Source organism: Phascolarctos cinereus, unplaced genomic scaffold (assembly GCF_003287225.1).
Source record: "Phascolarctos cinereus isolate Bilbo 61053 unplaced genomic scaffold, phaCin_HiC Scaffold_726;HRSCAF=1367, whole genome shotgun sequence".
Classification (NCBI taxonomy): domain Eukaryota; kingdom Metazoa; phylum Chordata; class Mammalia; order Diprotodontia; family Phascolarctidae; genus Phascolarctos; species Phascolarctos cinereus.
In genome coordinates this window covers 255564454-255808246 of record NW_027556098.1, presented here as the reverse complement: position 1 = coordinate 255808246, position 243793 = coordinate 255564454, and the positions used below count along the sequence as shown (strand labels likewise).

The 243793-nt window shown below is 37.3% G+C and overlaps 1 protein-coding gene and 1 pseudogene across 6 annotated transcripts; one reads left to right on the top strand and one right to left on the bottom strand.

Moving 5' to 3' along the window:
* The first annotated feature begins 3498 nt into the window (after positions 1–3498).
* Positions 3499–144303, top strand: CDK8 (cyclin dependent kinase 8). 6 transcript variants are annotated; one of them, XM_020997190.2, is made up of 13 exons: positions 3499–4357; positions 68997–69072; positions 92409–92519; positions 96563–96703; positions 125106–125163; positions 127495–127626; positions 130242–130385; positions 133636–133705; positions 134997–135069; positions 138632–138729; positions 139765–139843; positions 139968–140123; positions 143015–144303. In XM_020997190.2, the coding sequence occupies exons 1-13, from the start codon at positions 4230–4232 to the stop codon at positions 143138–143140; spliced, it is 1392 nt and encodes a 463-aa protein (XP_020852849.1). In that variant the 5' UTR covers positions 3499–4229; the 3' UTR covers positions 143141–144303. The 6 variants fall into 6 exon arrangements, with proteins under 6 accessions (XP_020852849.1, XP_078003196.1, XP_020852852.1 ...); XM_078147070.1 differs by having other exon boundaries at positions 3500–4357; positions 130257–130385; positions 139965–140123; XM_020997189.2 differs by having other exon boundaries at positions 3503–4357; positions 139965–140123.
* On the bottom strand, positions 22717–23095 carry LOC110215549 (large ribosomal subunit protein uL29 pseudogene; annotated as a pseudogene).
* Positions 144304–243793: the final 99490 nt, after the last annotated feature.

Sequence of the window (243793 nt, the reverse complement as noted above, 5' to 3'; positions counted from 1 at the left end):
TTACTGGTTCCCTTCTAACCTTCACCAAAAGTGTCCTTGATGCATTTGTAAATGCATTATTTTCATAAACATTTTATAGAGATGGAAAGTAGGCATATTAGTCAGGAGTTGTTGAAGATCCCTTTCATCTCTGAATCTATAATTTTTTGATCCTACATTCTCTTAGTCGTTGGGTTTTTGTTTTGTTTTTCGGTAATAAGTGATTTTTTTTCTATGCCTTTGGTATCTTCTCCTTCTTTGGATTTAACCCCTCCATGAACTAAAAAGACATCCTGCTTCCAGCATGGTCCTCTGTATATACCTGCTCATGCTGGTTGTCTTCTGAGTGTTGTTCTCCACTTTTGGAAAAAGCACATCCTTGGCTGGGATGTTTGCATCACATTCGGTGGCTCTAGTGTCCTTGATGGTGAAAAGAGTTTGTTACAAACATCTTTGCAGATATTTTATATTATCCTAGAAACAGGCTGAGGGTTTTACCTTTTGGTTTTTTCTTTTCTTTTCTTGGTACAGGAAATAGAATCTTTAATGGGGGGGGGGTCTCGGGGAGATGAGGAGGGAAGACTCCAAGGCCCTTCTCCTGACAGCTGAGTTCTCTCACAGGAGTCACCTTGATCCCTCAGATATAAATGCTGGAATCCTTAGCTGGTGCTGAGTCTGGCCATTTGAAAAATGCTAATAGTTCTCATTATACAATCAATGAAAAAAAAAAGCCTTCTTCAAACCAGAGGGTAGGCCAAGGCAGAACATCTACACATGTTTCAATCTTTATGAAACACATCAATCTTTATGAAACACAACCCAGACTTTCTCCATGTTGAGAGATGCCATCTTAGCAAATTGATGTTATCTGCACATGTGCCAGAACCCCATTAAACATCTTTCATCTGCTTGACGTTCACCTTTTAGTCTCATTGCTAAATAGACTTGGGATGACTTTATTTTGGTTTGGTTTCTCACCCATTTTTATTTAAACTGGTTTTTTCCTTCTTTTTAAAGAGAAATAGCTTTTTGCTATTTCATGAGGTGATACTGTTCATAATCTCCCACTATCCTTTTCTGTAAGTTTTTACAAACAAGTTTATATCCTAACCTGGTTCTGCCATTGGCTGACATATCTCTACTTGTCAAATAGATCAAGTGTTTGGTGCCTGAGGTGATTTTTCAGCTCCACTGGTTTCATCATTATGCCAATTGACATATCAATTGTGCTTTGGTGTGAGATTGTGGTCATTGTATGTCTTTTCCTGTATTCATTTTCTTATTTCAAGTTGGAGCTGTTTTTTAAAATTGCATATTCTTTTTCTAATTTTTATTCTTTCATCTAGTTTTACATTAATTTTGATCTTTGCTCTAAGATGTTAGCTGATTTAGGAATGGCTCCCATATCAATAACAAGTTGTTACTTACTTGTTAAAATATAATCATTTAAATTTTTTGGTGATGTTATCTGGTGCTCACTATGCCCAATGAGTGCTTTCCAAATCTTTTCTCTAAGAAAATATTCATGGTGTATATGTACGGGATTTCTACATAGCATATAATTCTTCGTCCTTCTGCATCTCCTATTCCTGACACATATTTTATCTATCCTTGCACAGTTATTCCATGCTTATGTTTGTGTTGATGTCACCACGTATGAAAGTAGATGATGATTTAATTTGGAAGGTCTTTTCTAATTTGCAAAATTTCTTTACTTCTCAATTCTCTGCAACAATATTGATGTTTAAACTGCAATAATTTTCATGGTGGCATTTTAACATAAATTTATCTTGAGCACTGCCATGTGAGATAATCAAATGTCCGGTGATATTTCTTGTACATCTTTGGATGCAGAATAAAACCCGGGAGGCCAGTTCCTTTAAGTGCCTTTCCAAGGTGAATCTGTGATCCATCCTTCCATTTAGCTACAACGTCCTATGTCTTCTGGTTCCATCAATAGTGACAAGTCAAAATTGCTATGATCCAGCTTCTTTAGTAATTGGCCATTGGCTCAGGATCTAATATTCAGAGTCCTAACAGTTAAATTAATGTTTATAGCTGAGTGATTCATAGAACCATTTAACCCCTCCCCCCCAGCACAGCTCTGTCACCCTCACAGCAGAAGCAGAAGGGGGCAGCACAGGACTGAGTAATGTTTTGTCTTTTTTTTTTTTTTTTGGTTCATAGGTTTCCATGGCTGAAAAATTCATCAACAAGAAGTGCGTTTGTTAGTACTGAGCCTCCCTATATATAGCTATGATGGTCTTTAAAAAGGATAAAGTCTATTGTCCTTGCCATGTTGGAAGTCTTTCCATGATGATAGAAACTGCCAGATATTGTGCTCCACTGGCTTAGACTTTATGAAGACAGGGTCACATCACATTATGAAGTATCGTAGAATGACACCATGGAGCTTCATTTTTTTTAACTATAAAAAAGGCAAATAATATTTGCACTATCAACCTTGCCAGGCTGGTTTTTAGGAATGTCCTTGGTAAACTATGATATGGGTAAAACTGTAATAACTATAATAGCTTGGTAAGCTATAATAACTATAATAATAGACTATGAGCTTTTATTATATTTTGATTCATAGGATTGTAGATTTAGAACTAGAAGAGAACACTGAGGCCAGTCTCTATTTTTTACAAAAGAGAAAAGTGAAGCACAGAGGTGTGACTTACCCAGGGTCGCATAGCCAGGAAGTATCTGGGACAGGGTTTGACTCTACTTTGGGCAAGACAGTGGACCTTACTTTCATCATCTGTGAAATGAGACTGTTGAACTAGGTGGTCTCTAACGTCTGGAGTAACAGTAAGCTAGAGTAGATAAAGCATTTGGTCTGGAGGCAGCAAGACCTGAGTTCAAATTCAACCGCAGAGAATTACTAGCTATGTGACTTTGGGCAAGTACCTTAACATCAGTCTGCCTCAATTTCATCAATTGTAAAATGGAGATAATAATAGCAACAGCTTATAGTGCTTCCTATGTGCCAGGCACTGTGCTAAGCTTTAACAATATCTCGTAGGCACTATGCTAAACTTTACAAATACTGTAAATTGATCCTCAGTTGATCCTCACGATCATTCTCTGGGAAGAAGGTGCTATTATGATCCCCATTTTGTTGTGAGGATTAAATAAGATAGTATTTGTAAAGCGCTTGGCACATAGTACTAAATAAATGCTTATTTCCTCACTTCCTTCTAAGGTTCTTTCCTGCTCTATACAGGCACATAATCCTTGCGACGACTACAAATCCCAGGATGCAACAAAAACTTCCCTTCTGGGGCGGAGTCATGAAAGGGGGTGGGAGCCGGAGGGGAGGGAGGAGCCTGCTGCTTTCTGGGAGTCGTAGTCCCTGCGCCTCGGACCAGTCCACGTGGTCGGTCCGGCAGCAGCTGGGGTTTGCCGGCTACCTCATACTCTCACCCCACCGGCTCCGTGAAGCCCGGGTGTCGCCGCGAGGGGCAGCGAGCTCTGAGGCCGAGAGCAGTCGGGGAGGGGGAGGAGGAGGAGGAGGAGGAGGAGGAAGAGAAGGAGGAGAAGGGAACCTGAGGATTTGCGACGTTTTTTTGCGACAGCCGCGGCCGCGTTCAGTGATTTCCCCCTCCCCTCCGGTCTCGCTCTCCTCTCTCTCCCTCTCTCTCCCTCTGTGTGTTTGTGTGTGTGTGTGTGTGTGTGTGTGTGTGTGTGTGTGTGTGTGTGTGTGTGCGCGTGTGCGCGCGTGTGTGTGTATGTATGTGTGTGTGTGTATGTGTGTAGATACCGGCTGTTGTGTTGTGCCGCTGCCTCTCTGGGTGAGTGTGCTTGCGTGTGTGAGTGGGTGAGTGTGTGTGTGTGAGTGGGTGAGAGAGGGAGTGAGTGTGTGAGGGAGAGGAGGAGGAGGAGGAGGAGGAAGGAGAGACAGCAGCTGCAGCCGCCGCCGCCCCAGCCAGCCCGGGGACGAGGACTGAGAGCGGCTCCGGCTGCGGGCCGCGGCCCCTTCCCCTTCGCTCCCCTTCGCGGGCGGGAGCGGCTCCGGCTCCGTCTCTCGCCTGTCTCTCGCCCCTCCGCTGGATGTCCCCGGCTCCGGCGCGGGGCCTCCTCCTCCTCCTCTTCCTGCATCAGCCGGGGTGGTGCCGCCGGTGGCGGGCGTGAAGCGGGCGGGATCCCGGGGGCCGCGGCTGCCTCTGCTCCCCCCCGGACCCCGACCCCGGCCCTGACCCCGGTCCCGGAGCCTCCCCCCGCCTGCCCGCCCGGAGGCTGTGACAATGGACTATGACTTCAAAGTGAAGCTCAGCAGCGAGCGGGAGCGGGTCGAGGACCTGTTTGAATACGAGGGCTGCAAAGTTGGCCGCGGCACTTACGGTCACGTCTACAAAGCCAAGAGGAAAGATGGGTGAGTGCGCCGTGCGTGTGCCAGGGTGCGTGCCCGCCCGGGTGCACTCCAGCAGGCCGGAGGGAGGGCGGCCGGGGCAGGGGCTCGGGCGTGGGGGGGCGGCCGTGTCACCCCGCCGGCCTCTGCCGGCTCCCCCTCTCCCACTTTCTGCCCATTCTTCCTTGTCCCCATTAGCCGGGTCTGTGGGGAGAGGGGTGGTTGAATGAGGAATCTGAAATATCCAGAAATCCCAGGTGCTGCTTGTGTTTATTTCCACTGGGGTAGGGGGATGGTGGTGGTGGCAAATAAGGAGAGGGGAGTCTCTACCCCTTCAGGATGCTTTGCTTTTTGAAAAAGGGTTTCAGCCGAAGAGCTTCTATTCAAAGGGCGGCGAAATGGATTTTATAAGTTGCATTATTATGCCGGTGGTTACCATTCTGGGGACTTTACCATCCCCCTCCCGAGTGACATCCATCAGTCTGGAGAGTGGTGCAGTTTAAGGGCAGCTGAGATCCTTTCTTTCTCTCTCTCTCTCTCTCTCTCTCTCTCTCTCTCTCTCTCTCTCTCTCTCTCTCTCTCTTCTCTTTCTCTTTCTCTCTCTCTCTCTCTCTGTCTGTCTCCCCCTCCCTCCCCCTCCCTCCCTTTCTCCCTCTCTCCCCCTCTCCCCCTCTTCCCCCCCCCCAGCCAGTTTGTAATCTTTTTTACCTTTAAATTCGGGTTTTATTTCTTGGAAGGCAGCAAGTAAATGTTGACAGCGGGAGTTGATTACTATGATCATCTCCTATGTGTATGTGGCACTTGCCATTTAGATTTCATTAGCCCATAGAGAAGCAGTGAGTTTTTACATAGAACAATGGGGGTTTGGTGCAGGTTGGGTGGTGGGGATAGACTAGTGACAAATAGGAACTATGTTGTATGCCTAGCCATTCCCCCTCTCCGCAAATTTAGGAGCTGGAAGTGAACTTTAAATAGTTCATTTACTTGAAAAAAAATCTTTCTTGTACATAACTTAATTAAATCTATGACTAGTAATCCTCTCAATATAGCTACTCGAACTGACAAGTGAAATACTCCCTTTTCTCTTTGTCAGTAGAAAAAATATTTTATAACATCGACGAAAGAGAAGGCAGTTGTCAGTTGGGGTGAAAAATGTATTTGATTAGCTCCCTATTTTCTTTTACCTAAGTAAATATCTTCCTAGCCTGCGTTCCACTTGGAATTGTTGGGAAGAGACTATTCATGTCCTGTTATATAAGTTTTGGAATTTTATTAAAAGTCAACATAGGAATACTTGCATATCCCCATCATTTTTGGCTGTTTACTACTTAATATTAAAAATTGGGCAACTTGATTCTTTTCTTTATTTTTGGAAAGCAGGATGTGATGGATCAATCAGGAATGTCAGCACAGAAATAGGAAGCATTTGACAAAGCTGAAATAAGTCATCTTAGAATATTTTAACAAAAACAATTTGAGTATTATGGATATTGAAGAGAAAGTGCTTATTCAACATTTTTCTTACCTTTATTGAAATTCCTTTCAAAAAGAATGTGAAATAGAAAGCCCATGAGGAAAAATGCCATAGTTTCTGATTTGTATATGTACTTCAGCAATTTTTTGTAGCAGTAAAGCCTTTTTTGTATCTGCAGTCAGTCTGGAGGGATTTAAAAACTTGATACTGTTTATTGAATATATTTAACCCCCCCTTTTAAAAACAGAATAGTCAGTCCAGTGACATTTAAGAAATTAGTTTCTGGATATGTTTCTTATTCTGTTGTCTAACTAGATTTTTCATTAAAATATGACCAGAAGAGTATATGCATTTTACAAATCATACTTGATTAATTTTCCACAGACATTTTTCCAAAAACTCCTCTCCCCAACAGTATATAAGTTCAGAGAAATTCATAAAATTTTGAACCCCAGGAAATTAGAAAATGAGGTTGTTTTGATCGAATTGTCACTCATTTCTTAAAATTCTAGTGACTGTAATCTTTTATTTCTTAAGAGGAACCAGCTACATTTTCAGAAATTGCTAATGTATGCTAATATAAATATGCAAATTTGTTGCTTTAACTATGATTACACATTTTATTAAACCAATTGTATTACTGTATGTTTGAAGGAGATACTTTTCAACATGTTTTTATGTCTTATTGTTGTTTTGATTTAAGCTATTTTTAAAAAAATTACCATAATTTAAAAAGTTTTTTAAAAACGCCTTGTATAAATTGTTAAAAAAAATTTTTTCTTGTAACAAAAGGAATACTGTTTTTAAAGGGAAATTTTTATTTAAAATTCTTTGAGATTCCTTTTTTTTTAATATGATGAGCTTTTAAAAATGTATTGAATATCAGATTTTAACCTAAGATTGTTTCATTTTTCCAGAGGTCTGTTTTTCTCTTTTGGCTTGTTCTGGTAGAATGTAGTATTGTCTCTGAAGTTATTCTTTTATTTCACTTCTATTTAATGTAATGTATGTAATTTACCCTTGATTTTAGTGATGCAAATTCTACAGCCATTAAATTATTTTAATAAAATAAAGATGATTAACTAATTTTTGTTTATTAATATTGATTCACTTAGTGCATATTCATGATCAAGGAACTTAGCAAGGAACTCAACATGATGAAGGAGCTCAGCAAGATAGGCACAAATTTGAAAAAGTAGATATTGCTGTGAAACTTTATCTTTACTGTGTACAGTAAAATAAAATTAGTTTTGTTTAGATATTTTAACACCTGTTAAAATGCGATTAGAATTAAATCATAACTATTATATCAGATTATTCTTATGAAATACAGATGATTGGTGTACCTATCTGCACTAAAGCAAATCAGCAAGGATTTCCTTCAATAATCACACTTTTTTGGAATGAAATATATTATGCCTTTTTTTAAAATTTGTGTCACCATTCTGCCATGTGGCAAGTTGTATAAGTTAAACAATCTGCCAAGCTTAGATTTTGGGGACTAATAGTGAAGCAAACAATAGAAAATTCTTTTGGAGTATTAATATGTATTTTAGGGGAAAGAACTCCTTATAATTGAGTTAGTTTTAGATAAGCCCAGAAAGAGTTCAAAATTAAGTGTTACATAAATGCACAGTAAACCTTGAAATAATTTGTGCCCATTGTCAATATAAATAAAGTAGTGTTCTTTCTGTCTGGGTACCAACTCTGTGGGTGGCTTCTTTTTCAGGGCAGTTGCATGTACTGTGTACAAAGTTTAGGCAACTAAATCTAGTTTGTTTTCAAAATATGGGAATATGTGCAGCAGCAGACATGCTGGATTTGTGGGTTTAAAAGTCTGAATTCAGTTTAGGACCAGATCATTTATAGGATTTGAAATGTTCTTTTATGATAAGATTTTCATCTCTTACCATATTTCTTTTAGTAGATTGCCTTAATATTATGGGTTTCCTGAGAAAGTAAATATCACATAATTCAAAAATTGTTTTTGAATAGTCAAATGTTAAGAAAAAATTTTCAAGGTATTTTTGAAGATTAGTATGGCTACTTATGAATTAATGTAATAGCATTAATATAAATATTCATAGTTAAAATTGTTCTTGGAAGATTCAGTATTCTTTATGTGTAGTGGAAAATATATGTATGTATGTGTGTATATGTGTGTGTGTATGTGTACATACACATGTGTATTTCCTAACAGAATTAATTTTATGCTTTCTCTTAGCTTGTGTAGTTAGATTTAGTAAACTGGTATATGTTCTTAAGTGTTCTTGAACTCTTGGAATCTTTATGCTTAGGACCATAATGCTAATTACTTATAGCACTCTTCTATCAAAAACAGTTTTGGTGAAGATAATTAGTTGAAGACTGAAAGTTATACATTCTAATGGAAAAAGAAAACTTCTGGAGATTAAAAAAAGCATAAAACTCAGTGTGTACAAGAGAAAACATTTTTTGCAAACTGAGCTAAAATTCAACAGCTGTTAAATTTGGAATTTTATGAGGCATCCAGTAGACAGTCTTGCATAACTGTCTTCTATTTTATATCCATGGTGACTTTAGTCTCATATTGGGACATAGGCTATTGCTGACTCCAAAGGGGATACCTGTTAACTAACTGTTAGCAATTTGCTTCATACCATTTCTGAAATCTGGAATTGATGTTCTTTGGCTCTCATGGGAAATAGATGCTGCCTTGCTGCTGCCATTGAGTTTTTTTAGAGGCTACCCTGGGATCCTTTCAATTCAGGACTTGCTAACTAACTGCCTTTTGTTCTACTCAGTGATTTATTTGCTCAAGACTCTTGCTTCATGGGATGATCAAATGGAAAGGTGTCAGCATCTAGGTATATCCTTTTAAAAAGTCTGCCAAATCTCAGCCCCTTAGTTAAGCAGTCTAATTTTATGCTGGACCCTTGAGTCCCTTGCCTCATTAGTGTAGGATCATAGGTCACATATCTTATGTGTTCCTTGAGGGCAGGGATTGTCTTTTGCTTCTTTTTGTTTCACCAGCACTTAGCACAGTGCCTGGCATATAGTAGGTGCTTAATAAATGTTTACTAATCGAATGATTGATAGATCTAGAGCTGGAAGAGACCTCAGGGTCTAACCGTCTCATTTTACAGATGAAGTCTAGAGAAGTTAAATAGCTTATCCAAGTGTCAGCAATAGGATTTGAATCCATAGCTTATGACTCCGCAGTCAATGCATTGTACTCTTACTTATTCCTTTCCAGATCCCAAGCTACCATCTGCTTTCTCTTTTCCTATTCAGTGCAGTTAGAGGAAATCACAACTGTAATAGATTGGGTCTGTTACATATTTAGGTTTTTCATTCTCAACTGGGCCCTAACTGCTGCACTATAATCTTTTTACTCTTCTTGATTTACTCTCTGTCATGTTTCCCACAGTGGCTATTCCATATCATTGCTTCTTAAGCCATCTACACTGCCACATCTTCTCCCTGTCATCAGATGACTTTGTTTTGTATTTTACTGAAGAAATTGAGGCCATCTGTCCTGAGCTTCTTCTCCTCTTTTGCTCTCTTTTCAGAAAATGAGATGGCCCTTTTAGCCAATAGTTGTTGCTGTGGTCCTTTCCATTTCTGTTTTCTCAGGGAGTCTTCCCCTTAAGATTATCTCCCTCTCTAATTTTCAACTTGTCTTTATATATTGGATTAAATTTTCTTTCTTTTTTTTTTTTTTTTTAACTATGTTATGATGTGACCATGGCTTTCCAAGGCTTTGACAGTGGAATACAATCTCTTAGAGGACGTACCATTTTGGAAGATCTTTGGATAGGATCCCAATGACAGATTTTATATCTGTTCAAGGACTGGCCTAGATAAGTTTGGAGACGATCATCATCAGATTGGCTGCAGAGTGGTGCATTCTTTGGCACAGCAGTTCATGCAGAGGAAGTATAGAAAGGTTGTAATTTATATTGGGGGAGGAAGCACCACCACTGATTACATTATAGGTCCTTGAAATATTGAAGTAAGCTTATAATTCATAAGAGCTGGAGGGGACCTTACATATCATAGTTTAGCCCCCTCATTTTATAAATGAGGAAACTGAGGTCCAGAGGGAAAGTGGCTTGTTTAGGGTTATATAATAAAGACAAGTGACAGAGCCAGAACTAGATCCCAGCTTTTTTGCTTCCCATACAAGTTCTCTTTCCATTTACTTCCTGTTGAATCTCCTCAGTTTAGAGTTTTGTTCTCCTATGACCAATAACTTCCTTAACTATTTGGAGTTAAACTTTATTTGACCTTGCTATCCTCTCAAGATTTTGTCCTCTCTCTTTTTTCTTTCACTGCCCATCTAATAGAAAAGGGCTATCATCTTCCTGTGTGCAAATCTGGCCTCAGACACTTAACTAGTTGTGTGATGCTGGACAAGTCACTTAATACTGCCTGCCCACGCGCACTGCCCCCCCCCCCATTTACTTCAGTTTCCTCATCTGTGAAATGAGCTGGAGAAGGAAATGGCAAATCATTCCAGCATCTTTGCCAAGAAATCCCCAAATGGGGTCACAAAGAGTTGGACACAACTGAAAAATGACTGAACAGCAACAAAATCTATATTCATTCTACATTTGTTGCTTGTACTTACTAATTTTCTACTCAGTTCTGGTTTCTGACTTTTCCACTTGATTGAAACAGCTTTCACTAAGGTAACTAACAATCCTAATTGATAGATCCAATGGCCCTTTCTTTTAGTCCTTGTTTTTTTTTTAAACTTCTCCACAGTGTTTTTGATACTGTTGAGTATTTCTTGTTTTTAGATAGGTTCTCTTTCCTGTATTTTCATGACACTGCTTTCTCCTGGTTCTCTTCTTGACAGGCTAACCACAACTTTTTTAGTATTCTTTTCTGGATTTTCATTTATGGCCTCCATACATTAAAGCTCTGTCCTAAGCTTTTCCCCCTTCTCCCTTTTATTTTTTTCTTTCTCTCTGTGATCTTACCATGTTTCATTTTATCAGTTATCACTATGTAGATGACCCCTAGACCTACCTATCCAGCCCTAAACTCTTGAACTTCTAATCCCATCCCTTCAGACATCTCCACTTAGCTGTTATATAGGCATCTCAAACTCAACAAGATCAAAACAGAGCCCCTTATCTTTCCCCTTAAACTCAACTTTCTTTTTAACTTTATTTCTGTTAAGGGAAACACTATTCTCCTAGTCACCTAGGTTCTCAAGATTGATGTCATCCTTGATGTTCTGTTCTTTCTCACTCCTTATATCCGATCAGTTGATAAGTCTTATTCTGTCTCTACAATATATCTGACATCTGTCCTCTTCTCTCCACTCATAGCCATCATCACCCAGGCCTTCTTCACCTCTTATTTGAACTATTGCAGAAGTTGTCTATTTTGTCTTCCTGGCTTCAGTCTTCTTTTCAATCTATACTCCACATGGCTTCCAAATTAACATTTCTAACTCCTAGAGTCTCACCATGCTACTCCCTTAATGTAAGAAGCTTCAGTGGCTCCCTGTTGCTTCTATATTGTTTGACATCAAAGCTCTTTGCAGACATATTTTACATTATTTCCTCTCCAGCCAAATGGATATACTTTTTATGCCTGTTACATGCCTTTGTACCGCCTGTCCCCCGTTCATGAAATACTCTCCTTCCTTACCTTCATTTTCTTGGAATTCTTAGTTCCCTTGAAGGCTAAATTCAAGTCGCAACTCCTTGAAGAGACCTTTCTGCCTCCATTATTAGTATTTGCCCCCAAATTACTTTATAATTGGACAGATGTATTGATAAACTGGAGCTCATCTGCTCTTGGTTAATCTGGATTTTGAGGGGAATTGAAAGAGTGCCATATTAAGATTGGTTGGAGGAGCTGGGGATGTTTAATCTACAGAAGAGAAGACTCTGGAGTGGATGGAAATGACTGTTGCTGGTGTTTGAAGTATTGTCATATAGTAGAAGTAGGCTTTGCTTTAGTGGGTAGAATTAGGTATGATAGGTGAAAGCTTCAGGGAAGCTTGAAGAAAAACTTCCTAATAATTAAAGCTGTACAAAAAAATGTGGTGGGCTGGATCAGAAGGTAGTGAATATCTCTGTAGAAATATAGAAGTTGAAGATGACCACTAGTAGGGAATATTTTAGAATACATTTGTTCTAAAGGACTAGGTTTCTGAGAGTGGGATTCTATGATTCTAAGATTTCCTCAACCATCTTAACTTTTTACAATTGAGAACATTTTATGTTCTTTGTGCTACTACTGAGGGTTTTGCTTTGTGGTTACTGCTTTTTTTTTCTTTTCTTTTTTCTTTCTTTTTTTGAAGCAAAGGAGATTGGCAAATTAAATTATAGTAAATTAACTCTTACATATGTGGGTCATGGTTTGTTTTTTCCCCCCAGAGCAATTTCTGCTATTCAGAAGATAGCATTTTTTTGGGGGGGCGAGACAATGGAGTGAAGTGACTTGCCCAGGGTCACACAGCTAGTAAGTGTCAAGTGTCTGAGGCCAAATTTGAACTCAGGTCTTTCTGAATCCAGGGCTGGTGCTCTATCCGCTGTGCCATCTAGCTGCCCCGAAGATAGCATTTCTTAAAGCCCTCCCTCAGAACAGCTTCTTTCTTACAGAGGTTTTTAAAAAAAAATTTTTTTTACTGATATCTTATGTTTCACCTTTGTGTCCCAATATATTTCTTACTCCTCCACCCAAAGAACTACCCATTACAACAAAGAAAAAAGAACACAGATAGGTGGTGCAGTGGATAAGAGTACAGGGCATGGAGAATGGAAGACCTGGGTTCAAATCAGGCCTCAGACAAGTACTAGCTGTGTCTCCCTGGGCAAATCACTCATCCTCTGTTTCAGTTTCCTCAACTATAAAATGGGGATGATAATAGAACCTACCTCCTAGGATTCTTGTGAGGATAAAATAAGATATTTGTAAGTGTTTAGAACAGTGCCTGGCACACAATAGGTATTAGCAGTAGCTATTATAATTAGATTAATAAGAGTAATAAAAACAATCAGTTTAGGAAAACTAACCAATACATCAAAGAGATGTAATAGTGTATTCTATGTTCTCCTTCCACAGTTTGCCAGCTATGCAGGGATGGGCAGGAGGTGCATTCTCATATCTTTTGGAGGACAGAATTCAGTTTTGATTTTTATGTTTCCATTCACATTGTCATGGTCACAGACACACACACACACACACACACACCACACACACACACACACAACACATATATATATATATATATATATATACACACACACATATATATAGTATATGTATATGTGTATGTGTATCTGTGTATCTATCCCCAATCATGTTTTCTTCATTTTTTGTCAGTCTTCCCATGCCCCCTTGTATGCTTCATTTTTGTCATTTTTTATGTTACAGTAGTATTAGTCAGTAAATTTTAGTCATTTGAACAAACTTTAAGGACTTAGTTCATGCAAGGTATTCTCAGTCCTTGATCTCTGTCCCTGGGAGTTTGTCCCTTAGATTAAAAGTAAGGCTCTCTTGCCTTCATTTTCTGCCAAGGCCCTTTTTTGTTTATATGCAATTAAGGTGTCTGTGAGTATAGTAGGTTTCTATCACAGGGTCACAGGCAGTCTCCAAGATATAAGTATCCCGTTTAAGGATAGTAAGTTAGGTGGAAGGCAGTTCTTTTTGATACTCTGGAAGTAGAAGGGTGACTTGAGACTATACTGGGATGGGGAAGAGAAATATTTTCTTCCATGGAATTTGGGTACATGTAGTAGGATATTATTTTAATGAGTAGGGCTATAACAGTGTCTTCTGGGCACCCCAGATTCCTACTTGGGAATTGAGGTGATTTTCCTGTTAGACTAATAAAAGCTGTAGCACTATTACTGTTCTGGAACTATGAGTTAAATAAGCTGAGGACTTGGTGGGAACTTAACCACTATGTATTAACATTGTTTCTATGCGTTACAAAGGAATAATTACAAATAAACTTTTGTAACATTTGTAAGACTGGGGATTGCTTACATCAAAGCATTTTTGATTACTTGTGTTTTCTTTTTCTTTCCTTTTCTGTATTTCCTTCCTCATTCCTCCCCCCTCAACCTTCCCTTTTAAAAAAAGATTTAGTTTTATCTGTCAAATTCAGTCCTTTTGGGAGTTTGAGGTTACTTTGGCTATATTTTATATTATTTAAGTATGTCCAGTGTGTTTCTGCAGAGACAATGTAAGCTCTTTTAAGGCAGTGACTTGAGTTTTTAATCTTTGTATCCTTAACACCTAACCCAGTGCCTAGCATCTAGTAGTTGATTCTTTGGATTCTTCCCTCCTTTTTGCTGGTGTTAAGGTATTAAAACTACTTCTTCCTCCCACTCCATTCCTACCCTTTTCAGAGTAGCACTTGATCCTTTTTTCATTATTACATGTTTTTAGTCTAGGTAAATACTTTTCATTTTTGTGTTTCCCTGGAGTAATGCCAGTCTCCTTTTCATTAGACTCAACTTTTAGTACTATTCTCTACTGCCAAGGCACTTCTTAATATTGTTGGAATTTGCCAGAAGTTTGTCACCTGTAGTTTTGAACATATGTCCTGTCTGGGGAATATTTTTTTTTTTGCCAAGATTCTTTCCCTCTGTTTGAAGCTGATTTATCTGATTGCCCCGTTCTCATGTCCTCTACTTTTTGCTTTTGTCTGTCATATTTATTCATTCCTTTGACAGATTATTATACCTTTTCCTTTGAGCTATATCTCAGGCTATAACTTATTTGAAGAATACCTTTCCCTTTCAGTCTGATGAACCAGATCATTAGATTCAGATTCTACCAGTTTTTCAAAGCCTTCCCTATCTCATTGGAAAAAGAGTTTGAGAAAGGCCTGCCTCCCTCTTCCCGCAGTAGAACTTTTTTCATTCCCTTTTCAATGATTACCATGTAAAACTACTTTTCATGAGTTGAAAGTTTTCATGATGTAGTGGAAAGAGTATGGAATTTGGGTTTTGAGGATCTGAGTTTAAATACCATAGTTGTTACTTAATATCTGTGTAACCTTAGGTATCTCACTTATCTCTGAGCCTCAGTTTCTTCATTAAAATTTAGGAAATTAGCTTAAGATAATAAAAAAAGTTGAGCACTCTTATCTCATAGAGGAAAAAAGTTTGATATGCCACTTTGATGCCAAGGGTTAAATGACCTAGATTGTGAAACAAAAACTGTTAACAACTCTAAAAAAAAAAAAACAAAACCAAACCCAAACAAACTAGAATAAAGGATTTTTTAAAAAATGCCTAGTAAACTAGTTTAAATTGAGATCATATATATTTTTTCTAAAAGTTAAGCTATAATTTTCCTTTTGAATAAATAGATAACAATACTCAAATATGACAGGTGAAATAAACTTAAAATCCATACATATATACAGTTAATATTTGTTTTTATGGGATAAGGAAGAAAACAAAAATGTGGTGGTTGTTGCTCCATTGTTTCAGTGGTGTCCAACTCTCAGTGACTCTATTTGAGGTGTTCTCAGCAAAGATACTGGAGTAGTTTGCCATTTCCTTCTCTAGCTCATTTTACAGATGAGGAACTGAGGCAAACAGGGTTAAGTGACTTGCACAGGGTCACACAGCTAGTAAGTGTCTGAGATTAAATTTGAATTTAGCTCCTCCTGAGTCCAGGACTGGGTACTCTCTCCACTGTTCCACCTAGCTGCCCATACAAAAATAATACTCTTAACAAAAACAAAGAATAATCATGGGGCAGCCAGATGGAGCAGTGGATAAAGCACGAGCCCTGGAGTCAGGAGGACCTGAGTTCAAATCCGGCCTCAGACATATGACACTCACTAGCTGTGTGACTCTGGGCAAGTCATTTAACCTCAATTGCCTCACAGGAGAAGAAGAATCACAACATCAATGTTTTCTGAACCAAACTTGATCCAAACTGATATTTAATTTGATTCAAGTTCCTTCTTGATATTGGATATAAAAGAACATTGCTTAAGATTCACTCAAGTTCATTTTCCTGTGAGGGGATGTAAAACAGTCTTTAATTACTCATCTTCTATTCAGTTAAGGCCTTTAAACTCAGTCAAAGGCCATAGACTCTCAGTCTGAATTCTACAAGGGAGCAATCCAAGGTGAGAATTGTCTCATGACTTAGGCTTTTAAATATATTTATCCTTCTCTGAAGTCACTGTTTGTGTATGAAATTAAAAAGAAATGGATTTTGTTGTTTTTGTTGATATAAAAATATTTGACATTACTATTCAAAATTATTCAGGATATTATGGTATTTATGAAGTTATGTATTGAAATGTTTATTTTAAGGAAACCAAATAGTGCATATAAAATTTTGATCCCACGGAACAGGTAAATTAAGTGGTATAAATCTTTACAAAAGAATACTTTTAATTAATGAGCAACCTTTTTCATTTAAAATACTATTTAAATTATAGAAATCCAGTTTACATGCAATTTTAATGTTATTAAATTTTTATTCTCATTTTTATTGATACTTTTTTGATTTAAAGATTAAGATACAAGTTTTTAATGGAACATTTCATAGCCAAATACACATGTGCTCAGTTACTCTATTAAAATTTTTTTTTATGGATGTCTTTGTTTTTATATAAACTTCATTTCCAAATATACCTCATTCATTCTCTCTAGAGAGCCATTCCTTATAACAAGAAAGGATAGAGGGGTTTAAAAAACAAAAAAGGCAGTTCAACACAACTAATCAATGAACACATAAATGGAATCTGACAGTATATGTACCATACCATATCCAATAGTGCCCCCTCTTCTGCACAAAAGGGAGGGAGGTATATTTTCTCCTCTTTTCAGGGCCAAACTTAGTCATTATAATTTACACAGCGTTAAATTTCTTTTTTTGTGGTTCTTTGAGTTCGTACCAGTCTTCCTGTGGGTCTCTGTATTATAGTCACTTGTTATGGAGAAGTAATATTTTGGTACATTAACATACCGTAATTGTTTTAGCTATTCCCCAATTCATAGGTATTATCTTGTTTCCAATTCTTTGCTACTACAAGTGGTTTTGATTTAAATATTTATGTGTATTTGAGTCTTTCTTTTACCTCCTCTTACTACTACTTTGGATCAAAAGGTATGGATGTTTTAGTCTTTCATAGAATAATACCAAATTGCTTTTCAGAGGGGTTGTGCCATTTCATATTTTCAACCAGCAGTGTATTAGAATACCTCTCTTTCCACAAGCCCTTCAACATTGCCTCTCCTTTTTTTGTTATCTTTGAACAATGAAGTTTTATATCATATGAGAAATTTATTAAATTTTTTTCCCCTTTCAACCACTTCCCTTCTTATCCTAGGTACATCAATTTTGACTATACAAAAACTTTTCAGTTTCATGTAATCAGTTATCTATCTTTTGTAGTTGCCTTTATCCCTGATTGTTTGAAATTATATCTCCTATGCATAGTGGTAAAAAACAAAAGACATCAATAAAAAATACATGTATATTACCATGCTTTCCCCCTGCATCCTCCCTCTTCTCCTCTGAGCCATCCCATATAATAAATAATACTATTTTATTTTAAATATTTTATTTTTTTCCCAATTGCATATAAAAACTTTTTAACACTTTAAGAAAATTTTGAGCTCTAAATTCTCCTCCACCTCCTTCCCTGAGAAGGTAAGCAATGTGATATGTTATACATGTGTAATTATGTGAAACATTTAAATACTAGTCATATAAAAGAAAACACAGACCAAAAACAAACAAACCACCATGAGAAAAAATAAGAAAGTGAAAAATAGTATGCTTCGATTTGCATTCAGACTCCATTAGTTCTTTCTCTGGCAGTGGATAACATTTTTTGATAATTTGGAATTGTCTTATATCATTGTATTGCTGAGACTAGTTAGATCATTCACAGTTGATCATCACACAGTATTGCTGTTATTATGTACAGTGTTCTAATTCTCTTCACTTTGCATCAGTTCATGAAAAGTTTTCCCAGGTTTTTCTGAAATCATCCTGCTCTTCATTTCTTTCTTTTCTTTTTCTTTTCTTTGTGAGGCAATTGGGGTTAAGTGACTTGCCCAGAGTCACAAGCTAGTGAGTATTATGTGTCTGAGGCCAGATTTGAACTCATATCCTCCTGACTTCAGGGCCAGTGTTGTATCCACTGTGCCACCTACCTGCCCCTGATTGTTATTTCTTAGAGCACATTAGTATTCCATTGCATTCATAAATCACAACTTGTTTGGCCATTCCCCAATTGATGGATACCTTCTCGATTTCTAATTTTTTGCCACCATGAAAAGAGCCACCATAAATATTTTTTGTATAAATAGGTCCTTTTCTCTTTTTAAAAATTCTCTTTGGGATACAGACCTAGTAGTCGTATTGCTAGATCAAAGAATATACAGAGTTTTATAGTGCTTTGGGCATAGTTCCAAATTGCTCTACTGAACAGTTGCATCAGTTCACAACATTAGTGTTCCAATTTTCCCATATCCCCTCCAACATTTATCATTTTCCTTTTCTGTCATATTAGTCAGTCTGATAGGTGTGAAGTAGACCTGAGAGTTGTTTTAATTTGTATTTCTCTAATCAATAGTGATTTAGAACATTTTTTTCATATGACTATCGAAAAGCTTTGATTTCTTCATCTGAAAACTGCCTGTACATGTCTTTTGCCCATTTATCAATAAGGGAATGACTTGTATTTTTACAAATTTGACATCATTCTCTATATATTTGAGAAATGAGGTCTTTATCAGAGAAACTTAGTGTAAAATTCCCCTCCCCCCAGCTTTCTTCTTTTCTTCTAATCTTGGTTTCATTTGTATAAAACCTTTTTAACTTAATAAAATCAAAACTATCCTCTCTATATCTCATAATGCTCTCTCTTGTTTGGTCTTAAATTCTTCTCATCCATAGATCTGATAGGTAAACTATCCTATGCTCTCCTAGTTTGCGTATGATATTACTCTTTATGTTTAAATCGTGTACCCATTTTGACCTTATCTTGGTATGCAATATGAGATGTTGGTCTATACTAGTTTCTGCCATATTATTTTCTGGTTTTCCCATTGGTTTTTGTGAAATAGTGAGTTCTTGTCCCGAAAGCTGGGGTCTTTGGGTTTATCAAATACAAGATTACTATGGCCATTTACTACTGGGTATTGTGTACCTAATCTATTCCATTGATCTTAGCCAGTACCAGATAGTTTTGATGGTACTGCTTCATAATACAGTTTGAGATCTGGCACAGCTAAACCACTTTCCTTCACATTTCCCCCCCCCCCATTAATTCCCTTGATATTCTTGACCTTTTCTTCCAGATGAATTTTGTTGTTTTTTTCTGGTTCTATAAAATAATTTTTTGACAATTTGGTTGTTATGGTATTGAATAAGTAAATTAATTTAGGTAGAATTGTCATTTTTATTATATTGACTCTGCCAAGAGCGATTACTATTTCTCCAGTTGTTTAGATCTGACTTTTATTTGCGTGAAGTGTTTTGTAATTGTGTTCATATAGTTCCTGAGTTTGTCTTGGCAAGTAGACTCCCAAGTATTTTGTAGTGTCTACACTTATTTTAAATGGAATTTCTCTTTCTGTCTCTTGTGTCTGGACTGTGTTGGCAATATATAGAAGTGCTGATGGTAATATATAGAAATGCTGATGACTTATGTGGGTTTATTTTATGTCCTGCAACTGCTAAAGTTGTTGATCATTTCAACTAGTTTTTTTTAGTTGATTCTCTAAGTATATTATCATACCATCTGCAAAGAGTGGTAGTTTTGTTTCCTCATTGCCTATTCTGATTCCTTCAATTTTTTTCCCCTCTTATTGCTATAGCTAACATTTCAGTACAATATTAAAGAATAGTCCTGATAATGGGCATCCTTGCTTCACCCCTGATCTTTTTGGGAAGACTTCTGGTTTATCCTCATTACAGATAATGTTTGCTGATGGTTGTAAGATAGATACTACTTATCCTTTTAAAGAAAGCTCCATTTATTCCTATGCTCTCTAGTTTTTTTAAATAGGAATAGGTGTTACATTTTGTCAAAAACCTTTTTAGCATCTATTGAGATAATCATACAATTTCTGCTGATTTTGTTTTTGGCATAGTCAGTTAAGCTGATAGTTTTCCTACTATTGAACCAGCCCTGTATCCCTGGTATAAATCCCACCTGGTAAGAGTGTATGATCCTTGTGATATATTACTGCAGTCTCCTTGCTAGTATTTTATTTAAAATTTTTTGCATCAATATTCATTAGAAAAATTGGTCTAGAGTTTTCTTTCTCTGTTTTGGCTCTTCTTGGTTTAGATATCAGCACCATATTTGTGTTATAAAAGGAATTTAGTAGGATTCTCTTTCCTATTTTTCAAATAGTTTATATAGTATTGGAATTAATCGTTTTTCAATGTTTGGTAGAATTCACTTGTGAATCCATTTGACTCTGGAGATTTTTTCTTAGGGAGTTCATTGATGGTTTGTTCAATTTCTTTTTCTAAGATGGGATTATTTTTCTATTTCCTCTTCTGTTAATCTAGACGATTTATATCTTTTGTAAATATTCATCGATTTAACTTAGATTGTCGGATTTATTGGCATATAATTGGGCAAAATAGCTCCCAATAATTGTTTTAATTTCCTCTTCATTGGTGGTAAATTTACCCTTTTCATTTTTGATACTGGTAATTTGATTTTCTTCTTTTTTTTAAAAATTAAATTAACCAATGGTTTATCTATTTTATTGTTTCCCCTCCATAAAACCAGTTCCTAGTTTTATTTATTAGTTCAGTGGTTTTCCTACTTTCAGTTTTTAAAATCTCTCCTTTGATTTTTCAGAATTTCCAGTTTGGTGTTTTAATTGGGGATTTTTAGTCTGTTCTTTTTCTTAATTTTTTAGTTGTATGTATTCATTAATCTGATCTTTCTCAATTTTAACGATGTGTTAAGAGATATAACTTTTCCCTTTGGCTGCATCCCATAAATTTTGGTATGTTGTCACATTAGTTGTTATTCTCTTTAATGAAATTATTGATTGTTTCTATGATTTGTTCTTTGATCCATTCATTCTTTCAGATTAGCTTCTTTAGCTTCCAGTTAATTTTTAATCTGTCTTTCCATGACCCCTTATTTAATGTCATTTTTATTACATTATTATCTGAAAAGGATGTATTTAATATATCTGCTTTTTGCATTTAATTGTGAGGTTTTTATGCTATAATATATGCCCAATTTTTGTGTAGGTGCCAAGTATAATCATGCAGGAATATAAATAATTTAATCTTATTGAATCCCTTATGTTTTATCTTTCCTGTTTATCTTTTTATACTTTTGAGTCTTGTATTTGAAAATCAGATTTTTCTCTTGAGCTCTGGTTTTTTCCTCAGGAATGCTTGAAAGGCCCCTATGTCATTGCAGTTCCATTTTTCCTCTGAAAGATTATACTCAATTTCACTGGGTAGGTGATTCTTTGGTGTAATCCTAGCTCCTTTGCCATCTAGAATATCATATTCCAAACCTTCCAATCACAAGCTGCTGAATCCTATGTAATCCTGACTGTGGTTCCAAGATATTTGAATTATTTCTTTTTGACTGCTTGCAGTATTTTCTCCTTGAACTGGGAGCTCTGGAATTTGGCTGTAATATTTCTGGAGTTTTAATTTTACAATCTCTGAATCTTCTGAAATTGATTTTTGAATCCAAGTTCAAAAGTGAAATAAGATTTTTTTTAAACCAGTTCTTTGATTTCATTGGTGTAAGGAACTCTTAATAAGGAGGCTCCCTCTTATCAGTACAAATTGGTACCTGCTCTGCAATTTATGGTCTTATGGAGCTGAGGACCACTGAGAGCTTAGAGGACTTGCTCAGGGTCTCATATTTAGACCCCACATTTATCCCTATTCTGTTTCATCATAGATACAGACAGATATTCTAGCCTGTTAAGATATTTTTTGATCCTGACTATCTTCTAGTATGTTAGCTATCTCTCTTGCTGTCTGTCATCTGCAAATGTGAGAAGCATGTCTTTGTCCAAATCAATAATAAAATGTTAAACAGCACAGTGTGAAACAGATCCCTGGTGTGTTTCACAGGAAGCATTCTTCCAAGTTTATATGGAAGTAGTAATCACTCTGGATCTGGCCATTTAACCAGTTGAAAGTTCATCTTGTCCTATTGTTTATCTCATGCCTTTGCATTGTGTTGCATTCCCCCCCCCCCGCAAGAATAGCATGATCTGCTTTCTCAAATGTCTTTCCAAAATCTAGGTAAACTGTATTTATAGATTCCTGTTAATCTATCAGTTAGTAGCCCTGTCAAAAAAGGAATAAAGTTAGCTTAGTATGATCTACTTACTCATCATGAAATCATTCTAGCTTTGTGATCATCACTTTTTTTTTTTCAGGCATCTCTTTACTAATTCATTTTAGAACTTTTCCAGGAGTCAAAGTTAGGTCACTGGCTTATAGTTTTCAGACTCTATTCTTTTTCCTTCAGAAAAAAAATCAGGACAACATTTGGTTTTCCTCTCCCCTTCTCCACCATTTTTCAGGTATTGTATAGTTGCTCAAGTTGCGCTAGTTCTTTCAGTGCTCAAAGATATAGTTCATATAGGCCAAATAACTTGAATTTAATGCTCATTATCTCTTTATATTGGATTTCAACTTCTTATTAGCCATATTTGTTCTCTCCTTTCTAGTTTAATAAAAGTTATTCTTCTTGGCAGAGAAGAAAGAAGCAACTGAGCCACTCTCCCTTATCTTTGTTGTTAGTCTTCATGTTTTCTTTTACTTTGACCAGTTGTTTTATCCCTTCAGTCCTCCTCTTCCCCCAATTAGCTACTTTTATTCCTCTTATTGTTTCTTTATCAGTCCTCTGAGAATAATCTTTTTTTTTTAAATAATGATTTGTCTTTTTATTGAGCATCTTAACAAATTATACCCTAACAGCAAATTTCCAAAGGGGATGGATACAGGCGTTCCTTCCTCTGCTGTTTTTTGGTCTTCAGGCTTTCCTCAGGCTTATTGTGCCTGCAGTGTGTGGCATGGGTCTTCTTAGGCCGAAGGTCCAGGGGCTTGTATTTCTTGCCCTTATAGAATTTCCTGAGGTTCTCTTTCTGTGTCTGGTTGATGACAAAACTCTGGCAATAGATTTTTGGACAACTTGGATCTTAGAAAGCTTGAATGCAGCTCCTCCAGTGACTTTGGCCACTCTCAATTGGGAAAGTTCCACCTTTAAGTCATCTAACTGTTTGAGTAGCTCCTCCTTCTTCCCACGAAGATCCCTGGCCTTGATTTTTGCCATGATCCCAGAACAGCCATACCACCCCCGGCTCTGAGGGGAAAGTAGAGCCTCTGAGAATAATCTTAAAGGACCATTCCTTGCTTTTGTTTTAATCCTCTGATATCTGTTCTTGCTTCTTGCATCTTCTATGCAGATAATCTAATGAGTCTGTGATCTCATTGGTAAGGGAGTTTCCTCCAGTTACGCATATTGCAATCCACCCATTCCTGTCCATTCTGTGTGATTCTTCATGTCCTTCATTAAGTTCTAAATGGAGGGTTCACTCAACATGCTGGAGGCCTCCTTCATTTCTTCCTGATATTGTAAGGGTTATAATGGAGCAGTCTTCCTGTCACTTTTGCTATATGACCAGCCTGTCTTCTCTTCCTAGCATGCATTTCTTTGATGACTTCTTTTACTTTTGTCTTTTAAGTTTTTTGTTGGTTATAAGCAGTAACCTTTTCATACCTATTCTGCTCCTCCCTATTGCTCTCTGTTATTCATTTTTAATTCTTCAGACACTGTTTCTGTGGCTTGTTGCCATATGGTTGTTGTCCTTATAGCTCAGAGAGGACCAAAATGACATCACTATGTTGAGGTCAGAGTAGTACATGGCTGACTATGGCTGATCAGACCAATATAAGCTCAGAAGGCTCTAACAGAGGTCAGGCACAGATAGTCCAAATGAACATTTGGAATGGAGGTATCTCTAAATTTGTGCATCTCACATTTCTTTTGAGGTGCTGCAATTCTGCTTCGGGTATAAAGCACAGCACCTTCTTTGATGCAGACATATCATGCTAGGTGGTCCTGTGCTAGTGTCTCCCAAGTCTCACTATCGATTCCAAAGTTGTTCAGAGAGACCTTCATAGTGTGCTTATATGGCTCTTCTGACCTAATTGTGAATGCTTGCCTGGTGTGAATTCTTCATAAGACAGTCTTTTAGGAAAAGATACTTTTGGCATTTGAACAAGGTGGCCAGCCCATTGGATTTGTGCTCTCTGCAGTAGAGTTTGGATATGTGGCAGTTCAGCTTGAGAGAGGACCTCAGTGTCCTGATACCTCTGTTTCCTAGCATGGTACTGTTATATGTAGGTTTCATGAGCATACAACAATGAGGTCAGCACAATGGCTCTATAGATTTTCAGTTTGGTAGGCATCTAATACTGCTTCTCTCCCACACGTTGCTTTGGAGCCTCCCAAACACTAAGCTAGCCCTGGCATTGTATGCATCAACCTCATCATCTGTGTATACATCACTGAAAAGTACACTGCCAAAGTAAGTGAATTCATCCACAGCATTCAGAATTCCTTCATTTGCTGGAACTAATGTTTCCACATATGGATGGTGTGGTTCTGACTAGTAGAGAACATCTGTTTTCTTGATGTTAATTGTCAGGCCAAATTTAGCACAAGAGGGAGAATTGATCCATACTCTTTCATTTCAGCCTCAGAGGCTGCAGTGAGTGCATAGTCATCTGTGAACTAAAAGTTGTACACCAACTCTCCCTCCACTTTAGTCTTGGCTTGTAGCCTTTTCAAGTTAAATAATTTATCATCACTGTGGTAGCTGACCTTGATGCCATTGTTATCCTTGTTGAAGACATCTGACAACATTGCTGTGAAAACATCATGCTAAAAGCATTGGAGAAAGCATACAGTCCTGCTTAACTCCACTGATGACTGGGAAAGCGCAAGAATATCATCCATTATCCAGAACCCATGCAAGCATGCTGTTGTGGGACTAGTGTACAGTACTGATGGACTTTTCTGGGCATCCAGATTTTGCCATGGTCTTCCATAAGCCCTCATGATCAACAGTTTTAAAAGTCTTGATCAGATCAACGAAGGTTGCATGCAGACCTCTGTTCTTCTCCTGGCATTTCTCTTGGAGTATCAGGCAGCAAATACATATCAACCATTCCTTGGCCGTTTCTGAAGCCACACTGGCTCTTGGGTAGATGACTATCTTCCAGGTGAAAGATCAGCCTGTTAAGGAGTATTCTGGCAAAAATTTTGCCAGCAATGACTAAGAAAGAGACCACCTTTTGATTGTCACAGGACAGATTATTTCCTTTTCCTTTATGGAGATGGACAGTGGAGGCATTCTTGAACTCCTGGGGGATAACTCCTCTTGCAATATAACCAGGAAGATTTCTGTCAACTTTTATATGAGCAGTGGACCCCCTGCCTTGTAAATCTGAGCTGGAACAGAATCAACACTAGATGCTTTGCCATATAAGAGGAGCCTGATGGCATTGAAAACTTCCTCTTCAACTGGAAGTTCTACTAGAGAGGAATTAACTTCAACTTGAGGTATATGATCAATGGCTTCAGCATTGATTGATGATAATCTCTTGAGAACACTGTGGAAGTGTTCAACCTGTCTTTCTAGGATCATGTTTATCACTAATCAATGTGGCTCCCTCAGCACTAAGTAGCTGAGATGTACCATAGGTCTTAAGTAACCTCCAGGAGATCATGAAAGCACTTTAGATTGTTGTTATCAGTGTAAAACTGGATTTCATCTTCCATCTTAATGAGCTAAGAATTCTACATCTCTCTAAGCTTCACTTGTACTTAACTTTTGATGGCATTAAATGCTGCCTTCTTAGAGACAGACAAATTAAATTATCCTGCTGGTAAACCTTGTGGTGCTCTTGCTTTTTGTTTTCCAGCTTCTGTATTTTCCTTTAATTTTCATCAAACCAATCTTGATGTTTGTGAGTGCTCTGGCCCAGATGAGTAAATGTGGTGCTGTACACCAGATCTCTGAAAGCTGCCCACTCCTTTTCTGCTCCACTATTGCCAACTGTGTGTTAGCTCAGCTTTCCCTCTAAGTGAGCAAAAAACTGTTCACATGTGGAGAAATGCTCTAATCTGTGGTTATTAAGTCTTCTGGTTGTTGTATTGTCTTGGGGCTGCTACTTTTGTTGATTGTGAATGGTTACCTTGGAGAGAAGAAATCTGTGATTGGTTCAGCACTCTGAACCATAAGTCACCTTTGTCATTCTCACATCCCCCTCTGTCTCTTCTCTTTACGATGATGTAGTCTATTAAATACCAGTGCTCGCTGTGAAAGTGTATCCATGAAGTTTTATTGCGTTTATGTAAATGGAAGAGTGTTGGTGACAAATAAATTGGATGTTTGCTGATACTTTGTGGGATCTTTGAATCTTCTTGTGCCAATATTTATATTGACTAAATTTTATCAATTTATTATAATCAATTTAGATGTAATTTCTGATGTCCCTTTCCCATCTTTTATTGCTAGCTAATTGTTTAAATAGTTCAGGATTGAGTTGTTCCCATTGTATGCCTTAGTTTTTTCTTTCTTTTTAAAAAAGATTTTTACTAATTTTGATCTTTGTCCTGACAAATTGTTATACATAGTTCATACAGAGATAACTCCTATATAAATAACAAAGTTTTGTTCTTTTACAACATAATGTATTTCTTTTTTATGTTATTATTTAGGGCATACTGTGTCCAATACTTCTAATTCTTTTCTCAAAGAAATTGTTCATGATATAAAGGAGTGAGGCTTTGTGTAGCCTGTACATCTTTGTTCTTTCTCATTCATTTCTCCTGAACTCTACTTGCCCATATATTTCTCACCATCCTCACTTTTTCCCATCTTTCCTTTTGAGACATCTAGTCAGATTATGTGTTTATTTAATTTGTACATATCTTTAAAAAACTATACTGGTTGGTAAATCTTGTATGCATCCATAGTGATTTCTTCAGAAATTCTTTTCACTTATTGAAATAGTTTCTCTTTGCATCTTCAGAATTTTATTCTTCAAGTCAACCTATCCTTTCTGGTCTGATTTCACCTCTCTTATCCAATGTAGTTATTTTGGGTGTAAATTATCCAGTTGATTAGTTGTCTTCAGTGCTTCTGTACTTTGTATATTCTGTTTGAAACTTAATTAAAATTATGAGAGTCCATGTCCCTTTGCCTTGTCCACATTTAAACAAGTAATGGTGGCCTTCAAATCAAGATCATGTAGTACTGTGTTTTTCTCTCATGAAATATATTTCCAACTTCCTGTAAGACATTTTCACCTGGATATCCTACTTTTCTCTAAACTTAACATTTCTAATACTCAATTCATCTTCACTGTCTCCTACCAATTTCCTTGTTACTTTTCATGGCACTACCATCTTCCTAGTCATCCAGGCTTGAAATTTGAGTGTCATCTGACTTCTTTATTTGCTTCATTCCTTACCTTAGTTCCTGTGGCATCTCCCTTCCATTTTGTCTTTTGTATCTGTCTCTTCTTCTCATTCAGTATCATAACCATCCTTATTCAGGCCATCATTAGCTCTTATATGGGTTATAACCTAGCAGTTGCTCTCACTGACCTGTTTTGTACTTCTCCTGGTCATTCTTAACATCATTCTCCAGGTCATCTTTCTCATGTCCAGTTCTGACTGCTTTAGTCCTCTGCGCAAGAACCTTCAGCAGCATCTCATTGTCTAGCAGTGCTTCTTAAACTGTGGGTTGCAACTGCAAAAAATCTGGCAACAGTAAAACGTTTCTGAACTCGCATTGACCAAAACTTAATTAAAAATCAAACATGTGGGAAGCTAGGTGATTCAGTGGAGAGAGCTATGGCCTTGGAGTCAGGAGGACCTGAGATCAAATCCAGTTTCAGACACATGACACTTATTAACTGTGTGACCCTGGGCAAGTCACTTAACCCGGATTGCCTCACCAAAAAGCAAAAAAAAACCAAAACCCCAACATGTAATGAATCTAAGGTGTTTCTGTCAGTGCTTGCCCATGGTGCATCGTGCAACTTCACTGCAGCCTTGGTTCTGAACACAAAGCACGCCCAGTTTTCGATGCACATGCCCTCAGGCCATGCAATGCCAACTAATACTGTTGAAAGCACCTTTTTACAGTTTCTCTTATTTGTGTACCCAGCTCTGTGTGTGTATATGTTTGATCAGTTCAGATGAGAGTGAAGTTCTAAGTGTTAGCCATTCCTCATCCCACCCTTTTCTTCCTTCTTTGTATAGATTTCTACTTGTACACCCTGATTATGTGAGATAACTTTCCCCAACTATTCTTTCCCGTCTCTTGCTTGTGTATTCCTCCTCCCCTCTCTTTCCATTCTTTGAATATCATCTGAACATAACAGAACACAGTCGTTCTATCTAATTAGACTCTCTCTATGGATCCTGATAAGGATAGAGTTCAGACAAGAAGTGTCTGTCATCTTCCCATATTAAAATGTAAGCATTTGTTCATATTTACTTTTTTTGCTTCTCTTAATTACTTGTGTTTGCATGTCACCATTTCTATGAGGTTCTGGAATTTTCAGAAGGAATGCTTGGAACTCCTCTGTTTGATTAAAAGTCCATTTTTTTTTTCCTGTGGGATTTTTTGCTGGGTCAGCTTATAATCTTTGCCTTCAGGAATTACATATTCTAAGCTCTCTTCTCCTATATGTGTGTGCTAAATCATGTGTGATACTGATTGTTGTTTCTTGATACTTGAATTCTTTCTTTCCAGTTGCTTGCAGTATTTTTGTTTTGAACTGGACGCTCTGGGTTGACTACAGTATTCCTGGGAGTTTACATTTTGAGGTTTCTTTTTGGAGGTAATGGGTAAATTCTATTTCCACTTTGCTCTCTGGTTCTGAGAGATATGGGTAGTTTTCTTTTATGATTTCTTGAAATATGATGTCTAGAATTTTTTTTTTATCATGACTTTTAGGTGGTCTCGTTATTCTTAAATCATCTCTCCAAGATCTGTTTTCCAGGTCAGTTGTTTTTGCTATGAAATACCTTATATTTTCTTTTATCTTTTTCAGTGTTTTGACTTAATTTTAATATTTTGTGATTGCTCATTAAATCATCAGCTTCTGTTTGTTCCATTCTTAATTTTCAGGGAGATTGTTACTTGGGCAAGGTTTTGTACTTTTTGTGCTAAGCCCTTCTGTTTCTAATTTTTTCTTCCTTAGCTCTCATTTCTTTTACCATTTTCCCCTTCCAATCTCATTTGCTTTTTGAAAAATCATTGTTAACTCTTTTTTTTTTAAATCTCCTGCTTCGTTTTCCCCCCAGGAATTTCTTTGAAGCTTTGCTTATGGAGGTTGTGGAGTCCTTCTCTTCTTTTGGCTTTGTGTCTTGAGCTTCCCTGTCTCCATTTTTTATGATGAATTTTTTTTTTTTTTGCTTATTCTTCCAGTCTACTTTATGGTAGTCTCAGGTTCTGCACATTTTTGGAAGAGAATAATATGATTGAACTTTTGTCCTCTTTAGTCCTTCTGCTGCTTTATTGGGGTATTGAGTATTTGTTTTGTTTTTCCAAGCTCCCAGGAATAGCTTAGGCTAGGGACCTACAAGCTTTCAGTGCTCCTAGAGTGACACAATCTGGGTTAAACTCTGCTCATTGCTGCTCTAATCTGAGTCCTACAAGTTTTTGACTTGAGGTTTGGGTCTGTCAGCTTGTCCCTGGTTGGAAGTTCTGATGAAGGTTCTGTCATCAACTGTACTCAACCACTATTAAAGAATGGGAAGTTTGGCAGGTTTAGAGTGATTGAATTGCAGTTGGTCTAGTATTCCTTCCCTGGTTATTCTACTATAAACTTCATCCCAGAATATCAGCTAAAACTAAGTCCCTTCTCAGCTCCTTGGTTCAGAGCCACATAGTTCCTGTTTGCTTCTGAACTTGTTCCTCTCTTAGGACACAGCAAGGGCTGGTGACCAGGACCAGTCCTTTTTGTTACTCCCTACTCCCATTTTGTTCTTCCAGTACTGCCTCACATTTCTGATGTTAAGGTGGTCTAGTAACCACCCTAAAGCCGTTTAAATGCTGTAAAATCATCTGGAAGACTTTAAGGGATAGAGTGTGATAGGATCAATATTGAGGGGGATCCTATCTCCACCTTTACCTTGTAGGTTAGGCTAGTTCTTTCCCTAAAAGATAAGGAAGCTGTCCCTAAGTCTTGATTGGCTTAGTGGGGCTAAGGCTTCAGGCCACACAGATATCCTTCCTGGTCTCCCAAGGCCATAAAAAGGCCCATTCACTGGGAGTTTAGGCCTTTCAGACCTGGGGGGATATCTCAAGTCATCATACCCTGCCCTGCTAACCCCACTCATTTCCATAAGGAGGTGAAAGGGGCTCTCACAGACATTTTATCCATGTTAAGGAGCCTTTCAGCATGCCAACTGAATAAACCTTCTTTTGTTAACTATTAAATGACCTAGGAGTATTTAATTTCATTATAATATTGGACTTAAAGTTCTAGGGGATTGGCCTGACTACTACACCTTCCCAGCAGAAACTAATAGTCTGCTTTTCAAATGCCTGGCTGTCATATGTGAGTTTTTTCCTCATCTTGCCTGAACCAGGTCTCCATGCTATTTCCTGGCCTTCTCCATCCCATGCTTCCTGTCCTCTAGCCATCATGCTTATCCCTCTCATTCACTCACTCAGTCAATAAACATTTATATAGGAACTTTGTGTTCTGCCTCTGGGATCTTGGGCTTCAATGGGTAAGTGCTCACCTCGTCTTCCCAGGAACCAGGTCTTCCTGTCACTTCTTGATTATCTCTATACGATGCCTCCATAAGCATTCTTGTCCCTTTGCCTTTTCAGTTCTCCTTATGTGTTGTTTTTCTCCTTTAGAATATAAGCTACTTGAGGGCATGGACCATCTGTCTAGTTTATATTTGTATCTCCAGTACTTAGCATAGTTTTTTGCATATATTAAAATGTTTAACAAATGCATAGGCATGTATTCTCTCTGTCATTGTTCATACATTTTTGGCAATGAGATATTTTTATAAAATTATATTATTTATGATCTATTAATCAATGGAAAGATATAAATAGTAAATGTTGCAGCCAAGATGATTTTAGAGGACTGACTACTTATAGAGAGCCTTACAGTGTCCACCATTTTGATCAGTGACTTTGGATAAAGGCACAGATGTCCAGATCTGATGATGACACAAAGTTAGGAATGCTTGCTAACACATTGGACAATAGAATTTTGAAGATATCAATAGACTAGTATTTGAACAGCTATAATATGGAATAGAAATTGAACTTTCTGATTGATACCAGAGGGTACATCTAGGAACAGTGAGTGGAATGAGTGGAAATTGCTGAAAGATAGGTTTTATTGGAAAAACTTCCTGTTAATTAGCTGTCTCCAAAAGTAGAATGTGTTGCTTCAAAAAGTAGTCACTTTCTCTTCCCTGGTGGTTCTTAAGTGAAAGCTGGATGTCCAGGAATGTCAAGGATTTCATTTAGGCATGGGTTAGACTAGACAACCTCTGAAATTCTGTAGGTGTCTACACCTTGGTTAGGTCAGCTTAGATCTAGGATTTGATTCTCAGCTTAGGCAGGTCAGAAATTTGATTTTCTCTTCTTTATCCAGGGATTTGTGTCTCTTGGGAATTGTCAAATTCACCATATTCAACAATAAACTGACTTATAAATCAGAATATTAATTTACAGTGGGAGATGTTTTGGGTAAGATAATTGGTACTGGTTATTTGTACAAGATACTCCAGTTGATTGGGTTCACTCAAGAGACCAGATTAGAATGGAACTTTTTGAATATATAATAAAGCAAGGAGAATAAGATATCTTTAAGTAATATTTCCATCAAGCTCTGATAGCCTGATGAATTGCCTTTCTCTAGGGATATATAGATATCTTAACAACAGCAACCACAGTGGACATCTATACAGTACTTTAAAGCTTACAACATTTGCTGAGGTGTATATTCTATATTACTACAGCCCTATGGGGTATATTTTACAGTTCTTGTTATTTTCATTTTACAAATGATGAATCTGTGGCTGAGAGACACACACAACTAGTGTTTGAGGTGGAATTTAAAGCTAAGTTTTTCAGACTTCAAGTCAAATAAGCCATCTACCACTACTGCTTCTACCTAATATTACACACACACACACACACACACACACACACACACACAAAACTGGTCATTAAGGCAGTGTGGTGCAGTGGAAAATGCGCTGATTGATAAGTTAAATAACCTGTGTTCCTTAGGCTAGTCACAACTTTGTAAAATGAGAAGATTGGACTAGATCATCTCAGAGGTCCACTGTACCACTTACAGAGGTATAATCCTATCCTAAGATTTTTCTGTTTCTGGATGCTGAAGGTTGTGGAAACTGTTCTAGGGGTTAGGGAGGATATGAGATCTGTCTAGAGTTACTTGAAATATTGTCATGAAGAGGAGATTGAACATGTGCTTGATGTTAGAGAGAAGAACTATGGAAGTTATAGGAAAGTCTATTTGAGCTCAACATCTCTCAGCTCTGGGCATTCTCTCTGGTTGTCCCCAAAGTCTGGAGCACTCCCTCCTCTGTTCCAACTACTGATGTCCCTGGCTTCGTGTAAGTCTCAGCTACAAACTTACTTTATACAGAAGGCATTCCCTAGGCTCTCTTAATTCCAGTGCTTTTCTCTGTTAATTATTTCCTATTTATTCTGTTTATAGCTTGCTTTGTATATTTTTGTTTGTATGTTATCTCCTCCTTAATAGGATTTTATGCTCCTTGAAGGCAGGGACTGCCTTTTACCTCTTTTTGTATTGCCAGCACTTAGCACAGTGCCTGGCATATAGTAGATGCTTAATAAATGTTTATTGATTAGTTGATTATTGATTGATAAGCAATAATTTCCTAATATAAGTGGTCAAAAACTGAAGTGAAAGCCTTAAACGATGGTGACTTCCTTTTCACTGGAGGTGTTAAGTGGGAGCTTGATGACCACTAGTAAGGGATATTGTTTATGAGATAACTGCTCAACTGGGTATTTTAAAAAACTAGATCAGTTGATAATAATCAGCAAACATTTATTAAATGCACTGTATTTGGTACTGGGGATACAGATTCTGGGGCAGCCAGGTGATGCAGTGAGGTGGGCCTGGAGTCAGGAAGATCCGTGTTCAAATCTAGCTTCAGATACTTACCAGCTGTATGACTTTGGGCAAGTCACTTAACCTCTGCCTGCCTCAGTTTCCTCATCTGTCAAATGAAGATACAGCTGCCAAGTTGACATTCCTAAAGCATAGGTCTGAACCTGTCGTTCCTCTTCTCAAGAAGTATCCTTTCTCCTCTCTCCCTCCCCATTAGGAAAAATCTTCTGTTTAACATTTAAAGAAGTCATTTGCAGCCCATCCCTGGCTTATTTTTTCAGGCTGATCACATATTATTCACCCTCATATTCTGTCCTACAGTCAGGCTGACTTGCTTGCTGTTCCTCATATACAACATTACCTGTCCTATGTTGGCAAGTTTTTACAGGCTGTACCCCATGTACGACACACTCTCCTTCTTTACCTCCAACTCTTAGAATCTCTAGCTTCCTTCAAAGTTCAGCCTCTGTAGGAGGCCTTGCCTGCTTTCCCTCCCTCCAATCACTGTGTGTCTATATTGATATCTATATGATCTATATCCAAATCTGTGTCTATGAATATGGAGAGATATATATTCTCTATGTATTTATTTGTGAATATATGTTCTCCTAGTAGAATAAAAACTCCTTGAAGATAGGGGTTATCTAACTTGTTGTGTTTGTATCTCCAGTGCCTAGCACAGTGCCTGGTGTAGAAAGTAGAAGCTTAATAAGTGCTTAGTGACAAGCTCAGCTGAGCTTTGAAGAGAGTAAGGGATTCTAAGAGGTAGAGATGAGGAAGGAAGCATGGAATACAATCTGGACAAAGTCAGATAGGCAGGAGATGGGATGTTGTGTACAGAAAACAGCAGCATGGCCAGGGGAGTGTGCAATAGGAAATCGGGCTAGAAACAAATTTTGCCTAAAAGAGGAGTTGACTACTCTAAAGGCAGTGGGGAGATGCTGAAACTTCTTGAGCAGAGTGCTGTCACAGTCAGACCTGCACTTTAGCGATATCAATTTGACAACTGTGTGGAGGGAGGCTTGTAGAGGAGAGGGTTTGGATGTGGGGATCCCTGCCAGTAATGTATTATGTGTGTGTGTGTGTGTGTGCCTCCCAACATACCTCAGGGATATATTGCAGTATATTGCAATAGTGTGGGTGAAAAATAATGAGGGCTTGAACTAGTGTGGTTGAGGTGTGAATCAAAAGAAAGGGGCAGCTAGGAGAAATAATAAGGAAGTGGATTAACAAGACTTTACAACTAATTAGTGAGGGAGAACGAAGAATCAAGGATGACTCTTAGGTTACGAACCTACCTGTGGGTGAGCCAGGTGGAAATATCCAAAGGGCAGTAGGCGATTCAAGACGAGTTAAAGAGAGAGATAAGAGCTGTATACCTGCATGTAGATTTGGGAGTTATTTGTGTAGATTTGGTGGTTGAATCCTGGGAGCTGATAAAATTAGTGAGAACAGAGAAAGAGAGAGAGGCCTGGAACAATCTTGAGGTATACCTTTGTGTAGGGGGCAGAATGTGAGTGATGAAAAGGATTGAAAATTATTGATTGGACAGATAGGTAGGTAACTATAACAGAAGAGTCGCAGAAACTAAGGGAGAAGAAAGTATCTTGAGGGAGGAGTAATAAATGTTAAGCACTAATGAGAAGTCAAGCATGAGAACTTGAAGAAGCCATTGAATTTTGCAGTAAAGAAGTGACTGATAACCTTGTAGTTTTCAATAGCCTGGACAAGGACAGAAAGCAGATAGCAAGAAGTTCAAGAGTGTGGGAGGTAAAGAAATAGGGGAAATTTATGTAGATACTTTTTTTTCTTTTAAATTAAAGGAGTTTGATTGAAAGGGAGGACAATAGCATTAGGGAGTGACATTTGAGGATATCAAATGTTTTTGCAGTGGAGTGTCCAAGTGATCCTGCTTTCCTGGGTGACTAGTGAAAGGGCATTTAATACCCCAAACTATTCGATGTTTGTCCATCCTTTCCCATATGTCCTTTGGAACTCTCATTCTATTTGGACCATTTCTCTTTATCTATTTCTTGAATGTTCATCCTGATTTGTTTAAGAAAAAAAAAAACCTGGCTTTCAATTCCATTCAAGAAACATTTCCCCTAGGATACCACATCCTGAGCCACCTTCTCCAATGGAGCTTGTTCCTTATTGGGCAAGAAAAGGTATTGATATATTCCTTGTTGGTTATTGGTATATTACTGCTTCTTCCGTAGAGTTTATATGCCACTTTCTAATAATCACTTTTTTATTTCTTCAAAGTTCACGCAGTCCGCTTTTGCTACCCTAACCTCTTGCTATGCTACTGAATTGATTTGCTTCTATATGTTGGGTTCTGCATCTGTTCTTCTCTTTAATTTTTCTATTTTTTTTAAACCAGTACCAAATTATTTTCTGGTATTACTAGGCCCCTTTCTCACTTTTTTTCATTATTTTCCATGAGATTCTTGTATTTTTGTTCCTCCAGATAAATGTCATTCTCTCCCCCCCACCCCCGCCCCACCAGTTCTATGAAGAAATTCTTTGGCAGTTTGATTAGTATATCATTGAATGAGTAAATTAATTTAAGTAGTATTGTTGGAATTTATCTTTTTCTGTTGGGTTTTTGTCAGTAGAATGAAATGCTATTTTATGTGGATTTATTTTATTTTCTACAATTTTATCAAATTTGTTAATTGTTTCAGTTAAATTTTTTAAACATTTAGTATTCTTTAAGTGACTATCATGTTTGCAAAAAGTAATAAATATTTTTCTTTTTTGCCTGTGCTTATTTCCTCAATTTCTTTTTCTTATTGCTTAGAGCTAGGATTTCTAGCATGGTATTAAATAGTATTGGTAATAATGAGCATTTCTGTTTTACTTCAGATCTTATTGGAAAAAATCTGTTAATTTTTTTCTATTACAAATTATGTTTGCTCTTGGTTTTAGATTTTATTTCACTATAGTAAGGAAGTGTTCATTTATTCCTATGCTTTCTACTTCTATACCTTTCTAGGTGTTTTTAACAAAAATGGTTATTGGATTTTGTCAAAACCCTTTAATGCATTGATTGATATAGTGTGGTTTTAATTATTTTTCTCATTATGGTCTATATGTTTTTAGTTTTCGTTATATTGAACCCTAAATTTCTGGTATCCTAATCTGATTAGAGTGTATAATCTTTTGATATGTTGTTGTATCTTATTTGCTAGTATTTCATTTAATATTTCTGTTTCATTTTTCTTTAGGGATATTGATCTATATGCTCTTAATCTTGAATCTATGAATTTGTCTTTTAAAAATATTTTGATGACTGTTTCAACATAATTTACTTTCCTTTGTAATCCTGTATTTTCATTTTATGCATTTAAAAATATTTTTTCTTAGAAGGGGTCTATAAACTTCTCCAGACTGCCAAAGGGGTCCAAACACACCATACATTTTAAGTACCCTTGGCCTGTAGTTTTCTTTGTCTAATTTTGTAATTAGTTTGAATGTATTTCCTCTTTTTATAATTTCTTCCTGGTTTTTGTTAGTATTGTATGGAATTATTTATGAACATTGTCATAATGAGGAGCCCGAAATTTGAATTAGTCATCAGATAAAAACTACTTACCAGAAAGAATGATAGGGCAGAGAGAAACAAGGATATACACTTGCTTGTAAAATCTTATAGTCGGGGCAGCTAGGAGGCACAGTGGATACAGCACAGGCCCTGAAGTCAGCAGGATCTGAGTTCAAATCCAGCCTCAGACCAAACACTTGACACTTACTATCTGTGTGATCCTGGGCAAGTCACTTAACCCCAATTACCTAAAAAAAGACAAAAACAAAAAATCTTATCGTTAGGGTAGTGAAAGATTATGAACAATAGCACTGTACGAGAGTTGAGAAATCAATTTAAAGAAAACTTAGTCTGACACTTAACTAACCAAAGTTATATAGAGGTCATTTAAGGATAAAATTGGAAGGATTAGGAGTACAGAAAAACAGATATAAAGTGGAAAAGATCTGCAAAAATTTCACCAACAAATTTTTCACCATTCAGGAAAGAGGAGCCTTAGTCTTTAGTAACAGTGGAAAGTTTTTATTGGCAATTATTATTTCTTAATAATTTGGAATCTCCATTCAAATCCTTTTTTTTTTGTCTCAACAATAGCTCCATAGACACTGCCACACCTAGTACTTCTTTAGCTTCACCAGCCTGCTATCTGTTTTACCATTCACTAATTCACTTTATGAATTTGTACCCTGAACAGATTTTCTTTAAAGACTTTCTTCTTCTACTTCTTTGTTATCTTTCTATTAACAATTCCACACCAGTGATCTGAAACAATAGTCTGTAAAAATGTATAAGAATAGACTATTTTAGGTTAAAAAAAATTCCATGGGGCTCTTTGTATGAAATCTCATGTGATCTTTTTAATCCATGTTATAATAGTTTTCTAAAATGTTTTCAACAGAGATTCTACTAGGTCATGAGGTACACTACTAGAGTGGGCCTTCTTACAGTAATAAGGAATTAGTGAATTAAATGGCATTTATTAAGAACTTACCATGTACCCAGCACTGTGCTAAGCTCTGGCAATTCAAATATAAAAATGAAGACAGCCTGAGTTCTCAGAGTATACATTCAGTTGGAGGAGACTGCTAATGAGAAGTGGTAGTCAGGGAGGGATATTTTGGTTTGCAAAATAACAAAAATAGTGAGTAGAACCGTAGGGAAGTAGAACATAAAACCATAAGATTATAGATTTGTAGATGGGGGGGGACAGACCCTAGAGACCATTTTTCCCCTTTCACTTTATAGATGAAGAACTGAGGCCAAAGTAGACTAAGTGACTTACATACAAGTCACCCAACTGGTGAGTGTCTTGTTGAAAGATTTAAATCTAGGTCTTCCTAACTCCAGGCCAAGAATTCTGTCTCTCGTAGCATAACTGAAGTTTACCCTTTTGAAGAGCAAAGATAGAGAGTTGGTTTGATTAAAGACTCAGAACTGGAAAAAAAAAAAAGGAAGCAGGGTAGAAAGGTATACCAGCTTCAGCATGAGGACCCACTAGAAACTGGACTGGAAGTGTGGAGAAGCACCTAGATGTAATGGGTAGCTGCTACTAGATATAGTAGGCAACTACCAGTCAGATCAGTGCATGGATAAATATTGGATACTAATTTGGTCATTTCAGTCTTTCAAGTTTATAATTTAATTCTATTCTTACTTTTATAGTTTAAAAAAGAAGCCTCTTTCTTACTACAATTTTAAGAAGTTTCTTATTAAAGTCTCATTCATGGAATTCTTTTAATTGCAAAGTTCACTTGACTTTATGTGCTTTTTGTTTATGGAATGTTCTGCTTCTTCATCTGTTTTTTTAAAGTGCCTAATTTGGTACAGAAAAAGAAAAAAACCTCAGGTTTCATTTTTCTATGTATTATCCAACAAACAACACTGTTTTTGCATGATTTTGTTGAATCTTAGGTGCCATGCCCCCAGTAATAACATTTTGACCATTTTTAATAGTTTTGTGTTTATTTTTTTCTTCCATTGAAGTGTCTCAGATCTAGACTTTTAGGTTTGTTTTATGATGTCTGTGTGTACTGGTTGTTGGGTACAAGAAACAATATATACTTCTATACCTTTGATAGTAGTATCTACGTTTCAGAAAAAGACTTTCCAAATTTTGACTTCTTAAGTGTATTCTAGTACTCAGAATAGAATGACACATATAAAGAGCTAGACAAAGAATTGAATGCGATTTAAAACAAAGTTTGGTGATTTGTTGAGTGTGTTTGTTCTTAAGAACAACTCTATCTGATTAAGCATATCTTTGATTCAGATACTTTAGCAGAATTTTGAAAGAAGAGATTATGTTGAATTTGGGGCAAAGTATGGATTATATATAGTACAAATAAATGAGAAATTAAAGAAGTGCAGTGGCGGCCTTTTATTGAGAATGACTGCTTACATTTGGAAAATTTCAGTTTCCAAATCGTTGTTTCAGTCAGTCAGTAAGCCTTTATTAAGCACCTTTTATGTGCCAGGTATAAGCACTGTTGATACAGAGAAAGGCAAAAGACAATCTCCACTCTCAGGGAGTTCACAAATTAGTGGTGGAGATGAAATGAGAGCATCTTTGTACAAATGAGATATGTTCAGGATAAATTGGAGATAATCAGTAGAAGGTAGGCACTAGTATTAAGGGGGCTCAGGAAAGATTTTCCCTGGAACTTGAAGGAACTCAGGGAAGCTAGGAGGTAGAGATGAGGAAGGAAACCATTCCAGGTATGAGCAACAGCCAGTGAAAATGCCTGGAGTCAGGAGATGGGGTGTCTTGGTCATGGAACAGCAAGAGCAAGGCAGCCAGTGTCACTGGATCACAGAGTATGTGGAGGAGAGTAAGGTGTGACAAGACTGAAAAGGTAGTAGGCAGACAGGTTGTAAGGTTTTTGAGTACAAAACACAGGATTTTATATTTGATCCTGGAGGTAATAGGAGAACACTGAAATTTATTGACTGGAGGTGGGAGTGACATGGTCAGATTTGCCGTTTAGGAATATTAATTTGACAATGAACGATGGACTGGAACAGGGAGGGACTTGAGGCAAGGAGATCAACCTGAAGGCTGTTGGAATAGTCCAGGCATGAAATGATGACCGCCTACGCTAAAATGGTGTCAGTGCCAGAGGAGAGAAGGGACATATTTAAGAGACGTTATGAAGGTAAAATTGAAAGGCCTTGGCAACAGATTGGATATTGGGGAAGAAAGAATGAAGTGTCAAGGATGAAACCTAGGTCGTGAACCTGGATGACTGGGAGTATAGCGGTACCCTTGATAGGGAAGATTGGAAGGGGGAAAGTCTTTTTTTAGAAAGATAAAGAATTCTGTTTTGGATATGTCGAGTTTATCATATCTGGGAGATACACAGTTTGAGACATGTAACAGAAGATGCAAGTCTAGAAGTCAGAGGTTAGGGCTAGATAAGTAGATCTGAGAATAGAGCATAGAGACAATCGAAACCTTGGGAGCTGATGAAATAAACAAGTATTAGTATTCTCTTTAGTTAAGAGGAGAGGGCCAAGGCTTTTAGTGGGTGGGACCTGGGCTAAGATTGAGGGTATCTAGTAGAAGGGGGTGACAGACTGTGTCATAGGCTGCAGAGAGGTCAAGAAGGATCAGGATTGAAAAAAGGCCATTAGATATGGCAATTTTAAATCATAGGTAACTTTGCAGCCTTGCCAGTAGCAAGAATTATAGGATTGGAACACTGAACCTGGCCCTCAAGAATTTTTCTTTGTTCCATATCGTGATTGCCATATAACCCTACAGCTTATACTTATTTTCTCCACATAGACAAACATTGCCACATATTACTGCTATTTCTTCTTATATCCCTGCGTAAATTGTTGATAAAGAGAAATGTCATGTTTGAGAAAAGGAAATAAGAGGTTTTCATAGGCACCTGGTCTGGTTTGCTGACATTTCTCCATTTTAGAAACTTTTTTTTCCTTGATCACAGTGCTAAATAAATCTATTGGAAGATGGGATTTAAGCAAGGGGCCAGATTTTGGGGTATGTGAAACTTTACAAATTGGAGGAAAACTGTGTAATTCTTTACTTCTTTTCACAAAGATGTTAAAGCTGGAAACAACTCCCAGATCAACTATTCTGGGACTCTACCATCGGTTAGGTAAGATACTAAATATATTTTACAGATGAGATAAATGAGACACAGGGAGGTTGTGATGTGCCATGGTCAAACTGAGTTAATTGCTTGGTGGGGGATTAGGTGGGGCAGGGAGATGTTAGAACTCAGTTTGCTTTCATTTAGTATTGATTTGCTCTCAGTACAGAACATAGTTCTTGCTTAGAAGACATCAGGAAAATATCAGTGTTCTATCTTTTGGTTGGTGGATTAGATTTCTGTTTTCAGTTCAGTTCACTGAAAACTTATTAGGTTGTGTTGAAAGTAGCAGAAAAGGAAAGACTAATGGGGTGAGTAAGAGAATATAGGATCCAAGAATACATACATGTCAGGGAATAAGATGTAAGTAGAAAGGTAGGAGTGGGGCTGGATTTTGAAGGGCTTTGAATGCCAAACAAAGCATTTTGTATTTGGTCCTGGAAGCAATAGGAAGTTTATTGAGTGGGGGATGGTGGTGGGCAGCAGTGGTGGTGACCTGATCAGATCTATGCTTTAGGAAAATTACCTTAATGGCTGAATGGAAGATGTATTGGAGTGGATAGAGACTTGAGGCAGGCAGACCCACCAGCAGGCTGTTGCAGTGATCAAGGTGTAAAGTGATGAAGGCAATGTTGGAGGAAAGAAGAGGGGGTATTTAAAAGATGTTGTAAAAATGAAATTGGCAGGCCTTGGCATCAACATGGATATTGGAGTGGTGACAGATAGTGAAGAATCTAGATGACTCGTAGGTTAGAAGCCTGAAGGACCGGGAGGATGGTGTTGTTGCCCTCTACAGTAATAAGGAAGGTAAGAGTTGGGAGGAAAAATAATGAGTTGTGTTTTGGACATACTCAGTTTAAGGTGTCTACTGGACATCCTGTTCAAGATAGGTGATTGAAAGGTAATTGGCGATGTGAAATTGGAAATAAGCTGAGAGACTGAGGTAAGAAAGGTTGATTTGAGAATCATTGCATAGAGACAGTAAATAAATCCATGGGAGCTGATGAGGTTACCAACTGAAGTAGGATAGAGGGAGAAGAGAAATGGACACAGGACAGAATGCTGAGGGACACCTACAGTAAGAAGGCATGATCTGGAAGAGGATCCAGCAAAGGGACAGACAAAGAGCAGATAGGTAGATAGTTAGAAGGAAAACCAGGAGAGAGTGGTATCCTGCCAACCTCATTCATTTGTTGTTTGTCTTTTGTTCCTGAAGAGGACCATAACATCAGGAAAGTGGTGTCATGACTTGCAGGTGAATTAGATTTAACTGAAGGAGAGGTGTGCAAAGTCACTAGCCTCACTCTTTCCTCCAGAGCCATCTGGGGTCTAGTGGCAAGACATAGATCAGGATGACTGGCAATGGACCTGATGCAGGGAGACGGTGGCCTTTTGAAGCTAAGATCTTTCTCTGGTCTCAGTTTGTCTTAGACAATGCCCATTCAGTGATTAAGGCTAGATAAAAAATGAGGCAAAGAATGGCCTCTTTTACCTAGAGAGAATATCAAAGAGGAGACAGTGATCAACAGTGTCAGAGGCTGCGGAGAAGTCTAGGGGAATAAGGATTTAGAAAAGGCATTGGATTATAATTGTCTTTTGTGGGGAATGGCAGTTGACCTGAGAGGTTTTCCAAGAGGTGGAGGTGAGGAGGGAATTCCAGACAAAGGATATAGAAAAGCTTGTAGCAACCAAATTTCTCAAAATGTTTTCAGTGAACTTTGAGGTGACTTATTATGGTTCCTTGTCAATATAAAGCATTGAAGTGGTTCCCAAACAGTTGCTGAAACATGGACATTTCCATATACAAAGAACAGTAAAAAGAGATTGCATATGAAACTATGATTCTCAGCTTTAAAAAAATTATTTTAATAAAACAAACATTTCTACAACATAGTACAATAAAAAGATGATTGTACATAAAATTTACATATACCCCTCCAAAGTTCCTCGCTTATCTTCTCCTAAATCTTAATCTACACGTCCTTCTAAAAGTCTCTCCCTGACCTTGTCGCTCAGTTTTCTCACCTCTCTACAAGTTCAGAAGACTTCTGCAAGCTTCTGGATGTACATGTTATTTCCTCTTCAGTTCAGATGAGAGTGAGTTTCCAGCAATACCAGCCCTCCACCCTCACTTGCTTCTTCTGTATTAGTTCTTCCTTTCCCGCCCTATTTTAATGACATAATTGCCCCTTTTTACCTTTTCCTACCTAATTTTGTTTTTTTGAATCACCCCATCATATACAACTTAGCCCCAACCTTTCTTTCAAACTACCTTAGTAATGATGATAATTTTAAGAATACTGATAACATTTTCATATACATAATAAGTAAACAGTTTGACCTTAATGAGTGCCTTATAATGTCTTTAATGCTTTCCTTATAATTTCTTCTGAATCTTTTATGTAGAATTTTCCATTGAGTTCTGGTCATTTTGTTAAATATACCTCAGTTTTTTTTGAGTATATAATTCATTTGGTACTTTAATTTCAAAGCTGTCTGGTTTGTGTTGTTCTCTGATCCTCCTTCTGATCTCTCATGTACATTTAAAAAAATGCTTTATTGGTATCCTTTTCTTTTGTACCACTATTACTAGCCCATTTATCCCACCCTTGTCCCCTTCCTACCCTTGTAACAAGTTAACAAAATAAATCCATTCACATCCTAAAATATATGTGTCTTTCTTCACCTCTAATCCGTTACCTCTCTGTCAAGAAGTAGAAAGTATTCTTCCTCATTGGTCTCTGGAGTTGTGTTGTGATCAATGCAATTGATCAGACTTCTTAAGTCTTTCAAAGTTATTTTCTTTACAGTATTGTAGTCATTGCATTCATTCTTCTTCTAGTTTTAACAACCTCACTCTGTATCATTTCATGCATGTCTTCACAGGTGTCTCTGAATCTGTCCCTTTGATAATTTTTTATGGTGCAATAATATTTGATTATATTTATATATCATAATTTGATCAACCATTCTCTAGTTGATGGGTTTGCCTGATTTGTTAGAGTTCTATATATACTTTTATCGAATTATCTCCAATGTCCATCATCTGATGGAAAATTTAACATGATTTTTTTTTCTGGTAGCTACAACTAAAAGTTTAGATGTCTTCTGTATTGTAAGTATACGTCTAAGTTCATGGAGAGTTGATTGTATTTTTTTATTTTTTGCCTTTTCCTCATACTGTTTTCACAGTAAAATTGTAGCTCTGATCATTGGAACCTAGGTCCTCCCTCTACAATATGCCTTTTCCCTCTATAGTTAATATTCAATGAAATGCTTGTTGAATGAATTGTGGTTTTTTTATTTTTATTTTTTTCACTTGAATGGGAATCTTTATAAAATGCATTGTACATTTACCTGCCTAGTAAAGAGAGTAGACAGAACATAAATTAAACTTTTCTTAAAGACTTTTGGTCAACATTTGGAAGATAAGTTATTGATTGTACTATGCTGTGATAAGATGATTCCTACTGGTATTTTGTACACATGAATGATTCAGGACTGTTTGCTTCTATACTAGATTTGTGTGCTTGCATGTGCATGCAAATGTGCTCCATTTCTGTCAGCTGTCACTAATTGCTGATATGAAGGTTTTCTTGAGAAAACTCTGCTTTTGTTCTGTGGAGCTATAAACTAGATTCTCAGTGGATACAGTTAACTAAATCTTAACTCAGGTGATGATCACTTCTTTTATCTATACTATTGCAATAACCTCCTAGCTGATTTCCCAACTTTTAATTTCTTTCCTCTGTAATCTATCCTCAATGCATCTGGCAAATTGATCTTCCGAAAAATGGATCATCCATGTTATACCCTAGCTCAAAATCTTAAGTGGCTTTCTATTCCCTGAAGAATAAAATACAAAATTCTCCCCGTACATGGAGTATGTGGCTCCCACATAACTTTAAAAGTAGACTGTTTAATAGATTTTCTTTTATATTTTTTGTTTTTATGTTATCTAGATTACACTTATTTCCTTGTTCTGCCTCCTTTTCAGAAAGCTGTCGCTTAACGAAAGCAATTTTTTTTAAAGAGGAAGAAGAGAAAAAAAAAACCCCACAAGATTTATCATAATACATAGGAAAAAAATCTGTGCAGTATCACACACATCTGAATCCCTCTCTTCTGCAAAGGAGTGGAGGGAGATGTCTTCTGATCTCTTCCTTGGGGCCAAGCTATCCTTAATAATTTTGCAATATTTGTTTTTGATTGTTTTGTAGTCAAGTCAACACATTTATTAAGCACTTTCTTTGTGTCATGAATTCTATTAAGTGCTAGAAATATAAATGTAAACTACAACAAAGTGAGTTCCTCAAGGAGCTTACATTCTAATGTGGGAAGACAACATATAAAAAGAGATTTGGAAAGAGAGTGAAGGAGTGGAGGTACCCTTGATGAGGCATAGTGGTAGAGTCTATAGAATGAGGGATATCTGGTCTGGGCCTTCCTTAAATTTGAGGCTCTGGGAAGAATTTTAAAATGAGTGGTGTGAAGAGGAAGCTGAGGCATGGTGTCATAGTCTGTCAGAAACCCCAAAATAAGGGTAGTTATTCTTTCCATTTGCATTGTTATAGTCATTGTGTGTATTGTTTTCCTTGCTCTCTTTTTCTTTTCTTTCCTTTTTTTTCTTTTTTGGTGAGGCAGTTGGAGTTAAGTGACTTGCCCAGAGTCACAAAACTAGTGATATTATTACTATTTTAGTATTGATAATGAATATAGAATTTTTTTTTTTTTGCTTTTAGGCAATTGGGGTTAAGTGACTTGCCCAGGGTCACACAGCTAGTAAGTGTTATGTGTGTGAGGCCGGATTTGAACTCAGGTCCTCCTGACTCCAGGGCCAGTGCTCTATCTACTGAGCCACCTAGCTGCCCCCTTGCTCTCTTTACTTCACTTTGTATTACTGTAAGTCTTTTCACATTTCTCTCTATTCATCATGTTTGTTATTTCTTATAGCACAATAATATTTCACTACATTTATACATTATAATTTATTTAGCCACTTCCAATTTCATAGGCATCAACTTTGTTTCCGATCAGGACAGAAAGTGCTGCTATAAATATTTTAGTGTATAGAATACCTTTCTTTTTATTTATAACTTACTTTGGGCATATGCATAGTAATGGTATCTTTGCATCAAAGATTGTGAGCATTTTAACTACTTTATTTGCATAATTCCAAATTAATTTCCGAAATGGTTAGGCTAATTCCCAGCAATACCAACAATATATTGTGTGCCTTCTTATCACCAACACTGACTATTAGGATCTTTTATCATCTTTGACACTTTGCTTGGATGTGAGGTAAAACATTAGTGTTGTTTTGACCTTCATTTCTTTCTTTCTTTCCCTTTCTTCCTTTCTTCCCTCCTTCCTTCCTTTCCTTTCCTTTCCTTTCCTTTCCTTTCCTTTCCTTTCCTTTCCTTTCCTTTCCTTTCCTTTCCTTTCCTTTCCTTTCCTTTCCTTTCCTTTCCTTTCCTTTCCTTTCCTTTCCTTTCCTTTCCTTTCCTTTCCTTTCCTTTCCTTTCTTTGTTTCTCATTTATTAAACACCTACTTTGTGCCAGGCACCGTGCTAAATGCTGGGTATACAAGTAAGAAAAAAAAATTATTCCTACCCTCTAGGAGCTTACCATCTAATGGAAAGAAACAGTAAAGAAAAGGAAACTTGGAGGGAGGGTGAGGCAAGCTACCTAGCTACAGAGAGATACCAAGCCCTTTGCAATGGCTGGCCTGGGAGCCCTCTTTAAACAGAGGCTTTGGAAGAAGGTTTTTGCTCTGCCCTCCAGCTCTCCAGTTAGAGGGGCAGAGTGGTGTCAATGCTGGTGTAATCTCTGGGAGGATGAGCTTTTTTTCTGATATTATTAATGATTTGGAGCATTTTTTTCCAAACGATTATTAATGTTTGCATTTTCCTTTTGAGAACTGTTTGTTCATAGCCTTTGGCACCTTATTTGTTAGGGAATAGTTTTTGTCCCATATACTTTTTTTTTAAGGCAATTAGGTTTAAGTGACTTGCCGAGGGTGAGGGTCACACAGCTAGTAAGTGTCAAGTGTTTGGTTTGGGGCCGGATTTGAACTCAGGTCCTCCTGACTTCAGGGCCAGTGCTCTATCCACTTCACTGCTTAGCTTCCTCCTCACCATATACTTTTACAATCTTATTTCATGTTACTTCTTATCACGTAGTCTCTGTTTGAGTCCATTTGTCTTTTAGCTGTATGGTCAGGGGACACTTCCTGTAAAAGGTTTTTTCTCCTTCTCACCCCACAATAACTAATGCTCTTCTCTCTTTGAAATTACTTTGTATTTACTTATCTGTTTATACTTCTTGTCCCCTCAATAAAATGTAAGCTCTCAGAGGGCTGGGACTGTTTTTTTTACCTTTTTCTTTGTATTCCTAGTGAATGCTACCTTGCTCATAGCCCCCAGATCAGAATTAGCTTGACGATTTAGACAGGGTTAGTCTCTGGCCTATTTCGATTCTGTATATTCAAATTAGCAACTGCTGTCTTCTCATTTCCTCTCTTAGTATGCAGTTAAATATATATACATTACACACATATATACATCATATAATTAAAATCAATCTTATCTTTATTTAAAGAATGCCAGTTGTGCTAATTAAAATAGAAAATGTAAACATAACCTTAAAGCTCAGAAAACATTGGGACAGGAAACTCACTGTGGAGGTGAGGAAGAGGGAAGGGGAATGGGAAGGAAATGGAGAGAAGAGAGAGTAGAAGAAATCATTAATGGCCATCTTAGCTGAGTCAGGAAACCATATTATCTAGCCCCATGGTATCACCATGGCTTAACAAAAATAAATCAATTTATACTGAGAGGAGAAATAACATGTATATATAAAATGAATACTTCCTACTAAGTAGTGGAGTTGGAGACACTAACATCTGTGGGGGGTCAGGAAAGGAGGTGGCATTTGAGCTGAGCTCTGAAGGGAGCCTCTACTGCATTACAGGCTTATATAAAAGGCAAAAGATGGAATATATGGTGTCAGGAATAGTGAGTACACTTGCATTCTGTAATTCACTAAAGTGCATAAAGAGGAATAATGTACAATAAGTCTGAAAAGCTGGGCAGGAGCCAGTTTTTGAAGGACTTTAAATGCTAAAGAGAGAAGTTTATATTTAATCATAAAGCCAATAGGGAGGGAACTTTTGGATTTTATTCATTGGGGGAGTGTCTTGATTATACCTATGCTTTTGGAATATCACTCATAGCTGTTTGGAGAATGGATTAGAGTGGGGGGAGGGATTGGAGGTATAGAGGCCTTAGGAATTAAAGATCTGTTACAATAGTCTAAGGAAGAGGTGATAAGGGCAAGAACCAGGGTCCTTTCTATCTGAGTAGAGATAAGGGAATGGAATGTAAGAGATGTTTTGAAGGTGAAATGGATGAGACTTGTCAGCTAATTCTTTTTGGAAGATGAGGCAGAGTGGAGAATTGAGGATGACTGTAGGTTACCAGCCTGGTGGAAGGATGATGTACCTGACAGAAAAAAGGAAATTAGGAAAGGGGATGTGGTTGAGGAGAAATTAATGAGGTCTCTTTTGGACAGGTTCAGTTTAAGATACTGTTTGACTCCTAGCTGGAGATATCTATAGACAGTTGGTGATGCTGGACTGGAATTCAGGTTGGATCCCTATATTTTTCTTCTAGAAAAGGTTATAGTTGAACCCATCAGGCCAGATGAGGTTACCCAAATAGTATTTTGAGCCTGGGAGCTCTTGGCAAACAGGGTCCACAGCTACTGAGGGGCTGAGGTTCGTTCCTCCTGGTGTTGCTGTTGCATCCTGAGCTAAATATCTATATGGGAGCTGTTTAATTCTAACAAAATCACCATGTAATTATCTTTACATAGGATGCATATATTCATAAAGTGAGGGATACCCTGATCTTAAAAGGAATATGATGAAGAGATTATTAAATTTCCTGCAAATATTACTATTTTGAACATTTTGTTGTTGAATTAGTATATCCTAAAAGAATTGGACACTGAAATGTAACCTAGCTTTGTGGGAATGACTAAGAGCAGATTTTGAAGAACTAGATGAATTGCGACATAGATCATAGTTCTTCAAGGATCTTTTCTCCTAGATCACTGCTTAAATTTAGAAAGATGAATTAGCATAGTTAGCATTTATAAAAGCTGTCTGGTTCTTATAAACCAGATGTTTTTTTGTTTTTGTTTTTAGTTTGTTTTTTTTTTACTTCTGGATGATTTCAGAGACACAGAAGAATAAGGATTGCTACTACCCTTAGAGCCCCAGAGCTAATACTAATAATAAAAGTCAAGGTAGAGAGACCTTAGCATGCTTTGTGAGAAAATTGACAGTAACAGAGTCCATGTTGCACCTGCTTGACAGCTGTATAAAGATCCTCAGTTTTTGATGTCTTCATTTAGGCCATTCACTGCCCATTTGCAATAATTTTTCTCTTAAGTTTAAAACTGTTTTAAAGTGAAATATATTACATGAGTTTACATGATCTATGATATAGAATACATTTTATAACTTGAATGACAAGACATTTCCTTTTTCTTTTTTATAAGACAGTGGCAGTTTTGTAGAGCTAATGCAGTAATAACATAATAAAAGGGAAATCAACTGACTAGAGGTATTGGGATCCTTAATGATGAAAGATTAATTTAAAAGTACTGGTTGAGATCACTTAGAATTTGATTTTTAAAATATACTTGGGAATATGACAATACTAAGTAGAGAAATAACTTATTTTGTTTCTATCCCTTATTTTTGTTCAGGGATTGGAAAATTGTGGTACAAATTCCAAGGTAATTTTTTCCCACTGAATGCTACATTTTGTGGTTATTCTGGTTCTGATATTCAGTGACATTTTTCCCAGCAGTGCTGCAGACTGTTATACATTTCCTTATGGCATGAAGCCAGTCTGTTGGTAGTGAACAATTTGCATAGTAGAATTTTGTTGTTATTGAAAAAAAAAGCTTTCATCTCTTGTTCATGTTCTTAGTAGTAATATAGAATGTACACCTCAGCAAATGTTGCCAATAGTATGAAGGAAGGAAGGAAGGAAGGAGGGGAGAGGAAGGAAGAAAAGGACCTGCTTTGTGTCAGGTACGATGGTAAGCACTTTAGAAATATCGTCTCACTTTTTTCTCACAGCAATCCTGAGAGGTCAGTGTTTTTATTATTCCCATTTTATTGTTGAGAAAACTGATGCAGATGAAGATTAAGTGATGTGTCCAGGTCACACAGTTAATAAGTTTCTGAGGCAGGATTTAAATTCAAGTCTTCCTGGATCAAGGACCAGTGTTCTGTCCACTGTTCAGGAATTGTCACTTAATGTACCATGACTTTAGGTAAATCATCTGACCCCTCTGGGCCTCAGTTTCCATATCTGTACAATAAGAGTCAGATTAGGACAGTGATTCCTAAGGTCCATATGAGCTCTAAAAATTCTGTGAGCCTCTTTAGTAGACTGTCTGACCTGGTTACAGGGGCTGGGTATGTTTCTAAGCTACCTTCAGGTCAACAAACTCAACAAATATTTATTGAGCACCTGTGTGTAAAATATTGTACTTGTCACCAATATTTATTGTACCCACTTAAAGTAGGGCTTTTTGTCAAACACTTTTTTCCTCTATATTTACAAAATTTTCTTCCAAAATAATTTCCCCCCACCTCCCACATCCTGACACTTTGTGTAGGGGAAGGAACAATGAGGGATTTGGGTATTTTGTAATTGTATTTAATTTAATTCAGCTTTCTGTAAAATGAAGAATTAGATCAGATTCTGTGGTACCTTCCATGTGTCAGGTGTTACAATTTTTGATATAAAATACATGAGGATTATAGAGTAATATTGACTTGTTTTAAAGGACATTAGAAATGATGAAAGTAGAAAGAGTATAAAAACTAAAGGAAGGGATTATATAACTTATTTCAGTCAGGAAAATTTGAAACCAGATTATTTTATATTTATAGTTCAGATATACCTGAAGCCTGTGAAAAAAAAGTTCTTACCAATATAAACAGAACTGCAGTTTTAAGTGGCATAATAAAACTTTATTTCCACATGAGAGGCTAAATTATGAAAACCAATTTTCTCTTCCTTTTTATCCTTTCATGATCAAGCATTCATTTTGTCATTTTCAACCACTATATTCATTTGACTTATGGTAGAATCGAGTGCTAGTAATATTGATATGGTGATAAGTAAATTGGATCTGGTTACTTTTTTAAATTGGTAGAATAAAAAGGAAGATGGAATAATGAGAAAAAAGCATAAGGACTTTTGCAAAGGATGTGCTTAATTAACAAGTTGTGATTACTTATGGAGTGTAGTATAGTTTAAGAAAATATCTGCAATTGAAGATGATAAATTAGTTATATATGAAAACAGTTTAATAATTCTTGGTTTCATTCTAGGATAAAAGACTTACTCTTGTGAAATTATTAATGCATATTAATTTTTATTTAAAGTTCTACCTTTTACTCTTTTTAGCTGACTTTTCTTAAGTCCTACTTTTATTCTTTGGAGTTAAAGGCTATGTCAGTACAGCAGCACAAGTAGATTTTACTAAGTTGGGAAGGCTTTGAATGTGGTGTCAGTAATACATCATGTTGGCTGATCTGGCTTAGTTTATCAAAAGTTGGTCATAAGACAATCTGTTTGGCCATAGCAAATTATTAAAATCACTTACTAAGGTTTTAGAGGGATTATATGATCTGTGTTAGTGACATGAGAACTGATTAAAAAAAAGGATTTTTGATTTTTTGAAGTTGTTGTTGTTCATCTTGTGTTTCAAAGAGGACCAATGATATCACAAGGGTGATGTCTTGACTTGTAAGTGAATTGGATTTAAGTGAGGCAGAATTTTGAAAAGTGATAGCCTTACTCTCTCTTCTAGAGTCATGGAAGCCCAGTGGCAAGATAAAAACCAAGATGACTGGCAATGGTCTGGGATACAATGGATGACATTGGCATCTGACCAAGCTCTAAGCACTCCACAGTGCATGCTATAGCGGTCTTCATGGCCGTTGGAACAAATTGTTCTCGTCTGCCCATTCTGCTGGGGAAGTCTTCATGTGCTTGGGGTAGACATCCCTCTAACTCACTGACAGATTTGAGGCCTGTTGGTTGCCCTCAACCTGGGATAGCCTGTCTGCTGAGAAGGTGTGTGGCCACTGTGCATATTGACAGTTGGGGGACAGGTGGACACTGAAAGTGGATGATATATTGAAGTAAATTGAGAAGAAGTCCTCCAAAATATTACATTGAGTCAATTAGCAGCTGGGGAGGGAATAAGTCCATTTAGGAAATTATAGAAGTCTTTGAAAACTTTAATTGGGAGGAAAGCTCTGAAATTGCTGGACCAAGCAAAACAAATCTCTTCTCTTCTCTATAACAGTTCTTCAGATACAGTTCTTGAAGAAAACTATCAGATCATGCTTAATTCTTTTCTTCTCTAAGCTAAATACTCCCAGTTCTTTCAACAGCTATTTGTAGTTTCAAGTCTTCTTAAATCTGATTTGTCTTCCTCTGGACATAGAATCATAATTTCAGAAATTTAAGAGCTTGAAAGAACCTTAAAAGCCATTGAGTTCAACTCCCTTATTTTAGAGGTGAAGAAATTGGGGCATCCAGGGATTAAGTGACTTGTCCAGGGTCACAGAGCTAAGTGTCTAATGCAGTATTTGAATCTAGGTTTTCCTGACTTCATTTCTTGTGCCCTATATAACATGTCATGCCCAGAACTGATAATTATATGCTAGATGTTTTCTGACTAGGGCAGAGTATTTCCAGACTTTCCTCGTTTTCAGTATTATGTCTCTGTTGATGTAGCCTGCAATGACTTGGCTCTTTTGTCTGTCATGCCAATACTAATGACTTGTATTGAGTATACATTACACTAACATCTCTAGCTCTTTATCACATGAATTGTTTTCTAGCTATTTCTCCCCCATACTGTACTTTTACTGTTGATTTTTTTTTAACTAAGTGCAAGGTTTTGCATTAATCCTTAGTAGAATTCATATCGTTAAAGTCAATCTATCATCCTCCTATGAAAATCCAGTAGTTCTCCCAGGTAACTTTTGCTAGCTGCAAATTTGATAAGAACATAATGCTGTCTCTGCTTTGCAAATCTTAAAGTGCTTTATAAATGTTAGTATTATCAACTGTTTCATCCAAATCATTGATAATAAATAATGTTGACCAGTACAAGCATAAGCCTCTGGAAACTCCCCTAGAAGACCTTTATTTATTTATTGCTAATCTTTGGCTTTTTTCATTCCATTAGTTTTAAATCTGCTTACCTACACTATCCACATTTCTCTATATTTTCCACGAGAACATCTTAAGAGACTTTGTCAAGTGTTTTGCTAGAATCCAGGCATTCTCCAGATCTGCCTGTCTAGCAACCCTGCCAAAAAAGGAAAAGAACAAGAGCTATTTTCTGGCCTCCGAGGCGGACGGTCTTTTCAGCCTTGCAGCTGTCTCTCTAGCAAGGTAAAAATGAATCAGAAACACAAAAGCTAACGGCTCAGCCATAAAGCTGCCCATCTGGGAAAACCATTTGTGAATCAGGTTTGAATTCCAAGTGAGAATTTCGGTGAGGCCTTCATTGCTAGGACTTATTACATTGGAAAATTTTAGTTATGAAGAACCTCCCAAGATTTATCATCCTTAGACCATTCACAACAGACTTTCTCTATTCTGTCACATAAATTCCTTTAGAATATTTTCAGAAGTTGCTTGTGGCTTTAAATCTTTCATACCTTTCAACAAGTAAGAAGAGAAATGCTACTGATCATTATGCTCATATTGTCAAAGGTGATCAGATATGGCCTAAAACTCCTTCATAAGATTTTTTGCATACCTGTGCTGATAGTCAAGGAATAATAGGAATCTGAAGGCATGCCTTGGCTTAGTATTTTAACTACCAAAAGGAAAAATGTTAATAATAAGCAGCCTCATTTTTTTAAAGGGAAATACTATAAATCCCACATGATTTTAGAATTTATAATTTACTTGATAGAAAAAGAAAACTCTCAAAAACTAGAATTCTAAACTTTTTTTAATTTTTCTAAGAAAATTTGCATAGAAATATGCTTGCCAAAAAAATTAGCTTGTATCTTCATTTATTGATAGGCTCAAATGGGATAATGTCTTAAGTGTTTTGCAAAATTGAAAGAGCTCTGTGTCACTTACTATGGGCAACTATGTCATTTTCTGAATTTTTCCATCGTTGCAGTTGTTAAGGTGGCCAGAGACATGTTAAATTTTAAGAAAAAGTACAGTATGAACTAATAGTGAGAGAATTTTTTAGGATTTATTCTAATACTTAAATATATCTTTGATCTCTTTTAAGTGGGTACTATTTCCAGCAGTACAAACCATGGCCCATCCATGGCACTTATCCTGTGCAACTTTGTCTCTGTCTTCTCATATAGGCTCTGCCTGAGGTCCACCCAATGAATTGGGGTGGGGTACTTCCTTTTTATTTCTTAACATTAAATGTGTACCTGTGAAGACACAGGCTGTCCATCTTTCATCCCTTGCTTTTGTTAGGTGACTGGTCATCTCCTTTTCAAGTCACATATCTTCCTGATGATATCTTTTATGTTAGTTTTAGTGTAATCTCTTAGTTGATAATATTCCCCAATACCATCCATTTTTTCCATTGCCCTTTGAATGACTGACAACATTAATTCTTTTGAGATTGGTAATCTTTGTATTGCAGCTGTTTAGAATCTCAAGAATAATAATGTTAACAAGATGGGTTTTTGTACTCGGAAATGTTTGAATAATTATGAATACTAGCACTATTTTCCATGTGCAATCCAGCCTGTTTTTCTCCCTCTATTCAATTCTAGGACCAGTTCATTGTCTATCTGCAGTGTGTGTGCGCGCGTGTGTGTGTGTTGTGTGTGTGTGTGTGTGTGTGTATGAGATCATCAATTTCATATATGTAATACATATACATGTATACCTTTATATACATATACCATACACATACAAACGGATGGACAAGTTCTATGGATTATGAATCCAACTGCTTGTCATAAGCATTTATTAAGGGACTATGTGCTAGGCACTATGCTAAGTACTTTACAAATGTTATCTCATTTGATCTTTACAACAACCAATTTTTCCATTTTAGGTGAGGAAATTGAGGCAATCAAGTTAAGCAACTTGCTCAGGGTCCCACAGTTAATAAGTATCTGAGACTGGATTTGAACTCAGATCTTCTTAACTCCAGGTCCCAATAATCTATCCACTGGGCCATCTAGTTGCTTATCATAGAACAATAGGCATTTTACAAACACCCGATTTTCACATAATTTTCTTTTCATTTTTTGGTCCAGGCCTATGATTTTGTTGGTGAAGGGAATTTTGGTGAAGAAACTCCTATCAATGGATATAATGCATCGTTATTGTTAAGACTGATAGTTGTCTAAGGTCACTGTAAGGTTAAATGACTTGTTCAGGCTTATACAGCCATGCATATTGATATACAATATGTATTCTATAACAACACAATGCTTTCAATCTGTCTTCCTGAGAAACTCACTATTTGTCTTCAACCCTAAGTTGAAGACTTACAACAAGCTTTTGCAATAGTCATGATCTACAACGGGGTGGTGAAAATATCAGAAAAAAGAAGGTAACAGACATGAGAAAGCTGTTGAGAGGTAGAAACAAAAGACTTAACAATTGATTGGATACGGGGGTAGGGGAGGCTGAGAGAGTGAGGAAGCTCTGCTGTATTCAAGGATTTGAAATCCATGAAGTATCCCCTAAGGCTTTGCTGGGGGCTCTCTTCACTTCTCCCTCTGGACTGTTGTGTTTGGTGATCTCTGCAGTTCCTATGGGTTCAATTCTCTCTATACAGATGATGTGTTCAGCCCTAACCTGTCTCTTGATGTCCAGTCTTAAAGTCTCCACTGCCTCTTGGACATCTTAAACTGAATGTCCCAAATTTATCTTAAATTCATTATACCTCAAATAGAACTCCTTATCTTTCCCCACTAATTCTCCTCTCTCCCATAATTCCCTATTACTTTCTAGGATACCACCATCTTCCCAGTTACCTATGCTTGAAATCTGGCTGTTTTTCTTGACATCTCACTCTCTCAGTGTCCCCTACCCCCGTGTCCAATCAATTGTTAAGTCTTTTTGTTTCTACCTCTCAACAGCTTTCTCATGTCTGTCACCTTCTTTTTTCTGATATTTTCACCACCCTGTTGTAGATCATGACTGTTGCAATAGCTTGTTGTTAGGTCTCCTTGACTCAAGTCACATCCCACTCCAGTTCATCCTCTACCTATCAAAGCGATCTTTCTAAAGCATACATCATATTATGTCAAACTCCTCCAGCCCCCTCAAGCCCCATTCAGTAAACTTCACTGGTTCTATATTGGTTACCTTTAGGATCAAATATAAACTCATTTTGGCTTTTAAAGCCTTTTATAACTTAGCCAATTCCTCCTGCCTTTCCAGTGGTATACCTTATTCACCTCTATATACTTTGTAATCCAGTGACATTGGCCTTCTTGCCCTTTCTAGCACAAGACACTCTTATCTCCCGACTGTGCATTTTCTCTGGTTGTCCCCCATGCCTGGAATTCTCTCCTTCCTCATGTCTCCCTCCTGACTTCCTTGTCTTCCCTCGTATCTCAGCTAAAGTTCCACCTTCCCCAAGAAGATTTTCCTAGCCCTCCTTAATTTTAATTCTTTCCCTGTGAAACTATCCTCAATTATCCTCTTTTTATCTTTTTTTGTGCATAGTTGTTTGTATGTTGTCTTCCCTGACTGAGCTCTTTGAAAGTAGGGGCTTGTTTTGTTTTTACCTTACATTGTATCCCTACTGCTTAAAAGAATGCCTGGCACATAGTAGGTGCTTAATAAATGGTTATTGGCTGACTGAAATCAGCGCTGTGTCTTCTGCGAACAGGAACATTACAGTATTTGAACTTCCATTTGGACTCTGTACTGAACATGCTCCAGTATAGAGAATAATAGATGTAGTTAATAGATTATAGAGTGTCTGCTACAGAGTTGAAAGAGACCTAGGAGAGTTTTTAGTTCAACTTCCTTACTTTATTGATAAGGAAACTGAGATAAAGGGAAGTTAAGGGACTTGTTCAAGGTTTCATAGGTAGTGACAGAGCCAGGAAATCCCATGCTCTTCCCACTACAACATAATGCGTCTTTGTCACAGATATATTTAGTAAATATATGTCTCTTTGATATTAATTATGAGTGGGTCATGGTAGCAAAGCTTCAAGAGGGAGAGACAGAAATGCCTTTCCACGTGCCAGGCCTGTGCTAGATAAGTCAAACCACTACCCGTCCTGTTTCCGGTACAGTCCTGGGAGCCATCCTTCAGGGAAGCAGTTTCTCTGGAGCAGGGCTAATCATCCCCACCAATTGATAAGCAACTGCTAAGACAGGACAGGCAAACCAACCTAGCTAAGGGAAGAAATAAGTAGCATGTGCCAGGCAAGTCAAACCACCACCATCCCTTGGCCACCATCTCACATTCCTCAAACCCTGATGGAGACAGCCTAGGACCCCGAACACAAGAGACTTAGTAATAACAGTGTTTGAGCCTAGTGCCTATAGCCATCATCCTGGGAAGCAACCTCTGGAGATGCAGCCTGGCAACTGCTCCTGCACATGCTACAGCCACAGCTACTGAAGACCTAGAAAAGAAAGTTCTTTTGTCATTAAAATCCTTGGAACTATCAGATGACTCAACACCAAAAGTTGACATGATTTTTGTCAATGGAAACGACATTTAAAAAGAGGCATTACCACCTGCTGTACCCTAAGATCATGGGACCTTTCCATTTGACTTGCAGCCAAAACCTGCTACATCTGCTTTCTCTCCCATTAGAATGTGAGCTCCTAGAGAGCAGGGGCTGTCAGACTTTTTGTATCCCCAGCATTTAGCACAACTAACTATGTGCTTTGCGAACAGTAAGCACTTAATAAGTGCTTCATTCATTGAACAAAGTTAATTCTGTTGCATTTCTCAGGATATTATTTTATGTGACTTTAACATGCATGAAAGATAGCTTATTGGAGGAAACCCTTTAAAAATGAATTTTGTTCTACTGAATGAAATGCCTTTTTACTGTCAACAAATGGTAAGCAATTTGATTCAATAAATGTCAAGCAACTGCCATGTACAATGCTGAGTGTTGGGAATAAAACTACAAAAACTAAAATGGTACCTCTTCTCACAGAGCTTGCAGTAGTATCTTTTATTCTCTGTACTTTTTAATCAGTTATGTGGCTATAAAGATGTAGTCTGCTATAGAATTCTCTTTGTTAAGTTTCTCCTTCACATGTACTTGACACTACCTAGCTGCTCTTTCATGTTCATGTTCCCTCCGGTATCCTAACCCATCTTCTATATGTGCTTATTTCCCATGCTAGTCTTCTCTTATAGTACACATAATGATGGCTATATCCTGGATCTTGCCATTACCCACAAGTAATACCATTCTCATGTTCAAGGACTCCAAAATGTCTTTATCCAATTTTTTTTTCATTCCATTGTTTCTTATACCTCACTCCTTCTAAACCTATTGTTTATCCTCACTATGACCTCCAATCTCTCTGCCTCTCCATATTTTCTCAGACCAGTGAGTCAGTCGATAATTAGTAAGAATTTCTTAAGCACTTACAATGTATCAAGCACTGTGTTAAAAAACAAACAAACAAACACTAGAATAAAAAAGAAATGGGGAAGAGTAAAACAGTTCATGCTCTCAAGGAGTTTATATTCGAATGGGGAGATAAATTCAAGATAGATACAAAGTAGATGCAAGGTACTTTGAAAGGGGAAGGAAGGCATTCCAGACAAAGTGGACTTTGAGTTGAGCCATGAAGAAAACTAAGAGGTGAAAGCAAGGGTCCAGATTATTTTAGGCATGAGGAACAGCCAATACAAAGGCACAGAGATGGAAAATGGAGTATTATCTATTGATAATAGAACAGAGTAGGTAGATTCTAGAGTTTGTCAGGGGGAGTAAAGCATAATGAAACTGGAAAGGTAGGCAGGCGCCTGGGCTAGGAAGAATTTTAAATGCTGAGCATTTGATACTGGAGGTAATAAAGATCCATTTGAGCTCATTGAGCTGGTGGGGTTTGGCATGTAGGGGTAGGGGGAGGAGAGGGAGAGAGAGAGAACTACAAAAATAACCTTGGCAGCTGAGTTGGAGGATGGATGGAGAGGGAGAGACTTGAGAGACTGGTTAGGTTATTCCAGTACTCCAGGTCAAAGGTGATGAGGGCCTGAAGTAGGGTTATGGCTATGTGAATGAAGAAAACGGAGGAATATATATGAGAGATATTGTGAATGTAGAAACAACAAGATTTCAAAACAGCTTGGATATATGAGGTGAGAGTGAAGAACTGAGGATGGTGCTGAGATTATGGGCCTAAGTGACTGGGAAGACGTTGATACCTTGACAGTAACAGTAAAAGTTTAGAAGAAGGGAGAGTTTTGTGAGAAGATAATTAGTTCTGTTTTGTACATGTTGAGATGTCCAAAAGGCAGTTGGAAGTTCATGATTGTAACTTGGGGGCTGGATATATAGAGCTAGGCATTATCCACATGGAGATGATAATTTAACCCATGGGATAATTTAACCTAATGACATCACCAAGAAAAATAGTATAGCATGAGTTAGAAGTCATGAAATGGATGACAACTAGTAAAGAAGAGCAAGGAGAACCAGGAGAAAATTTTTTGGTGTTGGTCAGTTGTTCAGTTGTGTCCAACTCCTCTTGACCCTGTTTGGGGTTTTCTTGGCAAAGATACTGGCGCGGTTTGCTATTTCCTTCTCTGGCTCATTTTACAGATGAGGAAACTGAGGCAAACAGGGTTAAGTGACTTGCTGAGGGTCACACACAGCTAGTAAGTGTCTGAGGCTTGATTTGAACTCAGGTCTTCCTGACTCCAGGCCCAGCGTTCTATCCACTGTGCCGCCAGGTATTATGAAAATCTAAAAAAGAGAGAACATCAGGAGAGGATTATCAGTAACGTTGAATGTTGTGGAGAGATAAAGGAGGTTGCAAAAATTTTTAGCCATTAAGAGATCATTGGTAACTTCACAGAAGGCAATTTGAGTTGAATGATGAGATTGAAAGCCAGATTGCATAAAACTTAGGAGACAAAAGAATGTGGGGGTACTACTACTCATTTGAATGGTTTTCTCAAGGCATGTGGCCAAGAAGGAGAGGAAAGATACAAGATATTGTAGAGATGGTTGGATCCAGTTATTGTTTGTTTTTCAAAGAATGTGTGTGTGTGTGTGTGTGTGTGTGTGTGTGTGTGTGTGAATAGGACATTCCCCTTGTGATTGTAGGCAGTCCAGAACAAGCCAGTAGATAGAGAGAAATTGGATGTAAGAGGGAAATGGAGATGATAGTGGGAATAATTTGGTGTATGATTCAGGAGAGGATAGGACAAAAGATACATGTAGAGGGATTTGCCTTGGCAAGAAGAAGGACTACATCTTTAGCTGAGACTGGTGTGAAAGAAGAGATAGTGAAAGAATATAATGATATGGCATGAGGTGGAGAAGAAAAGGTGGAACTTTAGGCAAATGGGTTCAATACTTTTTGTCAAGTGTGAGGTGAGGTCCTAAGCTGGGAGAGTGGGTCCTGTGGGAGATCTGAGGAGAGAGATTTAGAATAGCCACTGAGGAGAGTGTGATAGTGAATCATTTACAGTGGAGTAGAATGTTTGCCTTGGTGCAGTTCAGATTAGATAACATAGAATGGAATGAAATAAGTATTTATATAATTCCTACTATGTGCCAGACACAAAATTTGATCCTCACAACCCTGTGAGGTAAGTGCATTTATTATCTCCATTTTAGAGTTGAAGAAACTGAGGCAAACAGGATTAAGTGTCTTGCCCAGGGTCACCTAGCTAGTAAGTCTAAAGCTGGTTGAACTCAGATCTTCCTGACTCCAGGCCCCTGAGCTTTATCAAACACTGTGCCACATGTTGCTTCTAAATTTAGAGTAGGCCTTTAGCATTTTTTCATATTTAGCAGTAGGTAAATAGGAGTGAATGGGACAGAAGGAGGAATAATGCCATGGTTGAGTCTTGGCATAGTGTGATCAGCAGTAGGGCAAGGGGGCAAGAAAATCGAGGTTGGAGGATAGTGGAGAATTCAGTTGTTTCACTAGGGGAAAAGAGTGTAGCCTGGGTAAAAATAATAGCCTGGGAAGAAAACAGAGGATAGAGGGAATGGAGGTCCCAGTGAGGATACAGAACAGGTTTAGGAATTGTAGGGGTAAGAAAGGTGGAATGATAAAAGATTATAATCAGATAAAGGAACATCAGAGCATGTGAACATAGAAGTGGAATATTTGAGGGTGATGGCAAGATTGGGATTTGACCATCTTGTTCTGTAGTTGGGGTAGAATTGAGGAAATAGGTTATAGGATTTGAACATATTGTGGGACAGGGAGAGTAGGATATTTAAGGTGATAACAATATTAAGTTGAAATCCCCTACTATGAGGACAGGAGATGGGAAGTGAGAAAGACTGAGCCAGGCACTGAACTCATTGCAGAATGGAGAATATCAGAGACCACTAAATAGCCACCAGGAACTGGATTGGTGATATATTTAGATAACCTGGATCTCAAATGATGATGGTTGCTTAGTAAAGATGGTTGAAAGAGGGCCTGGATGTGACAAAGAGGAGCAAATCTGACTCCCTTTCTGTGACCAGTGATTCACCATCACCCCTTAACTGACTGCACATACTTCTCCCTTCCCAATCTTGAAGTCTTGGTAAACTAGTACCCAGGCTACACTCTATTTCTGAATCCCTTGCTCACTTGTTCTATTGCTAATCATACCTTGCAAAATCCCAACCACACTATCAGCTTCCTTTGTTCCTACTCACTGAGATGGAGGAAGTCAAGAAACCATTCTGATTGGCTCTATTTTAAATATATTATCTAATGTCAGCTGTGTCCTCACTCCAGCAAGGCAATCCTTGTGCCCTTTCCTAAAGGGTTCTCTATATCATTTACCACAGCAGTTTTTTAAAAAAAAATTTCTTTTCTCTCCTCAAACCTCTCATGACAACCATCCTTCCACATTCAGCTGAGCAACTTATCTCATGCTTCAATGAAAAAATTGAAGCCATTCACTGTGAGCTCCTTTTTTCCCCTCCTCATTTTTCCCTATGACATTATCTCTCATCATTTTCTCCTTTACTCCAATCTCTGATGAAGAGATGACTCTTTTTGTCAAGGCCAATCTTTGATCCTACCTCTTGCTATTTTCTGTAGCATATTTCCTCCACCATTATTCCCCTTCGATCTGATCTTCAGTCTCATTTTTCCTGATGCCTATAAACATGCCCTAGTCTGTCCAGTCATTTAACAATCCCCACTAGATCCTTCCTATATATCATCCTATGATTCTCCATCTCTCAGCTAAACTTGGGGAAAAAAATTGTGCCTCCATTTCCTTTTACTCTTTGATGAACCCTTTGTAATTTGCTTTGCCAACCTCATCCCTTAACTGTTCCCTCCAGTTACTAATAATCTCTTAATCACCAAATAATGGTGTCTTCTCAATCTCATTCCTTCTTAACCTCTGCAGTATTTGATACTGTTGACTACCCTTTTCTCCTCCATACTCTCTCTCTCTAGGTTTTAGTGATATTTTTTTCTCAGAGTTCTTCTTCTATCTATTTAACCATTCTTCAGTCTCTTTTCTAAATCTTATTAAACTCTCTAATTTTCTTAGGATTTGACCTTTTATATGTGCATCTATTTGGAGCTTACTGGTTTAAACCTACTTTTTTCAAACCATTTTCTAGTTTTTCAAGCAGTTTGTGTAAAATAGGGAGTTCTTCTTCCATAACTTGTGTTTTTGGGGTAATAAAACATTGTGCTGTTTTCGCTACCTTCCGATTCTTGCCTACCAAGTCTGACCCACTAATCTACCTTTCTGTTTTTCGATTGATACCAATGGTTTTGTTCATAACTTCTTTATGGTTTAATTTACATTCTGATAATTCTCTATGACTCCTACCTTTGGACTTTTTTTTTCCTATTATTTTCTTTGAGAAGCCTATACCTTTTATTTCCTCAAATGATTTCTCCCCCCCCCAGTTCTATTAAGTATCTCTTTCTTCTGGGTATTATAAAACACCCAGATTTAATTTGGTATTAAATCTATAAATAGGTTCAAGTAGTATTGTCATTTTTGTTATATTAACACAGCACAACCATGAGCACTAAATTATTTTTGTCTAATTTAATTTAAGTAAAAAAGTGTTTTTATAGTTGTATTTTGATAAATGCCTTGCTCTCTTAAGTTCCAGCTATTTTTAATATTTTTGGAGTTAAAAATTAAATTGCTATTATTTCCATATGGTTTTCTGTTAGCAATATGCAGAACTGCTATTTTTTGAAATTTATTTTTTATAACTTTGAGCAAGTCACTTAACATCTTGAGCTTCAATTTCTTCAGCTATTAAATGAAGAGTTTGATACTGGGTATTCTCCGAGGGATCCTTCCAGCTTTATGAACCTATTAATTGTTTCATTTAGTTTCTTGACTGATCATTAGGAGTTTTCTAAATAAATTATCGTGTTTTCTGCAAACCATTATGTCATCATTTGAAAAAGTGATAATTTTGTTTCTTCTTTGCCTATGTTTTATTCCTTTAATTTCAAGCTTTTTGCTATAGCTGACCTTATAAGAATTGTCAAACATTAGTACATAGATGGGTAGCCCCCTACCTCCCCCCTTTTAAAAAATTCCTGTCTATCCTGGAAAGCTTGTAATATTATTCTGTTGTAAATAATGCTAGATCTTGGTTTTAGATAAATGCTTTTTATGGATTTTAACATGAAAGTGCTATATTTTGTCTAAGACTTTTGTACTTCTATTGATATAGTTGCATGCTTTTTATGCTCATAGATTTGATGTTGTAAGGGGCTCTCAGGCTACATAGTCCAACCCCTCAATTTTGCAAATGAGGTTCTGAAAGGTTAAGTTACTTGGAAGAGGCTACACAACTAGTAAGTTGCAGAACCAGGATTCAGATTCAGATCTTGGAACTCTCAAGTTCAGCCTACATTCCATTATCTCCCATATTAATTGTGCTCATTGTTTTCCTAATGTTGAACCATCTTAACATCTTTGTTATGAATCCATTTGAATCATAGTTAATTGATTTTTAGCTATATTGTTGTTCTTTCTCTGCTAGGATTTTCATTTCATTTTATTTTATTGTTTTTTGGTTAGTCACTTTTTTTTGCATATAACTCTTAGAACTTTTCTTTCTTAAAAAAAATTTCAGTTCCAAATTTTCTCTCTCCCTCCACTTCTTCCATATCCAGTTGAAAAGGCAAGAAATATGATACCCATTATATAAATGAAATCATGCAAAACATATTTCCTATAGCTATATTCCAGAATGGGGGTAGGAAGGAAGCAAGGAAAATAAAGAAAGGAAAAAAATAAAAATAAAAAAATGTTTCAATCTTCACTTTTGAATCCTTCAGTTGTCCATCTAAAGGTGGATAGCATTTTTCTTCATGAGTCCCCTAGCTAGAATTGTTGCCGATTTTTACATTGATCAGAGTTGCTGTCTTTCACAATTGATTATCTTCACAGTATTGCTATTACTGTGTACATTGTTTTCCTGGTTCTGCTCACTTCACTTTGCATCAGTTCCCATAAATGTTCCCAGGTTTTCTGAAACCATTCTCTTCATCATTTCTTACAGTATTCTATCACAATTGTATACGGAAAGTCGTTCAGCCATTCCTCAATTGATAGGCATCCTCTTAGTTTCCAATCCTTTGCCACCAAAAAAAGAGCTGCTATAAATATTTTTGTACATATGGATCCTTTTCCTTTTTGTTTAATCTCTTTTGGGTATAGACCTAGTAGCAGTGTTGCTGGGTCAGAGGGTATGCATAGTTTTAGAGCCCTTTGGGTATAGTTCCAAATTGTTCTCCAGAATGGTTGTGCTAGTTCACAGCTCCACCAAATAGCATATTAGTGTACTTATTTTCCCACATTTTACTTAAAAAAATTCCTAATATTCATTAGGGATATTTCTTATAGCTAACTTTTCTAAAATTCTATTCATCTCAACTCCATTCTTATTTATTTCATAGTTAGATTTAGGTAGGTCTGAGAGGGGTAAATTGAAGACACTCACTAATGTAGTTTTATTGTCTGTTTCCTCCTGTAACTCATTTAAGTTTTCCTTCAAGAATTTGGATGCTATGCCATTTGGTGTGTATATGTTCAGTATTGATATTAATTCATTGTTTGTAGTACTTTTTAGCAACATATAAATTGCCCTGATTATCTCTTTTAATCAGGTCTAGTTTTGCTTTTCTTTTTAATCTAAGATTATAACTGCTACCCCTGCCTTTTTTCTTTTACTTCAGATGAAGCATAATAGATTCTGCTCTAGCATCTTATTTTTCTCTAGACATCTTTCTGTTTCAGATGCATGTCTTGTAAACAATATATTTGTTGGATTTTGGTTTCTTGGCCATTCTGCTATCCTCTTCTGTTTTATGGATGAGTTAATTCACAGTTGTAATTTCTAAGTATGTAGTTTTCCTCTATTCTCTTTTACCCTTCTTATTTTCACCGCCTCCCTTCCTCATGAGTCTGTTTTGCTTCTAACTTGCCTCTCTTAATCTACCCTCCCTCTGATCACCCTGTCCCCACTTTCTCTTTATCCTTTCCCCTTCTACTTCCCTGTTGAGTAAAATTAGTTTCTTTTTTGTTTTTTGAATTTTAGTATTTTATTTTCTCCCAGTTCCATATATAAACAATTTTTAGCGTTCATTTTTAAAACTTTGAGATCCAGATTCTCTCCTGTTCTCCTTCCTCATCCCCTCATTGAGAAGGCAAGAAATTCAATATAGGTTATACATGTGTACTCATGCAAAACATTTCCATATTAGTCATGTTGTGAAAGAAAACATAGACCAAAAAACCAGTCCTCAAGAAAAATAAAGTAAAAAAAAATACTTCAATCTATATTCAGATACCATTAGTTCTTTCTCTGAGGATAGATAACATTTTCATCATAAGTCCTTCATAGTTGTCTTAGAGTAAGATGGATTTCTGTACTGAACTGTGTGTGTATGTACATTCTTTCCTCCTTGAAATAGTTCATATGAGAGTGAGGTTCAGGTGTTGCCCTCTCCCTTCCCCCATTTCCTCCTCCATTGTATAAGCTTTTCTTTGTATGCTTCTTTTATGTGAGATATTTTTCTCTATTCTTCATCTCCCTTCTTCTCTATGTGCATCTTTCTTTCTCCCCTTCCCATGCTTCTTTTGAGATCATCTCAACATAATAGACTCATGCTTTTTGTCTAAGTAGGCTCCTTTTTGCTGCCTTAATGATAATATTATTCTTAGGAGTTACATGCATTTTCTTTGTATTTAGGAATGTGAACAGTTTAACCTTGTTTAGTCCCTTATTATTTCTCATTCATAAACCCCTTTTTATATTCTTAATTCTTGTGTTTGAATGTCAAAATTTCTATTCAACTCTGTTTTTTGTTTTGTTTTTTTTGTCAGGAATGCTTGAAAATTCTCTGTTTAATTAAATGTCCATTTTTTTCCTTTGGAGGATTTTTTTGGGTAAGCTATTCTTGATTGTAATTCTAGGTCCTTTGTCTTCTGGAGTATCACCAAGCCTTCTGTGGTAGCTGCTAAAGTTCATGTGATTCTGACTGTGGCTCCAGGATATTTGAATTATTTCTGGCTACTTTTGTAGTATTTTTTTCCTTGACCTGGGAGCTCTGGAATTTGGCTATAATATTCCTGGGAATTTTCATTTTGGGATTTCTTTCAGGAGGTGACTAGTAGATTCTTTCAGTTTCTACTTTGTCCTCTGGTTCTGAGATATCTGGCCAATTTTTCTTTATTGTTTCTTGAAATATGATATCTAGGCTCTTTTTTTATTTGTGGTTTTCAAGTAGACCAATAATTCTTAAATGTTTCTCCTTCCTCTGTTTTCTAGGTCATTTGTTTTTCCTATGAGATATTCCATATTTTCTTCTTTCCCCCTACCCCCAGTCTTTGGATTTTGTTTTATTGTTTCATGATGTCTCATGAAGTTATTGGCTTTCACTTGCCTAATTCTAATTTTTAAGCAGTTATTTTCTTCAGTATTTTTGTCCCCTTTTATAAAGCTGTTGATTCTTTTCATAATTTTCTTATGTTGTTATTGTTTCACTTCCCAGTTTTTCCTCTGTTGCTATTTCATTCAATTTTTTGTCATTTTTTAAAAATCTCTTTCTTTAGCTTTTCTAGGAATTCTTGTTGAGCTTCTGTCCAATCTGAATTTTTTCTTTGGAGGCTTTGCTTATGGATGTTTTCAAGTCATTGTCTTCTTCTGGGTTGTGTCTTGAGCTTCTCTGTCACCAGGTTCTTGTTGTTTTTGTTTGCTTTTTTTCCCAGCCTATTTCTTCACTTTGGACTTTGTTAGAGTTGGGCTCTGCTGGCCTCTGGAGGGGGAAGACTGGCTTGAACTTCAGGCTTTTATGTCTTTCTGCTTTCCCAATTCAGTTTGGGGTTGTGTAAGTTTGGTGTTTCCAACATGTTGTAATTTGTGGAGAAGTTTGGTCATTGACCTCTTAGTCTGTGCTGCAGTCCTTACCTAGGGCCCTCTTGACCATCACCTCTCTTCCCCACCCTGGGACTGCAACCCAGAACTGGATAATAGGCAACAGAGCTACCAAGTGGCACTTAATCCTGCGCCCAGTGCTAGTACAAGGGTCCCCTGGGATCTTTTTCTAACCAGCTGTTCATTCCCCTTACCAGCACTGGGCACTGCTTTCCTTAGCTGCTGCCCCCCCCCCCCAGCCTACAGACGATGGGAAATGACACTATCCTCTCCACCAGTCTCCACCCCAGTGTTTTTTATGCTGCTTTCTGTATTTCTAAGCTGCCCTGGACTGGAAAAATTACTCACTGTGACTTGTTCTTGGCTTTCACTCTCAGAATTCAGTTTGATGTTTTCTGTGGTTATCTTATAGAATAGGTTTTAGGGGATGTTTGGCAGTTGTGACCTTTCAGTTCACCATTTTGACTGCTTGTCAGAATTTTATTTAGAATTTTTATGTCAATGAATATAGAGATTTGTGTCAGGGCTATTAAGCACCTACTTACTATATGTAAAGCATTGTGCTAAGCACAGGAAATATAAAATCAAAAGTGAAGCTTACATTTTAACAGGAGGAGACTGTGTGTGTGTGTGTGTATTCAGGCAATGTACAAAATATATACAAAGTAGTTTTTAGAAGGAGTGCATGAGCAGCTGTCAGCAAAATCTTCATGGAGAAGATGGTACCTGAATTAAATCTTGAAAGAAGTCAGAGATCTAAGAGGTAGAGATGAGGAAGGAATATATTCCAGGTATAGGAGACAGTTATTGCAAAGGCATGGAAATGGGAAATCAAGTTTAGCAGGACTAGAGAGTGCGATTGAAAAGGGACAGGTTGTAAAGATTATTAAATGCCATGCAGAGTAGTTCATATATGATCCTAGAGGTATGAGGCTACCACTGGAGTTTCTTTATTAGGGGAATGACCTGATCAAACCTATTCTTTAGGAAAATCACTTTCGCATCTATGAGGAAGAGGGATTGGAGTGGAGAGAAACTTGAATCAAGGAGTACCAATAGGAATTTATCATACTAGTTCAAGTGAGAGAGGGGTGATGGCAGTGGTTGTGTGAAAAGAGAAAACAAATATATGAAAGAGGTTGTGGAGATAGAAATAACAAAATTTGGCAATTGATTGGATGTGTGGCATGAATGAGACTAAAGAATTGAGGATGCCACCAGAGATGTGAACTTGGGTGATTGGGAAAGGGTAGTGGTACCCTTGGCAGTAATATGGAAGTTCAGAAGATGGATGAGTTTTTGAGGAAAGACAATGAGTTCTGTTTTGGATTTGAGTTTGAGATACTTACAGGACATTTAATATGAGATGTCTAATAGATAATAATGTTTTTGTTTCTAAACTCTTTGTATTTAGATTGATAAATATCTTCTATAGTTTTGAAGTGATTATTTTGCTGATCTATACAAAAATCAGAAAGCTACCAAAACCATTTAGTTTCATTTCTAATAGAATGTATTGGTTAGTGTTTTCATTATGTGGATACACACACACACATACATATATATACATATATATATATATATATATATATATATATATATATATATACATACATACATTTTATTTTCTGCATAATGAATCTAATTCTGGATTCAATGTTTATTTTAAATTTTTTTTTATGTTTTTATAGGAAAGATGATAAAGATTATGCTTTAAAACAAATAGAAGGAACTGGGATTTCTATGTCAGCATGCAGAGAAATAGCAGTAAGTAAAGATCTTTTCGTTATTGTTGTTGCTGTTGCCATTATCGTCAACAAACATTGAGTGTCTATTATATACCAGTCACTTGTATTGCAATTCAATTTTCTTGGCACTAAAATTCTTTCTAGTGAATAATGTAGTAGATTGTGAAAACTAAAAATTTTGTTTAAAACAATTCTCACCATATATAAGATATGTTCATTTTATTGTAAATATGATCTTTGGCTCCAGGAATAACTTATCTTTTCACTTATCTGGGAATAACTCTTTCTGATATGAATACTTGTGTCTTAGCTGTACTGTATATTTAATTGCACAAGAAAATGAGTTTGTGGAAGGTAGCGGAAAGAGCACCACACTTGATGTTAGTAGAGAGCTAAGGGTTTCCTATTCCTGCCTTGAATAATTGTGTGTGACTGTGGGCAAGTTAACTAAACTTCCCTGAACTTCATTTTCCTCATATGTAAAATAGGATTAAGAATATTTGTTGTGCCTACCTCACAGGCTTGTTGTAAGGATAAACAAATGTAATACATCTGTAAAGTGCCTTGAAAACCTTGAGGTCAAGTTAACAAGAATTTATTAAGCCCCTATGTGCAGACCCTATGCTAAGCTAGGGATACAAAAAAGGCAAAAACACTCTCTGCGCTCCTGGAGCTCACTCTGTCAGCTGTTTCTGTCAGTAGTGGTATGTTAGTTTATTGAAGTAATAGAAAAATATTTATTATGGTGGGATTCATGGATTATTAAAATTATATGAACGCAATTATTTCAGTACCTTGTTTTCATAGCTGCTACTTGTTTAAAATCATGTGTGCAAAGCAAAATAAATATATTTTGGATCATATAGTTTTGAATGACATTTTTCTTTGTAGTGGAATATTTATTTGGAATTTTTATAAGCACTTTATATAACAACTTGTTCATCCATTTATTGCCAATCAATTGATTTTTTATTTTTTTTGTTCTTATTTTAAAGATATTTTTCCAAATTTGTTTATTTAGATTTTTGAAGTATTTAAGGATGTGAATTAGAATCTGTACTTTTATTTACTTACCCTATCTTACTGAAAAAAAATTATTAAAAGTAACATGAGTTTTAGGAATTTTACCCTTTTCACAGACTTGTAACAAACAACCAATATCGTCCAGTTGCACAATCTTAAGTTTTGAGAGGTATTTCAGATGCTGTCTAGTTCATGTTGCTGTATGAGGAACTTTTCCACAAAATCACTAACAAATGATGTCATCTGATGTTACTATCTTGGGTTTGAAATTTTTTCATGTATTATTAACTATGAAGAGCCCTAGAAAATTGTTACTTTTCAGGTATATGCCATAGTGTGCTCTGTATGTAACATAATTCTAAGAATTAAATTTATAGAGGCAGTTTGGGTAGAATTTTGGGCTTAGAGTCAGGAAGACCTAAATTTGATTCCTTCATAAGTTATATATTAGCTGTGTGATACTGGACAAGTTTCTTAACTTTATGTGCCTAAGGCAACTCCTTAAGACTTATCTATTAAGTCACAGGAAGTGGCACAGATGACAGAAGGAAAGAAATTCCTTTGTAGTGAAGAAGTCACAGATTCTTCTCATATTGACATAGTACTTGTGATATTGAAAGCTCTAAATTAGGAATTTTTGGACAACTTTTTTCATGTTTCTTCATCAGAGATCAATTAGAAAATGAATTGCTGATTTAATTTTCATTTCTTAAATATGTTTTTCAGGTTGAATATTTGAGTATTGAGAGGTCCTTTAATCATGTAGATGTGGTTTTGAATAGAATGGTACTTAAACCAAAACTGTTTGACCAGCAATTTCACAGTTTCTGAAGGCAGTTTCTGACAGTTTGTCTCCTTGCTACCTTTTGTCAAATCCTTTACCACATTGTCAACTTTTTTGTATGTCATCTTGGGCCTAGCACAGTCTGTCTCATCATTCAGCCAAACCTCAACATTCATCCAAAACTGTTCTTTCCAAAGTTACCAGTGACTTTTAACAGGCAAATCCAATGGCCTTTTCAGCTTGCACTACACTTTCTTTTTTCTTACTCTCTTCTTAGCCCATTATAATATAGTTTCTGACCTTGTCATTCCACTGAAACTATTCTCCCTAAAGTTTCCAATGTGATCTCTTACTTGCCAAACCAAATGACCTTTTATCAATCCTGACTCTCCCTGACCTCTCTGTAGCCTTTGACACTGTTGATCACCCTCTTCTTGTTATCCTCTTCTCTCGATGTTTTTGGGATACTGTTCTCCCTGGTTCTCTTCCTACTTATCTGACCACTCCTTCTCTGTCATCTTTGCTGAATCAGTCTATTGCCAAGGTCTGCTGATTTCACTTTTGCAACATCTTTTGAATATAACTCCTATTCTCCTCTGACACAGCCATAACTCTGATGCAGATCCTTATTACCTCATGCCTGGACTATTGCAATAGCCCTCAAGCCACTAAGTGATTATTTTCTAACGCTCAAGTCTAACCATGTAAACCAACCCCTCTTCCCCGCCTCCTCCAACTCCACTGGCTTCTTATTGCCTCCAGGATCAGATACAAAATATTCTGGTGTTCAAAACCCTCATAAATTAACCCCCTCCTACCTTTCTAGTCTTATTATACCTTACTATCTATCATGTATTCTTCAGTCCTGTGATAGTGGCCTCCTTCCTGTTCTGTGAATTAGACACTCCATTTCTTATCTTTTACCATTTTCTCTGCCTGTCCCCCATGCTTGGAATACTTTCCTTCCTCATCTCTGCCTTCCAGTTTCCCTGGCTTCTTTTAAGTGCCAGCTAAAATCCCGTCTTTACAGGAAGGCTTTCACATTCTCTCTTAATTTTGCTGCCTTCTTTCTGTTGATTAGTTTGATTTATCTTGTATATGGCTTATTTGTACATATATGTTTGCTTGTTGTCTCCCTCATTAGATTGTGAGCCCCTTGAGGGCAGGGGCAGTCTTTTGCCTCTTTTTGTGTGCCCAGCACTTAGCACAGTGCCTGACCCAGAGGAGGTGCTTAATATATGACTAACAATAACTATTAATTGAATTGTATTAAATGATGATGTCAAATAGCTAGACATCGACACATTCTTTATTAGCATCAATGCCTCACACAAATAACAAATAAAATTATCAGATTGGTATCAAATGGATAAGATTGTCTGAAAGGGGAATATTTTAATCTTCAAGACAGGAAGATAGTTCTATTAAATGATACATCTCTAGCTGACATTTATTATGTTGACAAATTAGCTGAAACCCTAGGTATGGAGAGGTTTTACAAAACAATTTTATTTGGTATCCAAAACAATATAAATAATTTATCATTATTTCATTGTCAGTTATGTGTAATCTCCTTTAGATTGGTAACATTAAGTAAAGGTTACTTATTTAAGAAAGTGAGTATTTTGGAGTAGTATTATTTAAGAATCATTGTAATTTAATGTTTCATTGTGGGATGAAGGCCATCCTGGGTTCCTGAAGCCTGTGCTTTTCAGAGATTATTATATCCTTCCTAAGTAGAGAGGCCCAAGATTTTCAATGAAGGACATTTGTGTGAGCCATCAGTCTAAGTCAGATATTCTGTGTGTGTCTGTGATAGATAGAGAGATGGATTTCTTTGGCAGTCTATTGAAGCTTATGGATCCCTTCTCAGAATATTGTTATAACAACTCATAATTGAAGGAAATGATAAAATTTCAGTTGAAAGTTAATGAAAATGACAATGTAACTTTTTTAATCTATGTTCATGGACCCCTAAAATCTGTCCAAGGGGGACCATTGTAACCCAAGTTGAAAAATCATAATCTAAGTAGAAGCTCATCACCATAACATTATAACAACCATGTAATGAAATCTTTTGGCCACATCAGCCCGTGAAACAGTCACTCAAGGCAAGGAAAGAAAAAATTCTAAACCAGATTAAAATATAATTTGTAAATATTTAACACAATAAATAAAAATACAGTGCAGTATAGATAATGTTCATTTGTGGTTTTCTAAGTCAATACGTGACTGCAGGGATTTGTTTTTCTTTGACTTTGATACCACTGGTCTTCAGTGGAAGGAGCATCCACATTCTCATAGTCCTGTTTTGGAACAATGTTTGAAGACTTTCCACTGTGATATAGGACTAGCCAGAGTTTGTGTTCTACTGGTATAATCTTCAAACCCCAGGCCTGCAGAGATAGAAAGGAGGGCAGATTAGGGCAAGGGGTATTCAGAAAAAAAAAACAAAACCCAGGCCTATTACTGTGCTATTATGAGAGATTGGAATAGGACTCATTGAACAGATATCTAAAATATTATATTTTTTTAAAATGGTAAACATATTTTATGGTATATCCAATAAAGGAAATAAGGTCAGCAGAAATTATAATTTCATTTTTACACCAGAGTGAAAGCCTTTCCTAGTGTAAAAACTTCATGGAGGAATTGAGTTTTTGGAAGTGTTTTGAGTGAAGGAAGATAATTATATGAGATGGTAGAGGTGGAAAATGGGTTCTATTTTTGTGGTTTAGAATGTGGAATCACAGGGGCAGCTAGGTGGCACAGTGGATAGAGCACCAGCGTTGGATTCAGGAGGACCTGAGTTCAAATCTGACCTCAGACACGTATCACTTACTAGCTGTGTGACCCTGGGCAAGTCACTTTACCCCATTGCCTAGCCAAAAAAAAATCTTAAAAAAAAAAAGAATGTGGAATCACAATTGCACAAAGCTAGCACTGATTAATTTTGCATATGAAGATTTAAGGAAATAGATTGGTGAGGAAGAAGGAAGAAAAAAAGAAAGGAGAAAAATGCATGAAACTTAGTAGTTAAGAGATGGTAAAATTGGAGAGAGAACTTTCATGTCAGGATCAGAAACAATTAAGAGTTGAGAAGTGAATAGGTGGTGAGGAATTAGAGGCAATAAATATGGGTAACTGTAGGAGCTTTTCAACGAAAGGAAGGTATGAGAACCATAGGACAATAACTTGAAGAAATGGTAGGCTCACATGGAGATATTTTTAAAAAGGGAGAAGGTTGAGCCATAGTATATTTATAGATGACAGGGAGTTGCCAGTAAATAGTAGAGACAATTACTACTAGTAGCACTATTGTTACTGCTGCTATTAGTACTACTGCACTACTAATCTGCTGCCGCTGTTACTGCTGCTGCTGCTACTACTATTACAAGTCATAATAACTCAAAGCCCAATTCATCATCCTTGCCATCAGAGAGTGGGACAATGACAGAGTAAAGGAATGGCAGCCAGTAGTGTGCAGAGTGTGTGCTGTGGTAGTTGTGAAGGCCTGGGAGAAGCCTTCAAATACTGAAAACGTGAAATACATGAAACACATGAGAATAACGACACTGATACTGAAATGATTTTGAAAAAGAGACAATGCTTAGTCATATTTAGACTGGAATTCTAAAAAGGTCTTTTTGAGTCTAGAGGTGTGACCCCAACTAGCAGAGGAATTATATAAAAACAGAGTAACTAAAAAAAACCCTGGTATTATAAATGGACCCATTCTCCTGAATTTGACAGAAGGTCAAAACTGTTTCAGAACCTGTACACAACAATTTTTGTGTCAGCTCTTGCCAAAAGTAAGAACGGTAAGAAGAGAGGTGCAGCTATAAAGAAAAATCACTAAGGATTCAAATGCCACTGTGATTTGAGAGATCTAAGATTTCATTAGTACTTAATTGGTACATGCAGTAGAAAACTTGAATGCTCTATTTCCAACTTAAAGGAAACAAACAACAAAAAAATATGGAAAGGAATCCAAAAAACAACAGCACATCAGAAATTCTGTTTTCTCTTAATCAGCAACTGAAAGCTAGAACTTATGCATGACAAACTCACTGTCTTTCATGTACTGACAAGCAGCAACTTTAAAATGTCCTGAAGAATTTAACCAAAGAAATTGTGCTTTAAGTGCATCATTATCACAATCCTGCAATCAATCACCTAGACATTACACTGATCCATAAAAACTTAAAAACAATGGTTTTTTAAAAAATTAGATATTGCTATACCAAATCCTCATACTATCCAAGCTACATGGTTGCTAACTGATAACTGATATTATGATATGAAAATATGATAATAATAAAATTTTTTTTTCAAAATATAACACTGTAGTAGAAGAGGCCAAAATAATTTAGGAAAATAATTTTAGGAAAAGTGTGAAGTGCATATCATCCCTGGTGTCCTCTATAACTATAGTTATACTAAGGATCCTTTCAGTGAATTTAATGAGGATGATATTCTGTCCTAATACTTTTATTCAGCTATGAAAATTGCTGAGCTGTGTTACCTTCTTGAACAATAATCCATAATCCATGAAATGTAAAAGAATGATGACAAGATAACAACTTTTCTTGGAATCATTTCTATCTACATTTTATTGTCAGAGATGAGAAGAATGAGATGATGATGGTGAGGATGATGATGATGATGATATTTGGTCTCAAGAACTCCAACACACCAAAAACATAACTTGGATCAAATGAGAAACAGAAAACTTGTATAACATAGATATAATGAACAATAGTATAGTTAGGTCAATAAAGGTAAGTGACTGAAATTCAAACTTCTGTACAAAACTGGAAATCAGTGGGGCCAGGTAAAATCTATAATTATTGGGTCACATGTTTTATACTGCTGAATAAATTACTAGCAGGGATTTTTATTAGCTTCCTCTGAGATTTAAAACTCATCCTACTTTTCTTGACAGAAGGCATCACATATCTATAAACAAAAGATGAGAGCATCAGTGACCTCTCCAAATATAGATATACTGTATACATATTAAGCTTGCATCTCAAAAAAAAGAAAACAATCTATAATAGAAAAGATTATGCCAAAAAATCTCAGCTATATATTGTCAGTTTGATTATTATTGAACAAATTGCTTGAAAGCACAGTAATGTAGTCTTCTGTTGATTATCACAGAGTCTTTGACACTTTTCCACACTCATGGTTATTCATATACTGAAAATACATAAAATAGATCCAAAGTGTTTGATGTTCACAGGGAGAATTGTTTACTCTTTTAAACATTCTACCAACTCAATAATGTTAAGAATATTTAATATAAAACATAGCATCTTCAAGGAAGTAAGTTTAGGTCTTCTATTGTTTTTCCAAGCCTTGAACTCTGATTTTTACTTCCAAGTCAGAGAGGAGGAAGTAGTACCAAAACATCCTGTTAGTCGCTTGATGTGTGTGGACTCCACTGAAAAGCTCACTAAACAACTATTTCATAACATGGAAACTTTCTCCAACAGTATCTGAATGTCATTTAGACTTAGTAAGTATAAAATTTTTTAATGTGTGCCAACAAAGAATAGACACTCAAAGCTTTGATCTTGAATCTTAAAGTCAAACAGAACCTAAAGAAAAAGAAGATACATAGTTTGGTCATCTTCAGGCAAGATGCATTGAACATAAGGCTATCAGAGAAAAATGAGGCTAGATATCTTAAGAGAATGGCTGGTACCCATGTGTTAATGGTAAGAGTATATTTAGTGTAATTAACACCTACATAATGTCAGTTTGTTTTCAGTTAGTTTTGTGATAGTAAAATTGGCCACAATGGAGGCTGTCCAATCAGAACCTTGTACAATGGCTCATTACTCTCAGGCAATATTCTGTAGATACTGAGTATGTTTTCAATGAGCCTCCAGAGAATGAACATATATCCTAACAATTTTTTTCAACTATAAGTAACTGTCATTTTATTCACCTCTTCAATAGTCCATATAATGTTGTATTTAATTGTACAGTAGCAGGATAACAAATTTCTCTAGGACCATTTAAGGACAAAAAAATGGCTAAGTAAAGTAGAATTGTTTATTGAAACAGGGTTCTAAATAGGTGTATAGAATTAGTTGCTACTAGAAACAGAAAGGTCATTCTTAATGAACTTGGACTTACTTACAGTGCCACCTTTGCAAAGATACAGTAGAAACTGTGCAGTATATAATATAGGTTGCAGAAACTTAGCACTCACCTAATAACTATGAAAACATTATAAAATGGCCAAAATTATAGACTTTCTAGTCTTTGTAAACTAACAATCTCCATAGTACCTTAAACTATTCTTGAGAAAAACTGTTGAAACATTGTCACAGAGAATATTATTGCCCATAATCACCTGAAAATAACATCAATCCACAAAGATTTAAGAACATTTTAAACAGCTGTTGCATATTGATAACTCATGTGCTCCAAACTATGTGTAATAATAATAAAAATTCTACGAGGAGCCTAAGGAAGAAATTTTTTTTAAATGTAGTAACAGGAAGAATTACCTATTGTCCTGTTCATCTTTTCTGCTCCTAGAGTTGTCTCAATATCACTAGAGGAAATTGGCCTGCATCTCATTACTTTTATTCAGTTACAAAAATCACTTTATCTACCTGAATAATAGTAAACCAAATACTAAAGCTTAAAAAATGATGGCAAGATACCAACTTTTCCCCATAACTATCTAAACAGTTTATCAGAGCTGCATCAAACATAAAAGATGCAAAGAATAAATAAGAACCATAATTATATATATATATATATACATATATATATATATATATATATATATATATGTATTTCTTTAATGTTTGCTTTACATACATGATTGCATTTGATCCTTACAACAAATTGTAGGGTATTATTACCTGTATGATAGTAAATGAGTAAGCAAGCTGAGACAGGATAAATGACTTGCTAGAGATACATTGCCAGTAAGTGTTGGAGGTAGGATTTGAACCATTCTTCTTGATGTGTTATACCTAACCCTCTATCAAATGTTATGCTGGGACTATTTCCTAGTGTAAAAAACAAAGTGAGAAGTCTCTCTGGGCAAAGAAACCAACCTTTATTAAGAGAAACAAAGGTGGGGTCTACAGTCTGTCCAGTACAGTTTGAGACTCCCCCTTTGTTCTCCAAATAAAGATTGGTTTCTTTGCCCAGAGAGGCTTCCCACTTTCTTTTTTACAGATTGGCACCTGCAGACAGGATGGACTAAATCACGAATTGGACTCTGGCTCCTAGGACCCTCCAGTGAACGTTCCAGGGACTGCAGATCTGGCTCCTTTTCTGGAGGACACTGGACCTAGACTACTCTTTTCACTGATCCCTTTCTCTCCGGGCTCAGGCAAGCCTCCAACCTTAGGAGGATCTTGCTTTTCTTGCTGAATATTTCATCTTGATCTCTCTCTGGTTTCCACTTAAAGAGAAGGTTATATGTGTGGGGAGAAAGATTTTGCAGCATCAGAAACCAAACAACTGTAATTTTTGTAACTTTTCTTTTTTTTCAGAAATTAAGAATAGGACATGTCTGTTCTCCTTAAAGGGCCTGCTTGTGTAAGTGTTTGTTTGTACTGCATTTATTTTTGCTTGATGAACTAAAAAAAAAAAAACAGGCTATAAAAAATAAAATTTCAAAAAAAGTCTTCATAGAAGATGAGTTTCTCTTTTCTTTCTCTATTTCCAATGTTTGCCACATTGGAGGTTGCAGAGATAAAAGACAGGTAATAAATAATTTGAGATAAAAATTGTGATCAGGGATTCTAAAACTGTGATTTAAAAAGTCGGTGAACGTTTTGGTTTATAATGTACTTATGCCGTTTCTTTTGGCTTTCAGAAGGGAAAAGAAAATCTTAAAAGACAGAAATTAAGATAGAAAATTATTTAGAAACTAAATTTGCAAAAAAGGAAAATAATTGAATATTTCACTCTTTGTTCTGTTTGTCTCTGCTTTATTTGACTGGTGCCAGGTTTTAGATTTTTAGATTTTAGATGAGAATTTATATTAGGATTCCTGAGTAAGCCCTGATGGGAAAGAGATCTGACTGATCTATATAAGAGACAGACATAGGGAAGTTAGCTTGAGTTTGTGTGAAGTACACTGCACAAACATAGGTGGTGAAGACAGGTTAGTCTCTAACCCAAGAAACAAACTGCTAGGGCCCATACTTACAGGGTAACTATAAGCTGCCTGGTCTTACCTCTGGTTATCAACTGGTTAGGTCAGTTAGTGTCTTGTCACTGCAGGCAGTAGGATTTAGAATAGGGATTTAGTTAGGACTCTCTTTGTTATAGGTGAGAGGTGTAGCAAGGAGATAGGTTTAGCAGCCAGACAGATACTAAGCTACAGGAGTAGCCAGTAACTTCGTGGCTTCAAGGGCAGTTGCAATTCTAAATAATGGAGGAGATCCAAAGGAGTAAGGAGCATTATAGAATTGCTTGGAGGCACTGCAGGTAGTGTAGATGTAGGGACTCACTCAGTTCAGGTAGACAACAACTTAGGTTTTATTTAATAGTTTTTTTCCTTAAAAAAAAAGACAACAAAATGGGATCCACCCTTGTTAATTGCTCTGTGTGACAAATTCAGGCAGCCACAAGCTCAAGAACAAGCCACAGCTGACCTGACAAAGGATTGCTTAAGCAGCTAGGAAAATCTCACATAGGTCCCAACAGGTCCTTGTTTAATTGCTTATACTATATACATAGATATTGTCTTAATGTGTTGTTCTGATCAGAATTCTTGTTAATATGTCTATTTTTATTCTTTAACCAGTTACTCAAATCATAAATCAGTTAAAAGGAATAACTGGTGAACTTATTTTTTTCTTCTCAATTCTTTGTGATCACACTTTGTACATTAAGGAACTTTTTAGGTTAGTTGTTTAAACCATAAATACATTAGAAATAGTTGTTTTTTTCTGCTTAGAAACACTTAGGTTAGTTACTTAAGGTATAACTTTTTTTTTTTTGGTGGGGCAGTCAGTGTTAAGCAACTTGCCCAGGGTCACACAGCTAATAAGCGAGGCCTCATTTGAACTTAGGTCCTCCTGACTCCAGGGACGGTGCTCAATCAGCTATACTACCTACCTATCCCCGCTATAAGCTTTAAAAAAATAATTGTTAACTCTTTTCTTCCCTTCTCAGGTGCTTTGTGGTCACAGTAGGCAGCTCTGTTCTGTTGTGATTGTAGGATGTGTGAGGAAACTGAACCTATTATCTCTTTCTTTTGCATGTTAGAGAACCGTTTGACTAGCTACCCAAGCCATAGGTTTATTTGAATCAATTAGTAATTTTTCTTCTCAAGTAGTAAGTGAACTTTTACTCAAGGCATTGATTATTGATCTTTTTCCTTTCAATTTGACCATGGGTATCCTGGTGATGACCCTTTTCCTGACTACCCAGGTCTTCATCTTCTTACTAATCCTCATGATCCAGCATCTCTTGCCTTTTCTTCCCTCAACTCATCCTTGAACACCTGAGCTGCAAGTCACCCATTCAGAGCCACCTGAGCTATAAGCCACCCATCTATTGTTCCAGAGGAAAACTTTCTGTAATTTTGCGCCTTGGTGAGGGATTGCCCCCTCTGGTTTTGTGTCACCTATGGAGTATTGCCTTCTATAGAACTAAATGATATGCTTACCCTGTAATTGATCCAATTCTGAATAAATTGAGAAAATGATTGAAGGGGATAATTGAAAGGATAAAGACCAATCAACAATGCCTTAAATGCTTTGCTCTGTGTTGCCTTGCTATTCTTTTATCAGCTATAGTCATTAGCATAAGAAATAACTGTGATTTATAGTAAAAACATTGTCCTGGGTAAAAAACCTGTGTATAACCAAACTATGATGTAGTCACAGGGAAATTCCTGTATTAGTTAACTTTAGAAATGTAACTAGATCATTCTAAAGTGTGTATCTGAAGTATGTGACCATAATAATCATACCTATATATTACTCTTCATATTAAAATGATAAAGTAAAAAAGTACTGTGAAGGGTTAATTGAGACATCAAAGGGCTAATTGAGACATCATGGAAAGTATAAAATTAGGATGCCATGAAGTTAGGAAATAGTAACCTGCAAAATGCAATCTTGCAAGAATCAACTTCTAGAGGACTTTGTTGCACTATACGTGAATCAAGAGACCTATAAATAACTGTGAATTCTGTATCTCAGGGTCTCAGTCTGTACTTGGCAAACTGTAGACCTCACCTTTGTTTTTCTTAATAAAGGTTGGTTTCTTTGCCCAGAAAGACTTCCCAGTTTCTTTTTTACACTAGAATAGTTGAGAAGGGATAATGTCAAGGGCAAAAGTAGAAAATAGTTTTGCCCTGGAATAGGGCTGCCTCTTCCTCAGAGACTGGAGCAAAGGAAGATAGGATGTGTAAAGGTGTAGGCATTCTAAGGTATGGAGTGGGGGAGAAAAAGACACCCATAATGAATGGCCTTGATTTCCTCACTAAAATGAGAACTGAAGTTTTCAGCCAAGAGAGACTTGAGGAAAAGATTTGGCTTATCAGATGGGAGATGGAAGGAAGTAGTGAAAGAGGCACAGAGCAAGTCTTTGACTAGGTTTTCTATTTTGTGCCCCACTGATTAAGGAATGGGGACCTCAGTGAAAAGTAGCTTGAGTTCTTACCTGAAAATAGATATTTAGGGAGAGACTATTAGCTAAGAGTGAGTAAAATGAGCAGAAGCAAGAGAACATTGTATACCAAAACAGCAATATTGTTTTAAGAGCAACTTTTTACGAGTAAGTCATTTTGACTATCATAGATACTCAAATTAACTACAGAGGACGTATGGAGGAAGATGCTGTCTGCATCCAGAGAAATAACTGATAAATAGGAGGATGTATGGAATGATTTTACATAAATATACATATTTGTTTCTAATGTAGCCTTCTCTAAGGTGGAAGAGGGGAGGGAAAAAACAAAATTTATATAACTTTATTATTTGAAAGGAATTGCAAGTTATACAAACTGGATTTGCAGTTTTGTATGCAATCATCTTTTCTTATTATACTGTGTAATGAAGTAAATGAAATTTTTTTAAAAGGTAAAAAGAAAAAGCTACTGCTGCTGCCATTTGACTCTTTATAGAGAGTTGTACGTCTTGAGTCAGAAAATGAGTGCCAATTCTAGCTTTATCAGTTGCTAACTTTGACCATAGGTAAATCACTTTACTTTCTGTGTCTTTACTTCCCTCATCTGTTAATATGAGGTATTTGACCTGTATGATCTCTAAACAGTTCTTTTTATGCCTAACATGACCCTATGGTCACTGTGACATCAGTTAACAGTCATTGCAGGTGGGAGGAATCTGTGCTGAAGAACTGCTTTTAATGGCAAAACTACAGAGAGAAAATCATGAGTCCCGGGGTCTTTTGGACTGTAGCTTTTTCATCATCCATTCTTCCTCCTTTTCTCTTGCCAGAGAGATATCCCTTAGAGCAAATACTTTAAAAGGAAGAAGGAGGAGAAGGAGAAAGAGAAGAAGAAAAAAGAAATAATCAGTAAAACCAGTCAATACATTGGGGGAAAAATTGTTATTAAATTGAATTTTCTTTACCCACAACTCCCCAATCTTTGTAGAACAGAAGAAAGGATCTTCTCATATCTCTTCTGGTTATTTTATATCTATTGAATTATATCTATAAATATACATATAAAATGTAGATTGATAGATGTAAAATATCTATATCTATATAGACATGTCTACAGATATAGATATCCCAATCCCACCCCACCCCCATCTCTGTATATTTCACTTTAATTCATGAAAGTCTTTCTGTGTTTTATATTCTTCATTTTTGTTGTATCTTACTATTAATCTGTTCTCTAGGTGTGAATCATTGGGATGAGATTAAAAAAAAAACAAAAAAAATTTTCCCTTGAACATACCTTTTGTATTAAAAAAAAATCAAGATCGTATTTAAAAAATACATTTTATTACCTACCACAAAGACATATAAACATCAGCTATGTGGGCAACTAAGTGCTGTGGTGTGTAGAGTGCTGGACTTGGAATTAGGAAGACTGAGTTCAAATCCAGCCTCAGACACTTGCTAGCTCTATAACTCTGGGCAAGTCACTTAACCTCTTTCTGCCTCAGTTTCCTCCTTTGTAAAATGGGAATAATAATAGTACCTGTGTCCTAGGATTGTTGCAAGGATAAAATGATATAATAGTTGTAAAGTACTTTGTAGACCATAAAGCACTATATAATTGACAAATGCTATAATCCTTGTAAAGTCCTTATCATAGTGCCTGGCACTTTGTAGGTGTTTAATGCTTCTCCTCCATCACAGTGACAGTTCTATCATATATTCATCTTATATTCCATCATGTACATATATTTCATATATACATCATATATTCCATCATATTTGTATAGTCTTTCCCTAAATAATGTGCATCTACTTCATTTCCTGATGCTTTCTTTACCATTCTTTGATCAGTCTGTGTTGATATTTCTTTAAATCTTTCCTCTACAGATATTCTTTTTGTTCCCTATTGTTGTTGTTACTTCTCTTGTTTAGTAAAGATTTCTACCTCTAGCCGTAGATGAGAAAGAGAGCACCTTCTCTTATCTTCTCATTGTTTAACGATGTATAACCATTTATACCTTTCTGAGGTAAATGATTTAAGATGTTGATATGAAACTAATTTCTATCAGACTGTTCTTCAGCTTTCCCTGCATTTTTTGTCATGTTTTTAATGAAGACGGATAAGCAACTGTAGTTTTATTTTCCTATAAATGCTCAATTGAAGGGGCCAATATTGACATTAGAATAAAAGTAATTTGTGATATTTAAGAAATTTAATTGCTTATTTCTTGTAAGAAGAAGCCACTCAAACTCTTTGTTGAATCTTCCAAGTGGCTTTCCAGTGTTCTAAATAATAGCACACTACAACACCATATTGTTGACTTAAAATTTGGGCCATATTGGTGGAACATTGATCTAAAAAGGTAATAAAGTCTGAAGTCTCATCCTATTACCATAACTTGTTTATCACTTGGTCAGCAGATAGGGTTTGGAACAGGAAGGGATGTTCTTTAGCACCTTTTTAGTTTAGTTCCACCTCCCCCCTCCCCACCCCCTTTTCCAGATAATAATCTGAGACCCAAAGAGGTAGCTTGGAGTATAATTAGAAATACTTTTTATTTTCCCATAGTCATTTAAAATGATTGAGTAGTGGGGAGTGGTCATATGACCAACAAAATGGGAGGCTAGACATTTTCTCTGGTCCCTGCCAACTCTAAAACAAAACAAAACAAAAACCCAGAGTGGCATTATTCACTAGAGGGAGAGCAATTACAGCTGTAGGACAAGAAAGCAAGAAATCTGCCAAGACAACAGCCTTATGAATTATCTCTGGAATGGAAAATGTGATCATTACCTTATCATCAGTACCTTAGTACCTCTCCCCTGCCAGCCTTTTTGTTCCAGCGGGGTGCTCAAACTGACCTATGGGCTTTTTCTAGAGAGACTCTTCTGGTATTTACCATGCCCTTCCTATCCCTTACCCTACTACAACATGCAATAGGCATTGACTCTATCCAAACATATGAGGAAGAAAATGAGACAAATGGGCATTGAGCTTCCTTCCGCTAAGGATACCCAAAAATCACACTTAAGATTCCACAATAACACCCCCCCCTCCAGTCTTTCAAAAAGTGGCAGTTGATTCAGTCCAACCAGAGAAGGAAGGATTAAGAATCAGAACAAGTTATACTAGTGGTGGAAATCTCAGCCCATGGGAAGGGTGAGGGAGGGGAAGGTTTCACTGAAGAGTATATGATTGTAATGGGAAATGGGAACTTTATCATGGATCTAATCTGGGGAGAGTTGGGGCTTAGGGAGGCTGTTTTCTCTGAGGGAGTGTTGGGACATGGGTAACATCTTGTTTAAAAAGAAGAGAAATTGGAGGTCCTAAGGGCAACATGGCTTAGTCATAAGCAATGATTATTTCTTTAGCTATTTAAAATTGTTTTTTATTACTTCAAGGAGCATTTTGTAATTGAATTTATACAGTTGGAGTGAACAGAAAAATGGGAGGACATAGAGATGAGATCTAATGCAGATGGGAAGGAGAATGATTGTAGGGCAGGGCATAAATCCCACTATTTGGGACACAGGATAAATTTTTTTTAATGACTTATTGATATATTTTGTTTTATATATCACCAAAATTTCCACTTTAATATTCTTTGACTACTCTAATTCTAGTGCCTTCCCTCTGTTAATTATTTCCTATTTATCTTGTATATAGCTTATTTGTACATATTTATTTGTCTGTTGACTCCTCAGAACTCCTTGAGGGCAGAGACATATCTTTTGCCTTTCTTTGTTTTTGCATTATGTAGCCCAGGACATGCTGTTGTTCAGTCATTCATTTGTGTCTAACTCTTTGTGACCCCATGGATCATACTATCCATGGAATTTGGTTGGCAAAGATACTGGAATGGTTTATCATTTCCTTCTCCAGTGGATTAAGGTAAATAGAGGTTAAGTGACCTGCTCAGAGTCACACAGCTAATAAGTGTCTGAGTCCATTTGAACTGGCATCTTTCTGGCTCCAGGCCCAGTGCTTTTATCTACTGAGTCACCTTTCTGCCTACTAAGCAAAGACAGATTTACTGACTTGCCCAAGGTCACAGAGCTAGTAAGTGTTTGAGACCTGAGTTGAACTTATGGCTTTCTGACTCCAGACCTGGCACTTTATCCACTGAGCCATCTAACTTCCCTAGCGTAGTACATAGTAAGTGCTTAATAAATGCTTATTGACTGGGGAATGACTTTTTGTTTTGTATTTGTCTTATATCTTATTGTTAGCTATTTATATTTTAGATACCAAACCCTCATCTGAGAAATCTTCATTTCATAGAAGATTTTCCCCCCATTTGATTCCTTCCCCTATCCTTTTCAATTTAACGTAAGACAGATTATCTATTTTTATATTTTTAAATTGCTTTTATCCCTTGTTTGGCGAAGAATTCATCTTCTATCCAAAGCTATGAAAGATTTAAGATCTGCTTCTCTTCTAATTTTGTTATGGTATGATCTTTAATATTCAGGTCATGTATCCATTTTGAATTTACTGTGGAATAAGGAGTAAGATGTTGATTTAAGCCTAATTTATGGCAGACTGCTTTTCATTTTTCCCCCCATCACATTTTATAAAATAAAAGATTTATTTCCTAGGTAATTTATGTTTTCAGGTTTATCAAACACTGAATTGAATTCCATTATTTCTGACTCTTCTCTAATCTGTTCCATTAATCTAACTTTTGTTTTTTCTATTTTAATATTTTACTTATTTATTTTTAAAAACATTTTTATTTAAAGTTTTGAGTTCCATCAGTTCTTTCTCTGGAGGTGGATAGTATGCTTCTTCATTAGTCCTTTAAAGTTGTCTTGGATCATTGTATTGCTGAGAATAGCTAAGTCATTCACAGTTCTTCATCAAAGAATACTGTTGTTACTGTGTACAATGTTTTCCTGGTTTTGTTCACTTCACTGTGCATCAGTTCATATAAATCTTTCCAGGTTTCTGTGAAATCCTGCTTGTGATTTTTTATAGCACAATAATATTCCATTACAATCATATACCACAGCTTGTTTAGCCATTCCCCAGCTGACTTGGATTTCCAATTCTTAGCCACCACATAAAGAGCTGCTGTGAATATTTTTGTACAAATAGGTCCTTTTCCTTTTTTTTTGGATGTCTTTGGGATATAGACATAGTATCAAAGGGTATATGCACAGTTTTATGCTCCTTTGGGCATAGTTCCAAATTGCTCTCCAGAATGATTGGATGAGTTCACAACTCCACTAACAGTGCATTAGTGTCCCAGTTTTGCCACATTCCCTCCGACATTCAACATTTCCCTTTTTTTCATGTTAGCCACTCTAATAGGCGTGAGGTAGTACCTCAGACTTATTTTACATTTCTCTATCAATAGTGATTTAAAGCATTTTTTCATATGACTCTAGCTAGCTTTGATTTCATTGTCTGAAAACTATCTGTTCATATCCTTTGACCATGACATGTATTTTTATACTCAGTTCTCTATATATTTGAGAAATGAGCCCTTTATCTAAGATACTTGTTGAAAAATTTCCCCCCAGTTTTCTGCTTGCCTTATAATTTTCCTTATAATTTTGGTTGCATTGGTTTTGTTTGTGCAAAAACTTTTTATATAATAAAAATTATCTACTTTACATTTTGTGATGCTCTCTATATCTTCTTTGTTCCTAATTTCTTCTCTTATCCATAAATCTGACAGATAAACTATTCCATGCTCTTTTAATTTACTTATGGTGTCATCTTTTATGTGTAAATCATATACCCATTTAAACCTCTTGTTATACAGTATGAGATGTTGGTGTATACCTAGTTTTGGCCATACTGTTTTCCAGTTTTCCCAGCACTTTTTGTCAAATAATGAGTTTTTGTTCCAAAAGCTTGGATCTTTGGGTTTATCATATACTAGGTTACTGTGGTCATTTACTACAGTGTAATTTGTACCTAATCTGTTCCACTGATCCAGCACTCTATTTCTTAGCAAGTATCAGATTGATTTCATAATTACCCCTTTATAATACAGTTAGATGTTCAGTTAAAATGTTCTCCATAATAGTTGGACTAGTTCACAGTTCCACCTATAGTACATTAGTATACCTATTTTCTCACATCGCTTCCAAAATTTGCCATTTTCCTTTTCTGTCGCCTTAGCCGATCTGATGGGTGTAACATAGTATCTTATAGTTGTTTTAATGTGAATTTCTCTAATTATTTGTGATTTAGAGTATTTTTTAAAAAAAATTTTTGTTTTGTAGGCAATTGGGGTTAAGTGACTTGCCCAGGGTCACACATCTAGTAATATGACCAAATGTTTGGATTGAACCCAGGTCCTCCTGACTTTAGGGCCGGTACTCTATCCGCTGCGCCTAGAGAATTTTTTCCCATACAACTTGATTCCTTGGATTTCTTCCTCTGAAAACTGCCTGTTCCTAACCTTTGACCATTTATTATTTGGGAAGTGGCTCATATTCTTATAATTTTGACTCAGTAAGTTACATATTTTAAAAAATAAGACCTTTATCAGAGAAATTTGCTGCAAAGATTACCCCCCCACTCCCATTTCCTATTTCCCTTCTAATTTTAGCTGTATTGGCTTTGTTTGTAAAAACAAAACAAAACAAAAACTTCCTAATTTTTTGTCATCAAAATTGGTCATTTTATGCACCATACTCTTAGATCTAGAGATTTCACTGCTAAGTGTATACCCCAAGGAGGTAATTGACAAAAACCAAGGCATCAAAATAGTGATAATAGCACTTTTTGTGATAGTAAAGAACCAGAAACGAAAGTAGATTTCTCATCTATTGGTGAATGGTTAAACAAATTGTAGTACTTGAATGTACTGTACTATAAAAAATGATAAATATGATAAATATAGAAAAACACAGAAAGATTTATATGAACTGATCCATTGTAAAGTAAACAGCTAAAAAAGCAATATACACAATGACAGAAACAGAATGGAAAGAATTGCCGCAAAATAATCAAAATTCAATTCTGTACAATTATAAAGACCAAGATTGGCCTCAAAGAACAGATACAAGGAAACATCTTCCCCACTGCTTTACAGAAATTAAATTTGATGGATGTGGAACATTACATATAACATCAGATTTTTTTAATACATGTTGATTGGTTTTGGTGATTTTTTTTTCTGTTTCCCTTTTAAAAAAATTCTTTGTTATAAATAATGGCTTTCTAGGGAAGAAATGTAAGGGAAACAGCATGGAAAATGAAGGTGATATAAAAACAATATATTAGTTAAAATCTATTTTAAAATGATTGGGTGGTGCGGAGCCAAGATGGCAGAGTAAAAGCAATGACTTGCTTGAGCTGTCCCCCAAACCCTTCCAAATACATATAAAAATGGCTCTAAACAAATTCTAAAGCAGCAGAACACACAGAAAGACAGAGTGAAGCAAATTTCCAGCCCAAGACAAACTGGATGGTTGATCAGAAACGTATGTTGCTTAGAGCTGGGCGAGGAACGCAGTTTGGGTGTGGGCGTGCAAGGCCTCAGCGAATCTGGAGCAGGCCTCAGAGGACTAAATTGCTGGCAGCTGTGGCGATTCCAGACTTCTCAACCCATGAACACTAAAGACGACTTGGAAAGTCAGTAGGAAAAGTCTGTGTTTGCAGTGGAGAGAGAAGCGCAGGGTCCCAGCTCCATTCCCCGAGCGCCGCCTTGGGGCGGGGGCTGCCTCCTGAACTTCTGGCCCACACACTGAAGGGGAATCAAGTAGCTGATCAGAGGGGGATTGCAGGGATCTCTCTGCTGGTGTAGTATTCTCTTGCTTTGCCCATGCTTGGATCTGGGTCAGAGTTCTGGGTGGCAGTTCTGGGGCAAGGAGGAGCACTGGTGTGGTGGAGCTTGTAGTGGTGGAGAAGAGAAAACCCTCCTCACAGTTCCAAGACAGAAAACACTGCTTGTGGTCACTCATACACCAGAGCACAGGCCAGGAAACACCTCACCCTTGATCATAGCACCTTGGAAGAACTGAAAATTTTCAGGCCCCTAGAAGTATCTCTGAAAACAGCTGCAGAAAACCCCTGAAGCTTGGGACAGTACATTCTCCACACTGGAAGTGGACTCCTACCTTAACAATGAGTTTATAACTCAAGTAATTGGCTGGAATCATGAGCAAGCAGTGCAAAAAGAATCAGACCATAGAATCTTTGTTTGGTAACAAAGAAGATCAAAACATACAACCAGAAGAAGACAACACAGTCAAAGCTCCTACATCCAAAGCCTCCAAGAAAAATGTGAATGGAAGAGCTCAAAAAGGATTTTGAGAAGCAAGTAAGAGAAGTACAGAAAAAACTGAGAATGATGTAAGAAAATCATGAAAAACAAGTCAACAGCTTGCTAAAGGAGACCCAAAAAAATACTGAAGAAAATAACACCTTAAAAAAATAGCCTAACCCAAATGGCAAAAGAGGTTCAGAAAGCCAATGAGGAGAAGAATGCCTTAAAAAGCAAAATTAGCCAAATGGAAAAGGAAGTCCAAAAGCTTACTGAAGAAAATACTTCCTTAAAAATTAGAATGGAGCAATGGAAGCTGGTGACTTTATGAGAAATCAAGACGTTGTAAAGCAAATCCAAAAGAATGAAAAAATAGAAAACAATGTGAAATATCTCACTGGGAAAAGAACTGACCTGGAAAATAGATCCAGGAGAGATAATTTAAAAATTATTAGACTATCTGAAAGCCATGATCAAAAAAAGAGCCTAGACACCATCTTTCAAGAAATTATCAAGTAATACTGCCCTGATAGTTTAGAACCAGAGGGCAAAATAGAAATGGAAAGAGCCCACTGATCACTTCCTGAAAGAGATCCCCAAAGGAAAACTCCTAGGAATATTGTAGCCAAATTCCAGAGTTCCCAGGTCAAGGAGAAAATATTGCAAGCAGCCAGAAAGAAACAATTCAAGTATCGTGGAAACACAATCAAGATAATACAGGACTTAGCAGCTTTTACATTAAGGGACCAGAGGGCTTAGAATATGATGGTCTGGAAGGCAAAGGAGATAGGATTACAGCCAAGAATCACCTACCCAGCAAAACTGAGTATAATCCTTCAGGGGAAAAAAATGGACATTCAGTGAAATAGAGGACTTTCAAGTATTCTTGATGAAAAGACCAGAGCTAAACAGAAATTTTGACTGTCAGATGCAAGATTCCAGAGAAACATGAAGAGGTAAACAGGAAAGAGAAATCATAAGAGACTTATTAAGGTTGAACTATTTACATTCTGCATGGAAAGATGATATTTATAACTCACGAGTCCTTTGTCAGCATTAGAGTAGTTGGAGGGAAAAAAGTATGTGTATCTATGTATGTATAGATAGATAGATAGATAGATAGATAGATAGATAGATAGATAGAGGGCACAGAGTGAGTTGAAGATGAAGGGGTGATATCTGGAGAATAAAATTAAGGGGTGAGAGAGAATTGTACTGGGAGAAGGAGGAAGAGAGAGGTAGAATGGGGTAAATTGTCTCACATAAAACAGACAAGAAAAGGTTTTTACAGTGGAGGGGAAGTAGGGGAAGGTGAGAGGGAATGAGTGAATCTTTTTCTCATTGGGTTTGGCTTAAGGAGAAAATAAAATATACACTCAATTAGGTATGGAAATCTATCTTACCCTACAGAAAATGAGGGGGGGGGAAGGGGACAGGAGAGCAGGAGGATGATAGAGGGGAGGGCAGATTGGGGAGGAGGTAATCAGAAGCAAACACTTCTAGGGAGGGACAGGGTCAAAAGAGAGAATAGAATAAATGGGGGGCAGAATAGGATGAAGGTAAATATAATTAGTTTTTCACAACATGACTACTATGGAAGTGTTTTACATTACTACACATGTATAACCTGTATAGAGTGAGTTGCTTGCCTTCTCAGTGAAGGTGGGTGGGGAGGGAGGAAGGGAGAAAATTTGGAACCCAAAAGTTTTAAAACGAAAGATAAAAAAAGTTTGTTTTCACATTCAACTGGGAAATAAGATATACAGGAAATGGGGTATAGAAATCTATCCTGCCCTACAGGAAAATTGAAGGGGAAGGGATAAGAGAAAGTGGGAAGAGATAGAAGGAGGGCAGATTAGGGGTATTCAGAATGCATGCCATTTTGGGGTAGGGGGAGGGATGAGATGGGGAGAAAATTTGGAACTCAAAATCTTGTGGAAGTGAATGTTGAAAACTAAAAATATATTAATTTTTTTAAAAAAAAGAGAGATGGGTGGTCTTGGTCCCACATGTGTGTAAGCCCACTTTCCTTAATGCAACCAGTCATGATATTTACCCCCATGATGCTGCCAACCCTATAACCAATTATATTAATTCCTCACCTCCCCTTCGGTTCTTTGTTCTATGCTTATAAAAAGAAGCTACATATTTATTTTGGGGTCTTTGACTCACTGAGGCTGGCATTAGACCAATTTTATTAATAAATCCATGCCTTGCTAATAAACTATTATCTTGCTTGGGAAAAAAAAACGATTGGGTGGTGTTAACATTGGAGTTTGTTGGGGGAGGAGGAGGTTAATGACCTTTTGGGGGTACTAGTTCATTTTGCACTATATATGTCCATGTAGATTTAAATTAAGTAGGGATGAAATGTTGACATGAAAAACGACAAGTAAGATAATCTGTGAAAGTGTGAAATATGTTCTCATCTCTGTAAAAATTTTTGTATTTGATAATCTTGTGAGAAAAAACATGCAAAATTTTAAGTAAAAAATTTAGTCATTTGTTTCTTCATCATACTTTTCTCTCATATACTTTGAAGCCCAAATTAATAGTTTCAGGTTTTATTTAGTGGATTAAATATCTAGGATAGAAAGCAGAGGACTTGTGCCAAGTTAAAGTCAAAAAAGATATTCTTGACTGTTCTTTTTTGTGTGTGTTAGACTTCTTTAATGGTTTTCCTTTGCTTTGCAGCTACTACGAGAGCTTAAACATCCAAATGTCATCTCTCTTCAAAAGGTGTTTTTGTCTCATGCTGACAGGAAAGTGTGGCTTCTGTTTGACTATGCTGAGCATGACCTCTGGGTAAAGCATATTACATTTATATTTATTTGACAATAGGTTTTACTCAATAACTCTAAGGGAATTGCAAATGATATATAGGCTTTGATCTCTACATATTAAGTAGAAATTAACTAATAGGGTGTGGATTTACATGTTCTCTTTAATAATGTTTTTGATTTGCATAGTTCCTTGTGCCACTATCATTTGTCCTTTGTGTAAAGAGAAATAGAATAAGGTATTATAGAAAAAGGATTCAATGTATGTGCAAGTGCATACATGAATTATTTTATGGATATTCACTATCTTATATATTTATGATAAAAATACTGTTCTAGAATGATTAGTCATCTATTGCATCCTTAAAGTATGATCTCTTTGGAAGAATATATATTTAGCTCAATACTGAAAAATAATTGCACAAAATAACATATTAAAATATGTATGTGTATATATCTATGCATATGCACATATATGTATGCATACATACACATACACATTTATTTTTGGAGTTGGGCAGAAGATTAGGAGCAGGGAAGATTTCATGCCTTGTCTAGAGCTAACCATGATTTGGGTAGAGGAAATGTAAAACAAAGTGGTAGGTACCAATTACAAATTCTTCATCCAACTCTGGCCTTTTAGTACAAGAGACTAGAGGCAGAAAGAGGAAAAGCTAGTCAAAGTGGTTTTGTTTAATCCAAATTTGGAGGAAAAGAGTGATTTATATTAGGGTCATTTCATAAGAACTTAAATAAAGTCTCCTCCATATGGTCATGCATTGGTTGACTATGTGACTTAGTTATTGAATATATGTGACTTTTCCGACACAATTATGTCATTCATTAAAAAATCTTATTTAATATTATGCTTTCTGAAATTATGCATACTTTCCATGAACAAATATCCTTGTAGAAAGTTCTATATTGCAAAATGAAATCAATGTGAAAGTATTTACATATAAAATTTAATATATCATGTCTTTCTGACCTATGAACAAAATTAACAGGAGTATAAATCTGTAGATGCATGCCTTTTTATATTGTTTTTACAAGTTTAATTTTTTTCTTAGAGCTGACCTTCTTTTTCATATTTAAAATTTGTTTTGAGAGAGATGACCAGCATTTTTAGTTGAGCAAATACAGTAAATGTCAAATGTTAATAATAGAAAATGAAAATAAAATGAGAATTCTGGATGTTTCAAAAATAGAAAAGCAATAGTCCTTTAAATAATTACAGTACAACCAAGGTTTTTGAATGAATTTAACTAGCCTAATCACACAACCAACTCCGAATCACTTAGCATCTAAGAAATAATTGACTTCCTAGCTAAGGAGCCTAAGGACTTAATTTTAGTAGCATTTAGACCATGGGAAAATTTAGGTGAATCAAAATTAACCCCCCCAAAATCCTATTTGTACAGCCAACCATAGCCAGCATAGCAGTTAGAGAAGCCTAAAATGGCTACACAAAGGGAACATTAATGGTGTATCCAGCTTTTTATAAGTCTAATTTCATTATTATCTTTGATGTCAGCTCCCTACTAATTACCATTAGATTGGTGAGGCAAAGACATATGTGGGGTCAAAAACAACTGATATGTCTGGAATAATTAAACAATATGATTCTGTGGACCATATAAGAAAGGGGATAACTTTTCCATGGTCCACCCTTGATTTAGTTTTATTTTGATTTCTGTTTCTGTAAAACTCATTAGTGCTGATTTTGTAGTTATATGTCTATATACTGCACATATCCTAGAAAAGTAAACTTATTTTGTAGGTGTTAGGAAGAGGCCAAAAGGATTCATTTGATTCCTTACTGCCTGAATACTTGTTTCTTTCATTCAATCTTATCTTAAAAAAAAAAGGCTTAAAGTTTGTTAAACCAAAGTAGCATAGCTACAGGAATTAAAGCTAAATTATGTTGTTGTTGTTTTAAATAAAATTTTAAACCCAGCAACATGGCATTGACAGTTATGCGTTAGAGTTGATGGCAAAGCATTCTAGGTTAGTGAGGTGTTTGATATAATTTTGCATTGTCATGTGCTTTGGAAAATGAGAGAGAAGAAAATAGAATAGCATGTTACCATAAAAGTTAATCACATCAGATATATACTCTCACCTTTTCCACCATGTATTTATACTTTTTCCTTATTAATGAAATCATACTTTATTTTTGCTAATAGGTATTTCTTTTATGACCAAATTGCTTCTTCTGGTAGACATGTCTTTTCCTTTTGCCTTATTTGTTATTTCATTCCCATGATCCCAATACACTGATAGAGGAATAAGATGTCAAGATTTTAATTTTTTATAGGAGATTTCTTTCCGTTCTGATTTTTTTAATGAACTATATGAACCTGATCAATCTAACACTTCCTATGCCTGACTTGTATATTTTTCTAAAGATAAAGCAGAGATAACTACGAAGTGAGCTTGAAGCCTTGGGCTTTTTTTTTTTTTTTGGCCAATTCATTTTCATAGATACTTTCCATTTGCAAGGCACTGAACTAGGAGGTGGGTTACAGCAGTGAAAGTGGTGTAATCCTTGGCACAATTTAGCAGGAAAATATATATTTGAGGTTAGAATGAAAGAAGAAAAGAAGTTAGAATGTGATCAGTATATAGAAGTGGTCAGTCAAAGAGAAAGGGAAGTTTGGGAAGAGGGAAGAATAATTTTTCCATTAGGAAAGAAAGGTATCAAACTGAAGCAGTCACTTTTGACTACTGAGTAAAGTTCGTATATCCTTGCCTAATATTCATGCCTTCCACATTCTGGCACCGCTCTATCTTTTTGTCTTCTCCCCTCAGTACTCTGTGTTCCATCCAAATTGAACTCTTCTTTGCCCCCCAGTAGGCCTGCCCTGTCAGTCCTCTGAGCTTAACCCTCACCCTTCACCCCCAGGCTGCCAAATTCTTTTCCACCCTTGAAAGCCAACTCAGATGCTATTTCTTTGTAAAGCAATTTGTTCTGCTCCTCTCTCGTGCACTTGTGGATTATTTTATATTATGATTACAGGCGTTTGTGTCATTCTTATTTTAGACTGTAAATTCCAAACTTGTATGTCCTTAGCTTAGTGATTTCTTTTTTTTTTCCCTGTACAGTGTAATTGTTAATTAGCTTGCATGACCATTTCTGTGGTCTTTTTTGTTTGTATATCTTTCTTTATTATGCATTTTGCCTTAGGTATATAAGACTTGCCTATTTTAAGTTTAAGTTAACTTCAACTTGTCTCTAGCATAGCAGTTCATTTTCATTCAGTTCAGTACATTAAGCTTTTCTTAAGCCCCTGCTATATGCCAGGGAGGGGAGACAACAGTATTATTTATATAAAGGTGACACTTTATAAACACTTTTTAATGAATGGTTTTTAAAATAAGATTTGATTGTAGAATAAAATTTTAGCAAGGCCCAAGAAGGAATATCAGACCTTCAAAGTTCTGCTTGTTGAATAAAGAAAAGACAGCCTTTTTGCCTCTCCTTGAATTATTAACCCAACTCTTCAATTTTTTTCTATAAATTTCTTATGTGAACATAGTCATTATTGCTGATCATTTGTTTCTTATATCCACTTGTTTGTTACAAAATAGAAGAAGAGTATGCCTGGCTTAAGTTATCTTCAATTATTACCGATGTGTTATAAATGTACAGTATTATTATAATAGCCAAAAATACTTATAATTTATTGGAAGACATTGTAAATTTTCTTTTTTGAAATTGTTCTGGTTTTTCATTAGACAAATTAGAATGGAATGTTCTCCGAAGAAATGATTATATTTTAGTTGTATTTTTAAATGAAATTATGAAATCTACATCTCCTGTTATTTCCATTTATTTTCTGGGATGTTGTCCATCTTTTGTAGTGTTTTTATTGTGCATAGGAAACTATTTGGACCCTAAGCACAATTGTTTGGAAATTTTGAAGTTACTTGAATTATTTAGAAGAGGATGGAATGATATTGGCAAGCATCATGAGGAATCTCTGGAGGCTTTCTTTTTCAGTAAAGTGTTAGACATCAATGTATCTTTCTTCCTTTTTCTGATTCTGTTGATATTTTTTCTTTTAGCACATAATCAAGTTTCACAGAGCTTCTAAAGCAAACAAGAAGCCAGTTCAGTTACCTCGGGGAATGGTCAAGTCACTATTATATCAGATCCTAGATGGTATTCACTACCTGCATGCTAACTGGGTGTTGCACAGGGATTTGGTAAGTTGATCTGCGCGGACTGGTAAGGAGCATTTACTAGTTGCTTTACTAGTTGCCTTTAGATCTTAAAAACTTTAATGAGCCAAGGCTCTAGGCCAGCTAACTTTTTAGGGGTAAAGGATGTGTGGGGACTTAAAGATATTACCCAGCCTTATGTAAAGCTTCCTATTCTTTGATGTGTATTGGTTATTTTTGTTAATAGTGGTAAAGGTCAGGTTTATTTTTCTGCACTTTTGTTTCTTCTTGATTCTAGAAATAAAGCATTGGTTTATTTTAGTTGGGTCAATCAAATAGCATTTATTAAGTGTCTGTTATATGCCAGGATAACACTGGAAATGAATAAATTTATGTATAACTTTACACAAATCTGGAGAACAACTGTGATGTAATAGGAAATAGAGAAGGAATATGTCATTAAAACTTACCAATTATATAGAAGTCTTGACTAGCAAGCTTTCATTCATCATTTGTAAAGAATGCTATTGAGTCCTCTCTTTTCAAAAAAGATAGATTTTTTTAAAAAAATCTTGGTTAAAAAAAATAAATGGCATCTAAAGTTTGATAAATTGTCCTCTATAAATTCTTTAAAAATTTTTTTCTATGGAAATACCATATGTGTACCTGTTATTTTCTGCCTACTATATTATTTCATCCTGAATCTTAATAGAGTTAAATTATCTAAATCTCAAATTATCCTTTCTTATTGAACATACTTCAAAATTATGTGGGGCTTTTATTCTTATTTTAAAAGCAAATGAGGTTTTTAATAGTTCATTCATTTCAAACAATTCTGAGCACAATACTGTAAATGATAATTGTGGTTCTCTAATCATAGATATTTTAGTAATGCACTGGAAAAGTCCATATAGAATCTGAGGTAGGGCTGATCTGACCTCTCAAGTAGGTAACTGTTTCCAAACTTCTCTATATTTAATACATTAAATCTCTGGTCTTCAAATTAGCTATTCTAGTATCATATCTTCTAGCTCTTTCATCTTGCTTCAGTATCCCCTTGAAAAATGTTTAATGATGGTTATTTTACCTCCTGTTCTTGTACCACAGCAAATGTTTAAAATAGATGCTGCAAAAAATGGATAAGAGAGCTTTATCCTATATTTAAAGTATATTTTTCGTAGGATTAGAACATTTTTATGGCAGTAAAGAATTATACAACACAGTTTATTACACATTTTTAAAAAATATTTTAAATTTATTTTAAAATATAAAAGGTTGTGAGAAAGTAGGTAATCAGGGAGAGGGGATGATATATTAGGAGACATGATTAATTTTAATCCATGTCTGTTTTCTATGATATCAAAAGAACAAAATATAAAAACTTATTGGGGACATGCTTTCTGCTAGCACCCTTCCTCCCTTTCTAATTAAGTACATTTTAGAGAAATGCAAAAGCATTGTATTATGTCTTATTTCTTGGTGATCTTTTTCTTATTTAACTTTTTATCTCTCTATTTGTGTATATATGTATGTGTTTAGTCATTTATCAAGTGTATACCATGAATCTAATTTTTCTCTTTGTTATTTTGATTCATGTGTAAAATTATACATAATATACTTGAGTTGATAATGCTGTTGTCTATAGAGTCAATTTAGTGCAGGTAGACTAATTCTATTTAAATAATGATAGTAAAATCCATTTTTTATGTCAAGGCTGTTCATTTTTTGGTAGACAGATCTTCACTAATATGGCTAAAACATTCTGTTTGAAGTAGAAACAACTATAGAATGTGTACTATCCTGTGTCTCATTTATTTGTTGGTATATTTAGTCAAAATTTTTCCTTGATTTGGTATTTTATACAGTTTGGGTATTGTTGCCTCTATCACACATCTCTTTTGTACCATATGAAATGCCATGTATCCTAGCTCAATTATTGCCTTTATATCCTTCTTGTGTATCTTAGAGATAAATACTTAATATCTACTGAACTGTTAGCTTAAAATTTTTGATCAGTGCCAATTTTTTAAAAAATTTTTAAATTTTTTTGCTTTTTGGTGAGGTGATTGGGGATAAGTGACTTACCCAGGGTAACACAGCTAATAAGTGTCACGTATTTGAGGCTGGATTTGAACTCAGGTCCTCCTGATTCCAAGGCTCTATGGATCTCTATCCACTGCACCACCTAGCTGCCCCACAATGCCAGTTTTTGTCCCTTGCCCCTAGAGGCAGGTACCACTAGGGTTTCCTCAAAGATGGGACTTCCACACCCTTCAGTTCTAGTAGGAAACACTCTTTATCATGCACATACAAATCACCAACCCAGAAATTTTAACATTTATTATTATGTAGGTATTTAAATGTAGTTACAGATAGTAATTGCATGCATAGCAAAAATTCTTTCAGGAGACTACTTCTTTAGGACCTGCACAAACATCTTCTTGCCTTGCTCTGGCTCACTTACCTGCCACCCACCCACCCCCAACACTGAGTTAGTTCTTGTTTTTAAGTAATACGTATGAAACATATGATTTATGTCAAGAAATTAAAAATGAACATGATAGTTTAACACTGTGCTTTTATTTTAATTAGTTTAATATACTTTATGTGAGTTGGAAGTAGTCAGTAGTTAAATGGGGTTTAACGTATAAGAAGCTTTGTCTCTAATCAGTGAAGTTTGACTATTTGCTTGCCAAAAGGAAGGGCTTATAAGATGGTCTTATTGCTGTCTAAGAATGATGTTACAGTGAAGCTCCATTGTAGTGTAAGCACTTGTGACATGTAGAATCAACTGTAGTATGAACACTGTAATTCTTTTAAGAACCAAAAGAAAACACTTGTATGAGCTAGAAGGTTTAGGAGGTATATTAATTTGACATTTATGAGGGATTTGTAACTTTTTAACTTTTAATTATAAATATGATCGCATTCTGTCTAAAAGTTACCATTGTTATGTATTGCCAAGTTTTTAGCTGAGGTCAAAGTTTCTTATACCATATTTTGTGGTGTTGTCACCTTGGACAGAAATAGGATGCTGGGAAATAAATATATAAACTTTATAGAAATATTTTAAGCAATTATTTGGGAAGGAGATACAGAAAATTGAAAGATCTAGTTATTTTGTTTCAGAATAGAAAAATGTGTTCTATTAATTTTACTCATACAGTTATAATACTTGGCATATTTAGAGATGTGAAAGAATGGATGGTGGATGGAGAACCAAAACTTTAGAATAAAAAATGAGTTTGTTAATTTTAATTCTGATTTTTTTTTGGGGGGGAGGGGGGACAGCCCTGGTGGGAAGGGGTATTCCTATCCATCACCTTGCATTCTCCTTTCTTTTTTTTCCTGAGTCAGCCTTTTAAGTGGGAAAGTATCCTGGTGATATAGGAAAAAGGAAGCTGGGGAAAGAATAGTGATTGTAGTTTCAAATTTGGTCAAGAAGCTCACAATAAGGAGTTTGAAATTCAGTATTGTAGAGGAAATGAGTTTGGTGGGGTTTTCATCTATTCAGCTCCAAATATGAAAATCTCTATAGTGGAACTAACCATTTTGTATTTGCTTGTACTTTGCAGAGTGACTGAAAATTGATTTTTGCATCATTCTCTGAATTCTTCTCTCACCCTGAAAAGCTAGTCCTTTAGAATAGGGCTCATTAGCACATAGCACATTGTTGAGAAATGAACTGATTTGGAGATAACCCTAGAGAACTTCAGTCTATGTAACTGTCCATCTAGTACTTTTCACGAGTACTAGCATTAAATGAAATGAGCAAAAAGCTAGGAAGAACATAACTTTCTTTGAGGATAGATTTCTTATATAACTTATTTTTTTGTTCTGGTAGGTTTTCTTATTGTTGTTGTTTTTTGTTAATTTTCAAAGCCAGTGGCATTTTCTTTTAGTTAGTGAAATTTCTGATTGTGCTGGGAGAGAGAACTTTGCTTGGACATCTAGTTAAAGTAATAGATATGGCCAGGCACTTCAGGAAAAACAGTTCTCTATTTAGATTGCCAAGGTGGATCATCAGACATGAAAAATCAGTTGAATTCCAAAATATTTGTTAAGTTCTTATGTGTTTTCTGAGGCAGGCTGATAACTTCCATGAATCAGGGGAACAAGTGCTAGGAACAAGTGCTTAACCATTCATTGGGGTCCCATAATCAATGCCATTGTCCTAGGCGTGCTTCCCTTTCCCTGCCCCCCACTCCCTCATTCAGCTCCTTCAGCTTTCAACAAGCTATTTCCCATGGTTCTGCTGTGTGGATGGCCTACCAAATGTCCAATGACTATGGTTCTTTTAGTAGAAAATGGTCCTTCCAGGAAGGTTAGTGAGATGCTTGTATTGAAAAAGCCTTTAGAGGTAATTAGTAAGGCCCTAAGAATGAGGAGATTTCATCATCAGGAGATTTAGATGGATGGGCTTTTGGACATGCTTATTCTAAGGCTTACCGGCTACAGTTAGCTAATATAGATTCTTTACATTTCTCATCTTGAGGGAAAGAGCAGCAGTTGCTCTTCTTACCCAGAAATTTTGAGAGTAAAGGAATCACTTGTGGGTCCACTGAGATCTTATCATTGCAATGAAATTTTTGAAAACACTATAAAAATAGCTAGCATTTTTAATACACTTTAAGGTTTATAAAGTGCTGTACCAATATTATCTCATTTTATCCTTATAACAATACTGGGAGATAGATGCTATTATTAGGCCCGTTTTATAGATGAGGAAACTGAGGCAGAGTGAAGTTATTTGCCCAGGATCATTGTATTTCATAAATGGCTTATGCTATGAAATATCATACTTTGGAATGTTTGGGTAGCTATTTCTCAGGCTCCCTTAAGGTAAGAGTCTGAAATAAAATACCCAAATCTGTGGTTTTTCCTCAGAGATATATTTGATTTCCCAGGCTGACTCTGGTATTATGGAGAAGCCATCAGGAGTCTCGGTCTAATCTGTGCCCTAATTATTGGGTTGGGGTGGGTGTGAACGTCAAAGCAGCATCAGAATTAAATCCAGGCTCTGGAGGGCCTTGTGACTAAGCCAAGATTTTCTAAGGATATTTTAAAGACTATTCAGAACACTATTATGTGTCATGTCATTGACTGTGTAATCAACTGTAGGGCCATGTTGGTTCTAGAATTTGTCAGAATGGAAAAGTTTCTCCATTATCCAGTAGTAGTAAGAATGCCTCACATTATACTTAAAAATGTTTTTTGTCTCATTTCATCTAAACAACAACCTATAAATTAAAATTGGTATTATCCCCATTTGACAGATGAGAAAACTGAAATATTGAGAGTTTGCATGACTTATCCAAAAACCAGAACTGCAATTCAATATTTTTTTCTTGACATCCAAACTAGTAATATTCCCATTATGCCAAACAACCTTTGATCTCTTATAAGTAACAATTTGTTAGACTGTAGGTGGTTGTTCAGAACTCTAAGGATTCAGTGGTATTAGCTGAGGGTCTGCCTGTTTGAAAGAGAAGAGAAATAACAGGATTGTCAATTCTGGGGTTCAGAGGCTTTACTCACACATCATGAAACATTATGACAATTTAAAATGTTGAATGAAGAGCATGTCTATCTGATGTTACTTTTGCATGATTAAGAACACAGGATTAAAGTTTCAAGAGAAGAATGACAAATCTTTAAATCATCTTAGATTCTAAGCTGTTTCAAGGTAGAGCTCCTCTATACAATGTCCTAACTTAACATTATAAACAGTTGAATGTTTTACATATGCTTCTTGACAGTAATGAAATCCTTTTGAGCAGAGACAATCTTAAGGTAATTTCGGAATTGTATAATTACCAAGGAAAACATATATTCAAAATTTCATTGATGTATTTCATATTCATTTTACTTGGAACACCTTTAATCAAGACATAATTTACAACAGCATATTTCTTTGGGCTTATGTTGGTAATAGTATGTGCATCCATGTGTCTCTGTGTCTCTCTTTAAAGAAAGAGCCATAATCTTTTCTTTATAGCTCAAAGAAAATCACCATTCACACTCACACAAACAAAGGGGATCCCATGATGACTTTTTGCAGAATTGGAGGCAGCATTACCTATAGTGATGGTTGGAAAAATTAAGGAGTTAAGAAACCTATCTTCTCATCTCTGTTTTGTTCTAGTTATGTGCTTCTGATTATTCACTACTTTCTCTGTGCTTCATTTTCAGTAACTTGCAATGAGCTAGCACAATAATACCATAAACCCTTATCCACTTATCTCCAAAGTATTAGGAATTTAATGACAGTAAAATGCTTCTTAACTGTCAAGTTTAATTGTTATTTGTGATTGAGTAATTCTTTTGTTAATAAGGAAATATTAGGCTTTTAAAGAATGCTATTTTGATGAGCGTATTTCCTGGCTTCTTGAATTGCATATTCAAAAGAGGAAAATATGATTGTTTCCATAAACCTTGGAATGTGGGCAAGGGGAATGGAATATGTCATGAAAGAGCTGATTAAGAAAAATTGAAAGCTTGAGACTCTTAAGAGTTTCATCAGAATGAAAGGATTTTAGCGCTGACAAACTTGATTTCCAACCCTTTTACTTCATGGCTGTGGAAAATGAAGAAGAGAAAAGGTAAATGACTTGATTATGACCACATAGGTTGTAAGTAGAATTGGTATTCAAACCAGACCTTTGGACTCCAAATCTTTTGTTCTTTACAGTGTACCACAGTAATGGTAACAGAAATATTAGGTTATATTTATATTTTTTTTATGGATTACAAAGCACTTTATTTGATTCTCACAAATAGATATTGCATGTAATATTTAAGGGACTAGGAGGTTAATATATAGAGGTGAAGTAACTTGCTGGAAGTCACACAATGAATTAGTGAAAGAGTTTTTGGAAAAGGTAGAAATACTGCAGTTATTATAATCATATATATATGAAAAATAAAATCATTATGGAAGTTATAGTCAGTTAAACTCCCATCAGTCAAAATGGTCCCTCCAAACAGTGTCTTCCATCCATAATATTTCCTTAAGATATAGGTTAATAGGCCTAGCAATTGACTAGAAAAGAAATATAGGTAACTTGAGTTCTATTTCTAGATCTACTACTCAATTTCCCTTTTTGTTAATACTCTTCATTGTTTCCTATATGGGAGATGAAAATGTTTGGCAGTAATTTTGTTTTTATCTTTCAGGTTATACTTTTTTTGGAGATGGAATGTTTTATTTATTTTTAATTTATGGAATAAAACAAGCATTTCCATAAAATAGTATAATAAAAAAGATGATTGCATATGAAACTGCAAATCTGTTATGTACAACTTGCTATTCCTTTTAAATATATAATAAAGTTATCATGTAAATTTCTTTTTTCTCCTTTTTTTCTTCCCTCCCTCCCCTGCCCTAGAGATGACAAACATTAGACGTAAATGTGTGTGTGTGTGTGTGTGTGTGTGTGTGTGTGTGTGTGTGTGTGTGTGTGTGAAATCATTCTGTATATCTACTTATCAGTTCTTTCTCTGGATGCAGATAGCATCTTCGTATATCCTTTGTAGTTAGTTTGGACATTTATAATACTCAAAGAGGCTTATTTGCTCAAAGTTGTTTTTTAAAACAATATTGCTATTATTTTATACAATATTCTCTTGTTTCTGCTCATTTTGCTCTGCATTATTTTGTACAAGTCTTTCCATGTTTTTCTAAAATCATTGAGCTCATCATTTCTTACAGCATGGTATTATTCCACTGCAATCATATACCACAACTTGTTCAGCCATTCCTCAATTGATGGACATCCTTGCAGTTTCCAGTTCTTTACCACCACAAAGAGAGTTGCTATAAACGTTTTAGAACAAAACAAGAACTAGGGGAAAATTTTTATAGCAAGTTTCTCTTTTTTCTCAAATATGTAAGGAATGGAATCAAATTTATAAAAATAAGGCATTCCCCGTTTGATAAATGGTCAAAGAATATGAATAGGCAGTTTTCAGAAGAAGAAATGAAAGTTATCAATAGCTATGTGAAAAACTGCTCTAAATCACTACTGATTAGATGCAAATTAAAACAACTCTGATATACCACTTCATACCTATCAGTTTAGCTAAGATGACAGAAAAGGGAAATGACAAATGCTGGAGAAGATGTGGAAAAATTGAGATACTAATGTACTGTTGTTGGGGTTGTGCACCAGTTCAACCATTCTGGGGAACAATTTGGAACTATGCCTGTAGCTATAAAACTGTACATACCCTTTGACCCAGCAATACCACTCCTAGGTCTGTGTCCCAAAGAGATTAAAGAAAAAGGAAAAGAACCTATTTGCATAAAAATATTTGTTGCAGCTCCTTTTATGGGGGCAAAAAATTGGAAATCAAGGGAATGTCCATCAGTAGGGGAATGGCTGAACAAGTTGTGGTATATAATTGTGATGGAATGCTATTGTGCTATGAGAAATGACAAGCAGGATAATTTCAGAAAAACCTGGGAAGCAGTATAGCAATCAGTATTGTAAGGATGATCAACTGGTCAACGACTTGGCTATTCTGATCAAGACAATAATCCTAGATAATTTTGATGGACCCATAATGAAAAATGCTAACTACCTCTAGAGAGAGAATTGACGAACTCTGAGTACAGATTGAGGGCATACCTTAAAAAAAACCTTTTATTATTTTATTTTGTTTGTGTTTTCTTTTGCAACATAGCTATTATGGAAATTTGTTTTGTATGACTTCATATATATAGTTGATATAAAATCGCTTGCCTTCTCAGGGAGGGCTCAGAATTTTAAAAAGTGATTGTTAATTTTTTACATGTAATTGGGAAATATTTAATGAAATAAACAAAATAATTATGAAAAAAGAGAATGTGAATTTGTTCCAGCATGATTGATATATAGAGGCAGCTAGATAGTGTGTTAGGCCTAGAGTCAGGAAGACCTGAGTTCAAGTCCAGTTTCAGGCACTTACTACTTACTAGCTATGTGAACTTGGGCAAGTCACTTAGCCGCTGTTTGCCTCAGTTTCCTCAACTGTAAAATGGGAATAATAATAACACCTAACGTGCAGGGTTATTGTGAGGACAAAATGAGGTTATTTTGAGAATAAATATTTGTAAAACACGTAGCAGTTTCTGGCATATAGGAGCTGCTATATAAATGATAGCTGTTATTATCATTATTGTTATTTTTATTGAAAAGTTTGAGCATATTGCATATTTCGAGTTTGTTTATGCAAACTTTCACCTCTGAGAACTCAGAAAACTGCACCACTTCACAATAACTCACAAATTGTAACCCTTGTAGTTCCCACTTCCACAAACAAAGCTCTGGTCTTTTTCAAAATAGAGTGCCAATTTTATCATGTATCTTCTGCTACAGTAGAGCTGTGGGTGGAAGAAGGCTGGTACACACACAGGCACTACACCCTCCCTCCCCACTCCATACAAGCCCTATTTTCCTCTATGACCCCTCACTTCCTGGAGTATTGGCCACTACCAGTAGCCCTTCACTTTGCCCATTTGGTCCCAGTGGGAACCAGGGTATAGCCTGAGATGGTACCACTATTTATTATAATATTTTTGCATTTCTTAATCATTTAACATGTATAAAACGGTGCCTCCATTTTTATTAGGTTCCTATCCCTTTTTTTATGTGTTACTGATAATGTTTTGAGTATTGTGCCCCTAATCCTATTTTCCCAATAAGCCTTATGACTTTTATTGTGTGATTTTGCACAGTGTGGTGATTTTTAGGAAGTTATATGTCTTATACCAAGTTTAGAAATTGACTTATTTTACTACTGTGATAAGGTATATAAAAATTAATGTTTTGATCTTGTTCTCAAGAATGCAGTCTAGCCTTACAGTATTTTATTATTTTCCAGTCTTCAGAAGATTTGTAAAAAGTAATTTAATTTTTAAAGATGGAATACATTAGATTAGATACTCAGCTAAAATTCTGAAATAAACCAATTATAAGTCTGGTGGTCACAGCTGCATAAATCTTTCATTAAGGCTTTGTCAGTTTGATAACCTTATTTCTCTTCTTGATGTGTGCAAATGAGAAATGATTAAATGAGAGGGTGAAATTAAGTGTTTCTTTTAGAAAGCTTGGCCTGTCATCTTTCATAGGCAACTTGTCACAAAAGGTCACAGTCTTGAGCAATTTAGTGACCTTTTTTATGGTGTGTTGGATTGTGCTACTTTTTTTCTCCTAGCTCATTGTTATTTTTTTAATAGCTATTTCCATCTGTGATTTTAAAATGTATTATACTTAGCCATCACTTTTGCACCTTACCACAAGCATACGTGTCTTCCATCTAGAAGTCTATCGTCCAAGTGTGTAACCAGGTAACCAGATGTCTCTTTAACATTAATCAAAACAGATTAACTGCTGTCATTGAAAACACACACACACACACACACACACACACACACGTCACTTTTGTAAAGATACATAAATACTTGTGTATTAGTTGAAATCAAAATGGATTTTTGCATTTTTGATTTCATAGAATTATTGAATCTTGGAGTTGGGGTCCTCAAGGGTCATCTATCTCAACCTTCCTCTTTGTACAACGTCTGTGATGGAGAGCTTATCAATTCATGGGATCATTTGTTGTTAGATGGATCCGATGATAAGAAAATTCTCATGTTGGAAAAAACATGTACCTAATTACATTAGCCTTCCAATTTCCAATGTCCAACAGGGCATATTTTCTGTCCCCATAGGAAGGTAACAATAAACCATTAGTTTTGCCCAGGAATCAAAAACCTCTGTGGCTCATAGTGTTACTTGCTGAGAGAAATATTGCTCGGCTTTCTCTTTTTTTTCCCTAAATTTTAAAAAATTGATTTTACTTTATACTTTTTCAACTAACAAGCATTTATTTTCTTTCCTCACCCTACAAAACTCTTTTTAACATATATATCATCATTGGTGCTCTGAAGTTATGGTTGATCATTGCATTGATTGAAGTTCTTATGTCTTCCAAAACTATTTATATTTATGATGTTGCTATTATTATAAAATTGTACTTCTAGTTCTGCTCACCCACTCTTCCTTTAGTAAACAGAAGTCTTCCTAGGTTTCTCTGGACTTGTCTCTTTCACCGTTTCTTATAGCACAATAGTATTCTCTTACATTTATATGTCATAATTTGCTCACCCATTTCCCCACTTGATAGTCATACCCTTAGTATCCAGTTCTTTGCAACCACAAAAAAAACTATTATAAATTTCTTTTTTTTACATTTTGGTCCATTTCCTCATTCTTTGATGCCTTTGGGTAATAGGCCTTGTGATATTGCTGTTTCAAAGAGTATACACTGTTTGATAACTTTGGGGCACAGTTCCAAATTGTTTTCCAGAATGGCTGGGCTAATTTACAGGCCTACTAATAGAGCAATAGTATGCTTATTTTCCTATAGCCTCTCCAACATTTGTCACTTTCCTTTTTTTTTTTTTTAAATCAATTTTGCCAAATTGTTAGGCTTTCATGGGGAATAAAAGAGAGGGCAAAGTTACAGGAAAAATAAAAGATAGTTCAACTCAGGTAAAGCAAGTTCCACAGGTTATCTACTCTTGTTTTAGTTTTTCCCAAATGAAATGTTACAAAGAGAAATGAATAGTGTGAGAATCACTAGTCATTTTGACATCATCACGGGGCAGAAGAAAAGACCCTGGAGAAAGTAAAAATAAGTGTGCTATAATTACTTACAACTGCTTCACTCTATTCTTTCTTCCAAAAATAATATACAATCTATTGTTTCTTCTTTATTGTTGAAGTGGAGGACTATGGATGTGAGCTCAGTGGGGGGTATCTCCAACCAGTTTTTTTTTTCCACTGAAATAATCTGAAGGATTACAATTTTAAAGAATCCTATTGCTTAGGAAAATTGGGTGTGAGGTGGAAGGTTATTTTATACTATTCCATCCTAGTCATAGAGAACTATGTGGTTGTTTTTTTTTTTTGGCCTTAATCCTTTTTTTCAAAGGCCAGTTAGTTTGGTGATGGGAAGGATATAAAGAGCAAATTGGGTCGAAAAAGGATTAGTTTTATTGACGACCATGTGTTAATTTTTGCACATTGTTCCTTTTTCCAAAGTATCAGTCAGCAAGCATTTATTAAGTGCTTACCATGTGCTAGTCAGTTTGATAATTGCTCTGTATATAAAGAAAAAACAAAAACCCATCCGTGCACATTCTAATGGAATAGGTATAATTTATATATTTCCAGTAAAATTATATACCACAAATCTATGTGCACGTGATAAATGCTGCACAGATGGAAGGTGGCCATAGAAGGGAATGAATGCACTAGAATGGGAGGTAGGGGGTGGGGATGGAAAGGCCTCCAAGAGGAGGAAGAACTTGGCTCGGTTTTTAAAGGAAGGCAGAAATTCTTAGAGGCGAGGTGAGAAGATAATATTCCAGGCGTGGGAGCCAGCCACTGCATAGGCACAGGAACACGAGGTGGACCATTGTATGTGTGAAGTACTGCAAGTAGGCCAACATGGCTGGACTGGAGAATGCATCAAAGGGAGTGAAGACAGGTAAGTGGTGCAGAGAATAGAGTGCCAAGATTGGAGTCAGGAAAACCTGGGTTTAAAACCAGCCTCATATACTTATTGTGTGACCTTGGGCAAGTTACTTCACCTCTGTCTGCCTCAGCTTCCTCATCTGCAAAATGGGGGTGTAATAATGGCACCTACCTTCCTGCATTGTGAAGATAAAATGAAATAATATTTGTAAAGCATTTTGTAAGCCTTAAAGCATTACATAAATGCTCGCTATTATTATTCACAATAACAAAATTAATAATTATTAATAATTATAATATATAATATATTCAAAGATTAGAAAAATAGTAAAGAGCCAGGTTGTAAATAGCCTAAAATATCACACAGAGGAATTTATATTTGATGCTAGAGGTAATAGGGAGCCATTACAGTTTATTGAGGAAGTGATAACATACCTAGACTGCACTTGAGGCTATTACTTTGATTCTGTGAGAAAAATCCCAGCCACATTAAATTTGACAATAAGGAAGTTACTGGTGAAACTATCTGACTGGCATTGTGGAGTCAGAATTGTAAGAGGCTAAAGAAGGAGAAAGTTGTGGGGAACTAGTGTTATTGGGATAAGACCACTCCTTTAAGAAATGTGTCTTAGAGGAAGGAAAGAAATAGGTATGTTATTTAAAAGGAATAGCAGAATCAAGGGAAGAAATTTTCCCTTGCTTTTGTTTTTGAAGAATCGGAGAACTTTGTATTTAAAGGCAAAAGGGAATAAGTAATAGCGTTAATATGATAGAAAAGAAGCATATCTTCCCAGGGATGGGCCAAGGAGTTAATGAGTGGAAAATAGAGATGAGTATAAAAGAAAAGTATTTGAAATAAGATCCTAGGAGCCCACAGAACACCATTAATTCCATTTTAAAAATTTCTTCATCAATACAGTTCTATTTAAGAGCACTCATTTACCCTGGTGGAATGGTGACATCTTTGGAGAAAAAATGCATCAACATCTTATGTTGTAAGTTATGTTATCTTTTTTGATAGGATATAGTAATGAATATTAGAATCTACTGCCAGTAGTCAGTTGACAAGTAATAAGCATTTTATGATGCTTAGAATTTCTGATCTGATCATCTGTATGAAGGTCAAATTATAGCAGATGCATCTAACTTGTCCACAATTTTCTATGGCTCAAATTGTGATCCATTAGGAATTCCTTCCCATAGGACATATTTGCATTATGATCAAATTATTCTATGTATCTAACCCCATATTAAAAAGAGAACAATTTTTGATAAGTAAATGATGTCTTTTTTTCTCTGCACAACAGTTGTTTCAAGTTCCTTTTCCAGACTAAATGCTCCTTTATGACTTCAAAACATAATCCAAAACCAAAGTAGATATGTTAGAGTACCTATGAAAGCAGTTCATTCTAGTAAATGTTCTTAGGGAAAACAAGGCTCTTTGTTATTGTTGTGTTATTTTACTTCAGGAAGAATTTGAAAGCATCCTCTATTTTTTTTTCAGTCTTAATTCACTTTTGATGATTTGTGTCATAAACTTTTAAATATGTAATTCATAAAATTTTTAGGTTTGTTTTTCCTATCCAGTAAATTAGAGAAATTCAGGCAACACACCCTTTTTCCCTTTTGTAAAAAAATTTTTGAACATTGAAAATGCTCTGGCTTTCATGCTTTTTATCTGTACATATGCCAGTAATCCAAGAGCAATTCTGCTTAAAGAAAATATCAATCTTTTTCTTTGGTTATACTGGGGAAATCACCTCTTTAAAAATAACCATTACAAACAGTATTGTGGATTTGGATTCAAAGGACCTGGGTTCAAATTCTGGCTCTGCTTCTACCTAGCTGACCATGAACAAGTCATTAAAACTCCTTGGGTCTTAGGTTCCCTATCTGTAAAGTGAAAATATTGGAATAGATTATGTCTTGTTCCTATGTGTCCTTCAAAGAAGCCAATTTAGTATTGACATTTTTAAAACAAACAGAAAAGCTTCCTAACAATTAGATATGTCCAAAAGTGGAATGAATTCTCTAGAAAAGTGGTGAGCCTCCACCACTTGCAGATCTTCAGTCAGAGATTTGATGACCATATATTGTGGGAGTTCCTTTTCATTCAATTAGTAAGTATTTATTAAGCACCTGATATGTGCCAAGAAACTGTGCTGTACTCTGGAAACAGATACAGTGAATGAAATAATCCATCCTCCCAAGGAGCTTACATTCTGGACATTCTTTCATGTGCGGTTTGCATGTGATGGTTACTGAGGTCCCTTCTCACTCTCAGGTTTTGTGATTCTGTGACCTACTTTCTTTGTTCCTACTTATGTGCTGCTAAATGGTTCTGGAAGAAGTCATGCAACTTTGCTGGCTAGGTGCATTATAGATTTATGTTTTTTATTGTTTACTAGGCCTTCATGACCCAAAACCAATCCTTTTACTTTTCCTCACTTACCTCTTTCTTACGTTCTCCATATTGGCAGTTCCAAACACCCACCTCCCCACCCCCCAAGCCTTCTATATAACTTCTTCCTCCCCACCTTAAACTTTATTGAAAAAAATAAAGCTACCTGTCTTGAGCTACCTCTTCTTTATTTTTGTACCTGCAAATCTCATGACACTGTCCTCCTTTATATATATATGTGTGTGTGTGTGTGTGTGTGTGTATATATGTGTATGTATACACACACACACACACACACACACACATATATATATATATACATATGCTAAATATCTGAGGTCTGATTTGAACTCAGGTCCTCCTGACTCCAAGACCCAAGCTCTATCCACTGCACCACCTAGCTGCCCCTTCCTTTTATATCTTTTCATTTCATAAGCATTTATTTTCTCTCCTTTCTACCACTCTCACCCCCTCCAATGGAAAAAAAAAAAGAAAAATAGAAGTCTTGTAACAAATATTCATGGTTAAGCAAAAGTTATTTCCACATTGTACATGTCCAAAATCATATGTCCCATTTTGCATTTTAAGTCCATCATATCTCTTTCTGCAGCTAGGTAGCATTCTTTAGAGTCATGGTTAGTCCTTTGTGTTGATCAGAGTTCTTAAGTCTTTCACTATTTATTTCTACAGTGTTGTTATTGTATAAATTATTCTCCTTGTTCTGCTCATTTCACTCTGCATTTATTCATATTGAACTATATATTAAACAGTAGGCTACAAGGTTCATTTGCTTTTGTATATAGTATACCTCATCTCTTCCCCTGATTGACCTCTATTTTTTCAGTAGTACCAAATAATTTTAAGATTATTGCTTTGTGTTATAGTTTGAGATCTAGTATTGCTAGACTCCCTTTCCCCCTTTTTTTCATTATTTCCCTGTGATTCTTTACTTTTTTTTCCTCCAGATGAATGCCTTTTTTTTTTTAAACTCTAACATCTTTCGGTAGTTTGATTGGTATGGTACTGAATAAATTTTGTTCAGGTAATATTGTCATTTTTTATTATGTTGTCTCAGCCTACCCACAAACAATATTTCTCTACTTATTTAAGTCTATATTTCTATAAGGAGTGTTTTGTAGTTGTAGTAATATAAGTTTCCTATGTGTTGTGGTTAGTATGCTCCCAAGTATTTCACAAATTCATTCATTCATTCAGGCAGTTGGGGTAAAGTGACTTGCCCAGGGTCACACAGCTAATAAGTGTCAAGTGTTTGGTCTGAGGCTGGATTTGAACTCAGGTCCTCCTGACTTCAGGGCTGGTGCTCTATCCACTGCACCACCTAGCTGCCCCCATTAATTTATTTTTGACTCATGAAAAGGTGCCAAATTCCCCTGGTCACAGTCATCTCATCTCTCTCTAATTGTTTTTTTTTCTTTTTTTGTCCACTGGCTTTTTCTCTGTTCTCTATAAATGTGTTCAGGTCTCCTATCCCCTCAAGTTATTACCCTGTCCGTAGCCAAATTTGTACAAAAACAAAATCTTTTATGTTTGTTGCCGCGACTTCTCTTATATTCTGACTTGCGACATCACCATTCAGCTAAAATTAATTGCCAAATCTAATGCCCTTTGCTCGGGCTTCATCATTCTGTATATGCCCATCTTCATAGCAGTTGACACTGTTGACCACTTTCCCCATCTGGATGGTCTCTCCTGGTTCTCCTTGGTCTACTTTGCTGGATCATCATCTATGTATGTATCCATATACACATGGTATATGTAATCTCTCCTACACTCTCTTTTCTTTTCTCTCTACATTTTCCTCATTTGCTCACTCTTATCAGCTCCCAAGGTTTCCAGTTATCATCCCAGATCTGTATATCTAGCTCTCGTATCTCTTCTTAGCTCCAATCTTCTATCACCAATGGCCTATTATATATTTTGAACTGTTCCTTATAGGCATCTGAAACTTAATTTGTCCAAAACAGAACTCGTTATCCTTCCTCTCAAACCTTCCTCCAAGCTTCTCTATTACTATCATCACCATACTTCGAGTTAGCCAGATTCTTGTTCTTGGTCCATCCTTGAGTTGTCACTCTCACTGCAATATCCACTCTAATGATAAATCTTGTCATTTCTAGCTCCACTGTGCTCAGCTGAGCAGGTACTTTAAAGAGCCCTTCCCCCTAATCCTCTTGACACTCTTCCTTTCCTTTTCCCATTGGATGCTTTCCCCCTTATCCCTCCTCCTCTCCCTTATCCTCCTTTCCTTCGTGCCTTTGTACTACCTGTAAGGACTCCTTCATTTAAAAAGAAGTTTGTGGAACCTCTCTATGTCACTTCTTACTGGTAGTAGTAGAAACCTGACGAATGATGCCACAGATCTCTAAGGTGGTAGGGCAGCGTCTCCAGTTTCAACATGAGTTCTGCTCTCTGCTTAAGCTGGAGGGGATAAGCATAGGGTGGGGGTAAAGAAGTCACAGGTTACCAGTCCTTTTCCCCTCCTCAGTAGATAACCTTAGAAATAGTACTCTCTCCTTATTTCTGTCCTTCTAGTCACCAAGGTTGCATTATTGGAGTCATATTTGATTTTTATTTCTCCCTTGTCCCCTATATCTCATCATTTGCCAAAGCTCTTCAATTCTGTCTCCACATTTTCCCTTATACAGGCAAACCTCATTTTATTGTATGTCACTTTATTGCACTTTGCAGATACTGTGTTTTTTTTGTTTTGTTTTGCTTTTTACAAATTGAAGGTTTGTGGCAACCCTATATCCAGCAAGTCTGTTTGGGCCATTTTTTCACCAACATGTGCTCACATCATACCTTTGTGTCACATTTTGGTAATTCTTTTTTTTTCCACATTTTGGTAATTCTTGCAATATTTCAAACTTTTTCATTATTTTTGTATCTCTTGTGGTGGTCTCTGATCAGTGATCATTGATGTTACTATTGTAATTGTTTTGGGGTACCATGAACTCTGTCCATAGTGGATGGCAAACTTAATCGATAAATTTTGTGTATGTTCTGACTGCTCCATTGACTGGCTGTTCCCCCATTTCTTTCCCTCTCCTTGGGCCTTCCTGTCCCTGAGATACAACAATGTTGAAATTAGGCCAATTAATGACCCTACAATGGCCTCTAAGTATTCAAGTGAAAGGAAGAGTCAATTCATGTGGCAAACTTCCTTGTCTTATTTTAAGAAATTGCCATAGCCGCCCCAACCTTTAGCAACCACCACCCTGATTAGTTGGCAGCCATCAACATTGAGGCAAGACCCTCCACCAACAAAAGGATTATGACTCATTGAATGCTCAGATTTTGGTTAGCAATTTTTTAGCAATAAAGTATTTTTAAACTAATGTATATACATTGGGGTTTTTTTTTAGAAATAATATTATTGCATACTTAATAGACTACACTATTGCACAAACATAAATTTTATGTGCACTGGAAAACCAAAAAATTTGTGTGACTCACTTTATTGCAATATTTGCTTCATTGTGGTGGTCTGGAACCAAACTAGCAATATCTCTAAGGTATGTCTGTATTTATTCACTTTTCACCTAGATCAGTGGTTCTCAAACTTTTTGGTCTAAATATCCTTTTATGCTTTTAAATAATTATTAGGACCTTTTGAGACTTTTTTAAATGTAAATATCTGTTCATGTTTAGCATATTAGAAATTAAAGGTCTTAATAAAATAGTTTTAACTATGTGGATCCTCGAAAGGATTTCAGGGACATAAAAGTGTCCCTAGGCCACACTTTGGGAACTGCTTATCTAGACTATTAGAATATCCTGTAATAGGTCTTCCAGTCTCAAAACTCTCCCCTCCCTAGTCCATCCTCCAAAAACACAGGTCTGGCTATATGACTTCCTTGCTCAAAAAGCCCCATTGGCTCTCTATTACTTCTAGGAGCAAATACAAATTTTGCTGGCTGGCATTTACAAACGATTGTCATTACATACTATTTTCTTTCACACACTGTACAACCCATTCATTCTGTTCTACTGGCTATTCCTCATACATGACATTATTATCTCCATGCTTTTGTATGGACTATTTCCTTGGTCTGGAATGTACTTCAACCTTCACCTTCTTATAATTCTTAGCTTCTTTCAAAAATCAGTGCAAGTACAACCTCTTACAAGAAGCTTTTCATGATCCTACTCAATCAGCAGTTAATCCACCCCCCCTCCAAAAAAAAACCCCACACCTTGTATTAACTTGATTTATTTTTTGTTTTTTCATACTTTCTCTTGCCCTGATAGAATATAAATTCCTTAAGGTCAAGGCTTTCCCCCCCCCCCCCTTTTCCAGGGCTTAGCACAATCCTTGGCATGTAGTGAGAGCTTTATTGAATTGGGTTGAATGATCCAGATTTACTCTACTCCTTTGAATCTTTTCAGAGGCTGCCAAAAGAGCCTTTGATGACCCTGATTTTAAGATTTGGAAACAGAAGCCTGTAGCAATATGCTACTTTTTTTCTCCCTGAAGTATTGGGGCTGATTCCAGGCCTCACATATGTGTCATCTTTTTATAAAGGGCTCACATAAACAGCATCCAAGTATAAGCTGGCATTTTGGGTGTTTGCCCTCGTTTACCATTCGGATATAACCTATCATGGCCTTAGGTCAGGGACTATATTTTGCCTTTCTTTATGTACTCAGTTCTTAGCACAGTGCCTGACACATGGAAAGTGCTTATTAAATGTTTGTTGACTGATTGGTCCTGTGTCACTCTTTTTTTGAACAGTCTGAAGAAGTCAAGTCACATCTAGGGTAACGTAAATATTTAGAGTAAGGTTTTCCAAACTGTGTTCTACAGAACTCTTTTTTTTTCCCCAATGAGTAGTGGGGCATCATGGGAAACATCAAGGTAGCAATATTTTCCCCTCCATACATATCAAAAATAATTTTTCTGTTCTATATTTTTCCATGTGAATATAGGTTTAATATCTTTCTTTTATTTTGCTCCAAAATTACCCTGACCCTTGTGGAAAAGCATTTATCCTTTTTATGAATGTATTTCAAATCCCAATAGGAGCTATTCACCAACTGATAAATAATCAAAGGATATAAACAGGCAGTTCAGAGGAAGAAAAAACTACCAGTAGTCATGTAAAAATGCTCAGAATCACCAATAATTAGAGAAATGCTAATTAAAACAATCATATGGTACCACTTTATTCCTATCAGATTGGCTGACATGACAGAAAAGAAAAATGACAAATAGTGGGAGAGATAGATATACTAATGCACTTTTGGTGGAGTTGTGAACTGGTCCAACCATTCTGGAGAACAAAATTGTGCATGCCTTTGACTCAGCAATACTGCTATGCTACTAGGTTTACCTAAGGAGGTAAAAGAAAAAGGAAAGGGGCACATATATACAAAAATATTTAAGCAGTTATTTTGTGGTGGCAAAGCACTGGAGACTGAAGGCACACCCATCACCTGGGGAATAGCTGAACAAGTTAGAGCAAATGAATGTAAAGGAATACTGTTGCACTGTAAGAAATGATAAAGGGGATGGTTTCAGAAAACACTTGGGAAGACTTCAGTGAACTGATGCAAAGTGAAGTGAGTGGAACCAGAAGACTATTGTAGGAAGTAAAGATGATCATCTGTGAAAGGCTTAGTAACTGTTCAATACAGTTGCCCACCACAACTCCGAAGAGCTCATGATGTAAAATGTTATTCACCACCAGATGGAGAACTGGTGGTCTGGCAAGGCAGATTTAAGTATATTTCTTTTTCTTGATTTTTTTTTTAATATCGCTAATGCAGAAATATGTTTTTCATGGCTTCTTATGTATAGTGGGCATTAATTTCTTGCCTTCTCAATGGGTAGGGGAGAGAGTGATGAATGTTATAGTTGTAGGTGCCAATGTATGTTTGTTACAATTTTAAGGCAATGTAAAGTTCTTAATATGTAGAGCTGTAGACTAGAAGTAAATGTTATTGACAACATTATTTTCAGATAAACATCTCTAAAGGAACTCACTTATTGATTTTACAGAACATAAAACTTACTATGGATTTCTGAAAGCAGCTTTAGGATATTTAGCCTTTTTGAAGTAACTGAAAAGTCCTTTGTCTTCTGTTTATTAAAAAAGACCATCATATTATATATTTGTTTTAACACTTTAAACATTTACCTATCACAAGGCTCATGTTGAGGTAAGATTGTTGCAAAAATTGTATTTTTTTCTTTTTTTAAGTTTTTTTTTTAATGAAGCAGTAACAATAAAGCAAAACTTTTAAGTTCAATAATCAAATTTCTAACACCATTGAATGATTGCTATCATTTAAGTTAAGTCACTAATCCCCATGATGGCCTGTGAGTTATAAAACCGGTAAAATGAAAATTTAGAAAATAGATCAAGACCTTTAAGCAAAGCGCTTAAATAATTTTCCTATGAAATTTGGAGTTCTTACTGAACCACTACAAAGTTACTCTCTTCTTCAGTACTTAAAGGATGTATGATTTCATGCCTGTGGATGCTCCCTCTGCCAGTTCACACTGCAACTACCTTACACCTGCTTTATTGAGTTTCAGTTGTCAAAAAAATTAATCACGGTCAAACTTATGGTGATGATCATCTCTGAACTTAGACTGGTCCTTAAGAATATGTTTGTGGGGGGAATAAAGTGCAAAAAGACTGGAAAAGTTGATGGTAGAGGTTTATAAATGGCTTTGAATGTCAAACAGGTGTTTATATTTCATCCTGGGATAATAGGGAGCCACTGGAGTTTATTGAGGTGGAGGAGGGAGAATTGACATGATCAGCCCTGGGCTTTAGAAAGATCACTTTTAACAGCTGATTGGAGGGTAATTTGTAGTGGGGAAAGACTTATGGCATGGAAAACAATCAGCAGACTTGCAGCAGGCTGTTAGAGAAGGGGGCGTACAAAGGTAAAATCAATAGGCCTTGGCAATAGATTGGCTAGGGTGGGTGAGAGAGTGAGGGATTAAGGATGACACCTAGTTTGTGAGGCTGAGTGACTGGGAAGATGATAATACCCTCCAGACTAATAGGGAAGTTAAGAAGAGGAGAGATTTTGCAGAGAAAGATAATTAGTTCAGTTTTGGAAATGTTGTGTTTACACTATCTATGGCATATCCAGTTTGAGATGTCTAATAGGCAGTTGGAAATGTGAGACTGGAGGTCAGGAAAGAGGTTAGGGCTGGATAAGAATGATTCAGAATCATCAGCATAGAGATAATTGAATCACTGGGAGGTGATGAAATTGCTAAGTAGTATAGTATAAAGGGAAAGAGAAGAGGGGCGAGGACAGTTCTGCGGGGGACACCCCAGGTTAGCTGTCATGAGCTAGATGAAGATCTAGAAAAGAAGACTTAAGAAAGAGTACTCAGGTAGAAGGAGAACCAGGGGAGAGTAGTGTCCTCAAAGCCTAGAGAGAAGAGAATGTCAAGAAGAGGGTGATCAGCATTTCAAAGGTTTCAGAAAGTTCAAGAAAAATGAGGATTGAGAAAAGGCCATTCATTAGCTTTGACAATTGTAGAGATTTGAAATTAGCTGAATGGTCAGACTGTGGGTAGTTGTTAACTGATATCCAGTTAGGTGGTCATCTCCAAGAAAGTGCCCTGGGAATCTGTGTTTGACACTGTGCTTTTTAATATTTTTATCACTGACTCAGATAAAGCAAGGATTACATCTTTATCAATGTGCAGGTGACATAAAGTTGGGTGATATAACCAACACTGAATTACAGAGACAGGATTAAAAAAGCCCTTGTCTAGAACTTTGCAACTTATTGAAAAAGGTGAAATTTATTAAAGATAAAGTCTTACATTTGACTTCAAAAAAGCAACTTCAGAAGTCAAGATGTGGCCAGTATGGCTCCTCAACACTTTTTAAAATATCTTAAGGTAGATATTGGTGGGCTACAAGTTCAATATTAAGTCAGCATGATGTGACAGCCAGATAAGTTAATGCCATCTTGAGCTACACTGAGGGTCATAGCTTCCATGAGTAAATGATGATGATCCTGTTGTCAGGTTGTTTTTTAGTAAGATCACATCTAGAATAGTGTGTTCATTTCTGGGCACTACAGTGTTAGGAATAATATTGGTGAGCTAGAGAATATCAGAGGAGAGCAGTGCCATGTGAGGATCAGTCAGAAGACGATTGGGAGAAGACTCAGGCCACTCAGTGGAAGTTGCAAAGATACAAATTTATTATTGATGTATAAGACAGCTTCTTAATAATTGAAAGTGGAATGGAATGTCTTGGGAGGTGATGCGTTCCCCTTCATTGGAGTCCTTTGTGCAGAGGCCGGATGACCACTTGTCAGTTATAGCAGGGATTGTTTTTCAGATGTAGGTAAGACAAAAGGGCCCGATCTGTTTCAATTTTGAAACCCTGTAGTTCTATGAAATCATTCATATTTAGTTTTGTCCTATTAAAACCCAGAATATTCTCTCTAGTTTTCAGTAATGAGAACAAATGACCAAGTTCAATGAGCCAACAACTGTGCTTGCTATATACAAAGCAAACTGGAAAGCCTGAACAAAAATAAACAGTTTAGTGAATGGATTGGAGGGAAAGGTCAGCTCTGTTGATTGCCAAACTCCTCTGATTTTACCCCCTGCTCCCAAAAGGTTAAGGTGGAGTGAGGGGAAGGGGGCAAGGTAGGGATTTGTATTCCCAGTGCCTAGCTTAACATTGTCCTTTGGATATAGACATTTAATATGGTGAAGTCCAAAGACAAAAATGAAAACAATCCCAGCATTCCAGAAAGCTTACCATATACTTAGGGGAAATAATTTATACATATATAGGTGTATACAAAATAGATATGAGGTGATTCTGAGAGGGACAAGCAGCCCAATAGATACTTGCTTTTGATTCTGGTGGTACTAAGCTTAGGCCTTAATATATTCTCTGGTAGAACAGCCCTGGATGGGTTCCTTTATTCAATCAATAAGTGTTTATTAATTGTCTGTTTTGTGAAAGGCATTATATAGGATGGACACTGGGAATACAAAGACAAAAGTAAAACTATACCTACCCTCCCTCCCACCCCACCTTTCCCTTTTGGGAGCTGCAGGGATGATCAGATGAGTTAGACAGCCAACAAGAGTTGACCTCTTGGGGCAGCTAGGTTGTGAAGTGGATAGAGTTCTGGCCTTGGAGTCAGGAGGACCTGAGTTCAAATCCAGCCCCAGACACTTGATACTTACTAGCTGTGTGACCCTGAGCAAGTCACTTAACCCCAATTGCCTCACAAAAAGAAAAAAAAAGAGTTGACTTCTCCCTTCAATCCACTAACTAAAAACTCTGTTCACCCTTTTTCAGTCTTTCCAGTTTGCTTTGTATATAGCTAACACAGTCGTTAGCCCACTGAATTTGCTCATCTGTTCACATTATAGAAAACTAGAGGGGATATAATGAGCCAAATTTTCTTTCCAATTTGCTTTATATATAGCAAACATAGTTATTGGCTCATTGAGCTGTTCATCTGTTCATAATTACCAAAAATGAGAGGGAATATTGAGTATAACATTCTACATATTCTGGTTTTAAGCTTGGATTTCTCCTTTTGTGGATGGGGAAACTGAGGTTCAAAGAGCTGAGATGACTTTCCCAAGTTCACAAAAGCAAACAGCTAGGATTTGAACCCCTGTCTTCTTGACTTCTCGTCAGGTGTCCTTTGTATTATACCACATTGCCACTGTGTACAAAGTTACTTTTATTTTCAACAATTTTTTCAGGGTTTTTTTTGTTTGTTTTTTTAATGTAATAAGACCCAAACTCCTAGTTGAAATCAAAAGCTAGTAATGTACTAGAGGATACATAGGCAGCTAGGGAAAAAACATACCACCAAACTTTTAGGTTGAAAACAAAAATGTCATAAGCAAAATATACCAAATTAACTGATTTATAACCCAGACACATGTATTCTTCATGTGGTTTTTACATTTCAAACTCTCCCCTCTTTTAAACTTCCCTGTTACTGTTGAGGGCACCACCATCTTCCTAGTCCCCCAGGCTTACAACCTAGGAGGCATGCTGGACTTCCCACTATTTCTTATCTCTCCCCTCCCCCCACATCCAAGCTGTTGCCAAGATCTGTCAATTTCACTTCTGTAACATCTTTAGAATATGTCTCCTCTCTGGTACTGCCAACATCCTTGGGCCTTTTAATGGAGGCCTCAGAGTGGATTGGCTTTAACCCTCAATAAATTTGTATTTTTGTAGAAGAAATCTAAACATCAAGTTAATGAATCATTAGCACAAGGGCTATTTGTCAGCTGCAGAGTTCCATAGGCTGGAGAGCTTCAGAGGATTTGCCCTTACAAGTCAGCTGAATCAGTTAGAGGGCCCAGATGGAGATTGCCCTCTGTTTCTTTTTAGGTAACTGAATTGGGAAGTTATGCATACTTGGATTTATAAAGATGTTTTCCTTTATAGGCAGCTCCCTGATATTAGTAGACAGCAAGTAAAGGGGTAAACTTTTTCCAAGATGAATTTGGTCAACTGGGTTTATGCCCTGTTTTTGTAACCTCTCTACTTCATAGCAAATACCTAACTTTTAGGGAGTCCCACCTGAAGATGCACCAGGCTTTAGCTAGGGGCCTTCTATGCTACACTAATAAATAAGCTGGAGCGATTGGTGAAGTTCAAATGGGAAATGGGGTTAGTCCCAGCAGCTCCCTGGATAAATAGGAGTAAATAAATAGGATAAATAAACTATACCAATAGGTTCTTGGGGGACCATTAGAGGAGGAATCATGCCCACTGCCAAGTCAGGTGGGTAGAGGTGATCTTCTTTCCTAGAAGGTGTAGATTTTGTTATGTTACATGGATAAGAAAGTGATTGGTGATTAGCCTATGGTATATACTAAAGAGCTTAGTTCATTTAAAAAAAAAAAGGAAACGTTGATAACAAAGACCTAGGATGACTGGTAAAAAACAATTCATGCCAGACTAAGCTTCTTTTCTTTTTTTTTTAAATAACAAATTTAAACAGGGGAGATCTGTAAGTGTAGTTTATGTGTAGTAGAGCAAAGAATTTGTTTAAAGTATCCCAAGCTGCTCTTATGGAGGAGATGGAGAGATATGGACTAGATGTATGGTTTTTGAATGCCTTATTTTCTTTTAACTCTCAACTAAAGTGCGCCTCCTCCATAAACCCTTCTCTGATTTCTCTTCAACCATAAATTCTGCTCAAATTTTATTAGATTGCTTCATCTTGATCTCTTCTTTTGTCCTGTCACTTCTTACCTTGTACTTATTTGTGTACATGCCATTTCCATCTTTTATATAGTAAATTCCCTGAGACCATAGAGGCTTTCACTTTTATTGTCTTGAACCCAGCACTCTTAGTAAATGTTTATTGAGCTGGATGGAATTGGCTTGTTCTATTCTAGAGTAGTATATAGTATGTCATTTATAGGGTCATGAGATCAAAGATTCAAAGCTGGAAGAAGGGACCTTTTAAGCACCTAGTCCAACCATCCTTTCAGATGAAAAAATTGAGGCTCAGAGAGATTAAGTGCTTTTTGTGGAGTGACCCAGTTAATAGAAGTCAGGCTGGATTTGAACCTAGCTCTTCACATCTCCCAGTTCAGCACTCTGTCCATTAGGCTGTACTGCCTCTCAAAATTTATAGTACCCACTACTCCCAAGTGATCTAACATCCCATATAGGCTTAAACCTACATAGCTTCCACTATCAGACACGATCAGATATTTTCAGGTGATATAACTTCTCTTGCTTCATCTTTAAAATTAGGGAGTTGGACTAGATGAGGTATCTTCCAACTCTCCATCTATGACCTCGTGATTTTATTCTCTTTCATGAAATGCTGGCTCCATGATGAACCAGCTGACCTACAATAAACTAAAGTGTATGTATAAGCAATTTTAGATGTTTATGGTCACACATGGATGAATCTTAGGAGGAACATTGGTAAGAATACCTCTTAAAAGGCAGTTATTGAACCCTATCACAGTTAAAAGTGTATGCATTTATGGCATTTAAGAAACTGGCTACGTTCTGGTATCATTTTCCAGAAGAAAATAAAAATTAAAAATGAGCATGTCAGTATTCACTAACAGAAAAATCTTTGTCACGTAGTATTTTTTTTTCAAGCATATTATAGAAAGGGCATCGGGCTAAGAATCAAGTTTTAATCATAGTTTTATTTTTAATTTGTTTTGTTTCCTGGGGCAATCACTTTGGTCTTAGTCACTTCATTTCTAAAATTAGATGCTTAGAATAAATTTTATCTTGTCCTTTCCATTCCTAGAGTTTTACAATTCTATGAATTTCTAACCTCTGGAGCTTTATGGCAAACAAAGAGTAATAGCTCAGTAATATTCTTTCTTTTTGATATCAAAAACAGATCTTGGGGGCAGCTAGGTGGCACAGTGAATAGAGCACTGGCCCTAGAGTCAGGAGGACCTGAGTTCAAATGTGGCCTCAGGTACTTGATATTTACTAGCTGTGTGATCCTGGGCAAGTCACTTAACTCCATTGCCTAGCCCCCCCCCCAAAAAAAAAACCAGATCTTTATTTTTTTGTAGCTGAATGGTATTATCTTGTATGGTATTGAATCTTTTGCAGTGGCAGTATAGAGGCTTTATTAGTATAGTAGAGGATTAGGAGACCCTATTGTATTGAGTAAACACAATTGAAATAAAAATATTCAATGTGATCTTTAGGATTATTCCCCCCCCCTTTTGTGTTCTAGTACAGTTGTAATATTTAGCAAACTACGGCCATATTGAATGAATAAGCCTATCAGGGTAAACTGGGGAGAAAATTGAAAATTAAGTATTTTAATGAATATGTCTACTTGGAATTATTAGCATTTTTAAAAACCACTCTTAGTTGTGGGATAAGTCAGTGATTTTAAAAATGAGATTTTAAAATTGAATGAGTAGTTTTCTTAGTTTGTACTTTTAAATTCTAGTTTAATTTTTTTTTAAAGAAAAATCATTATTTTCACAAGATTTTCTGCAGTTTACTTGGGAGAGATTTGCATGAAACTTATTTGCTCTTTCATATTGACTCATATTTGAAAGATTTATGTAAATCATGCAGGATGTTTTTATTTGACTAAAGGACTTAGAAGAAAATGATACACTAGTCTGTAAGCCCCCTGAGGGCAAGGACCATTTTGTTTTTGTCTTTGTTATCCCCAGCATCTAGCACAGGGCTTTGTCACATGGTAGCTATTTAATAAATGCTTGCTGAATTGAATTATCAGCTTCCTATTAAATAGTTCACTAGGAATATGTAAGTGAAAACAATGGCTGTTTAAGAAATTCAGATAAGTCTTAGCTCTACTTATGGAAAAGGAAAAAGAAAAACTTTGTTTTGGATAATCATAATGTTCTCAATAGTATATATCCACAAATAAACATTTCTTTGGTGATCTGAATTCAATTGACAGTTTTGTAAATTAGTATTTTTTAAATTTCAAGTGGATTTTTATTTGTACTGGCATGTTGTCTACTTAAAAACATACAAATATTTTGTTTCCGCAGAAACCTGCTAATATTTTAGTTATGGGTGAAGGTCCTGAGCGAGGAAGAGTAAAAATTGGTATGTTATATCTTTGTTAAGTCACAGTGCTACACATTTTTAGAGTTTTTAAGAGGAGTTATATTACTTTGAAAAAATGTTTTACAATGATACACATATGTTCATATGGTGGAAATGATTTTTAAAGAACATTTATTCAAATTGAAAATGTTTTCACGTTCATGAAAGGTACCAGATAGGCCTGGAGATTGAAGCATTCTTTTCATGAAGCAGGCAGTGGATGTTTCCCCAGAAACCTATTTCTTCATTATATATAACCTGTACAGGTTATTTAATGTAGAAACTGGATTCACCTCTACTCATATGACTAGTTAGTGCTAGCTCTCATTATGTATCGTGTGATAGAACAAAACACATACCAAGACCCATCAATTCTATTCATCGAGGGCAATAGAATTATAAATACACTTGTTTTTCTGTAGACTAAGGCTGGATTAAAAGCTACAATTTCTTGCTAAAAGTCTGTTAACCAGCCATTTGTGCCTGATAGGTTAAAATAATAAATTCTAAAACAGTCTATCTTTTAAAAATATACTGGTGTGTTTGTCTTTTTGAAAGCAAATAAATAACACAAGTATTCTATATACCCTGGGGTCTATGTACTTTAATAGCATTGTTTAATTAAAAATTAAATAATAATTCCATGTATTTCTTGATGATCTGAAGCTCTAAGGAAAGAACAAATGTGTCATTTCTCTCATTTTTCACTGTCATTTCCCTAGTCGTGTTAGTCATATATATTTAAACTATTTTATGTTTTTGTAGTAGGAAATGATGAAGCGCTTTCACAAAATTATATTTAATTTAAAATAGGAAGACTAGTAGACCTGTCTACCAAATTTAATATTTTGATTTGCAGAGTTCTGTATCAGATAATCAGCTGACAGTTTCTGCTGTACCAAAGTATGAGCTTCTCATGTCTTCACCTCTCTTAACCTGTATAATTACTTGATATTTCTTTTCAGTTGATATCAATTACATACATCCTGGCTACACAATCTAAATTTTTATGACTTAGACTGTGCAAATTTTTGATCGTATGTCCTTCATAGTAACTCTCAAATCACATCTTCTGAAGGACAGGCCACTAAGCATCTCTTTAGACCTATAGAAAATTGAGCATCAAAGAAGATGTCCATCAAATTTGATAAAGTTCCAATGTAAGCTTCTAGCAAATTAAGAAATGAGAGAACCTGCCAAGCAATACTTTTTCTAGCAAAGCTTAAGAAATAGAGAGAACTTGCCAAGCAGTACTTTTACATGTGCTCCTTAGTGTGAGATTGGGGAAGATTTTACATAAAATATTTAAATTCTTTAATTTGGTGTTATTAAACTTCTTATTAAGGTAAAAGTTCCTCAGGGGATATGGGAGGAGGTGGAGAAGCTAATGTGCGCAGATTGGCACATTTGAAAGGAAGTTACTTTTAACTGCAGTCATCTCTTGAAATATGATTATATAGAATTATAATCCTTTGCCAGATTAGTGATTACTGTATTTTCTTATTCAAATACTTTAAGTACAGTAGAACAATGCTTACTTTGTTGAAGAGCTCCATTAGGAGGGAAGCTAACCTTACTTAATAGTTCTTCAATTTTTAAAGAATACTGGGTTAAGCTTAAAAATAGTGAATAGATGTTATAGAAGTTATTTATATGTGTGTGTATCTTTGTATATATATTCAGTTCATACGTATAAATTGAATTTCAAATCTATCATAAATGACTGTAATGACTTTTGGAAAAGTCATTTAACCACTCTGGTCTTCAGTTTCATCTGTAAAATTATGGGGTTGAACTGGATGATATTTGTGATCCCTTTAAGCTTTAAAATTCTGTGCTTTAGTCATTTAAATCTGTAAATCCATGTCATCAGTGATGACATTAAAATACTCTTGCCTTTCAATCATCCATGCCAGTAAAATAGCCACAGGTAATTTAAAGTAGCAGATAATTCATCCATCTTTGTCAGAACTGTATACCACTTCCTCGCAGTTGTCACAGACAGTGTCTTCAGTAACACCAAAACCCATCTTAGGGTCATGGCGCTTTGCCTTTTTTGGCATAACAGTTGGAATCCTGCCTAGGAGAATAGGGAGAAGGACCGTGGAACTAATCTAAGCAAAGATCTGGGTGACAATGAATAGCACTCAAGGCATACAGATATCTTAAGTTGGTTGTATAAAGAACCTTATTAAGAAATAAAAGTTTTATTACTTCAAACTATTGTTCTTTTACATGAGTACTATGAAATGTTGTGTAGTCAGTAAAGCTTGTAAAAATCTATTTTCTTAATATTCAAATGGATTTGTTGTGTTGTTTTAAATTTCACAGCTGACATGGGCTTTGCACGATTATTTAATTCACCTTTGAAGCCTTTAGCAGATTTGGATCCAGTAGTTGTAACATTCTGGTACCGAGCTCCAGAGCTTCTTCTTGGAGCAAGACATTATACCAAAGCTATTGGTAAGTAGAACTCATTAAAAATTTTGTAATTGTCTTTAGAATCTAAGAGTTGGAAGGGACCTCAGAGGTCATCTAGTCCAACCTCATCCAAAGCATGAATCTTGTCTACAACATTGCCAACAATTGATCATTCGAGCTAGCCTCTATTTAAAGAAAACTGGTGATAAAAGAATTCACTCTCCCACCCAAAAGATCATTCTATTTTTTGGACAGTTCTGATTGTTAGGAGAATTTTCTTTATGTTGAACTGAATTGTTCTTCCCCATAATTTCTACTTGTTGGTCCTAGTTCTGCCTTCCAGAGCCAAATAGGAGAAGAAATTTAATCCTTCAATTATTTAACCACATTATTTTGGAAGGGCTAAGTAGTCATGATGTGGTAGATAAGATTGGAGAAGATATTCCATAAATATTGTATAGCTTAACAAAAGACTCATTGGTGCAAGGAAGAAGGAATAGGAAGCCATAAATAGGAACCTTCTATATATGTTTGGCAAAATAGACTGAAGAGTAATGTGTAATGACAGCAATTAGGTATGATAAGCTACTAAGTGAATTATTTTAAAGTTCATAGTTGAAGTGTTTTATTTTGATTTGTATATTGTTTGGGAATCACTGAAAAATTTTGAGTGGAGAATACAATGGGCAAATGATGTGAATAAAAATTAGTATGCAAGACATAGAAGATACTGAAAATGTATGTTGAGGAGGAAGCTATCATAGGTGATCAAGGTCTTGGAACAAACTAGTCCCCTCTTCACTTTTCATTTGCCTACCTCTTTTTATCCCCTTCTATGTTTTTGCTTTTATCCATCAAGCCACATTCTTCCTAGCTTAAGCAGTCCTACTTACTCTGATGTCTCTTCTAATGTGTTGTTAAAAAAAAGTAATAGTCCCATCTACTTTTCTTTTTTGCAGCTATATTTTATATCATCATTGGGTAGATTTCTTAATTGATTCTTTAAGACTATGATAGGTCAACTTGGTATATAATTACAGCATAAATTGTTACCTGACAATTTCTTAGTAAGAAAAGATAGTTGGCGAACTTAACAGTATCTTTAAATTTATGCTATGTGAAAAAAATTGTTCAGAGATAAATGTTCAAAATATTACTTGCCTTGACCAAAGATATTTTTATTTAAAAGTGTTGACTGAGTGTGGTGGCTTTTTGGTGTGAAATGCAAGAATTGAGAAATTCATTTATTATTGGGAAATACAAACCCAAGTTCATATCAAATATAACCTTTTTAGCATCAGTGATAGGTTTTCTTTCAAGAACAGGTAGATAATAATTCATTCATTTCCAAATCATACTTTGCTGAGGGTGACAATACAATTAATCTTTGACTCTAAGGATTTCCACAAATTTTATACTGGGCTACAATTAATGTAGCTAACTTACTTGCAAGTAAGCTTTTAAAAAGTTTCCCCCTAGGGGCAGCTAGGTAGCACAGTGGATAGAACACCAGCCTTGAAGTCAGGAGGACCTGAGTTCAAATGTGGCCTCAGACCAAACACTTGACACTTACTAGCTGTGTGACCCTGGGTGAGTCACTTAACCCCAATTGCCTAAAAAAAAAAGTTTCCCCTCTTCATTGGTTTGCTTCTGAATAATTTTTTTTAAAAATGTAGTACATATACTGGCCAAAATAATCCAGTTTTCCTGAATTTGTTGTGTATCTGTTGTGTGCACAGTGGATTACATATCACCTTCATTATTTTTTTAAAGGATAAGTCAGTCCATCTTTTCCTATTTGTGTTTTGAAATTTTTTTCACTAACGAATAATTCTGCTAAGTAGACTTTAAACATGTGGCAATAAGAAAATAAATATATAGTTTGAATTTTGCACAATGAGTTTATAATGTAAAAAGAGAGCAGTCACCTTGACCTACCCTTTTAAAATAGTGATTTTGTTGCCATTTTCAGGAGCTAGTCACAGATACTGAAAAGCAGCTCACAGGTTGAGATACAATTGTAACTCAAAAAAACACTTTGAAATGCTACATGCTCTTTGAGGACAGGAATACTGTTTCAATAAATATTTGAAGTTGGAAGTTTATTTTTTCCTGCTGACAATAGAAATTTACTAATTAGTATTAATGACAAAGCAATTATTGAAATTTCAAATCATCAAGGAGACAAAAATAACACAATTATTTCATCAGACAAAACTGCCCAGCCTACCTGTTTTTAAAAAGTATTGCTTAATTTCAATTTTGTTTTATTTTCAATTATCACTTCTGATATAACGGGCCCTGAAACCAGTTTTATGGATGTGATTTTGGTTTTGGCATAAATTACTTCACTCAACTATTCTAAATGTAGACTGAGACTTAGAGTAAGACTACTAGGTGGGAGGGAGGTGGGACAACAGGATTTAAAATATGGAGTTTAAAATTAATGTAATTTCATGGTATTTATTGTCTGTAAGTTAATTGTTTAGCAATGATACACTTTCCTTTTTTTATAAAGAAGCCTTCCCCTTTCTCCACTCACCCCTCCAAAAACAACCCCAACAATGCATTTTCTTGTGGAAAGATCCACTTTATTTTCCTCCTTTCCTTTTCTTTTTCTTTTTCCTTTTTCTCTTTCTTTTTTTTCCTCCTTAAAGATATTTGGGCTATAGGGTGTATATTTGCAGAGCTACTAACTTCAGAACCAATATTTCACTGTCGACAAGAGGACATCAAAACTAGTAATCCTTATCACCATGACCAGCTGGACAGAATATTCAATGTAATGGGATTTCCTGCAGGTACATATTGCATTTTTATCACTCTTATTTAATTTTAGATATCTGCATTTGAAAATATTTATTTTTTTAAAATAAAGGTTAGACTAAGCAAAGCATAAAAGCTGTTTGTATAGAATCTTTTGTTCAAAAGTTTGCACAAATATACACCATTATATATGTGTGTGTGTGTGTGTGTGTGTGTATGTGTATATATATACATATATATGTATTTAGTTTGCATATTAAATGGTGACTTGGATTTGAAGAGGAAACAGGGATAGAAATTATTTTATCTTTGAAAAAGGACAAAATGTTTTTAAGGTTTTTGTTCTTTTGAAGACCTTGCTGTTAATGAAATAACAAGGAGATCGCTGCAATTTGGGGTTCCATGTAGGAATAAGATATAGTAAAGGTTACTGTAGTTCGATACCACCTCAGAGAGCACTTGAGTTGTACTTTCATATTTTCTAATATTAGTGTGCAGTAAATACTATTAAAATATTTATATATTGGGGGCCAGCTAGGTGGCATAGTAGATAGAGCACCAGCCCTGAAATCAGGAGGACCCGAGTTTAAATCTGGCCTCAGACCAAACATTTGACACTTACTAGCTGTGTGACCCTGGGCAAGTCACTTAACCCCAATTGCCTAAAAATAAAAAAATGAAATAAAAAATTTATATGTTGCCTTTCTTTGAAATGTGTTCTTTTCTGTTAGTCTGTTCTCCCATTTTGTATAAGATAGAATAGACATATGATTTATCATTTTTCTTTTCAGGGGAGAAATTGCACTTAACCTTGATCCTGTAGGAAGTTCCAAGCAGAGTTAAGGCTAGAGTTAAGATTTTCTGTCTACAGATTCTTTACAGTATCTATAACTTTTTGCTATCTAGTTTATGAGAGGGAGATGGACCAGTAATAAACACAAACAACTATGGTATATGCTCAGCACCTTGCTAGGTGTTGTTATAAAAGAAATATGAGGGGCAGCTAAGTGGTGCAGTAGATAGAACACCGGCCCTGAAGTCAGGAGGATCTGAGTTCAAATTCGGCCTCAGACCAAACACTTGACACTTGCTAGCTGTGTGACCCTGGGCAAATCGCTTAACCCCAATTACCTAAAAATTAAAAAATAAAATAAAAGAAATATGAGAGAATTGTCCTTAAATGGTCTACTTGAAAAAATAAGACCTGTACATAGAGCAACTAGAGAATATTTACAAGGTTTTGTTTCTTTTTTGCTATGGGGACCATTGTTGTTATTTAATTGGTATAGAAAACTTCCCAGTAATGAAACTCCTTCTACCAATTCAGATCAGCAGCTGCTTCACAATATGCAGACTTAGAGAGGCCTGGGAGCACTGAGAGGTTAAGTAAATTGCCCATGATTATACATCCAGTCTATGTCATGGGCTAGACTTGCACCCAGATCTTGAGGCTGGCTTTCTATCACTTGGCATGAGTGCCATGTAGTCTCTCAGCATCATGAACACAAGCTAATTTATAACTAAGTGTGAATTATTATGTGAAACAGACTATCACTGTTTAGAGGGCAGAAAATGCTATAGTCCTGGATTAGTCACAGAGGACTTCCTCAAAAAGATGTGAATTAGGCCTTGTAGAAGAGATAGATAGGGTTTGAGTAGTCACAGGCAAGTTGAGAAGTCATTAAATTCTAGGAGAAAAGCATGTTTAATAAACAAAGGTCCAGAAGCAAGAATGACTTTTATGGAGTCTGCTGGAGTAGACCAGAAACAACATAGATTGTTGAAAAATAGTGATAAATAAATTGAATAAGTAGGGGGAGATCAGACTATAGAGAGCAAAAGCACTGAAAACCTGCCAGAAGAGTTTGACTTCATGTAACGGGACAGAAAATTATTGCATATCCCTGAGCAAGGAAGTGACACAATGAATGAAAGATTAAATGATTTAAGAAAACTAATTTGACAACACCATTCAAGATATATTGGATTGAAGAAAGTTTATTTTTTGAGAAACCATCTAGGAGGTTGTTGGAGTAATTCAAGTTTGTACTAATGGGGGTCTTAATTAATTGATAACAAAGGAAGGGCAAATGTGAGACATCTCAAAGGAAGAATTGATTGGACTTAGTAAATTGTACTTACTAGCTGTGTGACCCAGGGCAAGTCACTCAACCCCAATTACCTAAAAACAAAACAAAACAAACCAGTAAATTGTATAAAGAGGATAAAAGAGAGAAGAATCAAAGTTGATACTGAGATTTCTAACTTTAGAAATAGGAAGAATGATATTAACAAAGAGATAGTGAAGTTGAGAATCTGACGAGATGGGGATTTTCAATTTACTAATAAATTGTAAATAAAGAATGTACATTCACTGTCTTCAGTATTGTTGTTTAGTATGAAGTTGTAGTAGAAAAATATTTGGTCCTGAGGAGAAAGTAAAAGCATCTTAACCATATACATATATATAGTATGTATATGTATATACATACACATATATAGACATAGATATATGTGCTAAAGGTGCTGTTAAAATGTTTCATTGTACTTAATATAGCACTATACACTCAGTAAATGTTCATAATAATTATGATAAACACAATCATTTGAGCATAGCCTTCTGAGCAACTCTTAGGTAAAAAAAAACCTGGCTAGATGGATAGATAGGTAGGACAAACAGATGCTTTCTTACTTAGGAATTCTATTCTATGTAATAAATCCTGTTTTAGGTAATACAGTTTTCTTTACCCAAACTCATTTTGTTTCTAAGACTTTTGAGTAATTTTGGTTGACTCTAAAAGTAAAATTCATATGAGAATAAGTTATGCTACATTTACTTCTTAATAATTACATATGTTACTGTGGAGAAATATATGTCATAAAGAATGAAATAAAGAGGCAAGGCCAGATCATTAGAGGCCCTGGTTTCAAGCCTGGTTCTGCCACTTATTATCTATGTAGCCTTAGGCAAGTCACTTAACTTTTGGACCTTAGTCTCCTCATATGTAAAATGAGGTCCCTTCCAGCTCTAGATCTTTGAGTGTGACACTTAAGAGAAAAGTTTGTTATCAGTTTTAAAAGCTACAAAAGAGGAGTAACTTTCACTTACCTTTGAGAAAATTACAGATGGGACCAGCAAAGTTTAGTTCAAAAAGTGAAATTAGATTAATTATGCCGTGTGGCATAATAAAGATTGGGGTGACATCTTCGAATAGAGTTGGCCAATATTTTGTGCACTGGTGGTTGGAGGTTGGGCAATATAAAAATAATGAATGTACTTCACAGATAAAGATTGGGAAGATATAAAAAAGATGCCTGAACATTCAACATTAATGAAAGATTTCCGAAGAAATACGTAAGTCAAAGAAAATGCATTTTATTGCATGCTTTTTAATATAGTATGAAGTCCTATCCATTTTATAATTTCCATGTGACCAAAGCATGGGGCCTGATATCACTCAACACGAGGTTATTCAAAATACTGAACCTGTTTAGTGTCCTTTAGATTTTGACAAATGGTTGTCATCTTAGTCTTTCTTCAGTGATGATTTTTAAAATGGGAAAATCTTGATATGTGAGTGCAAAAGATCTCTCTCTTTCCATATATATGAATAAATGTCATTTTGATGGATGTGAAAATAATTTTTTAAACTAAAAAGAAATTAAACTTGTTATTGACTATTTACTCATTCATCAAGATAAATAATAATTTATGCTCAGTGAATAATGAACAGCATTTTTCTTGCCCGTTTACTATTCATGTGGGGAAAATATTGTGTACTGATAATTTATATATACATATGTCCTAACAGGCATCATTAATTGGTAAAATGAAAATATGATTACAGATAAAACATTGTTATAGGGGGCAGTTAGTCCTGTAGAATAGTATTACAGAAGTTTGATTGGTCAAAGTGTGTTACAGTGTTAAGTTTTCCTTGGAGTTTGCTTATAATATTTATAATTGGCAGATGGGTGGCTCAGTGGATAAAGTGTTAGACTTGGAATCAGGAAGACCAGAGTTCGAATCTGGTCTCAGACAATTACTAGCTATATGATCCTGGACAAGTCACTCAACCTCTGTCTGGCTGTTTCCTTATCTATAAAATGGGGTTAATAATAGCACCTACCTCAAAATGTTGTTGTGAAGATAAAATTAGATAATATTTGCAAAAGTGTTTTCAAACCATAAAGTGCTATCTAAAATGCTAGCTATTAAATGTATTAGTGATGCTGATTAGGGGTAACTTTATGTAGAGTACTTCTGCATTGTAAAATTTTATGTGGAGTACTTCTGCATTTTAACTTAATTTCAAGGCTGAGATAAATTTTTGAGAAGTAGCTTTGAAAATCCTAAGAGTTTTAGTGTAAAATTAAGTGTTTGAATAATGATTCAATAAGTATTATGTATTTTCACCTCAGTTAAGCAATAATATGTTTAATCAGCCACATTCATAGATGACTGAAAGAGATATTGGATGAAATATGAGTTTTAATTTTATGTTAGTCTTTACATGTATATAACAATTTTCATATATATCATAATGAGTAATCAAAGATAAAAAATTTTTCTCTTTTTTGCTGTGTAAAATGAATCTCAACTTAAATCTGATATGATTCTACATCTTATAGTGTTTTTCTTTCAGATATACCAACTGCAGCCTTATCAAGTATATGGAAAAACATAAAGTTAAACCAGACAGTAAAGCATTCCACTTGGTAAGGCCTGATTAATGGCAGTCATAATGAAGCAGTGTTGGTGCATAATAAATAACTGGTTCAACGTGGGGCTGGTCTATTAGAAGAAGAGCTCATCTGTGTGCTTGGTGTAACACATGCTTCAGAGCACTTACTGTCCCTGGTTTATGGGGTGGTTTAACAAGTCAGAGTTAAATATTTTACATAGATTTCCAATTAACAGGAGCTCAGATATTTTTGTTGTTTTATTTGTTTTGTAGTTAAACACTTTAAAGAACTACTTAAAGCATGTTGAAAGTACGGTTGAACCCTACTATAATTATGCTATGGGAAAACAAGGATGACACTGACATTATGAAATTTCAATATTGTATTAAAAGATGCATTGTCCCACTGTATGTGTAGCATCTGACTTATAACAGAAATGAATCTAGGTAATAGTGTGGTGATTCATGATGAAGTTATATTGTACTTTTTACTACTGCCAATTCCATATTTGACAACATATTTTGTCACTAATACCAATTTTGTCACATTGGAACAGAAGCATTGTGCAATTGGACCCTAAAAGTATGCTTTTTGAAATGCAAAAGGGAATCTTTGGAAGACAGCTTGATTTTTTTTTTCATCTTCTAACTTATTTTTTATATACTCTACTAGCATAAACTCCTTAACAGTTCAATAAATAATACTTGCAATGCCTTGAAAATGAAATGTGGCTTCATTTTCATACTTACTCAGCAAATATGTCAAACAATAACAAGGATAATATGATGATTACATCTTGTCAACGTTTCAAACTACATTTCTTATTTTCCATGGGACCAGTATTCTTTTATCTCAATAATAGATTATTATAATATATTTAGAGTTAGATCCAAATTGTTAAATGAGTTCATATAAAATTAATCTCATTTATAAATATAAAATTAGCAGGATTGTGAACAAGTGTGGAGTTTTAGAGAAATTTATTGTTGATATGAAAAGGTAATTCAGAGGAACCCTAAAATTGTACTTCCTTGCAACTTATTTGGAGAGAAATGAGATGTTTGTATCATGGGGTGACCTGAATTGATCCTGGCATTCCTTGTTTATCCTAAGTAATACCAACCAGTAGTTCTTATATAACTCCATAAGCATTTTTGTGGGTTCTTAAACTGTTTTAATGAGGTAATACTGGTTTTCTTCATACCTGTGTCTGATCCTCAGTCTCCTTTGCTGGATCATCTCTTTCCACCCAGGTTGTGTGAATTTCTCCCAAGGCTCCGTCCTTGGTCCACTTTCCTCCCCTTTCCTCCCCTGCTACTTCCTCTCCCCTCCCTTCATCTGTCAGCGTTCCTACCAAATTGGCCTTCTTGCTGTTTCCCATCATTTCATCTCTAACCTTGGTGCCTGGAGTGCATTCTTTTCTTTCCTTTGACTCTTAGACTCCTTTGCTTCTTTCAAGGCTGAGTTAATGGATCACCTCCTACAAGAAGCCGTTACTGATGTCCCTACTGGCTCTAAGTTGTTATTTTTGTATTCTTATATTAAGCCTCAAGGCAAGTGAGGTTTATTAGTTCAGAATTATAATAGAACAGATCATTGAGTGTACAAGGAGTATTAAATCCAAATCTTCTATTTACATATTTCCTAATGGACTCAGTTTTTACTTAAGCTTATTAAATATTTATTTAATATAGAAGTGTCACCTTTTAATATATTTGTTTCTTCAAATATCACTAATTTATAATAGTTTATTATTTTGAAATCTAATTACTCTTCCTTTCTAAAAAAAGAGTAGAAAAGTAAAAGGATTTTAGTATGTTTTAGAAAATACGAGTCATGTGAGTATATATATTTTCTTTTTTCTCTTTTTCTTTTTTTATTTTTGGCAAGGCAGTCGTGGTTAAATGACTTGCCCAGGGTCACACAGTTAGTAAGTGTCAGGTGTCTGAGGCTGGATTTGAACTCAAGTCCTCCTGATTCCAGGGCTGGTGTTCTATTCTCTGTATCACCTAGCTGCCCCGAGTATATGTATTTTCAAAGAATTTTATAGTCGTAAGGGAGCTCAGAGAGGATTGATTTTACAGATGAGAAATCCTAAAGAAAGGCACTGCCAAGGAATGTTCAAATTATTGAGCAGTTGTGCTAATTTTACATACCAGCAAGATTTTGATTAAGATTCTACAAGGTAGGCTTTGGCAATATAGAAACTGAGAAGTACCAGAAGAGCAGGCTGGTTTGCCAAGGGGCAGAGGAACTAGAGACCAAATTGCCAACATTCACTGGACTATGGAGAAAGCAAAGGAGTTCCATGAAAACATCTACTTCTGCTTTATTGACTAAACTAAAGCCTTTGACTGTGACAAAGTGTGACGAGTCCTCAAAGAGATGGAAGTACTAGATCATCTTACTTGTCTCCTGAGGAACTTCCGTGTGGATGAAGAAGCAACAGTTGGAACTGAACATGGAACAACTGACTGGTTGAAGATTAGAAAAGGAGTATAACAAGGCTGTATATTGTCATCTTATTTAATAAACTTATATACAGAGTACATCATATGAAATGCCAGGCTGGATGAATCAAAAGCCAAAATTAAGGTTGCCAAAATGTCAACAATCTCAGATATGTAGACAATACCACTCTGATGGCAGAAAGTGAAGAGGAATCAAGAAGCCTCTTGATGAGAGTGAAAGAGGAGAGTATAAAAACTGACTTGAAGCTTAATATCAAAAGAGAAGAAATGGAAGCAGTGTCAGATTTTATATTCTTGGGCTCAAGGATTGTTACAGATGGCAGCTAGAGCCATGAAATTAAAAGATATTTGCTTCTTGGAAGGAAAGCTATGGCAAAGCTGGACAGCATAAAAAAAGCAGAGGCATCACCTTGATGACAAAGGTCCCTGTAGTCAAAACCAGGAACAATGTATGGCTGTGCAAGTTGGACTCTTAAGAAAAGCTGAGCACCGCAGAATTGATGCTTTTGAATTTTGGTGCTAGAGAAGAAGACTTTAGAGAGTCCCTTGGATGGCATGAGGATCAAATTAGTAAATGCTTAAAGAAATTAATTCAGGCTGTTCACTGGAAGATCAAATATTGAAGCTCAAGCATAATACTTTGGCCATGTAATGAGAAGGCAGAACTCATTGAAAAAGACTCTGATGTTGGAAAGGATTGAAGACAAAAGAAACAGTGGTCAGCAGAGGATGACATTAATGGATTGTGTCATGGAAACAGTGAACATGAACTTGGACAGATTTTGAGAGATAGAGGATAGAAGTGCCTGACATGCTATGGTCCATGGGGTCACGGAGAGTCAGACATGGCTGAATGACTGAATGGCGACAACACAGTGTGTAGTAGAGCTCTTATTAAACCCAGGTCTCCAGGCTCCCACTCCCCCTCTACTCCCTCCCCCCTTCATTGCCTGAATTGCATTGGACTAATTGCTTGTGAATTTTGATATATTTCTATTGTACAAATAGGCACCTCTCGCATTCAGATTTTGTTTATTGAAAAGACAATCGGGCCTTCTATCGTAAGTCTTCATTTATAAAAGTTCAGAGTTATATATTAATACTTTTGTGACTTTTGGTTTTAGCTCCAGAAGTTGCTTACTATGGACCCAATAAAGCGAATTACCTCAGAACAGGCTATGCAGGATCCTTATTTCTTAGAAGATCCACTTCCTACATCAGAGTGAGTGGTTGATTTCTTACCCTGTCATCAGCATGACAAGTAGAAGTTTTCTTGCATGTTTTCCCCATAGTTACCCCTCTCCAAATAGCCACCACTAGGATGGCCAGAAAGGAAAGACTTTACTTCTGACAAGTTAAAAATGCACACTAATGACTGAGGTGCCATTTGAGGGGTTTAAAGTTAAATGGCATTTCTGTTAATCTCTTGCTTTATGAAACTTTGATCCCATTAGTCATAGCACTAATCCTGTTATTCACTGACAGGTTGATTATTCATGCTATAGATCTTCCCAGACTCCTGCTCTGGGGCCTGAAGTTCCAGCTCTCTATTCTGGAATGCCAAGTGCCATTTGCCAATTAATTAGTTAATGTGTTCCTATCTCTTCTTTTGTTATGAAAGTGGCCAAAAGTATGGAATTCAATTCAATTCAATTCAACAAACATTTAAAGGTAAATTCCTATTGTCATAGTGACACACTTGAACCATATTTTGGTAGTGATCTCTAATGTCATCTAGAGAAGAGGAATCTAATGACACAGGAAGAAAGTTGATTCATGTTATTCTAATTCCTGTTGAGATTCCCCAAACTACCTGCAGTAATGTTAGTATTTGGGAATAAAGACTCAGGTTGTTTCTTAGTTGCATGAGAAGTTCTTTGAAAGTATGAAATAAAATGTTTTTTCCTTTACTCTTTAAGTAATAAAGTGTTTTTAAAAATCTGAAATGATTGAAATTTAGTATTAGATAAAGCACTAAAATAGTATTGGCTAGTTCACTAGCTGTCTTTCCTTGTTCAGATAGCATAGCTGCAGTGGTGATGATGGTGCCAATGTAAAAAAAATCTGTTAGCCAAAGGCAGGTTTCATTGAGAACATATATTCCAGTTTTTTTTTTCTATAAAAATAGCTAAGGAAGAAAATAATTAAATGAGGCCAGGCAAAAGTCACTGTGTATAGGCCAGTTTTCCTCATAAGGACACAGGAACTTTGATTCCATCTGTAAAAAGACAGTAACTATTTGTTTTCTTATGGCCAGTGTTTTTGCAGGTTGCCAGATCCCTTATCCTAAACGTGAATTTTTAACAGAAGAAGAGCCTGATGACAAGGGAGACAAAGTAAATATTGAAGTACAATCTATAGCTTCTCGTTTTGTTGTATTATTACCCCGAACCTTTTGCATCTTGACTTTTGTTCGCCTTCTGAGTTGAAATTTATTTTTCTGTTTAACCAATTGAGAAGAACCAGCAGCAGCAGCAGGGCAATAACCATACTAATGGAACTGGTCATCCAGGGAATCAAGACAGCAGTCATGCACAGGGACCCCCATTGAAAAAAGTGAGAGTTGTTCCTCCTACCACTACCTCAGGTGGACTGATCATGACCTCAGACTATCAGGTATTTCAAATTTGAACTTCATTATAAAGCTGTTTTATGTGGTGAGATAGTGGGGAAGCAGTAAATCATTGTAAATGTTCCATAATGTATAGCTGTTTTGTTTAGACATTTTCCTTATCCACATGGGACAGAGGACAAGCATTTATTAAGTTCCTACTGTGTGACAGGCACTGAGCTAAACACTGTACAAATATTATCTCATTTGATCCTCACAAAAACTCTATTAGGTAGATACTATTATTATCACGATTTTACACTTGAGACAGACAAAGGTTAAATGACTTGCCCAAAAGTCACATGGCTAGGAAGTGTCTTAGCTCAAAATCTTGATTCCAGGCCCACCACTCTATCCACTGTATCTCCTAGCTGCCTAAGTATTGACATGTCTCCTACTCAGATGACATGTATATATTTACTTACAAGATTCGTTTTGAGAATCAGTTTCTTTCCTACTTGTTCTAATCAGCAAACTGGGTTCACTATGTGATGGTCCCTGGAAACTCAACCAGTTATTTTCCTACATATGAAAGAAAAGGGTCTTATTTAAATTGAATGCTACAGTTCCCAAATAGCTACTGTTACCTTTAAGAATTAGGATTTGAAGATTGTTGTAATCCTAGGGATTTGGTTTTGGGGCTTGATTGGGGGTGGGGGGTGAGATCTACAGTAAAGGGGAGTTTCAAGCTGTTGGAGAAAGCCTATATCTATACTATCTGGGTTAAGCAAGAAAGCATGACTCTAATTCTTATATACTTCAGGGTAATAGTTTAATTTGTACGTGGTCTCACCAACAAAAGACAGCTTAACTCTTCTCCCCCTTCGCCCAGCCTTAATGGATACATGTTCCACTTTTTTTGGCTCAACAATGTGTTTATACCTTATTAAGATGATAACCTTGGAATGAAGTAGAACAATGCTACAGCTTCTAAACAGCATTCTTCAGAAGTGAAGACATTTATCGAGCTTATCCTTTAGTGTGTTTTAAATTGTTGTCTATATTGGTTAATTTTGAGGGAAAGTATTTGTTTTTGATTTTTATAAATCTGTATGGTTTTAAATTTTTATAAGTCTAGGGAACCACTGGCAAAATCAAAAATGATATTGTAAAATGTTCTTTGAAACAGAATATTTTATGGCTAATCTTTTGTTATAGTGGGGTAGGGGACAAAATCTTATCACCCAGGTGAGCTATCAAAAATATTGTTATTTCTGTTTTTCTGTGTGTAGTTACCAAATTTGACAAATTCTGTCCCTTATCTTTCCAATGTATTGCTTTTACTTTCATAGATACTTTAAGAAAATAAAAATCATAAATGAAAAATATACCAAAGCACAATAAATTAATTCCACATTTATCATCTGTTCCACAAGCATTCATCAAATACCTATTATGTGGCATGCACTGTACTAGATTTGGCAGTATAAAGACAAAAATGAGATAGTCCATGCCTACAATGAGAGTTTGTTCTACATTAAATCTTCCATCCTACTGTCATATTTCTTTTTCTTCTTTTGTTTATTGTCTTGGGTTGATCTGGATAAGAAATAAGATTTACACATGTTAAAAATGTCTGTAGTGTATAAAGCAATAAGTTAAAGTAAAAAATTGTTAAGAAATTAGTTCAAATCAGCTCAACAAACATTTATTAAGCCCCTTATAGTTTTGGTCTGCATCACTGAGGTGATAGATTCATCTGAGTGTTAGAGAATTGGGTAAGGTACAAGCGGAACAGCCCCAGCCCTTACTCTTACAGGAGGGAACAACATCTATACAGAGAAGTTACTGTAAAATACGTGAAAGATAAATAAAAGGTAATTTCAGTATGGAGAGACCACTACCAGCTGGGGAACCAGGACAAGCCTCTTGTAAGAAGCAGCAACTGATCTATGCTTGGAAGGAAGCTTGAGATTTCATGAGGCAAAGATAAAGGAGGAGATGTGGCAGGGTGGTGTGTGTAATGGTAAGATCCTAATGGCAAACAGAGGGTGATTATTTTGTAGTGAAGTTAGTCACCATTGTGGCAGAACTTTCTCCAGCAAATGTTTAGCAGCATGTAGGTAGGAGCAAAGGATGTGGGTAGTAACCCAGGATTGGAGATAGGCAGAACGTAGTGTTTGGTTGAATGAGTGGACCATAGGGTTAAGACTTTGAAGGAAAGGAAGGAAGGACAGAATAGGAGTGATAGACTAGGAGAATAGGGAGGAGGGGGGAACAGGCTGACATGATGATATGTACAAAGAATAGGTGAAGTAGTGAAGCAGAAGGAGATTGAATGACAGAAGGCTGGATTCAGCAAGGGGAACTTGAGAGTTCTAGACCATGCGGGTGGAAGAGCTATGGATAATGATAAGATCAAGGCTCATTTGTGTGTGACTGAGGTGGGAGTTTAGGTGAAGGGACATCAATGTGTGCAACAGGGCAGGTGTTGAGGTGGAGAAGAGAAATCTAGGTAACTGCAACAAGTATTCCTGGGTAGATGGAGTGAACCTCAAAGGAGGCATTGCTAAATGTTAGTGGTAAACTGATAGTCTGGACTGAGGGAGAGGCACTTCCCTCCTTCTTATGGTCCAGTGATTTTGGAACACACCAGAGTAGGAGCATCCAGTAGTTGAGAGGGTAGCCAGGGATGCCCCTGTCTATTGTAATGGAGGCTTTTTATCTCTCCAACAAAGTATGTTTAATGAGTTGAAAAAGAGATTTAAAGCATAAGATGCAAAATAGTGATACTGGTATTAAAAGTCACTTTAATCTGATTTAAATCATTGACTCAGGAGAGATTTGTGAGCACATTTCATTGAGAATCTCATGAGCAATGTCATTTTAGGGTATGGCAACTGTGAATTGCTTACTCACTTAACTCACACCTTTTACCTTTTGCCTCCTTTCCTAGCGTTCCAATCCACATGCTGCCTATCCCAACCCTGGACCAAGCACATCACAGCCACAGAGCAGCATGGGATATTCAACTACCTCCCAGCAGCCTCCACAGTACTCACATCAGACACACCGGTACTGAGCTGCATCTGAATAATGTCAATGCACTGTTGCTAATGCTGCAGGACTGACCATGCAGCTCTCTGCCTGGAACCTGGTATGGGCCATGCGAATGTACTGTACAACCACACCTTCAAAATGTCCAATAGCCAAGTTCTACCACTTTTCACAGATTGGAGTAGTGGCTCGCAAATGTTACCTGTTTTTGGAGTTAGACTTGAAAAGAAAGTGCTAGCACAGTTTGTGTTGTGGATATGCTACTTCCATAGTTTACTTGACATGGTTCAGACTGACCAATGCATTTTTTCAGTGACAGTCTGTAGCAGTTGAAGCTGTGAAATGTGCTAGGGGCAGGCATTCCTTGTTGTATGTGGTGAATTCTCTCGATGTAACATTATCTGACCAATAGTACGCAAAATCCTTTAACTGGTACTTGAAACATACAGTAAATGTTAACAACAACAAAAACCAACAAAATAATCAAGATTCAGATTGAGATTATTTTGGTATATATTTCTTTTTAGTCTTTTCAATGGGTTGATTCATTTTCCACATGATCAGTGTTTTTGACCAACAAAATTAGTACATATTTTTTTCAAAATACATAAAGCCACTCAATTTTTCCAGCAGATTTCAGAACTCCCAAAGATTAATTTCCAACCTATGAGTTTGTTTTTTGTTTTTTAAATCGATGACTTGACTGGTATTAAAGCTGCTATTTGATAGTAAATAAGTATGTTGTCATTGATATAAACCTATTTGGTTTAGCAAACAAACTAAAAAGATTGTCATAGACAGTGTTTTATTTTTTCTGTTGGTGTTGCTGATTGTGAGCATGCTTTGAGATGAAAAAGCATGAGGTGATAACTTCCTTTAAAAAGGTGCGGCATCCATTCAGATATTTTGTCCTGATTTTCAGAGCTGACTTGGTGTAGTGGAATTAAAATTTTGTTCATTTAATTTTCTTTCTTAAAACTTGTTCGCACGTTACTTAGGGTGCCCTTACTTCAGCAAAGGAGAAAGGAGTAGGAGAGCCTTAGAATTTATGAGGAAAAAAAAACCCTATAACATACAATGTACTGTATCAAACTATTTTACATGAATGACGCAAGTATTCTGAGGAAAAAATTGAACATTGTTAAAAACAAGGTGTTATGTAATAAATTTATTTTTCATAAATCTGAATATGATGTTATTTGTCTTCCTTTCATGCTTCTCTCATGACATTTAAGTAAAACTGTTTCTAAATATATTGTTAGAATTGTCCCAAACTGAACTTATCTTCTAAACTTATCCTTTTATTGTCAAGGGCACTACCATCCTCACAGTCCCTTAGGCCCACAACTTAGGTGTCATCTTCAACCACACCCCTCAACCCTCCCCCCACCCCACCCTGCACACCATCCAATCTGTTGCCAAGGCCTGTCAATATCACTTTTGCCATGTCTCTCAAATATGCCCCTTTCACTCCTCTGATACTATCACCACCCAGATTCAGGCCCTCAACTCTTCACACCTGAATTATTCAATAGCCTGCTGGTAGGTCTGCCTGCCTCAAGTTTCTCCCCACTCCAGTCCATCCATTGGGCTGCCAAAGTGATTTTCCTAAAACACAGGTCTACCTAACTCCAGGACTTCCTATCACCTCCAGGCTCAATGCAAAATCCTATGTTTGGCATTTAAAGCCTTTTGTAACCTAGATACCTTCTCTCCCATAGTCTCCCCAGACTGTCCCAGTCTTCTTACATCTTCTCTCAAACCCTCTCCTACCCCACACACAATGATTCAGTGACATTAGCCTCCTTACTGTTTCTCCAGCAAGAAACTGCATCTCCTGACTCCAGGCATTTTCTCTGGCTGTCCCTTTTGCCTGAAATACTCCCCGTCTTCAAATCTCCCCCTTCTGGTTTTCTGGGCTTCCTTCAAGTCCCAACTAAAATCCTACCTTCTACAAGAAACTTTCTCAATCCCTCTTAGTTCTATTGCGTCCCCTGTTGATTACTTCAAAATAATTTATTATGTTTGTAGCTTGTTTGTATATTGTTGTTTGCGTATTGTCCCCTATTAGATTGTGAGCTCCTAAGGCCAGAGACTTGTCTTTTGTCTCTTTTTGTATCCTTAGCACTTAGCACAGTGCCTGGCACATATGAGATGATTAATAAATGCTTATTGACTGACTAATTTTACTTAGCACAATTACTGTTGTGTTCTAATGCCACCAAAATTACAACTCATATTGGATTAGAATAATTTTTTCCCTGAAATTCTGATTTCCTGAATATAAGAGGCATATGGACCAAATGGAATTAAATAAATAATGGTCTATACATTTCTAGGATGATAAATCATAATTCTATTGTAATGCAGATAATTTTGTCCCTGTGAAATAATTATTTCCCTTTTTTCAGGTGAGGAACTTTAATATAGCTTCTAAAAATGTCAATATGCATAAAATAATATTTCAATGAAATTTAAGAACAGTGAAAATATTTTTAAGCTACTTTAAGTCTATTTTAGGGGGAAGGTGACATAATACAGCAGAATAATGACCAACCCCCAATTATGTGAGGCAGTTTTTCTGTAGGTAGCCTCATATATATACCGTCTTCTTGATTCATTCTACCACCATCATAGTTCAGGTCCTTATCACCTAACTAGACTATCCTTCTAATCCATCCTTCATACTTATGCTTGACTTATCTTTCTTATGCATAGATTTGGTCATGTCACTACTCTGCTCAAAAATTTTAAATGATACTTACTGTCTGCTGAGTAAAATTCACATTCTGTTGCCTGGCATTCGAACCTTCTAGAATCTGGCCCCACCCTATCTTTCTAGCTTTAACATATCTCTATCAGCTATGTTGTGCTCTAGCCAAACTGGGGTACTCTGTCCCCTGAATGTGCTCTCACTTTCCTATTTTGATACTTTTGTTCTAACTCACTGTGTTAGAATGTTTTCCCCACTTCTCTGGACCTGTTGAATTCTTAACAATTCTTTAAAATCCAGCTTAGGTGCTTTCTTCATGAAGCCTTTCCTCATTCCCACCATGGTGTCAGTCAGCCAGTGAATAAGCATTTATTAAATGCTTAAATTAATAACTGGTATTAAAGCTAGTTGACAGCAAATAAGTCACTGACAAGTCATTGTGATTGATATAATAAACCTGTTTGGTTTAGCCAAAAAAAAAAACCTAACCCTAAAATTGCAGGTGCTATACTAAGCCCTGGAGATACAAAGAAAAACAAAAACACAATCCCTAACTTCAATGAGCATACATTCTAATGGAGGAGACCACATGTAAATAGGGAAGATTGTATTGTACCATACAAGGTACAGAGTCAATGGAAGGTAATCTGAAGTAGAAGACACATGAGGTTGGAGGGAATCGAGGTCAGAAAAAGCCTTCTGAAGAAAGTGAGATTTGAACTGAGTCTTATGAAGGAAGTCAGGGAAAGCATGAGGCAAAAGGGAGAAGGAAGAGTGTTATAAATAGGGAGAATAGCCAGTGCAAAGGAAGAACAGATACAGGGGATGTAATGTCTTGTGTGAATAGGTCAACTTTGCTGGATCATGGAGTATAAAGAGTGAGGTCAAGTGTGAGGAAAATGGAAAAGTAGGAAAGGACCAGGTTATGAAGAGCTTTCAGTGCCATAGAACTTTATATTTAATCTTGAATCTGATAGGAAGATCCTGGAGCTCATTGAAGAGGAAGGTAACATGGTCAAAGCCACATTGGGGAAAAATTAATGGCAGCTAAGTAGAGGATGTGCTGAAGTGAGGAGATACTTGAGCCTGAGATGTCCAAAAGGTGATTGGTGATATGGGACCGTAGCTCAGGAGGGAACTGGTGAAATTAAAGGAGATAGTACAATGAAAAAGAAAATAGGATCAAGATAGAGCTTTGGAGTACATTCATTGTGGGTGTGACTTGGAGGAGCATCCAGCAAAGGAGACTGAGGAGTGGTCAGACAGAATGACCAGTAGAGAATGGTGTCACAAAATCCCAGAAAGGGGAGTATGTTCAACAGTGTCATGTTCTCCAGAGAGGTCAAGAAGGTTGATTGAAAAAATACATAAAGTTCTATGTACTTAATTCTTCATAACCTGTCCCCTTTCATGCTTCCAATCTCCTCACTCCTTATACTCCATGATCCAGGAAAGCTGGTCTACTTGCTGTTCCTCAAGATTTGGCAGAGGAATTGCTGGTTCCTTTGAACAGGGCAGTTCAGTTAAATGATAAGAATTGGAAGCCAGGTGGCAGTGAAAACACAGGTTTGCTCAAGTTTAGCCATGAAAAGAGTTAGCAGGGTTAGTAAAATCAAGTGAAGGTTTTTTATTTTTATTTTTTTAATGATAGGGGAGACACAGGAAAGTTCGGAGGAGTCAGTAAATAGGGAAAGACTGAAGATAAGACAGTTGGGGTAAGTATGGATAATTTGCTGGAGGAATTGAGAGGGGATGGGACCAGTGGTGTATGCAGAGGGATTGGCTTTGGTCAAGAGGACCACCTTTTCATTCAAGACTGGAGTGACATGAAATAAGGACAAGGGGAATGAAGGAAACTCTTAACAAATGACCTCTTTCACTGAAGTAAGAGACAAGGTTCTCATTAGCAATGGTTCTATAGGAGGCTTGAGGATTGTCAAGGTTTGGAACTATCACTATAGAGATTGGTAGCAAAATCAATTAGGGAGGAATAACATTTGCTCTAGTAAGGGCCCGTTATGTTTGTAATGGAACCAATCAAAACAATTTTGTGGTTTCTACCATCTCTGTTCAATAGTTTGTGAATAGGAGCAAAGGTGGTGAATGATGGAAATAATCTGGGTTGGTGTTTGACAAGGAATAATTAGTGATAGGGCAATGAGGAAAGAGATTCAAGAATGAAAGATGGTGTAGAGTTCAGTTGTTTCATCCAAAGGATCAAGATACAAAAGGGAGGAGAGTGTAGTAGGTATAGAACAGTAGTCTGGGAAAGAACATGGTGGTGTGGTCAAGGGAGGCCCCTCCATGGTAAGGACAAAGAACAGAGTTGGAAGGGGTTAAAAGGCATAGGGAAAGATAGAATGATGACATTATAAGATAAAGAAATTTTAGAGTTTGTAAAGAGGATATCTTAGCATGTAGCTGAGGTGGAATGGAGGAGTAAGTTATGGGAACTAAGTAGGTTGAAGAACTGGAAAGTTAGTTGAAAGAGCATCAATATGTATGTTAATTCTCTTATCCTGAGGGCTGGTGATGGGAAGACAACAAAGACTGAGCTAGCCATTAAACTCTTCAAGGAAAGGAGAGTGCCCTGGAAGTAAATAGGTAACAGCTGGCAGGATCGCGATTAGGTGATAAATTGGATAGTGTGAGCCACCAAAGAGGAGAGGCTGCTTAGTGAAGTTGATATGTATGTGATGGTGAAGAGTATAGACGTGACTATGAGAAAGCTTTTTGTTAGTGAGTGGGATAAGTGCATTAGAGAAAAAAATAAAATATGAATCCAGAGTTTGCCTATGTCTTAGAAAGAGAACCATGGTGAGTTATACATCAAATATTAGGATATTTATTAAACAAGTTGGAACTGAAAGAATGATATTTTTGTTTCTATCATCATGTTCTTAATGTCACAAACTGCAGATATTTCCTGAAATGCAGCTATTATTAAAAGTATAAGTGGTCACTAATAGAGTCTATGAGGAAAAAAATTCCTTTTTCCCCTAACCAAGTTGACCGTTTTAAAAATTCTTAGGAAAAGAATCTCTGCATAAAACTAAACAATGTTTTGCTTCATTTAATCTTAGATACAAAAATTATAACTGTTTAATTTTCTACCCTCTCTATTTAGCAAATGTAATTTAGTTTACCTCACCACTGCAGAATCCTGGGGGGGGATCAACTAGGTAATAACTTAACACGTCTTGACTTTTTATTCATTTAGGGAAAAAGATATATGTGTGCATGTGCACATATTTGTGTAGTGTGAGGGTGTGTATGTCTTTGGCTCCTATTTTGAATCTAATGAAATTTGCTAAGCTCTTCTCTCATAGTAAATATCTTAGGTTAATATTAAATTGCACCAAGTTGGTATTACTTAGCAGACTTTTATTAAATTATTTACTGTGTGCCAGTCACTGTGCTAAGCACTGGAGATACAAAGGAAGATAAAAGATAGTCCTTGCTGTAAAGGAGCTCACCATCTAATGCAGGAGCAACATGCAAATGACCATTTACAAATGAGCTATATACATTACAAATAGGAAATAATCAACAGAAGGAAGGCAATAGAAATAAGAGGGATTGTGAAAGGCTTCCTATAGAAGTTGGAATTTTAACTGAGACTTAAAGGAAGCCAGGGCACCCAGGAAGCAGAGATAAAAAGGGAAAGCATTCCATGCACAAGGGATAGTTAATGAAAATGCCCAGAGTTAGGAGACCAAGTATTCTTTTCAAGGAACAGCAAGGCCAGTGTCACTGGATTGAAGAGTACCTAGTAGAGGAAGGAGCAAAAGGTGTAAGAAAACAGCTTTGAAGGCCAAATAGAGAATTTTGTATTTGATTCTGGAGGTGATAAGGAGCTTGGAGTTTGTTGAGTTAGGTGGGTGGCATGATTAGGCCTGCACTTTAGAAAAATCACTTTGATAGCTGAGTGGAGGATGAACTGGAATGGGGAGAAACTTGTGGCAGGCAGACCCACTAGCAGTCTATTGCAATAGTCTAGGCCTACAGAGATGAGAGCCCGAACCAAAGTGGTGGCAAGAGGAGAAAAGGAGACATATTTGAGAAAAATGGGTGGTGAGAGAGTGAGTGAGAAGTCAAGGATGACACCTCGGTTGTAAGCCTAGGGACTGGGATGGTAGTGACCTTAGCAATAATAGGGAAGTTTGGAAGGGGGTAGTGTTTGGGAGGAATGATAATGAGTTCAGTTTTGGACATGTTGAGTTTAACATATCCATTGGACATTGAGTTTGAGATGCCTGAAAACCAGTTGGAGATGGAATCTAGAGGTTGGTAGAGAGAGTAGAGCTAAATAGGTAGTTTTGAGAATCATCAGCATAGAGAAGATAATTGCATCCATAGGAGCTGATGGGATTACCAAGTAAAATAGTTTAGAAGGAAAAGAGAAGAGGGCCCAAGACAGAATTTTATGGGACACTCATGGTTAATGGGCATCACCTAGTCCTAGATGAAGATCTAGCAAAGGAGACTGAGGACACATGAGATAGGAGAATCAGCAGAGAGCAAGGTACCAAAAACCTAGAGAGAAAAGAATATCAAGAAGGAGGTGATCAACAGTATTAAAGGCTACAGAAAGGTCAAGAAGGATGATGGTTCAAAAAAGGATTTGGCTAGAGGATCACTGGTAACTTTGAAGACAGCAGTTTTGGTTGAATGATGCAGTCAGATCCAGATGCAGAATGATCCAGCCTGTAGAAGTTAAGAAGACAGTAAGGAGAAGTGGAGACACATTGTGGATGGCCTTCTCAAGGAGTTTAGCTGCAAAAGGTAAGATAGATATGGGATGATAAATAGCAGAGATGGATTAAGTGAGGAGTTTTGAGGATGAGGAAGATATGGGCACGTTTGTGGGCAATCAGCAAACAGGGAAAGGTAAATGAGATAAATGATGCATAAATGAGAGAGCTGGGATGACAGAGGGGACAACCTTCTGGAGAAGATGGACTGGAATGAGATCACATGTGCCTGTAGGGGCGTTTGCCTTGGTAAGGCAAAGGGGCACCTTGGGCATCTAAGTGGTACAGTTGATGAAGTACTGGGCCCAAAGTCAGGATGACCTGCATTCAGATCCCTTCTCAGACACTTTCTACTTGTGTGACCTTGGGCAAATCACAATCTCTGTCTGTTTGAGTTTGGGATAGTAATGGCCTCTATCTCTCAGGGTTGTTTGTAAAGATAAAATGAGATATTATTTATAAAGTGCTTCATAAACATTTAAGCATATACACAGACAGTCTTTCCAAAATATAAATGTAATTTTCTGTCTTGCTTTGATGCTTCCTCCTCTAAACTTCCATAGCACTTCCCATCCTTTTCATAACATTCATCACATTTGACTTTGTACTATAGCTATTTATCTACATGTTATACATCTTTATTCTAAACTCCATGAGAGTAAACACTGTTATTCATCCCTTTGTCCTTCACAGTGCCTTGCACACAGTAGGTGCTCAATAAACATTTCCTATATGAGTGTATATAACATTGAGGCATGAAATGCAGAAAAAAAAACCAAAAAGAATTTGTCTCAACTCATTCCTATCTCTGAAGAACATCAGCTCTTCTTTTCTTTCCTTTCTTTTTCTATATAATACTTTCTCTAAGAGCTTGCCAATTAGTTGCTTGGGGACAGTAGCATGCTATTTATGTCTATTTTAGCTTGATCAGCCTAGTAAGCTTATTTTCCTATAGCATTTTTTTTATTAAAGGAAAGAAAATTTCATGTTCTCAGTGGAGCATTTAGAAGATCCCTTTTGCATTGTGTGTTGTTTGAGAGGGGAAAATGGTTTACTCTAGAAAATAACTAATGAACAAATCATATTTCATTAATGTCTTTTGTTTTGATATAGAACTTAAGCAGCTAGCACCAAAATGCTAATCTAGTAACTTGCCAAACCAGTTGAAAGTTACTCCTTTAATTTCAAGATAGTGGAGTGAAGGATGACAGCTCTCAAACTTCCTCCTACAAAATGACCACAGAAAATGCCAAATCGAATTCTAGTCAGAAAATCCAGCAAAAAGTCACAATAAGTCATTTTTCCAGCCCAGAGCAGCTTGAGAAGACAAAAAGAGATGTCTGTGGACACTGGGGTGAAGGCTGACTGGGAGCATGGTGCATAGGGGATGATGGAAGAAACATGGACTGTTAGGGAAAATTTAAGAAGAAATGAGATCTATGCAAGAAAATTATGACAAATAGAAGATAATATGAAATATCTCATTGGAAAAAACAACTGACCTGGAAAATAGATTAAGGAGAGGTAATTTAATAGTTATGGGACTACCTGAAAGACTTGATTAAAAAAAGAGCTTAGATATCTTATTTCAAGAAATCATGAAGGAAAACTGCCCAGATATCTTAGAACCAGAGGGCAAAGTAGAAATTGAAAGAACCCACCAGTGACTCCTAAAATAAATCCCAAAATGAAAACTCTCAAGAAGGTTATATCTATATCTGAATAGAAACTTTGACATTCAAACAATACTCAAGAGAAGCATAAATAGATAAACATGAGTGAGAAATCTTAAGGGACCTAATAAGGTTAAACTGTTTACATTCCCATATGGGAAGATGATACATGTAACCCCTAACAACATTATCATTATTAAGGTAGTAAAGAAGGAGTCTATTTAGACAAAGAGAGTAGGTGTAAGTCTATTATGTTGGGTGATCTCAAAAGAAAAGTGAAAGGGTGAGAAAGAGGGATTCAATAGGAGAAGGGGAAAGGTAGAGGATAGATGGGGGAAATTATCTCACATAAGAGGTAAACAAGGAAGAATTTTTACAATGGAGAGGATGATAGTGGGGGTAGCAGGCAATATTTGAACCTCACTCTCATCTGAACTGATTCAAGGAGAGAAGAGTATATAGATATAGATATAGATAGGTAGAGATAGAGATAGATATATAGATATAGATATATATACACACAGACACATCAAATACAGTTGGGTATAGAAATTAATTTTACCCAGCAGCGAAGTAGGAGGGGAAGGGGCTAGGGGCTAGGAGAAAGCAGAAGGAGGTGATAAGAGGGAAGGTAGATTAAGGAAGTAGTGGTCAGAAGCAAAACAGACTTTTGAGGAGGGCACACGATGAAAAAGAGAAGGATAAATATAGGAAAATAAGATGGAGGAAAATACACAGTTAACCCTAACTGTGAATGTGAATGGAATGAATTCAGCCATAAAACAGAAGATAACAGAATGGATTAGAGACCAGAATCCAATATGTTGTTTGCATATGTTTGAAACAGAAAGACACACACAAAGTTAAAATAAGGGGCTGGAGCAGAATTTTTATGCTTCAGCTGACATTTTAAAAGGCAGAGGTAACAGTCATGATCTCAGACAAAGCAAAAACAAAAATAGATATAATTAAAAGTGATACTCAAGGAAACTACATTTGGCTAAAAGTTACCATAAACAGTAAATTAACATTAATAGTAAACATATATACACCAAAAAGGCTTAGTATCCAAATTCTTGAAGGAAAAGTTAAATGAGTTGCAGGAAGAAATAGACAATAAAACTATTAATGGGGTGCCTCTATTTACCCTTCTCAGACCTTGATAAATCTAACCATAAAATAAAAAAGAAAGAAGTTAAAGAGATGAATAGACTTTTAGAAAAGTTAGATATGATAGGACTTTGGAGAATATTGACTAGAAATAGAAAAGAATATATCTATTTCTCTGTTGTGCACGGAACATTTACAGAAATTGACTATGTATTAGGGCATAAAAACCTTACAAACATGCAGGAAAGCAGGAATATTAAGTGAACCTTTTTGGAGGGACTGTAATGCAATAAAAATTATATTCAATATGGTGCTTTTGAAGCATAGATTACAAATTAATTGGAAATTAAATAATCTAATTCTAAGAAATGAGTGGGCTAAAAAACAAATTATAGAAGCAATCAACAATCTCATTAAAGGATAATCACAACAATGAGATAACATACCAAAATTTGTGGTATGCAGCCAAAGTAGTACTTATGAAAAATTTATATCTCTAAAAATTTACATAAGAAAGAGAGAAAACAGACCAACAAATTGAGCCTGTAAATAAATAGCACAACTAAAAAATAACCTAGAAAAAACAATAAATTTAGAATCCCCAATTAAATACCAAACTTGAAATCCTAAAAATCAAGGGAGAAATTAATAAAATTTAAAGTTAAAAAACTGAAGTAATAAAACTGGAAGCTGATTTTATGGGAAAAAAACACAAATGTCATAAACTACTGACTAATTTGGTTTAAGAAAAGAAAACCTAATTACCAGTTTTCAAAAATGAAAAGGGGGAATGCGCAACCAGTGAAGATGAAATTAAAGCAATTAGGAGTTATTTTCTTCAACTTTATGCCAACAAAACTCACAATCTAAATGAAGCAGATGAATATCTACAAAAATACAAATTGCTCAGATTAACAGAAGAGGAAATATAAATATTTAAATATACCTCTTTTAGGAAAAGAAATTGAACAAGCCATAAATTAACCCCCCCAACAGAGAAAAAAAAGCCCAAGACCAGATGGATTTACAAGCAGATTCTACTAAACATTTAAAGAACAATTAATTCCAATATTCTATAAATTGTTTCAAGCAATAGATAAAAGAATTCTTCCAAATTCCTTTTATGACATATATGTGGCTTTGAAACCTAAACCAGGGAGAACAAAAACAAGGAAAGAAAATTGTAGATTAATTTTCCTAGTGAATATTGATGCAAAACATTTAAATAAAATGCTAGCAAAGAGATTACAGCAATATATCACAAAAATTGTATACTATGACCAGACTGTATTTATGCCAGGAATGCAGGGCTCATTCAGTATTAAATATTAGGAAAACTATAAGTGTTATTGATAATATCAATAACAAAAAAGTAATATGATTACATCAATAGATGCAGAAAAGTCTTTTAGTGAAATACAACTCCCATTCCTTAAAAACACAAGAAAACATAGGAATAAATGGAGCTTGCATTAAAATGATAAGTATTATCTGTCTAAAATCAAGAGCAAACATTATCTATAATGAGTATGAGCTAGAAATCTTTCCAGTAAGATCAAGAGGGAAGCAAGGATGTCCATCATTACCATTATTATTCAATATTATACTAGAAATGCTAGTACAGCAATAAGACAAAAAAAAAGAATTTGAAGGAATAAGAATAGGAAACAAGGAAAAAAAACTATCATTCAGCAAATGAAATGGTGATATACTTTGAGAACCATAGAGAATCAACTAAAAAACTACTTGAAACAGTGAACAACTTTAGCAAAATTTCAAGATATAAAATAAACCCACACAAATCATTAACATTTCTATATATTACCAACAAAATCCAGCAGGAAGAGGTAGAAAGAGAAATTCCATTTAAAATAATTGCAGACAGTATAAAACACTTGGGAGTTTGTGTGCTAAGACACACAGAATCTATATGAACACAATTAAAAAGCATTTCACATAAATAAAGACAGATTTAAACAATTGAAAGAAACCAAGAAAATACAGGTGCTCCATCAGCCACCACCACATCATCCATACATGGAACCATTGGTTACAGCAAATGGAGAAGTTTTGAATGCTATGGGTAAGTTTACTTACCTTGGTAGTATACTTTCTTTTTTTTTTAAATATAAATTTATTTATTTTTAGTTTTCAACATTTACTTCCACAAGATTTTGAATTCCAAATTTTCACCCCATCTCCCCCCTCCCCCCACCCCAAGATGGCATGCATTCTGAATACCCCTTCCCCTAGTTTGCCCTCCCTTCTATCTCTCCCCCCCTTCTCTTGTCCCCTTCCCCTTCTATTTTCCTGTAGGGCAGGACAGATTTCTGTACCCCATTTCCTGTATTTCTTATTTCCCAGTTGCATGTGGAAACATTTTTTTTAAACATGTGTTTTTAAAACTTTGGGTTCCAAATTTTCTCCCTTCCACCCCAGCCACCCTCATTGAAAAGGCAAGCAAGTCAATACAGGCCATACATGTGCAGTTATGCAAAACACTTCCATAGTAGACATGTTGTGAAAAACTAACTCTATTTCCCTTAATCCTATCCTGCCCCCCTTTATTCTATTCTTTCTTTTGACCCTGTCCCTCCTCAGAAGTACTTCCTTCTGATTACCCCTTTCCCAATCTGCCCTTCTCTCTATCATCCCCCTGCTCTCTTGTCCCCTTCCTCCCCTATTTTCCTGTAGGGTAAGACAGATTTCCATACCCAATTGAGTGTGTATGTTATTCCCTCCTTAAGCCAAATCCTATGAGAATAAGATTCCCTCATTTCCTCTCACCTTCCCCTGTTTCCCCTCCACTGTAAGAACCTTTTCTTGTCTGTTTTGTGTGAGATAATGTACCCCATTCTACCTCTCCCTTTCTCCTTCTCCTAGTATAATCCTCTCTCACCCTTAATTTTATTCTCCAAATATCACCCCTTCATCTTCAACTCACCCTGTGCCTATCTATCTATCTATCTATCTATCTATCTATCTATCTATCTATCTATCTATCTATCTATCTATCTATATCTATCTATCATACATATAATTTTTCCCCTCCCACTACCCTAATACTGACAAAGGTCTCATGAGTTATAAATATCATCTTTCCATGCAGGAATGTAAACAGTTCAGCCTTAATAAGTCTCTTATGATTTCTCTTTCCTGTTTACCTCTTCATGTTCCACTTGAGTCTTGTATTTGAAAGTCAAATTTTCTATTCAGCTCTGGTCTTTTCATCAAGAATGCTTGAAAGTCCTCTATTTCACTGAATGACCATTTTTTCCCCTGAAGGATTATACTCAGTTTTGCTGGGTAGGTGATTCTTGGTTGTAATCCTATCTCCTTTGCCTCCGGAATATTATATTCCATGCCCTGCGGTCCTTAATGTAGAAGCTGCTAAATCTTGTGTTATCCTGATTGTGTTTCCACCATACTTGAATTGTTTCTTTCTGGCTGCTTGCAATATTTTCTCCTTGACCTGGGAACTCTGGAATTTGGCTACAATATTCCTAGGAGTTTTCCTTTGGGGATCTCTTTCAGAGGGATCGTGGATTCTTTCAATTTCTATTTTGCCCTCTGGTTCTAAAATATCAGGGCAGTTTTCCTTGATAATTTCTTGAAAGATGATGTCTAGGCTCTTTTTTTGATCATGGCTTTCAGATAGTCAGATAATTTTAAAATTCTCTCCCCTGGATCTATTTTCCAGGTCAGTTGTTTTTCCAGTGAAATATTTCACATTGTTTTCTAATTTTTCATTCTTTTGGATTTGTTTTACAGTATCTTGATTTCTCATAAAGTCACTATCTTCTAATTGGTCTATTCTAATTTGTAAGGAAGTATTTTCTTCAGTAAGCTTTTGGACTTCCTTTTCCATTTGGCCAATTTTTCTTTTTAGGGCATTTTTTTCCTCATTGGCTTTTTGGACCTCTTTTGCCATTTGGGTTAGGCTATTTTTTAAGGTGTTATTTTCTTCAGTATTTTTTTGGGTCTCCTTTAGCAAGCTATTGACTTGTTTGTCATGACTTTCTTGCATCGCTTTCATTTCTCTTCCCAGTTTTTCCTCTACTTTTCTCACTTGCCTCTCAAAATCCCCCTTGAGCTCTTCCAAGGCCTGGAACTGATTCATATTTTTCTTGGAGGCTTTGTTGTCTTCTTCTGGTGGTATGTTTTGATCTTCTTTGTCACCAAAATAAGATAATATAGTCTGACTCTTTTTGCAAGTTTTGCTCATGATCCCCGCCAACCACTTGAGTTCTAAATTCCTCGTTAAGGTAAAAGTCTGCTTCCAATGTGGAGAATGTACCGTCCCAAGCTTTGGGGGTTTGTATAGCTGTTTTCAGAGATACCTCCAGGGACCTGCAAATTTTCAGTTCCTCCCAGGTGGTATGATAAGGGTCAAGGTGTTTACTCTTTTCCTGTCCTGTGCTCTGGTCTTTGAATGACTGGCCACAAGCAGTCCCTTCTCTTTTGGAACTGTGAGGAAGGTTACCTGTCCACAGCCACCACAAGCTCCACTGCACCAGCGCTCCTCCTCCCCCCAGGACTGCCACCCAGAACTGTGACCCAGATCCAAGCACAGGCAAAGCAAGAGATTCCTGCCTCAGCACTGGCAAAGAGATCCCTGCAGTCCCCCTCTGATCAGTCACTCTATTCCCCCCCAGTCTGTGGGCCGGAAGCTCAGGATAGCCACAGCCCCAGCACCCAAGCTCTGCGCTCTGCACTCTGGAACTCGCTCTGACCTAGCTCCTCTCTCACCAAAAAAACAGACTTGTCCCACTGACCTTCTAAGTTGTCCCCGATGTTCATGGATTGAGGAGTCTGGAAACTGCCACAGCTGCCCACGATTCATTCCTCTGAGGCCTGCTCCTGGTTCACTGTGGCCTGAGTGCCCATGCTGAACTGCGCTCCTCTTCCCACCCAGCATGATATGCCTTTAAGATCAACTATCCAGGGTGTCTTGGGCTGGAAATTTGTTTTACTATGTCTTTTTGTGGTTTCTGCTGATCTAGAATTTGTTTAGAGCCATTTTTTTTACGGGTATTTGGAAGGGTTTGGGGGAGAGTTCAAGCAAGTCACTGCACTCACGCTGCCATCTTGGCCCCAACCTGGTAGTACACTTTCCAGAGATGTACACATTGATAATGAGGTTGGTGCACACATTGCCAAAGCTAGCTCAGTGTTTGGGAGGCTACAAAGGAAAGTTTGGGAGAGAAGAGGTATAGGTTTGACTCCCAACTGAAGGTCTATTGAGCTGTTGTGCTGCCCTCATTGTTGTATGCCTGTGAAACCTGGACAGTATACCAGCACCATGGCAGGAAACTGAATCACTTCCATTTGAATTGTCTCAGGAAGATTCTTAACTGGCAGGATAAGATACCAGACACCAAGGTCTTTTCTTGAGCTGAACTGCCAAGCATTCAAACCCTAATGCAGAGAGCTCAACTCTGATGGGCTGGCCACATGTACATTTGCCAGAAAGACTGTTTTATGGAGAACTCACGCAGGGCAAATGCTCACATGGTGATCAGAAGAAGGGATACAAGGACACTCTCAAGGTCTTTCTTAACTTTGGAATTGCTTGTGTGACATAGAAGACACTGACACAGGACTGCTCAGTGTGGGGTGGTCTCCTCAGAGAAGGTGCTGTGCTCTATGAGCAAAGCAGAATTGAAGTATCTCAAAAGAAACGCAAGATGCACACATTTAAAGAATCTACCCCAAATATACACATGGACTATTTGTGCCCCACCTGTGGTAGAACATTCCAAGCTCATTTTGGTCTGATCAACCACAGGTGGACACACAGTACTTGACTCCAGCATAGTGATGTCATTTTGATCCTCTTCAAGAACAAAGGACAACCACCACCACCACCAATTGAAAAAAATATTGATTGCTCATGAGTAGGCTGAGACGTATAATAAAAAGGACAATAAACTAATTAACTGATTCATGCCCATACCAATCAAACTACCAAAAAAAAATTACTTCTAGATCTAAAGATTACATATATCAAAGGAATCAAAACACTATGGAAGAAGGGGAGGGGGGACTATCTCAAACTGTACTAGAAAGCAGTAATTATCAAAACAATTTGGTACTGAATGAGAAATAGAGTAGTTGATGAATGGAATAGATTAGAATAGATACAGAAGCAAATGAGCACAGTAACCTAGTGTTTGATAAACCCAAAATCCCAGGTGTTGGAACAAGAACTCACTATTTGACAAAAACTGGTGGGCAAATTGAAAAGTGGTCCAGCAGAAACAAGGTATAGATCAACATCTCCCCTAGATAGGCTCAAAGTGGGTACATAATTTGGACATAAAAGTTGATGTCCTATGCAAATTGGGGGAGCACAGAAAATATTACCTGTTAGATCTATGGAAAGGAAAATTCATGACCAAACAAGAGACAGAGAGGATCATGGGTGGTAAAGTAGATAATTTTGATTACATTAAATTTTAAAATATTCCCACAAACAAAACCAATGTAGCCAAAATTAGAAGGGAAGCAGGAAACTGGGGGGAAATTTTTACAGCAAGTTTCTCTGATAAAGGTCTGTTTCTCAAATACTTAGAGAGATGAGCCAAATTTACAAAAATAAGAGCCATTCTCTAGTAGACAAATGGTCAAAGGATCTGAACAGGCAGTTTTCAGAACTCAAAGCTAACAGTATTGCTGAGTCAAAGGTTATGCACATTTTTATAGCTCTTTGGGAATAATTCCCAGTTGTTCTCCAGATTGGTAGTTCACAAGTCCACCAACAGTGCAGTAGTGTGTCTATTTTCCCACATTCCCTCCAGCATTTCTCATTTTTCTTTTCTATCATCTTAGCTAATCTGATAGGTGGTCCTTCACAGTTGTTTTCATTTGCATTTCTCTATTATTAGTGATTTAGAGCATTTGACTCAGCAATACTGTTACCAGATCTATACCAGAAAGTTCAAAGGAAAAAGAAAAGCACTCTTATATGCAAAAAAAAATTATAGTGGCCCTTTTTGTGGTGGTAAAGAACTAAAAACTGAGGGGATGCCCATCAACTGGGTAATGGCTGAGTAAGTGAGGGTAAATAAATGTGATGAAATACTATTGTGCATGGGGCAGCTAGGTGGCGCAGTGGGTAGAGCACCGCCCCTGAAGTCAGGAGTACCTGATTTCAAATCTGGCCTTACTAGTCATGTGACTCTGGGCAAGTCACTTAACCCCAATTGCCTCACAAAAAAAAAGAGAGAGAGATGATGAAGAGGAAGGTTTCAGAAAAACCTGGAAGACTTACATGAATTCATGTAGAGTGAAATGATCAGAACCAGTAATAGCAATATTGTAATGATAATCAACTGTGAAAGAATTACCAATACTCTGTTCAATACAGTGATCCACAATAATTGTAAAGGACTCATGATAAAAAATGCTGTCTACCTCCAGATAGAGAATTGATGGACTCTGAGTGCAAGTTGAAACATGTATTCCTGTTTTATTTTTCTTGCTTCTTTTTAATTTTTTTTTTGGTAACATGGCTAATTCACAAATATGATTTGACTTTGTTTGTATAATGGGTATCATATTTCTTGCCTTCTCAATGAGTAGGTCAGGTACTGAAGGGAGAGAATTTGGTATTGAAAATAAGAATTAATATTTTTTAAAAGTTTGTGCAGTGAAGGAGAATGGAATAATTCAATTTAAGCATTTGTTAAGTGCCTACTATGTTCCAGGCACTGCACTAGGCTCTGGCGTTCAAAGGCAAAAGTGATTAAAAGTCTTTGCTGTCAAGGAACTTATACCTCATTGGAGGAAACAACATGTACATAGGAGAAAACATAAACAAAGTAATTTTGGTGAGATAAGGGTAATAATAAATTGTGAAACCAGGAAAGACCTTTTATAGGAGACTTACCTGAGCTGAGTCTTGAAGGAAACCAAGGATGCTTAAGAACAAAAGTGAGGAGCAAAGTATACAGAGATAGGAAATGAAATGTCTCAGAAATAAAGGGAGTTTTGCTGGAACATAGTGTTTGTGAAAGGAAGAAATATACAAAAAGCCTAGACAGATAGGATAGAATAAGATTGTGAAGGATTTAAAATGTCATAAGAAGCTTGCATTTTATCCTTGAGGCATTAGGGAACTAATATAGTTTCTTGAGTCAAGACTGGAATATCAATTTGGCAGGTGTATAAAGGCTGGATCAGGGCAGGGATATACTTAAAGCTGAGAAACCAATTTTGGAGGTTATTGAAACAGTCCAGACTACAGTTGTTGAAGGCCTGAATGATGATAGTAACTTGACGCTAACCTTTTTTTCCCCTCTGATAGTGAAACAATCTTCTCACTTAGAATCTCTACTCAGTTTAGGCCAGGAATATAATGATAATCATTTTTTTTAGTTTCAAATAATGTTTTATTTTCCCCCTAACTACACGTAAAAACAATTTTTAACATTCATTTTTTAAAAGTTTTGAGTTCCAAATTCTATCCCTCTCTCCTTTCCCTCCCTAGGGAATAGAGTGCTTTGGTGAAAGTATGTGACCCATGTGTCTATATAGTTGTGATGTATTTTATTATTTATATTTACTTTAACATATTAATATCTATGATATTATTTATTTTGCCTTTTTGTTAAGCAAGTCATTGTATTTAAGATCTAACAGTGTCGGGGCAGCTAGGTTGCACAGTGGATAGAGCACCAGCCCTGGAGTCAGGAGGACCTGAGTTCAAATCTGGCCTCAAACCAAACACTTGACACTTACTAGCTGTGTGACCCTGGGCAAGTCACTTAACCCCAATTGCCTAAAAAAAAAAAAGAAACAAAAAAACAAGATCTAACAGTGTCATTATCATGAATAGCTAGTTTTGTAAGTCTCATGTACTACGTGGGTACAATACATTGTAAATGGCTTGTGTAGACAAAAAATGTATCAGATTGTGGCTCAAGAGCTAGAAGGATGATTAAAGAAAGTGTATTTACTCTCAATGAGGTTACCTGTGGGACCCTAAGAGAGTTTGTGGTGGTGGTCTATTTCTCGGAATGTAGGATTGCTAACGTAAGAGCAGGTTGGAGCAAAAGAGCCAACCCAGGGAATAGTGAGTATTGATGTGCCTTGTGGAAGGGGAGATAAATATATTGTGTTACATGGGTAGACAGGTATCTGACCTCACATATCATTCTCAACATTACAGCCTTCATTTGTTTTAGAGGCTATGTATAAAGTTTTTCTAACTATCATACCCACTCCATGCCATCACAATCTATTACACAAATATTAATCAGTCAATGAGAATTTATTAAGTGCTTGTTATCTGCCAGGCAGTGCCATGCATTAGAAATACAAAAGCAAAAACACAATCCTTCCTCTCAAGGATCTCACATTCTTTTTTTTTTAATTCAAATTTATTTCTTTTTCTGCTTGGAATTTCTTTCCTTCCCACCACTTCCTTTTCCCTTATTGAGAAAGCAAGAAAAATAAAATTCATTATAAACATATGCATTCAAATAAAACAAATCCCTGCACTATCTGTTTTTTTTTATTTTTTCATTTTTAAGAAGACTTGTTCTGCATTGAGTCCATCTCCTTTCTATCTGGAGGAAGGTAACATGCTTTAGTCCGCTGGAATTGCAGTTGGTCATTGTGTTGATCAGAGTTACTAAGTCTTTCAAAGTTGTTTCTCTATACAATATTGCTATTACTGTGTACATTGTTCTTCTGATTCTACCTACTTTCACTTTGCATCAGTCAAGCAAGTCTTAGGTTTTTCTGAAACCATCCCCTTTGTTATTTCTTACAACACAGTAGTATCCCATCCCATTCAATCATTCCTCAATTAATGGGCTCCCCCTCAGTTTCCAATTCTTTGCCACCACTAAAAGAGCTGCTGTAAATATTTTTGCATATATGGGTCCTTTCCCTTTTTATTAGAGGTATGCACAATTTAATAGCTTTTTGGGTCTACTTCTAAAAGCTTTCCAGAATGGCTGGACTAGTTTAGAGCTACACCAACAGTGTATGAATGTACATGTTTTCCCACAGCCCTTCCAATATTTGTCACTTTCCTTTATTTTGTCAACTTTGCCAATCTTATGGATGTTAGGTGGAATCTGAGAGTTTTTTAATTGGAATTTCTCTAATTCCTGATTTAGATTATTTCCCCCCCCCATGTAGCTTGAATTTCTTTCTCTGAAAATTTCCTATTCATATCCTTTGATTATTTATCAATTGGGAAATGGATCTTATTCTTATAAACTTGAACCAGTTCCCTACATATCTTAGACATGATCCTTTATCAGAGAAACTTGCTGTGAAGATTTTTCCTAATTCCGGCTTCTCTTCTAATTTTAGTTTTGTTAAATAATGAAAATGGCCCATTTTTCCTCCCGTGAACCTTACTGTCTCTTGTTTGGTCATGAGCTCTTCCCCACTCGTAGATCCAATGGGTAATTTATTCCAGTTCCTCTAACTTGTGATGTTACCCTTTATATCTAAATTATGGACCTATATGAAGCTTGTCTTGGTATACCGTATGAAATGCTAGTCTATAACTAGTTTCTTCAAGCTTGCTTTCCTGTTCTGCAAACAGTTCTTGTCTATCAACAACAACAAGCAGTATTTATGTAGCACTTACTATGTGCTTGGTACTGTGCTCAATGCTTTACAAATATTATAGCTGGAACTTTTGGGTTTATCAAACTCTAGACTACTGTGCTTGTTTATTTCTATATATGGTGTAACTAATCTGTTCCAACAGAGTGCCAAATATTTTTTGATAATTATGACCTTGTAGTAGAATTTGAAATTTGGTACTGCGGGGGCCCCTTCCTTCTCACTTTTATTTTCATTAATTCTCTAGATATTCTTGACCTTTTGCTCCTCCAGATAAATTGTTATTATTTTTTTTCTAACTCCATTTTTGTTGATAGTTTGATTGGGATGACACTGAGTAAGTAAATTAAGTAGCGCTGTCATTTTTATTATATTGGCTTAGCCTACCCATGAACAATTAATATGTTTGCAATTATTTAGATCTGTCTAATATTCTTTGCTGAGAAAATGTTTTGTAATCGTGTTCCTGTGGATCCTGTGTTTGTGGATCTTGGTTGATAGACTCCCAAGTATTTTATATAATCTGTAGTTGTTTTAAATAGAATTTTTCTTCCTATCTCATCATTCTGTATCTTGTTGATGATATACAGAAAAGCTAATGGTTTGTGGGAGGTAATTTTATATGCTGTAACTTTGTTGAAGTTGTTAATTGTTTCAATTAGGATTTTTTAGCTGGCTTTCTAGGGTTCTCTAATAAACTATCATGTCTTCTGCAAAAAGTGAAATTTTTATTTTGTCCAATTGAGGCAACTAATTTGCCCTGATTACCTCAATTTCTTTTTCTTGTCATTGCTATGGTATCCTAGCACGATATGAAATAGTAATGGTAATAGTAAACATTTTTGCTTTGTCTCTGATCTTATTGGAAAGGCCTCTAGCTTTATCTCCACTACAGATAATGCTGGCTCTTGGTTTTAGATAGATACTACTTCTCATATTGAGGAAAACTCCATTTATTCTTATGTTTTCTAGTGTTTTTAAAATAATTTTATTCTCTTTTACTACTAATATAAAACTTTTACTGTTTCTAAAATATGAATAAACAATTGAGAATATTTATATTTGTAGTGGGGAGGGGAGAGGAGTGCCCATATGTGTAATGACATTCCGTAAGTATAAGAGTCAGCTTTTCTTGTGCTTTTAACAAGAATGGGTATTGTATTTTTTCTTAAGCTTTTTCTGCATTTATTGATATAATAATATGATTTTGGTTGTTTTTATTATTAATGTATCAATTATGCTTATAGTTTTTCCAATATTGAACTAGCCCTGCATTCTAGATATAAATTTAGCCAGGTCATAGCGTATAATTTTTGTGATACATTGTTCTTGTCTCCTTGCTAATATTTTATTTATTTTTTGCATTGATATTCATAGAGCTATTGCTCTAATTTTTCTTCCTATTTTAAATCTCCCTAGTTTAAGTATCAAGACTATATTCATGTCATAGATGGAACTTGGTAGCACCCTTTTTTTCTTTAAAAAAATAATTTAGTATTAGAATTAATTGTTCTTTAAACATTTGATAGAATTAGCTTGTAAAGCCATCTTGTTCTGGGTTTATTTTCTTTGGGAGTTCATTTATGTCTTGCTCAATTTCTTTTTATGAGATAGTCATTTAAGTACTTTATTTCTTGTTCTGTTTATCTGGACAATTTATATTTTATAAATATTTATTTATTTTGTTTAGATCATCAGTTAGATCTATTATTATACACCAATTTTATTGACATAATTAGACAAAATTTCGTTGTTCTGTCATTTTCAGTTGTGTCTGACTCTTTGTGACCCCATGTGGGGAAAGATATTGGAGTGGTTTTACATTTCCTCCTCTATTCATTTTACAGATGAGGAACTGAGACAAACAAGGTTACATGACTTTCCCAGGATTACATAGCTAGTGTCTGAGGCCAGATTTTAACTCATGAAGATGAGTCTTCCTAATTTCAGGCCTGGCACTCTATCCACTGTGCTACTTAGTTGCCCCAATTGGACAAAATACTTCCTAATAATTTATTTTGTTATTAATTGGTTATGAATTCCCCTTTTTCATTTTTGATACTGGTGATTTGGTTTCCTTTCTTTTAAAAAATCAATTAAATAATCACTTATTTAATTTTTCTCCAAAAAACAGCTTCTAGTTTTCTTTATTAATTCAGTAGTTTTTCTGCTTTTGATTGTGTCAATCTTCCCTTTGATTTCCAGGATTTGTACTCTGGTGTTTAATTATGGGTTTTTTAATTGTTGGTTTTCTATTTTTTAAATTGCATGCCCAATTCATTGATCTGTTCTTCCTCTTTTTAATGATGAAAGTGCTTAGAGATACACATTTTCTCCTAAGTACCACTCTGGCTGTGTCCCACACGTTTTGGTATTTTATATCATTCTTGTTGTTACCTTTAATTACATTATTGGTTGTTTCTATGATTTATTCTTTGACCCATCCTTTCTTTAGAATTAAGTTAATTTTCCATTAGTTTATAATTTTTGCCTCAGAGGCCATTTTTGAATATAATTTTATTGCCTTGTGGTTGATAAAAGATGCATTTAACATTTCTGATTTTGTGCATTTGTTCTTGAAGTTTTTAATCCTCGTACACTTGGGCAATTTTTGTGAATGTGCCATGAACATTTGAGAAATAGGTATACTTCTTTCTATTACCATTTGATATTCTCCAGAGTTCTATCATATCTAACTTTTCCAAAATTTTGTTCAGGTTCTATATTTCTTTTTTTTTTCTTATTTTTTGTTTAGATTTATCTAGGTCAGGCCTGCACAACCTGTGGCCTGTGGGCACATAGCCGCTTGTGGCACACCAAGAAGAAAACATCCTCTACATTTTTCTATGGCTGCCTGAAGTCCTTTGCATTCTTGAAGGCCATAATCAGCCAGCAGGCCACAAGTTGTACAGGCCTGATCTATGTCTGAGAGGGGTAAATTTAGGTTCCCAACTATTATAGTTTCACTGCTTATTTCTTCCTGTAACTTTAACTTTTCCTTTAAGAATTTAGATGCTATGCTACTTTGTACATATATACTTGGTATTAATATTAATTGATTGACTATAATACTTTTTAGTAAAATATAGTTTCCTTATTTGGAGCAACTAGGTGGCATAGTGGATAGAGTGCTGGGTCTGGCGTCAGGATGACTCATCTTCCTGAGTTCAAATCTAGCCGCAGACACTTACTAGCTCTGTGACCCTGGGTAAGAAAGACACTTAAATCTATTTGCCTCAGTTTCCTCATCTGTAAAATGAGCTGGAGAATAAAATGGCAAACCACTCCAGTATCTTTGCCAAGAAAACCCCAAATGGGGTCATGAAGAGTCTGAAATGACTGAACAACAAAGTTTTGTTGTTTATCTCTTTATCTTTATCTCTTTGCCTTGTCTGAAATCATGATTGCTGCCCCTGCCTTTTTTAACTTCAGCTGAAGCATAATAAATTTTGTTCTAGCCACTTATTTTAACTCTGTGTATATCTTTCTGATTCAAGTATGTTTCTTGTAAACAAAATATTGTTGGATTCTTATTTCTAATCCATTCTGTTGTTCTTTTCAATCTTATGAGATTTAATTGCTAACTATGTATTTTCCTCTACTTCATTCACTTATACTTTTGCTTTATTTTGTTTCTTACCTCACCATTAAGAGTTTGTTTTGCCTTTGAATAATCCCTCCCTTAATCTACAGTCCCTTTTATTCTCCACCTTCCCCCCCCTTAACCCTTTTGCCTCCTGTTCCCTATCAAGTAAAATATATTTCTATATTTGGCTTTGTATGTGAGTATATTCTTCCCTCCTTTGACCAGTTTAGAGCAAAGTTAAACTTAAATATTCCCCTTTAGCTCTTCCATTTCCTTCTTTGTTTTTGGATAGAGTTCTACTTGCACATCCCATTTATTTGAGATAATTTCCTCTATTCTCCTTCTCTATTCCCTTCCTGCCAGTGTATACCTCTTCTATTTCCTTTCTATTCTTCTCTTGAGATCACCAAAACATAACAGAATCACTCCCAACTCCTCTATCTAATTAGACTCCCTCTATGACCACTGATGATGGTGGAGTTCTGAGAGACTATATGTATCATGTGCCCATATAAACATGTATACCATTTAACCTTGTTTAATCACTTACTCTTGCTCAGTCATGAGCTTCTCTTGACTCCTGTGTTTTTGTGTCATTTTTTCTACTCAGCTCTGGTCTTTTCAACAGGGATGTTTGGAAGTCCTTTAATTCATTAAAAATTCATTAAAAATCCACTTTTTAGGTGATAGGATTATTCTCAGTTTTGCTGGCTAATGTATTCTTGATTGTAAGCCTATGTCTTTTGCCTTCTAGAATATTATAGTCCAAAGTTTCTATTCCTTTATAGTGGCTGTTAAAACTTGATCCTGACTATGGCTCTTTGATAGTTTAATTCTTTTTTTTTTTTTGACTGCTTGCAGTATTTTTCCTTTTACTTAGGAGATCTGGATTTTAGCCATAATATTCCTGAGAGCTTTCATTTTGTGTTTCTTTTAGGAGGTAACTAGTGAATTCTTTCTATTTCTACTTTGCCTTCTGGTTCTGAAAGATCTATGCTGTTTTCTTTCTTTGATTTCTTGAAATATTATCTCTTGTCTCTATTTGTTGTTTTGTTTATAGATTTCAAGTAGTCCAATGATTCTTAAACTAGTTCTCCTTGATTCTACCCCCCCCCCCAGATTATAGATATCTTTGTATGCCTGGGACACAGCTGGCATTTTATATATGTATATATATATATATATATGTGTGTGTGTAATGTGCATGTATTGAATAAATATTTGAAAGAAGTGGTTTTAGCCTGTAACTTTAGCTGATTTCCTTTTCCTACAACTAGTTTCACTTGAGATCAACAGGACTGACAAGACAATAGGAAGAAGGAGAGAGTGTCAGAAGACTAGAAATTCTGGGATCTAAAATAGAATTGTTTGTTTGTGGTTGCTTTAACTGAATTTTGCTGCCCCCTTTTTTCCCTAGAAAAGATACTTAATATTGATGATTTTTGTTATCTTTGGGGCCATCTCCAGTTGTTCTGATCTATATCTGGCCACTAGACCCAGACAGCTGTGGAGGAGAAAGTGAGGCTTGTAACTTTTTTTTTAACTAGGTAAAGAGGCCATTCTCTGCCCCATTTCTTATTAAGCCTTAATCCTGAATGGGCATTGCCTCAGTCAGACTGAGAACTGTTAAATATCTTAGTTCCCCACTCCCCCCAAAAAGGCCAAGGACATCCACTGCATTCTAGGCCACCTCCAGTTGTCCTAATCTATATCTGGCCACTGGACCCCAATGGCTGTGGAGGAGAAAGTGAGGCTGGTAACTTTGTACAGCTCCCCTTCACTTAAATCCAATTTACTTACATGTCATGGCATCACCTCCCTGATATCATGGTCCTCTTCAAGAAGGAAGAACAAACAACAACAAACACATTCAACGTTTCCAAGCATATTGAAGTATCTGCTTATAGTGCTTACCATCTTCCAACAGCAAATACAGCTCAGAAAAACATTTTTTTCTTCCCTTCTTCCTAGACTAGCTCTGAAAACTACAAATCTCCATGGTTTAATCAGGTATCTCTGGTCTCTACACAATGTTCAAAGATTTTCTCATCAATTACAATAGAACATGCTTAGGAAAATCCAGATTTTCCCATGCAAAGTGGCTTTCTCTTCCCTTAAAATCAACAGAGTTCTTTTTTGTTATATTCATCAATACTCTGTAATACTTCATCCAAAATGAAGTTAAACATCATACCAAATCTGAATCTTTCTATAAGCAAAGTCAAAGAGTCCTAAAACCTTGAGAAAAGGCACAGTGTCAAATTTCCCTCTGTTTTCACCAGGCTTATCACTCTATTATCTTCTCAGAGATGGACTATGCCACATTGAGAGTAAAATTTGCCTTTATCTTCCCCTTTAGTCACTGCCCTTCCCTTTTGGGAATCCTTATCAGAGGAATCTCAGTATTTGGAAAATTCAGTTAACAAGATTACCAGTGTGTTTGGAAGAGGTAGTTCAACAACAACTTGCTAACCCAAATTTTACTCCACTTATGTTGTCCTGGGAATTGGAATCTTAACTGAAAAAATCTGCTGTTGGGAAGACAGAATTATAGAACTGGAAGAGACATTCAGGATGATCTGTCTAAGTCTTCCACTTTACAGCTGAGGAAACCGAAGTCCAGAAATACAAAGTGGTTAACGGTTAAGCTGGGTTCCAGCTCTCCCAGGCCATAACTCATTCCAATATTTCATGTTGCTTCTTTTCTAGGAAGCTGAACAAAAAGAAAGCACCTCCCATGATAATTTTTGAATATATCCTGATGACAATTCTGCATCCATCCTGTAAGCTAAATCCCAAAATGAAATGGCAGAGTAACTGTGAAAAGAAGAGTCTGGTGAAGTAAGCCTGGTAGGTTCCCGAGCAGGGAGATAATCTTATCCACAAGTTATTGATTTCACATGGAAGAAACACAATGTTTTAGATTGCCCCTTTGAACAGATCTTCAGGGCTCTTCACGTCTCTCAGTCTTTCTTGATGATGTGCCCCTTGAGCCCTTGATGTATAGAAATTTGCTTTTTCTGCTCTTTATTACTCATTATTTACATGAACGTAATTTTCCCTGAAATTGGAGAAGATTTTTAAATTATGTGCTTGGTGGAATTTAAATGATCTCAAGAGATTATCACTGTCATTATTAGAGATAAATTAATTCTTCATTAAATTTCATATTTTTTGGTACCTTTAAACTCACATGCTTATTATATATTCTTAAGAGTTTCTAAAAGTCACTATCTATTAGTCTTGAAAAAGATATGCTTTATTTCTTGAAGAAGCAGGTTCTTACTTAGCATTCAGAGCATACTCTTTGGCTGTGAACGTCTTTACACTCATTTCCTAGCTAATTTATTTCTTTAAGAGTACACAATCCCAGGCTTTGTCCCCATGAGTGTTAGAGGAGAGACTTGATGGCAGTGACTGATTTAGAAATGGTTTGTTTTAGGTCCAAGCCAAAGAAGTCTCTGCCGTATCCTTGCTGCTAACAGATCATGCTTTCTTAATTACTAGGAAGCATTTGCTTTGTTTTATTAGCTGCAGGACTGGAAGGAACCAATGGAGATGAGTGGTAATCAAGCCGCCAGGTGAGGTGCCATAGCGGAGAGCCCAGGGAGAAAATGGTTTCAAATGCTGAAAGGCTTTGGTGTCATGCCAACCTATTCACCAAGGAACCTGTTCAGCCCTGCCTGGGAAATTGGTTAGACAGGCAATAAGAGATTCAGAACACTTCCAAAGGAGAGCACCTAAGGCACATATAATTGCCCAAGCTGAGTGAGAGCTTGTGGGAGAATCAAACCACTGCTGAATGTGTGACTTGGAGAGCTGAGTTTGAACAGAAATGAGTCTACTCAGGGAAGATAAGGTCTAGGTGTCTGCTTTCATAGCAATTTGGTTCTACTGCAGCTTTTCGGTTAGGGAGTTTAGAAATAGCAGGTGTCAACTGTGCTTAGCACAGGCACATAGTAAGCGCTTAATAAATGCTCTCTCCACCTGTCTATCACTTCATCCATCCATCTATCATCTATCACTCTTTCTATCTATCTGTAATCTATCTCTGTCTGTCCATCTCACTACCAGTATATGGTATGGAATTGAATAGAATCATAAGATTCAGAGCTAGAAGGGATGTAAGAGGCCATCCTTGTTTTACAGAGGAAGAACTGAGGTCCAGAGAGAAATAACTTGCCCAAGATCACATAGCGAATCATTAACTGAGCTGGGATTCAAACCCACATCCTCGGAGTCCAAATCTAAATTTCCTTCCATGATAAATTGTTCTCCTCATAGATAGGATTCTTATTTTGAGGGCGTTGAGGAATTAATCCTAAAGATACCTGAACAAGGGAGAATATAACAGGCATATTACGATAAGGGAAAAAGCAAGCTTTTGCAACAATATTCGATAGCAGACTGTGTCTCTACAGTCATACACATAACTGAGAGCTTCAGAGACTACAAAATTTTTTTTTTCAATTAACAATTTTTAAAAGGCATTTCATTCAGTAGAACAAAATTCTACCTTAAAGGCTGTCCTCCAACAAGGTATCTCCCCAAGTCATACAAAATTTCATCTTTTTTTGAGGCAATTAGGGTAAAGTGACTGGCCCAGAGTCACACAACTAGTAAGTGTCTTTGGTCAGATTTGAACTCAGGTCCTCCTGACTCCAAGGCTAGTGCTATATCCACTGTGCAACCTAGCTGCCCTCATACAAAATTTCTTGAAAGATGCAACAGATAGCTTTGTTCAATGATCCAATGGTAGAACATAACAGGTGATTAATTAATATGCACTGATTAATTTTGATTAATCAATTTATTGAATGACTGATTATTAACATCAAGTGAGATATGCGACACAAGTATGCAAACTTGATAAATGTGTCTGCCACTGTCATGGAGGATATTAAAAATTGTCCAAAAGGAAGTAGAATTCCCTATGGATGAAGTCCTCCTGATGCCCCTGTTTTGTGGATAATAGTGTTGATTAAATCAAAGCCTGAGAACACTACAGAACCCCCTAAATGAAATCTGTAATTACTTAAAAATTTATCCTACCTATCCACATGGGGAGAGGAGGACAAGGGAGCAAACATTTATTAAGCACCTACTTTGTGCCAGCCATTGTAGTAAGTGCTGTACAAATATTATCTCATTTGATCGCAGCAACCCTGGAAGATAGGTGCTATTATTATCCTCATTTTACAGTTGAGGAAACTGAGGCAAACAAAAGTTAAGTGACTCGCCTAGGGTCACACAGCTAGTAAGTACAGGAGGCTGGATTTGAACTTAGGTCTTCCTGACTTCAGGCCCAGCACTCTAGCTGCCACAGGAAAAACTAAATGAGTGAAGAATGCTTGTTGACCACATCATTCTTGTACAGATATTGCAGATTGACAATTGAACTGTAACCCTGAGTTAAATAGTAGGGATACTAAACAGTAGACTGACATGGGAAATTATTCAATGTCTTTGGGGTCCTCCTAAGCTTCTTCCTTTAAAAAAAAAAAGTCTATCCTTAATTTAAAAATTTTTTTTTTACTGGACTTCTTGGTATAGGAAATTCCCAGGGAGTAAAATGTCTCTGTCAAGACAAAGCAATATCTGCTCTGCAGTTTAGCCTTCAATGAGAGCTTAAATGACTAGTCCTGGGTCATAATCAGTATGTATCAGAGGTAGGACTAGAACCCAGGTCTTCTGGACTCCAAAGCTAGCTATGCCACACCATCTCTCTGGCTCATTTTTATTAACATCGATATTTTTCTCTTGATGTTACATGGCTAGAAATCAGGGAATGCCCCAGTCTTTAAAGAATTAAAGTCCCAAGTCACACAGATAGTATTGGCAAGATGTGTGATAGGCCTGAGGAGACTGTAACATATTAGTCATTAAGAATATTATAAGATAAACAACCTAAATAATATTGTCAGAGAGATATGTGATGGTAAAGGGAAGAAGGTTCTCTTTCAATGGAGCTCTTTAAGAAAAAAATAGATGACCATTTTTTCATTATATTAAGGAGAGGATTCTTATGCTAGGACTAGATGGTACATGTGGTCACTTCCAACTCTGAAATTCTATAATAATAATCATTATTTACCTAGTTGGTATTTAAATAAATATGAAGATAAACAGGGAAAGATTTCATACTGACATATATTTATGTGCTAATTCAGACAGCAACCACCTGTATTTGTGTACATTTGTTTATACAAATGTCAGAAAAATATTTCCTTCTGCATATTTATGTTGTTGTTTAGTCATTTCAGTTGTGTCTGACTCTTCATGACCCCATTTGGGGTTTTCTTGGCAAAGATACTGGAGTGGTTTGCCATTTTCTTTTCTAGCTCATTTTACAGATGAGGAAATTGTGCCAAACAGGGTTAAGTGACTTGACCACGGTCACATAGCTACTAAGTGTCTAAGGCTGGATTTGAACTCATATTCACCCATATTCCATATGGGTATATACGTATGTGTGTGTTTCAGTATACATATATATATATATATATATATACATATATATATATATATATATATATGTATGTATATTATGGTAGAACATGTTTTTATCATTTACAGTAAGCCAACTTTTCATATGAAAATGGATACTGATGCATTTTCCTATGAACTTGCCCCACACACATGTCTTATTTCATTAGCAATTCTTAGTTCAGTTCTTCAGTGGCACTTGATTTCTTCCATCTATCAGAAGAGCACACCTGCTCCCATTTGACGGCAAGAAGTAGTGACAAAGTATATTTGTACACTGAGAAATACTGCCTGTAACACATTTCTTTATCTTCCTTCCTGTTTCCTACTGGTATAGTGCTTAGTTGGTATAGATACTTCCCTGAAATTATATGTGAGTATTCTTAAGTATCCAGACCTTATACAAGCCCAGGTACCAGGACATATAGCCCCATGGGTTACTCGTTACTTCATGCATACCTTTGTCAAATATACCAGAGAAATAATATGCATCAAATGCTGAACTACCAGTATGGTTCACTCATTCAGTAAGTCAACAGATACTGCTATAAGCTATTATAATATTCATTGACCAGCTGGGCAGCAAAAACAAACTGGACCAAATCTCATCAGGAAAATCTTCTTTTGGACTAACCTAAATCCCTCCCACTGTAGCTTAGGCCAATTTCATCTTGTCTGGTTCTTAGTGGAACCAGGTGGTTATTATCACTTCCATAATAGCCCCTCTTGCATTATCAAGTCTATTAAATTACCTATTGGCTTCTCTCTCATGGCTAAATGATTTCGGTTTTTTTTTTTAGGAAACTCCTTATGTTGAGATCTTGTAGTAGTTTACCAGGATGCAAGAAGGTGATGACTATCAAAATGGCCTATGCTGCATGAAATGAAGCCAAGAGGACCTGGTTGCACAACAGTCCATTCCCACAATCACAGCAGGTCAGGGAATAGTAGAACACCTTAACTTATGGCAATACCCAAAGATGGTAAGGTCAGGAAGAATGTAACAGCATAGCCTGAGGACTGGCCAAGAATGGGTAAGAGAATATTAATAATGATAGCTTTTTTTTTTTTTTGGCTAGGCAGTGGGGTTAAGTGACTTGCCCAGGGTCACACGGCTAGTAAGCGTTATTTATGTGTCTGAGGCCGGATTTGAACTCAGGTCCTCCTGAATGCAGGGCCAGTGGTCTATCCACTGTGCCACCTAGCTGCCCCCATGAGAGCTTTCTTAATGGGAGTTCTCTACACCAATGAAATCACAGGTGCAGTAAAAAGAAAAATAGGTTACATGTGTATTGCCCTTTACAATTTACAATGACTTCACATTGTTCCTCTGGATGTTTCCAGTTTATCTTAATGCTTACCTTCACAGCAGCATCAATTTCTGTCAGTGAAACAAGCCACACCATTCACTCACTCCCTCTCTTGTCTTCAGGTGACTATCATGGGAAAGCGGGGTTAGCTTTGTTCTGCTTGACTGGAATGGGCAGAACAAGGGGCAGGGAGTGGAAATGGTGGAGGAATAGATTTAGGTTCAACATAAGGATAGACTTCCTCACAACTGGAGCTGTCCAGCAATTGCTTTGGCATCCTGAAGGCACTAGTTTCACTGTCACTGAAAGTCTTTAAGCAGATGCAATAATATTTCTGTGGGTATCCTGTTCAGATGAGGATTGGACTAGATGGTCTCTGGGATCTTTTCAAGTTGTAACATTTTGTCATTGTTCTTCTAGACCCCAGTAGAAGAACTGGGACTAATGGGTTGACATGGGAGGAGACTGAGGCTTGATGCAAGGGAGGGAAACACAAATACTTTCTAACATTTGAGGCTATTCAGAAATGGAGTTCTGAGCTGCCTTGGGAGGTAAGAGGTTAGTTCTCTCTCACTTCAGATCTGTGAACAAGGGTTGGATGACAATGCATCAAAAGTATGATAGAATGGACTCTCATGTAGGTATGGGTTGAGCTAGGTACATCTGAAGTGTCTTCTAATTGTGATGTTCCACAATTCTGTGAACAACCCGAGGAGGGAGATAAAACACGTAGCTATCGCTATGTTGTAGGTGAGGAAGCTTACTCTTAGAGAAGTTAAGTGACTTGCCAAAGGTTACACAGTTCTGAGCATATGCCCAGCCCTTTCTCCCAGTGTACCCTGGCTAAAAGCCCTCTATTGTTTCAGGAGAAAAAGAAACGGTTTTCTACTTCAGTGTGACACTAAAGCCTGAGGGGCTTGTTCAGATGACATGCATGTGCCCTTGTGCCGTACTATGCAGAACCTAGCACTGTACATGCATGCACAAGCCCAGGAGCCTATTTTCCAAAAGAGTAGCTATGACACAGCTTGTTATTTCAGCTCAGTCTCAGTGACTGAATATATATTAGAATTCACCCTAGCCTCTTTGAAAAAAGATAAAGATTAAGGGTTCTCAGGATGCTGCTCTGAATAAAGCTGCTCTTATGCTGAGAGACAGGACATGTAGAGCTTCATCTTGGGTGAGTCCTAAGTGAATTAAGGATTTTTTCCTCTGTTCCACCATGCTCCTTCCAAGAAATAAGAACAGATGCACTCAGACATCAAAAAATGAAGGATTAGTGGGAACTTTACAAGATGGGACCAGGAGCTAGGGAATGGAGAGTTGAGAAAATAGAAGAGAGGATAGAGGATTCATCAAAATTGGGTCCCTAGGAACCGAGAGAGCTATTGGGCTAGCTAAGAGAATACAGAATCTCCAGAATGCTCTCCAAGGCTCCTTGGTTCATCTCCTTGGGTTTATTTCCTTCTCTTCAAACTATGACCCTATTTCTCACTGCCATCCTAATACTGATCTTTTTCAAAAGTGCCATCCACAAATGGAGTCTAGAAAAAATTTTTTTAAAGCACTTATAGTTTGTACGACATAATTATCACTACCTCCGTCAGCATCTAAACATTCATTGAATGCCCGTTGTATTCAGGGTTCTCTGCTAGGCACTTTGGACTCAAAGAAAGAAGGTCAAAGAATTCAAGGAGGAGCAGCACTAAAAGAATAAAGAGGAGTTAAGAGAAGCGAAGGGAAGGCAGAAACAAGCAAAGGAGCGGGGGATTGGAAACCTTTCACTTGTTGGGAAGTCTAGTTTTTTTGTTTTTTCCCTCTGGACTAATTTGATTTATGAAGAGCAGCCTTCAGGCTCATAAGAACATTGTCCAGCTTCATAAAGCAAACACACGTCCCCACTTGTGTTGTTCTCACCCCTATTATGGCCTCTCAAACAGCATTCCCCCATGATATTTTGCAAGCTTTCCGGCTTATCCCTTTTGCTTTTCATGCTCTTTGGGGTAAGATCTCCAGGTTTTCTGAGTGCAAGTGCTGCCATGACATGAGATACTGTATGTAAAACATTTTGCAGACCTTAAAGTGGTCACGTAGTTGTTGCTACTAATGTTATCATTGCTTCTCTTATTTTTTTCAATGATGTTTAGATGGAAACAATTCTAAGATAAGTTCCTATCTTTTTACATTCTTTTAAAAAATTAATTTATTTATTTTTAGTTTTCAGCATTTACTTCCATAAGATTTTGAGTTTTAAATTTTCTGCTCTTCCCTCTTCTCCCCCTTCCCCAAGACAGCACGCAGTCTGATATAGGCTCTACTTATGCATTCATATTTAGTATATTTTCACATGAGTCATGATGTATAGAAGAATTAGAACTAATGGGAGGAACCATAAGAAAGAAGAAATAAAACAAAACAACAAAAGAAAAGGAGAGCAAATAGTATGCTTCCATCTGTTTTCAGACTCCATAGTTCTTTCTCTGAATGTGGATAGCATTTTCCATCATGGGTCTTTTGGAGTTGTGTTAGATTCTTCTTTGCTAAGAAGAGCCAAGTCTGTCAAAGTCAGTCATTGCACAATGTAGCTGTGACTGTGTACAATGTTCTCCTGGTTCTGCTCATTTCACTCAGCATCAGTTCACATAAGTCTTTCCAGGCTTTTCTGAAGTCTACCTGCTCATCATTTCTTATAGCACAATAGTATTCCATTACATTCATATACCACAGCTTGTTCAACCCAATTGATGGGCATCCTCTTAATTTCCAATTCTTTGTCACCACATACAGAGCTGCTATAAATATTTTTGTACATGTGGGTCCTCTCCCCATTTTTATGATCTTTTTGGGATACAGCCTTAGAAGTGCTATTGCTGGATCAAAGGGTATACACATTTTTATTGCCCTTTGGGCATAGTTTCAAATTACTCTCCAAAATGGTTGGATCAATTCACAACTCCAGCAACAATGTATTAATGTTCCAATTTCCCCACATCCTCTCCAACATCTATCATTTTCCTGTTTTGTCATGTTAGCCAACTTGATAGGTATGATGCATCACTCTATTTCTTAGCCAGTAACAAGTGGTTTTGATGATTGCTGCTTTATAATACAATTTAAGATCTGGTACAGCTAAGCCACCTTCCCTTGCATTTCTTTTCATTAGTTCTCTTGATATTCTGGACCTTTTTTTCTTCCAGATGAATTTTGTTATTGTTTTTTTCTAGCTCCATAAAATATTTTTTTTGGCAGTTTGATTGATATGGCACTGAATAAATTAATTTAGGTAGAAATGTCATTTTTATTATATTAGCTCAGCCTACCCATGAGCAAATGATGTTTTCCCAATTCTTTAGATCTGACTTTATTTGTGTTCTCTTATATTTAATGTCCTGGGTACTTTTTCCAAGGTAGATAAAATGACTTCCTTTTTAAGTTGAATAAAAAGAGGAGCCAATATGGTGGAGAAAAGACAGGAACTCACCTGACCTCTTCTAAATTCCCTTCCAAATAACTTTAAATAATGCCTCAAAATAAATTCTGAATCAGCAGAACCCACAAAAGGATGAAGTGACATACTTTTCCAGCCTAACGCATCTTAGAAGTTTGGCAGAAAAGGTCTATTGCACTGGGGTGAGAGGGAAGCACACTCCAGTGCAGGCTTAGCCAACACAGGTCAGGACCCTTGATCGAGAGTGATCAAGTCAGTTGTAGTGGCTTCTGGAGATGTCAGCCCACAGACAGTAAGGGGGTGAGACCGCTGTCAGAAGGAGGTTATAGGAGCTCCTTTGCTGTCACCAGGGGCAGGACTCTGTTACAGTGCTCGTACCTGGATCTGGGTTGCAGTCCTGGGTGGCAGTCCCAGGGTAAGGAGGAGCACTAGCACCCTAGATCTTACAGCTGCAGGGGAGACAAGATTCTAGTAACAGTTTCAAGGTGGAAAAGAGTGTTGTGGTCACTCACAGACCAGAGCACAGGCCAGGAGAGCAGTGACCACACCTCTCCTTAGATCATAGCACCTTGTAAGAACTGAAAACTTACAGACCCCCAGAACTAGCTCTGAGAGCAGCGGCAAGAACGGCCTGAAGCGTGGGCAGTGTCCTCTCCACCTGACATCAGAGACCCACTTTAACATCAAGTTAAACAGGCAGCAGAAATGAGCAAACAACAACAACAACAGCAAAAGGTCCTGGACAGGGAAGATCAAAACACAAACTCAAAAGAAGATAACAAAGTCAAAACTGCTAAAGCCAAAGACTCAAAGATATATGTGAATTAGTCTCAGGCTTAAAAAGAATTCATGAAAGAGCTCAAATTAAGTTAAAAATCAAATAAGAGAGGTAGGGGACAATTTTGGAAAAGAAGGGACAATGATGCAAGAAAATAATGCAAAAAGGGTCAAGAGCTTGGTGGAGGAGACACACACACACACAGCTAAAGAAAATAACACTTTATGAGGGGCAACTAGGTGGCGCAGTGGCTAGAGCACTGGCCCTAGAGTCAGGAGGACCTGAGTTCAAATCTGGCCTCAGACACTTGACACTTACTAGCTGTGTGACCCTGGGCAAGTCACTTAACCCCAATTGCCTAAAAATTAAAAAAAGAAAAAAAAGAAGACAATAATACTTTATGAAACAGAATAGGCCAAATGGTAAAAAGAGGCACAAAATTTCGCTGAAGAGAAGAACTTTTAAAAAAAAGTGGAATTGGCCAAATGGGAAAGGAAGTACAAAAGCTCACTGAAGAAAATAATTCCTTATAAGCTAGAATTGAACAAATGGAATCTAATGACTCCATGAGATATCAAGAAACAATACAACAAAATCTAAAGAATGAAAACAAGAGAGGAAAATGTGAAATATGATATTGGAAAACAAGTGATCTGGAAAATAGATCAAGGAGAGAGAATTTAGGAATTATTGGACTACCTGAAATTTTTAAAGAGTCTAGACATCATCTTTCAAGAAATTTTCAAAGATAATTGCCCTGATACTCTAGAACAAGAGAGTAAAATAGAAATGGAAAGAATCCACTGGTCACCTCCTGAAAGAGATTTCAAAACAAAAACTCCCAGTAGTATTATAGCCAAATTCCAGAGCTCCCAGGTCAAAATATCACAAGCAGCCAGAAAGAAACAATTAAAATGTTGTGGAGCCACAGGCAGGATTGCGCAAGATTTAGAAACTTTTACACTGAAGGATCAGAGGGTTTGGAATATGATATTCCAGAAGACAGAGTAACTAGGATAACAACCAAGAATCATCTACCCAGCAAAACTGAGTATAATCCTTCAGGGGGGAAATAGATGTTCAATTCAGTGAAGCAGAGGATTTTCAAGCATTCCTGATGAAAAGATCAGAGGTGAATGGAAAATCTGACTTTCAAATACAAGAATCAAGACAAGAATAAAAAGGTAAACAGGAAAGAGAATTCCTAAGGGATTCATAAAGGTTAAACTGTTTACATTCCTACATGGGAAGATATTTTTAACTCCCAAGAGCTTTCTTATTATTAGGGCAGCTAGAAGGAATATACATAGACAGAGGACATGGATGTGAGTTGAATATGATGGGATGATGTCTAAAAAAAAATAAAATTAAGGGAAGAGAAAGAGGGATGCACTGGGAAAAGGGGAAATGTAGAGCTAGAATGAGGTAAATTATTTCACATAAAAGAAGCATGAAAGAGCTTTTACAGTAGAGGGGAGGATGGGAATGTGTGTGTGTGTGTGGAAGGAGGAGTTCTTGAACCTTACTCTCATTGGAATTGGCTCAAAGAGGGAATAATATACACACTCAGTTGGGTATAGAAACCTATCTTACCCTATGAGAGAAGTAGGATGGGAAGGGCAATAAGAGAAAGGGAGTGGCACTGATAGAAGAGAGGGCAGATTGGGGGAAGGTGGTAGTGAAAGGTGAAATGAGTAAGGAAGCAAAGGTTTTATCTTCTGAGCATATCAATTTACTAGGCAATGTATGCCAAGTCCCTAACAAATTGGGACCAGACCTCTTCCTCAGCTCAGGGCTAGATCCTGAATACAGGAGACAGACTTTTATACATTAAAAACAATTAATCAAATAAAACCAATTAATTAAAAAGAAACAATTCATTAGGCAATCTGATTTCTAATTGAAGGAAAGATTAGGGACTTTCCAAGTTGGGAGGGGGAGAGGGTATAGGGACATATGGGACTCAAATTCTGAATTCAGAAAAAGAAGTGTCCCATTCTCCAAAGTGTCTCAGTAAAAAATCAAAGGAACGTGGAAACAATAACTGATTAATCAGTATGGAGCCAATTTTCAGAAAAGACATATGGGTTGCTTGAGATGTACAACTGTGAGAAAACTTGCATCACTCATTGGATCTGACTGAGTTTTTGGTCAGGATAACCCAGGTTCTTAGTAAAGGGTCTCTAAATAGCAGGTAGAGGTGGTCTAGTTTCCCAGCCACTCAGGGCTAAATTCAAGCAATGCAATACAGTTTTCTTCTAATTCACACAATTGAGTAAAGTTTTCTCACAGGATGGAATTTGCATTAGACCCATAACTGAGTAGCAAGAGAGCTGAGGTAGCTAGTCATCATATGACATGAGTTACATGATGGTGTCAGTGTGGTTCACTCAATTCCCACAATTAACCACTTGTTCCAGTTCCCTCAATTTTCCCCCTTTTGATTTATGGGGGAGTGGGCAGCCTACTCCCCCATGGATCACTTATCTACAAATCAAATCTATAAGGTTTTTCATATACTCATAAGCAGAATGACCTCTCAGATTACAGATCAAATTACTTAGAGAGCTCACAATGGACTAATTTTGAGAAGGGAGATTTACATGTCGTTAAGGTAATCAGGAAAACTTGAACATAAACATAAGTACCATGAAACAAAAGGACAGAATAATACAATAATGATCATCAATATTAATTAACATCAAATCTCCTTGTATCCTAGTAACTCACTCCCAATGTCTATTTAATCAGCACATTTTGAGTCCCATATGTCCCATGTAATTATCTGGTCCTTGGAAACATTCTCCTGTACATTCTTGGAATTCTTCATTCTCAGGACAGCTATGAAGGTGGCTTTGCTTCTCTGGTTCCAAATCACTTTTAAAAGTTCCTAGATAATTCTGATGAAATCTGCTAGTAATGAGACTTAATACAATTTAATACAATCTCTTAAATGTGGTTCTCCAATCATGAAACTTCAGATAATTTAAGTTTTTTATATACCACTTACTATTTTTAATCTTTACCTAAGCCCTGTTCCTGATACAAGAATGTATAATCTCAACTTGCTTCTTTATTACCCTTATGCTCAGTATTTCTTGACTGAAGAAGATGAAGTAAGTATTAACTTTGTCTATTGGTTCATTTTGACCCTGATAAAATAAAGGTATTTTAATGTTGTAGCGCTTTGGAATATCTTGTTCAATAATCACATAGTCAAGAGTGAACTTCTAGTTGTGCTCTTGTGTTTACAGATTAAAAAAGAAACTTGCACAAACTATGAGTGCTTATATAAAGTGCATAAGCACGTAATTGGCCTTATCTGGAGTGGTTGCTGATAGTCTCATCTTTTGCTAATAAATGTATGTCTTTTATTAAGAAAGATGGGATCAGGCTTACGTCAAGAGGAAGCTGATAAAAATGCTCTGCTGGTAATTTACATACCACTGTGAAATGTTTGAGCCAACAATTAAGAACTTCATTTGCCCCTACCAACCCTTTCAGTTTTGCTGAGAAACTACAATTTCAATTACTTCTCTTGATGTTACCCTGCTGCCATTCATTGAATTAGCGTTGTGCAAACCTTCTGTTTTGTAATTAATTCAACTTGCATCTTCATGGTTTTGAACTTCTTTTGACCATATAAGACAACTAGAAATTGTCTACATCCTCTTTTTGATGTTCTCTCTTTCCTCTAATTTCTTTGCTTCTCAGGCCTCTACTGGACACACCAATTGAGTAATTCTGTTTATTTTTTTTTAAAGGATTAGTCAGGCATGCTCTGTTCTTATGTGTTTTTTGTTTTAGGGTTTTTTTTGGCTAGGTGGTGGGGGTTAGGTGACCTGCCCAGGGTCACGCAGCTAGGAAGCGTTATGTGTCTGCATGCTCTGTTCTTATGTGTTTTTTGTTTTAGGGTTTTTTTTGGCTAGGTGGTGGGGGTTAGGTGACCTGCCCAGGGTCACACAGCTAGGAAGTGTTATGTGTCTGCACGCTCTGTTCTTGATGAGCCGCCTCCTTCTTGACATTTCTTTGCCTTTATTATCATTTTTGCATGTAGCATGTCTAGTGGATGCGGCACCAATCCTTAACTGTCTTTCTCTCTGGCAGGGATTCTTAATCTTTTTTGTGTCATGCACCCCTTGGGCAGCCTGGTAAAGTCCATGTGCCCCCTTCTCAGAATAATTTTTAAAATGCATAAAATAAAATACCTAGGAGTATAAAGGAAACCAATTACGTAGATAAGGTTATCAAAATATTTTCAAACGTTGTCAAAATGTCAAATATCATCCATTAAAAAATATTCCCAAATCCCAGCCTAAGTACCCCTGATCTGTAGTCTAGTCTTTGGCTGATATTGAGTTTTTGTTTTTTATGCTTCTTCGACTCCTTTGATCACTTTAACCTTTTGGCTTTCACTTTCCATTGCTGATTAAAGGTAGGAAAAATTTCTTATATGCTGCTGTTTTCCATATTTCATTATGCATGTTCCTTTGCTGTCGTTTTTAATTGGGTAGTGTGGTGTTTAAGCTTCCTGCTGTGTATACCAGCTAAATATTCATAAAATTTTCTAAGCCAGAGGAATGGCTGCACCATATACTATTGTGTGCAGGTCCTGAAATGTTTTAGATTATATGTCAAATATTTTGAAAAAAATACATTCATTCGTGATGGTTATAGCAGAGATCAACTTTTGTGAATTACTCTGTTGTGCTATACTTGGTCTATACCATTGCACTCAAAAAGAGCTTTTTGAAATTTTATTCTATCTCCTCTTTAAAATCACTTGAGACATCAGCATTATGTATTCCATCTGTTTCATTATTTGGTAGTGCTTTTTGAATTTTTGTTAGGCATAGATTCTTTTTTAACATTAAATTTTATTTCATTTTCAAATGAAGATCTCCTTCTCCCCTTGCACTTCTTCCCTACTTTCTAAATAAAAAAGCAAGAAAAATAAAATCCTTGTAACAAACATGTATAGTCAAATAAAACAAATTCCCTCATTGGACATATTAAAAAAAAAGTTTCACTTCATTATACATCTGTTGCTTCTCTATCAGGAGTTGGGCAGCATGTTTAATCATGAATCCTCTGGAGTCTTGTTTGGTCATTGTGTCAGAGGCCCTAAGACCTTCAAAAAATTTTTGTCTGTATAATATGGTTGTTATTGTATATATTGCTCTCCTGGCTTTAAGCATAGATTTTCAATACCTTAAAAGCTCATCATCTTTTCCCTCTACCGATTTAAATAACTTTTGAATTTTTGTCTTTATTTCATCCAAACAGGGTTTAAGAATAAAGTTGTTTCTTCTAATTTCCCTGAACCTTATAACTGCCCTGCAAAAATTTGTGATTTTTGAGGACTGAGGATGTCAGTGACAAAAAGTAGCATGAAGTCCTGCCTTATAAATGATAAGATTGTTCTCTAATTTTGTGATGCTGTAGTACTGGTGCATAATAAAAGCATTTATATCTTCAGTTAATTTCATGAACACCTATAGTTTGCCCACTTTAGTGGTCAGTGTCATTCAGGCCAAAGCATTTCCAGCAGAGAGGTTTGGGGCTTTCAGATTCATTCCAATGTATCTTGGCTTCTCTGGTACCAGAACATGAAGGAATACCACTCCTTCCTCTGTACTTCACGTAATACAGATAATCATAATGGTTCCATGTAGGGCCACCATGCAACCCTCTGCTGCCTCACTGATTTCTTCAATCCCATCTCTACAACACCATGGCTGGCATTCCCTGCCTTTACCATTTACCTGTTTTCTTCTCTCCACATTACCCTCCTCTTCCCACAAAAGAGATTATATATTGGTTTTGAGGAGGTTATTATTGTTATTATTATCATAACTTGTTCAGGCTTCACCTGCAGTCATTGCCATGAAAATGTGGTGACTGAGGTACTTGTCAAGCAGACTACCCAGAATTCTTGGGATTCCATTGGTCTTGCTTTTAACCTTGAATTGACTTTTGAGAAAAAAGCCAACAGGGCAGCTGCAGGAGAGATGCCAGAAGAGATGATGAGGGTTAGGACAGAGAATCTGTTGGACTCCATTCCAGATTTGTTGTGGAGAAAAGGGATTGCCTGTAGTAGAAAACAACTGGATTGAGAGCTGACCAGGTGCAAACCAGGTGCAGTCCTGGGGCTAGGGAGGAGGATCAGCCTGTCTAACAGCACCATTAGTTTCCATATTTTACGTCTTCTCTCTCATCCATGGAATATTCTCCTTCCTTCCCCCTCCTCCCTTCTGATTGCCATTCATTTCCTTCATCTCTATTTTCCATGATACCCCCTCCTTGGCTGTTAGATCAAATAGGAAGCATTGGAGGTTTCAGTTTTCCAAACTGTTTATTTTTCTCTCTCTGGTATTTAAACTGTTATTTAAAACAACAACAACAAAAAACAAACAAAACTTGATGGCCACCGAACCCTAACTATTTGCACTCATTATTCGAAGGTGAAATGAAATTAAGAGAATGAGGAAGTCAGAGCCTGACTAGAGGAAGAGACTAGATTTTATTTATTTTTCTCTGTCTTTAGTTGAGTTAGGGACACCCTGAGAAAGAGGGAGAAAGAGAGAGAGAGAGACAGAGACAGAGAGACAGAGAGAGAGAGAGAGAGAGAGAGAGAGAGAGAGAGAGAGAGAGAGAGGAGAGAGAGAGAAAGAGAGGTAAAGATAGAGAAACAGACAGAGAGAGACAGAGGTAGACAGACAGGGAGATAGAGCCAGCCAGCCAAGGAGACAGAGATAGAGAAAGAGAAGGAGAGAGTAAAGGGGAAGAGAAATTTTTCACAACCTTCTTAGAGTGTATATGAGTTCCAATTAAAACACAGATGTATTTCCTTTTCCTTTAAAATGTAAAATAAAACTAAATGTAAAAGTAAAACTATTTCTCTTTCTTTAAAATTTTCCTTAAAAAATTTCCTTTAAAAAGGAAAAGAGATAAGCTAAAAGTCCTTGCCATTTTTCCACCCAGCTATCTGAAAAGGGAAGGAATACACATTTATATAGTGCCTACCAAATGCCAGGCATGGCACTAGGTACTTTATAAATATTATCTCATTTGATCCTCACAGCAATCCTATGAAGTAGGTACTTTTACAGTTAAGAAAACTGAGACAGATAGATTAAGTGACTTTCATGGGGTCACACAGCTAGTGTTTGAGGCTGGATAAGGTCTTCTTGACTCCAAGCCTAGCACTTTATCCATTGTGCCAATTTTCATCAATATACAATAATATTCCATTATATTTATATATTGCAATTTGGTCAGTCATTCCCCAATTGATGGTCACTCTCTGGGTTTCCTGTTCTTTTGTTTTCTTTTTCTTTTAATCCCCTACTCAGCTCTAAGAAGTTTGTTTTGCTCTGACTATTCTCGCTTTGTTGTTATCCATCCTCTTATCCTCTCCCCCAATACCTGCTTGTTTCCGTGTTGGATGCATTTCTACACCAAACAGTGTGTGTTCAGCCCTCCTTTGTTTCAGATTAGAGTGAGATTCATCTGAAACCTGCTCACTCCACCCCTTCCTCCACCTTTGTATATGGAGAAATGCCAAGTTCTACCACCTTCCACCTTTCCACCTGAAAGTATTCTTTTTTAGCCTCTTTTATCTCCCTTTTCTTAAAACTCTCAGAAGAGAGCCAGTCTACCCTCAGGTCCTCTTTTTCTTTTCTTTCCTTATTTAACCTCTCCCTTTACTAACCTTTTGGAGATACTCATGTTTTGAAAGATTACTTATTTCTTCTTCTCCTATGACAGAGATCTTTAACTTGGGTTTTGTGGACTTTTCTCCCCAGTATTTTGATAATTGTATTTCAGTTTAGTTAGTTTCCTTTGAAATTCTATATAATTTATTCTGTGCATTTAAAAGTATTCTGAAGTCTTTAGGTTTCACCACATTGCCAAAGGCGTCCATCACTGAACCTTATTAGAATGTTAGTACTACATCATCATGCAGCTCTTTTGAATTGCTTTAAGGAATTTACCTTTCTAGGGTGTGATTGTTGTGTTGATAGTTCAAAGTTCCCACTCAGCTTTGGTATTTTTTTTCTTGTTTTTCTTTTATCAGAAGTACTATTCCATTAAAATTCCTTTATAACCACGTAAGATTATTTAATTATAAGTCTGTTTTTTGTTACCCTGCCTGGTTCTGGGATGCTTGAATTCCTTTCTGGATGTTTGGAATAAGCAATCAATAAATATTTTTCAAGTCAGGCGCTATGCTAAACAATGAGAACATAAAAAAAGATAAAACAGTCAGGGCCCTCGAGAATCTAACATTCTAATGAGTTAAGTCAAATAAACAAGTCCACAAGCAAGTTATTGGTCCACTGGTGTGGACCAAGCAACTAGTAGATTCTGGAGATACCAAAAATGGAAAACAGGAGACACACACACACACACACACACACACACACACCCACCCCCCACACACGTGTATATGTGTGTATGTATACATATATGTATATATGTAATGTATATGATTTATATGTGTACGTGTGTGTGTGTGTGTGTGTGTGTTGTTCAGTTGTTTCAGTTACGTCCAATTCTTCATGACCCACTTTGGGGTTTTCTTGACAAAGATACTAGAGTGGTTTGCCATTTCTTTCTCCAGCTCATTTTATAGATGAGGAAACTGAGGCAAACAGGGTTAAGTGACTTGCCCAGGGTCCAAGTAGTAAATGTTTGAGGCTAGATTTGAACTCAGGTCTTCTTGATTGGGTCCAGTGCTCTATTCACTGTGCCATCTTGCTGTCCCCACATACACACACTATACATATACATATGTGTGTATACATATGTATATGTATGTGTGTGTGTGTATGTATATATATAATCTGACCTCAAATAATAGCTGTGTGACAACTGAATGACTGAACAGCAACATATATGTCTGTGTATACATATATACAGACACATACACATACACATATATATATATACCCACACACATATTTATATACATATGTAGTGATAGAGTAAGAGTTAGGAGTGTGTCCTACATGTTTGATGAGGCTCCACTTGCAGTAAGGAGGATGCTTGTCCTTGTCTGGCTCAAAGGAAGCATTAGTAGACATCTTTAGTTTAGCTTCTTCTCTCACTACTTTTCTTTAAGCAGAATTTCATTTCTGCCAGGAGAGGAAGCAGGAAATTGGGGACAGTGGCTCCTATTCTGCTCTACTCAGAGAGAGGGTATACTAGGCTAGAAATATATCTAATGCTCCCTTAAATATTGTTGATCTAGGGCATATAATCAATTTCAGGCTAACTTTTGATCTCCTAAGTTCCTGCTTTGACCTCCATCCACCTCTTTGAATCCTGACATTCAGAATCCTGGAATATAAAGGTCCTCTGGTGTCTCAGGGACCACAGAGCCCCTGAGGTCCTGGGCTATTCTGGTCTGACCACTGGCACACAGTACTAATCATTACCATTCCTGGTGGCTTTCCATGTCCTGTTGTGAGTTTCTAACTGCCTTGGGAATTTCCTGCCCCTCTGGGCCTTTCCAAAATCCTGGAGTTTTCTTGAGGCACCCTACTGTTATTCCTTGGGACGCAGCTTTGCAGTTTACCCCTGTCTCTGGCCTATCTCTGGACACCTTTGACTCCTATTTATTTGCGCTTATTTACTGTAAGCAAATATCTTATTGTTCATGGGCTTTGGCTGACTTTTGGGGGGGTGTACAAGTCAGAGGTGGAAGAAATCACTGTAGTTTCTCATCGGATTTCTCAACCGTTATTTGGTCTGGTGCAAATTTAAGTATAGTAGTCAGTATGTAGGAACTGAGCAGCAGAGTGAGAGTGGGGGTGCCTCATCAGGCAGTCATGTTGGCTAAAAGTGGATTATATGTTCTCAAAGCAAAAACAGAGTAGTTTAAGCCAAGTATCCATGACTTATTTTTTCATTTCAACCTTAAAATACAAGTGAAAGTGTTTAATTTGTAAATAATTCAATAAACATTTATTAAGCACCTACTGTGTGCCAGGCACTGTTCTACATGCTGAGGATACAAATATGAAAAAAAATGATAGCTCCTGTCCTCAAGAATCTTACAATCTAATGAGAGGACTACAATACACAAAAGGAAACTGGAAAATCTGGGAGGTGAAGTGGGGTAGGGGCCTAATGTTCCAGGAGTCAAAACCAAGCAGAGCTGCTGCAGAGAAATGGAGAGTTACCTGGAAAGTTCAGATCCCAGTGCTGGACATTTTGAGGCTTTGGGAGGAGTGTACTGCTCCACCCTCCAGTCCACCAATGAGAGGGGAGAGGCAACTGAGGGAGGGGAGAAGGTACCGGGGTATCAAAAGCAGCATAGTGATGAGATTTCAGGTGATTTGTTTATCCTGGGTGGGACATGACATTCTGTGGAATCCAGATCAAACAGAGCTGCTGATGGAAAATGTAGAGTAATAATATAACAAATAAAACAATGCCTATTCTCCCCTACAATTTAAAAAAAAAAGACTTTTCAGATCAGATCATGTATTTTGTTTTTTTAAGTGCAAACTAGAAGGGAGGGGCCTTAGCGGCCTTAATCTGCCACAGCTAAGAATGCCCAGAGAGGAAGTGTTGATTGCTGTCTGGATATTTATAACATGGAATCCGGACCTACTAGAACAAGTCTGAGAAGAGCACTCATTTTACATGACTTATCAGCTGTCTTCTCAGTGATATATGAGTAAATATGAACAGACCTATTTACCTGAAATACAAATCCTAGCCCCCTTATTTACATAGCATTTACAATTTGCAAAGCTCCTTGAACTCTGTTAATTCATTTGAGCCTCACAAAATCCCTGTGAGGTAGATGCTGTTATTATCCCATTTTACAGGTGAGGAAATTGACCCTGAACCTGTCCCAGGGTAGCCAGGGTTACACTGCTAGTAAGTATCTGAGGCAGGATTTGAACTGATTCCAAGTCCAACATTCTAGCTACTGCACCACCTGACTGCCCTTAACCCAGGAATCCCAGTCCATAGTGTCAGCCCTAGGGAGAATTACTCCATATCTGAGCCAAGCTAAGAGTAGATTGCTGGGCAGTGACTCCAGAAGGGAAAAGGAGATGGCATTCAGCCAGCTGGTGCTAAAAAGCCCTGAGGTTCATACACATGGAGTAAGTCCAAAAAGCTCCATTCTGATCAAAGTACATATGATAGATTCACCCTCAAACCTTTCTGCATGATTTTCCCATAAGGCATGTTTTGTGACTTCTTTTTACCTTCAAGACCCTCTTAATCTTTACTCATAAAAAGTGCACGTGGGGAAGGGGAAATATTGGATAACACACAGGCAATTTGCCCCTGCCTGACCTTTTAGAAATCATAGGACTTAGAACTAGAAGGGAATTTAAAGATCATTTGCTCTAATGTCTTCATTTTAGAGATAAGGAAACTGAAGCCCAGAGAGATGTGACTTTGCCAAAGTCACATAGGCAAAATTCAAACTCAAGGCTTTGGATTCCAAATCCAGACAGCCCTGTCTAGGGTAGTATCTGAGTCTGAGGTCTGAGGCATCAACATAAGTGGACAGGATTGACAAGCAAGGTAGGAGGGGAGTTTGGAGTCTTATTCCAAATGGGCTATGAAATAGGAGAGCAGGAAGGACTTATGAGGAAAGGGGGTGGATGAGAGTGACTCAGCACTGACTTGTCTGCTAAGCCTGGGTTAGCAAAGAGATAAACAGAAGAGATTCATGGAGAGAGAAAAACAATAAAGATTGATGAGAGAAAGAAGGGGGGAGAGAGAGAGAGAGAAAGAAAGAAAGAGAGAGAGAGAGAGAGAGAGAGAGAGAGAGAGAGAGAGAGAGGAGAGAGAGAGAGAGAGAGAGAGAGAAGGCCATTTTCTTAACAATAGCGGCAACAAGGTGGATGGGTAATTGTATTTCAGGAATGAATGAAAATATAGGTCTTCTATCTCTGCCCCTCCTCAGGTACCCACAATGATGATCATATGTTAAGCTTCACCATCATGTAGAATTCATTACTTTCAATCCTAACATTCCACTCTTTGGTCACAACCTCCTAGCCTCCCCTGCTCATACTATATCTGATTTTTACCCTCATGATGACCTTCACTTCCTCCCTCCCTCCCTCCCACTCTATTCTCCTAGTCTGTTTTCTTTGTTATGGTTGTTCTTGCCTCCTTTCCCATTTGACCACTTCAGTTGTTTACCAGCCACCACCCTAGAATTCCATCAACTCTCTTGGCCTTCCAAATCCCACTCTTCCAATCCCAAGCCCTGAGTAACAATCACCATTTGATTTTTTCTTCTCCATTAGTGCTGATGAGTATTGATAAAGAAAATTATTGAATCATATTGATTTCATTTGCCATAAATTTATAGTACATAAACCTAAGCCACTTCATTGTGATTTGACAATACTATTCAACAGTCATTGATTCTCTTTCTCATTTCCCACAATGACTCTCTCTTTAATTCCCATCTCAACCACTGGGACCTCCACTCACAGAAGAAAGCCTTGCCTCCCTCTTCACTAAAAATATTGAGGACATCTAATGGGTGCTCCCTTAATTCCTTTTCTCTACTCCCCCAAGGTCATCACTATCTTCATTTTCTCATTTCCTGTTGTGTTAGAGTGTAAGATATAAGTTGCCTATGTAGGTTATGCTTATGTCCACATGGGCTTGTCTAAATGCAGCTTGCAGGAAGGTATGAATAGCTACCTCTGGAATCTCTTTTGTCCTTCAAGGGAGATGTTGATTCCTGTCTGGAGGGGAACAGGAGTCTGAAGTCACAAGGCTGATAGTTCTGCTCTCTTCAGAGACTAGATCAGAATTTTACTTATCTGCTCTCCTACCCCCAAATATTGTAGTCTAGGGAAAATTATTTAGTTCTTATATTCCAGTCACTTTTCTTGTCTCTATACCCTTAAGTGGAAGAAGTATCCCAAGTTTATACTCTAAACTTAACTCCTTTCCTAGTTACACAAAAGGCTATCACAATAGTAAATTGCAAATAAATCCATTTGTCTAAACACATAGCAAATGGAAGTCAGAGAAGTTATACAGGTTAGAATATACCAGACAAATAAATGATCTCTCACACTGGGAGTGAAAGGTCTTAGCTCAACTCCCCAGTCTCATCCACAAGGAAATTCCCCAAAGTCTCTAGTTAGGAACATTTTGAGATGCCAGACCCTCTGTATGTCTACTGCTTCCCAACATCTTTTCTATCTCCTCTTTCAAAGTATCTCTTTCTGAGGCTATTACATGGATCCTCTCTCAAAGATGGGAACAAGAAGTTGTCTCCTCTCGCAAGCTTTTACCAACTCAGCTCCTCACACAGGCACATAGCCTCAAGTAATCTCTCTCTGCCAATGAGGAGTTTATGCAAATTCACTGAACTGGAAACCTGGGTTACAAGCGTTAAAAGAATTTCTACTCTACCTATGTTCAAAATCTTGGTCTCTTCCTGCTCTTTCAACCTCATCAAAATGAATGTTAATTCCTGTCAATGTTACATCCACAATAGCCATCTCAACAATCTGCTCCTTTCCATCACCACTCCCACTGTTCTGGTATACAGACCCTCACTACAAGCCTATTGTAATAACTTCTTAACTAATCAGTGGTTTCCAGCCTTTCCTCTCTCCCTTATCTTTATTATGTGGAGAGGTGTTCTTTGCTCAACTTTCCATTGCCTCCCAAATAGTTCCAGTTCCTCAACTTGGCTTTTATAGATCGGGTACCAACTTAAATTTCCAGTCAAACATGAGTCCTTGATGTTCTGTAATGTCACACTGCTTTCTGTCATTGTGTCTGTAGTCATCTCATTCCCTGACCAGTATGCCCTCCTTTTTCTGTTCAAATTCTATCTATCCTCCAAGCCCCACTTCAAATGTTACTTCCTTTATGAAACCTTTTGTCTTTTTCCTGGTCAGAAATGATCTTTCCTTTTATCTCAAAACAAATCTTTTTTTCTAATGTCAAATTACATCTCTCTCATGCATTTACCATGTTTAATTTTGTTTTATATCGTGTGTGTGTGTGTGTGCATATGCACATAGGAGTATCTCCCTCTAGACTGTGAGCTCCATGAAGTCAAGGTCTCTGTCACACTTGTTTTTGTATCTCTCCCAGTGGCCTAGTACAGTATTCTGTGTACAATAAAGGGCTAATCTGTGTTTGTTGAATTAAATTGACTAGGAAAAGCAGAAAAGCAGAAGGATAGAGGGATCAATAACAGAACAAAAAGTCAGTGAAAATGACTACAATATTACAGAAAAAATGTTCGCTAAAAGGAAGTGAACTCCAAGTAATTGTGAAACCATTGAAAGTACTGAAAAACACATGATGCAACACGTTCTCCTCACATTAGAGAACTGGGGGACTATCAGGAAAGGATGTAGTATACCTTGTTAGACGTAGGTCACTGTATAGTATTTTTGCTTCCTTCCTTCCTTCCTTCCTTCCTTCCTTCCTTCCTTCCTTCCTTCCTTCCTTCCTTCCTTCCTTCGTTCCTTCCTTCCTTCCTTTCTCTCTCTCTCTCTCTCTCTCTCTCTCTCTCTCTCTCTCTCTCTCTCTCTCTCTCTCTCTCTCTGTTACTTTCTTTCTTTCACAAAGGGGAAGGTGAATCTATAAGGGAGAAGGTTCTCTCTCCTCCAGAAATAAATATGGTGTACAGACAAAAAGCAGGAAGAAAATATTTTGAAGAGAAAGAAGAATAGGAAAGAAAAAGAAAGAGAGAGGGAAGAGGGAGGTAGATAAGAAGGGAGAGGGAAGGAGATATGAGGGAGAAAAAAAGATTGGAAGGAAGGAAATTAAAGAAGGAAGGGGGAGGGGAGAGCATTTGGAGAATTAAGAAAACCTGTGGCCGCAGAGTCTGGGCTAGCAGATAGAATGGCCCAAGGAGAGCCATAGACCTATAGACAACCAGACAAAGGCATTTATGGCCTCTAGGCAAGATTTGAAAATTTTACCGTGTGTGCTACTGTCCACCAGTGGCTTTCTTTGAGCCTTCACTGTGCGCATGTGGCTTGCCTTATACCAAAATGAATACCTGCATGCCTTGAGCAGTGGAATTTTCTGACACTGAAAATGTCTGTTAAAAAAAAAAAAGATAACTACAGCACAGAAGAAGACTATTGCAGGCTATGATATAGAAGACAAGGGCTACTTTTTGTGAACCAGTTTAAGTATGGAGGGTCTCATCACCAGCCGGCTGGCAACTTAATGATAAAGTATTTGACTATGGCAGCCCCTGAACGCTCCCCATGCCTCTATGCCTACCCCTTCCCTAGTTTCCAGCTCTTTTTACACTGTCTTTAGGGCATAAGTATTGAAGGCCAAGAGGGAAAAGAGGTTGACAGGGGATAGTTACTACTCACTATAAAGCAGAGATTAAGCTTTGGTTGGAGAACTTGTTTTGAAAAATATTTTGGCACCTGCATTTAAATATAACTGACTTCCTTTGCGATCTCATATATTTTATGCATTTAATAAAGCGTTGTTCTGATAAGCAGTCCACAGGCTTTACTAGATTTCCAAAGGGTTCAAAACACAAAAATAGTTAAGAACCCGTGCTTTAATGAAAAGGTTTCAAAACGAGTCAGAAAAGAAACTCTAAGCTAGGAGGTACACTGTGAGGGAGGGTGGGAAGAGAACCGCTGTTTCAGGGCAAATTACAGAAGTAGAGAAGGTGGTGTAAGCCCAGCAAGCCCGGCAGAGAAGAGACAAGGACTGGGGCTATTGGGACCTGAAGATAGCCTGGAGCAGCAGCAGACTGAATGCAGCACAGCCTAGTGTAGATTGCACGAAATCGAGCTGGAGCAGAGGAATGCGCGCTGGGGAGGGGAGTATTTTGGGGGCTGGAGATGCCTTGCTCCCGGCCGCACTGCTCGGGAGACCCTGAGCCAGCTCGGGGGGCAGAGGGTGCGTATGCTCAGCCAGTGGAGAAGGGTGAACTTTCCTTAGATCAGCAGGCGGAGAAACCGCAGCAGCAGCGAGCCTGGAGCGAGACGCAGCTCTGCGGCTCCGACTTCTCCAGTCTTCCTGCCCTGCTAGCTGGGATATCAAACAAAGTGGGGGGAAAGCCATCACCCTCCCCCACCCCCTCTGCCTTTCCCCTCGCCAGGCCGCCAGGCTGTGTTGGGAACAGGATTTTTTTTTTTCTTGCACGCGCTTGCGACAACCCTGTGCCCGGGCCGCTGGAGAAAGTTCCCTGGCACCACCACCCGACTAGGGGACGTTCGGTGACGGGCGATGCCCCCTCGTGGCAAGAACCAGGCGTGCACACTGAAGGAGCCGTGACATCGCCAACCATAGGACTGACTATGATGCCCATCTCTAGCTTTGCACGCCCACACGTAGCTAGCCTCAGAAGTTGTCCAAACTGCGAAGGATTTAGGAGTATATCACTTGGGCATAGGATCAGAGACAGATTGCTGGAAGGGACTTTAGTCAGAGGCCACCTGGTCCAATACTCTCATTTTACAGGTGAGGAAACTGAGGCCCAGGGAGGTTAAGGGACTTGCCTAAGGTCATCCAAGCAGTAAGGGACAGAGGCATAACCCCATATCATATCTTATCATTTTGTCCTATTTGACTGTGATCAGGGAGCTGCATAAGTGCATCTCTAGTGGAACGTATGTCTATAATTATGATTTTTATTTTTGGCACCAATCAGTGGTGAATGGGCTTATCACAAAGTGCATCGGCCATCGGGCAGTGCCTAGAATTCACTACCTCCTCTCAGAATCCCTAACTTCTTTTAAGATGCAGCACAAGCATCAATGTATTGCCTGATCCCCTCCAACTGCTAGTGCCCTCTTTCCCAAAATACCTTAAATTTGTTCTGCATATATACATATATAAATATCTTTACATATTTTGCACATGTATTCTGTATATGTGTATATGTTTATACATATATATGTGTGTGTGTGTGTGTGTGTGTGTATATATATATATATATATATATATGTATTTATTTATACATATTGTTAGAGGCAGCTAGATGGCTCAGGGGATAGAGCAGTGGGCCTGGAGTTAGGAAGAATTGAGTTCCAGTGTGGTCTCAGACATAGCTGTGTGACCCCTGGCAAGTCACTAAAGCTCTGTTTGCCATAATCCACTGGAAAAGGAAATGGCAAACCACTCTAATATCCTTGCCAAGAAAAACCCATGGACATCATGGTCCAGGGGGTCATGAAGGGTTGGACATAGGCTCAACAACAACAAATACATATTGTCTTCCCTAATCCAATGTAAGCTCTTTGAAAGCATTGATTGTTTAAATTTTTTTCTGTCTTTGTCATTATCAGTGCCTGGAACAAAGTACAGTAGGTGCTTAATATATGCTTATTCATTGATTGAATATGCTGCCTCATTCCATTTTTGGGTGCCTCATTCCATTTTTTGCTATTGTTTCACAGAGTTGGAAGGAACTTCAATGGTTCCAGCCTTCTTATCTACCTATCTATCTATCCATTCATTCAGTCATTCATTTATTTTTACAACTGAGGAAATGAAGGCTCAGAAAAGCTAATGGGGTTGTCTAAGATTGTAGAGCAAATAGTGTGTGTGTGGGGGGGTGTGGTTTCAAACTCTGGCCCCCAGACTCCAAATCTACTACTCATTCCCAGTGTATCATGTTTCCTCTCCAGTGAATTATTTTTTCCTTTCAATTTCAAGTGAAAGCCAAAAGATAAAGAGATATTTTATGTATTGATTCTGGTAGACCTCCCAAATGTTATTGCTTTCCTGATTACTATTACAATCTTATTGTCATTCACACACACACACACACACACACACACGCACACACACCCGCATCCCAGGAGATTAGACCCATAGATCATAAATGTGGAGCTGAAAGAGACCTTCCTTAGAGGTCATCTAGGGCACACCTTCTCATATGCACATGAAGGAACCAGAGCCTAGAAAGCTGGAGTGACTTGCCAAAGGTCACATAGGTAAGAAAATTGGCATTTAAACTCTGGTCCTCTAACTCCAAATTCAGGACTCTTTCCACATCAGGATGCCACTAATCACAATCACAAGTGTTTGAAGCACATTTCCTTAAGGTGTGCACTCAGAGAATTTTTTGAAGGCAAGCAACTATTAAATATGTAATCATAAAGGTCATTTTTATTCAACAAAATAAAGAAGCAAAAATTTAACCAGGCTATTAAAAATAACAACTAAAGTTTCCTTTAAAAATACAATAATTAAAAACATAAAATTCTTTTTTCTGAAACATTAGGGTGTGCCTGTGATCACAATATGATCCATGTTGCTTGTGGGATGAATGGATTGAGATGGAATGTCTGTAATTTCTTTCTCAGAGTTGGGTAAAATCCCAACTCCAACTCAGTAATTTCACAAATTAAATCCAGGGGCAGGTCTGTACTAGACCAGAAATGCTCTCCTAGGCCTCTAAATCACTGGTTTATTCTTGATACCTAAAAAACCAAAGAGAATTGTTAAGTAATAAGCAATGAATATTGCCTATGTAATCTAATCCAGTTTATTAAAGGGAGGGGTGGCTCAGGAAGAGACAGCCTCATATTTAAGGGGTAGCCTGGTTAGGCTCTGGTTTCTTGATAGGTTAAACACTGTTACTAATAAAAGATGTCGAATTCAATAGAGCCATTTAAAAACATATTCATAAAATGGTCCCTTATTTGTCTAGCATTCTAGCCTTAGGGATTGCTCACAAGCCCACAGGGGCTGGAGTTCTTATTCCTGTCTGTCCTGCAGTGTGATCTCTAATTAGGGAAATTAGGATTCCCATATTCACACTCTTCAATTAGGTTATGACTTGTTTCTAGGTCTTAGGGGATGGTAAAAGAGACACTCAAGGTATGATAGTATTTGGGTACAGAACAGGTAATTTATTCCTCTACACATATAACATGGTTGACTCTGGCCCTATACTCTGAGGGCCAGTCCTGGCTTCCCTTAGGGTTCTTAGGGACCCTGATGGACTGTGGTGCTGTCTACCTTCTTTGCCATCATCTCAAGCCCCACTGCCTCTTGTCCCTCATATTTTAGTTGACCGGTGACCAGCATCTCACTTCCATTTAACTACTCACCATCAGGTAGCTTTATAAAGGAATATGTACAGATGTAGCAGGAGCAAACATACACATATTTTTCCTCCAACACCTCAGAAGCATAATTTGTCCTGCACCACCTGGGTGGTGGTGGCGGTGGTGGAGATTAGGTTCCCAATTTAGCTCAGTTGCTTCAAAACTCTGGCCTCACCAAGTTTAGTCCAGAACCAGAATCTCTACTGGCTTCTGCAGGGCTGGACTCCTGAAACCTTGCTCCTCAGGGCCTAGATGCTGGAATAGCTGCAATATTCAGCCTGGATTCTTGGACTCCTCGATCTCTGTGACTTGGACTGCTGGGCTGGAGGGGGAATTCTACTCCCTGTACCTAGAACAGAAAAGAAGGAATGAAAAGGTCAAAGACCCAGGCCCATTTCTTTCTTTCTTTTTTTTTTTTTAAGTGAGGCAATCAGGGTTAACTGACTTGCCCAGGGTTACACAGCTAGTACATGTCAAGTGTTTGGTCTGAGGCCAGATATGAACTCAGGTCCTCCTGACTTCAGAGCCAGTGGTCTAGCCACTGTGCCACCTAGCTGCCCCCAACCCAGGCACATTTCTCAGGGACCTTTAGGGCCTTAGGGGTAGAAAGCTCTATAGCCCTTCCTCTTACACCATGGTTCCCTCACAGGTGAGAGAACATAGGTAACTCTTTCGTAAATGAAAGAGTTACCTTGCCTTATGGCTGGTAATGACTCATGATCTTTTGAAGACACCCATAATCCTGGCAATACAGCCAATGGAAAAAGGCTCCTCCCAAACCCATGGTAGGCCAACTGAAAATAATTACATAATGTTCACGCATACTCTAGTCTCATGATTCTTCCAGAAGCAGCTCTCTAGCATCTTCTACATGGATAATGCCAATTTGAGCAAACTAATGGGTTCTGCCCAGGTGCCAGAACCCCATTAGACACACAAGAGAGGGTAAACATTAAAAAAAGAGACAACCCAGTCACTTGCATGCATTGATAGAACAGGATTCAATAACTTAATTCATAACTGCTGTTATAATCCTCAGCAGGTGGGAGCAGAGGTGTTAATATTTAAACTTTACTAGAACATAAAGCAGTTTATTGTACTCCTGATAAAGTCTTTTATATTTCACTTCAGATAGACAATGTACAAGTAACCCTTGGTACATATTTACGGCTAAATGAACTAGCCTTGAGTCGCTCTTCTTGTTAATGGTCATTCTCTCTGAAGCGGAGGGGATGTTACCCAGCTGCCAGTTACTGCCTGTATGTCCATGTGTGGATGGGTGGGGAGAACTCACTGCCATTGTTGCAGTCATTGACCTTTCAAACTCATCATGTCACTTAGTGAAGGAAGGAAACACGTAATGGAACAAGTTGGCAGGAACCCAGACTCAATCTCCCCTGGGTGAGTTCAGGGGTCACTTGCATCTTGGGGGGCAGAGGAAGAACTAGCACTACTCACCTACCCATCTTCTACCCCTTATATAGGACAATCTAAGTAGAGCAGGAACTACTTTCTGCATAGGAAACTGGTAGCTATTTCTTCTTTTAATGAATGTAGTTCATTATCCTCTTATTTGATCACAGGATGAGAAAGTATTAAAAGAATAGTTGTTCAGTTGTTTTCAGTCACGTCCAACTCTTTGTGATCCCTTTTGGAGTTTTCTTGGCAAAGATACTCTAGTGGTTTTCCATTTCCTTCTCCATCTCATTTAGAGATGAGGAAACTGAGGCAAATAAGGTTAAGTGACTTTCCCAGGGTCACACAGCTAGTAAGTGACTGAGGCCAGATTTGAATTCAGTTCTTCCTGACTCCAGGCCTGGCACTCTATCTACTGCAACACCTAGTTGCCTCATTAAGAGAGTGCTCAAGGCTTTTCATGCCTTTCTAAAACGGCAAGTTCTTTCAGTGATAAACCACCCCCACAGCATGGCCAGAAGTAGCCAGGAAGTTCATCATTCTCCAAAAGGCCAATGAGTCACCACATCCTTGGAGTCCTGAGAAGTTTCCAGGGGAACTCTGAAGGCACAATCCCTGGAATGGCCCTATGGGTCTATTCAGACTTTGATACATTTATAGAAATTCTTATGGGTTGGATCAATGAAAACAGAGCCACAGTCTACCAGTCCTGTTTAAAATGAGGTCCTAGGGGGCAGCTAGGTGGTGCAGTGGATAAAACACTGGTCCTGAAGTCAGGAGGATCTGAGTTCAAATCTGGCCTCAGACCAAACACTTGACACTTCCTAGCTGTGTGACCCTGGGAAAGTCACTTAACCCCAACTGCCTAAAAACAACAAAACAAATAAAATGAGGTCCTGGCTGATTGTGGTCCATGCAGAGATGAGATACTTTTTTCATTGAAGGTACTGAGACAAACCTCACATTTTCCCCCTTATCCTCTTAATACTGCCTCCCTCTCTCCTCTCTAGATTTTTAAGGTCCCATCCAGTTCTCACTAGCTCCCATTTCCTTCCATATAGTCCCAAGTGAAGGGGGCAACTTGTACCTCCTGCATCCTATTCTGCATTTCTGAGCCAATAGGGAGGATATTGTAAGTAAACTCTAGCCCTTCTGTGGTTTCTCCCATAGTAAGATCTCTAGTATTGATCTTTAAGACCTTTATAGTATAATAAATTAGTTTTTTGGTATTATAGTAATAGTATAGTATATTATAGTCTAGTCTAATATACTATAGCATAGTGTAGTATGGTATATATACACATACTATATTAAATAAGTATATATTTATTTTACTTATATTTATTTTTATATTATTGAATATGTTATATTATTTCTATATTGTATAATTTTATATATTTATATTATTGATATATTATTATATTATATTATTTTTATTATATTTATTTTATTTTATTTATATTTATTATAGTATATTTATCATGTAAAAGAAAGTGAAATCTTGGCTTGATGGACTCTGTGTTCATTGCAATTTATTTCTAATTGATCAAAGGAATAGAGTTTGAATGCAATAAATCAAAATTCATATTAACTAGCAACTTGAATATCATTCCTCCCCAAACCTTATTCATTATTACATGGGGACCAATCTCACCCTTCTTGATAAAACTGACACCGGGAGAAAGAGGATATCTTTTTAAAAATACCAAAAAAACCAAAACAAAACCCTATTTCTTCTTTGAATAGTGAAAGGTTGAAATGCAAAAGTAATCAGACAGGGAAAAAAAATCTATTTGACTTCTATATATAGAGAAATGTATTGATGTTTACTGATATCTCTCATATTTGATAAGTTTACAAAAGCTGATAGTCCAAATAAAAGAAGACATTTAACTACCATAGTGTAAAATGCTGACATTTAATGTGATTTGAGATGGGAATAAAAACAGTGTCGATAATATACCTTTTAAAACTTCCACGTTCTTGTGCTCTGTTAAGAATCAAGTACCTCTATAGACCTGACCTGAGACTGATAGCTATAATCTGACACTCCAGGAAAGAAGACAAGAGCAGTCCTGAGCTATATTGCCAAATTTCCTATTGAGAACGCTCATCCATTTTGACCTAAGTCCTGACATTTTAAATAAATCTAGTCTATATTTGTAGTATTGATCCAAATTTTAACTGTATTCTTAAGTCATGGAATGTTTAGAACTATCGAGGACCTTAAAAATCTAATACTACCCTTGACTTTACAAAGGAAAAAATAAAGGCCAAAGGAAGTCCAGTGACTTATTGAAAGTAACAAGTCAGAGAGAGTCTGACATAGGAAGAGGACCAAAGCCTTATGTCTTCCATTTGAGGGCTCTTTCCAGTTTAATATACTACTAGTGCTATTTTAAGAAAATTTTAAGCAAAATAGCCACCTGGGCAGCTAGGGGTTACAGTGAATAGAATGCAGGGCCTAGAATCAGGAAGACCTAAGTTCAAATCAGGCCTCAGACACTTACTAGCTACGTGAACCTGGGCAAGTCACTTAACCCTGTTTGCCTTAATTTCCTCTTCTGTCAAATGAGCTGGAGAAGGAAATGGCAAACTCCTCCAGTACCTCTGCCAAGAAAACCCCGAAAGGGGCCACAAAGAGTCAGACACAACTGAAAACAACTAAACAACAACAAATAATCCTGTAATTCCTTAATAAATACATCATTGGCTTATAACAAAGTGAGAGTGTCATAGACCAGGAAGCATCCTGAGAAATAAAATTTATTGTGTGGTCCTTTGGGGCTATTTCCTAGGTCTGCCACCTTTTTCTTCTCCAGTCCTTCACTACCTGTGTAACTGGCATTCCTAAACTTTTACATCAGAAGCATGCTTTCCGCATGACACATTTTTGAGAGACTGAAGATCTCTGATTGGTGCAATGACCAGCCACAGTTCTAGTTCTGATGATGAGACATTCCAACCTCCTCCTGACAGAGAGAGACAATGGACTCCATGTAGAAAGAGACATGCATTTTCAGACATGGTTAATTTTGGACATGGAATTTGTTATGCTTGATTATGTATATTTATAAGAGTTTTGTTTTTATTTTTCAGAGGAAGGTGGGAAGGAGAGAAAAAATGCATGTTAGCTGAAAAAAAAATTTAAGCCAAAAAAAAAAAAGGAAGGGGCAACTAGGTGGCCATAGTTGTTAGAATTCTGGGCCTGAAGTCAGGAAGACCTCTCTTCCTGAGTTTGAATCTGCCCTCACACACTTAGTAGCTGGGCTTACTAACCTGAGCAAGTCACTTAATTCTGCCTCAATTTTCTATTTGTAAAATGAGCTGAAGAAAGAAATGGCAAACCACTCTAGTATCTTTGCCAAGAAAACCCCAAATGGGATCATGAAGAATCGGACGTGAGAATGACTAAGCAAAATGTGGAAGCTGATTCTAGCTGCAGAAATCTTGTGCACCTCTTTCCATCTTTCACCATTTCTGTCCTCCTGCTTCTCCAGATTAATAACTCATTCAGCAATTGTTTGTTTATTCATCTATCCATACATTCAACAAACATTTATTAATTGCTTATTCTGCACAATGTACTATGCTAGGTCCTGGGGAGATAAATTGATAATTACAACACGAATCTTGTAGTCAGGGAGTTTAAAATCACAGTGCCTGGCACATAATAGGCACTTAATAAATGCTTATTCTTATCCCCTTCCCTTCATTCAGCAAATATCCATTCATTCATCTATCCACAAATATCAGTAAACATTTATTAATTGTTTCCTACATATAACACAGTGCACTAGGTGCAGGGAGAGACAGAATGATAATTGTGACATGAGTTCAGTGTTCAGAGAATGTATAATCACAGTGCCCGGCACACAGCACTTAATAAATGCCTGTTGTTTGATCAATTGATTGATACTCCCTTCAAGTCATTGTTGACTCCTCACATTCCTTCACCCCTGTCATTTGATTAACTTTCTTAATTTTCCCTCTGAACTCTACTGGGTTCAATAGTCACCACCTCAATTCAAGCCTTTGTAAGCCCTTATCTGGATCATGCAAAGCTGGGTTTTTGGTTGGCATTTAACAAATGCTTGTTGAAGGAATGAATTATTGATTATATGAATGATTAATTATATTTAAGAAAATACTATTATTTTATATATAATTAATGTAACACACAATTATACTAATAATATTATTAATAATAATGTCTTGAACTTTTGTAGATTCCAGCATGACTAACCATCACACTTCTTGTCATTACATCATTCCCACGTATTTTCATCTCTCTCTCTCTCTTCTCTCTCTCTCTCTCTCTCTCTCTCTCTCCCCCTTTGTCCCTCTTTCTCTCTTCTTTTCTGTTCTCTCTCTCTCTCTCTCTCTCTCCCCCCCTCTTTGTCCCTCTTTTTCTCTCTTTCTCTCTCTCTCTCCCCCCCTCTCTTTGTCCCTCTTTCTCTCTCTTCTGTTTCTGTTCTCTCTCTCTCTCTCTCTCTCTCTCTCTCTCTCTCTCTCTCTCTCTGCCTCTCTCTCTGTCTGTTGTTCTCTCTCTCTCTCTCTCTCTCTCTCTCTCTCTCTGCCTCTCTCTCTCTCTCTCTCTCTCTCTCTCTCTCTCTGCCTCTCTCTCTCTCTCTCTCTCTCTCTCTCTCTCTCTCTCTCTCTCTCTCTCTCTGGATCCAGTCCTAGTTTCTCTCCTGAGCTTCGGCCCCACATTTACCCATTGCCTATTCAACGGTTCAGCCTGTAAAACCTGAAGACATCTTAAATTCAACATGTCCCAAATGGAACTCTCCTTATCTTTCTCTCAGACCTTCTGCCTTCCAGACCTCCCTGTTTCCTATTAAAGGGAACACTGGCCTGCTAGTCTGTTCGGTCCTGACCTCAGCATTTTCCTTAGTTCCTCCCTCCCCCTCACCCCATGGAACCAGCCAGTTGCTAAATCTCACCTCCTTGACATTCACAGGATCTCTAGCACCCAGCCCTTGCTCTCTACTCATACAGCTATCACCTTAGTTCAAGCTGTCATCACTTCTATCTCAGATTATTGCTATAGCCTCATAACTGGTGTCTCAGCACTCTAATTCATTGGATGCGCTGTTGCCACAGTCATTTCCCTTAAGCGCAGATCTCTGCTCCCTTGCTCAACCAACTTTAATGACTTCCTGTTATTGTTGCTTAGTTGTGTCTGACTCTCTGTGACCCCATTTGGGGTTTTCTTAGCTGACTTACTGGGCTAGTTTGCCATTTCCTTCTCCAGCTCATTTTACAGATGAGGAAACTGAGGCAAATAGAGTTAAGTGACTTGCCCAGGGTCATATATCTAATAAGTGTCTGAGGCCAGATTTGAACTCAGGTGTTCCTGACTCCAGGCCCAGCACTCTATTCACTGTACCGCCTAGCTACACTGGCTTCCTATTGTCACCAGTATAAAATAGAAACCCGTCTGGTTAGTTTTTAAAGTCTCACACAACCTGGTGGCCTCAACCTATCTTTCAAACGTCATTGGACATGACTCTACCTCCCATGCTCAGATCCAGCCAGACTGACCTCCACTCTGTTCCTCACACACAACGAACTCTCCATTTCCGGTTTCTGTACTTTTGCACTGGTCAACCCCCATGCCTCACGTGGATTGCCTCTTTACCTCCACTTTTGTGGTTGTTGCTGTTCAGTCGTTTCAGTCATGTCCAATCTTTTGTGACCTCCTTTCGAGTCTTCTTGGCAGAGATACTGGAGTGGCTTGCCATTTCCTTCTCCAGTTCTTTTTATAGGTAGGGAAACTGAGGCAAATGTGCTTAAGTGACTTGCCCTACATCACACAGCTAATAAGTATCTGAGACTGGATTTGAATTTAGGTCTTCCTGACTCCATTCTGGTTACTCTATCCACTGTACCACCTACCTGCCCTGCCCCCCTTTCTTCCTTTCAGATGCAGCTCAAACACCATGTTCTGCATGATGTCTTTCCTGATCCCCCAACTGCTAAGGCCCTACCTCCCAAACTACTTTGTATTTAATGATTTTGTTTATATTTGTATTTACTAACAATATTTATGCTATGTTTTTATGTGCAGCACTAGGCACATAGTAGATGCCTAATAAATAATTATTAAAAAGAATAATAACTAGTGTTTTTACAATGCTTTAAGGTCTGCAAGCACTTTACACAGGTTAACTTATCTGATCCTTACAACAACACTGGGAGGCAGTCAATACTATTATCCCCATTTTCCAGATGAAGAAACTGAGGCAGAGAAAGTTTAAGTGACTTGTCTAAAGTCAACTATTGAGGTCTAATGCACAATTTTAATGCATATATTCCAAACTCTAAGTCAACACCCTATCCGTTGCACCATCTATGATAAATACTTGTTATTGTTGACTGAGTATCCCTTCCAAGTTTCAGCTTAATTCACATTGACCAATGACATCCATGAATGCACCTTAATCGACATCTTGAGCCAAGTGGGAACTTTTTCCAAAGAGAATGGTTCTATTCTGACCTGGGTATTCTGTTCCTGTCATGACCTTTGACTCCTGGATCCTGAGGTCTTTCTTTGGAGCTAGTGGTCCTCTGCCTACTGATCATAGCATTCATACTCAGAGCAAAAGAAAACATTTTTGTGATGGGAGAAATGATGTATTGTTTAGCATGTCAAAGGAAAAGACTGATTCCCCACTGAAAACCCCAATCATCCAGTTGACATACAGTTTTGCCAAAAACATCACTGTGGAAGCAAAGGGAGTCCTCCCAAGTGTCCTCAGCTGCCCCTGGATTGCCTTTTCAGAAATATTTGTCTGGAAGTGGGTCTTACATTTTTGACATTTGCAAAGTAGCCTGTGGGACTTCTGTCTTCAGTAGGAACCATCTGGCAGCTCCCTCCTGCTGTCAGTCCTGGTGTGTTGTTTCCCATAGCCCTTAAACAAAGAAAGAACCATAAGAGAGGTGAAGAATGTGTAGACCACCCATAAGGCAAACCTGTTTATCTCTCCCAAAACCAGCCAACCTTCTCATTCTATGCCCCTTTCAAGGATTTTTTGATGAGTTTACACAAAGGATTCCTATAAAACTTGAGATAAAGATTTAATATACTTGACTGAAGAGCCTTCCCTCTCCCCAACATGTAAATTCTTAAAATTATGAGAAGCACCTTAGTGGAGTTTCCAGAATGAGAAATTCTAATGATAGCTTAATAAAGGAATGGAGCTGCCAATGGAATTCTGGGTGCTTAGTTGCCAGTTACTGGTATCAAATTCCAGTTCTAAACATCCTGTTAACATTAGTACCTTTACCTGTGCTTGGATAGCATATCCCCTCATCTCCAAGGTAACTGTACAGAGTATGTGGCCTTCGGAAGCCCTGCCTGCTTAGGTGTAGGGCTGCCTGATCAAGGCCTAAGAGGTAGCTGTTAGATTAGCCTTGGTCGTGGAAGGTTTGACTATCTTAGCAGAGAGCCCTCCTCTCAAAACACCCCCCTTTCTGAATTCCAATAAGCATTCGCTTATATATAAATATTACACTCCATCCTGAAATTTAAGAAAGATTTGCTATCTCTGATATAGCTACCAAGGCAAATCCCAAATTGGCAAATTCTTACTCTCAACTTCCAATCACAACCTCCTCTGGTAAAAGAAACATAAGCAGATGAAAAACATCTGTAAACTTTCATTTGCGTGGTAATATTTCTAAAGGTGATGACATACTCTTTCTCCATAAGGTAAAATGTTTTTCTGGGGCCATGTAGACCTAGGCTATATGGAAATGAGAAAATATCACAAGCAAGGATACAACCAATTAAAAGTCTGAAAAGTCTTAAATGAAAGATCTGGAACTGGGGAACAAGAGAGATTAAAATGACATTTAAATGAATTTTAAAATTTTAATCACTCCATTAAAAATTACAGAAAATATAAAATGGAGGTCAAGAAGTGAGGGGGGTCAGAGTTAACACCTTAGAAGGGAAGATAATATTATAGGGATAGATCATTAGCTACATCTCTATGATGGAAGTGGTGTCTAGTCTACATCAGCATGAAACACAGGCCCAGGAAACTCAAATGGTACTTGGTAAGTGTCTAGAGGCTACAATTTCTCACCCTTATTAGGCCTGCCTGGCTACAAAGTGTGTATCCTTATAGGAAACATTGAATAAAAGTGGAACCAAGGATGTGTAAGTGATATTACTCCTTTGGTAAGGGAGATCACAGTCTTTGGCCACTAAGCAGATCTTGAAGGCAGGAAGATTTGATCACTTTGCTTACCTAGGAGAACCCAACACAATGCTTGTCCATGAAGCAGATGTCATTTTTTCTAGAGATGTCTGTCATTCCAAAGTGATCTCATATTGTATATGATATTGTGTAATATTCTCAATTCTGTAGGAAAAAGAATATCTGTGAATGAGTCAGCTAGTCCTATGTTATGAGGCAAGGAAGCCTTGCAGAAAGTTCCAAAGATTGTGACCATCAGCCTTGCTATTCTCACAGCAATGAAACCATTAAACATCTCTCAAATTGAAGTGACACCGTGTTAATGCTAAAGACCTAGAAGAGAACAAAGGAGGGAGAGACTATTTTTGGCTAGGGTGAGGGGTTGTGGGGGGTGGGGGAAGATCTGAAAAGGCTTCATAGCTATTATGCCACTGAGAGCAGGCCTTGATGGATGAGCAAAATGATAATGTGTGCCCTCTCAGCTCATCTGTCTTATATTACAAAGTCCTAGAAAAGGCAGATAATGGGTTTCTACAGTTTGCAAGTTGCCCAGCATGACATCATATGCAGTTGATCACTTCAAGCACTTTCTAGTGATGATTGTTATAATGATGATTATAGGGGGAAGAGAAGAAGGAAGAATTCGACTTCGATTTGTCTTTAAAGGGTTAGACCTAATTCCCTTATGGTAGATCAGCCTTGGTTCATTATATACTGAGGCAGCTGCTTGGCTATTTTGCCATTTAGACACCTAGAAGTGAACCTCAGAACTGTAAAGTAGGTAAAATTTCAGTTTAGTGCCCCAACTATATTATCAGACAACTTCCCAAGGTTCTCTGCTCAATCAATTCATCAACAATCACTTATTAATCGCCTCCTGTGTGCCAGACGCTGTGCTAGCTACTGCAATACTGTTTTGTAGTTCATTTGGGGGTTTTTTGTTTGTTTTTGCTTTTTGGTGAGGCAATTGGGGTTAAGTGACTTGTCCAGGGTCACACAGCTAGTAAGAATCAAATATCTGAGGTCGGATTTGAACTCAGGTCCTCCTGACTGCAAGGCCAGAGTTCTATCCACTGCGCCACCTAGCTGCCCCAAGTTCATTTGTTTTTGAGCCTGGGCCTCCCTATCTGACCCAGGCTGGAAATGTAGCTGCTGCTTGGAGGCCCAATAGGTGTGCTCTGGAATGAGTTCCTCCAGCTTGCAAATATTAAAATTTCTGTGTGAGTATTTGCACCTCAGGAATCAGCAAAGGCTATAAATCAGGGCTCGATTTATTATTTTGTTGATTGTCTAGACTTAAGAATGTGATGCAGAAAATGTTACTAATGCAGGTTAAAAACTTAACTGCATATTCCTGGCAGGATTCCTCTGGTGATCAGCTCAGAAGCCTTGACCTGCTCTATTTCCAACCTGGACTGTTTCATCCCTCCTCAGGCAATCTGCTGGCTTCCAGTCTCAATGGCTTACTCTATTAGTGGCAGATTTAGTGCAGACACTTGATCAGCTTAAACCCTACTGAAGGTCAAAACTCCCAGGCTCAAGTGATCTAGTAACTCAGTCTCCCCCAGCAAAAGGGATAACAGATAAGTGCCACAGCACTGGGTTCGGGTAAAAAAACCTGGTGCGATACCTCATGAAGCCTGCCCAACCCAGGCAGCACTTCATATTCCAGGTTTTCATTTTACGAAAACATAGTTGTTTTGCATTGAGGCAGCTGGCTGATGGAAATGTGATAGGGCTCTGGACCTGAAGGCAGGAAGACCTGACTTCACATCCAGCCTCAGACCGATTCTAGACAAGTTGTTTAATGTCTCTGTGCCTCAGTTTCCTCAACTGTAAAATGGGGAGAATAACAGCACCTGCCTCCCAGGGTTGTGGTGAGTATCAAATGAGATAATATTTGTAAAGAGCTTAGCACAGTGCCTGGCACATAGTAAGCTCTATATGAATGCTTATTCCCTTTTTCCCCTTATTCCTTTCCTCTTTCCCTAGTTTTCTGTAGTCTTACAGCTCTGCTCTTTGTTAGGTCACAGGTAACTAATCTATAGGAATGTGTAAATGGGTAATGATAATGGAATAATGAAATATATCTCTCAAGGAAACTACTTGAATTTCAACAGGAATTTCTCAGATAGAATAAGAAAGGAGTAACTCTAGTGGTAGTCATTTCAAACACCATGTCAGTGAATTATGTGATATATCTTAAGACAGATGTTTCACTGCCCATCAATACATGTAGTAGGATCAACATCCTAAGGCCCTACTGCATGCAGTTATGAATCTTCTTTTCTTTAAAAGACAGTGAAAATGGTGGGGTGGAGCCAAGATGGTGGAGTAGAGGCAATAACCCAGCTGAACTCTCCCAATATTCCCCACCAAACAACTTGAAAATAAATCCTCAAATCAAATTTTGAAGTAGCAGAGCCAACAAAAGGTCAGAGTAAGATATTTTTTTCTCTCAGCAGGAGAGTTCTTTGCCACTGGATGGGAGCCAGCCCAGACAGCAGCAGCAGTACCAGCAGTGGAACTTGGAGGTGGCTGTGACAGCAACAGCTTCAGAAGCTCTCAGCTCATAGACAGTGAAAGGGTCAGACAACTGGTCAGAAAAATTACAAGGGACCCTTTATTGGCACTGAATGCAGCTAGCACTGATTGACAACTCTATTGCTCATACACAGTTCTGAATCACCGCTCCAGGGCTGAGAGGAGTACTTCCGGTCAGTCAGAAGAGAACAAGGCTCCTAGTTCCAGTTCCAAGGCAGAGAGCAACACTAGTGCTTGTAGTTGCAGAGAGAACAGGGTACCTGGTCACAGTTCCAGGGCAAAAAGGAATGCTAATGCTTGTGGCTACAAGGGATCAGGGGCCCAAGTCCAGAGGGTAGACAAGAAGAGCAGTGGCTATGCCTTTCCCCAGATCACACCACCTTTTTAAAAATTGTTTTTTTAAAAATTTAAATATAAATTTATTTATTGTAGTTTTCAACATTCATTTCCACAAGTTTTTGAGTTCCAAATTTTCACCCTGTCTCACCCCTCCCCCCACCCCAAGATGGCACACATTCTGAGTATCCCTTCCCCTAGTCTGCCCTCTTTTCTTTCTCTCCCCCCTTCTCTTATCCCCTTCCCCTTCTATTTTCCTGTAGGGCAGGATAGACTTCTGTACCCCATTTCCTGTATTTCTTATTTCCCGATAGCATGTGAAAACATTATTTTTTAAACATATGCTTTTAAAACTTTAGGTTTCAAATTTTCTCTTTTCCTCCCTCCCCACCCACCCTCATTGAAAAGGCAAGCAACTCAATATAGGTTGTACATGTGCACTTATGGAAAACACTTCTGTAGTAGACATGTTGTGAAAAACTAACTCTATTTCCCTCAATCCTATTCTGCCCTCACATTTATTCTATTCTTTCTTTTGACCCTGTTCCTCCTCAGAAGTATTTACTTCTGATTACACCCTTTTAATCTGCCCTCCTCTCTATCATCCCCCTGCTCTCTTGTCCCCTTGCCCCCCTATTTCCTTGTAGGGTAAGACAAATTTCCATACCCAGTTGAATGTGTATGTTATTCCCTCCTTAAGCCAAATCCTATGAGAATCAGATTCACTCATTCCCTCTCACCTTCCCCCGTTTCCCCTACACTGTAAGAGACTTTTCTTTTCTGTTTTTTTTGTGAGATAATTTACCCCATTCTACCTCTCCCTTTCTTCTTCTCCGAGTATAATCCTCCCTCATCCCTTAATTTTATTCTCCAGATATGACCCCTTAATCTTCAGCTCACCCTGTGCCTTCTATCTATCTATCTATCTATCTATCTATCTATCTATCTATCTATCTATCTATCTACATATAATTTTTTTCCTCCAACTACCCTAATACTGACAAAGGTCTTATGAGTTATAAATATCATCTTTCATGCAGGAATGTAAACAGTTCAATCTTAATAAGTCTCTTATGATTTCTCCTTCCTGTTTACCTTTTCATGTTCCACTTGAGTCCTGTATTTGAAAGTCAAATTTTCTATTCAGCTCTGGTCTTTTCATCAGGAATGCTTGAAAAGTCCTCTATTTCACTGAATGACCATTTTTTCCCCTGAAGGATTATACTCAGTTTTGCTGGGTAGGTGATTCTTGGTTGTAATCCTATCTCCTTTGCCCTCCAGGATATTATATTCCATGCCCTGTGGCCCTTTAAGGTAGAAGCTGCTAAATCTTGTGTTATCCTGATTGTGTTTCCACAGTACTTGAATTGTTTCCTTCTGGCAGCTTGTAATATTTTCTCCTTGACCTGGGAACTCTGGAATTTGTCTATAATATTCCTAGAAGTTTTCCTTTGGGCATCTCTTTCAGGAGGAGATCTGTGGATTCTTTCAATTTCTATTTTGCCCTCTGGTTCTACTATATCAGAGCAGTTTTCCTTGATAATTTCTTGAAAGATGATGTCTAGGCTCTTTTTTTGATCATGGCTTTCAGATAGTCCATAATTTTTAAATTCTCTCTCCTGGATCTATTTTCCAGGTCAGTTGTTTTTCCAATGAGATATTTCACATTGCTTTCTAATTTTTCATTCTTTTGGATTTGTTTTACAGTGTCTTGATTTCTCATAAAGTCACTAGCTTTCCAATTGCTCTATTCTAATTTTTAAGGAATAATTTCTTCAGTAGTCTTTTGGACTTCCTTTTCCATTTGGCCAATTTTTCTTTTTAGGGCATTTTTCTCCTCATTGGCTTTTTGGACCTCTTTTGCCATTTGGGTTAGGCTTTTTTAAGGTGTTATTTTCTTCAGTATTTTTTTGGGTCTCTTTAGCAAGCTGTTGACTTGTTTTTCATGATTTTCTTGCATCACTCTCATTTCTTTCCAGTTTTTCCTCTACTTCCCTTACTTGCTTCTCAAAATCCCTTTTGAGCTCTTCCAAGGCCTGGGACTGATTCACATTTTTCTTGGAGGCTTTGGATGTAGGAGCTTTGACTTTGTTGTCTTCTTCTGGTTGTATATTTTGATCTTCTTTTTCACCAAAGTAAGATAATATAGTCTGACTCTTTTTGCGCTGCTTGCTCATGATCCCGGCCAATTACTTGAGTTTTAAACTCTTCGTTAAGGTAAGAGTCTGCTTCCAATGTGGAGAGTGTACTGTCCCAAGATTCAGGGGTTTGTGTAGCTGTTTTCAGAGATACTTGTAGGGACCTGTAAATTTTCAGTTCTTCCAAGGTGGTATGATAAGGGGTGAGGTATTTACTTCTTTCCTGGCCTGTGACCACAAGTACTCCTTTCTGTCCTGTAACTGTGAGGAAGGGTTTCTCTCCACAGCCACTACAAGCTCCACCATGCCAGCACTCCTCCACACCGCAGCACTGCCGCCCAGCACTGTGACCCAGATCCACACACGGGCAAAGCAAGAGATTCCTGCCTCAGCACTGGCAAAGAGATCCCTGCAATCCCTCTCTGATCAGCCACTAGATTGGGCTGGAAGCTCGGGAAGCAGCTGCCCTCCCCTCCCAGGGCCACGCTCTTGGGGAATGGAGCTGAGACCCCACCTTCCTTTCTCAGCACTGACAAAAACAGACTTTTCCCACTGACCTCCTAAGTTGTCTTTGGCATTAGTGGATTGAGGAGTCTGGAAACCTCCACAGCTGCCAGTGATTCACTCCTCTGAGGCCTGCTCCAGGTTTGCTGCGGCCTGTGCACCCATACCGCGCTGTGCTGCACTCCCAGCCCGGCGCGATACACCTTTCTGATCAATCATTCAGGTTGTCTTGGACTGGAAAGCAAGTCACTGCTTTCACTCCACCTTCTTGGCTCCACCCCCCCAGATCACACCACCTTGGAAGCTATGAAAACTTCTGATCCTCAGAACTAGCTCTGAAAACAATAGCATGAGAAAGCCTGAAGCTTGGCAGAATGCCTCCTCACCCCAAGGTGAGCAGTACCCAACTTTAACATAAAATTCAAAGTCAAAAAGTGGGCTGGGAAAATAAGCAATCAGCAACAACAACAAAAAGAACTTGACCATAAAAAGTTACTACAATAGCAAGGAGGAAAAAGACACAGGTTCAGAAGAAGACACAATGTGAAAACAACTACAAGAAAAACCTGAAAGAAAAATGCTAATTGGATCCAAGCCCAACAAGAATTCCTGGAAGAGTTAAAGAAAGTGATAAGAATGGTAGAGGGGGAAAATGGGGGGGGGGGGAAATGAGTGATGCAAAAAAATTATGAAAAGAGATTTAACAGATTGAGATTGGTAAAAGAGTCAACCAAAATACTGAAGAAAATAACACCTTAAAAATATAATTTCCCTAATGGTAAAAAGCAGAATTGGCTAAATGGAAAAAGAGGTACAAAAGCTCACTGAAGAAAATAATTCCTTAAAAATTAGGAGAAGTAGAAGCTAATGACTCCAAGAAACAATGAACCTAAGTCAAAAGAATGGGGCAGAAGAGAAGAAAATGTGAAATCTCTCATCAGAAAAACAATTGACCTGGAAAATAGTTTAAAGAGAGATCATTTAAAAATTATTAGACTACTTAAAAGCTATGATTTCAAAAGACATAATATTTAAGGAAAAGAAAACTTCAACCAATCACTTCCCGAAAGAAATCTCACAATGAAAATTCCCAGGAATACTATAGCCAAATTTCAGGGCTTCCAGGTCAAGGAGAAAATATTGCAAGTAGCCAGAAAGAAACAATTCAAATATTGTGGAGCCCCAGGTAGGATCACACAAAATTTAATAGTTTCCATATTATAGAAATGGAGGGCTTGGAATATGACATTCTGGAAAACAAAGGAGCTAGATTTACAACCAAGAATAACCTACCCAGTAAAACTGAGTATAATCCTTCAGGGGGAATATGGAAATTTAATGAAATAGAGGACTTTTAAGCATTCTTAATAAAAAGACCAGAGCTGAATAGAAAATGTGACATTCAGACACAAGACTCAAGAGAAGCATAAAATGGTAAACATGAAAAAGAAATCATAAGAGACTTAATGAAGTTAAACTGATGTGACCTTGGGAAAATTATTCTCCCTCTCTGGGACTCAGTTTTCTTTTTTTTAAATGAGGAGATTGGACCAGATGTAGATGATCACTAAGGTCTCTTCCAGATTGAAATCTATTGTCCTATGGACTCATTATCATACAAATTAACCCACTTTACTTTTGAATGGCTCTAAGTTTTAGGAAGTCATTCCTTTGGCCTCTCTGTAGCAGTTGGCCATTACTTCTAGTTCTTCCTATTGGGACTAAGCAAATAAAATCTATTTCCTTTTCAATGCAATAGCCCTTCCAGTATTTGGAGCCTGCCTTTAACTTTTGTGTGACTTTTTTTTTCCCTCTTGGTGAGGCAATTGGGATTAAGTGACTTGCCCAGAGTCACACAGCTACTGAGTGTTATGTGTCTGAGGCCGGCTTTGAACTCAGGTCCTCCTGATTCCAGGGCTAGTGCTCTATCCACTGCACCACCTAGCTGCCTTGACCTTAACTTTTGTTTCACTAGACTAACCATTTGCTATTTCTTCAGTTGATAATCTTTTGGTATGGTTTCAGTCCTTACTGTCCTGGTCATTTTCTTTGGATATATTCCGGTTCATCTATACCCTTCCTAAAATGTATCACAAAGGCATAGTTGGCCCAGGGCAGAGTTCAATGGGATTATGGCTTCCTTTTTCTGGACACTGTGCAGCTAAGTGGCACAGCAAATAGAGTATTGAATGTGGAGTTAGGAAGACCTGAGTTTAAGTCAGGTTTCAGGCACTCACTTAGCTCTATGACTGTGGGCAAGCCACTTAGTCTTTCAAGCTCAATTTCCTCAACTGTAAAATGGGGATAATGATAACTTTTATCTCTCAGGTTTGTTGTGAAGATCAAGTGAGAAACTGTTTGTAAAAGTGATTTGCAAACCTTAAAGTACTAGATAAATACTAGCCATTATTTTCACTATGTAGGCTAGGTTATACTTCATTAATTTTTCTGGTTGTATGTTATACTGTTAACTCTTAGTAAGCTTAAAGCTTACAGTTTATTTTTTATTTTAGACAATTGGGGTTAAGTGACTTGCCCAGGGTCACACAGCTAGTAAGTGTCAAGTGTTTGGTCTGAGGCCAGATTTGAACTCAGGTCCTCCTGACTTCAGGGCTGGTGGTCTATCCACTGTACCACCTAGTTGCCCCATTTTTTTTGTAGTTATTTCAAATATTTTAATCAGAGTTCTGTGCAAGGCATTTAAAACACCATTTTGTGAGGATAAACACCGTTGGAGAAAGAGAGAGAGAGAATACAGAATGCAGGTAGCCACGGAGCTGAGGATTTTCTTGATTTGGGGTGGGATCTGAGAGTCCACTGTTTTCTGATCAGCCTTGCTCTGCTCTGTAATCTCGTATTCCTCTTTTTCTGTGCCAAAAATCTCTCCTTCTTGGTGTCTAGGTTGACGGAGGCTCTTCTTGAAGTAAGCATCAGTAAGATGGTTTGGAAGCATCTGGTTTTTGTTTTTTTTTACAGGAACTATCATTTAGCCACAATTCTCCTGTTCTATACCTGTGGAGTATTGCAATAGTCTACTGGTTGGTCTTCTTGCCACAGGCCTCTCCTCATTCTAGTCCATCCCCTACTTAGCTGTCAAAGCAGTCTTCCTAAAATGTAGTTCTGACCATATCATCCCCCTATTCAATGATCTCCAATGGCTCCTCATCACATCTAAGATTAAATATAAAATCTCCTGTTTGGCATTCAAAGCTCTTATAACTTGCCCTTCTCACCTTTTTAGTATTCTTATTGTTGTTGTTTGCCTTTCCTTCTCAAAGAGCACCACAACATCAGGGAGGTGATGCCATGATATGCAAGAGAATTAAGTGAAGGAGGGCTGTGCAATGTCACCAGCTTCACTTTCACTTTCAGAGCCATCTGGGTCCTGTGGCCAGATATGGATTAGGATGACTGGAGACAGCCCAACATGCAGTAGGGGACCTTGGCCTTTTCAAGCCTAGTCTTTGATCAAAAGACCTTAGTCTTTGATGGTCTCAATTTGACTAAGGCAATGCCCATTCAGTGATTAAGGCTTAATAAGAAATGAGGCAGAGAATGACTTCTTGACCTGTAAAAAAAAAAAGTCAATCTTGGAGGGGAAGACCCTCAGGGTTTCTGGCCAAAACAGAAACAATTGCTATTTACATTCACTCTGGGCCAATCTCAGTCCAAAGGAAGACCAAGTAGGGCTTGGCCAGGGACCTATTATTGGCCAATCCAGGAGAGCCAGAGTGATTTGGAGTTAAGGCTGGTCTTTAAGAAAGAAAGAATAAAAAAAAGGTTTCAGAGATTAAAATTTATATTCCCTTTGGGCAGAGCACCCACAGAGCACCACAGAGGGAAAGAAAGAGGAGTAGGTAGGAAGGAAGGAAAGAAGGAAGGAAGGAAAGAAGGAAGGAAGAAAGGAAGGAAGGAAGGAAGGAAGGAAGGAAGGAAGGAAGGAAGGAAGGAAGGAAGGAAGGAAGGAAGGAAGAAAGGAAGGAAGGAAGGAAAGAAGGAAGGAAGAAAGGAAGGAAGGAAGGAAGGGAGGGAGGGAGGGGGGGAGAGAGGATGGAGGAAGGAAGTAGGAAGGAAAGAAGGGAGGGAGGGGGGAGGAAGGAAGTCTTGTTGCCCAACTGGCCAGTTCCAGTTTGGTCTCCAGTGGGCAGCTCCTTTTCTACTCACAGAGGTTGTTATCTGTCCTTCATTCTTGAAGAGGACCATGACATCATGGAGGTGATGCCGTGACATGCAAATGAATTGGATTTAAGTGAAGGAGGACTGTGCAAAGTCACCAGCCTCACTTTCTCCTCTCCAATTTTCTTACAACTTATACTATCCCCCTCCCAATATTCTATGGTCGAGGCATACTGGCCTCCTTGAACAAGACATTGCAATCTCCTGATTCTGGGCCTTTTCACCTGCTATTCATCATTCCTGGAATGCTCTCCCTCCTCATCTCTCCCTCCTGGCTTCCTTAAAGCCACAGCTAAAAATCTCACATTTCGCAGAAACCCTTTCCCAATCTCCCTTAATTCTAGTACCTTTCCTCTGTTGATTATTTCAAATTTATCCTGCAGATAGCTTGTAAGTTGTTATCGGCGTGTTGTCTTCCAGACTAGACTGTGAGCTTCTTGAGGGCAGGGACTGTCTTTTGCCTTTCCTTGTATCCCCAGTACTTAGCACAGGGCCTGGCACAGAGTCTGTTCTTAATAAATGCTTATTGACTGACTATTGTACAGTTGATTCTTGACCCCAATTTACATTTATCCTTACTAAATGTAATCTATTGGGTTTAAGACATGTTTCCAATTAATCAAGATATTTTTAATCCAAAATTCATCATGCCACATGTTAGCTTTCTCTCCTAGCTACATGTCATCTACAAATTTGATAAGCATACTGTCTGTCCCTTTATGCAAGCCACTGACAAACTCATCAAACAGGACCAAGGACACAGCCTGTGTGTATTTCACTACAAATATCATTAATCACTTAATGATTAATTAATATTAATCCATTAATCACTACTCTTTAGATCTTGTCATTCAACTAGTTCCAAATCCAGTTAATTTCACTATTGCCATCTGGGTTTGCATTCTCCATCTTGTCCACAAAGATTAATGCATGACATTTTGCCACTTGTCTTGACTATGTCTGCAGTATTCCCCTGATCCACTAGGCTTGTAATCATGACCAAAAAAAGAAATGAACTTAGTTTATCATGGCCAATTCTTAAAGAACTCCCGCTGGCTCTTGGTGATCACGACTAAGTGTGCTCAGTCATCCCTTTGATATGTTCTAGAATTTTGCCAGAAGTCTAAGTCCCTTTTACACAGTTATAATGTAAAAAAATCTACCACCTTTACATTCTTTGGAAAATTATGACCATGTATGTCACACATCTCCAGTTCTACTCCTGTTTTTAAGCATTTTTCAGTAATCTCTTGGAGCATGAGTAATAATATTTGTCAGTTTTTGTAGAACCATGAATTGTACTGAACCTGGTGACTTGTATTCATTAAAAGCTAGGTGCTGTCTAATCATCCATCTCCTTACTTACTCCCTTTTAAACATTTTTTTAAAATTCTAGCTCCACTCTACATTTTAGAGCCATGGGATCCATTTTTTTGCTAAAGACCTCCTTGGGGGTATAAATTCAGAAGTAGAATCACTGGATGAAAGTGTATGAAAGGCTTAGTAACTCATCACATAATCCCAAATTATTTTCCAGAACAGTTAGACAAATTCTCATCTTGTGGTGAATGCATTTTATGATAATCCATTATGTGTGTAAACTATCCTGTTTTGAGGTGGTGATTTTTTCCCACCACAGTTTTGCATCTTATTTCTTTCCTCTGAAATATATCAGACATAAATTCATACATCATTCTTTCTCTGTCTGCCCTTGCTTCCCAAGCGGTATTGTTATTACATCAATTTGACATCATTGTTTTGGGCTCATAGCGAGGTAATGAATAAAATGTAAGATTATCACATATTTGGTGTTAATGAAACTGTTCTAGTACATTTGCATATATTTATGCCATTTTCATCACAGGATTCTCTCTCTGAGTATGAAACAGAACATGTAGAAGTAAAATTGTCTTGCCTTGAATATAGATGATGCTGATTATTATTAGCTTGTTTATGGATATGCAAAATACCTTTCACTTGAGTCAAATGATGTTCCAGAAAAAAGCCATGGTGATGGAGAGGTTAGAAATAGGTCAGTTAAAGATGAGGTATGATATTGAAAGAGAATGCTAAGGGATAGGAAAGAGAAACTACTTTCCTGGGTTAACAAGAAGATTGAGACCTTAGTGTGGGTCAGAGAAAGATGGGCTCCGCTTCTAAATATAAGAAAGATGCAGTAGTTCAAAAAGAAATGTGAGATGAGCAAATTTAGAGACAGCTCCACTCCAAATGTTCATGTGAGCTATTTGTCTGAGCTCATATTAGCCACATGCAGACACGTGGTACCTTGACCCCAACACAGTGATGTCATTTCGGTCCCCTCTGAGCATGAAGAACAACTAACTAATAAGAAAAACAATAGTAGCTCACATTTCTACAGTGGGGGTTTAAAAAACATTTCCCCCTCGACAATACTGTAAGATAGGTAGTATAAATATGATTATCCCCATTAGAAAGATGAGAAAATTGAAGCTCAAAGGAGTTAAATGACTCTTCCACAGTCTCACAGGAAACAAGATAAGAGTAGCAGTCAAAGCCAGATGTCCTGACTTTAAAGCTGTGCCTTGTTACACCATGCTAGTAACAATAACAGCAATAATAATAATAATAATAATATAGAATAATATAAAATGTAGTGTGATATAATGTCAAATGTCATGTAACAATGTAATACAATGAAATATAAATATAATGTATTATTTGATGTAATACAATGCAAAACAATATAGTATACCATGTTTCATTGCATAATTGTCAGATTTTTATGCCAATTTTTTTTTTGCAAAAAAGTCGGGTATGGACATTATATAAAGTGTTTTTTAAAAATATTGTGCTGGTATTACTTACAAATAATTTATTACTAAACTGTCTTTGTTGTAAGACTAGGATGCACAGAATACTCACAAATATATGTTAAAAATCATATATTGACAATGCATGTGTGCTGCGAATTCTAGGCTTGCAGCTTGCAATACATGAGAGATAATGCATATCCATATGCCACTGGTGAATATGTTGCTGCTCTATTTACTTTTAAGTGGCATGAGGAACGGAATTAAACCCTGTGATGATTTCATGATGAAAGATTACAAACCAAATTTTTGACTGAAAAAAAGAAAAACCCCAGGGTGTGATGACGATTATGTGGTGAAACACAGAACTATAATATATGGTGTAATATAATATAATGTAACATATGGTATATGATACAACACAATATGATATGATATGATGTGATACTTTAGCAAAGCATAGCATAACATCATAGCATAGCATAACTGGTGAAATACAAGGGACAGAATACTGGACCTTAAGTCAGAAAGACCTGAGTTCAAATCTGGCTACATATACTTACTAGCTTTATGATCCTGGGTAATCCAATTAACTTTTATCTGTATCACTTTCCTTATCCATAAAATGGGAATAATAATAATAATAATAATAATTATCAAGACCAAAGTAGAAAGAGTTGATGTGCAACTTTCTGTTTGCAGATGATCATGTACTCAATGCAACCTCTGAGGCTGAGAGGCAACCAAGTAGGGATTGATTCACAGCTGCCTGTGCTAATTTTGCCCTAACAATTTACACTAAGAAAACAGAGGTTCTCCACTGGCCAGCACCACGCAATCCATACATGGAGCCATCGATTACAGCAAATGGAGAAATTCTGAAGGCTGTGGATAAGTTCACTTACCTAGGCAGTATACTTTCTGTGGATGTGTATACAGATGATAAGATTGACACGTTCATTGCCAGAGCTAGCTTAGTGTTTGGGAGACTCCGAAAGAAAGTATGGGAGAAAAGAGGTATTAGACTGCCTACCAAACTGAAGGTTTACAGAGTGGTTGTGCTGACCTCATTGTATAAGCCTGTGAAATCTAGACAGTCTACTAGTGCCATGCCAAGAAATTGAGTTACTTCCATTTGCATTGTCTTAGGAAGATTCTGAGGATCACCTGGGAAGATAAGGTACCAGACACTGAGGTTCTTTCTTGAGCTGAACCACCAAGCATTCAAACCCTCCTACAGAGAATTCAACTCTGATGCGCTGGCCACATTGTTTGAATGCCAAAAGTACATTTGACTAAAATACTATTTTATGGAGAACTTACACAAGGCAGGCACTCACATGGAGGTCAGAAGAAGCGATACAAACACACTCTTAAGGTCTCTCTGAAGAACTTTGAAATAGATTATGAGACATGGGAGACCCTGGCATAGGACTGCCCAGCATGTCATACCTGCTTCAAAGAAGAGTCTGTGCTCTATAAGCAAAGCAGAACTGCAGTAGCTCAAAATAAACATGAGATGCACAAATTTAGATACATCTCCACTCCAAGTGTCTGTATGGACTATCTGTGCCCAACCTGTGGTAGAGCCTTCTGAGTTCATATTGTTCTGATCAGCCACACTTGGATTGTCTGTACTTTGACCTTAATATGGTGATGTCATTTTGATCCTCTTCCAGAACAAAAGATGACAACCAACCAACCAATAATAATGCCTACCTTCCAAGGCTGTGAAGATAAAGTGAGATGATATTTGTAAATTGCTTTGCAATCTTTAAAGCACTGTATAAATTCTAGCTATCATTACCTAATCGAGGTCTTCTGCTATCCCATTAATATTAATATTGACCCAGTAATATTAATTACAATATCATATAATGGTGTTATGTTACTATATAATAATATTATATATTATATGTTGTATTAATTAATAACAAATAAAGGAGGATTTCTGAATATCTTGGCTTAGCAGCCAAGTTCATAGCATCATATATTTGAAGCTGGAAAGGACCTTGCAGGCTACTGAATCTAATCTCATTTTACAGATAAAGTATTGAGGTCCAGAGAAGTTAAATCACTTGGCCACTAGGGTTAACAGGTAGTAAGGAGCAAAGCTAAGATTTAAACCCTGGTCCACTAACTTGAAAGCTAGGAGGCTGTCTACTGTTCTGTGCTCAAGTTTCAAAATCAAACTACTCTAACAAACGTCAGTTATGATTCATGTCTCACAGCCAAAGAGAACATATCAAAATGCAGTTTTTGTAGATAACACATAGTTTAATGTATTTCAATAAGATGACATTGACGTGGTAGTTTTAAATCTGGCAGTTCACAGACATACCATTTCTTCGTTCCTCACACATGAGATTTCATCTACAAAAAAGGTGTTGGATAACTTACAAACTTAATTTTTTAAAATGTCACTTTAATTAACATTAAGAATTATCAAGCACCAGCACATGCCAGGCATAGACCAGAATAGTCAATGAGCCAGAATGACAAATCCCAGGTTCTGTTAGACAGCTTTTACACATCCATAGGTCCCTCCCCTCTCCCCCAAAACCACCTTCCTCTTCTGTTTATTCCTCTATCTATTCATACAGAGGGAAGCCAGGTGACCCAGGGGATAGAACATCAACCTTGGAGTCAGAAAGACCTGAATTCAAATCCAGCCTCAGACATTTACTAGCTGTGTGACCCTGGGCAAGTCACTTAACCTTGTTTGCCTGTTTCCTCATCTGTAAAATGAGCTACAGAAGGAAATGGCAAACCACTCCAGTATCTCTGCCAAGAAAACTTCATTGATAGTAAGGTCCATGGGGTCAAAAAGAGTCAGACAGAACTGAATGAATGAACAATAAAGATAACCAACATCAATTTTTTAAAAAAGCCCTTTCCTCTCTGTTATTATATAATCTTTTTGAATTTTTTAGCATTATTTTGTTCTCACCATATCCAGAGCTACCAATGTCATACATTTCTAGAGTTTCCTCAGGATAGAAATACCCCATGGTTCATCCTTGATGGGTGAACATAATGTATTGCAAACCTTAAAGTACTGCACAAATGCCAATATTATATCATTGCTATTACAGTATATTGATCTCCTTTGGGAGAGAGTCACCAACCACTATGAATATTCTTCCATTTGATCTGTAAAGATTTTTGCTCTTTTGTGGCACCTATGGATGTCCACCATCATTCCACAGAGCGGACAAAATTCTTAGAGGCAGTTAGGGGATACAGTGCATAGAGTACTAGCCTTGGAGTCAGGAAGACCTGAGTTTGAATCTTGCTTCAGTTACTTGCTAGCTGAGTGACCCTGGGCAAGTCTCTCCATCTCCCGGAGCCTCAATTTCCTCTTCTGTACCAAGGGGGTAATAATATATCACTTGCTTCAAAGGGTTGTTGTGAGGATCAAATGGAATTATGTGTGTGACATGCTTTCTAAGCCTTAAAGAGCTACATAAATGCTAGTTATCATTATGCCCTCCCCTCCATCCTCCAGTTTGTATCTCCCCCTTTCTCTTTGGGCAGCTAGGCGGCACAGTGGATAGAGTGTTGGACCTGGAGTCAGGATGACTTATCTTAATGAGTTCAAATCTGTCCTCAGACACTTACTAGCTGTGTGACCCTGGGCAAGTCACTTAATCCTGCTTGCTTCAGTTTCCTCATCTGTAAAATGAGCTGAAGGAGGGAATGGCAAACCACTCCAGTATCTCTGCCAAGATAACCCCCAATGGGGTCCTGGAAAGTTGGACATAACCAAGCCTCTTCTTGTATCTCGTCTATTCTTTGCTTTCTCCTTGAGGCACTGCTTCCACTCCTTCTCTGAACATTTCATTCTGGCCAATAAATTGCAGAGCAAAGAGGTGCTCCTTCAGTCCTCAATAATACCCTTTCTTTCACCTTAGGACTTTCCTTGCCTCACTCCTATTTCTTGTCACTCAAGGTGACCTGGCTCCTTCTTGATGACATTGCCTCCCTGACCACCTTTTCCAATAATAGTTGCACTTCCACTCACACTTCAACTCACTGGTCAAGGTGGTGGAGTCAGAAAACTCCTTGCTCCCTATTTCCACTTTCCGACCGTCCCTGCTTCTTGAGATTTTTCCAGTCTCATTTAGTTAGTTCACAGAATCACAGACGTATGGCTAGAAAGAACCTTAGATGGCCTCTATCTATCCCAACCTCCTCATCTTACAGAAAAGGATGCTGGGACCCAGGGAGGTTAAGCGATTTGCCAAGATCACACAGGTCCTAAGCACCAGAAGAGGTGGTTGGAACCCAGGACTTTGGCTCCAAGTCTCCTTCTTTAGCACCAAGTTTATGTAAGGACTCTCAAGGGTATAAGAAGAGATCTAAAATCTGGTGCCAGACTTTGAAAAGTGTAATTGTTTTGATACTGTGAATAATTTGTTATTTCATTGTTGGTGATGCACCCTCCACTGATGCAAACAAAAATCACTTCTTAGTCTTTTCCATCCTGTGTGACTCTTTCTTGTCTGCATTTTTACAATAAATCCTCCATAGACATCATTTGCAGCTAGTATTTGGAGACTACCCAGCTACTATTACAACTCCTCCAGCTGTTGTCTCTCATTCTTGCTACATGATTGGCTTATACATTTTTTCCCCAAACATGCATATATAAACACACACACATATGTGATGTTTATCATGTGTACTTGTATACATGTTATCTTTGTATACATCTTTGGCAACATGTAGCAGCCTACACTTTCCCCTTGCTTTTTAAATTATTTGTAATTTCAATTCTAAGATGAAACTGTGCTAATTAGGTTCACTAAAATTAATATTAAACTCAACTGGACACTCACTGCAGCAAGGTAATCCTGCTGCTTCTGCCTAATTGATTCTCTTATTCACCACAGGTGCTATTTCAAAACTTCTCTTCTTAAGCGTCTTATAGCAAGCCCCACTCCATTCTCTTGCCTTATACTTCACCATCCAAAATCAAGGCTATTTGCCATAATAAAAATAACAGCTAGCAATTATGTAGTGCTTTAAGTTTTCAAAGCACTTTACAAATTTTATCTCATTTGGCCCTCACAACATTCCCGTTAGGTGGGTGCTATTATCATCTCTGTTTTACACAGAGACACAGAGAGATTAAGCAACTTGCCCAGAGTTACACAATTTGAACTCAGGTCTTCCTGACTACAAGTCCAAAGCTCTCCCCACTGACCCACCTAGCTCCCTTTTCTGTGATTCTTTTCTCTCCTGGACTGTTGTTGTCAGCTTTCTAATTGGTCTCCCTGACTCCAGTCTCTCTACTCCAATCTATCTTCCATTCAGCACCAAAGTAATTTTTCTGATCATATCTGCTCCTGCTTGACAAACTTTAGTAACTCTCTATTAGCTTAGTCCTTGGACATTTAAAACTCTTCATATCCTAAACTGCTCATATTTTTTCCAATTTTCTTATATTCTGGCTTCTTTGCTGTTCCTCTTTCATGACAGTCCATCTCCAGACACCATCTGTGTTTTCTATGCCTGGAATGCTCTTCACCTCTTAGAATCCCTGACTTCCTTTAATGCTCAGCTCAAATACCATATCATCCATGAGACCTTTCTTAGTGACTCAGCTGTTAGTGCCATTTCTTCTAAGGTTGCTCTCCATCTAGTCTGTATTTATCTTCTATGTTCCAATTTCTATTTTGTCTCCCCAGCAACAACATAAGGTCCTTGAGGGTTGAGACTATTTTTGCTTTGTCTTTGTATTCTTACCACTTAGCACAGTATATAGTAAGTATAGTAATAAGTACATAATAAGCATGTAGTAAGGATTTAATAAATGGTTCTTGACTGATTAATTGACTGCCATGTACTGGCTCTATGACCTTGAGCAAGTCATTTGTATTCTCATTTCTCTAGGAAACTAAGACTCTAATTTCAGAGAGGGTGCCATCGTGCATTGGTGGAGTTTCCCTATTTAGAAGTTCCATATACCAATGAAATCAACCTCTAGTCTTTCTCACTATTCCATTCCTTTAGTGACTTGCTTTGTTATAACTGAGTTCAAATGTGGGAAACAAATTAAGCAAAGGTTTCACCAGTTAATTGTAGCTTAATAATTTACTCTTCCATATAACATCTGCATTTTGATAGTGAGCTTCAGTACCTTATTTTCAGCAGTGCAGTAATGTAGACATTTTAAAAATTAATTTTAATTTAATTTAGTTTAATTTTACTATCAGGTTGGAGGTGGGGGGGATAGTGATAAAAGGTGAGGTTACACCTGGGAATTGTTTTCATATATATTTTTTTAAATATAGCACTTAGATAAGTACGCCATACAAGCAGGTTCTTAATAGGCCCCACTTCTCAGGAATCTCCATTGCATACACCTGCTCTTCAGCCTCCACCTCTGACCTGCACCTGGGCTCTGATTCATGGGCATTCACTTCACCTTGCCCAGTGTCAAGTCTACCACTCCACTCCCTTGGTAAGAAATGACAAGAACTGACAATAGATCAGATGTGTATGGTGAGTGTGAACGAGGAGTCAAGGATGATGCTGAGGTTGTAAACCTGTGTAATTGGGAGGTTGGTGGTGTCTTCCACAGTAATAGAAAAGTTGGAAGAGGGTTGGGTATAGGGGGAAAGTAATGACCTCAGTTTTGACATGTTGTATTTGAGATGCCTACAGGAAGGACTCTCAATCTGAGATGTCCAAAGGGAGGTTGGTGATGCAGAAAGGAGCTCAGGGGAGAAGCTAAGTCTGGATAAACAGATCTGAGAATCATCTGCTTGGAAATGATCGTTGAACCTATGGGAGCTGATGGGATCACCAAGTGAGATAATATGTAGAGAGAGAAGAGGGCTAAGGAGAGATCTCTGAGGGATGCTGACAAGGGATGCTTGGGAGGAAAATCCAGCAAAGAATACTGAGGAGTGGTTTGACAAACAGGAAAATAAAGAGAGAAAATTATCGTGAGATTGTGACCACGTATGCAGGCTTCTCTTGCTTGCATGTATTTTTATCCCCAGGACTAGTGCAGTGCCTGGAACATAGTGCTTAATAAATGTTTTTTTTCTCCTTTCCCCCTTTCCTCTTCCCTTCGTTCCTTCCTTCATTCATTTGTTCCTTCCTTCATTCCTTCATTCCTTCATTCTTTCCTTCTTTCCTTCTTTTCTCCCTCTCTCTTTCTCTTTCTTTCTTGTCTTTCTTTCTTTCCTCCCTCCCTTCCTCCTTTCCCTCTTTCCTTCTTCCTTCCCTCCCTTCCACACCCACCTCTCTCTCTCCCTTCCTTCCTTCTTTCCTCCCTCCTTCCCTCCCTTCCTTCCTCCCTTCCTTCCTTCCTTCCTTCCTTCCTTCCTTCCTTCCTTCCTTCCTTCCTTCCTTCCTTCCTTCCTTCCTTCCTTCCTTCCTTCCTTCCTTTCTTCCTTCCTTCCTTCCTTCCTTCCTTCCTTCCTTCCTTCCTTCCTTCCTTTCTTCCTTCCTTCCTTCCTCACTTCTTTCCTCCCTTCCTTCCTTCTTCCCTCCCTTCCTTCTTTCCTCTCATTCATTATTTTGTCTTGTTTTAGAGAGGTTAAAATAGATAAATTATATGAAAAGAGAATAAAAGTTAAAATATTGTGAGTACCCATTACATTTAGGGCTGTGTATGTGTCTCCTAAGAAGATTCATCACCCTTTAGGTCAGGGAGATACAGGGCAGCTGCATCATATTGCTAACTCCTTCCCATTCAAGGCTAGAGGGAGAGAACTGTGGTGCTAGGAGATAAGAAATGGCTGTGTTCAGACGTCTCCTGCCTCAGATATTAAATGCACACAGTTGGCATAAGCTGAAGCCTCCTAACTTACACACTCATTTGTTTGTATTGTCTTCTTGCTTTAGCCTCCAAGGGCTTTGATTCAAAATTTATGGTCAGAGTGTTCAGGGAGAGAGACCTGTTGCTTATAAGGAGCTGGCTCCATTCTTCCATACTTCACCCCAGGCAACTTCCTGCATCCAGAGCAGAACAGCTGTCTTGCCCTAGGATCAGTCTGTCAAGAACCAGGAGGGGAAACTTCTTGGTTGACAGCTCCCAGATGTTGAACTTACTGCCCTTGGGGATCTGATTTATCCCAACATCAAAACAGCAGGAAGATGCCAATATTTTTGTTCAAACTTTCCACAGGATCTAAAATAGAGTGTCTTGGATTCCTGCAAGCCTCCTCCACTGAACTCAGCTCAAGTTGTGGGTTAGTTGCACTAATAGAGGCATTAACTTTATTTATTTTTTTCACTTTCTGAGAAATGTCATTAGTAATTCAACAGATCAATGGTTTCACTGATATAGACACTTCCTTCACTGGTGGAGACTTCAGCACATCGATATCTTCTCATCCAGTGAGATTCTTGTTTATTTTCTTCCACAGATCCTCCCCAGAAAACCTATCCAATTTGCCAGAGGCCTCCCTATAAGTCCTTTAAATTTTGCAAATAGCTTTCCAGCACTCGGGGTCTCCATCTGCTATCATTCACTCTCAGGACATCACTAGCCCATCACCTTTTCAGATCATACATTTCCTTGAAGATGCCACTTTTGCAACATCTACTACACAGGTTAACAATGGAAACATGCTACGGCCTATTATATCTACCAGGCTTCTCCCCATTGGCCTCTAAGCCGCCTGCAAACTTTAATTTTTAAGAGATTTTGGTGCACCAAGATTTGCAATCACATTGCATCAATGGGAGAACATTTGTATTAAAAGATGGATTGTTTCACCAGGTAGCACCTTGGAATTATTAGAATCATTGTATTACTTCCAAATTGTAATCTTTCCTCCTATTTAATGCTGAACTAAATTCATTGCTCACCTACAGAGCCTGTCCAAAATATATGTACTAATGTACTAACTCAGTGGTGGTTCATTTAACTGCATATCATAATCTGGATAATGGTCATTTTGATCTATTAATTTTTCCTGTACAATTGGTAGCCTTATTTATTTTGAGTAGTCATGGGTCATGTAGAAGAGAACCTGGCTTGAAACAATTGGCACAATTTTTTTCATGGGTGGCAGGCAGGGAGAGATTGAACCTCTGACTTCACCAGTGAGCAGGATTCCCTGGCATAGAAATTCCCTCCATCAGTGCAGATGAACTGCTCATCTGAAGCTCACAGTGTTAGTGAGATGCTTGGGTACTATAAGGTTAAGTGACTTGCCCATACCTGTGAGAAGAAGGACTTGAAACCAGGTCTTCTGACCTTCAAGGTGAGCCCTCCACCTACCATGCCAACATTATCTACAAACAGGACTCTCAACATCTCAAGGGAGACTTCACTGTCCAAAGGGACAGGGATAGCCCAGAGAGGGCTCTATTTGGATACAGTTCAAGACGTCCTCCATGAAAGGGAATACATTTGGTAAGCATATGAAATCTTTCTCTTGGATGTCTCATTTTTTGTTAAATTTTTTTTTCTCTGTGGTTGCACTTATCATGGCATTTTATATGACCTTAGCATACGTATGACAAATTCCTTGTTAGAGGAGACTTTTTTGAGTAAAATTAAAAATACATATATAGCTCATTCTCTGGAGCTATTATCCCACTTGCATTGGCCAGTTAGATTCCCAGGTGGCTGCTGTATCTCTTCTCAGGATTCTAGCAGACTCTGGAAGCTGGGGGGAGGGGGACATAATTTTTTAATGCTATCATCAAGACTCCACCAGTGTGCTTCTTTTAATGGCTATCAGTTTGGAGCGTATGGGGTGTTTCAGGAGCACTAGCACCTCTGGTGTGAGGGTTTGCTGAGCTCTTTTCAGGGCTGCTCAGCCCCCTTTGCTGTCCACCTTTCACCCAACTCTCACCTGTGGCTCTAAGTAGCTGTAGCATGTGCAGTGGCCACACCCTGGTTAAAAAAAAAGCATCTCTGCAGACAGTCTAAACTAGGTTGAGGGTAACTGAAAGGCCTTAGACCCATCAGTGAGTTGGGAGGATGTCTACCCCAAGTATGTAAAGACTTCCCCAGTGGAATGGGTAAAGAAGAACAATTTGTTCCAATGGCCAGAAAAGTGGCTGAAGCAGGCTCAGGGAGCGCCTACAGCTCAGTCAGACATGAAAGTTGCCAAGGTCATCCACTGCATCCTGGGCCATTGCCAGTCATCTTGACTAATGTCTTACCACTGGATTCCAATGACTCTGGAAAAAAAGAGTGATACTGATGATTTCATACAATTCTGCCTCAAATCCATTTCATGTGCAAGTCAAGACATCACCCTTGTGATGTCATTGGTCCTCTTCAAAAATGAAGGACAAACAACAGCAACGCGAGTTAATATCAGTTAGCCAGATTTAATTAGCTTCTAGAAAGGGACATTTATTAAAGAGGCAGAGTAAGAGCAGTTGGTACTAAGTATCCCCCTGAAAAGTCTGTGACACACTCTTCCACCAGTACATACATATTGTAGGGCAAAATGGGTTCAGGCTTAGACAGCACATGTAGCAAAGTGATAACACAGCTCCTGCTTGCTGGAAGTTCTTTTCTCCCATGATGTACCCACGAAGATTCCTTAAGCATGTTGTAGCTTTCTTCTAGGTTCTTTGGTAGAGGGTTAAAATTGCCTTTCTTCGGTGTGTCCAGTTTGTCCTCCCATTACAGACACTTCTGCCAGCCCCTGCTGCCCTTTGGATGTTACTAGGATGTTTAGAAGAAGACCAAATCCTCTAACCCTCTGAAGTTCACAAGGTCATCTTCCACTTAAGGACTGAGGGTGAGATGGGGGGGGCAGTGGAGACACAGAGGCCCTCCCCCACTAGCTATTCCCTCTCAGGGCATTAACGAGAACCAGATTCTGCTGGCTTGCCAATAAACCCTCTTGGATTCTAAATTGGTCTGCTATCCATTGAACCTAATAGAATTTCCTCAGCCAACTTCAACACACTTCCTATGTGGTGTTTCATTTCATCCAATGGCTTTGACTACTTCCAAATCCATCAAGCACCTTTTCATATCTAGTTAAACACCCTTAGTTGAGTCAGTATAAGTACCTGAGCTTCGTTCACACCTATGTCATACTTCTGATTGATTCAATCTATAAGTCCAGGATTTCTGAAATTATTAAGGTAGAAGTATGGCATACTCCTCTTCATATAATTAATAAACACAATGGCATCTTGTATTTTCTGCTCCCTTTTATCAACAACGTGGGTATAAGGATGTGATTCATGTTGAAAATTGTTTGCTAAAGCCTGCCTGTTTCCCTTTTGTATTTTTATCAACTCAGAGACATGTGGATCATTCTCACAAATATTTCAAATAATGAAAAAGCAGATATATGGGCCAGTAGTCATTGAGGGTCTCTTAATCATCCTTTTTGGATGATAATATCAACCATACTTATTTTCCACTCCTTTGGAATCTTCGTCTCCCTGAGATAATATCAGATACTCTCTTGAGACTTTCAAGATTGTGTCATTTCCACTTTGAATCTTTTTGGTGTGTACGGGTTTGGTTCAGTGGGTTTTACTAGCTTTATTTTAACTTCATCTAAGTTTTATTTGATTTATCTTAAATTTTAAAAACTTTTTCTTAGGTGACTATTTCAACTTCCCCATGTGAAAAACACTGGAGACTGAGATGCTGAGTCCAAACATAGTGATAAATATTGTTGACTTGATTTGATACACTAGTAAATTTCATCTACTTTTGGTTCATTTTTTCTATTTACTTTCTAAAAGACAGGTGAGTAAAATGAATCATTTGCTTAACAAAAGGGCAATAATAAAAAAAGTATTTAAAAATAAATAAAATAGCTTCTCTAGAGAACAGGTGAGGTAGAACAGGTAGACTTCTATGCTAACTGTAAGCACCATGACTGTAGCAATAATCCATACTTGGAGCGCACTCCCTCTGATCTTCAAGGCTCATTTCCAGTGCCATCTTCTACGTGAAGCCTTTCTTGTTTTGCCCAACATCTAGGACCCTTTCCCTACAAGTCACCTTATATCAGTTTTTTAATATGCCTATGAATGTACGTATGGTCTCCTCCTAAAAGAATATAGATTCCTTGAGGATAGGAAATATTTCAATTATCTTTGTCTCCTCACTGTCTAACACATTGCCTGGTGCATAGTAGATACTTAATAAATGCTTCTTTTTGCTTGCTTGAATGAATGAATATAACCATCCAAAGGAGTTCGATGTAGTCCCTTTGGGAGGTGATAGACATTGTGCCCTACAGATGCTGCTGTTGTTCAAAAGACTTTGGAAACTCCTCCTTTGGTATTCCCTCAAAGGTGGTATAGAAACCATAGAATGGCTCATTATATTACTTATACCTTGCTTTTTGGTTGCTATGTTTGTTTGCTTGGTTTTTTTTTTGGCTAAAAATGATATTCTTCAGTTAAATCACCCATCTAACTCACTAGTTTGGCCTTTGAATTACACAAATCACATTCACCTGTACAGAATGAAAATTCTTCCCCACTGAGGATATTCCAAAGAATGTGAGCAGGCTCTAAGAGCAATTCCAAAAAAAGAAGCTTAGATAATGTTTTTCACAGTGGCACATCATTGTTGAGACCTGCACAGCCTTCAAAGAATTGCTTTAGACAACTTCATTTGAATGTGCAACAGTATACTTAGTATAAAAGTATACTTAGTGTAAAACTTAGCTGACTTTCTCTAGAATTTTATTTTATGTGTTAGTATGTTAGGGGTTGACTGTGATTTCCTCACACAATCCCCTCTCACTTTGGCTGAGTGTACTTCCCTTCTCCTCCTTCAGACTCCACTTTTATCATTAACCATTTTTTCCCCATGTAGCCTACTATGGCTAGCACACTTAAATCATGCTATGACTTAGCATGGTGCAGTCAATAGGGTCAATCTTGGAGCCTGGAAGATTTGCCCACCTCTAACTCAAGTGCCCCCTGGTGACTTAAGTCCTTCTCTGACACATAGTGACTGTGTGATTCTGTCAAGTCTAACCTTTCCGTGCTCCAGCAAATCTGTAAGACTATAAGTTACAGGTTAGTTGCCAAGAGAATTCCCCACACCTCATAGGATTGTGTGTGTATATTTTGGAGACCACTGAGTTCAGCCTCCTATATCTCTATCTCTACCTATCTTTATCTATCATCTATCTACCCACCCACTTTTCCTTCCTTCCTTCCTTCCTTCCTTCCTTCCTTCCTTCCTTCCTTCCTTCCTTCCTTCCTTCCTTCCTTCCTTTTTCTTCCTTCCTTTCTTCCTTCCTTCCTTCCTTCCTTCCTTCCTTCCTTCCTTCCTTCCTTCCTTCCTTCCTTTCTTTCTTTCTTTCTTTCTTTCTTTTTTCTTTTTTCTTTCTTTTCTTTCTTTTTCTTCTTTCTTCTTTCTTTCTTTCTTTCTTTCTTTCTTTCTTTCTTTCTTTCTTTCTTTCTTTCTTTCTTTCTTTCTCTATGTCTGTCTGTCTATCATCTATCTATCTATCTATCTATCTATCTATCTATCTATCTATCTATCTATCTATCTATTTAAACTGAGCAACAAAAAGGTTAAGTAACTTGTCCAGATCACACAGTTATTAATTTTATGAGGCAAGATTTGAACCCAGGTCCTCCTGACTTTAAGTCCAGTTCCTTATACTCTGCATAGAGTATTTGCTCCATGAAAAGCAAAACATCCAAATTCTGTGTAATTATAATGACCAAGAAACTTGATCCTGGAGAGGAGCTGAGAAAATGTACCTCTCCCCTTTCTTTGAAGTGGTACACACTATGATATAAATCAATATTATTTAATGAATAAATAATATTAATTAATATATTATATACAGGTTAAACTCCATTGTTGTGTAGATTTCTCCCTCCCCACTTCTTTATTCTTTGTTACAAGGAATGGTAACAAAGTGGGGAGCAACAGATTCAGGAATGAAGGTGATGTAAAAATGAAAGATATCAATACAAAACCTATTTGTTTCATTCCTAGAACAGATATTTTATGATACTGATAAGGACAACTTTTTCCATGAATTCTTCAAGGAAACACAGAGTCCCCTGCAAAAATGATGTCATTACCCTCTGATTTATCCTAGGGGTAATCCTTAAAGTAATTCCCTACCTTCCTTTTTAGTCAAGTCTCTTTCTTTGTATGGAAACATCTCTCTGCCTACCGGTGGCCTGAGGTGTGAGTCTGGACCTCCTTCATTCTTTCCCAATTTGATTATCCAAAGTCCCATCTTTCTCTGTGTTTGTGTTATGTCTGATTTTAGACTTTTATTTGATCTTAAACTCACAGAGCTGGGGCAGAAACATTGTTTAGTGCTGTGGGGAATGTTCCCCATCACACCAACCACTTCCTACATTCCTCCCCATCAATACAGTCAAACACTTGCCAAGCTAGCACTACCCTGAATTCTGTTTAAAACAACCATAGACTTTAACTTTTGGAGGTGTGCTTACTAAGACATCTTTCCCTGGTCCAGACATGACAAAGGGCTTGTTTATTCTAGGGGCCATTTGCATCTCTATTACTTAGTCATCTTTCAATTATCAACATGAATAGAAGGGTCATAGAATTCAGAGTGGGAAGGGACCTCAGATGTCATCTAATGCAACTACTTCTGTTTACAGATGAGGAAATGTAGGGCCAGGTAGATGACATGATATGCTTAAGGTAACTAACATAGGTAATAAGGGACAAAGCTGGAATTCAAACCGAGGGCCACTGAGTCCAGATCCAAGGCTCTATCCATTGTACTAGAGGCAGCTAGGTGGCACCATAGTGCACAGAACACTAGCCCTAGGGTCAAGAAGACCTGAGTTCAAATTTGACCTTAGACACTTACCAGCTATGTAACACTGGGTAAGTCATTTTTAACCCCTGTTTGTCTTAGTTTCCTCATCTGTAAAATGGAGATGATAATAATAGCAACTACCTCTCAGGGTTGTGAGGATCAAATGAGATAATAATTTTACAGCACTTAGCACAATACCTGGCACATAGAAAGCACTATACAAATATTTGCTATCATTATTACTATATTGCCCCCAAGGAGGATAAGTCTGGATAGCAGAGAATAGCAAAGCTATTTGTATATAGCTTTAGAATGCATCACATTATTTCCCACCTCATCTAGTAGATCTCCTACCTAATTATATTTTGTTTAGTCTAAAATTCAATTTAATTTGCAATCCTTGTGCAAGGACCAGCTGAATTGGAGGAGAAGCCATCCTGGATAGCCTGAGAAGGGAAATTCATTCCAGATAATCTACCTATAGATAATCTAGACTTACTAGAAAATTAGCTTCTTTAAATAAATTATAAAATAAATAAAACAAATACTGGTAGAGTTGAGAGGTCCTGAAATAGATAAGCAGGATAATGTTGGTACTACTGCAATGTTGGTACTACCACGTTAAATCTCTTGTGAACACACACACACACACACACACACACACACACACGCACATAAACATATTTTAAAATGTAGTTCAGGGGAAAGAATGATGATTCTGAACCCAGAGGTCCTGGATTCAAATCCTGCCTTTACTGTTTACTACCTGTGTGATTCATGGAGCAAGAAGTAACCTCTCTGGGCCTCAGTTTCCTTTGTCTATAAAGTGAAGAGGTTGTATTAACTGAATTTTGGGATGAAAGTATCATCCTATCATAATAGATTTGTGGTTTTAGATTTAATTCCCATTTTCTGGTATTCTTTGTGTACAGAAATGTGCAGGTTTACTTCATAATAAAAAATCAAGAAAGCTTGCTATTTCTGCATTTTACTTTTTTCTTTTTACCATCCTTCATATCTGCCATCATTTTTTATTCTCCTGACTGCCTCTATCTCTCTCCACTTAGTTATTTAAAAGATAAATTCCCTATTTTTTTCTAATGGCTCCACTTAAAACCCAGCTTTATAGAGGTATTATCAACATCACTTTCTTTACCTTTCATCCTTGGTACCTCTCCTCAGGACTTCCAAAGGATACTTCTTTCTGTGTACATTTGCCTCGAAGGGTTGGAGCCTGGAAGGCTTGATTTGCTGTTTTTCTCTTCTCTTCTCTTCTCTTTCCTTCTCTGTCTCTGTCTCTGTCTCTCTCTTTCTCACTCACCCCTTCTCTGACTATCTTAGTCTCTGTCCCTTGCACTCTGTCTCTCTCTGAGAACATCATCTTGGTTTGAATTACTACTGCTTGGCATTTTGCTTATATTTCCTGCCTTTCATGCTCCTTCTCCTATCACCAGTGGCTAAAGGCTGCCAGGAAGGACTTAACTATTAAAGAGCAATACATACCTTTAAAGCCAAAATTGAACAGAAATCCAGCCAAGCAGCTTAATGAAAATGAGCCAGATGTAAAACTGCATATCTACTGAGAGACAGCACAGAGTAGTTATGCTGTGTTCTAAATTGAATCTCTAGGCAACATCTTCATAGAATATACGGTTTGAATGCGCCCTTCCTTAGACTGTGGAAGTGAATATTCTTTGTAGGTAAGCTACTTCATTATCGTTAAAAATGTTTTCATTATGATCTTATTTTTGCTTTTAACGAACATAAATAAGACAAACATTTCCATATATGAAGCAGTACAGAAGAAGGGAGTTGTGCATGAAGCTGTAACTCTCTATCACATATGGCTTGCTTTCCCAAGTCCCTCTGGAAAGCTACCTACCCCTTCCGTGGTGCTCTTTAGCATGCCTGCACCTTAGGCAAAAAACCTGCTTTTATTTGAAGTTCCATTTCAAACGATTCCCATCTTCATTCACCCAATGACACCCCTCTCCCTCTTGGTAACACAGCTTCCCTGTCCATCCTTTCTAGTGCTGACTGCACTTTCACTCACATGCCACAACTCACACTGGTGATTAAGGGGGAGCTGGAATTCTCCTTGCTTCTCATTGCACCTTCCAGATTCTCCCTCTACCGTCATCACTCAGGAACCTCTCCTCTGAGGCTCATTCTATCTATTTATCACCCAAACAAGATGTTGGTAACTATCGTCTGCTGACTCTCCCTGCCTTCCCCAATGCCCTAAGACACTCTCCTTTCCTCCATGAGTTCAGTACTTGGCTCACGGGCTTTCTCTCCTCTCCAACTCTTGCTCTCCCCCCAGGTGACTTCAAAATACATACCAAGACTCCCTCAACCCCTTAACTTCCCAGTTCTTCAACTTACTCATATCCTATGACTTATTCTTTCAACCCACCTCCGCAACACACAGGGAGGGTGATTTTTGCCATCACCCCCAAGTGTTCCACTTCCATATTCATGAACTCTGAAATTCCCCTACCTGATTGCAATCTATTGACATTTCACTTCTCCTGTCTTCCAACACCAAACCCCGTTCTTCATCCATCCAAGGGATTACCTTGACCCCTCGGTTCTCTCCTAGGCCATCTCCTCTGCCCTAACCACCCTCTCCTCCTTTCCCCATCTTGATCCCTTGGAGGATCAGTCCGACTTTGTACTGTCCTCTTCCTTTGAGTCTCTTGCCCCTTTATCATAAAGACAATTACGCCTGCTAAGTGTCAGTTTCACATCACTCCCACCATCATCTACTTTCCTCTCAAAATCCTCTTTTCTCCCTAACTTTCCTATTATATCCAAAGCCTCGAATACTCCTAGTCACCCAAGATCACAACATAGGTGTAATCCTCAACTTCTCACTCTCACCCCCCCCATATCTAATCAGCTTATACGCCCTTTTGATTTTACCTTTGCAATATCTCCTATATATTTTCTTCTGTCTTCCGATACTGCTATTAACCTGATAAGGGTTCTCATCACCACCACCTGGTCAAGGCAGGGAGACTCTCCTCCACTCCAGTCCATGTTCCACTTAGCCATCAAATCGATCTTCCTTAAATTCAAGTCTGACCTTGTCTGTCACCTTACTGAATAAACTTCAGAAGTTCCTTATTAGCTCCAGGATTAAATATAAAATACTGTTTGGCTTTCAAATCACTTTATAACTCAGTCTGTTGCTACCTTTCCAATATTCTTACATCATACTCTCCTTCCCCTCATGCTGTGTGATCCAGTAACACTGGCCTCCTTGTTCTTTCTTAAACATGACACTCTATCTTCCACCTCTAAGCATTTTCACTGGCTGTTCTCCATGCCTGGAATTTTCTCCCTCATCTCTACTTCCTAGCTTCCCCGAATCCCTTCAAGTCTCATTTAAAATCCCACCTTCTGCCAGAAGCCTTTCCTAATTTTCCTTAATGCTAGTGTCTTCCCCTGAGATTTTTTTTCTGGTTTATCCTGGATGTATCTTATTTGTACATAGTTGTTTTCATGTTGTCTCCCCCATTAGATTGTGAACTACTTCCTTGAGAGCAGGGACTGTTTTTGCCCCTTTTTGGTCTATAATAGTTATGATATATACTTCATAAATGCTTCCTGACTTGACTTTTCCTTTTAAGAATGTAATAAATTCAGCATGTAACTTTCAAAGCCAACCTGCTTGTTGTCTAAGTTTCCTTCTGGTCCTTCTTCCTTCTGTTCTACTATATGGGTTTAAAAATGCTCCATTACCTTTCCTTTTCTTTATTTTTTTTTCTTTTTGGCAATCCTATCATTACCCTCTTTTACTTCCTCCACCCCAGAAAAAAAGAAAGAAAAGTAGAACCCTTATACCAAATATGGATAGTCGAGCCAAACAAATTCCCACATTGACCATGTCTGAAAATATACACCATTCTGCCTCTTGGGTCTATTAATTCTTTGTCAAAAGTTGGGTAGCATACTTCATCATCAGTCTTCTGGAATTATGATTAGAAATTAATAAGATTTTTGAAGTCTTCAAAAGTTATTTTTCTTTGTCAAGTTTTTATTATTTTATAAATTATTCTCCTGGTTCTGCACAGGCCATTCTGTATCAGTTCATAAAAGCCTTTCCAGGTTTCTCTAAATCCATCATTTATTATACCTCAATGATTTTCCATTACATATACATTTTTTCAGCCATTCTCCAACTGCTGGACATCCCCTCAGCTTCCAGTTCCTTCCTACAAAAAAGAATGTGTGTGTGTGTGTGTGTGTGTGTGTGTGTGTGTGTGTGTGTGTATGTGCGTGTTCATTCCCTTTTCCTCTTTCTTGGATATCTTTGGGGTATAGACTTAGTAGTGGTTTTGCTGGGCCAAAGGGTGTGTACAGTTTAGTGGCTTTAGGGCAGGGGTGGGGAATCTGTGGCCTTCTAGGTCCTCAGGTGCAGCCTTTTGACTGAGTCCAAGTTTTACAACAAATCCTTTTATTAAGGAGATTTGTTCTGTGAAGCTTGGATTCAGTCAAAGGGCTATACTTGAGGCCCTAGAAGGCCATATGTGGCCTCAAGGCCAGGTTCCCCAGTCCTGCTTTAGGGCATAGTTCTAAATTCCTACTCAGAAAACATGAGCCAATAAGCTGCTTAATTTAAGTAGCATATGTTAGAAGACGTAGCTTTCTTCCTCATAAATGCTAAATGATTGACATCAATCCAAATATTAAAGTTCAGAAATATAAGGGTGTGTGTGGTGGCAGGCAGGAGATAAGAAGAAATCCATCCTTTAATAGCCCCTGCATATTTTCTTTTTTTGGGTGAATGATCTCTTACTTCCAATAAAATGTGGGAAATAATCTGCAACAATTAATAAATACTCATGCTATTTACCCATGTTCAGCCAGTCTTATGCATTTTTCCCTTTGACCACTAGAGGGCAAATCTTAAAATACTTGTGTTTCGAGAGTGATTGCAGTCAGTGTATAGTATTCAATTCACTTTTAATGTAAAGAAACCACTCGTTGCATATATTTCCCCTCTTTTAAAAGGACACAAATTTTTTTTGTGTGTATTATCTCATCTTTACAATTGCCAAAGGGTCTAAATAAATGCTGACTGAGTTTAATTTGGTTATTCAATCTAGTTAATCACTGAAACTGGAACCACAATTTAATCCTTCTCATTGTGATGTTTGTGATATTGTATCCTGGCTAGCCATACTGCCCTCTGTTCATATTGAATGTTTTTATGCTCATCTAAACACAAAATCAATATGCCTTCGCTCACACCATTGCCACTTTCTGAAATGTACAAATACCATAGGCACCTGCACTTATTCCACTAACATTAACCCTACTCTCATCACCAAGTATTCATAGGCAAGCTTGATTTAAAATAATCATGACTGACATTTACATAGGCCTTTAGAATTTGCAAGGTACCTCTGCCTCAGTTTCCTCTTCTCCAAAATGGGACTAATAATAGCACCTGTCTTCCAGGGTTGTTGTGAGAATCACTGAGATAATTATACAGTGCTTGGTATGGTGCTTGGCACATATTAAGCACGATACAAATGTTAGCTGTTGTTATTAACATCACAATAACCTTATTAGGTAAGTACTACGGGTATTCTCCTCATTTTACAAATGAGGAAACTGAGGCCAAGAGAGGGCTATTGACTTTCCCTAGGTCACAGAGCTAGTAAATGTCAGAGGTCAGATTCTAATCCAGGTCTTCCTGACTTAAAGTCCAGATGTAGCCTGGAAAGATTTAAAGCTCTTTACAATCTGACCCCTTCTTACCTTTTTAATCATCTTACACTTTACTACCTTCACTCTTTCCACAATCCAGCCAGGCTTGCCTATGTTCTGTTCCTTGCACTAGTATGTCACATTCCACATCCACTCTCCATGCCTTTATAATGGCTGTCCGCCGTGCCTGGAATGTTCTTTCTCTTCACCTCCTGCCTTGTAGAATCCCAGGCTGAGCTCAAATGTTACCTTTTGCCAGAGGCCTTTCCTGGTCTTTTTAAGGTTACATGCCAGCTACTCTGTATGTGTCTTGTATATACCTATTTACATACCTGCCATCTCTACCATTAGAACATTAAGGCAAGGACTGTTTTTGTCTTTCTTTGTATCTCTAGGGCTTAGTATCATGCCTAGCATACGGTAGGCACTTAATATGTGTTTGCTGATTGATTGTTATCCATTGTACTGTGCTGTCTCTCTAAGGTTCAATAACCCTTCCAGCTCCCTTAAATACCTTGATAGAGGTAATGGGTATTTCATTCAATTTTGCTGTTTCAATTCAGTTCAACAGATTCAACTCAACAAGCCACTTGTGTTCTTTTCCTTTCTGGGACCACCAGCATTCTATTCTCCATTTTGTGCTCTTCTGCCATATATCATATCACTAGTGGATTTAGGAAGTAAGCCCTATTTGTTACTTCTGTGGGTTTATCCATCATGGAAATTTTTCATCAGCTTCATCAGCATCATCAAATTTTTATTGTGGGCACTTGTGCACTGTATGAGATCACAGGGGAAACACTATCCCCAACCCAAGGAAGTTCATGCAAGTTTTTATAAAGGAATAGAAATATACTCAGTTAGATCCGTCAATAAACACCCATAAAGCACCTACTATGTGCCAGGCAGTGTGTTAAACATTTGGGATCTAAAGAAAGGCAAAAGACAGTCCCTGCTCTCAAGGAGCTCACACTCTACTAGAGGATGTGACACACAAATAATGATGCATGAGTAAGATAACCTTGGGGGGGGGTGGGAGAAGAAGGTTGGTGTAAGGGCACTAGAACCACAATACATATTTCTTATTCTCTAATTATACTCTTTTGTGTCTTATAGTTGAGATTCACTCCCAAAATTATTTGGAGAGAAAGTGTGACACGCTAATATTAAATAGGCAGCAGAATAACAAGAAGGGTATATGCAGATTAATACTACACTGACAGAATTGGGTATAGGCCAAAAATCAGCAGGCGGAAAGAGGACAAATATAGCTGTGCAAAGCAAGAAAAGTTTAAAATCAAATGCAAAAAGTTCTAAAGTTAGCACAGTGCAGATGTGCCAAAAGGAATGAAACCAAATTCTGACTTTTAATTTCTCCTTCAAGTCTGTCTCTGTCTCTCTGTCTCTCTGTATCTCTATTATTAGTTTCAGGGTCAACAATCAATTGAACATAGCAGTGGATATACCATAATATCGCCATAATGAGAGAAAGAGAAAAACAATCATCGTGAGGGCTTTTCTTTTCTGGCGGTGGATGTGGCTCAGGACCTTCAGAAAGGCAGATTGGGAGAGGAAAGAGCACTGGATTTGGATTTAAGAGAAGTGGGTTCAAATCTCACCCCTGTCACTACTATGAGTGATTTGTTTTACCTTGCTGCCTCAGTTTCTCATCTGTGAACTGACAGGGCTGGACTAGATAGCCTTTAAGATCCCTTCTAGCTCCAAATTTATTTACTGATGAACTTAAAAGAATTCCTCTCACTCTACCTCTGGTTAGTACCTCCCACAATCACAGAATCTTAAAGTTTGTATATAACCTTAGACATGTTACTCAAGAGTAAGAATTCACCTTACAACATCCCTGATGTTGCAGGCAGTGCTCTCTTAGTTTAGGATCAATGATGGGATGAGATGAGGCATTCACAAGTCACTGAATTTTGGGTTGACATCCACCCATTGATGACAGGTTTGGGGATCTGGTAATTCAGTAAACTCCCATTCTCTACCCTCACAGTCACCACCTTAATTCAGCTCCTCATCAACTCCTGCTTGGAATATTCCAATAAGTCTCTTCACTCCAATCTGTAGTCCACTCAGTCTCCGAAGTGATTTTCCTTAAATTGAGGTTTGATCGTGTTACTTCTTTATTGCACAAATTTCAAAGGCCCCCTATTACCACCAGGAAAAATAAACTCCTCTGTTTAGATTTTATACCTCTTCAGAACCTGGTCCTATTCGTCTTGTCTGCAAAGACACAATGGCGGACTTATCAAATTCCTTTAGAAATCTAGGCATAGTGTCTAAAAGATTCCCTTGACCCATTAGTCTATTTTTTTAACCTCATCTATAATTTTGTTGGTGTAAGAACTTTTAGGAGAAACTCCATCTACCAATGTAAAGCAGATGCTTTTCAGCTTAGGCTCTAAGGACCATAGTCCTGGCACTGGAAGGGAGCTCACAAGCCATCTATTCCAACTCTTTCATTTGACAGATAAGAAAACAAAAGACCAAGGGGATTAAGAGACTTGCCCAAAGATACACTGAGGCAGAATTTATCAGGGTCGGGGGAAGAATTTGAATTCAAGACCTTTGAG

Excerpts from the sequence above, each read along its gene's own strand:
- CDK8 (XM_020997189.2), top strand. The coding sequence starts at position 4,230 with ATGGACTATGACTTCAAAGTGAAGCTCAGCAGCGAGCGGGAGCGGGTC. Across the intron at positions 69,073-92,408 it reads CAGCATGCAGAGAAATAGCA|CTACTACGAGAGCTTAAACA; the intron begins GTAAGTAAAGAT and ends TTTGCTTTGCAG. Across the intron at positions 125,164-127,494 it reads GCGAGGAAGAGTAAAAATTG|CTGACATGGGCTTTGCACGA; the intron begins GTATGTTATATC and ends TAAATTTCACAG.